This window comes from Ochotona curzoniae, unplaced genomic scaffold (assembly GCF_017591425.1).
Source record: "Ochotona curzoniae isolate NIBS_2020 unplaced genomic scaffold, NIBS_Ocur_1.0 patch48, whole genome shotgun sequence".
Lineage (NCBI taxonomy): Eukaryota > Metazoa > Chordata > Mammalia > Lagomorpha > Ochotonidae > Ochotona > Ochotona curzoniae.
Genome location: NW_024467026.1, coordinates 195526 through 455027, shown reverse-complemented (window position 1 = coordinate 455027; position 259502 = coordinate 195526). Strand labels below are relative to the sequence as shown.

Below are 259502 nucleotides of genomic sequence, written 5' to 3'. Positions count from 1 at the left end.
TTTTTTCATTGGAAAGGCAGATTTTGCAGAAAGGAAAGACAGAAAGATCTTCCATCCACTGGTTCACTCCCCAAATGGCCACAATGGCCAGACCTGAGCTGAGCCTATCTGCAGCCAGGAGCCAGGAGCTTCTTTTGGGTCTCCCACATGGCTGCAGGACCCACAGGCTGTAGGCCACCCTCCATTGCTTTCCCAGACCATGCGCTTGGAGTTGGAAGTGGTTCAGAAGTTATGTGCCTGCACCTGTATGGGATCCTGACACTTGCTAAGGACGAGCCCCCAAGAGTAGGAATATTTTTAATACATTTTTTGGAAGAAATTTTTCCAAGAGTAAGTGAAGACAGTTGAAAACAGAGGTGAAAGGAGGTCGAGGTGAAAATGTTGCTTTTTAAAGTAGTGTTTCTACCACATGCTGTTAATAAGAATTTGCATATATGATTCACAATATAATTAGAGAGCCAATCATAGAAACTTACATTTGATGTGACTTTTGAGGTGCTCTCTAAACTCTGGCTCCTGAAGGGCTTTTTTTCACCGGTGCCTTTTCAAGGGCAAATCAGAAGAAACTTTTGATAAATGTTTGCAGAAAAATGATTGAATTGTGTGATGCTGAGCTCTTTCAAAGGTAAAAGTCACTGTGAAGCTTAGTATATTGCAGTGGCTCCAGGCAGAGGAGAGGAGGCCGAAGTGCCTACTGTTAGGAATCACAGTGTAATTAATTGATTATACTGACTTATTGTGAGCAGACCTCGGCGTAAATCAAAGGACATTTCCAGAGAGAATCAGGATGGAGTAATGGCTTGCTCCATGAAGCGTGACTCTACTTTCTATTCTTTAGCCCAGGCTGTGATTTTATTTGAATGCTAGTTTTCTGTTATTTTTTAATTTTTAATAGACTCAAGAGCAGTCATGTCTGATCACCCTGGAGGATTTCCTTTGTGGTCTTCAAAGTAAATTTCATGTTTTTATAGCTACTTCTGTGAGAGAGGTTTGAACTAGTTTTACTTTGAGCTTCTGCACTGAAACATGCTACTGATTTCTTAAAAGGGCTAATAAGGAGTTGTCTTTTAATGCCCTTAAATAAATCTGGCTGATGTTTTCTGAGTTTTGGACAGGGAAACCTCTTTATGCTCTGAAGTTGTTCTGTAGAGAAACCACTCTCATGTTAAACCAGATAAACCAACAACCCAACACAAAATTGAGCTCACTGACATACGGTCATGGCATGTGATTAAACACCCTACTGTATTATATATCATCTTTACAGGTGGTATGATTTTTTTTTCCATGAAAGATAAGATTTTGGGTGGTATTTTTAAAATGAGACTTGTAAAAATCAGACACTAGAGAATCAGTAGTTTATGTATATTTTTTCTGATCATAAGAGTAATATATATGTTCATTGTAAATAATTTAAAATACAGGCTGTATGTAAAGAAAAAAATTTAAATTACTTGTAATCCAAAAACCCAGAAGTATCCACTATTAAAATTTTTTGTGTATTTTATTTTACATTGTTGCTATTGGATTCTGCTATCTATAATTATGTGACTTCTAAATTATTTATATGGTTTGCCTCATCATTGTCTTCAAAGCATGACTTTTAGTTGTAGAGAATTCTTCTACAGGAAATGTGTCCCTATTTAAGTACTCTACTTGCTTGGCAACTTTCTTATTAGTTATTGTGAATTGAGTATTGTTCAAAATAATCCTCTTGTTGCACTTACTTTTCCTTCTTAAGTATAGACAGAAGTAATTCCCCTTGGTAAAATATGCTAATAAATTTACCTGCTACTTTGTCTTTTTTTATAATTAGATGATACATTGTTAGCTAATTTAAAAAAAATTGTCTTAAGTGTGAATTGATTAAGACATGTAATATGTGGCTGGAGCAGTGAAGAAATAGGTAGGACTGTGAAAGTGTGGCCTGCCAGATTACAGAATGGAGGCAGGAAAAATGCCCTGGATTAGTCCTTGAGGTTGAGCTGGAGAGCAAAACAGGAAGAGCTGAAAGGGACAAAACAGAGAAGCAAAAGTGCAGAAGAGAACTGACATCTCCCATCCAGGTACTAACCAGGCCCGACCCTGCTTAGCTTCCGAGATCAGACAAGATCAGGCACGTTCAGGGTGGTATGGCCATAGACAAGAACTGACATCTCAACACTACTCAGCTAACGATAACAAAGAGTGTCACGTAGACTGTGCCTGCCTGTGGACACTTGGAGGAGGTTATCTTGAAGGAGAGGAGAGAGGTGCCTCTTTGATCAGGCCTTGGAAAAGTCAGGAGGCAGTGGGAAAGGGCTAAGATGACAGTCTTTCTGGTCCAAGAGGGTTCTGAATCTGTTTTCTGTTGCTCTGACTGGATATCATGGACTGAGTAATTTGTAAAGAATGGAAACTTATTGGGTTCCTAATTTTGGATGCTGAAATACCCAGTATCAAGGTGGTGGCACCCTTTGAGGGCCTTCCTATGCTTTGTAGCATGAAGGAAGGCATCACGTGGCAAGACAGCAAGTTTGTTAGCTTGTTTTCTCTTTCTTTTAAAGCCGTTGGAATCGCCATGGGACCTCTCATTTAACCCAGTTACCTTGCCAAGGCCCTCCTCCATCAACACTTTACTGGGGATTGGCTTTTCCAGCAAGCAGATTGGAGAGTACATACATAGCAAGGGCTGATACACATCCCTGTCATATCAGCACCACATTCCTTCTACTCCAGCGCTTTTCTTTAATTCCTTCCTCTCTGAATTTGGAGGGTTTCTTCTATGGCTGTACATAGGTAGACCTGGAATGCCTATACCGTGTGTAACACAAGAAGACCAACTCTGCGAGTGGTAAGCCAACAGTTCCCAGAGGCCTCTCGGTGATTTCCTCCCATGCTTTCATCTGTCCTGCTCAGCTTGTTAACTTGGTCCCAAGTGGACCCTTTGCCCTTTGCCCCAGTTCACTGTGCCCTGATTTACAAGGGTCATTTTGATTCACTAGGGATATTTACTGTTTTACTTTTGTCTTCCACACTTAACAACTGGAATCTACTAGAGCCTTGGAAACGATCCTATACATTATTTATAACAGTGCGGCCCAACAGAAATACAACGCAGGACACACATTTCATATTAAAGGATATTATTTATTTATTTGTTTGACAAAGAAGAGAAAGACACAGAACTCTTCTATGTGCCGGTTTGCTTTTCACATAATTACTAAAGTAATTACTAAAGCACATAATTACTCTGCCAGGCTAAATCTGGGGCAGGAACTCCATCCAGCGGCCCGCAAAGGGCCTTAACAGGAAGTTGGATCAAAAGCTTAGAATAGCTGTGATTCAAGCATAGTCTCACATGGAATACAGCAGTCCCAAACGGTGGCTTAACGTGCTGTACCACAGTGCCCACATATCACGGTCAGTTTGGATTTGTTGCATCGAGTGAAGTTAATTTATTTTGTTAAGATTTCTTTAATTTCACCCAATATCTTGAAAATATTCTCATTTCAACATGGAACAGGTGGAAGAATTACTGGCACGGTGTATGTGCTGTTTTATGCTAAAGGCCTGGAAACCTGTTGCGTGTTCTACACGTAGCACATTGCTTGCTCAGTGTGGAGTGGCTACGTTATCAGGAGTCAGTTGTCACATGCTGCCAACAGCTGTGGGACTGGACAGCCCGTCTGCTAAGTAAGTTAACAGTGAGCTTCCAAAGTAAACTTCCAAAACATTTAACAAAGTAGAACAATCATCTTTTCCTTTTCAAGAATCTCCTAACATCTACAATCTATGCAAATAATTCATATGTAAGTTTATAGTTAAGGCAAACTATTAAAAGGTTTTTAAATATCCATGTGAGGTAGAACGTTTTGGCAACCTACTTTTTCCATATCAAAGACAAAATAAAATGCTTCAATTTTTTTTTTTTTACATGTGAGGGTTGTGGGGATATTGAATAAGAATTTTTTGGCGCAAAAATTTTTTTGAAAAATTAAAATTTTTCACACAATATACATTTTCCAGTGAACCTTAGGAATTTGCCTTATGTGCATTGGCTTAATTTTTTTTTTGTTACCAAAATAAGCCTATCTTTTAATTCAGTTTTTCATGAATGTTTTGAAATACTCTTTCCCCCTCAAATTCAGACCTTAGTTCAAATTACCCTGTTACAGAGAGTGAGAGAGATCACGCCCAACACAAGGGTAGGATGTAAGGAGGAATGTTTTAGCCAAGCTTGGCAACAGCAGCTTGGCTAATTCCTGTTACACTCCAACAAGCATCACACCGCACAGCTGAGCGTGTTTTTTTAAGATGTATTTATTTTTATTAGGAAGTCATATATATATATATAGTAGAGAGACAGAAGATCTTTCATCTGCTGATTTGCTCCCCAAGTGGCTGCTATGGCCAGAGCCAAGCTGTCCGAAGCCAGGAGCCAGGAGCCTCGAGCCTCTTCCACATCTCCCATTCAGGTGCAGGGTCTCAAGGCTTTGGGCCGTCCTCGACTACTTTCCCAGGCTACAAGCAGGGAGATGGATAGGAAGTAAGGCTGCCAGGACACGAAACGGTGGCCAAAGGGGATCCCGGTGCACACAAGGCAAGGGCTTTAGCCACTAGGCCACTGTACCAGGCCTGGAGCATGGGTTTTTAAGCTCACGTTGGTACAGAACAGGCAGGAATTTTTTCTCAAGCCATCCAATCAGTGGACCACATTCTACTTGGTGAGTAATAAAACCATCCAATCGGCTTAAGTTCAGACCACACCTTGAGCCAACCAGCTGGCAAGCATGCTAGCTGGGGTTAGCTATGATCAAAGCTTAATCAAGGAACCAAGATGGAGTCACATCTGCCCACTGTTAAGGGGAGTTTATCAATTGGCTGCACCTTATCACAACCCTCTTGTTCATTAGTAGAATAATTATATTTTCGATGGTACCTTCATTTAACATTGCCTACTGAACAATGATTCTGGAAATTTCTGTCCAAAGAAGAGGGTCATCTGGATGATTTTGTCTTTCCTGGCCAGCAGGGTTACAGATCTAAAGAGGAAATCTGAGGTCAGGTTTATTTATTTCATTGTTTAGCACAGTGTTTTATGTATAATATTTTTCAATAAGTATTGCTGGTTAACTTCATACATGCAAGAATTAACAAAGAAATAAATGAATATACAGAATTGACTCATTGCTGTTACCCCTGTTGGGAGACAGAATTCACAGGGACAATTCTCCATCATAAATAGGCAAGTGTGGGATTGCTGCTGTGGCTTTGCTGGTTAGGCTGCTGCCTGCAGTGTGGGCATCTCATTGGCACCAGTTTGAGTCCTGGCTGTTCCACTTCCCATCCAGCTCCATGCTAATGCACTTAGAAAAGCAGCAGAAGAGGGCTCAGGACTTGACCCTCTGCTCCCATGTGGGAGACCCAGAAGATGCTCCCAGCTCCTGGCTGTGGTCTGGCCCAGACCAAAATGGGCAGTAAACTGGAACATGGAAGCTCTCCTTGTTCCTCTTTCTATTTTTCTAGAAATCTGTCTTTCAAATAAATTGGTAATTAAAAAAAATAAATCACATGTGTTAGATGCCAGATGGCTCAATTCTAGGTGAGAGCAAGGGATGATAAGCTTACATAGGGTAACTTTTTATTATCTCCATTTCTAGAATAAGGAGCAAAAAAAGTTTATGGTTACTAGCTCTGGAATGATCCCTAAGGGAGGCAATTTGCAAGTTTTCTATATTCATGTTGGCTCTTAATCAGTCAGTGTTCTTTCCAACTCTGGTAAATTCCTTATAAATAAAAAGAGAGAGCTAATTTCTAGAGGAACCTCCCACATCACCTCCAAACATTTGTAATTTTCTGGAACATACAGTCTTTTCCTCCAGATCCATTATGTTTTTTCTATTTTAAAAAGATTTATTTAGTCAGTTTCAAAGAGCTCCAGAGAGAAGGAGAAACTAAGAGAGAAAGGGGTATTTTTCTATTTGTTGGTTCATGAGATGACCACAATTGTCAGGGCTGGACCAGTCTAAAGTCAGTGGTCAGGAGCTCTATCTGGAGTTCCTATGGGGGTGACAGGGGCCCAAGCACTTGGCCTTCTCCTGCTGCTTCCCCAGGCACATTAGCAGGGAGCTGAATCTGAAGTGGAGCAGCTGGGATTTGAATTAGTTGCCCATATGGAATGCGGGCATTGCAAGTGGTGGCTTTAACCACTACCTCACAACACAGGCTTCATCCAAAATTGTTTTTTTTTAAAGATTTGTTCATTTACTTAAATAGTTGTAGCAAAAGAGGGAGCGTCAGAGAGATGTTCTATCTAGTGGTGCATTACACACATGGCCACAATGTCCAGAACTGAACCGGAATGCAGCCAGGAGCCAGGAGCTTTGTGCTAGTCTTCCATGTGGGCAGCAAGGGCACAGGTACTTGGGCCATCTTCTGCTGCTTTTCCTAAGCTATCAGCAGGGAACTAGATCAGAAACAAAGCAGCCGGGACACGCGTTGGCATCCATATGGAATGTCAGCATCTCAGGCAGTGACTTTGCTGCTATGCCACATCACTGGTCCCACATCTTTCCATTTTTGTAGCCAGTAAATATTGTTAGTTTTGATAGTTGCAGAACATTACCTGGGTATTAGTTTTTCATACATTTGTAGTAAATGCTATTGTTCACATCGCAGAGAATGAGGTCAAGAAAACAACTAAGGATTTTGAATGAAGGATAAAATGCCTGTACTGAGTTCCAGCAAACCTGAATTATCCTGAAATCCTGTTTCATGATATGACCTATGACCATTGGAAAGGACATAGAGGCCAATACTGCACCCCTCTTTCTGACCCAGTGTTAGTCAGCCTGACCCATGTTCCCAGTACTCTCACATTTGTGTGCTCTTTGAGTAACTCAATCCTGGCTGAATCTACCTCCACCTGCTCATCTTGGAAATGGGAGTGATACTGTTGATCTTAGCACTGAACATAATAAGGTAACAACCTTAGACATATTTTTTTCTAGACTTACTTCACATACTCTTAATGTGTGTGAGATTTCTCGTAAGTCAAATATCTAGAGCTCACTAACATAAAACATGGGACGATGACAATCAAATGATTCATCCTAAAACCCATTACTTTGTGTGTTTGAATGCAGAATTTTCATAGAATACCCAATTCAACTAAAAGTATAATTAATCCTCACATTTACTTAATAATACTTGATTGTTTTCTTGGATTCAGATTTTGTAAATGTTGAATTGAGAAAAACCCAAAGATAATTTGGCAGAAGATATTTCTTTATCATTATGTTGTACCATCTGCTCATTAGAAACAATCTAATGACATGGATAAAAAATTAAAATTTGTGTATGTATTATTTAGTTCATAAATAATGGAAGGTTCATTAACTAAATTTATTATTCAAAAACCTTTGATAGAATTTCTAATCTAAGTCTTTCAATATGCTTATGTTATGGTGAAACTAGTTAATGATAAATGATTCTATTTTATATAAACTATAAAACAGTAAATGCTAGACTAGCATGATCTTCTGTTCCTTTCATCTTCTCAATTAGTTTGTAAGATTTTATTTCCCTTTGATACTATAGCAATTGTTACCTAATTATAACTTTACTCATTGTGTTGTCTAAGGTATTTCTTAGCTTGTTTTTTTTTTTTTTAGCTTGCTTTGGCTAATTTATACCTTAGTTATTGCATAGCAAATTCTTCCAATGCCATGGCGTTGCATGTAAGAAATGTGGTTTTAAAAATCACCTTTTCCCCTTTAAAGGATGGTGTCATGGGTCCTTTGATAAGTAGACCCAAAGCTTCAAAGCATTTCAGTTGACAGGGGGCAGCAGTGGCAAGGCAGAGAGGAGCAAACGGAACCATAAATTAGGGGAAGATTGACAGGTCAGTTGAAAATATCCTATTAGTAAAGGTCAATGAGATTAAAAATGAGCAAGTCTTTATTCCAGATTGGTAGCAGTCTATAATGTCCTTATTTTATCTAAACCCGTCATGGTGTGTAATGATCCAAGTAACAGGCAGAATGAAGTCATGTAGACCATCAGACGAAGAGCTTCAAGAGTCCAGCAGGGCTGGACAGAAAGGAAACCAGAAAGGAGCTGGGGTGCTTGCAGGCTTGGGGTGAGCTGTGGGATGGAGCAGCAGCCAGACAGATGTCCTGGGACCTGCTGTCAAAGTGCAGAGAGCCAGCCTTTTCTCACAGCTCCTACTTTCTAAAGCATTTTTGGGGCAATGGCAGCTGCACCTGTTCATGGATTGCTGCAGGGTGGTACTGAAGAGTCTCAAGAGCGGATTCAGAGGACACAGTAAGATGAGGACGGTCAATAAGCTGAGTCAGAAACTGGAATGTCAAAATGCAAGAGCGTGGAGGTAAAGCTTTTTCAGTTTGCATCAGGAAGACTGTGTCAGAAGTGGTGATGCTGTGGAGAGTTACCTCAGGCTACTAAGGATGGATTATGGGCTTAAGAGAGCAGGCCCAGTGGATGAAGAGAGGAAAGAAAAGTGGAGGGAGGCTTCAGGAGGATTCAAGTGTGTCCAAGAGTCAGAGCAGGTCTATGACGGGAGAGGAACAGGAGACTAGAAACAACTTGAAAGAGCAAGGGTCATGTTGGCTCCTGAGCAGAGGATCAGAGAACCTGGATTTTGGAAGAAGAAGCCTCCTCTGTAGAGAAGACAGCCCTCAAATCCAGACAACAGCGTTGGTGTTCCCATATCTAATTGACTTGCAAATGTGCTATATATGTTGAAACATGCAACCCGCTGCGTCTTTTTGTCCTTGTCCAAACAGAGAGGATGCTAATTCATCAAGAGTAGTGGATTTTGAGTTTGGTTGCATGTGAGAAAAACCTGGGAACTTTAAAATTTTCCCAGACCAATTAACCTAGCCTCTCTGGTGTGGGGTTCAGTTTGTAAGGTGTTTACAATTGGAAGTCCAACTGGAGAACTAATGATCTCAAACAGCGTTTCTCTAACTATAATGTCTGTATGAATTCCCCAGGGACTCAGGTAAAATGCCATTTCTGGACTCATACATCTGGGATGAACTTGAGTTCTTGGGTTTCTAAGAACCTCCTGTGGGTGCCCACTATGCTGTTGTCCTGCAGACCACCTTGAATAGCAAGGTGAGGAGGGTCCTCTGCAGTTTGACTGAGGGATGGACATAGTTTTTTCTCATGGGAATAACAAGAGCGAGAAAAGAATCACATAGTCTGTTCAAATGATAGGAAAGGGCAGCATGCCATAGAAAGCTAACAGATTTCATTAGTTCAAGGCTGCCAGAACCAAAACTTAAAATATATATAGAAGAGTAATTGACCCAAGAGCTTTTTTTAGAAAAATATTTTTATTATATTCCATGACACTGTTTTGTAGGTACAGGGATTCTCCCTGCCTTCCTTCCTCCGTCTTTCTTTCTTTCTTTTTCTTTTCCTTCCTTCCTTCCTTCCTTCCTTCCTTCCTTCTTTTCTTCCTTCCTTCTTTCCTTCCTTCCTTCCTTCCTTCCTTCTTTCCTTCCTTCCTTCCTTCCTTCCTTCCTTCCTTCCTTCCTTCCTTCCTTCCTTTCTTTCTCTCTCTCTCTCTCTCTCTCTCTCTTTCTTTCTTTCTTCCTTTCTTTCTTTCACATTGATTACTTTTTAGTGAAAAGGCACAGACAAGGAGAGACAGAAAGATTCTCCATCCCCACTGGTTCACTACCCAAACTACTGCGATGGCTGGAGCTGAGCTGATCTGAGGCTTTGAACGAAGAGCCTCCTCCAGTTCCCTCTCTGTTTATCCCTCCTACCGTTTCTCCCATATTATTACAGTAATACAGCCCAACAGCTACAAGTTTAATATTCTGCTATTTGAGTGCATCATGGCTTTGTAAGTACAAAGAAAAGTCTAGCATCCTATTGTCAAGGTGTAACTGACAGTTTAATTGGCATCCTTCTTTTGTTTGGGACCAGAGATGCACACTGCACCGTATCTTCACTTCCCAGTATACTAGCATTTTATCATATACACTCAGACATCTTCTGGTAAAGTAGGTGGGACTTCAAAGTGGAAAACAAAATCAAAGAGAAGTTGATTTTGGTGTAAAGATGTTTTAATCTGCTATAATTTTGTTGCATGTATTTTCCACAAAATTCTTGAAGCCTCTCCTCGTCTCCATAGATTTCAAACAATTGTAACTCTACAGAAACTTTTAAAATTGCCTCATACATTCAGTATGAGTTCATAAAATAGATTGAAAAGTGGCAAATCTATAGCCTAATCATCTAAAATTATGTTCACATTTACTGATAATATAGACAATATGAACACATGCAAAGAGTTTTACATTTAATGGGACATTCATTCATTCATAAGAATGCAGCTAAAATACACAAAGAATGAAGACAAAACGAAGATAGTCTTGAAGGGGAATTGCTTGAAGTCTGCAAAAAAAATTCAATTCTGGGAAAAGCTTTCCTTAGCCTACTTAGAACTACTCTTGCTTTTAAAGAGTTCATGGCAAATACTTAATGTGAAAAAATCATGCTGAAACTTCCAAGAACAATTTTTGTATCAAAATCAACTTATCTTCTGTTTACATTTTTCCTCTAATGTTTTAAAGTGTCTGACATTTGAGACGTAATGCTGATTTGCGCTGCTGTTTTGGGAAACCTTTAAGAATATTATGTAAAAGCAAATAATCTATACCTTTATTCGAAATATCTTGGAATATAAGTTCTGTGTTTCTTTTTGGATGCATGCTACGCAATGATCGTATCATAATAAAATGACTGTGAATGGTTGGAGTTGTTGATTAAATTCCTAGTGGGTGTCTCATGGCAGAAATCTACCCAGCCTGTGGCCAGATATGCTTGAAGGAGAATACTTCTGATTTTTCTTCTTTGTGATTCCTTTCCCACTATTCTCTCGCTAATTTGTCCGATTCTTTCCATTCCAATATATATAACATCCACCCTTTGTTTGGATACTTATTGCAACTATTCTATTGGGAATTTTTGCTGAAAAATTTCCCATAAAACCTGGCTGTTTTTTTGATTTGTGTCCATTTGGTTCACATTAAACCCCACTGGAATAGGTCACTTCCTTCTTCAAATATATTTCTTTCTTTCTTTTCTTTTCTTTTTTTAAATTATGTATTTGAAAACCATAGTTGCAGAGAGAGGAGAGAGAGAGAGAGAGCAAGTGGTACCTTTTTATTTCATTTTCAATCTTTGCTTTTAGAAAATATATACTCAAAGCAATTTTTAAAGATTTATTTATTTTTATTGAAAAGGCAGATTTACAGAGAGGAGAGACAGAGAGAAAGATCTTCCATCTTCTGGTTCACTCCCCAAGTGGCCACAGCAGCTGGAGCTGAGCTGATCTATCCAAAACCAGAAGCCAGGAGGTTCTTCTGGGTCTCCTACATGAGTGCATGGTCCCAGGGCTTCAGGCCAGCCTCACTGCTTTTCCAGGCCACAGGCAGGGAGCTGCATTGGGAAGCAGAGCAGCCAGCTCATTAACTGGGATCTGCAGGGGATCCCGGTTCATACAAGGTGAGGACCCCAGACACTTAGGCTACCCTACCAGGTTCTGAAGTTTAAGATTTATTTAAAATGTGGAAGAGAAGGAGGGAAGGGAGGGAGGGAGGGAAGGAGAGAGAGAGAGAGAGAGAGAGTGAAAGAAACAGACTTTGCATCTGCTGGTTCACTTTTCCAATGCTTACAGAAAGTAGTACTCAGCCAGGAGCTGAAAATTTGATCCAGTATCCCATGTGAATGTCAGGAGCCCAAATTACTTCACTGCTGCCTCACAGGGTCTTTTTTTTTTTAAAGATTTATTTTTATTATTTTTTCATTGGAAAGGCGGATATACAGAGAGGAGAGACAGAGAGGAAGATCTTCCGTCGGATGATTCACTCCCCAAGTGAGCACAACGCGCCGATACTATGCCTGCCGAAGCCAGGAGCCTCTTCCGGGTCTCGCAGGTTCCAAAGCTTTGGGCTGTCCTCGACTGTCCCAGGCCACAGGCAAGCTGGAAGGGAAGCGGGGCTGCCGGGATTAGAACCGGCGCCCATATGGGATCCCGGGCGTGCAAGGCGAGGACCTTTAACCACTTGCGCCACCGTGCCGGGCCCCTCACAGGGTCTTCATTAGCCAGAAGCTGGTATTAGAATCAGAGCATGGGATACACCCCAGGTACACACATAGGTGACTTAATTGGTGTTTTAACCCTTCTAGAAAAAGTATCTTTCCTTTTCAATTACTTTAAGAGGTGTCCTACCATCAGCTGGCATTTACTCTCAAATTTCCCTTCTTTATGTCCTCTGACCTGGTCATCCTTACACCTTGCTGAATATTGGAATCAGCACCTGTTGCCTGGGTTCTTGTGTGATGGTTTGCTCTCTCCATTAGTATCTATAATGCTCTAAGACGAAAGCCTCCTCTTATTTGTCTTGCAGTTTTTCAGGATGCATGTGAATGGCTTCATAAACATTTCTTGTATGAATAAATGATTTGGAGAAATGACACAGGAAATAATTATAGATGGTTTCTTAAAAGGAGTACATGGCTTCTGCAGTAACCTGAGGCGCAGTTGAACTCTATTATCTGAACTTTTGCTCCTATGATTTCTGCTTACTAATATTCATGGTGATGATTTGTGGTTGTGGTGATTACCTGGGGGGCTGTTCACAATCTGGAGTTGCCTTTTCAGTTATTCAAGAAAGATCATGGTAAGATATTTGTTTCTAGTTAACAGATTTATCATATGTATCATCACAGATGATCAATTTTAAAGAATTAAGAAACAGTAAAAGGACAATAATATCATACTGAATGTTAATCTTCCTTTGATGATTAGGTCATTCAACAAGTAATTAACATGCATTTCATTTGTGCAAGTTAATAGAGATATTAAGCAGGATATCCTACCACAATCAATGAATGCATAATTGAAATGCCTTATTTGTCAATTATGTTAAGTAGTGGTTCACTGTAATTGCTATATACTGTGATGCTTAGTCACTTCTTTGTGGCTATATTAAACAAAATATGATTTTCTATAAAAATAGTATGTCGTGGTTGTGGCATCGTGGGTTAAACAGCTTCCTACAATGTAAGCATCCCATAAGAGCACAAGCTTGAATCCTAGCCACTCCACTTCTAATTCAGCTGACTGCTTGTGTACCTAGGAGAGTAGCAGAAGAAGGCCCCGGTTCATGTCACTGCAACTCACATGGAAGACCAGGATGCAATGTTAGGTCCTTGGCTTTGGCCTGCTGCAGTTATGACCATTGCAGCTATTTGTGGAATGAACTTGCAGATGGAAGATAAACTTTCTCTTGCCTTTCTCTCATCTTTCCTTTTCTCTCTGTGTGACTCTGCCTTTCAAATAAACAAATAACTCTTAAAAAAAATAGTATCTGTTATAGGATAATTAGTAAAATGTTCTGTACAAAGAAAAAGTTCTATAAATCAAATCAGATCTTGGATTTTCCTTTTGATATACCTAATAGAGTTTTGACTGCTTAGTCTACTGCTCCCTTTGGTGTTGGTTTCTAGAACTTGGAGGATGACATCTCAACAGCTCTTCTTTTCACAGCTGTCCCAGGAATGCACATTTTGACTCTGAAGACAAGTTAGTGGCTACCCCTTGACATCTCTGAGAGTATCTTCAAAACCACCAATGCTTAGTACTATTGCCAGGGATTCCAGTTTAATTGGTCTGGATGTTGCTGTGCATTTCATTCATGGTCTTGGTGTCCTGGCCCAGGACTGTCAGCCTCTGTCAGGTAAACATTACTGCAGGGGCTCAGTAACACCTGCTCCTCTACCCTGCTCTCCAGGAGAGGTCACTGCTTCTTACTGTTGCTGTTCTCAAGTTTTCTCCTCATCCCCCGCTGGGCTTCTCAACGTTCCCATGATCCCTTTCAGTCAATCCCTGGTGTAACACATCTCTTCTGCTGTAAAAATGTCTCCTACTTGTCTTAGATCCAACCCTAATACAGTTGACTGCGAGTCAGCAGTGCTGATCCTGGCGGAACAGGCAAAACAGGCTCCAGGAAGTTTAGAAGGCTGCAGGTGTGGCAACCATTTCCAGAGGCCCCTCAGGTAGCAACTGAAGCAACCCCTTCAGAAGTCCTGTAACCATCTAGGTAGTGAAATGTTATAGTTCCATCTTTTTTGATGATTTAATTTCACATTTATAATTTATAAAGTACCTTGCACTTACATTTCATGAAGTATGTCAAGGAAAAAATTAATTTTTAACATGCTTATCTCTTGGCATACAGAATTGATTAACCAGCTCTAATTAACCTTTTCATTCGTACTGGCAAAGTGGATAAAACTTAAATGTGAGTTTCTTTTTAGATTCTGAATGTCTTGCCATAGGCTCCTGCTGTTAGATTATGTGTAAGGTCATTTTGAAAAACTTCATCCAGTTGAAAAAAAAATTATTCTTTATCTTGCATGAGGAAGGAAGGCAATGTATTCCATGTTACTTTGCTGTGTTGCCTTCTTGGGGCGCTGCTGATAGTTGTCAAGTACAAAAGAGGAAGCCATCACAGCAGTGAAATGCATATTATTGTGCACATGGAAGCTTAGGACCTGCTCTCAAGGAAGCACAGGGAGTCGATCGTTATGCTGTAGGTTCCATTTTACAGAAGGGAAAACTGAGTTTTACAGAGGTCTGTAACCTGCCAAAGGTTCACAACAGGAAAGCAAAGGTAAAATTGGGACTTCAATAGAGGTGTTTCAGATCCTACACTCTGAATTATGATGCAGCCTGCCTTAATGGTCATGATGTCCTCAATGGTTGGATGAGTCCATTGTTTCTCGATGCCTAAGCTAACAAAACCTGCAGAAAACTAACAGCCCAGAAGGTTCCAGGGCTAATTTAAGAACTTGGTGATTATTCAAACTGAATTATGACTACAAATGCATCCATTCACATAGATTTGCTGGAAAAGGTAGCCCCCTAATTTATAAGGAAAAGAGGCAAAACTTCTGATTTAGAGAGGTATATCAAAGAGGAAAAATTGTAATGATAAATCTGATAGACATTTCTTGCTAGGTTGTCAATAAAAACTGCATTAACTATTCCAATCCAAACCACCCCTGGGAAACCAGAAGTTGCTAGTGCTATGTGTGGGACTCACAAGCAAGGCTGGCTTTTTGACAGTGTCAGCCCTGTGACTGCATGCATAGGAGGTTGTGCTTGTTTTACTGTGGTTCTATGACTATCCTAAAATTTGTTACTTATTTTTTCCTTTTAATTATGTTTTGCAATGACGCCTGATGGATCAATGCAGCATGCATCTTGTGCCAGGCAGCAGTATGCACATGGATGGCTGTGGTCCCTCAGCAGCTCAGGGCATGGTGGTAAATGAACACACACATTCATTGGCCCAGATCTCAAGTGCATGCCAAGGCAGACAGGGTCCTACAGATTCTGAGGGAATGGCCAGACCAGGACCTGGGTCCAGACTGTTAATGAAGATTAGTAAAAGTGAGAGGAACCAAAGCACACAAATTGCAGGAAATCCTAGAGGCAGCAATGAAATAACATTATATAGGAAAAATACCTTTATATAAAATAGTGCATAATCAAAGTTAATTTCAGACTTACATGAAACTGATTTTTATAGGGCTACATCTTTTAGAAAAAATTTTGTGAGAGTTACTATTTCTACATTGGTGAAATTTATGTTGGGGATTTGACACAGGGGTTAAGAAACCACCTGGGAACACATGAACCTCATTTCGGAGTGCCTGGCTTCAAGTCTTGGCTCTATTGTGGGCTCCACCTTGCTGCTAATGAATACGCTGGGAAGCATCAGCTGACGGCTCTGCTGGTTGGGTCTGCTGCCACCACATGGGAGATCCAACCTGGATTCTGGATAACTGACGTCGGTCTGCCCAGCCCCAACTGTTGCCAGCATTTGGACAATAAATCAGCAGATGAAACATCTCACTATTTGTCTTTATTAAAGAATCATCAAGACCCTTAAAGCGTTTAATTTTTACATAACTTATCAGAAATTTACTCCAATATCTATCCCCAAATAATACCATCTATGTTCTCATAGCCTATAAAATACTCTCAATGACTCCATATGCAATAATCTGCATATGCAAAAAGATTCTTCTCAGAGTTAAAAATCATCAAAGATTAATTTCAATCTTCCTTTTAGAAAAGCAACGGGCACTGCTTTCAATTGTATATGTTAAAAATAAAGCTACTGGGGCCTGACACAGTGGCGTAGTGGCTAAAGTCCTTATCTTGAATGCTCCAGGATCCCATGTGGGCACTGGTTTATACCCCGGCTGCTTTACTTCCTTTCCAGCTCCCTACTTGTGGCCTGGGAAAGCAGTCAAGGACAGTCCAAAGCCTTAGGACCCTGCACCCATTTTGGAGACCCAGAAGAAGTTCCTGGCTTGAGATAGATTGACTCAGTTCCAGCCATTGTGCCCACTTGGGGAGTTAACCAGCAGATAAAAGATCTTTCTCTCTTTCAATCCTCTCCATAAATCTGACTTTCCAATAAAAATGAGTAAACTTGTGATAAAAAAAGCTGCTAAATTTATAGGTATTGATGATATAATAAATTTCTAGAACTGGGAAAATATTGTAATTTATCGAGCTAATAGAAAATTATAATACCAAGCATTATTTTGGAAATCTGTACATTTACCTTATTATTATGTACTTTTATGGTAAGCAGCAAAGAATTTTTAACAAAATAACATTTGAATACTTGTTATAGCATTTTTTCCCTGCTTTTTAAGTCAGATGCCGCATTTTCATTTTACATAATGCCCTTTATATTATGTGCTCATCTCTGTTCCTAGGAGAAGAAAATTCTAGAAGGAAAAGGAGGAAATGGTTCTCTTTTGGTGCCCAGACTGCCTTTTCCCTGGATGAAATACACAGACATACAGCTAAAGAAACCATGAGCTCAGGGCTTAGCATAGAGCACGTTGTGGACTGGAGGGATCAAGTGCAGCTTCCTGGTGTCTCACCAGGTCAAGCCTCGGCTTAGAAGCAGCCTGTGCTTTTTTCCCAGGTTCAAAGCAACTCATTAGGAGTTAGACAACATCAAAGATGAAGAAAACCTGAAGAAAGAAGTTTTTTTTTTTTTTTTTTTTTTGTCAGTTACTGCTCTTGTCAAAACCACTGGCTTTTCCAGTGTTTTTTTTTTTTTTTTTCTCATCCTCATTTCTAGCTCCAGAATTACAGCTGGTTTCTTAGGGAGAGGGAGATTATAGAACAGCTCCGTGTCTGCTGTGATGAGGTAAGCCCAGTTTTGCCTTTTATTGCAGTGACCTTTCCAAACCACTCAATCCTTTAATTTTGGTGACATTGCTTTGGTTCCCACTAAGGGACAAGCAACCTTATATACCACGGTTTTTGTGTCATTAGGGCAAATGTCAACACGCTAAAAATTGCAAATGACATATTGGTGTTATGATGAAAATTAGCCATGACCTTGTAGACCCTCAGAAGGAGTTTCAGGCACTGACTGCTCTCGTGGCCCACATTGGAGAGGCACTTCTCGGGGATATTGTTTAAAGAACTTCAGCAGCTGGGCCTGCAGAAGAAAACTGCAGAACATGCAGGGGTGTCAATCACATTTTTAAAAGAGTCTTTGCATGATGTTTGAAGTGAAAATCCTAGTCAATGAATTGAGGGCAGTTAATGTTGTCAGTCCCATCAATGACTCAGAAATTCAATTGAAAATTATATAAAGATACTTCAAAAAGCTCAGAATTAAAGTGATGTTCTTTTTAGTGTGAAAACTTTGAAAAACATGCATAGCTTTTTCATAATATCTGTTATTCAAGAAAGAATTTTCGCACTTTTTTTTTTTGCACCAAGATAAGCTCAGAGTTTTAATTTCATTTCCCCAAACTTTTTGAAGTTCATTTGTATAGTTGTATCTCAAAATGGATAGCAAAAAATGCAGGAAGACTATCGTGAGAAAAATAGTAGGTTTTGAAGAATGTATCTTGGAAAAATGAATATGTATAGAAAAGATGATCCAAAAGAAATATGGAAAACAAAATTATCAAGCTAATGGAAAAAAAATTAGAAGAGCAAACTGCATGGTCAAATTATTCATCAAGTTCTAAGCAGAGGGGATGAGAAAAATATACAATCATAGAAGCCTGGGAATTATTAAATTCTGGGAATGATGAGAAAATCACTAGAACTTCACAGAAGTAACTTGTCACTTAAGAAATCAGAGTGATTCAGCGTTTCCTGTGCAAAACTTCAACAGAAGACTGTGGGATGGCCTATGAGTAATGAAAGAAAAGAGCTGTGACTTGAGATGCTCTGACCCAGTCAGGGTGTCACTGGGCTGTGATGCAGAGTCCAGTGTGATCCAGAGGAAACCACCGGGCTTGCCTCTGAGGAAACAGCATCATACCCACACGTCACCAGTTGGGGTCAATGCCAAAGGGAAGAGTGTGTGAAGAAGAAAGCAGGCAGAGGTCGCCAGTGCACATATGATAAGTGTTCATGGGAGATGTATCTTGCGACAATATCATACATGGATTTCAAAATGGTTTTTTTTTTGTTCCATGATACACTTATCTTTTAGTTCTACTTTTCCACGATCAGTCTTAAGTATTTGCATGTAGTCAGATCCAATGGATGGTACTAGAACAGGAATGGATGTGTAGTAGGCACTCCTCATGAGAATTCTGAAAATACAGGGGCAACACTAAAGATAATCAGGAACTAAAACTACTAAGCTACCCCAAGAAAATCTAAAAGTTGCGGGTAAAAAAGAATAGCAAAAGAAACAGAGCATTTCAAATGTTTTTATCTTGTTCTGAATAACGGCACAGTTGAGAACAGAGAAGTAGAAATATTCCAAAGGACTTCTTGTTGGGCTAAGCTATCCTGGTGAAGGAAATAAATTACGTCACATTTATTCTTTAAACATCGTAGAATTATGTTTTGTTATGAGGCCATAGAGAGGGGAAGGCAGTAGTTATGAAACAGAAAATTACAGTAGAAAAATAATATTAGTAAAAGTAAAAAGCTAATGAAAATAAGATATGAACATCATCAGGACTAGCAGAGGAGAAAAGAGAAGACAGCAGAATCAACCAAAGTGAGCATAAAATAAACATGAAATTAGCAGCAGTAACACATGATATGAAACAAATAGAACAAGAAAGATGTCAAAAACAAAGGGCTGTCTGGGAATAGCGGAGCTAGGAGAAGCTCGCGGGCAACCTGGATGGGCTCGGGACAGAAAATCAGGAAAACTAAGGAAAGCTGCTTTTGTCTTTAACTTCAACAGAAAGCAGAATTAAAAGGCTATGGCAAGTTGCACAAAATCCAAGGAATGGGATGCAACTGAAACTTGGATTCAAACTTGAAATTTTTCCTGAGCCAGGAAAAATGTGTTTTCCTTCATCTCTCAATTCTAACTTTTTTCCCTTGGATGTCTGCTTCAGTTTCAACAATCTTTGATGTGGTATTCTGGCTTCCCTACCTCGTGGTGGAAAATTTCCAGTTACAGTTATTGAATGTGTATCTTCTCTGATTAACATCCCATATGGTCATTCACTCATTTATAACATATTTATTGCCTGTCTGTTCTCCACAAACTTTTTGGGGAATGGAATGAAGTGGAAAGTTTATTTTGGTACAAATTTGTTTGAGTCTACTCATATGAGAGCTTTTTAGAAAGTTTACAAAAATGTGTGCTATGAGAAAACTATGCATGGATTTCAACTTTTTTGCACAGAAATTTTATTTTTAAATTCTGTCTTTCCATGAACTTGGTGAAGTGCCCTTGCAGGTGCTCATGACTCTACCACGTCTGTTTTGCCGATAAGACAAAGCAGACGTTATCCCACTTTCAAAGAGCTCACTAGGTAGCGAGAGAAAATGCATGATTAGTGTAAATAACGCTCAGTGTAAATAACTATATCGTTATAAATGAGACAAGTGACGCAAAAAAATAGCTCTATGTTGTCAGATGTTCCCCTAAGCTAGTCTAAGGTATCAAGGATGACTTCTCGGGCACAGATTGCAATCTGAGGCCTAAGCATAAAAGTTGTTACAAGTCATTGAAAACAGATGTGGTGAACACCATTTTAGAAAACTTTGGTGTGGGGCAAGAGAAACAGGTGGAAAGCAGCCCTATATACTCTGAGTCTGTCACAAATGTCAATGATGAGGTTTAGTCAACAGATTTTCTTATTTAATGCAAACTTATTTTATAGCTTTCAAGAATCATGTAGTTTTTAAACTGGTATTTCCAAAATTAGTTGATTATGTTTTTGACCACAGATTTCAATCTCAAAAAGTAGCTTCAAAACTTAGAAAACATTACTGATTTCCTCCGAAAATACAAATTGTTAGAATTGAATGAAGAACAATTAGGAAGCTTCAATAGGCCAAGTACCCTAGGTGAGATTAGAAAACTGATTAAAAATGCATTATTGAAAAACTTAGCAGGATTTTATAACTTCATAGTTGAACATTATTGAGCCTTAAAGAATGAGCAATTCTGATGTGATCTAAACTACTTAAGACTACAAAAGGAAATGAACAAGTTCTTATTGTATTTGTGAAATCAATCTTATTACTAAGACCTGATAAACGTACCACAAAAGATCAATATTACTTATTAGATGTAAAATGCTCCAAATTTAATATTTGTTGGAACAATCTTACATTATATTAGCAGTCTAAAAATTAGACTAAGGCTGAGTATAGTTTATCTTAAGAACACATGCATACCAGGTAGCTTTAAAAAGTTTGTGGATGAGACAGCCTTTCATAGTGGATTAAGTTACCACTTGAGATGTCAACATCCCGCATGAGCACTGGCTCAAGTTCCTGCCACTGCCACTCCCACGTCCCTCATAAGGCTCCTGGAAAAGCAACAATATGCTGCCCAAGTACTTGGGCCTCTGCTCCCCACATGGGAGACCCAGCTGCAGCCTCAGGCTCCGGACTTCAGCCTGGCCCATCCCAGGCACTGAAGCCATGTTAGGAGTGAACCAGTGGATAGATGATCCCTCTCTTTCTGTCTGTCCCTCTTTCTCTGTGATTCTGCCTCTTAAGTTGCAAAAAATTAAACTTTCAATAAAAGAGTTCATGGAAAGCACAGATGATAAAATAATTTTGTATGAATTTTAAAAATTGTAAAATAAAGTAAGCTTATTTTTCTTAAAGATTTTATGTTTTCTTTTATTGGATAATCAGATATACAAAGAGGAGGAGAGACAGAGAGGAAGATCTTCCATCTGATGGTTCACTCCCCAAGTGGCTGCAACAGCTGGAGCTGCACCGATCTGAAGCCAGGAGCCAGGAGCTCTTCCAGGTCTCCCATGCAGGTGCAGGGTCCCAAGGCTTTGGGCTGTCCTCAACTACTTTCCCAGACCACAAGCAGGGAGCTGGATGGGAAGTTGGGGTGAGGAGGGCTGGGATTAGAACTGGCGCCCATATGAGATCCTGGCGCATTCAAGATAAGGGCTTTAGCGGCTAGGCTATTGCACTGGGTCCATAAACTTATCTTTTAATTCAATTTTCTATCAACTGTTTTCAAGTATTTTTGAAGGTTAATTTATTTTTATTTAAAAGGCAGATTTAGGGCCCGGCGCGGTGGCGCAAGTGGTTAAGGTCCTCGCCTAGCACCCCTGGGATCCCATATGGGCGCCGGTTCTAATCCCGGCAGCCCCGCTTCCCTTCCAGCTCCCTGCCTGTGGCCCGGGAAAGCAGTCGAGGACGGCCCAAAGCTTTGGGACCCTGCACCCGCGTGGGAGACCCGGAAGAGGCCCCTGGCTTCGGATCGGCATAGCATCGGCCGTTGCGCTCACTTGGGGAGTGAATCATCGGACGGAAGATCTTCCTCTCTGTCTCTCCTCTCTGTATATCCGCCTTTCCAATAAAAAATGATAAAAATAAATCTTTAAAAAAAATAATAAAAGGCAGATTTACAGAGAGCAGAAGAGACGTATAGAGAGAGTTATTGCATCTATTGGTTCACACCTGAATGGCAGCATTGGCTGGAGCTGAGTCTCCAAAGACAGGAGCCATGAGTTTCCTCAGGGTCTCCCACATGGGTGTCAGGACCCAAGCACTTGAGTCATCTATTGCTGCTTTCTCAGGCCATTAGCAAGAAGCTGGATCAAAAGTGGAGCATTTGGGAGTTGAACTGGTACACATATGGGATACAGGCACTTGCAGTTGGAGAATTAAGCTGTTGAGCCACTGTGCCAATCCCTTGAAATATTCTTATGTTTGTGAACATGAGCATTTGTTTATAATACTAGATTGTTAACACAGGAAACTTAGTGTGACTTAGGAAGAAAAGAAAGAAGGAAGGAAAGAAGGATGGAGGGAGAGGAGGAAGGAAGCCCAGAGAGAAAGAAGGGAAGGAGGGAGGAGAAGAGAGAGAGAGAGAGAGAGAGAGAGAGAAAGAGAAAGAGAGAAAGGAAAGCAGGGGGAGAGAGGAACCAGAATTATTTAAAAATCCAGTCTGCCCATGATCTACATGGTCTCCATTTACGTTCTCTTTGTGAGCTAGAAAAAAAGAAAAGAATTTAGGGCTGCTAGCAGGCAAGCTTTTAGTTCAGTTTTCCATAAGCACTGACTGTCCTTCTGACGCGTGGTGATTGTTCTCCCGTCAGCCACTGTGTTGCAGTGGGGGCACTGGGGAGAGTTCTTTTTCACATTTCAGCCTTAAACAAACCACGGGGCTCCAGGCTTCCTGACTGCTCCATTTGTCAGGTTCTGTTTGTAGCACAGAAATAAAGGGAACACCAGGCAAGCACTTGACCAAGGCTGGCAGCTTAATGCACCTGCAGTGACTGCGCCTGCTCCATAGTTTCATTAAACAAAAATACTGAGATCTATACAAGTGAAATTCCAAACAGCTCCATTGCTTTTAGCTCCTGCAGTTTGCCACATTAAGAGATGAAGCAGGAATCTGTGCCTGCAGGTTTGGCAGGAAAACTGGTCACTGGGAATATCAAGAAAACTACAGACCAAATCTGAAGGCTTTAGGCAGGCCAGTGTCCCACCGGGAAGTAGAAAGAAGCTGCAGGCTGTGGCTGGAGGTATTGACTTCTGCAGACACCGCAAACGCAGCCTTCTGTGGGGTGATGTTTGGTGCAGCCGGTTGGTTAAGACATCATTTGGTATTTTCCCTGTGTCTGGCTTATTTCATTTAGTGTGATGATCTGTAATTTTATGCATTTTGTTGCAAATGTTAGGATTCCATTCTTTTTGTATCATTGAATGATAATCCATTGTGCATATATACCACATTTCCTTTGTCCAACCATCCCTTAATGGACATCTGAGCTGATTTCATTGCTATTATAAATAATGTTGAAATAAATATGGGAGTGCAGGAATCTGTAATATGCTGGCTTTATTTCCTTTGGTGGTAGTTCCAGAAGTTTTAGTTTTTTGATGGATTTTCATACTGTTTCTTATCATAGCTGCTTTGTTTGTGTGAGAATTCTCACACAAACAGAAATACATACATACACATGTATATACATATAATATGTATATATGTGTGTGTGCTATATTCTTTGGTAATAGAATGTATAAATGTTGTCTTCACTGAATTATATTTTTATTCTTCACTTGGTTGTTCTTATCAGGCATCTCACATCATGTGACATCTCTGTTTTCAAAATAACCAAGAAATAAAAATACAATTTTCTAAGGAGGAAAAACAAAGACATTACATTGGAGCGCCTGTGTGCAGGTTCCAGCTCTGCTGTGGGTTCTAGCTTCCTGTTGCTACACTTCCGGTGAAGCAAAGGGGAGGACTCAAGGACTTAGCTCCCTTCCCTAGGTAAGAGACCAGGACTGGGCTGCCAGCTCCTGGCTTTGGCCTGGCCCACACCTAGCTGTGTGAAACTTCAGGAAAGCAAACCAGTGGATGGAAGCTCGCTCTTGGTCTGCTTCTAGTTTTCAAGTAGACAAAAAAGCAAATGAAAATTTTAAAAATATTTATTAAAGCAAATGCAACCTTAGAACCTTGCTCTTCCAAATTTTCCCCTTCTTTGAGTTATTCCTTATCCCCCTGCCCCAGCAGTGCTTTGATCTCCCTTGACAGATGTTGTGGGTCTATGAAACCACCCCTCCGACCTTGTAAGTCACATGGGTTATTTAAATTTGTTGTCCCATTTACTCACCTTGACCCTTCATTATACTTTAGACTGAAAATATCTTCATGCTTGATAGAAAGGAGAGATCTTGGGCTTCATTCCTGTTATTTTGCCTGGCCACCCCACATCTAAGTCCCATCACACTCTTCCGGTTTTGTCTCAGTGTGGCACCTGAGTGCCCTGAGATGAGCTTTGTAGAGTGATTAGAAACAGACATGACTTACAGAATTCCAGATGGTTTCTCATGTAAGAGGTTCTACAACTTACCATTTATAGATGTTACATAGTTGCAAAGAGCTGGAAATCACACTCGCAATTTTGATATTTAATTTTTTTTTGTCCTGGTTTTGCCTTGCGTGGCCTGTCTTATTTTGGATTCTGCCACAGCTCCCAGGAAGACCTGAAGTCACAAGGAGACACTGCCAGCATGCTCCAGGGTGACAGGAGGTTCAGCATGTTATATGTATTAAATACATTTCAACTTAGGGCATATCTATGGTCTCATCATTTACAATGAGTTTGTAATGGTATTTTGGGGTTTGCAGTTGGTTTGTAAAGATAGGCATACCTTATAATCATATGTTTAAGGTTAAGTGAGGTAGTATTTGTATTTTGAAATTTCATGAATGTGGGAGGGTTGACACCAATGTTTTATATCTTGCCTTTTAAAGAAGCAGGCTTTGTGAAGTTTCGGGCTTCTGGGAAATCATATCTTGCATACTGCTGAGAGCTACAGTGCTCCTACTGGGATAAGTGAGGATGAGAAAGCCATTTCTGGGAGAATGGGCACATACATAACGGTAACAAAACCACATAGGTTTTGTCATTTTACATGACCGCACCCCTCCCTTTCTTCATCTAAATTTTAGAGATTTTACTGTATCAGTAAGAAGAATGGGTGTGAGGATTTTCATTCTCATAAAGGTGCTCTGAGCTTAAGGCCTCAGTGAATAGCTGCGCCTTGAGGTTGTGGAGTCAGAGGGGGCTCATGGATTCGGAGTGCCTCTGCTATAGCTGGATGCTAAGTCCTTCAGCAGGAAAGTGTCTCAGCTCCCGTATTTGAGATTGCCCAACCATGCATATGTTCCCTATGGTTGGAAATAGTCATGCTTTAACATGACTTGTGACCTGGTGATGAAGTGGAAGGTGTTTGCTCAGTGCCTCAAGGAATGCTGGGAAGGGAACACAGAGTCCCACTGACCTGGAAATCCCTTCTAGAAGGCTCCTTTCCCCTTATTCCATCTTTTCCTAATGTCCTCCCTCCAGCTCTGTATCTGGTGTTCTTTTTGATATCTTGAAACAGTTTCTAATGCTGTGCTCTCTCTGAGTCTCCCTGCTTGGCTGTGAGATGATACATGTAAGGTTTTGCTCAATGGGAACAGAGCAAAATTAAGTGGGCTTGGGGATCTTGATGGCAGAGGAGGGCGGGGAGGGCTGTGGCTTCTGTTTCCTTAAAGCATAGTCCGGACAGAGGAAGTAGACCTTGGAAGCTCTCGGCCTGGTTTCATTTTCCCGTCATGTCTCCGGTGGGAATTTCCAGCATTTGCCTTGGGAATGTCCTTTCCTGTAGTTCCAAGGCTGCCCAGCTGACGGGACATTTCTTAGGGCTTTAGGGCCACAGCTTCTGGTCATTCCATGCTGAGAGCCCTCCTGTTGTCTTAAGGTGACCACACTCTTCCAGCTCTCTATGTGCCTCTGGGAGGTTTGCCATCCTGGACTGCCCAGCTTGAGGGATCCCCGTAATGTCCCCAGCACCACCACTGTGCTCACAATTGTCTCTGACTGGGAAGAAGTGCATTTGAATTTTTTCTCTCCTATTCATGTTATGTACGTGGAGGATTGCGTCACATTGTGGGAGTGCTCATTTAGTACATGATGGAAGAGTTCTAAATAAGAAAGATGGAGTACAAGTAAGCTCAGGTGGATTTCAGGTGACAGTGGAGGAAACAGGAATGAAAAGTGCTGCCTCACCAAGCCATCCTTTTGTCAAAAACCACCAATCAAATGGCTAGAATGCAAAGTTAGTAACTTAATTACTTAGACTCCACCTTCTGGGTTAAAAAAAAATCCCAATCAGTCAATAAGAAGACACATACCTTGAATTTGTCCACCCCCTTTCTCCTCAGCAAAAGCTGATATGAAGGGGAGATGGGAGCCACTGACATGAGCATAAGCAAGAAGAGCTCATTAGTGTATAACCTTAGTAAACTTAGAAATGTAAGAACAGGGGTAGCATTTGGTCTAGTAGCTAGAGACCAGTTGGGATGCCAGCATCTACCCTCAGAGTGCCTGCGTTCTGGTCCTGATGCTGTCTGAGTGTCAGCTTCATGATAATGTACACCCTTGGACGTAGCAGGTGATGGCTCAGGGGTTCCTGTCACCCATACGGGAGATGCAGCTGAAGCTTTCCATCTTCAGCTTTGGCCCCCAAATGTATCTCTTTATTTACCCTTAATTGTTACTCTTGTGCTTGCTCTGCTGTTGAAATAAATAAATAATTAAAAAATAAGAACAAGTATAAAATCTATGCTGCTTTGCTTTTGTTAAGGTTATTCTAAAGCCTAAAAAAATTCTGAAAAAGAAATTACTACATAATTCCTCCCTAAAAAGATAATGGCTGTTCAAATTTCTAACCAAGTGTGACAGTTACTTCTCAGTTCATATTATATTATTTAGTCTTTCACAGCATTTGAACCTACTACGACGTTAATCCAGAGATCTCCTTGTTATAGTCAGTTCCTGACATCCACATACTTAGAGCTACCTGGGTTTATGTCAAGACAAAGTTAGGTTTGCTCTGGGCCAAATTCAATCCCAGTCTTCAATCTGTGTGTGTGTGTGTGTGTGTGTGTGTGTGTGTGTGTGTGTGTTTAAGCTACAAATTTGAAGTAAACAATTACTGCATCGAGAAGCAATGAGAAATTGAATTAATTGAACTCTACCCATACATGCAGTCACTTGGAGCTTGCATTTGTCATGGGATGGCTGGATTTGGATTCCTTGTCTCTGATCCAAGAGGGAATCGGCAGATGAGACACAAGTGGAAGCCAGTAAGAAGAAGCAAGACTGATTTGTGGACAAAACAAAAGTACTCATTCAAGAAGTACTGGTGGACATACCTAGTTACCCTCAACAGGTTTCTGGGCCATCTTTTACATCATCTGGAGGTACAAAGGGCAAGTGGAATGGGGCTGGGTGTGTTTTGGTTGAATATTCATAGGAGTCAGGTTGGGATGGGATATGAGTGCTATCCATTTCCTCATCTCTTTTTGGAAATCTCAAAAATGCCATGGCATCAGGTACACGATGGGAGAGGCAGCATCAGCGATGGTAATTTTATCACAATATTACTATAATGTCCTAAAAGCCATCACAGACAGGCAGGCAGCCAACAGCTATGGTGGTGATTTTTGCCCAGTGCTATTTTGGGGTGTCAGTTTCCCCGAGTCTGCAATCTTACACTGGATGAATGGCAGGGCAGTAGCTTGGGCAGAGCAGGTGAGGCTGCAGCCACGAGGACTACAGAGAGGAGCTGGTGACTTCAGTTCCTCCATGGGAGCTACCTCTTTGCCTACATCACTGTGGCTGAACTTTGAGAAGTATGAACAACACTGAGGTGCTTTTGCACACTCACAAGGCTAGTTGTAATTCATAAAATGAATAAAACCACATGCCGATGAAGATGTGCTGATGAGAGGGTAAAATAGTGCAGAATAAATAGTTTGAAAGTTAGAATCTTAGAAAGTTAAACCAAACTTTACAACATAGTTCAACAACTCCACTCTTTGGGCATTTATGCATAAGAAAACCAGTTCTCATCATGCTTCTCAGCTATTTTCACCCATGACACAAAACCATCCGTGTCAAAAGATGCCTTCCCTTTGCTTCTCTTTATTCTTGCCCTAAGTGTGCCTCTTTGAAGTCCTATTTTATCATATATATATATATATATATTTTTTTTTTTTGCTGCAGTCTGTACATTCTGAACAATACGTCTGTGCTTCAGGCATCTTCACATTGGTCTTAAAGGTTATTTTCCATTTTTTGGAATTTGTTCTCTGCATTTTGCCCTGTTTCCAAGAAGCAAGCATAATTCTAATGCCATTAGATAGTGCTAGGAACTCAGATATACTGAAGTTTTTAACTTACCTCTTATTGATCCAACCAGGCTCCGGAGAGTATTATGTACAGGCACAATAGCAGAAGGGAGTCAAAAGACATCTTTATTAATAGCTGTACAAAGGCCTGAGAATCGCAGTAAGAATAAGGACTTTATGCTAAGTGTAAGTCTTGTAACTGACGTGCCTGGACCAGCCATGGGCCAGAAGGGATGGGAGGAGGGGGGCTGTGTGTATTTACTTTGCTTACCAGCCAGCTGTATGCTCATGGAAGTGAATGTGCAGCATTCAGGCCACCTAGCAGAGCTCTGATCAGTTCCAAGCAATGCCAGGGTCACCTGGCATCACATCAACCATCTTTGCTCCCCAGGTAGAGCACCAGAAAGGGTTGAATAGAAGCTGCCTGGGCAGAGAAGAGGAAGTTGTCTCTCCCTGAAGAGTCCAGCACCCTTGGAAAATCTGGGCTCATAGAGAGCTGGCTGTGCAGCTTCCCTAATTTAGTGGTTTCTGCATTGTGGAGATTGTTTGCAATTAAATGCAACATTTCACTCTTCAGGAAAAGTCATTCTGCAAAATTTCACCCTTGGTTTCTCACAGCAAGCCAAGCTTCCTGCCTCCTATTCTTGATGATTTATTTCAGCACCCTATCAGAGGTGAGCCTGCTCATTAGTCTGATTAAGGGCAAAGGTAGGACAAAGATTGCAGTGCTTGGGCTTCAGGACTGTGGACTGATTTCGGGGAAGCCATTTGCCCTTCTGGTGCCGCTCAAAACATACAGATAGGATTGGGCATTTGGGAGGATTGTTGCAAAAATTATACATACTTAAGAAACGACATGCATATATAATTGAATTCATATCCACATATGTACTAATATGTAATCTGTGCATATACCAGGATACTTCAAAGAGTTCGCAGGAAGATGGGATTATAAGATAAGTATGCATGACATATGCATGAAATCCATGTATAATTCTTCATACACGCTTCACAAAGTTTTTGAAGATTTTCCATATGCATAAATTTAAATTTTTTTGCATTAAAATAAGTTTATTTTTTAATTCCATTTTCCACAAACCCTTTAGAGACTTGCTATGCTTATGGTCATTTGTATGTGTATGTGTGTGTGTATGTTTATATGTGTGTGTGTATCCATGTGTGTATATTAATCCCTTGGTCTAAACAATGCAATTCCTGCTGTTTCTCATCTTTGGCTCAATTTAGAAAGTTGTCCATATACGGATGGTAATAATCAGAGGCAGATACACAAAGCACACACAGCACGCAGGGCATTAGAAGCATTCTCTTGATTTTACTGCTTAAGCTCTTAGATCTGAAGTTCAGGTTCACTTGTGGTTCCCACTCATTAAGGTCCAAATTGCCTCTTGGCGAATGCTCTGGAAAATTTCCACGCCTGTTTTCTGCTTGGTGAGATTTTCTGACTGTCCTGTAGTACACCAGTATTTATCAGGCCTGGATCCATCTTCTGTCCTTGATTTCCTTGTCACGGTGCCATGGCCTTAACCCTGTCCTGGGAACTGGAGCTCTGGAAATTCTATCTTCCTGATTTGCATGGCTCATGATGTCACCTAGAGCAATCTACTTCCAATCTCTGCACAACATCTTGAGCCTGGAATGTGGGAACATGAGGAGCTGTTTGTTTTATCCTCCTGAATCTTTGAGCAGCAATTACAAAGTGTTCTCTCTTCTCAGACAAAGACAGCCCCCTCCCATTTCTCTTCAGTTCCACTAGCAGCAGCTGTTGCTGTGGGAACCATTGTTTAAAATCTCATCACTTCACACTGAGTTTTCCCACTTGATGCCTAGTTTGTTATATCCTGAGCCCTGGGCTCAAGTCATCAGGACTCTCCGGGGCTTGCATTATTATAAATGTGGACTCTGAGATCTGTGGGGAGGATGATGACAGCCCCATCTCCGCCTGAGAAGGCAGCCATGCTGTGCCAGGACCACTGCATTTTGGTACCAAGTGCTGTGTAGCTGCTTGCTGACTGAGCTGCCGGAGTGTTTATTGCCTGTATCCACCAGTGAGTTCCTAAAAGGACCCCTGAAAACTGACAGAAAACTAAGAATGAATTCCTTTGCTATATCCGAGTTTTTGTTTTTGAACTGAGACACATGGCTCTGAAGAGTGTGTTCTGATTGTGGGCTGTCCCAGGCTTGACCTCCTGGATGGCAGTGCCAGCAAAACCTCACAGTGGTGGTGTCTTCGTACCAGCCACTGCTCTGTGGACGGCACACTCCATTTCAGGAGACCCATTAGCTTATTTGCCCAAAAACTCTTCGGAGTTGCCCTTCGTCATGGGGAGTTAGTCCAGTAGATCTCTCTGATTGTGTGGAATACATTTTAAGATCACCTGTGGATGATGAAAATGGAGGGCAAAACCGAGCCTCACACATACTATGCTTTTTTTTACATCAACATCTTTGAAGTTTAACTTGTAACTTTAAGCACAGCCAGACGTTAACAATACAGTGACAGTTGATCTGATGTCTAAAATGCTTAATTAGGTAACTAATGGGTGCATAATACATACAGCATGGATTCTTTGGACAAAGGGATATTTCACACTCCTGGCAGGAGGCAGCAGGAGGGTGCAAGATTTCATCATGCTACTCAGAATCTCAAAATTTATGAATTATCTGTTTCTGGAATTTTCCATTTAGTATTGTCAGACCAAGGTTTGCCATGTGTAGCTGAGACTACAGAAGGCAGGCCAGTGGACAAGGGAGGATTGCTATACTCTCTACTGTGGCACAAGTAGGATTGGCAGCTGTGCTTGGCTCCTTTTAATGTCCCTTGTTGGCAAAGGACAACAGAGAAAATGAACGACTACAAGGGAAACTAATGACAAATATATCTTATATTTTTGTCGTCTGTTTCCCCAGCTTGGTGCTTCCTCACATATATCTTACATTGTTGTCCGTTAGAAGAATGGGCATATTCTGTCTCTTGCTCCTTCCCCCACCCCCCAAGACCCCTGAGCCACAGCCAGTGGGGCGCAAAGTGAATGCTCGCTTAGTCTTCCTCTGGCAGAAAGCACCTGCTAAAGCCATGTTTCACAGGATGGAGGTGAAATGGATGCCACATACCTAATTGCTTGATATACTGGGAAGATCTGCCGGAAGATGAAACGTGGCTAGCGTCAGTATCGAAAAGAGAGGGAGAGGTCTGGTCGCAGGAGGCTGCCAGGAATAGCCTCCACCTTTGTCTAAGGCAAAGCTCTCTGGCCTTGAGATGATCCCGCAGGGAAGCAGAGCCCATGTTGGGGCAGAAGCAATCTTCCCATTCCTATCATTTGATAAGGCTGTTGTCTTTCAGGATTAGACTTTATTTTTTATTTTTAAATTTTTTTTGTAGTATAATTGCAGACTCATCCTTGTTCCAAAAATAGCTCCCATTTACCTGCTGATGCCTGAAATCCATGTAACAGGAGAAAAAAAGCCTCTGATTCCCAATAAAGAGATAAAAGGCTTAATTATGCAAATCTGCAGTGGGGTAACACTGTCTAAAACTCATTCATAATAAAATGTTATCACTCAGCTTTTCTACAGGTGGGATGACTTGTACACTAGTAGATGGGAAATATGTACTGGAATAGGAAAGGACCTGGAGAGTCACCCTCTTGAACCTCACTGCAAGCACAAGGACTCAGATAGAGAAGGCTGCGAGACACTTCCCAAGGCTGGCAGGAGGGAGGCTGGCTCTGCAGTTTTGCCTGTAGGAAACAATGGGGTGGTGTTTCCATTGAGATAACACAGATGTAAGGAAATGAATTAATGCAAGTCCATTGTGTGCTGTCTTCTGGGTTCAAAGGTTTGGTAAAGACACACCCTCTAGATAGGTAGGTGAAATAGGTCTTCTCCCATGTGGATTGATATTCCTTTTGCCATTCTGTCATACATCCATCACGAGAGCGAGATGGGCTTGGGGGTCCCTCAAGTCCTTGCCTGCAGCTGAGAAGGGCAGTGGAGGATGAGATGGCGGGGTAAGCTGGACAGATAAGCATCTCAAAGGTCAGGTTTGGATCCATGTGCTCAAAGAGAAGCCACTTAAATGAATAGCTTTATGTTATGTTCTTCTTGTATTTTTCTTCTCCCCAGATCAGGGTGTTGCATGAGCTTTTATTTTTGGTGACAATCTACTGTCAGGTGGACTGTGAGGATTTCAGGAGGATCCTGTATCAGTTCCATCAGAAGGTGTTAAGGGGAGACCTGATCCATGTCAGTGTGATGAGAGCAGGTGGAAGAGGTATGGAGCCAGGCAGGGAGCTGACAGCATCATCCACTGGCAGTAGAGCGTCCTGCAGTGGTGCCGAGGACATCAATTTTGAGTGCTCTGGGCCTGCTCTTATGCACAGGGTGGAACTTTTCTTGAGAAATCCTAAATATCTCTGGAGACTAGTGAGGCACATTAGCTTCTCGAAATCAGAGCACCTGGGACATTGCTCTGTTATCATTTAGGTACTCCAGTGTCGTATGTGTGAGCATTTTGTTTGATGGCTTAGGTAGCAGTTAGGATGTTATATCCCACATGAGAGAACTCTGGCTCCTTAGTAGAGCTACCTGCCAATGCAGATTCTGGGAAGCAATGATGAGGATGCAAGTAGCTGGGTCCTTACCACCCACCTGCCCTTCTCTGTAGCCTGGACAGCACTCTTGGCTTCTAATTCTGGCTCCAGGCTAGACTCAACCATTGGAGGCATTTTGGTAGTCAATCCATGGATGGGAGCTTTCTGTCTCTTTGACAACTGCTTCTCTGCTTCTGGAATTGAATGTTGTAGTTTGAGATACATGGGCTTCCAACACCTGCACAGGGAAGAAGTAGCCATCTTGCAGAAACTAGTGCAGTTCTCAGAGGCACAATTTGTCTGGGTTGCTGCACTTCTCTTTTTTCACAATGAATAGGTGTTCAGTAAATTGGTTATCTACAACACCCCCAACCATGTACTAAGCAATTTTAGTGGGACTATGGACAAAGACAGCTACTTAGTACGTCCTTTGGAAGAGTTCTCTATCCCAGGCCCACAGAAGAATCTTTTCTGACCATGTTACCTAAGCCTACCACATTTCCCAATGCACCATCCTTCTTCTGCATTTATTATCTCTGGAGGGCTTACCTGGAGGTTTGCTCACTAAATGGTAAACTGTGAGGACAGGATACAGAGAGGATATACAGAGGATATATAGAGGATTGGAGCAAGAGAGAGAGAGAGAGAGAGAGAGAGAGAGACAGGGAGAGAGAGAGAGAGAGATTTTGCTGCTTCCCTCTTCAAATAGCTGCTATTACTACAGACAGGGCCAAGAGCTTTGTTCAGATCAAACATGTAAGTGCAAGTCCAAGGACATGGGCCCAAGGGCCCAAGAGAAAAAAAGGAAAGGAAAGGAAAAGCTCATGAATGCTCAAAGAAGGCAAAAAAAAAAAAAAAAAAAAAAAGATTGGTCTGAAGGTTAAACTTTACCACAAGCAGTGCCATGCTGGGAAAATACAGAGGAAAAAGACAATCAACATGCAGGAAAAGAGAAACAGCAAACAAAAGAAAAATGAAAAGACTCCCAGGGAGCAGTACCAACCTGTCAGCTGGACAGAGAGGGACAGTCCCAAGCTAAAGTACTTTTCAATATGATTAAACAAGAAAGAAAAGAGAAAGATGGAACATGGGAAGTCCTTCTGCCTAAAGGGAAAAACAGAAGTGTGACAAGTTGTTTGAACAGGAAAAAGAAAAAAGAAGGCATGGAAGAGGATGGTCACCAAAGTCTGCTTTGTTGGAGATGGCTTTACAAGAAAACCACCCAAATAGGAAAGATGCATTAGACCAAGGCGATTACGTTTCAAAAACGCCCATGGAACACATCCAGAACTGGAAGACACCTTCTGCCTGCCTAATTTAGGTGTAAAACAGAGTCCATCGTCCCCATTATATATAACTCTGGGTGTAACTACCAAAGGTACTGCTATTAGAGTGAATGTGAGTGAGCTGGGCTTTGTAATACAAGGAAGCAAGTTATATGGGAGAAATATGTCCAAGTTACCAACAATCCTGTTTGACAGCAGTTTCATATACATAACATGTAATCATTATAGAAGACTACACATTAATTGAGAAAATTGTCATTACTGTGACATTTCTGGAAACTAACAATAGCCTTACATATCTGTAGTTGGCAAGAAAACTGTTTATTAACTAAGCTTTAAAAAGCATTAAAATGATCCATTTCTAACAAAAAAAAGTTTCATGGAAAGCCTGTATTATGAAAAACTACAGCAAGCATTTGGCCTGGCAGTTCAGATACTTATGCTCTCTGTTGGAGTACCTGGGTTTAAGTCCTCATTCTGTCTGCTGATACCAGTTTCCTGCCATTGCAGAGCCTAAGCAGCACCAAATTATGGCTCAAGCAATTGGGCTCCTGCCACCCAAATAAGAGATCTCAACTGAACTTCCAGCTCCTTGTCTTAGTGCAGGCAACCCTAAAAATCCACAGAATTATATCTATAGCCCATCCTCCATACTTGTGGATTCTGTATTTTTTGTATTTACAAATTCACCTGCTTGCTAACACTGATGTGTAGCCACCAAATCATTCAATATTGGAAGTGCCTCTATGATCGCGTGCAGATGGAACAGTTGGTGTCACTGATGTGCACATCCCCCGCTGGAGCAGATGTTTTCTTAGTATAGGCATGTGTCCCTTTATGGTCTGTTGAGTGCCATGTTTCCCCCATGTTTGTGCTTTGTTGGTGGTGATTTTACTGCTAAAAATGTCCCTCAGGTGTAGTGCCGATGTGCTGTCTAGTGTTGTTGGACACAAGGATGCTAGGATACGGTACAGGAAGAAAGAGAATGTGTTGCATGAGCTTTGCACACGCCTCAGTTACAGTGCTGTTGGCAGAATGGTGAGGGAGCTTGCTGATGTGGCTGTGAGGCTGTTCCAGAAAAGTACTAATGGGCCATCTGTAGTGTGTGGTGCAGCTGTGGAAAAGTTGGACTGAAAAGCAACTGAATTTGTGGACGTGGAAGATGATAGAGTGATTTAAGAAAAACTTACGGATATGGCTAATGTTGGGAGGTCTAAGCCCCAAGAAAATTGTAGTCATGTCCCCAGGGCTAGGACAACATTAAATCCTTCTCCATTAGGGTTATATTGCCAAACAATATTACAGAAATTAATTTGTAGGAGATGTATGTCAAGTATAGAAAGAATATCCCAGTGTTAGATGTTGATGGGTTCACAAACATGACCAGAGGCTGAATTTCCCTTGGAGCAATAGGTCAACACTGGTGGATTTAGGTTTGCTGAGACATTGCAGAATAGAACTACAAAGGATGCTAATGGACTGCTAGTTGCCATTTCTGTGCAAGGCATCTTCTTCCTATTAGCATCTCTGCCTGCCAGTGTCATATTCCTAGCAGATGTGTGCTGAATGCATAAATGTTTAACAAAGGGGATCTGACCTCAAAGACATAGAATTGCTAGCAACTGGGGGCTCCAGTCGTACACAAGGAGTCATGCAGGTTGCCTGATGCATCTTGTTACAGTGGAAGTGAAGATTTTCTTTAAGAACATCTACACAGGATGGAGTTGCCTGAGGAATGCCACACAGAGCACACTGTCAGGCACTGGGTCTTCACAGCTGTGCAACACTGTGAATGCTGAGGCACAGGAGCTGTCTTCACTTCCAGACAGTCAGCACACACTGACTTCACTTTTATGTCAGAGTGCTATCCACTATTTGGCTGGGGTATATTTTATTCCTGTCCTTTGTATATTATCTTATGAGAGGTCACATGACTGGGTGTTTTTTTTTTTTGTATCAAATATCAGAAAGCGGCAATATGATGCTTTCAAATCTAAGAATTTCAAGTTGAGTTCATATGATCCACACTTCCAGAGCAACATTTGAACTATAACCTATAGCTGCAAAAAAAATCACCTCTTTACATAAAAGAGGAAAACCTAGCATGGAGATTCCTGCTTTGCCTACAGAAGTAAAACTTTCACATCACGGAGGAAGTCGTGTGTGAGGTGAGCAGAGGGGAGCTGGCACATCTTTGATGTGGCATATGGTGGTTTGGCTGCTGTGGCTTTGGAAGCCTAGAGCTGAGTGTGGGAGCTCCTGCCTACTTGGCTAAGGGCTAGCTTCATTATTTCATAGAAGTAAAGCCTTGGAAGACAAGGCACACGAATGACTACAAGGGCCAAGGATCGGTCATTCGTGGCTCCTCTTTACAATCGAGTAGTGTTATAACTCATTCTGTCAAGTCCTGATTCCTTGTCCATGTACCAACAACATAATTCAGCAAAGGGTTCACTGCATCTTAGATAAAGAAAAAAAAATCATGAATGCATTTTCAAAAAATCCAGATTGATAATTAATGAATTTGAACAGACACACAAAATCCTTCCCCATCAGTTTAATGCCCGAGGCCCAGGTGAAGGAACTTAAGATTATTAGTGTTTGCTAATACCAGCATCGTTGCACATGGGAGAAAATATTGATTATCGACAGCACTAAGAAGTCAAGCTCACAGCAAACAACCATAGAAAGAACTCTCCTTCATGGAGCAAGTTTTCCACTTTATATGATGAGGCATGAAAATCAACATGTGTTTATAGAAAATAGGAAATATTTAATATATATAAATTTATTTGCCTTAGCAATTTACAATTAATGATTGATACCAGCAATTGAGGTAAAAATATACATGAGGTATAAATATAATATTTAAATGTAATATTATATTTTATTTCCAATGGCAAGATAACCACAAATAAAACACTGTGGTGTTCGACAAATACGTGAGATGCATCCTCTCCACTCCCCACTTTCCCCTTTCCTTTTCTAGAAGGATGCACTGATTTCGTACGCTGTAGTGATGTGATGAGTATGTGCACAACAAAAAACAAGCCAGGTTATTTGAAGAGAGGAGAGTCGGAAATACAAACACACTTGGTTTTACTGTGTTTAAGTGTCCTCTAGATGCTGGCTTCTCAGAGCGAGGTCTTTGGGCCAGAGCGTGGGTGTCCCTGAGGCCCATGAGCGATGCAGCATTTCACGCCCACTCCAGACCGCCTGCAGAGGAGTCTGCATGTCACAAGCACCCAGGGGGAAGTGTGTGCGCATTAGGAGTAGAGGATACTTGTGTTTGGGAAAAATGCTTATTCTGTGTTTCCCAAACACGCAGGGTCCTGTTCTCGGGACAGTGCCAGTGTTTAGCTAACCTACATTAATGATGTTGTTGATGTATAAACAGTAACCCAGCATATAGAGTTACGTTCAAGAGGTTTTGGATGGATTTGTTTTGTTCACAAAGCAATGTCCAAAAGGTAAATTACGGGGTTGTTGCCACCTTTTTTAGATACACACATGGGGATGGAAAATTCCTAGGTCATAATTCAAACAGTATGATTTACCTTGCACCATACCAAACTCATATGTAGCATTTTTATTCCTTTCAATAAAATAATTGCACATTATTTCAATAAAATAATTGCTGATAAGAGAAAACATTACATAAATGAAATAATACAGAAAAAACTGGAGCCATTCATTTAAACTGTTTCTTTTTGTTTTCTAACATCAGAGATATTCATTTCTGTCACAGACAACCAAAGAATATCTCTCTCCCTGAAACCAAACACAATAAGTTATCTTTCTTTTACAGTTGTTGAACTACAATAAAAACAAATCCATTCACAACTGGTTCAGGAGAGTCAATTTGCCCATCCTTTATATTAATAAATAAGATTGGGTCAGATGCATAGGTAGTTTGAGCAGGCTAATAAAGAAATATGAAACTAATAAACATGTTTATATTTTCTAAAACTAAAGAACATAGCTTTGGTCTTATACTAATTAAATATCTTATCTTTTGGATTGCAGAACAGTACTGAGTTATATTTTAAGAGCATCATACAGAAAAAATACGAGTTCCCTGAAGCTATGATGATCTAGGACTCTTGAACAATCATCACCTCCCTTTGGTGTCCAGAGTTAAATTCAGTGCAATACAAAACTGGTAAGAAAATGCCAATGAACTGTGCCCATGAAGGCCACTGGTCAAAGAGAATAACATTTAACATCATTATGAAATATAGGAGGCTACTTCAAAACCCTTGCGGAAATGTGCATCATCTTTCAACTCTCGTTTCTCTTGAACTTTTTGAAGTACCCTTGTCTCTATGGAAACCTGAGACCATGCAGAGATCATCATTGCCATGAAGATGTGAAGGGTGGTCTGCTCACTTCTAGTTGGGGCACGGTAGTGTCTCAGTCACTGGCATGACACAGTGGTCCCTCAGTGTCTGACATCTCACTGAAATCACATCTGGGGGGCCCAGTGCCAGTTGGCCAACGCCACTTCAATTTGGTAATGACTTTTCACCATTGCTTTGTATTAAAGAAGTAAGTTCTTCCCCTCACTCCATCCCAGCACTCCACCCTCAGTACTTGGTTGGCAGGAGCAAATCGACAAGGCGTCAGAACCTTTTAAATGGTATTTTCCTTTGGTTAGCTGATCTTTGGTTAGACATCATGGCAGCCTGTTGGACGACACATTCTCACACTTTGGTGTTAGCAGCAGGTTCTGCTCAGCTTCTAGGACAACAGGGAGATGGGACCCAGAGGAACTTGGGAAGAGCTATGTGAGGAAAGGACTCACCGAGTCAGACATTCTGTTTCAAAACAGACATATATAAAATGAGTATCTTACATATTTACAGCAAAGATGGAGATATACACATGTATATATACAAATGTTACACATACATTTATTTACAATGCAGTATATGCTTCTTAGAAGCCTTTAAATACAAAATTAGGCAATGCACAAGGAATAGTCCACTGAATTTTAAGTAATATAGATAAATGCTCTAATATTTAAAAATATTCTATTAGTATGGATGTAGCCATCTCCAGGAAGGCCAGAAAAGTTCCTTTTGAAATTCTTGTGTCCTCATCATGCCGACTGCTTTTCACTGCATCCATTCTTAAGCAATACTATGTCGGTCAGCCACTTGCTCTCTCTGGCTTTCTCATGCGCACACTCTCTGTCATTACCATTTGCTTTCTCTTCCTCTTCCCTGAGTTTGATGTCACGCTGGGAAAACTCAGATTTTCGTTTCTGGACCCTCAGCAATGAGGGGCTGAAAAGAGTTCCTGATTCTGGCTACTTCCGCTGCACACAAGTGTCCGAAGCCTTTGCTGTACCATTCCGGGGAGTGACCTCTGTGGGAAAGAAATCAGAAAGCAAGTGGGAAGGTCTGTTTGTCTCACTCAGCATTTTTCCATGGAAGACAGAGCCATCCTGAAGCCCTGGCCAACAGTGCACCCGCTACAACCTGGGACGGCCACCTTGTGGATCTGAGAACCTCATTCTGTCATTGGGTGCTTGGAAAATGTCTGGACCACCAATAGTCACTCTGTCTCTTCAGTATTCATCAGGTGCCTTAACATAACACCAACTCTTACAAGTAAAATGGCAAGAATTAGACTAAAGCTAGACTTCACTGAGAAAACTCACTTTCTGTCTACCAAAGTGAAGAACTTAGCTCGGTATCATGAAAACCTTGAAGGGAGTTGGATGTAAGTCACTTTCTTCTCAAAGGAAGGTAACTGCGGTGAAGAAGGGACAGCAAGAGGAGTCAGGTTACAAAGACACAAGAGAACAGAACACGGATTTGTGAAGATCTACTATATATGTGCCTGTGTGTGCTCCAGGTGAGAAGCACAGAAATAGAAGGGACAATAAACTACTCTATAATTCCACTCCTGGCATATAGCCAATAAAATCAGTGCATGGGAAAGACATCTGCACTCCTGTGCTCCTTGTGCACTATTCAGAATAGCCAGGATGTGGAAGCAACCTATGTGTGCATCAGAAGATGAACGGATAAAGACAATATGCTGTTTATCTACAATGGAATATTATTCTGACCTTATGCAAGGAATTCTCTCATTTATGACAACATGAGTGAGCCTAGGATGTTATACTACGTGAAATAAGTCAGGCACTAAAGGACAGATGCCACAGGATATCACACACAGGCAGAATCTGCAATTGTGCAATTATTGGAAGCGGAGAGGAGAATGAATACTAGGGGATGATGATACTAGAGGCTGGGGACATAATGGTCAAGGATCATAAAATTTCCAATAGAGAGAATAATTAAATAGACAGACCTACTGCAAACTACAGTGATTAGAGTTAACAAAAATGCATTATGTTCAGCCCCCACATGGTAGCCTAGTGGCTAAAGTCCTTGCCTTACATGCAGCAGGATCCCATATGGGTGGTGGTTTGTCTCCTGGCAGCCCCACTTCCCACCCAGCCCTCTGCTTTGGAAATCAGTCAAGAATGGCCTAAAGCCATGGGACCCTGCACCCTTGTGGAAGACCCGGAAGAAGCTCCTGACTCCTGGCTTTGGATTGGCTCAGCTCCGGCCATTGCAGCCACTTGTGTAGTGAGTCAGCAGATGGAAGATCATCTTTCCTCCTCTCTGTATATCTGACTTGCTAATTAAAAAAATGCATTGTATTCTTGAATGCTAACAGAATGTAGATTTTAAATGTACCCACCACAAAATATGTGAGGTCATGGATATGCCCATTAGCTTGCTTTGGCCAGTCTACAATGCTTATGTTTTAAAACATCATACTAGCAGTCCAGTATACTTACGCCCAAAGTTTAGTTGTCAATGAAATATACACAAGGAAAATGGAGAGTAAAGGCAAGAAGAGGGCTGCAAGAGAAGGAATAGAATGTAAGGAAAGAAGAAGAGAGGCACATAGAATCATCCTTGAAAGTGTGTTTATGGCAGCGAGGATCAAAGTATAGTGAAACAGGATGTCAGGTGACAAACGGGGCGCTGGAAGTGCTGAATGAGAGCCAAGACCTTCCAGCCCCAAACTGGCATCCTTGAGAGCTCACACTTACTTCAGGTCTATCCTGCAGATGTGGGTCAGCCGCGACTTGCCAGAGCCACAGGGTTCTATCAAGTACTGAGACTCCATCACCACAGCCCGCACTCCGCCCATGAGCTGGGCTTCTTCATGCTCCACAGACAGGGACACCAGGGTGCACATCCCTTTGGGCAAATCAGTCTTCCAGGTCCTGAAGCAAAACAACCCATACATTAAACATACAGCTAAGGGATAAAGTGGCACCTGACACCAGAACTAAGGTTTACATGTCAACTTTCCTGCCAAAACCCAGGCTGCAACTTCAATGCCAGTTACTTGGATGAAGCCAATGGTTTCCATAAGTTAGTGTCAAGTTTCCACAGTGCAGCTCAGAGCAGGCATCTCCACTCTCACCCTCAGAGGCCAGCCATGATCTTGCAGCTTTCAGTTTTATGTATGGAACCCCAAATGAAGGCCCAAGCTTGCTCTTCGGTGAATGCTCCCACCCATTACGGAGAAGATTTTTCTAATTTAGGAACTAAAAGTCTCATATTCAATTCAATTCATTCAGCTGCTGCTGAATACATCACTGTGACAGGCCCTGTGAAGGCACCCTGGGGCACAAAGAAATCCACAGCCCGGGAGAAACCGGCAACCCTCAAGAGACCTCAGAATGCCACAGTATTGCAGTCACGTAGCCATGCATGGAGGAGTCTAGAACCACATTGAGAGATATGGGCAGTCTGCTTGGAGGAGGTGATGCTCAGTTCAAGTCTTACTGTTGATGTCTCGTTTGGAGAGAATGAAACACATGTGAATCTGCTGATTCTTCAAATGCATGAGTGGCTCTTAAGATATGGCTTGTTTGACTCCAAAATTCAGAGGAGGGAAGGCAAACTTCAATTCAGTGGCAAAAAGAGCTGTGTAACAGTGCAAGTGATCCACAGACAAAATGCACACTCTTGAGAAAGAGTGAGTTCCTTGACACGGTAGCTGCTGAAGCACAGAGGAGTTGACCAACTGGGAAAAGCTTGCAGATGGACTTCAGAGTCAGGAGAGCTTTTGCAGAACCACCCCTAATGTCCCTTGCCAGCACAGGCATGCATCATAATCAACTGTGTCATTATAATCCTCCCTTGTTCACCTTCTAGATTCTATTTCTTGATTTATTCACTTCATTTAGAACTTTATACTGTCATAACCATACCAGGATGAGAAACTGTTAAATATGCTCTTAGCTTATGGTTTAACTGTGTAGAAGAAGGTGAGACTTGATGGTGTGTGGGCTCTCCGTAGAAGGGCTTTACTGTAACAGTGAGATCTCTCTGGAAGGTTTGCTGTCTTGCCATGTGATTCCCTCTGTGGTGTCATGACCCAGCCAGAAGTCACTCACCAGAAGTTGAGCAGATGCTGGTACCATTGTTTTTGAACTTCCTAATTTCTGGTTCCAAGAGGTCAAGCGCCCTCTAATCTTCCTAAATCACCTGGTTACAGGTGTTTTATTATAACAGAGAAAATGGCTACAACACTCGACAAGAACCTGAGATAATGAAGGCTGACCTAGATGCTCTGCACTTCCCCACAGCTGTGACTACTCTGCGTTTTGCATGATTATGTGACTAAATAATTAAGACTGATGATTGCAAAGATCAACAGAAATTAAAAACAAAAAAAAAAAATGGGGAAAGCTGTATCTCTCACTGGAAACTCATGAGGGGCTAGAGTTGGGTGTCAAATGAGAGGGGAACAGGGTACTTCCAAAGGGATCAGCCAAGGCTGTGTGTGTTCGAATGAAGAGATGCCCTGGGGTCAGGACACATTTCACTCTGCGACTGCCTCACCATACTGCCACTTTCCTCCTTCCTGTGTTACCGACATACAGGATTCTTGTGGGCAGAAACGATGCTGTTGAGTTGTTGTAAATGCTGGATTCTCCTGAACCTCACAGCTCACTCACCTTTCCCCTCAGGTGTTAGATTAAGTATCAGAATAGTGAGACTTTGCTCAGACCTTTATATTTAAAATTCCATCCTTAATATCTCCTTAATTTATTTCCCCAAGGACAAGTGAGCCTATCTTTATTTCTTAGTATTTATTGATTCTTTCTCTCTCCCCAGGAAAACATAAACCTGTAAGAGAGCAGGGTATTGGTTTTCAATGTTCACTGGGGCTACTGCAGAGCCTGCAATGATGCCTGGCCCAGGAATGATGGACTAGTATCCATCTGGTCCTCTGTACCTGCAGGTTCCACATCTGAAGATGCAACCAACTGTGTATTGACAATATTCATAAAACAAAACAAAACAAAACCCTGCAGTGGCACTGAATATCTGTACATATTTTTTTCGTTCACTGTTTCCTAAACAAGACAGCATAGCAACAATTTCTATACCATTATGTATTAGAAGTGATGTAGAGTCTACAGGAGGATGTGCATAGATTCTATACAAATACTGCTCCATTTGTTGCAAGGGACTTGAGCTGCAAAGATTTGGTATCCAGCAGCAAGTTCTGAAACCAAGCCCTGTGGATTCAGAAAGATGACTGCACTAATGAGCATGCTGTGGGGCTGCTGTGTGGGCAGAAGGAAGGAAAGAGGAAGCACAAATGACCTAGCTGCCAAGGCTGGAACAGCTACTCAGTTTCCTGCCTGTGAGGGTGAGGGAGTGAAGTTTAACCCCCATCAGATGACTGATGTCCCAATAACCATAGTAAGGAGCCACTCTTATAACTGCCCATATTCTCTCAAGGTTTCTGAGATAAACATATATATTTTGGGAAAATGGACCATTCAAAGTCAAGGTCCCAAGGAATAATATCAAAGGCATAAAGTCCATGTGAAAAGTAACCTTTAGTTTGCCATCAAAACAGGTTTCATAAAGACACTCTTCTAAAATACACATTTGGGAATTGAACTAGTGATTTCTTTCATACAGCTGATCTGTGAAAACAGATAAGGTTTGCCTAGCTTTTCAATAAAAAAGGATATATTGATCTAATTACAGTTTATTTAGTTTCTTTAATATCCTCACTCTTTTTTTATTCTGATATAATGTTGCCTTTCTTTTGTGCAAATTTCCTGTTGCTGGTTGAGTGTTCCATTCTAAACCCAGAGAGCAAAGATCTGGAACTCAACCCATACATCAAGCAGAAGCAATATTTCAAAGGCAGACCCAACTCTGAGCAGCAGGTCACATCAAGTCCTCAAATGTGACTGTGCAACCAGCCTCTTGGTAGCACTGTGGAAAGGGCTGTGTCAAGACTCTTTGTATGACAATGACTTACAGACATGCAGAATTATACAGATAGGTCTGAAGTTATTTATGCTCAGTCTTAAGAGTTCCATGCACTGAAGACTTGCCTTCCAGGGGAAGAAAGGAAAAAAAAAATCAGGAGAAAAACTAATCAGCTCTAATTTGCATATTTTGGCAGAAAGTGCAATAGGATCAACAGCAGCTAGTGTCGGGTCTGTGTTCTGAAGGAAATGAATGATATTTATGGCCTAATAAACTGTGTGCTCCACAAGGAGAGGGGCCATAAGAGAAGCCAGGCAGGGCTGTAAATTGGGTGGAACAAGCAGAAAGTCAGACACAGATATAGTAAAGTCAGGATGTGAGCAGTGTTGGGAGAGCTAGCTTAGTGTTCCCTGTGGCAGCTGGATGTAGGTAGTGGAGAACTTCAGATAGGGCTTAAATCTGTAGCATTCATCCTGCCTTTGGGACAGAATGTCGCAGACCCTGGAGACAGCCTTACCTGAGAACCACGAAGTCTCTGGAAGGGTGGGGAGGCATGCTGTTCACCACATACTGATAGATCTCTGTTTGCCTATCCAGGGTCTCCACCACCTTCCACTGCACAAAGTCCTCATCCCACAGATGTCGTTCTCTTAGCACACGATGCAACACCACCGAGGGTGGCGCCTCCACCTCCACTGCGGCCTTCCATAACCTCAGCGGGTTGCCATCCCCGACCTGGGGAAAGACACACCACATGCTCACACGGGAGGTCACCTGAACCCACCTAAATTCCATCCTACTCCCAAGGTGTTCAGACACAACACCGATTATGCAAATTCAAAGAGTGATGCTGCATACTTCAATTTAAGCTTTTTTTAAAGATTTATTTTTATTTGAGAGACAAATTTATATATAGAGAGACATACAGAGAAATCTTCCATCTCCTGCTTCATTTCCTAGAGCTGAGCCAATCCAAAACCAGGAGCCAGGAGCTTCTTCCAGGTCTCCCATGAAGGTGCAGCATCTCAAGGCTTTGGGCCATCCTCCACCACTTTCCCATGCCACAAGCAGGGAGCTGGATAAGTGGTGCCGATGGGACAAGAACTGGCATCCACATGGGATGCCAGCACTTGCAAGGGGAGGATTGGCCAATTGAGATGTCACATCAGCCCATTAAATCCTTAAGCTTAGATAACAATAAAAGTAAAAAAAATAACATACCAACACAGACATAATACATCATGTGCCAGAGACTGTCCTAATCCATTTGATTTTTAGGTAGTTCCCCGTGAAAGAGATGCTCCTAGAGTGTCCATTTTGCAAATGACAAAATGGCACAAGGAGAGGGGCGAGGCTTACGGAACACAGCGAACGGAAGAAACAGGAAGAGGATCAGAAGTTGGGCTACATGATCTGTTTCTGATTTTATGTAAAAGACCTGTGGATGAGTCTTTGGCTGGGGCCTTTGAATGGTACATTTGCATGGAGCAGTTATTTGGGAAGCAAAAACAAATCTCTGTCAGATATGGCCTTTGGAGAATCGCCTTTTTTGTTAAAAAAAAAAAATGTTGATTTCTGTTTAATTGACAGGAAGAGAAAGCTCCCATTCATTGGTTTGCTTCTCAAACAACCAAACATTGGTTGGCTGGTATTGGGATTGGGTGAGAAGGTGAGAATTCAGTTGGGTCTTCCAGGAGAGTGGCAGGAACCTAATTAGTTGAGCCATCATCTACTGCAGCCTAAGTTGTATATTAACAGAAAGCCAGAATCTGTGGCCAGAGCATGGAGTTGAACCTAAGCACTGTAATATGGGATGTGAAAATCTTAACTACTAAGACAAATGTTCAACCCTCTGTTATAAAAATATTTTGTTTATGGGACTCATGCAATGTCTCAGTTGGTTAATCCCCCCTTGCAAATTCCAGGATACCATATGGGCACTGGTTTGTGTCCCAGCTGTTCTGCTTCCCATATAATTCTTTGCCAGTGGCGTGTGAAAGAGGCGGAGGATGGCCCAAAGCCTTGGGACCCTACATCCATATGGGAGATCTGGAAGAAGCTCCTGGATCCTGGTTTTGGATTGGCTCAGTTCCAGCTATTGTGGCCATTTTGAGAATGAACCAGCAGATGGAAGATCTTTGTCTCTCCTTCTCTCTGTAAACCTGCCTTTCCAATAAAAATAAATAAACATAAAAAATTATTTAATGGGCCAGTTCAATGGCATAGCAAGCTACTCCTCCACCCAGGGCACTGACATCCTATATAAGCAGCAGTTTGTGTCCTGGCTAATGGCTTCTCTGCTAATGGCCTGAGAAAGCATCAGAGGATGGGAGAACCTGGAGATCTAACATTATAATAACTTCCCTGGTTTCCAGCTTTGGACTGGTCCAACGTTGGTTACAGCAGTCATCTGGGGAGTGAACCTGCAGAGGGGGGTCGCTCTGTCTCTCCCAGCAATTCTCCCTTTCAAGTAAAATAAATAAATCTTTAACAAAAGAAGCAGACAGGGTGATCACCTTCTTGAAGGCAAGATCTGTGTTATCAGTGCTGGAGCACGCGACCCAGCCTTTGAACTTCTCCTTGGCTTCTTTCTGGAGGCCATGGACGAGGTGTTCCAGGTAAGTGTGGAACGTTGCTCCACTTTCCTCCAGTTGCGTGCCCAAGTCTTCCAGGGTTGGTGCATTGATCTCTGCCTCCATATAGGATTTACGAGACTGGGCCACCATCTCATGTGGCACCTGAACCAACAAATGCAAAAAAGAATAACATAGAACTAAAGAAATGCTAAGAGCAACAGTTTGAGAAAGCAAGAGCATTGCACCGACAACCAAAGTCTGAGCAGTGTGCCAAGGGCTATAGGGCTGGAGCTGGTTTTGCAAGGTAATGCCAAGGTCAAGAGAGGCCTTCCTAATGTCAGGCAATACAAACATATTTTTAAGTCTATTTTCACTATTCAAAAACATTATAATAACTTCCCATTCATTCTTTCCATTTTCCCCTTGTTTTCTTTTTAATGTATTTCTGTTCAGTTTGGCAAAGTGTGGGTTCAAGCAATTTTATCCCCCATAGACTTGTAGCAGCTAGACTTGCTAAGGGAAACATAAAAAATGATTTAAAAAAAAAAACACATTTTTTTATCACACTTTTCCAATTGGCAAATGTCAATTTTACTACAAAAAATGTATGCCAGCAGTTACATCCTCTTACTCTTTAACATGTCTGTGGCTCTATTCACAAACTGTCATTGATTCTTAGTAAAATAGAGTTTTCTCAGTCTCTCTCTCTCTCACACACACACACACACACACACGCACATGCACGCACACACCACACACAAAGAGGAATTGAAACTAATCAAAGGTTACTGCTTGCATGAAAACTAGCATCATGGTAACCCTAAGTTTCCTTAGCTATTAAAACTTTGATTGTCCATAGCCAGAGCTTCTCATATTTCTTGGAGGCAAAGACCAGAATTTACATGACATTGCCATTTTAAAATCAAGAACCAAAAGATCTAACCATAAATGGAGCCGACATTCTATGTGTCTTATTTAGTTCCAAGAGCTACAAGGAAGGCGCTTTAGAACCTTTTTGCTCACCTCAAAAAGTCTGTCACATTCCATGATCATGTGGGCCAGGCCCTGTGCGGCAGCCAGGTTCTCATTGAGGTCCTTTTGATCTGGCTTCCCGGTGGCATATTTCTTCTGGATGACTCTGTAATTGAACGTGAGTGTGCTGAGCAGATCCCAAGGCAGAGAGCCTCGCACAGCCCAGTCCACCCCCTTGTGTTTTCTTTCAGACCAGATGTGATGCAGAACCCACTTCCAAACAAAAACCACGAAGCCTCTTAGATACTCTGAGGCCAGCTCGCACTGGGAACAGGAAGCAGTGTGGGAGGAGAAATGAATCTATTTTTTCCAAAATTTGAAACGATTTGATTGCAAACCCCTGAGTTTGGGTCTTAAATAGAGCATTCTTTCAAAGACTGGAAAACACTAGTTTGTGTGCTCTCCTCCTTCCCACTCACAAACAAAACAAAATAAAGCAAAACTTCTCAGGCTTTCTGGGTCACCACTGACCCTTTCCAACACCACTTCATGAATCCAAGCCCCATGAACAATGTGATCTGGGAAGGGGTTCTGATTACAAAGAACCAACAAGCCCTCCCTTACAGTCCAGTGCCAGAAACCTTTTGTTTTGTTTTGTTTTGTTTTGTTTTAGCAAGCTTTGGGGAGGCCCTGGTTTGGGATGATGGCTGAGGCTGAGGAACCCACCTGGGAGAGCTTTCTTTCTTCAGTAGGTTAAGATGAAAGAGCGAGGGGGCTAGGCACACAGCCAGGTTCATGGGCGTCATCTGGTTCTCTTCCACCAAGTTGACAACATCATTCAGGAAACACAGGAGTGTCTGCAGCACTTCCCTGTTCTCGTCGGCCAGGAGCAGGATGGCGGCTTGCACCGCCTGCAGCCGCTGCTCTTTGGGGACATCTGAGAGAAAGTGGGTACCAGGTCATGAGAGAAATATAGGCAGAAAGCCTTCTGGGGCACAGGGCAAGAGTGTGTGAGCTCCACCTGCCTGGTACAAAGGCACACTTACACATGTGGGTGCTGCCACCATCATAATCAGTAACCACAGAAGCTCACGGCCTGTGCAAGTCAGTCCTCGGTCTGGTGAGAGCTTGGTTCTAGGACTCTTAGTTCTGAGACTCAGTGCACAGGTCCCAGAGGTAAAATGGTATAGTCTTTGTAGAGAACCTATGTATATCCACGCATACATTTTAAATCATGACTGGATGACTTATAATGCCCAATACAACATAAACACAATGCAATGGCCATTAAACAGAATTGTTTAAGAAACAATGACACAAAAATAAAATTCCTATAATGCTAGTGCCCATGTAAAAAATTTTTAAATAGTTTCGATCTGTGGTTAGTGCAATATGCAGATGTGAGATCCATAGACACAGAACTTAGGAATATGTTTAGGCCTCACAGCAGGAGGCAGGCCTGACTTAAGCCCAGAATCCACTGTCTTAATGTCCTGGTGATGCTAAGAAAGTGATGTCACCATCTGCTTTTTCATACTCTGAGTAATCAATCCAATCATCTGTTTTCAGATTTTTTTTTTTCTGTTCTATTGAAACTGGTGAGAGGCTGAGGCTAGGTGAACTGGGTTTTCCTCCTACACACTCTTCCTACAAAAAACTTGGTTGGGAAACACCTCTCATGATGCTAGGAAATTTGTGCGGCATGATTTGAAAGCCCCTGAGTAGTCGGACAACAGTGTGGCCTTTACCCACTCCCACTGGAACAGCAGGCCACCTTGGCACAATTAACCATCACTGGTGGAGTCAAATTAGCTGGCCTCTGGACTTCTAGAGCACATTGCCTCGAAAATAAGCCTAGTAATTCTTTCCTACAAAGTTTCTGGGGGCTTAGATAAGAGGATGCACTCAAGGGCATTGTGTGAGGAAACAACGTCAGTCCTTTTGCAACTGTGGGGTTTATGGAAACAGGTTGTGGTTGGCAAAGAGGACTCACGCTCCCTAATACTGCAAGTTGCATTCACTTACTCTTTAACATATTTGTGGCCACAATCATAACTGGATTCTTAGTAAAAAGGGATTGCTCATACTACCACTTTGCCCTTTGCAGTCTATTCCTTTTGATGGTTGTCCTTGAGGTGGCAATGAGGGGCTCTGCTTATGCAGGCTTAAAAGGGAACTGGTCCTAACAATTCAAGCGAAAACCTCAGACAATGGGTGTTTAGGTGCTGCATTTTGCTGCCCCCTGGCTGTGTTTCTTTAGTGCTTTCAGATCTGATTCAGTGCCCTTATCCTCATAAGACACAATCAAGAGCATCCTTCTGTTAACACACTCTAAAGCAGGGTCTCTGCTGAGGTTGTCTGCACTGCCAAGGGATGGGGGAGTATGCTCATGACAATCCCTTAAGGTCTGGGAAGAAGACAGGATCTCTAATTGTGCACATTTTTGTCTCATCATTAAATATACTGGTTGGGCATGCGTTATAATACGTATGGTATATCACAGTGCATCACAGTATATTTACATTATTCACACATAAATGCACACATTTACATCATTACTACTCATAGGGATATATGATAAAAGATGTGGGGTATGGGCCTGGTGTTATAGGACATCAGGTTAAGCTGCTGCTTCAGATACCGGCATCCCAGGGCTGCTCTACTTTTGACCCAGCTTCCTGCTAATGTGCCTGGGAAGGAAGTTGAAAGTGGCTAAAGAACTTGGGACACTGTCACCCACATGAGGGACTTGGATGGCATTCTGGGCTCCTGACTTTAGCCTGGCCCTGCCCTGGCTGCTGTGGCCATTTTGGAGAGAATCAGCAGATGGAAAACGTTTCCCTATTTCCCACACCCCACAACTCCCTGACACTCTATTTTTCAAATAGATAGGTAGGTAGGTAGGTAAATAGATAGGTAAATGTTTTGAAAAATATGGAAGAGCTGGCATTGTGGCATAGAGGGTGAAGTCATCATTTTTCATCCAATATGGACACTGTTTCAAGTCCTGGCTGCTGTACTTCTGACCTGGTTGTCTTCTAATGTATCTGGGAATGCAGCTGAAGATGACCCAGGGTACTTGGGTCTATGATATCAAAGTGGAAGATCTGAATGGAGCTCTAGGCTCCTGACTTTAGCCTGGCTGAACCCTACATTTGTGTTTTGGGGAATAAATCAGCAGATGGAAGATCTTGCTCTCACACAGCTTCAGATTCATAAGCAAATCTTTAAAAAAATATATGGATCTTGCTACCTTGAGTCTTTAGTATGATCTCTTGCCCAGGTTCTGAAGAGGCAAAGGTTTTGGGTTTCAATGCTGGGCTCCTCTGTTGCTTCTAAGCACCCTGCAGGAGTGGCCTGGGCTGGCCACACTCCTGGCCAGCCAGAACATCTGAATTTCTGAAAATGTTTCTGTCTATTCCCTCTGCGACCTGAAACCCATCTCATCTCTGCGTGTCCATTGCACACCAGCACAAGATATACCTGGGGTTAATGGAAAAGAGTCATTTTGTTGCAGTTATAGAAAACCATTTTTTTTTTTTTTTGCTAGCTTGTGCTGAACTATTAACAGCTACTACTGATGAGTTCAAGCTTGTAAGCCATGTTGCAACTTCAGCTTGAGATATTTAACTGCTTCTAGATATTCTGTTATAGCCAAGATGCCCAGAGTGAATACAAAGGTGCATGAAAATGTTTACGCGAAATGCATGATATGAAACAATTAGGCCTAGATTTCCACACTTTTTACACCAAAACAAATTTACCTTTTAATTGAATCTTCCGTGTGTGTTTTGAAGTACTCTGTTACACTGTTCCATTTTAGATTGCTAAACTTCTCTTCCATGCCAACACTTCTCCTTTGAAGGGTCATCTATCATCTATATTCATTGTAACCATTTCTTTCCTACTCGTGTTCCCATATTCCTCAGAAAGTACTTTTGCCCATTATTTTCTTATAGTGCTATTTGAGGTCAAGCATTCAACATTCAGTTTCAATCCAATTTTCTTCAACCTTACAGCTGACACTCCTGAGTTCCTCCTCTTTATGAGGTTCCCACGAACAGCATCTAGGTCTGCATTTCCAAGTGCTGACAATCAGGACCATGTGGATACCTCACATTTGTCATTCTGCCGATTCTGAATCCTTCTTCCTGCCTCCTGGCCTCCTAACCACTTTTTCCTGTTCTCTTTCTATGTTCTTTCAGTCCCTAAGCCTTCAGGGTTGGCTTTCTCCTTCATGTAGATCAGCAGGATTCCCAAATAATTTAATAACTCCTTCAACATTCCATGCTCATTAGTCATTTGATAGAAGTTCAAGACACGGCAGCTGAAATCAGAGTTGCTCTTGGCCCTGAGAAGGAAATGCTCCCCTCTCTCCAGTGATTTGGGAACTTTGGTGCTATATTTACCCATGGAATGTCTTACTCTTCACTCTAACTGCTGGAAGTCACTGTAGGCAACCCAGATCTCCATTACTATGCTGGTTCCCTAACTTGCCATGGTCTTCAAGTTCCTTACTCTCGTATACCATTTACAGATTACAGTCCAATGGGCTTGCATCATTGTGGCAGGCCTAAGTTTGTTCTCATACTCACTTCCCATTCTCTCTTCCTTCCTTACTAAGAAAACACAGCATCTTGTTAAGGTGTGCACTGCAACATACTCCGGGAATGAGAACCTCCTGTCAACTTGATGGTGAGCCCTATGGCCTAAACCAAAAATAGCAATCCTATTCCTCTTGGCAAATGTCCTTTTGGGGAAAGGATACAAATCATCTGGCAGATAAGACTAAGATAATTGTTAGGGGAAGCTTCTGCAAGTTTTATCTTGCTGATAAAAACATACATGTGCCCAAGGAGAAGCCCTTTCTCTTCCTTCCTGCCTTTGAAGGTACTTTTGTGCTAATTATAAGTGGTGGTACTAATACTGTGACCTCCAGGAGAAAGCCAGGGGAGAAAGCTGGCTTTAGCTCTGGCATCACTCAACTGTAGAATTATTCAATTCTGAAATTATTTAACTTCATATTTCTTGCCTTCTGGGATAATAAAATGTCTTCATTCTATAAATGGTTAATTGATGGATTTGGGGTTCTATCTTTATATCTGAGAGCATCCTGACTGGCCAGTCCCTCCATATCTACAGGTTCTCCAACTCCTTAATGAATCAGGGATAAATTCCTTTACATAACGTTCAACTTATAAGGCTTTAGACAAAGTTTTCCATGTCAACTGGTATCACACTGGAAGCCATTTACCGCACACGGAAGCCAGAAAAAAATTACCATACTCTGCTGTCACATGCTCTGATCACATGTTTCACCCACAATGTGGCCCTCACACATCTCAATTCTCAGGGGTCGCTCATGTTTTCCTCCATGCTGTCTTTCCTCATCTTAAACTCTTGTATTTTGTAATTTTGCAATGGAACTGTTCCAATCTGTATGCATTTACCACCATGCACTGCATGACAAGGTTTCAGTCAATGTGGATCACAGATATAACAGTGATCTCACAATACCGTGATGGAATTGAGAACTTCCTATCCCCCACTGATGCTATAGCTGTCTTGACACTACAGTGCAATACACAACTCACATGTTTGTGGCAATACTGGTTTTCAGACACACCTACTGTGCTGCCAGTGTACAAATGTACACTGGAAGGGCTGTGGCACGGTGTGACACCACTGGTGGCCTGATCAGATTCCATATTAAAGTGCAGTCCTGGTTGCTCTGCTTCTGACTCAGCGCTTGTTAATGTACTTGGGAAGGCAATAGAAGATGGCCTGAGCGTTCGGACTCCTGTGACCCATGCGAGATACTCAGATGGAGTTCCTAGCTCCTGGCTTCAGTTTGCTTCAGCCCTGTGGCCACTTTGGGAATGAACTAGCAAATAGAAGGTCACACACACACTCTTTCTCTCTGCCTTCCCCTCTCTCTGTGTGTTAATCTGCATTTCAAATATATAAAATAAAAATCTCAGGAAAGAAATCTACAAAGACAAAAGTGTAGCAACATAATTATGAATAGTACATTATATGGAATTACTATAAATGGCTATGTTATTGGTTTATAGAGTAGTTTAGAGGGTGCTATTACTTATTGACTGTAAAACAGAGTGCCCCAATGCACCACAGAAGTCTCACATATCTCATGTTTATTACATGAAGAGTCCATGAGTGACTGACTTCCACCATCTAGGTTAGTGTAAATCCATTCCTACTTGGTCCCTTAGCACTGAAACCGCCAAACAAAGCATTTCTCACAATGTGTCCCTTTTGTTCAGGATGCATCACTGTGCCCACGTCTCATCTCCCTCCACCTCGGCCATCCACGCTCTGCAGCTCAGCATGTTGCCCAGCACATAAGTCACATTTCATAAATGTTTATTCAACTAAAACGAAGCCGTACTTTCATCTGGCTTTTTGCTTGTGAGACTCAGAAACGGCAACAGCATTTATCTCTTGGGAGTAATCTGGTTTTAGCCTTAGACTAGTGTCAACCTTTATTCAAGAATAGATTAGATGTAAAGACTAGAATTTGATCATTCCAAACCACAGGGAGGCTTAATTGAAAAACAGAGTTCCCTCTCACACCAACCACGTCACGAGCTGCTTGTGTTTCGGTTCCAGCAATGAGTACCATTAATTTAACTTAACCTGATTGCTTCGACAAAATAATATTTATTTAGAGGGTCACCACTTTATTCTGTTTTTACAAGTGGTATTGATTATAAACCTTTTCGACCTTGCCACATTATACAGTCCTCAAACACATTTAGTGCAGAATGCTGCATGGCAGGGATCTCCGGGTTGGATTTATTTCATGTCAGGGCCCATTTGTTTTACCACAGATTCAAAGTCCATGTGCAAACTGCATTGCTCTGAAAACTTGAGATTCGGTCATCAAAAATAATTAATCATCTTAATCATACCTAAGGAAGAGTTGCTTGCTCACTTCCAATATTTCCAATTGGAACTGCCTTTATCAAGATTGGACTTTAAATCAAAGACTGTTATTTTCAAGGGCTATTTTAGTTATGTGGGTTTGTTGAGAACTATTGATGTAACATCACTTAAAATTTGTACGTGAAATATAAATCAGTTGAATTAACCTTAATTGTTAATTTGGCTTGCTTAATTTTCACCAAATTAAAAAAGAAGGGATCCAGTTGGCACATTGCTTATGAACCTGCTTGGGATATCCACAGAGATTATCTCTGAGTCCCTGGGTTTCAGTCCTGGTTCTGCTTCTGATCCAACTTCCTGCTTCTGCACATCCTGAGAGACAGTAAACGATGACATACTATTTGGGGCCCTGCCCCTATGTGTGAGATCTGGATTATGTGCTCCTGGATTTCGCCGGCCCTACTCATGCTATTGTGGGCACACAGGGAGTGAACCAGCATGTGGAAAATATCTCTCTCTGTGACTACACTTTTTAAAAATATACAGATCTGTTTATTTCTGTTGGAAAGGCAGATTTACATAGAGAAGGAGAGACAACGAGAAAAAGATTCTGTCCACTAGCTAACTCCCTAAGTGGCCACAACAGCTGTAACTGAGCTGACCCGAAGCTAGGAACCAGGAGCTTCTTCCGGGTCTCTCATGCAGGTGCAGGGTCCCAAGGCCATGGGCTGTCCTCCACTGTTTTCCCAGGTCACAAGTAGGGAGCTGGAAGGAAACTGGAGCAGCCAAGACATGAACAAGAGCCACTGGGCTACCGCTCTTGGCCCTGTGCTTTTCAAATAAAACAAAATTAAAGGAATATGTGAATCTGCAACAAGTTCATGCAAAATGTAGATTATTACAAAAATTTTGTGGCTCAAATTTCTTCGTACCAAAATAAACTTATCTTTTCATTTCATTTTTTTCCAAAACATTTTGTCAGACTCCCATATATTTGCTCTTTATCTCTAATCTTTTTTAATGCTTGGTTTTGATTTTCCTATACCTTAAAGAAATGCATACTTTTTAAAAAAAATCACAGGAATTTTTAACAAATACTTGTGTGTAAAAGTAAATTTTATTATATGTCCTTTACATTTTAAATTTATTGAAAGCATATTGCAAGTTAGGTTGAAATCTTACACAAAATCCTACTGCAATATGTGGATGCTAAAAGATCATTTTCAAAGGCAAATCTATTGGCCCGAAGATTCTCATACTAAACTGTGACAAGAGATTACATCTGGAGAATAAGATTGTAAGTTAAGTAGACTTTGTAATGAATTCAGGAATTACTTAGCAAGGCACTTGTTTAACCCGTGAACTCTCCTGGGAATGCTGATCCGTGTTACTTCCACTTACATTGGTAAATGTGGAGGAAGGTCTCACTGAGCTTGTTGGTGAAAAGGGGCTCTGGGAGGTCCCGGAAGAACTGTTTCACCATATCCGCCACATCATACGCAGACTGGTCTTCATAGTTGACGTGTCCAGGGAAATTCTCGTTCATTTGTCGCAGGGCATGGATTCGAGACTTTACTCCGGATTTGCGAAAAAGACCCACCTAAAACAAGCCACAGGGGCATGTTAGTCAGGATACCCTTCCCCAACGACACTTTATTCCTCAGGGCAACACCCGGATGGGTGTGAGAAGACCTGAGGTCAGCACTAACGGGGCCAGAATTGCATAACAACTAGTACATTCTGAATTACTGGTGTCGTTATTTTAAATCATAACAGAACACCCACTTCCTCTTCTATAAATTAAAGATAAGAATAATGTTCCACTTCACAGGGCTGCTATGGGGACTAAATGAGAAAAGAAATATGTGAGGATGTGCTTTGTAGCTTGTAGAGTCTACACTATTACAGATCTTATGATGCAATGCCTTTAAGAAATAGTGATAAAATATTCACTACGGATCAAGAACACTGAGTTCCTGGGAGTGCCAGTGAACAGTCAGACAAAATTTTGTACCCTGTAGTGTTCACTATTTCTTGGAGCTAATGGAAGGTTGGGTCAAAATATTGTGATGGGAGATGGGAAGATCCTAGGAAAGCAACTATTTCCAATGTCTCCTTGGGGAAGATTCTATGGAGAACATGCTCATGAAACAAAATCATAACAGACATGTATTTTGATTTTAAAGGTCTTATTTGCTTTTCCTTCTTCAGAATCTTTAGTACCTCTTCTGCACACTAATGCTGATACAGTTCTGTAGGTCCGGGTATTCCCCCCTTTTTCCACTCCCTCCCTCCCTTGCCCTCCTACCATTTCTTCTCCCCTCCTTCCCTCCATATTATTAAAGCAGTATAATCCTCCAGCAATAATTACAAGTCCAATGTTCTGCTACTTGTGTGCACCGTGGCATTGCAGATAATAGACAATGGCAGAAAATAAGTTAAAGAGGCATCAAGAATATGATGCTAGATTTTCTGCCTCTGTCTATTCCTACCTTTCTCATTACACCTGACACTACTCTGGATAGTTATTATGTGTCTTTTGCTCTAGTGAAAATGATTCTTGGATGACTTTTTCTTTTCCAGGCTTCAAGACAATGTTGTAGCATGAGTTTTTCATCTCAGGGACTTAAACTCCTTTTCTGACAGATACATAGAGCAAGAAGATGCTAAGGAGATTACGGCTCTACAAGGCATGAGTGATGTTAGCAGAGGTCTCATGGTGAGAACTAGGAAACTGTAATGGTTAGGGTAGGCTAAGGTGTGAGCTCTGACTCCATTAGGAAAAAAAACAACTCAGCTTTCCTGGGAATTCTGGTTTAGGGTGAAATAAATAACATGCTTGCTCTTTTAAAATGCCTGAGGGGTACTGTGTTGCTTAGCAGTGGATCCACCTCACGCCACAGTGGCTCATAGGTTAGGACACTTGGGTGGAGACAGCAAGGTGAGAACATTCCTGAGTGGTTGGACAGGTAGGCAATGACACTCAGTGTTTGCAGATGGGCACCAGTGTAGGTCATTTCCCTACCTGCTCAGTGTGCCAGACAGACCTTGACCCAAGTTCAGGTGTCTGACAAAGGCTCTCTTGATTTCTGTTGCTGTAGAATGGAAAGCAGTCCTAGCCCTTTTAAACTGCAAGAACAGCAAGGGAAGAATTCCAAGCCATCAGAGAAGACTCAGTTTTTGTGTATGTCTGCTGAATGCATCAGAGGGGAAATTAGGTGCTGTTATTTTTGTTTTGTGGCCATAAAACGAGAAACCTTAGTACTACGTGTTCGTATTCTAGGGCTTATCACCCTATCCCTGCAGATCAGGGTATGAAGGCACATATCCCCTCGAACACCAATTGCTTCCTTTGGCGTTCTTAAAGTTATGAGCACTTCCTATACTTAGATGACTACACATGAAGAATCTAACATTTATCTTCTTTCATTTTGCAAGTCCTCCAAATTTCTTTACAGTGAGTGAGAAGAAAGCATGCATTGCCAAAGAAATATTCAAGCTGTCAATGGGCGATTACTGAAGAGAATGCATCTTCAATTTGCTTGTATCCCCTTTTCAATTTTGGAAGGAGGCCCAGGTTTGCACACATCATAGGCCAGAATCTAATTGCCCCGAAGGTGAATTCTTCAACATGACTCACAAACACTTATCCTCATGTGAGTCGGTATTATTCCACTTGAGAAGAACTCCTATTGTTTTTTAACTGCAGAGAAATATTGATTGGAATCTATTAAAAGAAGAAAGCAGATGAGTGTTTGTGTTTAAATTGTGGCATACATCCTTCTTTTGTCATCTGCACTCCCAGGGTCTGTCTCTGTGTCAGACACATTCAGGTCATGTTTTCTGGATATTTTCAGTTTTCAAGTTTCTCTTTCCTTTCAGTGAATATTGTTATTTAAATTATTTTACACATGTCTGGAGTGCTCCAGATGCGCCTCTGGGCAACTTTTTCTGACTTTGTGCTCCCAGGATGTCCACAGGGTCTCCAGGGATTGATTTGCTCCTCCTCCATGTCTGACAATAACCTTCCTGCCCTGCCCTGGTCTTCCAGAAGAGTTGGGAAAGGAAACATCGCTGGGTTCTGTGGATTTTTGTTGGAAGCACTGAAGAACATTTCTTTTCAAAAGCAAATAAAAGAAAGATTGTCTTGTGCAGATGGAGCAGCTGCCGAGACAAGGAAGCAACCATGCAGGAAGCCTTTCTTCTTGGATGAGTTGTTAAATGAACTACTCCAGAACCAACCTCTTTCCTGACGATTTTGTTTGTGTTGCATCAGATCATGAACTTCCCATTTATGAGCCACTGCAGACAGAGGGTCTGTTACATGTGGTGGGCAGCACCCGGACTCAGTAAACAGAACCTTTCTATGGTGCAAAGTACTGTGACCAGAGGAGAATGTGTAGGTAGGTAATGGCCCAAGTGACTTGCAAAGATTATTTCTTCTTCAAAACAACTTTCAAAGAAAGGGTAAAATTTGCATTTCCAATGAAAGTTCTTTCCAAGTCAAACATGGCTTCCGAGGACATCCTGCTCACAGCTGTTGATAGAGAGTGAATCTAGCTTTGTTGTGAGGAAGACTAACGGAAGGCGAATGTTATTTATTTTCCTCTGTGTTTGTCACTAGTTGTGGGCAACCTGGGCAGTCACATAGTCAGTGACCTACACTTGTTCACTATTTTGGCCAATTCCAATAATTCATGAACAAGCAACCCCACTCTGTATTAATGCATTTTCTTTGGGTGACCTACACACTGTGTAACTAGTCTCTTTCAGCTTCCTTGAAACCGGAGCTCAAATGCCCTCTCTAAAAGGGGACGCTGGGACATGCTCTGCAGCATTTGTTTTGCAAGCATTTCTCTTGTGTGTGATCTCTCTTTCTCCTTATAAAGACAAAACTAAGACAGGAGAAGACTCTTCTGACCTACTTTTCCTTTCCTGTCTCTTTTGCATTTTCCCTGAAAATCCAGCTAGGGGAAAGTGAAGACTCCAGATAGAATTTGAAACATCGGGGCCAAGGCGCCTCTCATTTAATCTGGGGTAGGTTCTGGACACAGTGGTTAGCAGGGAATAGGGTACAGGATCTTGGGTACTGAGTATGAAGTATCTTCCCAGCCTAATCAGGCTTTTAAAACTTACTGCTCCATTAGAAGGAGCGTTTGGGCATGAGTGCTGCATTAGAATTCAAATTTCATCTAAATAATATTAAATCTCCTCAGTGGCATCCTGTTTATGCTAATCCTTTCAGGGCTTAATGATGTTTATCAGGATTTCCATTTCCTCTTCTTTAGAGATGTGCACAGCTAATGAAGAAAGGTTGGTTGTACTGAGAAAGATTCATAAGCAGAGTGTGCAGTGGATTCTGCTTTGGAGTGCTGCAGGTTTCGCCTCTCTCTGCAGTGACTCTCATAGTCATCAGGAGCCTGGCTTAACCCATCCTTCTTCGCACAGTTGATTCAGGGCAAAAATAAAAAGCTTAGATGACAAAGTGGGGCTCTTCTCACACACTACTAAGTCTGAATACAAATGGTTCACAATTGAAGGCTAAACGTCCTCATTTCATCAACAGCCAGCTGCAAGGGTGGAAATGAATGTAATGTGTCTCACTGTATGGAAGCTGCTCAGCAGCAGGGAGCCCAGCAGGTGAGATGCAGACTATGGCTCCAGACCTGGTGTAGCTGGGCTCAACTGTGCATGGTGATGGCTTTGAGATGAGCACTCAGCAGCAGAAGGGATACAGCCCATTGTAGATGTCCTCTTTCCAGAGATCAAGGCCGACGTCTTGATGGTGGTTCCCAGTCAAGAATGGCTTACAGGAAAGCTAGCCGCAGAGAATGAGGTTCTCTAGGACTTAGGGCTGAGATCGTAAGGCCCTGTGTAGACATGAATCTTTGTCATCCCCATGGAGCTGCAGTCAGTGAAGAAAAGGCATCTATCCTGTGTTTTTTCTCAATCCTTTCAGTCATGCATTCACTTCTTTCCTGACTCATTTGTTTTGAGTCCTACAAACCTCTCAGAGAGTCTTGGTGAGCCACACGCTCTGAGATTCTTCTTTCTGTGCGCCTAGCTTTCCCCTGTGAACCCCACGTCCTCATACATCTCTCACACAAGTGTTCCTCATTCACTTTGGTGGCATTTAGAATCAGTATTGATATCCTTGAAATAAATCTTTTATTCTACAAAGCTGGGGCAACACATTGCCTTTTCATGATGATAGTCTACTAGATTGCAGGAAATAGAAACCGGGGGAGGAGAAGTGGATACTGGGAATATTTCTGTGAGCAAGAATTGAGAAGGTTAAGATGCTAACTCTATTCTAATTACATCTAAGACTTTTGCTTCTAGATCCAAGGATTGCAGTAAAAGCATCTCATTCAGAATCTACAGAAGGCAGGTGTGCTTTCCTTTCCACTCTAGAGACTTGGGAGTGAGTGAGCTAGAGGAATGGCAATTTGTTTTTAATACCCAATTTTATTCAAGAAAGGATCTAAAGTATCTTAACAATGAACTGCAAAATACAATTAAGTCAGGAATGATTCCTATGAAAATTACAGCAAAAAGAAGACAATATAAAAGGTGAGCTGAAACTAGGGCTGAGGTTTATGTGGAAGACACACACTGAAAAATTACATGAGAAAATACTTCAAAAAGTTCATGGAAATGAAATAAAAAGTTTATTTTGGCACAGAAAAATTTAAAATCCATACATAACTTTTTAAAAACACATATTTCTCATGAACTTTTTGGTGATGCCTTGAATGCATGGATCTCATTTTTTTTTCTTTTTGCATCAAAGTAAGCATTTCTTAATTCCATGAACTTTTTAATAAGTTAACTACGATACAATATACCGAAAACTCCAAGCTCCAAGCTTTATAGTGGCCAATACAAGAGTAAAACACACTCAGCTGATTGGGTCTGCTCTCTATAATATAAAGCAAAAACAAATCCAAAACACAGTGATGTCCAGAAGAAACAATGTTTTCAGGTACTAGAGCTAGTTAGAGTAAAAAGTGAGTCTTTTCCTTTCTCATGGAAAACATACTATGTGACATATTGAACAACACCATCGACAAGATCCCGACAGTGGACATTAGTGGTTTGTGTAGAGGCACTTCTTAACGTGTCTCTGTGGTAGAGAGGGCCTGACTTCAAAGTTTACTGGGGACAAGCAGTTCTACCAAGTGATACTGGAATGCACGGTTACAAATATGGGCCAAGAAATTATACAGATACATAAGCAAGCATTAGCTCCAGGATTGAGACCTGGGGATGACATCGCCCAGGGTGGATTTGGGATTAAATGAGGCAATGAACGTAAAACGCTTAGTACAACTGCCTAAAAAATACTGAGCACTCAAGGAACATTATTGTTACTAAATTAATGGCACAGTTGACTGCATTTCCCTTAAGCATTCCTGAACAAACACTGTTTTCTCTTAATGGAGCTTTTGCTGATAAGCATTAGTTGGCCGTGCTTTTGGAATAAAATATTTCCTGTGCTTGGTTGGCTAGAGCCAAAGACTCTGATACATACATACTCCTACGAAAATGAAGATGCCTGGGAAAAAATGTGTTTGAATCAAGGCTGCTTTCCACAAAACACACTGTTCATTCTGTACTAACAAACCAGCAATAGCATAGTTGTGGCCATGAAGTCTTATGTCAGGGGACCTGATTGCTATACTTGTAGCACTGGAAAAGAGATTACAGTAGGTATTTCCACATATTCACGTAGTCTATCTGATTTTTTCCTCAACTAAACACTCATAGAACATTAAGTTTGATTAATTTGAGTTCTTGGAAAATCCTCCAAAAAGTAAAGAAAGAGAGAGAAAGAATGGAAAATGTGTGGTTAAGTAACCAGATTCACTGATTTGTTCCAATGGGGTGTCATTCCCAAGTCCATCAACATGGGGTATCAGAAAAAGATGAGCAGCTAGTTTTAAAGCAGTATGGGTTTCCCTTGTTTTTGAGAAATAGGAAATGAGCTATAAGAATCATTTCTCAGCTGAAACAGTCACCCTTACAACAATAATAATGGTAGCCACTTCACTATGACACTTGCATATGGAAACATCCTATCTTACATTAACTAACTTGGATATCACTGAATGTTGATATCTGCATTATCAAGAGATTGCCTTGATTTTTAGGGAAGCCTCAATGTTGGCATCTCCATAGGCAACAGTGGCCAAGATTTTCTAATTCATGTGGTTTAGCTCAATTCTATTTGCTGAGTTAAGACCAATGGTAGAAAGTAAAAATAATCTTTGATTGATATAGATTTTCCATATGACATCGAGGAGGGTGATTGAAAAAACACAGTGTAAAACCTCTCTACTCCACTTCACAGGTGCAATTTATCAAACAACAACACTGCTTTTCTTTGGTATAGAATATCTGAGAGACAATGGCTTTGCTTGGTAAATTTTAGGATGGGTCGTACTCCAGACTCATCATAGCCTATGAGTATATTGAACCCCACACAGTCCTGGAGGCAGAAAATAATCTCTGAATGTTTTGTTTAATAAGCTTTTTAGTCAGCTCTAATGACCAGGGGATACTTTCTTTAGATGATACAGTTTTGCTATTGTATTTACACATTTTAAAAAGAAATTTTGCCTTAAGTTTTCATGGTCATTAGACTACTTTAAAACATTAATTCATACAGGGAGACATAAAATTCAAATCTTTTTTTTTTCACAAAAGTAATATAACAAGCATAAAAGATTGTTTTGAAATCAATGGCTGCATTTGAGACAATAATAAACAGGAAATGTGATCCATAACTTCACTTCCGGGTTTTAGGGTATGCAAATTAGACATCACAGGGACAAATCATGAACATTAACTTTCTGTTGGTCACTCCAGGTGGGCAATCAGGTTGCCAGAGAGGAAAAGAGCTTAAATCATTCCAGGAGGTTGCAGCCTGGTCAAATTAAATTGGACATCAGAAGATCACAGTGCTTTTCACCTTTGGTGAGGCATGCATCGCCCAGTCCAATCTAATGCCATTAGTTCTAACCCCTGTCTGGGGGTTAAAGCCTACCTGGTCCAGGCAGTTGCTGCGCAGGTATCTTAGTGCTTGCTGGATACTCTGGGGCAGGGGCTGTCCTGTCCTCTGGACGTGGACTATGAGAGGAACGCCAAAAACAGCCCTGTCTTTGTAATCAGGAACTTTCATCCTCTTCATGAACTTTGGAACTGACCTAGAATTCACAGAAAGCAGGTCATGCAAGCCCCCTGGGGTGCACTGTGGGAAGAGGTTGTGGAAGTAAGTGAGAAGGAAGCCAAGCAATTGTTGGAATGTCCAACAGGCACAGGAGGAATTCAGCATTCTCTGTAAGCTCATCACCAGACACGGCAGTACTACATGGGACCTTTGAGTACAAGTTATTTCTACTAACCAGTACAGTCATGTTAGCAGGTTGCATTTGTAGCTTTGTAGCTCTGCTTTCAAGACCTGTGGACAACGTTTCAATTTAACTGTGACTGACCTCTCAAGAGTTGAATACTTCAAAATCCCAACAAAACAACCAAAACACAACTTAAAATTGAAAGAGAAGCAAGGAATCTCATTGGAGTTAGGAGATTAAAAGGAGAAATGGAAGAGGAACCACATTCCTTGTCTATGTTTTTGGTTTCTTAGTCTCATATTTTTAAAAGGGAATTTTAATACACAGCATATATTGATTTGATCATGCAACGTTGAAACTTATGAAATACTCTTATGTAACTATATCAGTTGTTCTATACACATGATATATAACACCAAAACTTATTGAAACATTTTATATTTTCAAATCCACCAAATCATTTGTAATAGAGCTACATTCCAGTTCCAACATGTCTTTGCTGATTGTTAGTAATAAAACATTCTTCTTTTCTTTTTCTGCTAATGAAATATAGGCAGAAATGCATGCGAGGAATTAATTACCCTTTGAAGGAATCAGTGCTTTAAGGGGTGAACTCCACATCAAGCCAGAAAACATAAGTGACACGTGCTAACGTGTTTCTTTGCAAACAGCCAGAATTATTTTACGGCAAGTTTGCTTTTAATTCCTCTCTTCACAATTTATCATCCTTTACTTGTCTTTTTGTCTTTTCCCAGAAACTGACTGCCTTCCCTGGAAACCAACTGAGAGCTACAAATAACGCAAGGCTTCCTGTGGGCTGTATCACATCCAGGCTGCAGCTGCCCAGAAAGGCAGAGCTTGGCGCCTTATTCCCAGGAGTTAGTCAGTGCAGGCAGTGCATGGATTCTTCAGAAAGCAGAAAGGAAATACTGAAGCTTTTGCCATCACATACTTAGCTCTAGGATAAACGATCCCCTCTCTGGAACGTGCTACGCACCATGTCCAGCCGTGCTTGTTGGACATGGAGTGCTTCTCCATGATGGCCGTGAGGCGAAGCAGGGAGAAGCGCTGGAGCAGGTTCAGCTGGCCAGCCGTCTGGTTGCTTATGTGGGGCGATGCCGGTGAGGGCTGGGGCTGGTGTGAGAGCTGGAAGCTGTTCCATCGGAGTCGCCTTGACCAGAGAGACCATCAGATAAGCTGGTCACCATGTGGACTTGTTATTTGAAAAGCACAAGATCTCACCCGTATATAAGTAGTTAATCAAGATCATTTCTGAGCCAAGAAAATCATAAAGCAAAAGGAACTGCAGACACAAAAGTGCAGAATAAACAGAGGAAGGGATTTTTTTTCCAAGCTGAAGAAATATAGAAAAGGTCGTATTTTCTGCTTGTTTCATTAAGAGGTTTAAATAAGGGAGATAATAAATTCTTCTTATTTGTTTATTTCCAAATTAATTTCCAAACTGTCGAGAGTTACGTGTGTGAGGGAATAAGTGGGTGGTAATAGTGGCGGCAAAACACAAAGTGAAAGAGGGACAGAGGGGGCAAGACAGAGAGAAAGTGTGTGTGTGTGAGAGAGAGAGAAAGAGAGAGAGAAAGAGAGAGAGAGAGAGAGAGAGATGGAGAGCTCTTGCATGTTTGGGGACCCAGATGTTTTTCACATTGACTTCCATGCCTCCCAGCTCCAAGCCTTGTTATTACGGAGATGGGTTATGATGATGATGACAGGTGCAATGTAGGCAGCCAGAAGGCACTGACCCATCAGTGAGCCCCAGCAAACATCACTGCCTCACCCAGACCCCAGCAGCCCACAAGAGTGGTGCTGCCTCTACCAGTGAGGCCTTCTCACAGATAATTTATGTCTTTTTCTACTGACATTCTAAAGCAAAACCAAACCTACAAAGTACACACTTTAGATCTCAGGACTTTTTCATGGGATGAGAAAAAGCTTAACAGTGGGGATAAGACAATGAAATTCATACTGTTGCAAGGATGTACAGAGAGCCATGAGTGCACGAACTGGGCTTCCACTATGCAAGGTTCTCCAGAGATACTGTGTCTCATGTTGTGCTTTATATGTTAAGAGGCTCAAACTTTTTTTTAAATTAAACTAAGGTTGCCCAGCATGGTGGCTGACCAGGCTAACTGTCCTCTTGCAGTGCTAGCATTTCATCTGGGTTCTGGTTTGAGTCCTGACTGCCCCACTTCTGATACAACTCCCTCCTTGTGGCTTAGAAAAGCAGAGGAGGATGGCTCAAGTTCTTGAGCCCCTGCACCCATGTGGGAGACCTGGAAGCTCCTGGTTCCCAACTCTGGTTTTTGTGATCTTTTGAGGAGTGAACCAGTAGATGGAAGATTCTCTGTCTCTTCCTCTCTTTTGTTCTGCGACTCTTTCAAGCACAAATAAATACATCTTTTTTAAAAAGGTAACATAAAAATAAACATTAAGGAGATGAATGTAAATTCACAAGGGTTCAATTAACATGATACCAGTACAAAATGCATATTTCTGTTAAATAATTCTTAAACACACAAACCACTTAGAGCAGCATTAAACCTATAGCCCAGACTTTATCAATGCCTAGTAGAGGAATAAAACAAAACATGATTGCTATGAAACGGCTGACCATGCACTTCATAAAAGCATGCTAACCCACCTGTTTGGTCTGGTCAGAGAGGCTCCCACACCAGAGTCCCTCCTTTCTCTGACCCCAGGGACCTCAGTGTCATTCAGAGATGCACCATCTCTCTCTACATCACTGGGTGTTGTCCGGCCCTCTGAGACTGAGTTGCCTTCAAAGTCCAAAGTGATCTGATTAGGAGAGGGGAAGGGCAATAGGCCAGACTCCCCAGCCAGTGCATCCTGAGTTTGCAGTTCAGGCAAGACATTCTTGGACCAATCATCTACCACCTCCTGGAGCCCACTGACATGCTGCAGGATGTCATCTAAGTGAGGGAAGAGTTCATCTTTCTCTAAGTCCAGCAGGTCCCCTGTGCTTGCATACAAATGGGAGCCAGGGACATTGTCATAAATACTGACTCGGCTTGCTCTGTGGCAGGGTGCCATGAGCCTCTGCTCTCTGGCCCCTGAGTCCTGCTGCCTGCCCAGGGAGATGCTTCCAGTCCTCCAGTTAACCCCATTGCTATTGTCTGTGGGTGAGAGGCTCTCTATGGACAGTGCCTTGGGGAACGTTCCTGGTTTGTGATCCTTGGGGATATGCACCAGCAAATTCTCTTGGGAGTGAAAGCCATGGCTGTGGTTTTGGTCCTCTGCCTCCTGCAGTGCTGTTCCCGCCAGCACATCCAAGTCCTCCAGGTACATGCCCCCACGCTTGGTGGCCTCATGGTGGCATTTCCGCTCCTTCAGGCAGGGAGTGCTCACCCCACTGCTGCTGTTTTCTGAGGGGCTGCTGTCGCCGCTTGATTTAGCAGAGCATGGAAGTCCTCTTTGGCAGGCAGTGGAGGGGGAAGTTTGGAGATGTCCATTTGGGATCTGGATGCACTGCATGGCTTTAAAGGACTCTGGTTCCTGTTGTAGTACAGGCCCGCTGATGACCAGGCCACCTGTCCGTCCTGGCCCCTTAAGCCTTGCGTGCGATCCCTTCGAGCGCAGTGTTTCCATGCGTTTCAAGAATGACTTGGCTCTGGCCCTGCTAGGTTTCTCATTCCTGACATGGAAAGGGTGGCTGAGGACCTCTTGGGGCAACTGTTGGAGGTTGCTGCTGACCAGTGTGGCTTCCAGCATGACCGGGCTGTCAGCCCCACACTGGCCTGACTGGCTGCGGCCCTCGCTGCCTCCGCTGCTCTCGCTGTGGATGGAGCAAACTTCAGGCTCACTCAGGTCGGTGAGGACACTCTCACTGCTGGTGGTGTTTCTCATCCTCTGGCCTCCCAGTGACCCATTTCTGTCCCCTCCGGGGAACAGGGTGTGGAGGTCGTCCACGCGAGACCACCTGCGGCTGGTTCTTTGGAAAGTCCATTTGTTGCTGATGCAGAGATCTTCCTCATCTGAGTCTTCACCCTGTAAAACATCAAGGTGGATGCTCGTGACAGGTGGTGTGGGGGCCATGGGACTTTAGAAGAGCTGAGGACAGGCGAGCTCTTCCTGTCTGTCTGTTCCCCACTTCCTAGAGGACCCCTGGGTTTCTTCGCACCTGAGACTACCACTCTCTCTCCTGCATATTTGTGTCCTCCTTGGATGCTGGGAGGCTCTCTTGTCAACTCGCCCAGTGTCCTTCCTTTCCATTTTTGTAAGATCTGTGAGTCCACTTTTTTTTTCCTCCCCAAGAAGATTTCCCTAACCAATTACAAGCAGTGAGAAATTTCAATTTGGTCAGATAGTCTCCAAATAAAACACCTGCAGCCCTCCTTAATACAAAGAAATGCAACTCAGCAATAAAGAGCACTTGATTCTTTTCCAGCAAAATTCTTTGCAGTGCCCTGGGACCATTATATACAACTCTCCTCTTCCGAATCTCAACATCAAGAGCTCTCACAGCTGAACCCCCTCATCCTCATCTCGCATTGTATTAATTAGCAGCAAATTGTAGAATGCCTTGAAGTAGAGACTTAAAAGCCAATCTACAGATCTAATTTGAAGGCCATGCCAACCAGCTACTCTGCTGGACCAGCCTGTTGTGTCAAATGGACTCCTCCAAGCTCACTGGGGTCACTCACCATGGCTTTAAGATTATGTACTCTGTACCTCCTCCATGGACTTCACTTGTGTTGGTGTTTGCAATCCCTGACAGAGATGGCCTCAATTATCTCCCCACATTCTTGGACCCAGTCCAGACTCCAACCTAGGATCAATGATTTCCCTTTGGATTGAACTGCTGGATTCTTCCACATTCATACCATCCATGTCACCAAGACGCAACTGTAAAATGCTTTTCAAATCTGTTTCCTTTACTGTAGTGTTGTTAGCCTAAGCCCTGGCCACCTCTTTCTGGATCCTTTACAGCAAAATCTGGCTATAATTCTTTACTCTAGCATATCCCCAGTCTAGACAGCTTTTCGCAGAACATTCCAAATGTTGGATATGAACTGTGGGTATGTCAGTAGTCCCATATTGGAAACCTTTGCTAGAGAGGCTCAATTCTAAAATTTGTTTATTCACTTATTTATTTGAAAGAGCAACAGAAATATTGGGAGACAGAGGAAGGAATGGGACGGGGTGGAGTGAAGTAAGAAGAGATTTTTTCCTCCACTGGTTCATTTTCCAAATGGCTACAACAGCCAAGTATGGGCCACTAAGAAACTGGGAGCCAAGAACTGCTTACTAATCTCCCCCTTATGTGGTAGTGGACCAATATTTGGGTCTGTTCCGTTGCCTTCACAGGGATATTTGCAGGAAGCTGTACTGGAAATGGAGAAGCTAGGGACAACCTATATTTCCTGAACTGCTGTTCTGAAATGGAATAATGGTGTTGCAAGCAGTAGCTTAACTTGCTGAACCACAATGCAGGTTGCATAGAACTTCCAAGCTATTACAAGGAAACTCATCTCAAGCAGAGCTCTTATCTCTGTTGATATTATTTATATCTCCTTAGTGCCAAGTCTGTTCTATTTGCTTAATATTTTTTTGTTAAGTGAATTTATTTTATTTTACTTTAGCAACTGGTTCTAAGACCTGGTCTGAGTGCTAGCGGTACAAATTAAGAGTTATGTGATTAGACAAAAGTTATGAGTTTCTCTAACTTATAAACTGAGATTAAAGGGACACACCACGGCATAGTAGATTAATCCTCTGCCTACGGTATTGGCATCCCATATGCACCCTGGTTCATATCCTGCATGTTCCATTTCTGAGCCAGGTCCCTGCCTATTCCTTGGGAAGTCAGTTCATGTCATTAGGCCCCAACACCCATGTGGGAAACCTGGAAGAAGCTCCTGATTCCCAGCTTTAGACTGGTTCAGCTCTGGCTGTTGGAGTCATTTAGAGAGTGAATTGGCTCTGACTTTTTTCTCTCTGTAACTCTGCCTTTAAAATAAAAATATAAAATAAATCTTTAAAAAATGAGATTAAAAATTGGCCCTACCTAGGGCAGGAGTTTGATGCAGCCATTAAGATACAGTGTGGCATGCCTGCATCCATATCCAAGTGCTTGGCCTGAGTCCGGCCTCCACTTTTGATCAAACTTGCAGCTAACATACACCCTGGGAGAATGCAAGTGATGGCTCAAACGCTCAAGTCCCTGGCACTTAGGAAGAAGAGCTGGGTTGAGCTCTGGGCTTCAGGATTTGGTCTGGAGCAGTCCTGTTTGTGTGGCTGTTTAGCGAGTAAACCAGCAGATGGAAGATTTCTCTACCAGTCTGTCTCTCTGTCTACCTTTTAACTCAATCAACCAAGCAACCAATCAATAACAAAGGCCCTGCCTCACAGGTTAACTGAGGTGATTAAATTCTGAAATGCACTTAATGGTCCTTCATTGTTTGTTATTTGTCAAAGTTTGTTCAGTTGCTCATCAATCCTAACACTCCTAAATCTTGTAATATATTCTTTTTCCATAAAAAAGCAAACAGGTAGACAAACCATTAGCATATTCCCATTTTGCATATTCCTTCAAAAATCTAGATTTTTTTTTTTACAGATTGTAATAAGTGACAAACTTGAAGAATGTAAAAATCCAAGGTACTAATAAGAATTTCATAGCTTTGACATCACATTTGGAAATTTAGCTTTGATCTTTAAAAATACTGTACAAAGCTTTGATGAGAGACTTGGAAAAACTATAATTATACTTGGAAAAATAGGCAAGATTCCACACTGATCACTCCAAGGAGACTTCCTTTGTGGTACTTTCTACTTGCTCACGCCCTGTGATGGATACTGAAATAATCTACAATCGACAGCTATTTATATATGTGGCATTATGACAGATGAAGGTTGAGCTTAGTGGTTTTTCATATCACATTTCAGGAAGTCAGTGAAAAGAAGCTGATATTGAGAAGGCACTGCGAAAAAGCCATTTCAGCAAGCAGTTTTTGAGAAGGCATTTGTTATTGTAAAAGGATAGACTTTTAAAGAAAAGAGAGATATTTAAAAATGGAAACTACAATATTTAGTTGTGGCTCCAATGACTCTCTTAAACCTGGTTACTTATGTTAGCAAACCACATACTAGTTGGATAAGGACTCCTTTATTTAGGTTAAGAAAAGCTGACAAGCTGGGCACCATGGATTGGGGAATGGAATGCTTCCCTAGTCTGCTAGGCTCTAAGAATGTATTATGCTAGCTTTGGCCAACAGAAAGATATTTACAACCCAACCAAGGCATGTGAAAAAGTTCAGAAGTCTCGGGAAAAAAATGACTTTGTGGAAATTTTGCAGCATCGTGGTTATTTGAGCCAGAGCAAGCAAACAAAAACAAAAGCAAAACAAAAATGACAAAACAGTATTTCTCTAGTAGCATCTTCTGTGCACACTTATCATGGTATGTCCCAACAGGATGAGCACACTTTTATGTCTGTTTCTTGCCTGATTGGAGGATCTTTCAAATTAATGACAGTGAGACACAACAAAGGCTGTATTTTCCGTTATGTCTCAATGGATGTGTACACATTATACTAAGGCAGAAAAAAATCTGACTATAATAATTATTCTTGCTTGTACTGGAATAGTCTGTAATTTAGTCTGTGTCATTTTCCTGTTATACTATTTGTGACTCATTCATCTGACAACTCACCAAAATGCATTGTCTGGATATATTGTGCTAGATTTTCGGTTGTTTTTTACTACACTCAGGGCCCCTGAGGACTATGGTGCATCCCTCAATAGTATTTATGGAAGTATAATTATTAAGAGGTTATCAGTTTCATCTCTTTAGTCATTTTGAGGGTAGTGGAAGGTTAAAAAATAATTTGTGGTTATTTATAAATACATCATGAGAGACCATTTGAATAGGATTCTGATGTATTTATAAAGAAAATGATGGCCCAGCTAAATTGATTCTCCTATCTCAATGGCTTAGGTAGACCATAGTATGTCAAAGTTTCAGCCAGGCACCTGATAAAAGGCTCTCCACAATTTGGTGGCCAAGGCAGCTACCTACTGTGGATGCTGCATAAAGTTTTGTTAATATCTAGTTGAATAACTGCACTTGAGAGAGATCAAAAGATCGAAGTCAACTGAGGGAAGTAACCGTAGAGGCTTGCTTCAAGGTTATCAGAGCAACTCGAACGAGCCAGAAGAACTTGTCTTGTTGAAGTGTAAGAATTTTTCCAGGTTATTTACTAAGGGATCTTGAGCAAGGCCTTCTATTTGTGACTCAACAAACTCAACTGAAAATGAAAATGACAACACTCTACACCTTGCATGGTTTGTCACTGGAAACAAATAACACTATTAGTACAAATATCTTATGAAGCTTAAAGTGATTGCCAAAACTGCCAGAGCACAACAATATAAGATCTTAACAAAGTTGATGGATGACTTATCAATAAGATGAAATCTGAGGAAGCAAAATATAGTGACTTTAACTTTGCATTTCAAGTATTATAAGATCTGCAGGATGGGATAGAACTTGTTCAACAGCCTTGAGAGTGCTGCAGATTTAAGTTTAGTGTAAATGAACCATGTATGGCTACTGAAAAGGGATGCCAATCTCAGGCTGCATGACCAGAGCTTGGATCACAAGACTGGGAAGTCAATGACCTGATGATTACAAACCTCTTTGTAAGTACCATGTTTTAAGTGATGCATTTCTAAAGAATAATCAGGATGGCTGAGGAGTTAGAAGCCAGAATCTCCTCAGAATGCTGATTGAAAGACCTAAGTCTGGGTTAGAGATGAGGAACTGTAGATCATGTGAGCCAGTGACATGCACCAGGGCTAGAGGTCTCTAAACCATCAGTATTTATGGGATAGGTGCAGAAATTAAGAGAGTGTTAGAATGATTTGGCATCACTGACAAGGCTTATGTTACTTAGGTTAGAGATCGATGGACTCATCTTATTGAACTGGGGGATTAACTTATCTACCCAAACCCAAAGTATATAATGCAAAGAGTGTTTTGCTTCACACAAGGAACTTTAAACTTGTAAATTTATAACTGTATTACATAACTGATTATGAGGAGCAGAAGATGAATTTTGAAAATGTGATATCATGCACTTCATTTCAGGTAAAAAGTTAGTGGGAATATTCTAAGCTTTTAAACTACTTCAAAATCACTTGTTTCATAGCTCCGGTCAACATACTGTGTAAGACTGATCTATGGTGACCGATATTAATGAAACACTTTAGGTGTACATTGTTCCCTGTAAATAGCAGTAATATAAATTTAGCCTAAATTAGACAACAAAGAAATTCATTAGCACATTAAAATATTATATGCCGTCGATCACAATGTTAAAGTATGCATATAAGTGTTTAAAATGTGCCATTTCTATTTGAGTAAACTTAGTTATGCAGCTGAACATACTATGTGCACAATCCAATCACAATTCTTCAAGTTATGTACACTTTCAATAAAAATGTGAATAGTTTTGTTTTAATCTATCACTCTTCCATTTTGTTTTGACTATTTATTAGAAAGCAATTTTCTCTGTTGGGTCTAATGACAAAAACTGTAGTCTCAAATTTTACATTATTTAGAGAACATTCATGTTTCTAATACTTCATTTGTATTAAATTTCACAAAAGTGTCTGTGGCACACAGGAAATGAAGATAAAAACAACTGACATTCGCTATACATAGTCTAGGAAACTATTCTACACTGATAGGGATCAAAACACTTTGTCTTGAAATGATCAGATCATAAATAGTTCATGTTTATGGGCCATGAGGTCATTCTCTCCTATGCGTACTCAACTCCACTGTTACCATGAAAAGGATGGATGTGTCTGTGTTCCCACAAAACTTTAATAAAAATAGGAGCAGTATCTGGCCAGTTCCTGCTGGAGTCAGAGGGTGGCTGTGTGAAAGAGAAAATCCACATTCTGAGCTTTTGCAGAGGAAAGCACTAGACTTGTTTGAGCTTATTCTTTGGAAGATTTTTCTAGTAGTTATAGCATATTGCCTTGATGTATAAAGAGCTCATCACATGGTAAAGCTTACAGGAAGAAGCGAAGGGAATTGTGAAGGATGTTCTGAGAAGTAAGTCTTGCAGTGAGGTAATGGGAGACTGGAAAGCCGGCTGGTGGAGTCCTCACAACTCAAAACTTCTACTAAAATTCAAGGATAATTAGTTGCAATCCAAGACTGTTAATACTCCCAGCCAAGTGAGAGTACTATAATGGCTACACATCTGGGCTTTCTCTCACTGTACTTTGCTGTTTGCAGCTGCCAAGACATCTAATAAGAGGTGTCTTAGTGAGAGAGGTGGTAGGGATCTTGGGGAGACCTTGTCAACAGCTGCAGCTCCTCTGACATGCCAAAGGGGAGGTGCTGGCTGCAAGGTGAGGGTAGCCATTGATTCTTTGTTGCTCTTCACCTTCTAAAAACCATAACTTTTTTTTTTTTTTTAACCAAAACCTTCTCTTAATGCTGTAGAAAGAGGATAGATAGGAAAGGGCCCCATATGTGTCTTTCTGTTTCCTCATATCACAGAAAACTTGACTGAGTCCACAGGCTTGACTTCTTCTTTACATAACAACCACATCACCTAAACTCTAATCTTCCCCATCACGCGGGGGACCCTCCGACGGGGGAGCCTCAGCGGCATCACAGGGCATCATCAGGGCAGGATTTTATAGGTAATAATGAAGAGGAAACTTTTTTTTCTTAGGATTAACAGCTTGCTTGTGCCTCACAGTTTTTTAATTCGGATGAACCTCTGATGTTGGGCTTTTTCTAAATGTGAGAACATTCTTTCATTCTTCATTGAAACTATATAGTCCTCAGAAACAGATGCCAACCAGAGCCTCAGGAGAGGGTTTTTTTTTTTTTCCTTTCGCTTTAAAAAACAAAAAAAGAATTTGACCAAATCTTTACATGGACAATAGGAGCCCACATGAATCCACAGCTGCGAGTCAGCTAATCCGCAGTTGTACAAAAATTTGGAAGCATATCTTCCCATCAAGTAAAGTGGAGCAGAGTGGCTGAGTCAGCCGGGGGGGCTGAGGCAGGAATGTGCCACTTGGCAAGCTGTGGGGACTGAACAGCCTGCAGCCACAGGCCGCCCAGCTGCGGGTGCCCTCAGGCTCTGCTGAAATGCCTGGGGGCTGACTTTCACTAAGTCCTTCAGTGTGATGGAAAACACGGTTCCCCTAACAAACAAGATGGTCTGAGAACCTTAAATGATCACTTTCTTGGGGTTTTTAGTTTGGTTTAGGGTAAGACTCCAATTGGGATGTGTCTCACGAATGCAGGCTCTGCTCCTTCTTCTGGTTGCGGCATCCTAACGCACGCCCTGGGAGATGGTGAGGACGGGTGAAGTGATGGGGTTCCTGGCATACATCTGGGGGACTTGGATTGAGTCCCTTCATCTCACTATTGGACCTCCAGCGGTTTGGGACATTTTGGGAGGCATCAGTGGCTGGAAGTTCTCTGTCTCTCAAATAAACAAATAATAAAGATAAGTTTATTTGTTTTCAGAGGATTTCTTCAAGACAGTGAGATATTACTTTGAGTGGGGGCAGGTGTCAATGCAACATTTCCTTGGGTGCTTTACACGCCTAACCCAGGAGTGAGAAGGCTTCACTTACTGACTCACATGTTGGGGAAATTTTCCTTTTTATCATTCGGTCAGCCCACCCAAATGTTCAGAATTCAGTAAAAATTGCCATTAAGATAACAAACATACCGTGGATTTTCGTATACACAGAACTTTCAAAAAGCTTATGAGAAATGCAGAATATGAACAAAATCTATTCGTGACTCCCAGAAAGTTTTTGCACCAAAATAGACATTCTTTAATTTCATTTTCATGAGCTTTTTGCAGTATTCTTGTAGGTGGCAAGAAGCACTCCTCTCTAAAACCAGCAAAAAAGCTAACAGCATGCCTTGCTAAAGAGATATGAGAGTTTTCCAGGTCTTACACCAACGGCCAAAATTATACTTGAACTTCAACAAACTTCAGAATATTTTTGGAAGGTGAAGTGGAGTTACATGGGGCCACGGTATCATCCTGCCTCTGTTCTTTCTGTGTGGCATGGGCCCTTTGATGTCTGTATCTGTGATGTGGCATCAAAGATGAGAAGACAGGAGCCTTCTCCTATCTGCAAGACAGGAGCCCCCGCCAGCCTTTGCCAACCACACACACACACACTGCTAAGCAAGCCCATGTCACAAGCATAAGTCACAAAGGCAGAGGAAACATCATGGCCCCCAGGCAGCCAAGGCATTTGGAGTCTACTTGCAGCATTAAACACATTTGGGGCTCTACAGACTGGAGATCGGGAATCTATTTCTGTTTCTCAAATCACTTAAAATGGGGACAAACTGAGAGGAAATGCTGCTTATTTTCACTCTAAATAAATGAATTCCATAGTTGGCTGAAGCTTCTCAGGATGCTCAGTTCTCACGTCTCACTTTCTATTTTTGATCATTTGACCTCATCCTCACTTCTACTCAGCTTTTCTTCCCCTTTTCCTTGCAGGAAAAATAAAACTAAAGCACCAGCCTAGGCTCATGCAAGACTGGAACACAAGAATGGGTCTCATTGCTTAGCGAAGCTTCCCACATCCAGGCTGGTCCCAGCCTGTCATGATGGAGCTGCACAAATGGGACACGCTGGAACCATTTATTTAAAAAGCTGGGCCATGACTCTCCAACGTACAAATGTGAAATCAATATTTCACTCAAGGGCATGCATTTGTGAGGTCTATAGCTAAGGAGCAGCTATGAAGGTTTGTGCTATCATATCCAATCTGAGGAATACATTAGGAATGCCAGAATTCCCTCATGACCAGTTTCCATGGGATCTTTGAAAAGACAACACATGAAGAACCTAACAACTATTATTCATGGATATCTGGCTTGGGGTTTTGAAACGCAGCTGCCAGAGAAAAAAATAGGCAGTCACTGTACTCCATGGAGGAAAAAGCATTAGGTAGATTTTTTTTTTTAACTTGTGTTTATTTTAAAGGCAGGGACACACACAACACGTGCAGACCGACAGAGAGAGAGAGAGAGAGAGAGAGAGAGAGAAACTTCTATTTGTTGATTTATTTCCCAAAATGCCCACAATAGCCAGCAGCTGAGCCAGACCAAAGCTAGGAGTCCTGAACTGAATCTGCACCTGCTATGTGGGTAGTAGTCCTGTTGCCATCAGCTGCTGCTGCCAGGGTTCACATCAGCAGGAAGCTGGAAGCAGAAGTGGAGCACAGCCTTCAGTCCAGGCACTGTGATGGGTGACATGGGCGTCCAAGCAGAGACTTCCCAGCTGTGCCATTTTCTCCTGTGGTACACTACAGCTACATATCTAGGCAGGCAGCTGTATGCATCAGCCATCTGAGGACTTCACTTGGGTCACACAAGCATGACTGCATTGAGCTTAATAAGAACCATGTGTTACAATCAAAACAACATCTGACCTTCATGCTTCAAATAGTAATGTATGCTTCTCAAGAGGGCTATTCAGCTAGACAGCTGTTGGGATGTTGATTCCCCCATTTTCAATTTGTCTTTGGCCTGGACAAATTTCTCATGTTTTAATACTTCTCTGGATATTGTTTTTCACCTTTTACCTCCTTAACTTAAATCTTTGGTTCACAGTTCACACACTAAATTGTTTTTAAGGTGAGGTCAAACAAAATCCATTCAATTTTTTTTTTTTTTGAGGAGAAGAGAGCTGCTATTTCAGAACAGAAATTCAGGTTACAGTTATTTTTAAAGATTAGGTTACTCAGGAATGACTCAAAATCCATTGGATTTAATGATTTCTCTGTGTGAATCAGAATAAAGAACACTTTCTTTGACTCAGACATGCTTTCTCTTGCCTCTTCAAAAATATTGAGACTTGTCACATAGTGGAGAAGTTAAATGAAAAAGAGAGAGAGAGCGAGAAGTTCATGATCTTAATTCAAAGTTTTCTACAAAACGATCTGTTCAGTGAGAAAGGGCGTCAGCACAGCACAGTGGTCAGGCACCTTGGTTTTGGAATTAGATCTACCTGAAGTTAAAAGCCTGCTCCACTGTCAGCTAAAAGAGTATAGGCAAGAGACTTAGCCTGTTCAAGGTTTCCTTTGCTCACGTAAGAAACAGGTACGCAAAGTACAGGCTGAGTCATCCTTATTCAAAAATCCCTGGGGCCAGATGTGTTTGAGACTTTTGGAGTTTTTCAGGTCTTGGAATATTTGCATAGACTAAAATGGGTGAGCAACTCAAATGTGAAACTGAGAATCACAGAGATCTGAAATTCTACCCTTTCTGAGTGCTGAAGACTCTCAAAAAGTTTTGGATTTGGAGCATTTCACATTTCACTTTGGCAGTGATCAACCTGCAAAGCTTATTTGAAAACTGAGTTTTCCAGTCTTTTTCATACAGAGGGGACAGCAGCTGCAAAATCCAAAAGGGAAAAGACGCGAAGGCCTTTAAAGATGCACCAAATTCCTCGTGAGGGAAGATAATGGGGAAGGATGAGGCTGGCTCAGTGTTTTGCGATTATACTGTCCCTCAAATACCATATTAAAGTAATCTGTCTGAGAAGGAATGCACGTTTGATCTGTGCTTGAAATAAAATGCTGCTGGAAAGAATGAACCAGAAGACACTTGGCATGGGCCCTTAGATCTTTTTCTGAACTGTCTTAATCCACTAATCCCTGTGGAGGATTTGAGTTTCAGATGGGGTTGATATTTATGACTAAACCCACTTCTCAAGGGCTGTCACAAACAGTTGACATATTTTATATCTCAATGCAAACCCTCTGATTAAAAAAATTTTAAAGCAAATGAACAAGTAAAATAAACAGCTTGAATTTACTGTGGGCTTACTTATAACAGCCATAGTAATGTTAATGTTGAAGAATGTAATGGAGTGATGATAATGTTGAACAACAAACAGGGACGGAGGGTACATTTCCTAATTTTGGCTTGGGTTACTGTCACTTTAACCTGTGTGTGCCAAGCCACTTCTGCGAGTATTGTCCTAATCTCCATGACATGTGAGCACTTACCTTCTTCCTTTGGATGTTCACATCAAGTTTCATGGAGGCACACTTGTTCAACGTGTTCAGTCGTCTAAAAGCAAAAAAAAAAGAATGATGGTTATCACTGTTGAACCTAAATCCTTCGTGTGATTTCATAATCATTCATTTACAATATTAGAATTGCAATTCTAGAAGCACACAGCTATGTCCCCAGGTGTCAGGACGATGCCTCCAGATGGCATATTAGAAAACAGCTGCCATCTGTGCTCTGGCCTCTGACCTCAAGGAGAATTTGCAACTAAGTCTTCTACTCTCCACCCTATCTTCCCTTTATCCCATTCTTGAAACACAATATCAGCCATTCTAATCATATTTTCAGTAGCTTTTCAATGTATTATCACCTTAACACACCATTTAAGTCTGTCCTGCTAATCTCCCTCCCCACTCCCCACCAAAGAATCAATTAAACAATCTCTCCTGCTTTCTGGTATGGAAAGAGAACTCACACTACAGTATTGAACTGTACATACTGTAGACTAAACTGTGTCCCTGAAAAACTTAATATTGATGTCCTAATGCCCAATGTGACTGTATGTGGAGTAAGAGGGCAATGAAAGACAAATAGGGTCATAAAGGAAGAGTCCTTATCAGACAGGATTAGTGTCCTTATCAGAAGAGACAGAAGAGTTAGCTTTATTGCTCTTGTGTCTCTTTCCCCCTCTCCCCGTGTGAGTATGTAGGCAGAAGGTGGCCGTCTGTGGTGGAGGAGAACTTTAGTAGGAACAAAACCCTGCCAGCATCTTGATGGGAGATTCTAGGCTCCAGAACTATAGGAAGGCTAATTTCTGTTGTTTAGGCCTCCCCTTGGCAGGGCTGTCATGACGGTCCATACTGACTCATACATATATTTTGAGTTTTCAGTAGGTAATCCCAAACTCAGGCCATCAAAAATGTCAGCCTTGCACCTCATTTGTAGGTACCAGTGCCAGTGAGAAAATATAAATGATTAGTCATGAATCCTGCTATGAATCCTTTCTTTCATCATGAGCATCTATATGCTAATTCTGCCATGCTTCACTTCCACATTATAAGAAAAAAACCAGCCCTGTTCTTTTTTTAAAGCTGACCCTTTAATCCTGCTTTTGATTTCAATGTCTACTACGTCATCTGAGCTTTGGGTACCTCATTTATTCCCTCTCCCCTCAGCAGGCTCTCCTTACTGCTTCCCTCCCTTTGAGATAACTCCTTTCCTAGATAAATATAATTACCATTACTCAGCTACCTAAGGAATCATAATCAAGCCAACTCTCAATCTTCTTTCAAACTTATCTTTTCATCAAGCGTCTATAACTACTCCATCACTTGCCTTCTCTTCACTACTCAACTTGCTGAGAATATCAAATTTTATTGAATTTTCATTCTTTCACAATCTAATTTCCAGGAAACTCTTTTCTTCTGTTGTAAACACGCTTGTTATTTTACTTGATTTCTTTGTGAAGATCACAATTAGGAACGTTTTATGGTGCAAAGAGCCAAACAGGACTCTGCCTATCCTTTTCTGTTCACTGCACTTTGGAGGCAACACTCTTAGCCCTCTCTTTCAGTGGTTATTTCTAGTACCATGCTTATGCTATTTCTTCTTGATCTTTCAGTCATGTAATTATTGACTTTGTTCTATGAAAGATGAAACTTTGATTATTACCCATTCCCAGTCTCTCATCATTGCACGTACGCATGTGCACACACACACACTCATACTCACCCTTGGACAATTAAAAAGCTATGCTATAATTGATAATTTTTGGTAAGTGAATATTCAGTATTTATTATGAGCATGGAAATGCTATTCACATAAATATCATACTTTGATTACTTTTCATTCTCATCTTTCTGTTGCCTGTGGGATTAAGAAACATCTTGTTAATTTACTTCCTTAGTTTTTAAAAATAATATCATCTTTAAATTCAAACCTAAATGTAGGTGCTACTAGCTCTTCAGACTTAAATATAAAAACTGAACTCATGGCATTCTTTTCCAAAGTTGTTTTTCCTAGTTATTGTCTTTGCTTGACTAATAAACAGCATCATCAATCAGCCAATCAACCTAGAAAAATCAGTTGTCTTGAGATTCCCTTTCTTCAAGACCAAGATTCTTCTGAGCACTAAGTCCCATAAACTACTCTCTTTTAGGTCTTTGGAGTCTTTCCTTTTCTTCTGTCCTAATTCAATCTTTTCTCATCTTTCAGTAAGAGTCAGATAACAGACCCATAATTGACTACCACATCTACTGGTTCACACTGAAACCTATTCTATTTCCCAACTTTTTTTTTATATCATGTTAGTCACTGACTTAGAAATATTTGGTGTACACATTCATGACAAAATCAAAAATAATGAGCGATTTTGGATTGGAAGCTGGTCCTCCACTTGAAGTTGTTTTTGGTGGGTTCTTGGCCTTTGCTACCACAACTGACAGTCTGCTTCTTGGCCAGTTTCACATGTGTCAACATCTTTACCACAGAGTGGCATGTGAAGTTCAAAACAAAACAAATCTGGATGCTGCTCATTTGGCAAATCTGTAACAGGCTTGTTTAGGGAAAGATTGTCTGATATTTATAAAATTTACTTATCTAACAAATTGATGCCTTCATTATGGTTTGGAAACAGAAACAAATAATTCTATGAAAAATTTCTGATCTACCGTATACACAAGACATGAAAGGGTTCACTCAACCTTTATATACCACATATTTGAGTATACTTTAAACTTTCTGATATATGCAAGTCGTTTACTCCCATTAGTATCATCATTGCCACTATCATTATTATTTTAAGAGGCAGAGAAAGTAAGAGAAAGAAACAGAACTCCCATTCACTGTTTTTTCCCCCTCAAATGCCCACAATGTCTGGGGTTGGGGCTGGGAAAAAGCCAGGAACTGGGACCTCCATCCAGACCCACATGTTGGTGGCAGGAGAGTTTATTTACTTGAGTTATCACTGCTGCCCACTAAGGTCGGCTCTGCCAGGAAGCTGAAATTGGAAACTGGAGCAGGGACTCAGACTCAGGCATGCTGATACGGGATACAGGCATCATAACAAGCATCTTAACCATTAGATCACATACTTGCTCCTTGTTCTCCAAAGCTAGAGACTGACTAGATTTGGCTTTGCAATGTTGGGACCTCCACTTACCCATATTCTCAGGTATTTGTACCAATTGTTTTTCTACTTTGGGAAAATAGTTGCAAAGCACACACAGTATCTATGACATGCAGGAATATATAAAGATCATTTTTCAATAATAAGTAAAAAATCCCTGACATTTAAAATGAATAAAACATTTGAACAGACACTTTCAAGAGAAGATATATATAAATAAAAATAAGCAAGGGAAAATATATCCAATATCATTAATCATGGGAAAATGCAAATTGGAATAACAACATACCAGTATAAACATAGCAGAATGCCTAAAGCAAAACAACAAAGTGTTGGCAAAAATGCAGAACAATCTACACGTTCAAATAAGTGCAGTCTTTTTGGCAATCAGCTTGGCACTTTTTTTCTTCTATAAAATGTGACTTATTTTTAACATCTGATCCACCAATTCCACTCCTAGTTATGTAGTCAAGATACAGAAAAATCATATAGTCATAAAAAGGTTTGTACTTGATTGTGCATGGTATACATATTAATAAAACAGTAAAAATTATAATGAACCTAAATGTCTATTGACTGGTAGATGGAAATAAAACCAAGTATTTATACAAAGGAACACTCTGCAATTCAAGGCACTGACTACTAACACAATCAGCAAAATGGATGAATCTCTAAGCAATTATCCCAAATGAAGCAAATCACATATAAAGAGAATATACTATATACTATATAATGTACTATAATATGCTCTTTAGAACAAAATGTTTAATATTATGATTGTAATAGTTACATATATAAAAAATTCATGAGACCACATATTTCAAATTGGTGATTTAAAATGCAAATTATATATTAAGAAAATTGAGCTTAGAAAATGAAAAATGACCTTCATAAAAATAACAGGAATTATTGTGCTGGCAAATATTCTCAAAATCAACTTTTTAAAAGCTGAAAATTGATATAGGGTGACAACAAACTAAGATTTATTAAAGATAAATGCTTGAATGTGGCATATGAATGTGCCCTATTTCATTGCTTCTTTACCCAGCTCATCAGGAAGCTTTAAATCCAGTATCGCTGCAATCAGAGTAGCTGTAGGAACCAGCAGCCTGTCTGCCACTGGAGACATGGAATGAATTTAGGTTTACCCAGAATTTCTCCATTCCCAAGGATTTTCATTTTCTGAGTGGCCTGGGAGTTCCTTGAAAGACCCCATCCACAGGAATCATTTAATTTGATCTGACTCTAAGTGTTTTTGTTCAAGGTGCATGTCAAAAAAAAATTAGTGGCATTCATTTAACACCACAGCCACTTGAATTAGTGATGAGGGTCTAACCAAACAAGACACAGACCAAGAAGCTTAAAGGAAATAGCTGGAGAAGTGAGATTTCCTTGAACACTTAGAAAAGTTCCAACATATTTGCAGGAATTGAGAGGGCCAAGCACATACGTGCACTCTGTGCATCCCGAGGAAATCCCAGAGAAAGCCTTAATTGCCAAGCCTTGACTGATTTTGATCATCTACAAAGGCTAAGGCAAAGTTGTCAATTTCCCACTGAAGTGTTGAAACCCTTATGTGACTTGCACAAAGAGCTCCTCAGCCAAGGCTAGGTGACATACTGGTTCAACATGTCTAAAAAACGATCTGCCCAATCATTTTATGAGCACTAAATTAATTGAATAGAGACTTCAGTGATAATATATGACTTTGGGGAAAGGGTTGAGGAAAATCATGAAATAACAACAAAGATTTGATTTTGAGAGTAGACACACTGTAACATTAAAAATGTCCACTTCAACAAAAAAATTAAAAGTCAGTGGGTATTGACAAAATGATGCTAAAGTTTATATGAAGAGGGCAAAGATTTAGAGTGCTCAGCACAATTTTGGAAGAAAAAAAATAGGAAGACCGACAAGACCATCTATAAAGCCGGTGATCAAGTCAGTACACTACTGGCAGAAAACAGACAAACTCATCAGTGGAACACAATTGAGAGCCCAAAATAGACTCATACAAATATAGTTAACTGACCTTCACCAAGGAACAAAGGCAATACTGTGTTGAAAAGATAGTCTTTCAACATATGGTATTGGAACTGAGCATCCCCATGAAAAAACGAAGTTTTTTGAGAGAGCCTGGGACTAACTGCAGGCCACCGTAATGCCATCCTACAGTTTCTTGCCAGCACGTACACTACCACACCTTCTCCACATGTAAATACTGAACAAGACAGAAGCTCGCTGTAACAAATACTAGGCTTCCACGACAGGATCTATGTTTCCCAGACAAGATCTGGGTTTTGACAAAAACAAACTAAAAAGGGCTCCTGTGAGGTGCTGCTCGTCTTCCCAGTAACTGAGCTGTAAGCACTACCTTTGTTCTTTGGAGATAACGTGGTAAAGACGTAGATGCCTCCAGACTGCAAGGCCTCAGTGGTTTGGTCTTTCTTTCCATAAGTCCCTCTGATCACACTGTTCGGAATTTCTCTCTTTTTTAATTTGAACAAAACTTGCTTCTACTTTCATTGTGTGTCTGGCCCCATAATATGACATGAACCTGGACTCATTTCACCAGCTTTCCCCACTGCAACCACCTCCCCCCCAAAAACAAAAAAAAAATCAACACCCCCCCCCAAACTGTATGACTCCTAAAATACAATACAGGAGATAATCTAAATGACCTTGGTTGTGGTGATGACTTTTTAGAGTCAAAACAAAAGGCATATTTTGTATAAGAAAAACATTAACAAATTGTACTTCATAAAAATTCAAAGCTTCTGCTGAGAGTCACACTATTAAGGGAAGCAACAGGGTGTTGAAACATATTTGCACAGACATATCTGATGACTGTTGTCTAAAATACACGTGAAAACCCCTAGAAATCAATAGTAAAGAGACAAACAGTCCAATTTAAAAATAGGCAAAAGATCAGAACACATACTTCACCAAAAAGAAAGACAGAAGAAAGATAGGCAGGGAGAATGAAGACCTTAAAGAGCATTCAACATCATAGACATTAGGGAAGTATACTTTGAAGCAACTGCAATTTGCCACTACGTAGCTCTGGCAAAGATCTAAAACCCCAACCACACTAAATGCTGATGACAATGTGGCAACAGAAACTCTCACGTATTGCAGGTAGGAATGCAGTTGGATGGTTTCTTACTGCCAAACATACCATTACTATATGATTAAACATTCACGCTCCTTAGTATTTACACAAATGAGTCAAATACTATGTCCACACACAGAAAAATCCTGAACATGTGTGTTTATAGTAGCTTTATTCATAACTGACAAAACTTAAAAGCAGCTAAGATATCAGTTGGATGGATAAACAAACTGTGCTGCAGGCAGACAATGGGATATTATTTCAACAATAATTCTGGGAGAAAAAAGGAAGGAAATTTAGATTTATACTACTCAGTAGCAGAAGTAAGTAAAGATTACATGCAATATGATTCCAACTACGCAACTCTATGGAAGAGGCAAAATTATGGAGACATTAAAAAGGTCACTGGTTGCTAGAAGTTGGAAAGGGGGTAGTAAAGGATTTAGAGGCAGGCCACAGGGACATTTTGGGAAGTTAAACTATTCCGTAAGATGATGTGGTCACGATACCTTCATTGGTTTTTCAAAATCCACAGAATAAACAATATCCATCATGAGTCTTAGGCAAGCTGGGCTTTAGGTGCTAATGATATGAATCTTGTCGTATGCCACAGGAAAAAAAGATTATTGAATGTGGCCTCAGATTAAGTAAGATTCCTAGATTATAGTGTAACTGGCCTAAGATTTATCTCACACAAGTGAAATAAACAATGGCTAGAATCTGTAAGAAAACAATCTGGATAAAACATATGCTCCAGACAGTTTTAAATGCCTCTTCAAGATCTGGCTGCCTCAGGTAATAGAATCTGTCACACAGCACAAGTATTCATTGCATTTTATGAGAGCCACTGTGAAATTTTGATGTAAGTGAAGTCAACCTGCATTTAGGATGAATTCTTAACACCGGCATTTGTTTCTTTCTAATTTAATAGCAAATTACATAAGATCCTACAGATAATCTAAGTTGGTTTAGCTCTGATTTGAAAGCTTTGAAAATTGCATCTGCATAAAAAGTAATTTTGATTATAAATCTTTGTCCTACATGAGTAACATGTCCTCCATTGGAGTAGAGTCTTAGAAAAAAAAAAAAACAGAACATAATGTTCTTAATTTCCAATCCAGACAGAGTCTGGAAGGAAGTTCTATACATAGTGAGTCCTAAGGGTTTCTGTTTTTTAATTGAACATACTTTGCTTATTTAATTGTGATTGACTTTGCGTAACTGCAGTAGACCTTGTGGAATCAGAATAACAAAATTATTCTCTGACACAGAACATGATAGACTTTGAGCTGCATCTTAATTGCACCTATTGGGCCCAGCACAGGTGCCAGTTCAGTAACTTCCACTCAGTAAATGTTTGCCAAAGAAATATCAAAGCTTGGCCAACTCCAGGGTCACTTGGACTGGCCTATTTATCTTTGGCTGACTGAGGTTCCAAGAAGAGCTCTTTCTCAAGAGAACCTCTTGTTAATTAGCAGCTGAGCTTGGGTATCCTCTTGTCCAGTGATTTGTCTTTCTCTCACTATGCAAGAATTTTAGAAGAGCCTGGGAAATGGGAGCGTATGTCATGTACCTAGCACAGGATACCCAATCAACAGTGTTTCCTTCTTCTTTTTGATTATTCCATGGAAACAGAAATGCATGATCCACTATGAAGCCTATCTTCTTTGTGCTTTGAAGAAAATTAAATGTGTGTGTTAACAAAAGCAAAGCCGTCTGGCCTTTTCAGAAGAAATACCAACAATGATACTATTGTCAGAACCTGTCAATTTAAGATCTTTCAGAAGGGCTATTACATTAGTTATGGGGAAATAGTAGTCTCATTTTAACTGTGGACCTTGAGGTGCTAATGGGAAAGTCAATAAGAAGCAGCCAGGATTTATTCACCCATGGTGTTTGTTCTCTTCTGGGAACAGGCCAGGTGCTGGGAAAGCAGAGGTGAGCAAGGCTTGGTCTCAGCCCCTTAGGATCTCAAAGTCCCAATGGATGGAAATATGATCATAAAGAGAAGAAACAACTCACCTCCAGAAAGCATAAAAAGAAACCACTTTACTTCCCAGAGGAATTAACATTTGAGAAACTTCTGGCTCCATTTGAACAATGTTTGGTAAAAGAAACAGATATTTACTCCATGCTGTACTCCAGGAAATTACAGATGTGTGCCTGGGGAGCAGGTCTGCAGAGGTGGGCAGATGCCAAAGGGCCAAAATGCAGATGCCTGGTGCTATCTGTGGGCAGTGGGAAGCCACTGACGGATGTGAGACAGGAGAGCCAAATAATCGGATTGGTTTATCAGAAATGTAACTGAGGGCAGGAAAAATAATGAAAGGAAGAGGAACAGAAGATGCAGATAATTCCAAGTGTCTGGGAAAGAGTTGGCCAGGGTGGTCTTGTGGGGAATAAGGGTGGCAGCATCTAGGTGAGGGTGCAGAATTGACCATTAGTTGATGTGAAAGCTGCAGAGAGGAAGAAATAAAGGATGGCTCCCAAATTTCAGGCTTTTTGTGATTGTGTGTTAAATAGAGAATACAGTAACATAGGGAAGTTGACAAGGGTGAGATGGTGAGGTTATGTTTGGATATGTTAAATTTTAGGAGTCCTTGTAACACCTTGCCCCTCTTGGGAATGATCAGCATCAATGATACACATGGAAGACACACCAAAGACTTGTGCCTTGGTATCTGAGAGGCACTGATTTCAGGGCCCCCAGATTTGAGGATGCTCAAGAGCCTTTGCATTCAACATATGCATACCCTTTCATCCACTTTAAGTCATCTCTAGGTTGCTGACAGTGTATAACACAATGTGAACGTCATGTAAATAGCAGTTATAGGGCATTGTTTGGGGAATAATGATAGCAAAAACATGTTCAGTGCAAATGCAACTTTTTTTTTTTTCCATGATATTTTTGATTCATGGTTGGTTGAGTTCACAACGGGAACCTATGGAACGCAAGGGCACATTTTAATAAAAAACCAATCACTCAGAGGAACTATGGAAGCCTGGAGAACCCTGATGTTTAAGGCAGGGGCTAAAGAAGGGAGCTAGGCTTGGGGAAGATAAGGTGAGGGACCAAGGTTGACAACTATTAGCTGAACGTGGTGTCTTTGAAGGCCACGAAACAGTACTCAAAACATGAAGGAGTTGTAGGTCAGTTGTATCATATACAAGAGTGAATGATGCCTTTGACTCAGTAGACTCAGAGAAGTCACAATCAAGGAGATGAAGACTGAGAAGTGAGTGGGATCTGAGTGGGCCCAGTATGTTTTCCCACAGAAGTCAGCAGCAGAAGCTGATGTAAGGTATTAAAAGGAGAGAAAATGAGTAGTCTATCTCATCATAATATCTTCTAATATGAAGAAGCAATAGCACAATTGGTAAATGGACAGTTGATTTTCTTCCAGATTCCAATTTAATTTCACAAACATCATAAAACACTAAGCACCTATGATAAACACTTGAGTAACATACAGAGTTAGCCACAGAGCCCTTAGAAACTGGTAGAAAACGTCAAGAAGGAAGGTGGCTATGAAAGGGGCCGGGAATTGTGAGCCACACAAGGCAAGAAGTTGGAGGCCACAAAAAATACTTTGGATGCGGACTGGTGGGGCCCAGGTTCACACCCTATGGGTCTGGGGAGACGTGCAGCAGCCCTCCTGGCAGATGGGTAGGAAAACAACAGGACTCTTACCTTCCTATTTTAGAATCATGTGTTACATCAACAGCCTTGGTTAGACTGGTTATGAAGTCTCCTATGCTAAATTCATGGCCAGTTTCCTGTGTGATTCCTAATATTCCTGCCAAAAGTATTAGAGAAACCAGGAGTAGGAGTTCATCCCCCTACTGATTCAAGCCTGAACTTCTCACCCCGCCTGGGGTCTGCAGCAGGTGTCTGCTGAGGAGTGTTTGGGTGGGGCCCTAGGGTCACCAAGTCCAGGGGATCAAAGGCCAGCTCCTCCTTTCCAGCCAGCAGGGAGCATGGCCACAGGGCCTGGGAAAGGTCACTAGGAGGGCTTTGTTTAGGAAAACACAGATTGCAAAGAGCAGGGTGGATAAACTATGCTAAACACATAGCTTTGGCATGTAACTCCCCAGGGCGGGCCTTTCAAAAAAATCACAGACCTTAGGCAAGAGAGCTGTAGGACAACTCCAGGTTAAAAAGAAAAGAAAAGAAAAAAAAAAAAAGCAAACACCAAATAAACAAACAAAACAAAAACAGCTCAGCCAGGAGTCAGCAAGAGGCTATCAGGAGGTACTACAGAGCCAGTGGAGGCCACGCCTCTACTTTAATGAGCCTGTCCCTCTGGCTGGCCCAGCAAGTGGCCAGGTGGCAGCAGGAATACTGACCCCCAGCTCCAGCCCGTAAGCAACCCCCACCACACCTTTGGTTGGGGAGTGGGAGAAAGGTGGAGAAGTAGCCCATGACACAGCAGTACAAGGAGGGTTCAGTTTATGCATGTATATTGTCCAGGACCAGATGCCTGTGGGAAACAGGGCAATGTTACCTACCATTGAAAAGCAAATCATTTAATTCATTCATTCATTAATTTTATTTGAAAGGCAGAGAGACAGAGACCAGAGAGGAAGAGGAAGGACCTGTGATAAACATATTCTAATAGGGGAGCAATTAAAATATTGTATCAATATTTATTGGTAATTGATATTTATTATAATTTATGCTATTTGAACTCATGAAATATAGCCCTTTATGTGGAGAGATACATTGTAAACATCATTAGTAGTTCTCTCCACTCCATATGAAAATCACTGTCATTTATTGCTCTTTTAAATACAAAGGTCAGTGAAATATTATAAGGAGAAGCCTTCAAAAAGTTCATGGTAAATAAATATTATGAAAAACCTGTGCATAGGTTTCAAAACTGTTTTGTACCAAAATAAATTTAAGTAACTCTCATACAACTACAACCAGTTCCACAGCTCCACCAAATAATACCGAGCACGGTGAATGTCCTTACTTACATGTGCTGTAATTAGCTAGTATTTATTAACAACACAAGCTATGTGACTGCTATACCAGCTTGATATGAAATTAAAAAGCCAGAGATTTTCTTGCGTATCACAGCCTAGACACCAGCAACCTAAATGAATACTGCAAATCCAAGTGCTAATAAGACACACTGCTTTTCCTTTAAAGGAGTCTCAGCTTTGGTTTGCTGCAGTTTGCTTTAAAGGTGACGAACTTCTGACAGGCTACCATTTCAATGAGTTCACTGAGGTACTCATATTTGCAAAGGAGCTTTTCATGCCTTAGGGGAGAAAATATTTCTCAATTAAGAACGCAGTCACGATCATTGTAACTATGGTGCTAAGTGATTGAAACAGTTCTTTCTGTTTATTACACTGCCGACTGCACCAGGCAGGGCAACATTGCTGGCATTACAGTGAATTTTTTTTGTCCTTTTGGAGGTTTATACCTTCAGCTAACAGGTAAATTTGTCTCATTTCTGGGGCCCAAAAATGAGAATTACAAAAATTAAAACAAAAAAAAAAAAGAGCTACACATTTACATATGTGGGTCAGATCTGGGTCCTTCCTGCCAGCTACCTCCTTAGTGCAACACAGATTTCCAAGCCAATTGCACCAGGTACCACCGCTCAGTCTTCAAGAATGAGTAGTTATCTAGGACACTAACTAGAGAGAGACACTTGTAGAAAACCCAAAGTGGGTGAAATTCAGTACTCCCGTCTTCCTTCACTTGCCTGGCAGGAGATATCTACCCTTGGACTAAGACTGCATTTAGGATTCTGCTTCAGTTCAGCTGGTCCAACACATATGAGAAGTGTGTAAGGCCACAAAACTTTACAAATAAAACAGAAGACCACCTCCACCTCTGTGTGCACAGGGCTTAGGCAAGGAAAAGAACACAATTACAATCCCTAACTTCTCTCTTGGAATGAATCGTGGCTTATCATCTGAGTGTGGTGGAGTCCCCCAAAGCATGCATCAATCTTAGAGTTTTTAAAGCTCCTTCATTCCCCTTCAGGCTGGAGATTTCTCTTCTACCTACCTTTCACGATTTGCAGAGCAGAAAATCTGTGTGCTGGTGGGAATCACAATGACAGGAGGAAAACTCTGCTGCTTCTTTTCAGGCGAGCTACCTCTCCATCTGCCCACCTCCTCTGTCGGGAGCTTTCCTTCACCCTGGGTGTGCAACACCTCTGGCTCCTGTTCTACCCGTGGCTCCTCCACCCTGAGAAACTGAAGTTCACACACCTCCAGCCAGATGTTTTTCTTGCTTCATAATATTTTTAGAGACATAGCTTCTCTGAGAATTATTCCAATTATAACAACCTCCTGCCACTCTAACCATTTTTACAGAATCTGGACCCTTGTCAAGAGTACTGTAGTGTCCAGCTTGGCTGCCCTTCCCCATGCGGGGTGTGGGAATGCCTATATGGATGGGGAAGTGTGCATGGAGCCATTAGCACGAATGAGTGATTTAATGAAAATTGCAAGATATAAAGAAAAATAGACAAAAATTATATACTATTAATGAACAACTGGAAAATGTTAAAATGTTTTTATAAGCTTTAAAAATAAATCACAGTAACATTCATAATAGTGCCACAAATATGGATTCTAAAGCACTACCAAATATATACCATCCTTGAAGTGAAAACCACAAGTCACTGTTGAAAAAAGTCAAAGGTGGGTCTGACATGGAAGCTTAGTGGCTTCATCCTTGTCTTGCATGCCTCAATTTGGAATCCGCCACGATGGCTCAGTTACTAAATCTTTGCTTTGTATGCGCCAGGATCCTGTATGGACACCAGTTCATTCCCAAGCTGCTTTACTTCCCATCCAGCTCCCTGTCTGTGGCCTGGGGAAGCAGTCAAGGATGGCCCAAAGCCTTGGGATCCTGCACCCATCTGGAAGACCTGGAGGAAGCCCTTGACTTCTGGCTTCAGATCAGCTCAGCTGTGGCCATTGTGGCCACTTGAGGAGTGAACTAGTATACAGAAGATCTTTGTCTCTATCTCTCCTTCGCTCTGTAAATCTATCTTTCCATTTGAAATTAAGAAATCTTTTAAAAAATCAAAGAAAGCCTAAATAAATGAGGTTAAAAATGGAATTAAAGAATTGTGTTTCGTTATCCCCAAAGTTTGAAATCTGTGCATGAGATGCAACTTCTAAAAGACCATGGGAATCTATCACTCCCCATAGTTTTAAACTTTAAAACTGTGCATGGATTTCAAAAATCATTTGTACCAACAAAAATTTATTTTTAATTCCATTTCCACAAGCTTTTCAGGATGCTTTTGTATACTGAGTTTGTGAATCAGAAGAGGAAACTCGTTGAGACATTGGTTGTCCCCAGTTGGCTACATAGTTTCAACACACTGCAAGTCAAAATGGGAGCAGAATTTAAAAATTAAATATGAATAAACTGTTTTTAAAATGTGTATGGAAAGCACAAGAACTAAAACAACTGAAACACTTCTGGTGAGAAACAAAGTTGGAGAACTCTTACTATTGCATTTCTAGACAAACCTAGCTTTAAGTGTTAACATTTTTGTTCTGTAAAAGGTACTGTTCAAAATCTGAAAAGACAAATCGTAGGCTGGCAGATAATATTTGTAAAGCAGATGTGTGGCGGAGGACCTATATTTGGTCATATAAAAACTCTCAAACAAGTACCTTACAAATGAGGATAGATGGATTGCAGGATAAGTACACCAAGTGATGTTCATTAAAATACAAATAAGAACTGTGATTAAGCAACACGAGACAGGTATCAGTGCATGTAAAAACAAAACATGAACTGAAAATATCAAATAGTAATAAAGACATGGGGAAATCAGAACACCTATATATGGCTGGAGGGGAGTACAGGATGAAGCCACATGAGCTATCACCTGCTACCTCCAGGAAGTTGGAATCAGGGGCTGGAGCAAGGTATTGGACCCAAGTATTCTAATGTGAGACAGACGTCTTAATGGATGTCTTGATAACTCTATATCTTGATATCACTGTTTTTCACAGTTGAAATAGTTCTACACTGAAAATACACAATACAGTGGATTTTATTATATATATTATATATAAATATAACATATATATTAAGCTTGGCCTATTTATTCCTATAATATACAGGAAATTCATATATATATTCCTATATATAAGAAATTAAATGGATACATAATATGCTGTATTAAGTAATTAAAATTATTTCTTTCAAAAGTGCTAACTAAGAAAAATATACTTAGTTGAAGTTAGGATGGAAAATTCAGTATGACTTTTGGTTGAATGATTCTGACTGGACTCAGCACTACAGGGAATTCCAAATAAGCCATTCCTATAACTGAGGAATTTACGAATTCTTTGCTCTTCTACCCACTGACAAAAACTCACACTATCATTTTTTTTGAACATTCAGGAATTATATCTCAGGACCAGCCTATTTTGTTTTGATGCAGGAATAGTACAGCAAGTGATTTGTGAACATAAAAATATACATGCTTGAAGATTCAGCAAGCTGAGGGCAGGATTATTTAGACATGATTCAAACATGCATCGCTCTCCCCTATGTTTATGCATGTGCTGTCCTTATCTCTTTTCCTTAAAACTACCATCTTTTGACTTCTCCCATGTTAAATGCATAGAGTGGTAGGAGATCATTGGACTGAAAGTTATAAGTACTGGTGTTTTAAATAAATTGTGTGTGTGTGAGAGAGATAGAGAAATCTTCCATCTGCTGGCATGCTCCCCAGATGGCTGCATCAGACCAGGTTGGAATGGGCTGAATCTAGGTGCTAGGAGCCATGACCTGCCTGCATCCTGGTATCATATGAGGGTGTCAGTAGCCCAAGCACTTGAGCCATTATCCATAGCTTCCCATGCGCATGAGCAGGGAGCAGGATCCCAAGTGGAGAAGCCAGCACTCTATTGAGCACTTTGAGAGGGAACATGGGGACCCCAGGTACTGCACCACAAAGGCTGCTCCTGAGTGCTGGATTTTCAGGGCATTTTAGCCCATAATTAGTTGCATGGTTTTGGTAAGATAACTCATATTTCAAAATCAATTTTTATATCTAGCCCTGGCATCACTCATTTAGTAGGAAACTTTGAATTCCTATAGACATATATCTCATCCCATGGAGAACTGAATTAATTATTTCGGGATAGATTCCACTGAATATTTTATCATTAATGAAATAACAATTGCTACCTCTCTGGTCATGCATTCATGTCTCATTTCTTCAATGAGGCTCCCCAGTCCAGGTTATACATATTTTAAGGGAAGAGCACTATTCATAAATTTATATTTTCCCCTTGTAACACCATCACATAGCAGTTGCTGACATAATTACTTGACTTTATATATTCCAGTTTGTGGACATAATCATATGGCTTTGCAAAAACTACAACCAAATGTGATATGTGTTTTTCAGAGTTCTTTTTGACTGCTGCTATAGTGGTTGCCTGATTATTCAATAAATAGTCTTTTCCTGTTTTATTTTTATGTATCATTTCATATTTACTGAAACAACTTGCTCTCCCTTTTTCTTTCTCTCACTCGTACTCTATCTCTTCCTTCCATCTTCTCCTAATCTGTTTTCTGCAGCTCCCTACTACAGGGTAAGCCCCAGGAAAACATGGATTAATTATGCCCACTGTTGCATGCATAGAATATGACTTAGTTTGGTACACAGTAGATATTCAATAATACACATTGAATTGTTGAATTCATTGATACCTACTGGGGATTTAGCAAGGGAAGAAATAACAACATACCACATGATTTACCTGCAAAGGGTTTCTACAAGGTCCTTTTCAAGAAAATCATGATCATTCTTGACAGCCACAATGTTGATGGGAAACTGTGAGTCTGAAAGAGAGAGAAAGATAAAGGCTCATGTTGGTAGCAACTTGACATATGCAGAAGTATCTGATCTTAACAGCAGTTGCCACGGTTGGTAAAGTTTGAGACAGCAGTTTTATTTTTATCACACAATAACTACTTTTGAGAGTACAATCTCAAATGTGAGACTAGCCACGAGGCTGATCTTAGGTTGGGTAGAACTTAAGTTTCTGTGTCTTTGTAGCTTATCCTTTTCATCCATGTCCCAGGCATAGGCTGATGCAGACCTCGGTAAGAGATTTCACATCTTTACGTTTTATCTAAAGTGGTTACTTTGTTTGGCAGGGTAATGTTTTTGTTTTTGTCTTCTTGAAAAAGATGTTTCCAAAAATGCCAAAAGTTCAAATATCTTCTTGTGTAGCAATAATGTGAGTCACTTTGGAGTGTCAGCAGAGTACTCAACTGATTCTATTCCCAAAAGAAACATGCAACATCATGACTGACTGTGAACAAACCCTCCTTGCCAGCTATGTGTGTCACTGGTAATACTAAGGACTTGATGTTAATTTTAAATCTTTCATTCATGTGGGTAAAAATCTGGAGACTGCTGTAATAGACGAATGGTCAGAGGTAAAATGTTGAATCTTTATCATTATCATTCTCCTGCCATTCTTTCTTTGGATCATGACGCATTTCATTCTGCCTACACCTTGCCATTTGCAGGTATTAAAATATTAGTGTGAGTTGGATACATAACTTTTCCACTTCTGTTGGAAGAGTGATGTGAGTATTCCTGATGGTGCCAGAAAAAAGACTTTCATTCTGCTAGTGAGGTGGTGGGAGCCATAGCAATAAACAGACACCAAAGCCCAGCTACCCTGACCTTCGGCTCTTACTGCTTAGCTATAGAACTGGGAGAGCTTGCTTGGTTAACTTGCTTGATTCATTCTATATTATGGTGGAAATAAGAACCACTACCTGGGTTTGATGTCTTTATTACCCTTGCAGCTACACTTTGCTTTGTAATCTGTGAGGATGAATGGCATGCTAAGGACCCACAGCCTCTGACCTCCTTGTTATGCTTGGCTGGTGTGGCGGCCCTGGCTGGAGATGCAGCAGAGAATTGAGGGTCAAAGAGTTTTTGCCTGGGTTCTCTGCATGAGAGAACCTGTCCAGCTGTGTGCTTCCTCCGGGGACCTGCTTTAAGGCTCTTCTTTCCTCCAGGTCATGGCAGCCTCTGCCCCAACTTGTCCCTTGGAGCTCAGGATGGTGACAGCTCTGCTGTTTCTCAAGCTCTGATTTCCTTCCCTGTGCACGGTCGCTCATGGGTTCCTGTGTTCTGCACACAACTTTGTAATGAATACTGTTAGAAATACACACCCTACAGGGGCTCTCCAAGTGCCCTTTCCTGACTTTTGGGATCCTAATTCATTCTTCATAAAAGACCATCCAAAAGGCAGTTCAAAACTTTCATTATAACTTTAGATACCATACAATTTATGTCTGAAGCTTAACTGTCAAAGAATCAACGCAAATGGATGTTCAATGCTGGCAATGAAAGCACTTTACTCAAAAGAACAACATTTGAGCTACAGTGTGCTTTATCATTCATATAAAGTAAATGAAACCAAAGATAAATCTCAAAAACAATTAGTCTTATAACTTCTAGAAACAGCACTAATTTACTGTAATTTCAAGAAGAACAGCGAGAAATGAGAAGTTAGTGGTGGGAAGCAGAAAGTGAAATGGGCTTGGGAGGTAACGCTCGTTTCTAAATCCATGTCAGGGTAAATGCTGCAAAGGCCGAGAGAGAAAGCAAGCCACTCAAAGGGCAGAGCAAAGACTGGAAATCAAAGCACACCGCAGGATGCATGCGGCTCATCTGTACTTGTTCTCTTTGCAAAGAGCAAATGGAAGCGTGCACATACATACCCTCATAGAGCTGAGCATACTGTGGGAAACCAGCCGCCCGGAGCCAGTCACATGCCTCCTTTGCCTCAATTTCTGGAAGACACAAGACAGGGAAAATCGTGAGTCTCACAGCTACACACTTGCACTCAGCCTTTTTCAACAAGGAGACATGGGTGAGCTTTGTGTGAGTTATAGGGCAAAATTGCTCCCAGGTAAGTCTGGATAAGTAGGCCTACCCAGAAATGAGCGTGAAGGGAGTAGGCAATACAAAGGCCCTTGTTCAGAGTCGGTTGAGATAATCTCCAGGGTGGATTCACAATGACACGGATAATCACAAAACCACAGATGCCAGAACACAAAGGCTGAATTTCAGGAAGGAAAAAAAAGTCTCATTTTCACTATTTATATACCAGGGAATAAGGGGACCAGGGAGAAGGAGGAAATATTTCTTGATAATCCTTAAAAATCTTTTTTAGCTCTAAAGATAAGGCTTAGAATATTTATTTAACATTCCCTTTTCCTTTCACTCTTGGAGTAATGAACAAAGGACTACAATGGGGGAGTCTGTAAAAGTGAAGAAAGGTATTTAAAAAATTCAGGGTGTCGTTATTTCTTTGATTTCATGAATGACCTTCATTTCCAATGCATTATTATAAGATGTTCATTAATCAAGCACATATGGAATGGGTTTTTTTTTTTTTTCTGGAATGGTTTTTAAGCTACGAAGTGCAATGTAAAACACCAAATCTTATTATCTGGAATTAAGGTCTAGGTTTGGTGGAACTGCCATGACCCCAAGAGTTGAGCCTAAGAGGTTAATATGACTTTTGAGTGACCAATTTGAGGTGGGGATACCAGCATCTCACCCAACCACTCACAAAGAGAAGCCACAGAGTGAGATGGGAGAAGTCTACATTTTGTGAACCAGGTCACTGTATGACCTTGTGAATCCTGGATCACTTCCCAACCACAACTCTGTTAGATAAATATGAATCCAAGGGAAAAGAAGTTCATCTGTCAAAAGTCCAGTTTCTCCAAACAAAGTTAAACAGTCTATTCCCTGAGCTGTTCGGAAGGGTCCTTCTCAGGTCACTGCATTTACTCTGGAGTTCATTTTCCTCCTCTTTCAAATCCAGAGAGTAACAGGTATGTATAGGACCACTGAACAAAAAAACATCTATCTGGGGCCATTGTTATCAGGTTGGTGTTCTACAATGGGTGTTTCTGTCCTGGCTATTCTACTCTACTTCTGCTTCAAACCAAGCTCCCTGCTGATGTACATGGGAAGGCAGCAGAAGATGGTTCACGTACTTTAGCCCTTGCACCCACGTGGGAGATCCATTTGGAGTTCTAGGATTTCTTCTGGCTCAGAAAAGAATTTGGGGGCTTTTTGGTGAATCATCTAACAGATGGAAAATCTCTCTTGCTCTTTCCCTCATTATCTTTCCATCTTTATAACCTCTGCCTTTCAAATAAATGTAAAATAAATAAGTATATGAATCAATTTTTTAATGGTCAACACTAATATTAGCCATAGATTTGAGAATGTGCCTTCACAGCGAGAGCTCATAGTCAATGCAGAAATTTTCCTAGTGTATGCTAGCAAAAGAGACAAAGGTTAGATCTTACTCAAGCCCGATAGGAATAACAAAAATGACAACCCTGTCCCAGTGAGATGGTTGGTTGTAGACTGAAATGTGTCACTAACTTCAAGGAAGCAACTTCTGGGAGGTGGCTCCTCTTCCAGAGCCCCTTCTCTTTTTGAATCTTCTCACTTGCTTAGACTCCAGAAAGCAACAATTTCGAGTTCTTTACTTTTGTGTCTGACGTGAAGGTTTTCCAGTTAATTTCAACCAGCAAGGAACTAATGTGTGCCCATGCTTGCTATGGACATGTGACTCAACAATCCCTGGGGTACACAGTTGGAAATAAATCTTTGGAAGGCATTTCCAACAGGAGGAGAGTCTCTGAGATCCACAGGTGCCATTCAAAATGGAACATCAGATGAATTATGTTGCACTGGCTAATTTGGGCTTCCCTTCAGAAGGACAAAGAGCCATAACTGCATTGCTGCGAGTTCTATTAGTCAGCATGAGAGAGTCCTTCTGTGACGGCTTCTGCTTTAATAGCCAAGCACGTACTGCGTCGGAAGTAAGAATGGCATCTTCAATCTATTTGTAGCACACAGAAAATGTGGTGAGCTGCCAGAGGCCTAGATAGTGTCACCTTGTACATTTTCAAAATTCTGATTGCCTTTCTACTTCAGTGTAACATAGATAGTGGTGATGGTAGGCATGAGCCCACAGGCCTGAAGGAGCAGCACAGAGTTCTGTATTTTTTATTCAAATGACATCGTTGCCATGTCTTGTCTATTTATTTTTATTTGATCAAAATGTAATGGTAAGCAAGAGTCCTAGAAGGCCAGCAGATCTGCAAGATAGGCAGTTGTGCTCCATGGAAAGCACAAACAAGGACAATGACCAAAAACAGGAGAATTCGAAACGGATGATTTCTGCCAGTGCCATCATTACACAAAGATCTACCTGATGAGAATTCAATATCATTTGATGAGAAAAGTGTGAAAAGCTCTTTTTCATTGTGCTCTTGCCATCCAGTATCCTACTCTGAAAAGCATTAAGAGCCGTGGAAAACACATTTTGACAGTGGCATTTGTTCTCCATTTTCAACAATTCCTTGCCCCTGTATCAGCTCCAGAGCTACAAGTAAGAGCATCAGCTCACAGCAACTTTCTTGTTGAAAACCTGAGTGTGGGTGCAGCCACAGAATGCCCACAGACAGAAGGGCGCAAGATCCCCACACTGTGCTACAGTAGTCTTTCCCATGCCTGCATCAGCAGCAGATATGCTCCAAAACCTTATGGATGGTATCAAACTTAGAGCATGCTTTGGAGGTGTGATGACAATGATAGCTAAGCGCTCACAAGCAGGTAGCATATGCAGCAAGGATACACTGGACAACTGCGTTCACATCGAAAGAAAGATGGATGGTGTATGATTAATTCCTTTATTCTACTTAGCATGCTGCACAATTTAAACTTTGTGAACTAGTTGCTTCTAGAATTTTCTATTGATAATAGCATTTGCATTTTCATAATTAGTCTGTGGAGCAGTTATTTTGTTTTACTGCATAGCAGATATATACTTTTGCCCACCCAATATTCTTTTATAAAGCTTTATTTTATTTTTATTGGGGAAAAAAGGTAGATTTATGGAGAGAAGGAGAGACAGAGAGAAAGATCTTCCATCTGCTGGTTCACTCTCCAAGTGGTTCCAATGGCCAGAGCTGAGCTGACCCGAATCCAGGATCCAGGAGTTTCCTCCGGGTTTCCCATGTGCATGCACGATCCCAAGGCTTTGGACTAACCTTGACTGCTTTCCCGGGCCACAAGCAGGGAGCTGGATGGGAAGTAGAGCAGCCAGGACACAAATCAATGCCTACACGGGATTCCGGCACATGCAAGGTGAGGATTAGCCACTGAGCAATAGCACTGGGCCCACTGCCCAGCATTCTTGCTTGCTTCTTTTGCTAACAGGACCTTTCTACTTGAGGAACATTTTCTGCATGATGGGGCAAGGCTTGTCTCCAACCATATTTGCTGGCTAGATCACCAAAGCTCATATCACCTCCTCCTTCTTAGTTTGAGGGTACTAAGAAGTTTAGACTTAAACTCAAAACTGTCACTTGGGAATGGAAACTAACCGGTTAAAAAAAGAGATATCTTGTTTTCCATGGGTGTTACACTTTGTATAAAATTCAAGCAAACATTTCTGTTTGTTTACAAAATGTTCAGTAGGTAGCTTGATTCTAGGCATGTTCTTCGGCCACACAGCTGAAATTCCTCTTGATGGAAAGTCACTAAATTAATCTCAACCATTTTTACTATAGGCTTAGTATGTGTAATTTCTATTCACAAACAGATCTGGTAGAGGGAGACAGCCTCGCTGGTGCCAGGGATCGTGCACATTACCATGAGTGTGAGAATAAAAGTCCTGCATGAACAAAGCTTGGGACATGAAGTGTTTTCTATAAAATATTATCATGTTTCTGAATTACACATGCCTAGTAGTGGGAAGCTGAAGAAAAGTCAGAAAGTTTTAATGAAAGAAAAAAGTCAACTACTATTCCATTACTGAGACAAAATTTGATGTTTGTTATTTGTAAAAAGGGTAATATGATGATGCCTTGGGTTGGTAGATAGGGCTTTTCATGTAGTAATACATTGCGGATATTTTCCCATGCAGTCATATTACTGAGAAAAATGAGCTATCTTTAGGGGCAGGCGTTTGGCATAGGGGTTCCATACTGCACTGTCTGGTTTGATTCTCTGATCTAAATGCTAGCCTCAGCATCCTGATAAGGCAGACCCTGGGACACGGCAGGTGATAGCTCCACCAGTTAGGTCTCAACCACCTATGAGGGAGGTATGGATTGAGTTTCTTGCCTTGCCCATCTCCAGCAATTAAGTGCAAGCATTTGAGGAGGAATCCAGTGCATAGAAGCACACTCGCTCCGTTTCTTGCTCAACTAAAAATGTATCACTTAAGAAAAAAAAAAGCTATCAGCTTTACTTTTTGTCTTCACATTATTCAGCAATGATGGTTATTTTCTAGATACTTTACAATTTGAAGAATTGCAAACTATATTTTACTGTTGGGAGGATATAATAACATCAAGGTGACCAAGAGAAAAGAGTTCAGAAGAAATTGCCCAAATGCAGGCAGCTTGCGGCAGGAGACGGGAAGTCTTCGTGAATGAGCAGTGATTTATACATGAATTCTTCAAAGAAATCATGTTCGGTGCAACAAATAGGTAAACATGGCTGGGGAGGTAATCAGGCAGGAACTGACACTAGGCACAAGAATTTCTGAGCCCGGATGCAGACCTAGTGTCAAGCCACAAAACTACACCAGAGCGTTCAGTATGCTTGAACAGGGAGTGTTCGCCCAGCTCATCATTTTAAGTACCTTTTGGTGTAGATTATTTTCTGAAGAACACAGCCTTTTCTCATAGCTAACCCAAAAGTATCAGGTATCTTTTAAATGATCAAAAATTCAAATGAGAGCAAATCTCCTAAAATTTCCATGGACAACCTGACTCCAATTTAAATAGGTCTTATATATATAAAATAAGACCTATTTCAATATATAAGACCTATTTAAATATATATATCTATTATATATATATAAGACCTATTTAAATATATATATACATATATTCATTAGGAGGACTCAGGGGAAATGCAGGAAAATCAAGGGAAAAAGACAACACACCCTTCTTGTGATGAAGAAAAGTGTGCCTGAGGACAGGGATTTAATTTAGTCTTATTTTGTTCATTTAAACTGGCACGTTGATGAGCATCATGTTTCTCAAAGATTACCAATTCCAGCACAGAGGCTGACTCAATACCACAAAGTGTCTGCAGAGTGTGCAATTACAACTATTAAAGTATAACAAAGGTATTAAAATTGGAACAGGCTCATGAATGCTAGCTTAGGATAATCTACACAACTGAGCTGGCTTCCCTATTATCTCACTACTTAAGACAAATGACACGTTTTGCCTTTGGGAAAGAATTTCCCCAGTCAGGTCTCTGATTATTGAAGGTGACTTCTTTTTGCAGTAGATGAAGTCAGTTTTGTTAAAATCAATGCCAGCACAGTCATCTTATCTGGATATGGATATGAGTGATACAATCATAAATAGTATGTAGAACTACACACTACTACTACAATCTTTCCAGAAAGGCTTTATGACCTTAATCACACAGGTGTATGATAGAAACTTGGATTTGTTGTAGTAGTTTGATTTAGCTCCCATGGTGTCATTTCTTTTTGTATTTTCTGAAGTTCATTTTGAAGTGTAAAAGACATTAAATGTGCACTCTCTCTCTCTCTCTCTATATATATATATACACCTTATTAACGTGTAAATATTCTAAGTTACTAAGGGGATTTAAAAACAGATTACTTAGGATAACTTTGAGATTACTGATCTGCAAATATTCAAAATATATAAGCACCCATTTTGCCTCCTTATGATTTGAAATCTCTTTTTCCTTCATGTGGAACAAAATATTTTGTTTTCAGCAAGTGGATAACCTGCAGAGAAAGAATCTGGAACACGCACTCCCTGTTGTGATACCCAAGTGTAATCAGTTGGGATAAAGATGACAGACCATGTTTATAATTCTTCCACAAGGGCAAGAGTCATAGATTCACTGGGACATAATACTCCATTGCTACTTCTTAATGTTAGCCTCATTCTCCAGTTCTTAAGATAACTTCTGTCAGGTGGATCCATAGCAAATCCAGTTACTAAAGATAGTTCCATTCGAGTAAAAGAACAAGCAATCTGAATCACCAGTAGGTTTGTCCCAGTCACTCAAGAGTTGTTTAGTTACTTTTTTTGTTTGTTTCTTTCGCTGTTATTAAAGAGGGAAGGAGGAGCAAGAGAAAATTCCGAAATGTTGATTCACTCCCTAAATACTTGTAAGGGCCTTGACAGCTGATAGCTAGGACCTCAGTGTGGTCACCCACATAGGTGTGAGGGACCCAGCTACCTGTTATCGCCCAAGCTCTACATTTGCAAGAAATTGAAATCAGGGCCTCAAATTGGGACTCAAACTGAGGCATCCCCAAATGGGAAATGGGTACCTTGACTGGAGTCTTAACCACTAGACCAAATGTCTGCCTCTCAACAGTTGCTTTTAACAGCCTGGTTGAGGAAATCAGACATGTGTATGTACATAATAAATATCATGTAACATATATGTCACATATTTAAAGCAAATAAATTACACATTATTATCTACATAAGCTATTATATTTGTAGTTAAAATATACATATACACAATCTACACACAAAATTTTTCCTGCCCTTATATATTCCCTATGGTTCCCCACCCTTTGCTTTTGCCACGTGATTTTTAGTTTTCCTCCAGATGGGACGTATAGGCTTCCCACCCCACAGATGTCAGCTTAGCCACATGAAACGGAAACAGAAGTAACACATGCCAGTTTCAAGCAAAACATGTCAAGGGTCAGCACCTTACTCTGGCAGCTTTCCTGTCCTTTTCTCCTTTACCGTGAGATTGCATTGAGAGAGACTATTCTGTCAGACAAGGTTCTGGAATTATGACACCAGAGCTAATATGCAATGTGAAAAAGAAATAAACCTGGGAACAACATGTTACGGTGGGAATAATCCAACACCAGCTAACTTCACACAGAGGCCAGCTATTCATTCCATATGGTGTGAAATATATGAAACTTTCTGGATGTCTACTGGTGTGGCTCCAGTCATCATAGGTGCTAGAAATTATGCTTCCAAGCCTACAATGAAGGACTTATATGAATTAAAAAAAACAATGTAAGCAGTCCTTTCACACTCATCTTGTACATATATCCACATGTGTGTACACCTGTATCACAAAAAAAAAATGGAAAGTTTGGTTGTTACTGCATGAAGAAGCTCTCCTCCATGCCATTTCACTAATTGTATTTAAAAGGGATAAACAAAACAAAACAAAAAACCTTTAGAATACCTCCACTCCAATCAATCTCAGAAAGAAAATATATGCTCTCCCAGCCAAACAGTTCCGGACCAGATTGTTTTGACTCAAGTTTTCCATGATGCAGAGCAGTTCTTTATTCTCCTCTCTCATTTGGTACAGATTGTTCCCATCAGGCGCTTGTGGTATTTGTCAGGGAGGTTGCATGCAGGCGCACAAATATCCCCAGCTTTTTGAAGTTGTGGAGCCACTGCCTGCCACTAAATCCCAAGAAATTCTTCAAGATGGAGTCAGTTAAGCAAATGAACTGAAGGTGGGCAGAGTTGATTCAGACAATTAGAAGCAGCGTCAGAATCTTCAGGCATTGGCCTCCGCGTTGACCTAAGACAACAGTCTTTGAAAAACAGAAATTATGGAGAGTTACTGTGGCCTAGTGAGTGAAGCTGCTGCTTGGGATGCCCATGTCCCAAATCAGAGTGTCAGTTTGAGTCCTGGCTCCTCTATTTTTGATCCAGCTTCCTGATCAGGCACCTGGGAGGGCAGTGGATGATGGTCCAAGTAGCTGGGTTCTTTCCAGCCAGGTGGGAAACCAAAATGAAGTTCCTGGCTACTGTGGACATTTGGGAAGGGAACCAGTAGATGGAAGAGATCTTTCTCTATTGCTAAATTAGTCTGCCTTTTGAAGAAAGATGAGCATATCTTTAAAAAATTTTTTTTAATATTTTCATTTTATTTGAAGGCGCGAGAGAGAGAGATCCCATAACTGGTTCCCCTCCATGTACCCACAGTAGTTGACTGTTCCAGCAAAGTCCTGTGACTCAATCCAGGTCTCCTACACGAGTGGTAGGGTCCCACGTATTTAGTAGGGTGCACATTAGTGGGAAGTTGGAGTCTGAAGCAGAGTTAGAACTTGATCCCAGGCACTTGGATGTGTGGATGCAGGCATTACAAACAGCATGTTAACGGCTGTGCTGACAGCCTGCCCTGACAACAACATGCATCTGGCGAGTGGTCTCAGAATAAGAGCATGAGGTTCTGGAGACAGTCTCGTCTGACTCCGCTGTCCTGGGAAATGTGATAAATGAGAATCCACATCAGCCGACTTGTTACAGCCTCTCTGGAGCAGATGCTTTGACTTCTGTAGGTTCCAAACTGCTATTATCAGAATGGCCCTTGAGCATTCTCTATCATGCTCAAGATTTCCTGCCAGGCAAAGGGCAGGGCTTTGGGCAAGGTACACCTTCACTACAGTCAAGAGTTCTTGCCTCATGAGAAGTACTCTGCTTTACTTCCTAAACGTTAAAACAATTACCACGTGTCCTGACACATTTTTACCTCTCCTGGATTATACCAGGCAGAGCTGAATGTTTAATGATCCACAGGGCAAAAGGTTACTGCTGTTTGCCTTAACTAGTGTTTTCTTTTCCTGATTTTGTATGAGTCTCTTATTTATTTGAAAGACTAGTGGTGAGGATGATCTTCCATCCACTGGTTCACTACTCAATCGGCTGCAATGGCCAGAGTTGCTCCAGGCTGAAGTCAGGAGCCAGGAACCCTGGGTGGGGTTCTTGTATATGAGTCACAGGGATCCAAGCGCTTAAGCCATCTTCTGTTGCCTTTGCAGGTGCATGAACAGAAAGCTGAACACAACACCAGCCCCAAGCTAAATTACTCTATTGCTCTGGGCTCTTGAGCTACAATAGAAACTTTTATGGCATTGGAGAAAACTTTGCTGCATAGGCAAAAGAGAGAGCACAGACGCTGTTACGATAAAGTACTGCCAAGAATCCCTTGTGCCCCTCTCAATTCTTTCACTTCTGGAGGGTTAGCCATGGCAAGCTACAACTCAGCAGAGCACTGGTCTCTTTTCAAGACTTTTTGCACTTAGCTTGTCAAATGCCTGGATCAACCAAGATTCAGTTTTGCCTGATTTAATCCCAAGGAAACATTTGCACAACTCAAATGTATTTTCATTACATGACTACACATAAAATCTTAATATGGCATGCATTCTTTTTTAATTCCTTGGCACTGGATCAGATTGTAAATAAAATATTTACTGGAGATTTTTCAACATCTCTTTGTCAGTTTTCTGGAAGGCTTTATAGTTGTCTGCTGAATGCAAGTGATGGCATTGGCTCCACTTATCTAAGCAAGTAAGAGTCAAATTCAAGAAATGGAGTTACTATTCAGTTTTCAGTTGCAGATTCATTTTCCCCCATTTCCTTCAAGACCAAAGGGCCCACTGAGCTCAGAGGTTTGCAGTGTAAGTGCTGGGGCTTTTATTTTGCAATTCATTACTACGTACTGACATTATATACTTCTTGTAAAAGAAAATGTAAAATGAGTTCAGCTTTACTTGATTGGGAGTAGAAGGGATGAAATTCCCAAATGAAGAGTGGGAAGAGTGTCTGGATACTGGAACCCTTTTGTCCATCAGACCCATCCATGTCACCAGGGCATACTAATTTTAAAGCCAACTGAACCTCCTCATCAACATGCCACAAATGAAACAAGCTTAAGAGGTAAAGAGAGCTACAGGACTTATAAAATATATTTTTAAAACTTAAGACAGATTAACAATTTGAAAACCCTTAGTTCACACAGAATGGCAGATAACTTTGAATTCTAATAGAAATTCTTTAGGCCTTAATAATCATTGGCACGAAATCTTCACTTGTTCTTCCAAAAGCAATGTCACAAAATCTTAACCAAGGGTTCAACGCAATGGCTCAGTGGCTAAGCCATCTCATCTTGCATTCACTGGGATCTGATATGGGTACTGGTTAGTGTTTCAGCTGTTCCACTTACCATCCAGCTCTCTGCCTGTGGCCTGGGGAAACAGTGGAGGATGGCCCAAGGCCTTAGGATCCTGCACCTGTGTGGGAGCCCCAGAGGAAGTTCCTGGCTCCAAATTTAAGACTGCCTCAGCTCTGGCTGTTGCAGCCACTTGAACAGTGAACCAGTAGATGGAACATCTTTCTTTCTGTTAATATGCTTTTCCAATAAAAATAAATTAAACCTTAACTGAACCTCTTCAAGTTTTAAATTAAAGGACACAGTAGGGAATGTTAGAAGTACATGCTGTGTAAAGAAACAATCACTTCTCAATGGAAGTACCTTGTATAGTATGAATAAATTTAATTTCCTGACTAGCTTTGGGGGACAATGATCTTTATTAATGTAGCCAATATGATGATCTAAGCTAATAATGTTGCCCAAATATTCACTGAATTAGATATAAAAGGATCACTTTCTCCATCAGCAGGTTTGAATAGATGATGTGACTTAAAATTCCTCCTTATGTGTCAATATTTGGTGTAGATGGTAAGATGCCCACTTGGGACACGGGCATCCTACCTCAGAGGATCAAGATCCTAGTCCTGGGTTCCCTCTTGATTACAGCTCCTCACGTACGTCTACCCTGGGAAATGGCAGGTGACACCTCAAGTACTTGAGCTCTTGTGACCCATGTGGGAGACCAGGATGAAATTTCTGGCTCCTGACTTTGACCTGGCCCAGTCCTGTATGTTATAGGCACTGGGCAGTGTGAACCAGAAGATGGGAACTCTGTCTGCTAGTTTGGTTCCATGCCCCATCTCTGCTTTTCGAAAAAGTATTTTAAAAACATTCTCCTTAAACAAATTCTAATGGAAGAATCATATATTCAAAACCTTCTCACATATACATTCAAATCAAAGCTAAATTATGCTCAAAATCAGAAAGAAAACAAACCAGGTGAGTAACTTAAAAGTGCTATAAAAGGAGGAAACGGTGTGGCACAGCAAATTGAGCCACAGTTTGGGATGCTTTCATTACTGTATGAGAGTTCCTAGTTCAAGTCTTGGCTACTCTGCTTCTGGTTTGGCTTCTGCTAAATGAGCCTGGAAGGCACTGGATGATGATCCTTGCCCTTAGACTCCTACCACCTATATGGGAGACCCAAATAGAAGTCTGGGCTGCCTGCTTTGGCCTCTCCTTAGCTGCAGCTCTTGCGCGCATTTCGGGAGAACTAGTGGATGGGAAATCAACCTCTTTCTCACTCTCTGCCACAGCACCTTTCAAACAAATGAGTACATCTTTTAAAAAGGACTGCCAAGGATGCTGTTGCTACTAAAGGCCAGCAAGGTGGTACTGCCCCAAGATTTTAGGGACACGAATCCTTCAACATGGAATTCTAGATTTTGCACAGGCTGGCAAATCTGTCAGAACCAATCCAAGGACCTAATAAGCAAGGGCAAAATCCAAAGCTTTAGTTGTCTTCCGGTAACGCAGCATGACAAATATATTTGCTTTCAAATATCAAATAAAAACACCAGTGACCTCCATATCTGAGGAATCTGCCTCTCAGGGGTCAGCCAAGTATGGACTGAACGTACAAAAAAGAACAATGACATCTGGATAGAACATGGACAGGATTTTTCTTTTCCCCTTTTCCTTATTTCCATTCTAACACAGGACTCATATAATCACTGTGTACTCAGTATTTACATCATTCTAGGTAGAACAAGTAATCTTGAGATGATTTAAAGCATGCAGGAAAAGGTGTGCATGGTCTAGGCAAATACTACAGCATTTCATACAAGGGACTTGGACATCTGCAGATTTGGGTATTCTTAGGGTTCCTGGAATAAATCTTGTCCAGATGCAATATCATAAATGCTGTGGTTTTGATTTTCTGTTAGCAAGTAACCAGAAAAAATGGAGGGAGTAAAAATGGAAGAAGGGAAGAGAGGAAAATTGCTATAATTAGTCTGCTATGCAGTCTCTCATTCTTCTATGATGAAGATGTGTATGTGTTTCTAGGCTAAGTATACTATCCATTTCACCCAAACTTTACATAAAAATTTCCACTTGACAATGCCACCACATGTCATTTCAACCATTTTAGATGGCTGAATAATATCCCTACCGCCATTACATGAAAAACCATTTTCTTTTGTCAGCTCCGGCTTCCATGATCATGGGTTAAAAATAATAGACCCAGTTCTCTGGAGAGTCTCATCTAAATAAAGAATTTTGTCAGAATATGCTTCCTGGTGAATGCATTTCAGAGATTACTGTTGAGCTGACATTTCTCATGCTATTTTACATTCTGGATGAAGACATATCTCATATGGTTTTGATTTATATTCTCAACAGACTTCACAAAGGAAATTCCAAGTGGAAGTTTATTCATACACCAGAAGTATGTTTAAATGATGCTACGGGGATGTCTTAAACTAATACGAGTCAGGAAGTTCAAGGTGAAGGTTAGATCCTGGACCCTGTTCCCACCTTTCCTTCTTGGAAGCATTAGGTATTTGGGAAATGGAGGTTTTTATGTAACAGCTGTTGTACTTGCTTCAGATAACTTCATAGGTGCATTTCACTTTATGTTACAAATTGGTATTTCCTGGTTGCCAAAGTTACAAGGCTGCACTTAAAACACACACACACACACACACACACACAGAGGGAAATAAACAAACCAGACCAAATTAAAAAAAAAAAAAACTCTACATCTTGTTGTAGTGACTGCATGAATATTTGGAGTCTACATGACTCCTCAAATCATTAAATAATCAAAAGTAAAAAGTGACCCCAAGTTTATGAAACTAGCAAATTCACCAAAAGCATAACTCTTTATGACAAGGACGATTTCACTTTTGTGCATGATGCATGTTACTGTTTTAAAGGGAGTTCAACATGAATATCCATTCTGCTTTCAGGTTGTTCTCAACCAATGATATCTTTATCACTTAACTAAAATCCAAGTTTCTTCTCTCATTGCACAGATATAGTTTCACAGATGAACAAAAACAGCTTGCTGCCTTGTCTAGAAAATATTCCCTCATTTGAGGGACATATAGGGGTCTCTGAACACTTCTGATATTATGGGTAGGTTAACTTTAGCATGCTTCAGTCGCTTCATCTGTGCAATGGGAGCCACATCTTAGAGGACTGTCATAAAGATTAAATGAGTAAATCGCTGTGCTGTGAATAGATACATCCTTGGAGCACAGTATCTGCTAGAATGACTAAGGCAAAGGTGATTTCCCCCCCAAAAATAGAGAATAGTAGTTCTTATGTTCTCTGATTCTGCCCATTCAGCTCCTCTTCATTTGGCTTTCAGGAGTGGACAACATCTGTCATATTTATTTATTCAGAGACATCTGTTGGATTCCCCTGAGAGGAAAGGTTGCTGCTGGGTCCTCTGGGAGAGTGCACAGCTGTAGGCAGGATGGTTCTGTCCTGCAGATTTCCAATCCAAGCCGAGAAAAAACAAGACCCCTTTGAGATATTCCTACCAACCAAGAATGCAGGAGCTCTCTAGAGTGGAACAAAGTTGTCCAAGGCTCAGAGTGGCAAGACAAAGCCTGGAAGATGTGGTAAGATATGAGCCAAAGGTCAGCTGAGTGGTTCTGCCATCCACGTATTCTCTTCTATCCATTGGTTGATATTGGAGTTGGGATTCTTATGAATTAACTCAGGGCCTCCGCAGTGGCTCCATCTGTGCTTTCAGGAAGACCCTCAGTCCCATGCTATCCACAAACCTGCATTCAAATTCTTCTTATGACAAGAATGAAATAGACAATCCATTTCTATATTCCACAGAATATCTCATCAAATGCTTTTTGTTAAATGAGGCTGTGTTGCAAAAACCATGCAGTGCTGCTTAACAACATGTAGTGAGAGTCATAAACGAAATGTGACACTTTGAAAATGGTAGGCAAGGCCTTACACTAGGAGGCTGCTAATTTTGGGATACGAATACTGAGCTGGGGACCACAATCCTGCAATTAGAGTTCACAATGCACTTAGCAGTTAATAAGTAAGATATTAGCTGTCACATGCCTGATACATGGCATCTCAAGGGCAAAGCTGTGTTAAAATATAAACAAACACAGCAGAATCTTGGGAAAGAAATCTGTGTCACACATGTAGGCTTCAAAGAGGTGCTTTCATAGGATTATTTTTCTATGTGATAAGAAAGAATTGAACAAGCAAGTCAAGTGTAGGGAAGGGATATGGGTTGTCTGAGTATTAATGAATGAGAAAAGTTGAGGATTCATGTGGCACTCAGGGTTGATGCCAACAGAGCCTGATTCTCCTAAGTAGGCTTCTTGCCAAACCTACCCTGTCAGCATTGTTAGCACTGAAAGCACCCTAAGAGTCCATCCAGGGAAATGCTGTGTGGGGGACCAACCAGGGAAGGCATTCACAGACTCTTCATCTCGTCAAGCCATTTCCATTAAGAAGCAAAGCAATGTTTTGCTCCTATGTCCAAAATGATTATGTCATGTTCCTCCTGACCAAGTTCTACCAAAAGCTGGACAGAAAATTTAGAAAGCAGTCCTCCTTGAACATTTTGCCCAAATATAATTGAAATCCAGCAAATAATCATTAGCATGCAAATTTTAAAGAGTTCGAAGCAGCCATGCTTAGGGGAAGGCAAGATCTGGCAGTTTTATCTGGGGTTTCTGGTGGAACGCAGAGGTCTGAGAAGCCCTTTGTATGCCAGTGTTATTGTGCTGGTACTTGGCTTTTTGGTTAGGCTGCATAGATTTCATCAGGCGTGTATGCTATCCTACCCCTAAGTCACTCAAATTTAGCCCAAGAGAAAGAAAACTTCATGTACCCTGAAGATGCAAAATATTGTTTTCTGTTTCCTGTTGGCAACCAATTTTAAAATCTGGAACTCAGAGAGATAAACTCTCTTCTCTCTCTCTCTCTCCAACACACACACACACACACACACAAACACACATGTGCATTCATGTACATGCATTTTGTAAATATGTGGGTTTTGTACACTCTTAAATAATGACATTGCAGGTATACAATGACAGATTATTAAACAGATTGCATCTTTCTCACCACAGATCTTAGCTTAGATGCTTGCAATTGCTTTTTTCTTAGTGATTGTTGACTGGATCTGTGGATGACTACACTAAGAAGAAAATATTTATAGAGCTGGAGGCCAAAAATCTAAAACACCTTTCAGATATTTTGGTCCCTCCACACTTACGGGGTTCTTAAAAATGTAGGAAAATTATAGGCTGCAAATCAAAAACTCCTAAAGGAAACGAAGGTAACATTGTTCTAGTTGTGATTCCACTTCCGGGAGAACTGCCTATGACATTTTGGTAGTAGTGTTTTTGCATATGTTCACACTCCATTTCCTGCAGAGTAGGACACTGGGCATTGTCCCAGCTCTGACAGGGCAGAGTCCTCTCTGCTAGCCCTCTAGCCCTCGTCCTCATTCCCTCTTATCAAATCCTTAGAAGCTGCAAGTATGCAGAGTACTGCAAGATTTTGCCTTGAGCAAATGCTAACCAGCAAAGTTTCCAGTTGCCCACAAAAGAAGATGTCTCCTTTTGTAAGCTTGACAAACCTTGACTGGGGCATATTCATAGTTGATAATAATCAATCACAATTATGGAAAAAGGATATCATGGGACTTTTGAATGGTTTACCCACAATCACCAATGGAAATTATGAGGGTACTGCTCCAAGTTCATAGTAGGCAGAATTAAAAGATACATTTATATTGGAGCAAAAAAGTCTTTGAAATCCAAATATTTGATGGGTTTTAACAAAATTCATGAAAAATAAATATGAAAAAAACTATAGGTAGGTTGTGTTGCTTCTTTCTTGAACTTCAGGAAAGTACCCTGTATCATTCATGCAGTTGTGAATGTGTGCACATACATGTACATAAACTAAAACAAAGTTCATACAAAAATTACACCTTATGTATTTTTGGTTCTATCCCTTGCAAAATTTCATTTATATATACTAACTGACTCCATGAGAGCCCAGTTTAAAGAACTTAGTTGGGGTGGTATCATGGGCACAAAAAGCTAAGCCACTGCCTGTGATGCTGGCATTTCATATAGATGCCCATCTATTGCTTGGCTGTTTCACTTCTGAGTCGACTCCCTGCTAACACACCTGGGAAAGCAGAGGAATATGGCACAGGGCTTGGGCCCCTGTGTTCATGTGCGACACCGGCTCCTGGTTTTGACCTGGCCCAGCTCTTGTTACTGCAGGCATTTGAGGAGTGAACTACAGGGGCTGGAAGACATTGCTGTCTGTGTCTCCCTATCCCTCCCTGCTGCCACTCTGCCTTCCAAATAGATAAATAAGTCTTCTTTTTGTTTCTTTTTTAAAGAACTTCCCAGGTTTTTTTTCCCTAAGTCAAAGATTTAGATAACACACACACTACAGTTATGTGACAAACCAAATAAATTCATGAATAAATTAAGCACAGTTCCATGAGCTTGACATCTAAATGTTTTTCTTTGTTTTTCTCATTTCTGTTTAATTAAAAAAAAAACTTTTTTTTGAGAGAGAGCTAAAGAAGGACAGAATTCTCACCTATTGGTTCACTCTCCAAATGTCCTTGTTAGTCAGGGCTGGGCCAGGAGCTGCAAACTCAATCTGAGTTTTTGACATGAGTGGAAAGGGACTCAATTACTTGAGTTAACACCATTGTCTCTCTGGGTCTGCATTAGCAGGAAGTCAAAGTCAGGAATTGGAGCTGAGAATGGAACTCACGTACTCAGTCAGATGTGGGACACAGACATCTAAACTACTAAGCTGAACATTTGTCCCCTCCATCCCTCCCTCCATGCTCTATAGTCTCAGCACACAACTCCAGGAGCTGTTACACTTGTCTCATAAACATATTTGTTAATTTCACATTCTCTTTTCCAGCTCTATTCGTGCTACCTCAGTTCTCATCGTAAGACCAGGGCTTCCTGCAACACAATTCCAACAGATCTCCCTGCTTCCTCTCTCTCTTTCCTCACATCTCTCAAATGCAGCCATGAGCATTCTCTTCACAGTTTCTCCATGCCAGCCTGCCACCTGCAGGACAATGTACCTGCTTGTGCATGCCCATCTTCATGGTGCCAAACCACCTGGCCCACAATTTGCTTTAGGTGTTCATGTTCAGCTAGACATTGCTTGGAAAACCCCAACCTAGGACATTGTCTCAGGTCCCACATTTGTGCTCTGGCTACTGCCTCATCATTTGTCACAATCCTCCTACTGTTTCCATACCTCCCCCACCCCCAGCATACTCTCATTTGTCTTCAATATTCAGCAAAGGCATCAGCTCCTGCATCTCAGGTTGGATGTTTTGTACATCTCTTTGAATCTTTGTTGAGCAGCTCTCTCCTCTACAAGATCACAAGCCCTTGAAGGACAGAAGCTGTCTTACTCAGATTGGTACCACTAGAGCCTGGCAGGGTACCTGGCATCCAGGGAGTTATCCATGAAGGCCAAATGAGAAGGAGCTGAGAAATGTTTCTCTTGATTTGCACTAATCTCAAGTCAGAACAGGCAGCAGCCCTTGAGGTATTCCCAACAATGGACCCCTGGGATGGCTTTGGTTAAAGGTCTTTGGTAAAGCGACTTTCCACCTTATGCAAAAGGTCTGCTTTCTCTCTCCTGGTTTGACTTACGGAGCCTTATGGACATGGCTGGGTTTTCAAAGAGTTCTGTTCCACCCTGTTTGAGAAGGCTGCTGCTACTGTTGTTGAGGCTAAGCCTGGGCTAAGTGCCAGACCCCTGGCTTAATCAATAACAAATCAATGACAGGAAATCTCATGCAGCTTGGAGGCATTCCAGATGTGGTTTTGGAATGGTGCTGGGAAGTCAGATTTGGTCCAGAGTGATGAACAAAGGATTAGGTCTCCCCATGGGAAGATCTAAGGCCTAGGCCAGATGGGACCACCCAAATCTCACAGTATTTGCCCTAGGGGAAACCCAACTCCACTAGGCTGCCCCCTTCATACCTGCAATGGAGTCATGCAGCCTCAGGTCCATGGTGGCAACCCTGGGGAGGCGGAGATATAGGGATGCTTTTAATTAGAGCAGAAAATGCCTCCCTTCCTTAGCAATGCAACTACATCCAGCCATGACTGTTTCGTATCTTGAGAACAGAGTGAAACATGTGATGCAATGGGGTAGGAGTTCTCTGGGCAATGAACTAGTTAGAACTGCCTAGAATATTCTCTGCTTAGATGAAGTTTCTCCCTTGCAATTTTAGCTCACTTAACATCCCCTCCAAAAAGCCTTCCCTAAGCTCTGTGTTACTTAGGGCCATCCTCATTTTCTGACCCTCAAAAAATATTATTTGGTCTATTTGATGTGACCCTGACTTCCATCTCTTTGTAGAAGAAAAGTCTGATCATAGCAAATTGGCAAAATGTACGGACATTATGTAGACTTGTGCTGATTGTGTCTATCTCCATTAAATGGGATAATAATCAGCCTGTATGTGGGCATGACTGATAGTGACTGGTGATGATGATGATGACTGAATAACCCTTGTTGGTTTTTAGAGAGAATAGCGGGACAGACATGGGGGAGGAAATGAATTAATGCATAGAGGAAAGCCAGAACCTGATAAAAGGAAGGGAGCTAGTGAGTTGAAATAAAAAACAGTGGCAACAACAACATAAAAACAATCAGAGAGAAAGACAGTAGTAAGGATCAGCAGGACAACTTGAACCGTAGGCTTGCCATGGGGTCTCTGAGCAAATCGAGTTACATCTCAAAGCCTCAGTTTCATCATTTGCAAAATGCACACGATGTTACCTACGCTTTTGGGCTGTAACGATATGAGAAACTCCAGAACAAGGAAGGGCATGTAGTTTACTGCTGCAGTCCTGGGCTCAAGCACAGAGTTTTGGACCTGACAAGGTGTTTACACTTTCTGAACAGAGTGAATTATGTTTCCTGCCATGGAGGAGGCACTTAAAAATGGAATGACTCTTTATAACTAGAACTGACTACCAATGGCATACCTTAACAGCAGAAGACAGTAAGGACGTTTCCAATGAAACACAGCCTCCCATGTAAAATTGGGAGATAATGTGTCCATGCTTGTTTTAAAGCAAGAAACTTTCCTTCCAGTATGAGGAAACACAAAGATTCAGGAAGATGAACTATCCTGTAGCTTGTAAACATTTGTGTGCATTTTGCTTCATTGAAGATGCAAAAGTCAAAGAAACACCCTTCTTTTAGAGACATGAGCTCCACAAGAGCATTTCCAAAAGTCTACGGAAGCATGGATGAAAGGTAATTTAAATAATTTTCAGAACATCTTGGACACAGAGTTCTTAAAAAATTTACACTTTATTAATCTTCTATTTAAAATCTACTTCTCTATGAACTTTTGGAAATACCCTAATATTTACTTATTTTAAACAATAGCCTCTCTGAGTACTAGAAACAGTGAGGTCCAGGTAAATCCTGACTCCATTCTAGACAAGTGACATGATGGTGTGCCCAGAGTCTGACTTACAGGACCTAGACATACACGCTACCAAAATCTAATGTTGGTTAAGCTAAAGATCGGGGAATGAAGGCACAATCTTTGTTCAGCCATATACCAAACTGGCTTGAAAACAGAATGTCCTTGAAGATATTTCCATAAAGTGACAGGAGGTCTTATGTTCTGAAAGCAATTTGTGCATTTTATTTTGCATTTTATTCAGAAATGTAACCAACATTGTGCTAAAGTAACCTCAAAGACAGAATTTTATTTCTGATCTTCCACTCCCCTGCTTAGGGTCCTTGAAGACTCCCAAGTCTCTCCAAAGCAAAATCCACACTTCTGAGTTCATCCTGTACTCTTGAGCTTAGCATGGGCTCCTGGCATGTCTTACTTATCACAAGTTTCTGGTGTGTCCCTCTGTACCGCAACTGCCCACATGACCTGGACCCTGTGCTATTACCCATTTTAGGGTTCTCTAAAACTGCCACCACCCTCCTACTTCCACAATCATGGTCTGCTTCCGGCAGGCATTTTTCTAGAATGATCTGCTCCTGCTTCTCAGCTCTGCCAATTTCTATTCTGTAGTCCTCCCTCATCACCCCCCGCCTACCTCCTTCATTCACAGCTCTGTCTTTTCCATGAAGTCCTCCCCAGTCACAGGCGCAACATCACCATTCTGGCCACGGCAGCTAAAACTGTTCCCCTTCTCTGCTTTGCACCATCTGTGTCCTGAGCCAGCACTTACCCTGGCACTGGGATTTTCAGTGCACTCTGCTCTTCTGCTTCCCTCCTCAGACACCGTCTTTGCATCCCCTGCTCCAGCATGATGCCCAGCACCCCAAAGGGAGTTGATTAATGTTGGTTAGGAGAACCCAGAGGATGATTCCAGCACAGAGGCTCAAAGAAATGTAGAGCAGATGAGCCACCCCTCTCCTGCTTCCGGCTGCTAACAGTGAAGAGGAACCTCATTGCTCCCCAGTGACCTGCGAGCCTTAGCTCAGATTCCAAGCCTCCACACTTCCTTTCTTCATTGTTTTCACTGGCATTGCAAAGGCACACCAAGGATTTGCATCACAGCCTCAAAGTCAAGCACCAGAGAGAAAGGATTCCATTTGGAACAGAATACTTTCCAATGAACTTAAGTCTTCAACTGGACCAAGTGATTAAGGTGGAGTATGTTTAATTCACTCACATTATCAACAAGAGTCTTTAATAGAAAAGAAGCTCAACTCAAAAACACATAGCTCCTCCTTCCTCCTCCACCCACCAGAACAGAAACAGGACAAAGAAATCGAGCATTTGGAAACAATGATCACATCCATTTTCCCTAATCCTTGATCCATCCCGTCCTGATCAACCATGTTAACATCATCTAAAAAAAACCAGACAGCTCAAGAGTTATGTTATTGTTTCAATGTTTAATCTCTTTTTTTTTTTAAGATTTATTTATTTTTATTGGAAAGGCGGATAACAGAGGAGGAGAGACAGAGAGGAAGATCTTCCATTCTCTGGTACACTCCCTAAGTGGCCACAATGGATAGAGCTCAGCCAATCTGAAGCCAGGAGCCAGGAGCTCCTCCAGGTCTCTCATGCAGGTGCAGGGTCCCAAGGCATTGGGCTGTCCTTGACTGCTTTCCGAAACAGGGCCGCCGGTATTAGAACTGGCACCCATATGGGATCCCTTTACTTTCAAGGTGAGGACTTTAACCACTACGCTATCACGCCGGGCCCAATGGTTAATCTTGTATTTGAAATTTCTAAGTTTTTTTCTCTTACATGCCCTTTATAACCACAAATACAGTATAAGAACATTTCACAGTGAACTGAAAAAAAAAAAAAATTCCTTTAGGACCAGTGTTTTGGCTAAGGAGTTGAACTTTCACCTGTGAGATTGGCACCCCAAAAAGGAATCATCAGAGAACAGCCCAGGAGCTGGGGTTCCCGTCACCCATCTGAAAGAGCCAGATAGAGTTGCAGTTCCTGGCTCTTGGCTTTGGTGTGTTCAGCTCAGGTCACTACAGTTCACTACAGGTCACAGTTACAGTGAACCAGAGGATGGAGAATCTCTCTCGGTTTCTCTCCATTTTTAACTCTGTCTTTACAACAAATACATCCTTTAATTTTTTTTTTAATTCCCTTTGATGTAATGGCTTCTATTATTAAACCACAGGTATCACCAAACCACTAGCAAACTTCACCAGAGGCCTACTACAAATTTCTACATCGATTATTTACAACTCCTTTCTGTAGACTTCCTGTTGATATTTCTTTGTGTCTGGCCATGCTGTAAAAACAGATGAGAAGTGACTAACAACGGTGCTTTGAGATGCTTGCCTGGGAAAGTAGAAGAGCATCTATCACTTATGCTGATGTCATTGTCATTTCTAAAATTCCAGCCCTGGTCACTCTTCCATCTGGGTGTTTTTCTAATCTGCAATTCTTTCTTCCCACTGTCTCTCACTACCCACACACCTGACCCCTGGAGGAACCACTGAGTCACTTCCTGTCCTTTAAACTTCCCCTTCTATGAGAGCCTTGACCTGGGGGGATGTGATGGGAATGACCATGACCAGAAGGAGAGAGTAGCCTGGAAGTCAGGCAGAGAGAGTAAAGAGAGAAGCGCCCCACTTCCTTCTCGCTATAGGCTGATGAGAGAGAGGAGTTGCTGGGGATGTTGATTTTTAAGGAGATAACTATAGAAATCACAATAAAGACATGGAGCTGTGCATTATTCAATGCTTGGTTTACTGCCAAGATCCTGGCTCCACTCTTTACCCTCCCACTGCTTAATTGCAAGTAGGGAGAAATGTAGGAGAGATGAAAATAAAAGTAAATCCATCAATTTCACTTTGGAGAAGTCAGATTGGGACAAATCTGAGACCTGACCAAGGGAACGTGGTTGGATGGCTATAGTTTTACTAAGGTCCCTAACCGTAATGTCACCGAGACCTTGTTTCAGCTTCCAGGACAATTTTGAAGAACGGGATATTTTATTATGGTACAGTTTCTTTTTACAATACGAATCATAGAGTAATACAGTAGCAGAGATTTAACAATCACGTGGGTAGACTGTGATTCCCAACTGCCCTTGTAGTTAGGTTACAGCCAGAGACACACAGTCAATCTGTCCACCCCACTTCTCTCTCTAACAGCAGATGTGCCCAGAGCCCAGGGACGCAGCACCCGGCCTATCTGAGAAGCTTCAAGTGGAAGTGGTGGAGCCCCATCAGACTGCATGTGTTTCTCAGTGTGAGTGGAAAATCAGCTTTTGGTTGGTTAAACTTATGAACATCTTAAGGCCAGAGGCCCCTACCTCTTTCGAATATTAAATCGAAACAGTATGATATAGTTGGAAAAGAATATGTATATGATTAACAGGTATAGAAATAATGAATAATGAGTGTCAAATGGGTCATTGGAATATTGGGACAGTAGGAGTAATCAGTATCCCTTCCACAGGCTTGCCATAAATGCCTTGGTAACACCAGACTTTTAAGTTATTTTGTCCTCCAAAATGATGACCACTGGTTTTGGGAGGTTTCCTTGCTTCCTGTTATCTCCATAAAACTCTCGAGCCTGTCAGACTCACACATGAAAGTGATGGGCAGACACTTTACCCAAACAACAATCCCAAATTCCTGGTTTTCTTTTTTTCTTTTTTTTTTTTAAAGATTTATTTTTATTATTTTTTTTTTTTTGGAAAGGCAGATATACAGAGAGGAGAGAAAGAGAGGAAGATCTTCCGTCCGATGATACACTCCCCAAGTGAGCGCAACGGCCGACACTATGCCCGTCCGAAGCCAGGAGCCTCTTCCGGGTCTCCCACATGGGTGCAGGGTCCCAAAGCTTTGGGCCGTCCTCGACTGCTTTCCCGGGCCACAGGCAGGGAGCTGGAAGGGAAGTGGGGCCACCAGGATAGAACCGGTGTCCATATGGGATCCCGGGCGTGCAAGGCGAGGACCTTAACCACTGCGCCACCGTGCCAGGCCCCTGGTTTTCTATTTGTTTGTTTGATTGTTTGTTTTGAGGCTAAACTTTTAGGCCTCAGCACAGAACTACAACATAATATTAGGTACTCCCTTTTCTAATTCACTGATTATTGGGACAGGCAATGTACCCATCTATAAGATAAAAGTCACTGAGTCCCATATTCTGCGTTTAGGTTTCGCTTTTGTCATTTAAAAATGTTGCCTTTCCTTGACTTTTACTAAAAGTACATCACACATAACCTGATGTCGCATAAAGTAATAGACTAGAGTTCAAAATTAGGACTTTATCCAATTCCCTTAGTATATTTTTAAGAGTGAATTCATAATTTGGTTAGAATCTCCAGGATGGCTGTATCTTTTGGAAGTTAGTATTTAACAACTAGATATATAAGAAGGAAAGAAAGGTGGAAATGAGGAAGAAAAGAAGGAAGGAAGGAAGGAATAGGAAACAAGAAAGTAAAAAGAGATTGCACAGTGTGTCATCCTATCGAATTACCTAAACAACTCTCATCTTCCCACTAGCACTACGCTAACAGAGCGTAAGTACTCTGGGATGCCTATTGGGTCATCTTGCGGCTGTATACAAACCCCCCTCCAACAAGAACAAACTTGTTTGCCTTTATTGCTCTGTCCTGGATCCCTTATTTATGGACAATATCTAGTTGGCAGTTATTTTTCAAAAGAGAATCTTCAACACCTTTCTAAGTACAATTCTTTGTTTAGCTCAGCCAGTCCTCTAATCACAAGACGGTTCTTGTCACCGGGACTCCCTGCTTGTGTCCTAGTTTCTGTGTTCGGGGTTTCTACCAGGAGTTGCATAAACATCCTTCATTGAAATTTACCACCTTAAAGCTCACCTTCCCTGCAGCTCAACCTGTGCTAGACACTCGTGAATGCTGCTGTAAAACATGACAGTTTCAACCCTAAGTATACCTAGTGGGTGAAGTGCTGAAGTTTCATCATGGGCACTGAATACTGCTACTCTGAGCCCAAGCACATGCTGACTAAAGATATACTAAGATGAGCATGAAAAATAAAACTCCAAATGTACTCAAACATATGGCCCTTAGTGCCAACGCTGCAGCAGACCAGAAATAAAGTATGCACTGTGGGAGCACCACACTCATTTCTCACTGTGCCCAATAAATGACATAATCTTAAAATCATGCAGGCATCCAAACACACACACACACAAACAACAGGTCTACAGCTATTCCAATGCGTGATTATCATATTGAAGTTTCCAAAAAGACTTTCCAATTTTCTAAAAAGTTTACAAGGTAAGACTATTTTAGTAAGTTATGACCTAAACAGCTACTAAAGTTGTCATGTCAAAAGCTACATACAAACATGATTTTTCACGTGTGTTTTTCTTTGAGAAGCTTTGGCCAAGTAGCTCACTACAGATTATTAGGTAGAAAGCACAGGTAATTTCCAGATGCTTTTAACTTTTATAAACCACTTGGTCCATTTATTGTTGTTATCAAAAGATTGACAAAAATTCCCTTTGGACTTTTAAAAGTGTGTATCTTCATGAAATGAGAGGGAAAAGTACTTGCAGAAGCTAAGTACCTTTACGGAACAAGGCACTGGAGCAAGCACTTGATCAGGCAGTTCAGATACCACTTGAGACACTCCCATGTTCAAGTTGTTGCTGGATTGTCCTTCCAGCTTCCTGCTAATGTGTGCACTGGCAGGCAGTGGTGAATGTGAAAGTAATTGTGTCTCTGCCATTCACAATAGAAACCTAAATTGAATTTACGTTTTCTTGCTTTGGCCAGACCCGCCCTCGGTTGTTCAGTTGTTGGGGTACCTGGAAAGTGAATCTGCAGATGACAACTCTCTTTCTCTCTCTGTCTTTCTCTCTGTCTCTTTCTCTTTCTAGTGTTTCAAAAATAAACAACAATAACAAAACCCCTGAAAAACAAAGAGAGCAAATTGCTGCTTCAGATAGTTAGGAGATGCCATGAAATGTCCTGACAAGGTGCTTGTGTAACCCTGACCACAAAATTTTACCAATCCTCATCTTGATCCTCATACCAGAAAGAAAAAGAAAAAAGAAAAGAAAAGGAAAGGAAAGGAAAAAAAAAAAAGATCTCCTTAGCATTCTTGAGGGCTACAAAATCCTATGACTTTTAAGATGAAATGCAAACCGCACTGAGATCTGTGAAGCAAGGTTAAGCTAGAACAACAGTATCAGAGGACTCTGGAGCAGATAAAACATGCGTGAAAGTTCTGGCTATGTGGTCGTAGGTCATGGCCACACCCATGCTAGCTGAATCCAAGGAGACCATATGACTACTGCAGGAATGTTCAGTTCTAACACACTTGGCTGCTGGGAAAGCACAGTTGGCAAGCCCCGATCCAAAAGGTTGACGTGACTTCATTCTGTGGTCTCTGACCTAGCCAGCTAAACAGTCACAGAAGCCACAGCCTCTGCTGCTGTGCCTTTGTCTCCAACATCTATCCCTGGTTCTTCTTTCACAAATTTATTCTTAAAGACAGCATTGCTGATTGCTCCTTTTTTTACAAACAGTTTCTAATGAAACTGAGAAGACAAGAGAGGATTCTGACCATAAGGAGATGAATAAAGCTGCCTTAAAAGCAATCAGCTATTCTAAGACAATTATTCAAATGTCTGGATAAATGACCTCAGACTGCATTCAGCCTGCAAATCAGGCGGTCTGGCCCACAGTGTGTATGGCCCTAGACTGCTTTCTCTAAAATCAAGTTAAGGAGTCTGTGAACTTGAGTGTTTTGCAGCACTTGACACCTAGCACTTGACACAGTGTGGGGCACCTAGCAGCATGGTGAATCTCGTTGGCAATTCACTAGCTACTATTGAGAAGGCAAAAAACAAACAAACAAAAGAAACAAAACATGTGAGAGCTTTAGGTATCTCACCCTTTGGAGATAAATATTTCCTATAACTGCAGTATTTCCTAAACAGGGAATATACTATTTATACCAACAGCATGTTGGTAACTTGGTTTCCATTACTTCTCAATATCTTATTCCTCACCCATATTTGTTAACTGTATTTGTTGAAAACTTAGAATTTACTAGAATGTTGCACATATTCTCCCTGATATAAACTGTACAAGGAAGAATTATAAGTCCTCAAAAATAATCAATTTGTTTTCTAAATTTCTTCATACACCATTCAAATATTTAGCTAAGAGATATTGCTATTGTTATTGTTCATACTGAGTGCCAGACATGATGTTAGTTGCCTCACGTACAATGGCTCACTTCATTCTTACAAGAACTTTTAGAAAGGTCTTATGGTGGAAGAGTTCAGATCGGAAGGAAGTTAAACAAAGCACGTATGGTTATACATGGGGATACCACAATTTGAACCGACAGCTTTGGTTGTGACTCTGTTCCTAAGTGGGAACAAGAAGACAGGAAAACATCAAAAGCTTTCCAAATCCTTTCAAGAGAAAGCATAGATTATAAATAAGAGTGCAATTAAAAATAAAAAAAGGAAAAGAAACTTTCCCACATAATGTCCCATGTATCTATTCATATACCTCAATCGGTCACTAAAAGTGTATAAGAAAATGTGCATTACAGAAAATATGCACTGTAGAAAAGTACACATGGATTTCAATGTTCCTAACACTGACATAGCTTTTTTCACTCCATTTTCCACACTTTCTGAAGTCCCCTTGTAAGTCCTGCATTGTATGAGGTGGAAGGGAATGAAAAAGAGAGGTGGTGGCTAAATTCTGATGACAGATAGAGGACAAGTGGAATCTTTCCAAAAGTCTTGACTCCTTGCAGAAGGGCAATGGTGAAAAAGTTGGAACAGTCTAGGAGTTTTTAAAGAGGGGAACTGTAACAGGTTGTCACCCTCTCAGAAGAGGCACAGCCCGTGGCTTCTTGTGTGACCTGTCGTCCTCCAGCCACTTCGTGACAAACTTGACTCTCATCAATTTGGAGGTGAGCAATCGGGAACTGACAGCAGAAGGAAGGCAAAGCACACCATCCGGACAGTGTCAGGCCGCAAACCCAGATCTGCCTGAGCTCGTGCCTCCCGATTCCCCACTAAGCCACGCTGCTCCGTGTTGCCTCGCTGCAGTGTTTGTGTTGGCTACCACACAGCCCTGGTGGCAGGAAAATAGACAATGGGGAGAGAGGGAATGAAAGAGCTGAACTTTAGGGATGTGGAGAGAAAGTACACAGATCAGTTAAATAAATTAGGAGGCTTATCCCGTCATCTGCACTATTAATTAAGTTTAGCTATCTACCAGCTAAGTGCTGTGCGGCTCCATGGTGATTATCAAGGCAGTCAGCATTTCATATGACACTGATACGTGAGAGTCACAGGATGATGCATTTTTTCCTTCAGAGCCGAAGCAACAGAGTGTTCTGAAACTGAAGTGTTCACATTGTGCTTCCTGTACAAGCACCTCATCCAGAAGGATTCCAGAGACCCCCAGGATGGGGCAAGCTGCTTTTCACTTAAACAGGGAAACAGCAAAAATTCTTGTCAGGTAGAAGCAGATACACAGAGGCCTCTTCTCTTCTCCTGCCTCAACCTGGATTGGACTCAGTGCACTCAGCTCAGCAGGGAAGCCACAGGAATGGGGCAGGCAACACGGCCTAGGGCTAATAAACACATTTTTATTTGATGGTGTTTGAGCGATAAGTATACTTCCCTTTTAGAAATGGGCATTTCCTTAAAATTCTGTCAAATGAATTTCTTCAAATGAACCTTCATAAGTGGATGGTTAATATTTCATTTTGGAAATATTCTTCTGCAACATTCAGTTTATCAAGAAGATTATTGCTTTTTGGTTGAAAAAAAGTACTTTCACTAATATTAAAAAACATACCTTTGGCATATTTTGTAAAAGCAGATTCTTGTACAATCACATTGCATGAAGTAAATTAAGCAGTATTGATTTTAGCTTTGAAAGTGGATTTATACTTGAACATCACATTTTAAGGTTTCTAGCTCAGAATACAATTGCTTCAACACAGAATAGATATAATTTCATTGTACACAACTTTTCAATGTGGTATTTTTTGTTTATACTGGGCAGAATACAGGACAAATTCAAAACAGTGAAAAATTAAGATGAAAACAGAGAGCGCACAGCTCCCAGATACAGGCTGCTTTTGAAAACTAGAAACGGATTTCTAAGAAGTCAGAAGTGAATGATAAATTGATTGTTACACAGAAAATTATATACAATGTTAGTCATTTCAAAGACTGCCCATAGCTACCAGAGGCTTTGATTTACATTTTTTCTGGTGTACAGCCTCGTCTTGTGTAAACACACACACATACCACTATGTTATGTGAACTGCAATCTTGCAGGGACTTCAAGGAAATGCTTGTTTTTATAAGGGAACTCATCTTTTCCCATGCTTCTTCATTTCTTGTGCAAGAACTTTTATGAGATTCTAGTAAACCTTGCTTTATTTACTTTCTTTTGTTCTTCCCTTCTTACTGGAAGAGAACATTATCTGGCTGCAATCATATTCAGTGAGAAGAAATCCAGGCTAAGGAGACGATTTAAATCAATTGCCAACCGTTAAAATGCCCAATCTTGCCATCACTTTGGAGATAGTCTTTTCACTTCACTGGGTCCATGCACTCATTATTGTAATATAATATACACCCCCAAATGAAGGAACATTGCCTTCAGTTTCATCTTTGTAGACATCTCTATTACTGTAATGCAGCTAGCTAAAATGCAATGCAAATTTCTTTAGATCTACCTTGTTATTTTCTCCCAGATCTTTCCCTAGCACCCACTAAATCACTGCTGATAGTCCCCGAACGAATAGTAAGGCAGTCTGATGTTCCAACCACCTGGAACTGCCCGATGTTTTCCCATGTGAAAGATTCCATAGCAACCAGATTTGTGGAAAGGATACAAACCAGTCATGACGGTGCTACAGTCTGAGCCAGGAAGTTGACACATACCACCCACAACATTATTATCCTCAGAGGATTCTGAAAACTCAAAACTCATCATTTTTCACATCTTACTTCTTCAAATAAAGAATGCAAATTACCACAGACCCCTGAAGAGAAAGGTAATAGTTAAGATTGGAAGGTCTTTGGTTTCCAATCTCTTGTTGGAAGAGTTAACAAACCTCTCTGAGACTCAGTTTTCTCATCTGCAAACCAGGGACAATAATCTTCCTTCAAAGGATGGCTGATTGGCCAATAAATACAGAAGAACCAAAAGTTTATTTATTTATTTATTTATTTATTTTTATTGGAAAGTCAGATTTAGAGAGAGAAGGAGAAAGAGACAGAAAGCTCTTTTGTCCGCTGGTTCACTCCCCAAACAGCTGCATTGGCCAGAGCTGAGTGGATCCAAAACCAGAAGCCAAGAGCCAGGAGCTTCTTCTGGGTCTCTTAAGTGGGTGCAGGATCCCAAGGCTTTGGGCCATCCTGAACTGCTTTCCCAGGCCACAAGCAAGGAGCTGGATGCTAAGTGGAGCAGCCAGGACATGAACTTACATGCACCCATATGGGATCCTGGTGAATGTAAGGCGAGGACTTCAGCCACTAGACTACAGTGCTGGGCCCCCCAAAGTTTTATTTATGTATTTGTTTTATCACTAAGGAGAGACACACAGGACAGATATATAGTTATCCTCAACACAAGGTACAAATGAGTAAACCAGAAATGTAATTTATGTGAATAATATTGTGTCATAGCAAGTAAAGCCACTGATTGCTTGTGATACCAGCACTGCATGTAGGTGCTGGTTCGTGTCTTGGCTCCTGACTCAAGCTCCCTGCTAACGGTCTGTAAAAAGCAGCAGAAGATGGCCCAAGTCTTTGGGCCCCCATCATCCACTTGAGTTACCTGGATGCTGATGCTCCCGGTTTCCAGTATCAGCCTGGCCCAGCCCTGACCACTGCAGCCTTTTGGGAAGTGAAACAGCAAACAGACCTTTGCCTCTTCCTCTCTGTCTCTTCCCCCTTTCTGTAACTCTGACTTTGAAATAAATATATTTTTAAAAAATGTCATTTATATTTATTTGAAATATTTTACTCAAAGAAATCAAACATCATACCAATGCTGACTGTCAGGATTTGACCCAAGGCATCCTCCTTGTGGTCTCTGAGCGAGTCGGTATGGTAACACCAGAAGGCTGGCACCAGCAGCCTCCTGGACAGGCTTGCTTCCAGTTCTGCCTATCCACATGCTGCCTGACTGTCCCCATCCAGCTACCTGAGGGGAGACACGGCTTATACTGCTTACTTTTAACCCAGTGAACCCTTACATGATGGAGACATGCCTTCAGAAGTTTTGGCAGAGAACCCACAAAGAGAAAGCATGAATCACTGGCAATGAGTAGTCAACAGAGTTGAATTTTCCTACTCCTCTCTCCCCTGTGAATAGCCACATCTGGAAGGCAAGCAGGATGATCAATTTAGACCAGACTGGAAGCCAGCCGAGCTTATTTAGAACTGTCTCAAAGACTGTGTGAAATAGAGACTTACAGAATTGTGGATGAACTTCAGCATTTATGACTTGAGATGTTAGTTAACAATAGTGGAACACATATACAACTTATATATAGAAGATGGGACATTGCAAACCCTGTGGAAAATTTTTTTATTGATAGAGTGTATATTTGGCTTCTCATATCTACAGCTTCTATATCTGAGGATTCAAACAATCTTGGATAGAAAGTGTTTTTCATGGAGATTGCATCTGTATAAACACATGTAGACATTTTTTCTTATCTTTATCCCCTAAACAATTCAGGCCAACCATTTACATCACACTTACGTTACATTAGGTATAATAAATCATCAAGAGATGATTTAAAGTGTACGGAGGATTGTGTGGGATTATACGTAATTGCAGCATCATTTTTGATGGGAGTTGAGCATTCCTGGGATTTGGCATCCATGGGGACTATGGATTCAATTCTCATGGATACTGAGGGAGTCATTTTGTGCAAAAAAAGATGGGGCACTGTGGTAAGGAGCATGAGTATGGAGTAGGCTCATTATAGGCCATCTCTGAGAGCATGCTGCCTGTCCAAGGTTATCAGACAAAGACTTGGGCTACCCCAGAGTCAGCCTGAGGCTGATGGAACTGTACTTTTCACACATGTGTCAAAGCATATCCATACCCTACCTGAGACATGCTCAGACTACATGCATAGGAAAATTCAGTCCTACTGACAGATATGGGCAGGGCTGAATATTAAAGAATATAGCTGTTTTGTTAATTGACTTAGCTATACACAAGGAGAGAGGACAAATGTAGAAAGTTAGCCTTTTAGAAATCAACCCAATAAAACCTGTTCCTATCTCAAATAGGCTTATTGTCACAGTTAATCACGTCATCCCATTCTCTGAAAATCAGAGTGAAAATTTGATACATTTGTGAGTATTCTCCTTCCCCTCGGTCAGCAATCATTGTTCACCTGTGTATGTTGCTTCCTGCACAGTATCACCCACACATGGGTGCTTACGCATTCTTGATGCCAGCTACCACGGAGCTAAACGCACTCTGCTTCAGTCTTTATGATCAACCATGACTGTCTACTGTCCCTCCCAGCATCTTCTCTCAAACTTTGCCTCTGATTCCCAGCCTTAATCACTTGCTCACTGGGTGATTTTCACTACTCCATTGATTGAGTTCATCACGGTCATTCTCAAAGAATGTTTCCACACCAAAAAACGTCACCTTAAACTGTCTGAGTTAAGACCCCACGTCATCTTTGACTTATTCCTTATGATCTGAACACATCAGTCACTTGTTTTAGCCGTTCCTCTCTCTCCGTTTTCTCTTTCTGCACAGCATGTCTCATCTGGCCAGTCCCCTTTGAGCAGAGCAGCCCAGGCTCTCCAATACACATGGCCTTGGCCCATTCTGTGACCGCGGCTTAGCATACTTTTTCCCTGGAAACTTACAGATACCCTGATAACCTCTCCTCCCCCCAAAATCTTAGCTCAATTCTCTTCTCCAGGAAGCCTTCCCTGACTAGGTTGCATTTGTTCAGGCTGTGTGGCTGGCCCTTTATTTGAGGGTTACATCTGAAACCCCCCAGAGTATACCTGGAACCAAAGAGAGAACTGAATCCTATATAAATGACGCTTTTTCCTACACATAAATGCCTACGACACAGTTTAATTTATGAATTAAGTGATTAACAGCAGTGCCTAATAATCAAATACAATTAAAACAATAGACTAATAAATGGTCAGGATCATTACTCTTAGACATTGGACCAGTATGAAGTACAATTCAGGATTACTAGAATGCAAGCAATCTATCTTTTTTATGCAATTATTTTATTTGAATGGAAGAGAGACAGAGGGAGATCTTCCATCAACTGGTTTGCTCTCTAAATGCCTGGATCAGCCAGTACTGGGCCAGGCTGAAGTCTGAAGCATAGATCGCTCTCCATGTTTCCCAAAAGGGTAGAAGAGATACAAGCACTTGAGTTGCCATCTTTTATTTCCAAGGATGCCAAATAGCAGGAAGCTGAAGAAGAAGTAGAGTAGCCAGGACTCGTATCAAGTACTCAGGGGCTTCAGATACTGTGTTGGACACAGTATTAATAATCCACCTGTTAACTCAGGCAGCTAATGAGCGATTAACAGGATGGTAGCACATACAGCATGGATATGCTGAACAAAAAAATGATTCATTTCCCAGGTGGAACAGAGCAGATCAGCACACAATTCTGTCATGTTACACAGAATAATATGTAATTTAAAATTTATGAGTTGCTTCTTTTTGTAATTCTTCATTTAATTTCTTCAGTGTAAGGCCAACTGTAGGTAACTGAGACAGTGAAAAATGAAGCTGCAGCTCAGGGGAGACTTTTGTAAAAAGCTAACCCTTTTTCTTTACATATATATCACCATTCCTCAATTTATTCCTTGTCTATCAATTGCCGCTAAGATGAACAAAATTTATTGGTTGATACTGCATCAGAATGTGAATTTTATGATCACTAAAAACTTCATTTTCCTATTTTGCTTATTTCTTTATGATTATTGCCAAAAATTGAGCTAGGCACAAAGTAGATATCCAATTAATATCTGTGAAATGCTAAATGAACTATTGCAATGCACCCACAAATAATATCATGGATTCCTCTCTAATCCAGCCTTCATTTAAAAAAATATTTATTTTTACTGGAAAGACAGATTTCACATAGAGAGAATGAGAGACAAAGAGGTCTTCCATCCACTGGTTCAGTTCCTAAATGTCTGTCATAGTCAGAGTTGGGCCCATTCAAAGCCAGGAGTCAGGAGCTTCTTCCAGACTTCCACATGGGTGCAAGAACCCAAGGATTTGAGCAATCCTCTGCTGCTTTCCCAGGCAGAAGTGGAGCAGCCAGGACACAAGCCAGCACCCAAATGTGATACTAGTTCTTGCAGATGTAGGATTAGCCTGCTGTACCACTGTGCCAGGGCCCCCTAATCCAATCTTCTAGTGGAATATTAGTTAAAAAGAAGTACCCCTGACCTAAGTTCTTAATAGTTACATATGATTTATGAAATAAAAGCTAAACGTTTTTAAAAAATCTTCTTCCAATCTCTTTCCACTTCTGCTTCCCAATAAAGCTAGCTTTCTAGACATCTTAGAGTGGAGTCACAACAGGGCTCACTCAGCTATTCTTTAGTACGCAGCAGTTATAAACTCCTTTGGGGTTTAGACATATGACTTTCTCTACTTTTCCTTCTTCCAGCACCAGTTGATGTTTTCAGGTCAAGCTTCATCATCCATGAAGCTTTTCCATTCTTCCCAGCAAATTCAAACATGTGCTCCATTGTCAGAAGCCTCAACTTAGCATAAAAGTCATTCTTTAAATCATGTCCATATTGGTCCCCAAGATGGGACTATAACATCCCTGGGAATATTAGAGGCCTGAGGTTTTTGTTGTTGTTGCTGTTGTTTTGCAGTTTCTTATACATAGTGGATACTCAAATGCCTATTGACATGAAATACACTGTGTCACTAGCTGTGGACTTTGAGACAAAGCAATTGTCACAAGATACACATTTGCAAAATACCATCAACACCAAATCAGTAAATGTCAGAATAACTGAAAAAAAGTAAAAGTATAGTTTAAATCACCATGAAGCCAGAGATTTAATAGTAAACCCTAAAGATTTGTGTAGTTCATTTCTCTTTGCTGTAATGCCTAGCATAGAGAGGTCACTTAATTTGGAGCTAGATCTGTAGCTAAAAATAAATGGCTTTTATTTAAACCGAGCTCCACTGTTGCTGTTTAACTATTTTGTGGTTTTCTTCAAGTACTTGCAAGACCCAAGGAACTCCAGTCCCAAAGTTACGTAAGGGTTCTTTTCATGGAGTAATTTATGGTTAATTTAGGAAATTGTACCTCATCTGCTTGCAGGGTTTCTCCTCCCTGCGCTTGTCCCCTCTATAATGTATACAGCCAGTCACTGGCTGGGCCCCGCACAAAGTGTTCAGATTGCAGGATAATAAGCACATATAGAAAGAACAACAGTTCTCAGGAGATTGTTCTAAATCATTGTTTTCTTGGGAAGAGCAGAGAACCAATAATTGAAGGAGTTTTTATAGCACAATCTTTACTGAGGCAGTACAGTGAGTTTGAATTCTAGACTCACAAGCAACAGATTCAGACAGGGTCCTCTTCAGTGCTGAATGCAGAATAAAGAGGGTTCCTTGGAGGCTGCTCTGCAGGGGGTTAAAGTTTATTGTGAACTCAACTTCACACTACTTTCCCTTGGTTTGTGTTAGTACTTGGAACTCTCCTTCCCTGGCTGCAGGATGCCTGGTCCTTCCTCAGCAGGTAGCTTGCTCTCTCACTCCTTCATTCTGACACCTAAGACTACCTCAGTCCAGGCCAAGCTCAGAGAAGTGACTCTCTTCCCCTGGAGCTTCACATTGTGTGTATCTGTGGAAGCCTATTATTATGCTATCTCATGGAAGCATTTTTTTGCAACCTTCCAGAACTTCATGGTGAAGGAGACCAGTGGAAGGAGCCTTCTTCGTGATTTAGACTAAGGTTTACTGATGGTTAAAACTTTTAGGACTCTGTTTTCCCTGCTCTTTTCACTCCCAATCTACGGCATTAGCTGTAAGCCCATTTGGAAACTTAATCTGCACACTTTGTTGCTGTGCTTGTGTTCAGTTCTGAACCTGACAGTTTTTTCACCATTTAAGCAGCGAAGATCTGCATCACACACTCATAGTTTGCAACACACTTGACACACATCTGAAATGAACCACCTAGCCATGTTTACAGGCAACGAGGTGAGCCACTGCTTGCAATGCTTGCCTCCCGTATAAGAACGCAGGCTGTTTTGCTTTCATCCCATCTTACTGCTTGCGTATGTAGGAAGACAGTGAGTACTTGGACCACTGCCACCCACATGGGAAGCCGGTTGGAGCTCCAGGATCCTGGTCGTGGCCACTGCAGCTTTTTCGGGAGTAAACCAGTGGATGGAAGATTCTGTTTCTCTTTCTGGCACCACTTTCTTTCTACAGCTATCACCCTCTCTGTCACTCTACCTTTCAAATAAATAAATAAATAAAGCCATTAAAACACACACACACAGAAAGCATATGCTTCTTTGCACTTTTAGAACCAGGGGATCAGATGGGCAGCTGGATTAAAGGGATGTGCCTGCCTTCACCAATCCTTTGCTCTAGCCTCTCTCCTGGGAACTTCGGGGAGTGATGCTATCAGTGTGGAGTATATTCTGAGTATTAGTCTGGGTTGTGGAAACAGCAAATGTGCTCTGTTGAATGCAAAAGTAAAGACAGCATGAAGAAAGTTCATGGAAAAAGGGATTAATAATAAATTTAGGGGGAGCTGCTTGGCACAGCGTTTTAATATAGTGCTTGGGATGCCCCCATCACATACAAGAGTGCCTGAGTAAAGTCCCAGCTTAACTTCCAATGCTGCTTCCTGCTAATATGTGGTCTATCCTGATAAAACATGCAGAAACGATTATGATAAAATGTCCTTACTTCCTGCCTCTGATCTGGTTCCATCCCAGCTGTTGTGGGCTTTTTGAGAGTGAACTAGGAAGATGTGTCACTGTCTCTGTTTCTGTGCCTTTCAGACAAAATTAAGTTTATTTTGATACAAAAGTCTTGAAATACACGCATGGGTTTTTTTTTGCTTGTTTGTTTTGCTTTGCTTTTTTTTTTTTTTTAATGAACTTCTCAAGGCTTCTGGTATACATGGATGGACTTCTCTTTAGATGCCACTTTTTTTCCCCTGAGTATTTTGGGATGTCCTCATCTGTCCCTGTGGCACTGCCCCATAAGAGAACAGCGTGAAGTTGCGCTGACTGCCTGATTTGGTAGGAGATTATTTCCAGTGTTCTTGTGGTCTATCCTGATAAAACATGCAGAAACAATTATGATAAAATGTCCTTACCTCTGCCAGTTATTCCATGTAAAAAGAGATTAAATGAGAGATTTTAAAAGCTTCCACAATTTACATAGTTTTCTTCATACTCATTTAACAAGTAGACTCAAGTTTTCCCTTTTTAACTGTTTTTAGTCTTGGTTCAAGAAGGAAAGTTCCCTCTCCCAGTGACAGTCTTATTTTTGAATGAGAATGGCTAAGACAGGCCTGGTAGGTTCCTTCTGATGCTAAGATTATTTTCCTGTCAAAGAGTTTTCAAATTTCTACCTCAAAGTGTACTTTATATTTAACAGTTTCTAAATTTAAAAAAGGGAAAGTAGAAAAAAATAAAAGCCTTATAGGAAATTAATTAAAAAAATGGTTTTGAGTATAGCCTTGGTTCTAGGTATAAGCTCTGTGAAAGGTAACCCTTGAGTCAATACAACTAAAATATGATTGACCAAGTAATCCTTGGATTATTAAGAACTTTGACTATAAGAATAATGCTGGTCACTTAGCATATCTGCCATCTTTCTTACTATTCATGAGTAACATGATAAACATCTTTGTTCAGAACATTCTGTGCATTTGTTAGCCATTTTCCTTGTGATAATTTTCTAGAGAGGAAATTACTGATTCAGAGGATTTTAACAAAAACTGTCAGAAATATTTTTCAAAAAGATGGTTAGACTTCCTCTGGAAACATATCTAGACACAGACTTATCAAGGCTCTCCAGAACAGAGACAGGTATATGGTTATTTTTTATATGGGTGTGGTTAGGACTTAGAGAGTTAACAGTTTATCTACTGTGATTGCATACGCTCTTTCTGTTGATGGAAACTTGGGTTCTCAGCTTAAAATGGCCTTTACATTAACCTGTTATGGTTACCTGGTGAAGTCATTCCACACACACACACATGTGTACCTGGATTCTGTTGCAAAAAGGGATATTAAGGTATACATAGTGAAGAAGTCATAAGGAAAGACTGAGTTTTTCATTCATTTAGTGTTCATTCCCTAACACTAAGCGGGTCTGAGAAACTAGTGTAGGCAACAAGGATCAAAGACACAATTTCTTCCATTTTAGGAGCTTAGGAAGGAAGAAAGATGTGAAAATAAGGAAAACAGAGTAAGATAAGGACTTGATCAGAAGTTTACACTAAGTGAACCATCATTGGTGAAGGCCTTCATTCTGCAGAGAAAGAGTTGAGAGATACTTCAAAGAATGCTGCCGTATAGGGCAGCTTTGGAAGATGAGGACAATGCTAAAAAGGCATTGGAGAAGTCCTGAGCAGACCTCCTGGACCACAGGGAGCAGAACACAGAGGTGTGGCACAAGGGGCATGATGATGAGGGTCAACTGTGAGAAACAGCAAAGCTGCCCAGTGTCCTGCAATATGGAAACGCACCTTTCTGGAGACCGGGAAAGAGTTCAGAGATGCATTTGCATGATGGATGGGATTTAAAGATCAGGGAAGAACTGAATATAACAGGAAGTAAGATTCAATTCAGTTAGTGAACTGAAGATGTTTTACAAACATCTTCATGTAGATCATGTCATCTGACCCTCATACTAACCACATGGGGCGAGAAATGTACTTTTTAAAAATTCAGATTGCTACAGAAAAACTGATCAGTGGTATTACGGGACCTGCCCAAGGTATCGAAGTTTAAAGGGATGGCTCCCAAGGTTGCCATGCTTCCTAGCAGCCGGAGCCACCGTGCTCCCTGTGTCTGTCTCGTTCTGTGTACAGCCCAGTGTCTGGTAGTAGTCATTGCTAGGTTTGCTTTCTTTTTTGTTTTTTGTAAAGATTTATTTTTTTTATTATTATTTTTTTTATTGGAAAGGCGGATATACAGAGAGGAGAGACAGAGAGGAAGATCTTCCATCCAATGATTCACTCCCCAAGTGAGCACAACGGCCGACACTATGCCCATCCGAAGCCAGGAGCCTCTTCCGGGTCTCCCACGTGGGTGCAGGGTCCCAAAGCTTTGGGCAGTCCTCGACTGCTTTCCCGGGCCACAGGCAGGGAGCTGGAAGGGAAGCGGGGCTGCCGGGATAGAACCAGCGCCCATATGGGATCCCGGGCGTGCAAGGCGAGGACCTTAACCACTTGCGCCACCATGCCGGGCCCAGGTTTGCTTTCTATAGTCCTTCTTGGTGTGTGGTAAGCTGTCATCATACATTTTAAACTAAATTGGTTTAAAATGAAAACACTTCATGACTCTAAACTTTCATATTTTATATGCTGCCTTTTTCATTGGAATATGTCTGAAATATATACAAATGAACATAAGCATATATTTATTATCACATAATAATATGCATAAAATGGAAGAAAAAATATTAGATACTTTCATTCACATTATTGATTTTCTTCACATTACAAAATTTAAAAATTATATATATTCCACCAGAATAAACTAAAGCAGTATTGCACCAATTCTAATCTGATTATTACAACGTCAGTTTGTTTGAGGAGGTAACTACATATCTCACAATGCTGAGAATTGTGAGGCAAAAATCAGAGAATACTTCCATGTGAAGGGATTGGTGCAATTATCCTGAGGATTAGTTTGCAATAAAGTTCGCTAGTATTATCTAAGATTACAGAATTTTATTTGTAGTGGCTCAGAGCTTTTCAGCTTTTCCAGTGTCCTGTAGAAGTTCTAAGACAATCTCCTAACTTGTTTAGGTACTAAAAGCGTAAAATAGCTTATACATAGCTTACTGACATCTGGACTGCCCCTGGTAGACAGAGATGACTAGATTAATTCTCCTCATTTTTTTTTTTTTTTTTAGCAGCAGGCACATGGATTTACTAAAGCGTGAGTTATCTTTCTCAAGGTCACAAAACGAGGCAGAATAAGGGCGTGGCTGAAATCCAAGGATTGTGAGACTGTGAACTCGGTCCTTGCAATAAATCTAAAATGTCTCCATAAGGTCTGACGCAAGTCCTGTCAGAAGTCGGCAAATCTTCCTTGACACATTAGAAAACAGGCCTGGATGCTACTCTGTCACATGTCAGCATATGTCAGCACATGTGATTTCAGCTCATGTAGCATATACTGGCTGGCAGTTCTGACTTCCTGGCACAGTCTAGACATCAACAACAATATAATACTATGAAGTCTCTCTCTCTCTCTTTCTCACACAAACACATACACGTGTGTCTCTAACTTCCAATACTGTATGGATTCTACATGTATCTCTACTGATCATTTTTCTCCATTCATCTCTGAAACCCAGGCTGTAAAAACAGATTGAGCTATTGAAAAAGACTAAGATCAGACTTTCAACTTTCAGTTTCTGATTTCCCCAATAAGAACTGACATAAGTGTGGTATTTATTACGAAATGCAAGGAAAAAAAAAACCCCGTCAGGAATGGCACAATCTCTTTTAAAGGTGCTAAGAACGCTAATGAGTCCAGGATGTCAGGAAAACCAAAACTACATCAGTAACCACCACCCCAACCCCCCCCCCCCGCACACACACACTTGCAACTGTCCCACCATCAGTCTTTACACCCACTCTATGTAAATGAAATCAGTCAGTGAGGATTTCTGTAATATATATAACACAGTTGTCTTGTAGCCTCTAACAGAAGATAAATGATTCCAGACGTTGGACTGTGGCCATTTTCCCACACATGCTACAGAGCTCTGACATCCATATTGGGCCATAACACTGAGTGGTTTCTGCTTTTGTGAGTTTATAGCCAGAGCTTCCACTTCTGAATTGGACTAAACAGGCTGCTAAGACTGATCCAAAATATGCCCCATTTTGTCTACGTAAACCATAAAATATTCGCCTTTTTCCAACACAGGGGTTCCTGTGAGTCCCTCGAAACTTTTTTCTGTTGCTTATAAAATATTATCATCTCAATCATTCCTCTAGCATTAGAGAAATCCTAGCCTAGTAAAACATATGATATTTGACACTGAAGGCAGACCACATAGATATAACATATGGCTACAGGCAGTACAAGTCCAGCTTTGCTGGGAAATGAATAGGTTGGCAAGAGTACTAAACATAAATAGGAAGATAGTTTTCATAGGGTAGCCTGTGTTCCAGAAAAGGGCAATGAGCTTTTTGAGAAAGATAAACTAAAGAAGAAACAGCTTCCTTTAAAACCCATGTCCATGCCAAAGCTAGTATCCAAAAAGTCCATAGGCAGTACGGGACATATTCCTGATTATCTAAGTCATCTTTTCCAGTGGAATTAAGCACCCTCATGGATAGTATTTGCTGTCATCCTCTTAAGTCTGAAAGGTGGGTCCCTTTCTCACGACACTGCATTGGAGTTCAAAACAACATAAAAAGGAAGACAAAGAAAGGCAATCAAAGGAAAGGGATGAAGGAAGTCCTTATGTGTATCTATAGTCTGACATTAAATAATCCTCTCTGAGATGAAACAAAATTAAATAAATCTTACAAGTGCTTCTAAAGTGAATAATCAAAACGAAAAGCATTACTTTTTAGTTTTAAGTCAAGTTCTTGTAAAAGGAATGTTCTGCCGAACATAAAATCCACCATAAAGAAAACTTTATCAATTACAAAACTCACAATCCAATTAGGAAGTAACTGCTGTCTTGCCCACCACCACCGTCTCTTTTTTCCTATGAACACAAACTTACTTTGTTGAAAAATGTCCTTAGGCTGTGCTGTACCTTTGAAACAAAACCACTCTCTTCTTCATTTCATTTTCTGCTTTCGTCAACACTGCTCCTCAGAAACTGACAGATGGTGCCTCTGTCCCTGAGTGTTTCCTCTTGGTTATCTCTGCCAGCTAATATTTCCTCTGTGCGTGGCTGTAGTCCCTCAGAGTGGCTCACATCATTCTAGCCTCATCAATGGTGTGCCTGGTTTGAGGTTGGTTTTGGCCCCGCCTCCAGCTCTAAGAGAAAAAATGAAAACTCACAGCTGGATTTCCTATAAATCCTCTCTTTTAAAACTGGCTCTGCTGTTCTGGCACATACCAGAGGAAAACACTGCCAGTCTGTGACACACCAAGAAGGCGCTCCTTCTCACAGGTCCCCGCACCACTGGTGGCAAGCACGTACGTTATATAATAAATCCCACAGGAAGTGAGGCTGAAACTTCGCAAGAAGGCTGGCTAGGTTGCTTCATGCCTAAAAAGACTCAAGAGATGTGCACGCCTGAAACATGCACACAGATCCAGGCTGGATTGACTACTTTGCAACACCTTACGATTGTGCAAACCAATCCCAAGGAGAAAATGCTCAGACAGGACATTGCAAAACTGGCGTGTATATAATTTTCTGTCCTAAAACTGAGGTCATCCTTCATCTTCAGATGGTGACGTGCCCTATGTAACAGGGTTTCTTAGTCTTTATATTACCAGTGAATTCATGGCATCAAGAGAATATGTAGAATGTATTTAAAGGTCTGGATGAGAGATGATTGCAGAGTGGGGTGAACTGCTAACAAATGGAGTTGAAGAGGAGACAACATAACCACCTTCCTCTACAAATCAGAGGCCAGACAATGTGCTTTAAACTAGCATATTTTGCACAGTCAACAGTAATTTAAGCTTATCAGCGAGTGGGGGGCCACACATTGAGTGCAAATAGCATACAGGAGTGTTATTAAACTACAGCTAATGATTTGAATACTGAATCAGAAGATTTGGATTTGAGTCTGTTTAATTTCTCAGGGGTGTCCTTGAACATGAAAGGCAAAGAGTAAGCTCTGGAGACCTCAGAGGTGACTGCAAGCTTAAATGAAGATGATAAAGTACTTTGTTGTCATTATTCAACATTTGTATTGTTCAACAACAGAGAATATTAAATCAGTATAAATATTTAATCTGGCAAAGGATGGTACCAAACTAAATATTGCAGCCCACGATAAGGGGCTCTAAAGAGAAAAGGATTCCGAGAACAACACATGGAGTAGAAAGTGCATGCTGAGTTTACTGTAATTCAGATTTCGAATAACTGGAATATATGGTGAGCATGAGTTGGAGGGGGGTTGGGTAGTAAATGGCTGATACCTTCACATTTTCACATTTTTGCTCACAGGAATGGCACATGAACTAGAGTTGTGTCACTTGAGAGGAGTAGAAGAGATTATTATGGGAAGCTGAGCCTGAAAACTGGAAACTCAGGCACACCAAGGTTGACAGTCTCTGTGTTGTCTAGCAACCTCCTTGAGGGTTGGGATTTTAAGGGAGGTAGACCATTTGGGTCACCAAGAAGTAAGGGGAGAGATTTTTCCCAAGGATCCCTGACCTCATCCAGCTTTCTATACTGCCCCTCAATGCCTTTTCCAGTTTCTCCCAGGGGAAAGTCTTCCTGTGAACTTGAGTAGGAAACCAGGACCTCTGCAACCACCTCTTTAATGAGATAACATGACATTGCAAGTCTTTGCTTTCTGTGGGTAGCAGGAAGTCAGTTTTGCAAATTCAGTAAGACTCTTTGCCACAGGAGCTGTGTTAAGAGTTAGCGCCAGACCTCCGGACTAAGCAAGTGCGGAGAAGATGGGCTACGCACCTGCTCATGTCCTGTGCTGCACCTCACTGACAAACGAGCTGTGTTCTTTATTCAATAGATGACACGGTTAATCTACTTTCACGATGACTTCAGCTGTGTGACTTCTTCCCTTACAAAGGTTTATACCAATTTTGAGTTGAAAAACAGCCAACTATGAATATCTGATCTAAACAACACTTATCACTCCAATAATATGCAAGGTACTTTGTATCAGATGCCTCAGAGGATGAATGTTCCTGGCTGTCACTTCATAAGTTTATAAGGACACCCATAACTTCAGATTGAATATCTCTTCATTGAAACGCGTGGGACCTGACATATTTTGTTTGGGTTACAGATGTGTTAAATTAGCAAATATGCACAAAAACAAAATTGGAACCTTGAATATGGGACAAGGGCTTAAACATAAAATTCATTATGTCTTCTACAAACCTTATACACAGAACATGAGGGCTCTATTTTACCGTGCCTTTAATATTTTTGTGCATCAGAGAGTTTCACGATGTGCAGGTTTCCAAGTGTGATGTCGGTGCTCAAAACGGTTTGGAATTTGGAGCATTACAGATTTTAGATTTTCAGTTTAGGGATATTCAATCAGTATAATCCAAACAGGATAAGAGAATGGTGACAGGAAGTGTGTAGGGCCTGTTCTTGGGGGAGGATACCTGTAGTTCAGGGGGGCACCCCTGAACTGTCACTATTGCTACCCAGGGTCTGCATTATAGGAAAGCTGGAGACAGGAAATGAAACTGGAACCCAGGCACTCTGAACCACTTATATATTTTACTTAAGATATTTGAGCAACTATGATACAATGTTGTGGTGCCTTACGTAGGGTAAACTCTAACACAGGTGTTGATAAGCATTTAATCAAGCATTTGAGGTCTGCGAGACAGTCATTCTTCAGAACTGGCTGCCGCCATCTCTTCATCAAGCATCTCCAGCTGGCACCTGAGGGCCGAGTATGGGTTTTGATGGATTGATTACTGTGTTTGGTAGAATTAAGGTATCCCCAAAATACAGGCTGCCTAAGTGTATTTCAGTGTCAAAATCCTATAACTTTTCTACCTCTTTGGTGACAATACTGTAAACACCTCCATGACCCAGTATCCAGCAATGAGCTTTGCAGGGCTCTGCTTGCCTGATACCAGCTACAAAGGTAACAGAATCTGCCTTTGGGCTCTTGCCTTAAGCCCTATGCGAACCTTTTAAGTAAGGCTGTGATTGAAGCATATAAAAGGAAGTGTGAAGAGCCATGCCTTTTTCAAGCCTGCACACAGTTTATATGAACAAGCGTGTGTGTGTGTGTGTGTGTGTGTGTTGCAGGGGTGAGGTAGGGAATGTCTGGCTTATGGGCTATTTAAGGCCTGTGAAATCATTTAGCACAGCCCTGCCAAAGCAATAAATCTAATAGAAGGCTAATTTTAATGTGATTATTTTGTGTGCCACATAAATAATACAAATATCCAAATAGCCTTTGGCAGAAAAAACACTCCCCACCTCTCCCCACCCCTTTCCACCCCTCCCCACCGCACCCCATGGAAGGTGTGTTTGCTTTTATGCAAATGTCTGTATAGCAAAATAATAGAGAGAATTTGGTCCTATGTTTGGTTACCAGTATGACCTGCTTTTGCAGTTTGGGAGAAGAATAGCTGATGCTCTTTTACCTTAAAAGTTACTCTTTAGCTACCATTAACTCAGATATGTGCCTGCAAACCTGACCATTTTAGGTAGCTACTGTATGAAGTACAGAGCCCAAAAGACCTTTAAGAAAACCAGCAGAAATTCCAAAGCTTGCTTGACTAAGAACCCAGTAAATTAAGACTGTATCTGATATAAATTGGTTGTATCTGGTATAGATCTTAGATACTAAGAAATCCACCAGAGTTTTGGTAAAATGAAGTGAAACAAAAATCCCACCAGACATGTATGACACAATATTAGCATTAACTCTATGAATATAGTTATAAATATGAAGTTACTTTTTAGCCTGTAGTATAGATCTACCCACTTTTGACAGACTATTTTGTTAACCTTCAGAAGACAAAGTCAAAGAATATCTAACACATTTTAAGTTATAAAAATGAGCTTTGAAATATTTTTCTTCAAATATTCTAAAATAATATTACAGATGCATTAAATGTATTAAAAATGGTCTTTAGCATTCTCAGAAGAAACTATTTTAATGGCACAAAGTAATGCTCATTGTAAAAAATTCACAATGCAGTAGTACATACAAAAGCTTCCATTTTTATTCCCAACTCCTCATTCCACTTTGGTCCTTAGGTAGTCGCTGAGGTATTATTCCTTAGGTAGTAGTAACTATTATTGCAATGTGTTTTGTATATTGTCATGTATATTGTAATATTTATAACCGTAATGTTTTCTGGTAGTAACTATTTTGTGATGTTTGCTCATTTTCCCAAATAAAAAATACTCTTTTTTTTTTTTTCTGAAAAGTGAAACAACAGATAGAGATCTTGGAGCTGCTGGTTTTTAAACGCTTGTAACAGACAGGGCTGGTCTACCCTGTAGTCGGGAATCTGGAACTCAATCTGGGTCTCCCAGCTACCAGACGGCAGCCCAAGCACCTGAGCCATACGGGCTGTCCACCAGCACGAACGTTAGCAACGAGCAGGAGGAGAAGCAGAGTAAGGGGACCTCAAATGGAGCACCTCAATACAAAATGAGAATATCTGAAGTGGCAATGTGCTATGTCAAACCTGCCCCACGTGTACTTCTTAACGTGTTCTGTATGCATGTATTACTTCTACACATTTTATATGTATGTGAAATATGCATAAATATCCCTATATACACGTGCAATGGTAATTCAAAGACTTTCTGCAGCCACAGGCATTTGGCCTAGCATTTCACACTGTGATCAGGACAGCCACATCACGTATTAGAGATTCCAAGTTCCACTTTTTCTACTTTTCTGCTAACAAAGACCCTGGGAGGCAGTGGCAATGGCTCAAATTAACTGTGTTCCTGTCATCCAGGTGGGAGACATGGTTTGTATTCCTGGCTGCAGGCTTTGGCTCTAGCCCAGCCCTGGCTGTTGAAGGTGTTTTGGGAGTAAACCAGCAGAACAGAACTGTCTGCCTTTGTATCTTCTCTCTTTGGCTTTTAAATAAATAAATTAAAAAAAAAAGGCGCTCTCGAAGACCCAGGCATGGTAGCCTAGCGGCTAAAGCCTTGCACACATCAGGATTCCATATGGACACTGGTTCATGTCCTGGTGGCCCCGCTGCCCATGCAGCTTCCTGCTTGTGGCCTGGGAAAGTGGTAGAGGATGATCCAAAGCTTTGGGACCCTGCACCCCTGTGGGAGACCCAGGAAAAGGCTCCTGGCTCTTGGCTTTGAATCTGCTCGGCACCAGTCATTGTGGTCACTTGGGGAGTGAATCATCAGGAGGAAGATCCTCCTCTCTGTCTCTCTTCCTTTCTGTATCTGTCTTTCCAATAAAACCAAATAAATCTTTTATTTAAAAAGCTCAAGAAAACTGATTTAAAAGTTTATTTTGCTGCAAAATATTTTTAGGATCATATATAGAAGTCTGTCAAAAAGCTCTTGGAAAATGTATATTGTAAAAAAAAAAAAACCAGCATGGATTTAAGAATTTGCATCAAAATCAACTTTACCTTCAAATCTGCAAGCTTTCTGAAATGCCTGTGTGCATACACACTTACGCTGCACATCCATAATTTTTCACCAAAACAGAATCATATTATATGCAATGTATCATTCTTACTTTATCAAGTGATAATACATATTAGAGATTTTCAAACTAACAAAGTGACTAGCTTATCTCAGGGGGGTTCCTGCATGGGGTGGGGTGCAGGACCCAAGAAAGGATCATTGCTCATAAATACTGGCAGAAGCATTGCTATGCCTTTCTGCAGAGGTCTTGTGGTCACCTGTAGCTGACAGATCTGCCCCTTTTGTTCCTCTCCAGTAGATTTTCTTTCTGGGCAGTAAGGTAGAAAAGGAGACTAGATGAATGAACATACAAACTCATAAATAAAGAAAAATGGAGTAGATTATAATTCCTACCTCCTAATGGGATGGACTAGCCCTCTGGAATGCGCACAGGAACATGGAATATGCTTATCTTTTTACCACCCCATTTTAAGCAGACAATGTAAATGCCACCCTTCATTGCTGTATTGTTATTCTTTCCTCAGAAGGAATATCCAACTTTCAGATATGAATCCTGGGCCGCTTGGACACACGTGCACTTGGGATAGAACAAGTGTTTGCATGCATCGTTCTGCAGGAGTCCTGCTGGCAGGACAGGCAGATGCAGACTGCATGAAAAGGACTCGGGACTTCCCAGTCTCCATGGCCATGGAAAGCACTTTCAAGCTGCAGCTTGTTGAAACCCAGGATACCATGTATACCTCCAACCTGCTTCTGGTAGCAAGCATTCCAGGCAGTGTTAAGAACCAAACAGAACCTTGTTTATGGTATTCTCTAAAAACAAACACTCCATGCTCCCTTTTAGAACATTTTGCATTCCTAAACAGGTATGATGACTTATTATTTATTACTAAATCCTCTGTGTTTTTCTAATAGGGGAGGCGAACAGTTACTTTTCCTTGCAAAATGCAAATTTTCACATCGACATAAGTGTTGAGTAAAATGAAGTTTTGTGGCATACTCTTTTTTAGAGATTTGTTTTCATTTCTTCAAAAGATAAAGTTAGAAGAGAGAGGGAGAGACAACAGAGAGAGAGAGAGAGAGAGATCTTCCATTCACTTGTTAACTCCCGACACAGCCACAAAGGCCAGAGCTTGGCCAGACTGAAACCAGGAGCCTGGAGCTTCTCCCTAGTCTCTCAACTGCGTATATGATCCCAGGCATTTGGGCCATCTTTTGTTACCTTCCCAGGTAGATGAGCAGGAAGCTGGATCAGAAGTGGGGTAGCTGGAACATGAAATAGCACACATACGGGATGCTCTTTCTACTAAGCCACAACACCAAACCAGAGAACATTATATTTCTACATCAAGGCCATCTGTTCCTTACCTCTCTTGCTTTGAAGCAAATCAAGGCAACATTCTTGGTTATTTGGATTACTGATCCTGAGTTTTGGAACTTCCATTAAGTGAAAAGATTCCAGGAACAGGTGTTTGGCTTAGTGGGGTAAGATGTTCTCATTTGCTCTCATTCCACATCAGAGTGCTTGGGCTGGAGTCTTGGTCCCTCTTCATGACTCCAGTTTCCTGCTAATACTCTCATGGGAAGTAGCAGACGATGAATCAAGTAGCTCCGTACTACTCATGTGGCAGAGCTGGTTAGAATTTCCTGTTCATGGCTGTTGGCTTTAGCCTTGCCCAGCCTTTGCTGTTGCAGGCATTTGGAGAGTGAACCTGTATTGGGATATTTCTTTCTGTTGGTTGGTCTCTTTCAAAGAAATCAACACAAATTAAATAGAAATACCAAAAGGTTCCCTTAAAAGAGTCAGCACAGGGTCAGGTGCGGTGGCCTAGTGGCTAAAGTCCTCACCTTGAATGCACCAGGATCCCATATGGGCACCAGTCCTAATCCTGGCAGCCCCACTTCCCATCCAGCTCCCTGCTTGTGGCCTGGGAAAGCAGTCGAGGATGGGCCAAAGCCTTGGGACCCTGAACCGGCATGGGAGACCACAAAGAATTCCTCTCTCCTGGTTCCGGATCCGGACAGCTCTGGATGTTACAGTCACTGGGGAGTGAATCAGAGAACAGACGATCTTCCTCTCTCTCTCTTCCTTTATATATATATATATGTATATATATATATGTCTGACTTTGCAATAAAAATAAATAAATCTAAAAAAAATGTCGGCACATCTGGAGCATCAGGGCTCTGCAGATGAATTATGAGACCAATGACAGTGCTACATGGGATTCAAACAATAAGAACTTCATCCCACAGCAGGTGTAGTTTGAAAAGGCTGTCTAGCTTTCTCCTGGGATGCTCCACTGTTCACTTGGGCTTTGTATTTCAATATTGGTAAGATTTCAAAAATTATATATTTCTGGATTTACATTACTTAAAAGAAAAGGAGAGAAATGAGTGGGGGAGTATTGTCAACAAAAAGTCAACCATGCTTTGGGGAGTTATACTGAAAGAGAAAACAAAAACCATGCACTACAAGATACAAGAATAACCCGTGTTTACAATAGAAGCTCAGTAGGATAGAAGCAATGAAAAAGAAAAAAAAAAGCCAATCCTCTGGTCATATCAGCATCTCTCGTACAAATCCAGGGCACTGTGGGGCTGGATCTTGGTTCCTATTACAAGAAATTGAGCCCATTTTGGCTCTCTCAGGGCAAGAAAATTATGTGAGGTTCTGGTGTGCACCATTTGCAAACCAGAGAAAGTCAACAGTGAGGTAGCAAGCATGAATTACCAGCTGGAATGAACCAGTTTCACACGCTGTATTCAGGGCAATACTGTGAGGGCACATTGGTCTCATGGAAACTTATTTTTGTCCTTTGGAGTCTACCCTAATGCTATATTTGGCCTGTCTTTTCATCCCTATTTCCTTCTAACCTTTGACCTGCAAGTAGCACATCATATACTTCATTAAATTTTCAGTGATGGGATTCTTTACCCAGGCAGAAGAATACACACTTCTTCAGCACAATGCTTGGCTCAGGAGCCTGCTTCAATGAGGCTGCTAAGGGACATCAGCAATGAAGCTGCAGTTTGCAAAGAAAATAAGGTCCTTTTCACATGGCAAGGTGAGCTGACTGCTTTCGGAGCTTCATTTCTTCTACTGTTTGAAATGTTACTTCACTTACTGTTGCCCTGCCCAATCCCACGGTAGCCTAGTGTGCTGACTTCTGCTCAGAGCTAGCATCAAAAACCCAACTATGCAATGGAATTTGTAAAAGCCCCAGAAAGTTTCTCAAAGTTCAGTTTGAAATTTCAGAATAAAAACAGACTTAAGATCCTGAAACTACAACAAATGCTAGCTTTTTACAACTTTCCAAGCAAAAAAAACACATTCCTCATTTATTTTAATGTTTTTTTTTTTAAATCTTTGCTCTAACAATGGTTCTCCATGAGTTGATGGAAACTAACTTAAAAAACAAACTTGGAGGCATGCTTATCTAAAGGGTCTAGGAATCCTGGGCTCCTGTGTCTTGTTGTGTTTTTCATTTTGCTGTGGAGCGTGGGTGGCCATGAACATTCCTGGCAGCTAGAAGGCATTTGCTAATGTATTTGACTTTTAAAGTTGTTAATCACACTTATCAACACAGGCAAGCAGCACTGGCCACAAAAGATTAGCTATTCTACTATTAATGTTCCCCTTAATCCAAAAGCAGGAACATCAGCCCTGAGTGATAACTGCTCAGCTAGCTCCAGCAACCTTTCAGGGACTGCAGAACTCATTAAAACTGTAGCTTTATAATAAATCCCAGATTTTCTCTTCCATCTCCTTGCACATACACACATTCCCTTCTGTAATGGTAACCAAGACCAAGCACTCAGAGTGCTGCACAGTATGCGAGTGCTTTAACCAACATGGATGCTCTTCTGAGCATCACCTTGTTTTGAATGTCCAGGTGGTCTTCACCGCTGTGATGGTCAGGTGTCAGTGATCTCTTCAGAGAAATGTGTGCATCTAGTAAGAAAGAACCTGGTTTCCAGGGAAGTAAGACCTTGTCTAATTCCTTTGGAAACATTTTCACCCTGAGACACATACTGTTGCTATATATTTTGAGAATAAGAAAATGCTTCACTCAATTCAGGGGAGGATGTGCCAGAGAATTCAGGAATACTATGCGGGTCTGGGGTAAGAAAAGGAGCATTAACAGTTGAACTTGCCAGTCTTTGTTGGTGGAATCTTGTCTTTTTCTTCCATAAAGAAGGATCACTTTTTTTTTTTTTTTAATCAGTAGACACATTTCTGGTTTACTGGAGCCATGCTCAAGTTTTCCTGCTTGGAGCATGGGGCCTGTTGTTCCCAGGTCATTAGGCTAATATTTGCTTTCTGTCTACCAGAAATAAATGAAACTGAAAATCCACCTTCTACTTTAATTTCCAGCCAAGTCCCTAAACAGTGACCTCTGGAAATCAAGAAGCATTCTTTGCATTGTAATACATCATGGCTTTTTAATTTTAAAAACTCCAGACCTGACAGCACTTTTGAAAATGGCACAGCCTGGGTTTGGAGCCATGAAACTTACACATCACTCATACTGCAGGCCAGTTTCATTATCCACAGAGTTGGCTGCTCCATGGCGTAGGCGGGATTTAAAAGCTCCAGAATGTAAAACTTCGGATGTAGAGAAATCTCGTTTTCCATGTGTCTTGAAAGGAATGTTGAATATCATTTCCCTAATGTATGTGACAGTAGACCAGTAAACCAAAGATGGCAAGATGTTTTTTGGTTTCTTTATGTTTTGTTGTTGTTGTTGTTTGTTTATATTTTTTTTAGCATCAAGAATATGGTGAGTTGGTTCAGGTAAAGAACATCTTAATTACTCTGATTTGTTCCTCACACACTATAAATGTACACCAAAACAGCACACTGAAATCCTCAAAATGTATAGTTACCAAGGATTAATGAAAAACAATTAAAAAAAAGAATGTTGTGGGTGATATTTATACTATCCACGATGGGCCAGAGGACTTGAAATTTGGAAAGGCATCTCTCATCTTCATTGCTCACTGCTTTGGAGGACATGTGCAACTTCTGTACCAACTGGGAAAAGGGAGGGGAAAGCAAACAGATGAATTGCTCCCACTCTCATGGCTTCAGGATGTGAGCAGGAATCTCCCACCTCCCACCTCCATTGCTTGGCCTCATCAGAACCTCTGTCCAGCCTGATTCTGTCGAATGTGCCACTTATCACGCGAAGCAATGGGAAGATCATTTATCTTCTGGGATAGGAGCCAGATGGCTGCTGTGATATCCCTGATTAGACACATGGTCCAAGCACAGTGACAATCTCCAGGGACTACAGGTCACAGGGCTTTGCATGTAAGGAGAGCACTGACATCAGGGCTTCTCCCATCACTGTTGTGCTGGGTCATTGGCTTGGCATCACCTGGCTATTCCCAAACAGAAAGATGCAAGGAGAAATCTAGGACAGTGTTGTCCCTTTTGGAATGAATGCTACTGAACTGGAGATAACAAACATGCTTGTTAAAGATATTTTTAAAAGTAAGCATTATATTTTAAATTAAGCTTTACTACTAAATGATGAGCCCAGAAACTGCTGACAATCCAAGTGCAGCTCTTTCTGTTGGGAAGCTCCCAGCCTCGCAGGAAAGGTAAATCTGGGAAATAATCACCTCCAGAGGGATACAAACAGCTTCCGAGTGGCTAAAGGTAAAACCTAAAGCAGACTGCACATCCCCACACTCACACCCATATCCTCACCCCCCACGCACACTATTCTACAGAGGAGAGGATGCAAGCAGAGAGATTTGAATGGTGTCAAAGGCTGCACAAAAGTAGGATACACTGTATTCAAATCCAGATCTCCTTCCATGCCAAAGCCCATGCTGTTCCTACACCATAATGCCTGCTCACATCATTCATGTCACTTAGAGCAACGTGTTTAACCTCTGCTAAACCACACATTATGAGAAATGCTGCCAATGCCTTCCTGCAGCAGGGGCTGGATCAACTCGAAGCAGCTTTATCATCACTTATCTTCTTATCTTTCATTTCACTGTCTGTGGAGAGTAGATAGCAGCTTATGTATTCTTGAAACTCAGCTTGGAGATTTCGATATTAAATGGACCGAGAAGAACATTTTGTGATAAATATGCATTAGGTCACATCATTCCATGCTTGGTTGTGCTGTGTAACATGGCTCAAAACACACTGATAGAACTTGTAAGATCAAAAAAGAGAACCTGATGGTAAACCTAAGAACTGGGATGAATCTAAAAACAGACATTTAGGGGGAACTCTACAGAGCATGTTCCCTCCATCATTTTTATTTTAAGAAGATATTTATTTTTTTTTACTTATTTTAAAAGATTTCTATACTTATTTAAAAGGCAGAATGGTCGAAAGAGGGAGGGAGAGCTTCCATCTGTTGGTTCACTTTTCAAATACTAGCTCAGCATCAGCTGGGACTGAGTCAAGCTGAAGCTATCAGCTACAAACTCCTTCCAGGTCTCTCATGTCAGTGGGAGGTGCCCAGGTACCCAGGTTATCATTCTCTGTCTTCCCAGAAACATTAGCAGGAAGCTGGATCAGAGTATTGGTAGATGGACACAGACAAGTCACTTTGCTATAGGAAAGGGGTGCCCCAACTTGTGGCTTCACCTAATGCATCTTAGTATTCACCCCTCTCTCCATAATTAAAAAAAAAACAAACGAATATTTTGTGCAACAGCCTCCAGAACTTCCCATCTTCCAAAATGGAAACTGTACTCACTGAACAGCAGCCCCAGGTTGCCCTCTGGTAACTACCATTCAACTTGCTCTTTGAATCTGACCACTTGAGGTACTTTATACAAGTCACATCATATAGTTTGACATCTTCAGCACTTCCTTATGTTGTACCATGTGTCAAAATCTCCCCGCTTTTTGAGGATGAATACATCATCAACTTTTGCAAGTAATCAGACCTTGAAACTGAATGTTACGAGCAAAGGCAATGATCCCTTGAGGTGTGTCTCCCTTTGTCCCCTGGAGGGGGTTCATGTTGACCCTCTGAGTAGTGTCCTCTTTTTCTTTTTTGCTTGGTCAATCCAACCCTTCCTTGGAGTTCCAGCTCATGGTTATCCAACCTCCACCACTGGATTACTACAAAACTAGTGGATTCCAACACAATTGCAAATACAAGGCCCAAAGGTTATGAAGAATTTTAATCTCATAGATATTAGCACACCAATGGTCATAGCAGTCTTTTTCATAGCAGACTAAAGATCAAAGCAAACCAGCATCCATCCATGGCTGAACAGATAAACAAAATGTAGTCTACCCACTCACCACAATATTATGCAGCCTTAGAAAGCTGCAATATTCTAACCCATACTATCACATGGACAAACCCTAAAGACCTGATGCTAAGTGAAATCAGCCAGTCACCAAAAGATAAGCACAATGTGATTCCACTTAGATGAGGTTCTTACGGGGTCAAACACACAGAGATATAATGTAAAATGGTGGCTGACAGGAACTGAAGGGAGTGGCAGTCATCATTTAATGGATACAGAATTTAAGTTTTCCAAGTTGAAAAGCATTTTGGGGATCAGTTGCTGAAGAATGGGTATAAAGCTAATACTATGGAATTGTACATTAAAAACAGTTAAGATGTTGTATGAACTTTGCCACAACTTAAAAATGATTAAGAATTCCAAGGAGACAATAGCAGAATATGAAGGCAAGTACAATCCCCATCTAAACCCCAGGCCCCCTGTAGTTCCATGGTTGCATATCTAAACATGTGGCCAAAACTGAATATTAACAGATGCAGAGCAATTCCAGAAGAACCCACTCTTGCTTTTCCTATAACATATTTCATGTCTATTTCTGCCAGGTCTTTATTTTCTTCTTTTCACAGTTCTCTATTGTAATGATATGGAAAGCATAAAACAGTTAGATGCACTATTTACACAATGCATAAATAGTAAGACCCTGAAATTGCCCATCCATCAGAAAGCTTCAGTAAAGTGCTTGAAATTCTTTTGGAATGAATAATGTCACAGAGTTTGTTTCCTGCTTGTGGAAACACAGCTCTGAGTTCTTTTTGCTGTAATTCTTACTTCTTCCCAGGTTGCCTCTTCTCAAGACTGCATTCATTTTGTGCTGACTACTGGCTTGTGAAGCACTAATAAATCAAGTGAGTGGCAAACACAATACCTTCCAAAGGGATCAAAGGCTTTGGGATTAGTACAGAATTTCATTTCTGAAAACGGACCACAGATTAATTTAGTGAAGATCTGATAGTTAACTGAAACACACACAAACATAAATACAAAAACTTTGGTGGAAGGCATCCAGTTTGTGCTAGATTACCCAGTGCTGAGTGTCTGCAGAAAGACGCTGAAGAGCTGTTTGAGGACAGCACTGAAGACAAGGCCCTGGCACACAGAGTCCCAGCTCTGCTTCCCCAAGACTGATGGATCCCACTCTGTCATGAAACAACACGCAAAACCACCTACGCGTGTCTCAGAAGTTCATATGCAACATGTTTCTGGTTGTGTTTGTCAAGTGCACTTTAAAAAGTTAATAATGCATTATGAAGTTATAAGTATGTGTGCTCAAGAGACAACTGCCTGCCTTCAAATCCTGCCTCTACCACTTTTGCCAGTGTGCTCTGAACAAATCTGCTCAGCTTCTTTGTGCCTCAGTTTATACAGTTGTAACACAGGGACAATAGTAACAACACCATGTCATGGTGGGGATAGTAATGACTTCACACACATAAGTAGCTAATGCAATACCAAATACCTATGAAGCAGTCACTAAGTGTTAGCCATTATGTTTCCTGACTACAGGAAACCTCTAGACTTCAGATGGCTGAATGGATGGCTACATTTAATTATAGTAAGGGAGGACACGTGATCCATGAGGCCCTGAGATAGGCTTGGCTGAGCCTATCAGATGCCTGCTCAGGGGTTATGGAATGTGGTGACCCAACACACAGTCTAGGGAAGGGAGAAAAGATTGTAGTCTCACTTGATCATGCATAGGAAAGAAACCAGAATGGAATGTTTGACTAAGTTGACTCACAGTAGCCTACCACTTGCATAGAGGGACACAGACACTTGAAATACCATGTAGTCCTAGGATAGAGAAAATAATCTTTCCAGAAAATGATCTTTAATGGTCTTAATCTCAGTTCCCACAAAATCAGGCTAAATCTTCTTTCTGGTCTTCTATTTGGAGAAGTTCCTTTTATAATAAATGGTACTAGTTGGGACCGACAAAACCATGCCTCAGTAATGAATAGCCTCTGAATCACAGCAGGGCAACAGAAAAAGAATCGATTCCCCATCCTTTTTGCGAAGCTTGGGTGACGTTATTTCCTCAGAGACACGGGCTGTAGGTCACCTTGTCTCAACAGACACATCACCAGGAAGGGATCATGGCAGTCACAGAGGTGGCTCTTAAAGAGTTTGCCTGAAAGTGACCGATGTTACTGTAGGCCACGTATCTTCACCCAAGATAGTGCACATGGCCAAGATACATGGCACCCAGCAGGAGAGTCAATACCCTAACATGCCGGGCCCGGCGCGGTGGCGCAAGTGGTTAAGGTCCTCGCCTTGCATGCCCAGGGTTCCCATATGGGCGCTGGTTCTAATCCTGGTAGCCCCACTTCCCTTCCAGCTCCCTGCCTGTGGCCTGGGAAAGCAGTCAAGGACGGCCCAAAGCTTTGGGACCCTGCGCCCTCGTGGGAGACCCGGAAGAGGCTCCTGGCTTCGGATCGGCATAGTATCCAGCCGTTGCGCTCACTTGGGGAGTGAATCATCGGACGGAAGATCTTCTTCTCTGTCTCTCCTCTCTGTATATCCGCCTTTCCAATAAAAAAATAATAAAAATAAATCTTAAAAAAAAATACCCTAACATGCCAAGGAGCACATTTTGTAAGTGTCCCCTATTGACCACTCTGTGGTTGGGTCTCTGCTCTCTCAGAAACCAGCAATGGCAATGCTGACAGAAATACACAAGTGACAGGAAGTATCACCATCTCTATAGATTTCTCACAACACTGGTTTTCTGAGTGTAGCCAACCTTCCCTGTGCCTTGTAGAAATGAGGTGTTACTTGACCTTTGACTCTCTTAGCCAGTTACCTAAGCCACAGGTTATTGTTTCAACGTATGCTTCAACTGTCATGTGTTGGAAACATGGTTCCCAGTTCAGGAGTGTTGGCAGTAGGGACTTTGGCAGGTGATTGCACCAAGAGGGGCCTGTCCTCACAAATGGAGTAATCCACGGATGGACTGTCATGGGAGTAGCTCTGTTGGAAAACTGAGTTCCTTTGGTATGCTTGCTTTGTCTCACTGGGTGCTGCCTCTGGCCATGCTGTGATGTAGCTAGAGGCCTTCAGCCAGAGCTGAGCAGGTGCCAAAATCATGCTCTCAGACTCCCCAGTCTCCAGAGCCAGGAACCCAATAAACTCTATTGCTTTCAAATTATCTAGTCTCAGGTATTTTGTTGTAGCAACAGAAAACAGAATAAGACATCATGCCATTCTTCAAACAAATATGAGAGAAAAGACTATTTCAGAACAATTGCTTGTTTAATATGGGAACTTTAGGATTTAATGTTAGAACATCTGAACTTAAAAAAAGTAACACTTTTGGATGGTGATATTTAAACATGGATGTAGTCTGTTCTTTGTAAACAGCACACACATGTAATCTGGTATCTTCTTAATCACTAAATATCAACATTATTAAGAGCAGATGCTATACTGCAGTGCTATAATGCCAAACTAAATATTCATTTACTGATCAGACACATATCAAATGCTATGCCAAATACTGGGAATACAAGGGGAATGAGACCATCCCTGAGCTCTCACTACTGTGTAGGGCCTTTGAGTCTGATTGGCTTTTTGGATATTTTCTTTCTCGCCGTTGCTGTCAACAAGTCAGCTCACATTTCTGTTGTCCACCTACATCTGCAGCCCCTTCTTCTTTCTAAGTTTTAGCATGCAACCCCCAAAGAGCCTGTTAGAATGGTCTGCAAAGTTAAGCATAAAGAAGCCAAATTGCCAGGATGTCAGGGCTGATCAATGGTTTAGTGTCTTTAAAGACACCAGAGAACTTGCCGTCCCTCCATCATGTGAGGACATAGTGAGACAGCAGCTATTTGCCAGCCAGAAAGAGAGCTCTCACCAGAACCCAACCATGCCCATAACCTGAGATTTGATTTCTAGACTCCAGAACTATAAAAATAAATTTCTGCTCTTCAAGTCATTTCACAGCTATAATTGTAAAGATTTATTTTACTTACTCAAAAGCAGAATGACAGAGAGGGAAAGACTCAGAGAGACAAAGAGATGTTGCAACCATAAGTTCATCTCAAATGACTACAATGGTTTGGGCTGGAGCAGGCTGAAGCCAGAAGTCTGGAAACCCCTTTTGGTCATCTGCTGCTTTCCTAGGCAATTAAAAGGAAATGGATTTGAAATGAAGCACCAAGAAGTTGAACTAGTAGTATGATATGGGATGTTGGTGTACCAAGCAGAGGTTTAGCTGGCTGTTCTACAATGCCAGTCCCTAATCCATCGTGTTTTGTTATGACAGCCCAAAAAGACAGATACAAAGCCCCAAAAACAGATTATAGCTTTTTTCCTTGGGATTTACTTATTTGCTTGAAAGGCAGAGTTATAGAGAGATGGACAGAGAGAGAGAGAGAGATCTATTCACTGGCAAACTCCTCAACATGGTTGCAATGGCCAGGACTGGCCAAACAAGACATGAGACAGGGGCTTGATCTGGGTCTCCCACATGGGTGGCAGTGATCCATGCTTTAGGGTCATCTTCCACTGTTCTTCCCACGCCATCAGCAGGGAGCTGGATAGAAGTGGAGTAGCCGGGACTAGACACAGTGCTCAGATGGAGGCTAGTGTTGCAGGTGGTGGCTTAGCCCACTGCCTCACAACATGGGCTCCCTAAACAATTTATTCTTATAGGAAAAATTTTATGTATTTTTTTTTAATAAATCTGATGCATGATTCTAGTTCCTTCATTGTGGCCTCACAAAAACAAAGGAAGTTTTATTGTTAGGCTCTTGATATAAATGTTAGCATATATGAACAATAGTTTTTAAACTTAAAATAATTCATTTAAGATGTTGAGTAAACAAAAATTGGGTAACATTAAAATGTACTAGTTAGCCTAATTCAAGTAATATTTAGGGAAACATTTATTAATTGGGCCCATACAACAAAATAAAATTATCTCTTAAAGTAGCAATTATTAACCATTCTAGGTTTATTTTTAAGAGTTTTGCCAACCGACCCAGCAATTGCAACCACCAGCTGATTGGGGCGATGGACTGTACTGGGCCCTGTACTTGCAAGTACACACAAGAACCTGGTCTGGGTTCACCTCAGACAAAGTTTCTTTAGGGATCCCCCCAATCGAACTGCCGGACTCAGAACCCTAACCATGAAAAGACAGAGGACAGAACAAATCAATCAACTACTCTAGCCATATGTTGGCAGTGAAAAACAGGGCAAACAGAGACTCAAAGATGGACTATGTTAATCAGTGGATTCTTCAGTGACCTCATTGTGCTTGGAATGATGAGACTGGCAGCAATTCACAACTGCTGAATTATCAAAACTATTTGAGAAAGACCCTTGGAGCATGCCTCACATCAGGGACCTGGGATGGGTGGGAGACTGGGTGGGGCTTCTCCCTTTACCGCCCCCTTTACCCCAGATATAAGAAAAATGGTGGAAATAGTAGTCTTACCCACTTTCCTGTAGCCCTTGATCCTTTATGCCCTGATTAACTATGTAAAGATTGCCAATGCTTTCCCCATTAGACATGTGTACGCATACATAATGCACACATTAATTTTCACTGGAGCAGATATTCTTAATCAAATGATACTCTCTGTAAAACTTCAGAAATTAAGAGAAAAGTAAGTACTGTACATAAATGAAAAATACATATTTACTTTTTCTTTTAATCTCTGAAATTTGAGAGAAGGGATCACTAGATCAAAAACGTCTGTTCCAGTGAAAATCAAACATAAACCAAGTTAGTGTCTTCCAGTATTCTACTTTAATAACTGCTAAAGGGTCACTGTAAAATGCTTTGTCACCTGTCACTTGGAAACAGTCTCAACCACAACCTCAAACTTTGCTACGTCCTTTGATGTGAAGGAACATCAGATAGCTAATCTAAAATCCTCCTCTCCAAAATTTATCTTGAGTCCTTTCTATGCTAGTTCAAGGTCTGTCTTGCTGTAATAGATTCTAGGAAAATATGACTGAGCTCAAACCCAGGCCAAATGAGAATCCCAGATGCTTCAGCTCTGAATGGATCTGAACAGGAGCTACTTTGTTTCATAGCTACTTTCCATAGCAATATCTTGAAAACTCTCTTCAAGATTAATCCAAAAAGTACAGGAAGTTCTTCTACACATGAGTGAGGCTGCAAGACGGTCATGACGACACTTAGATCCAGGCGTTCCATCTTCCCAAACAATTCTCACTAGGAGAATTCCTTGAAATGTTTATTCTTATTGAACACTAGGACAAACCAATTTCATTTCACATTCAAGATAAAGGTTACATTTCAAATGCTCGGAGCTTTAAGTTACCAAGCTTGAAAGGACCATCGAGAGAGAACAGACAGGAGCAGCACGGTGCGGGGAACAAACTGAGACCCCCAACACAGAAAGCAGCGTTCCTCCCTCAGACCCAATGTTACAAGCTACTTACAAACAAGCAAGCAAGCACAAAGCCCGCTTTACTGTGGCAGGCATCTGGTGAAGTGGCTAAGACACCACTGGGCATGCCACACCCATGTCAGAGTGTCCTGCGTTTGAATTCTAGAACCCTTTCTGGTTCCAGTTTACTGCTGATAAACACCATAGGGAGTAACTGGTGATCGTGTGAATATTTCGGTCTTTGTCACCTGTGTGTGGGAACTAGTTCCTAGTTTTGGCCTAGCTCAGTCTCAGCTGTTAGAAGCATTTAGAGAATGAACCAATAGGCGGAAGTTCTCTCTCTGTGTTTTCTCTGCTTCTTTGCCTCTCAACTAAAAAACAAAACAAAACAACAACAACAACAACAACAACAAAAAACCAAATAGGGTCTGGTGTGATGGCTCAACTGGCTAATCCTCCACCTTGCAAACACTGGGATTCCCATTTGGGTGTTGTTGGTTCATGTCCTGGCTGCTCCACTTCCCTCCAGCTCCCAGCTCCTTGAGAAGGTGGTGGAGGACGATGACCCAAAGTCTTAGAACCTTGCCCCCATGTGAGAGACCTGGAAGAAGCTCCCGACTTCGGGTCCTGGCTCAGCTCCGGCTGTTGCAGTCATTTGGGGAATGAACCAGTAGATGAAAGACCTTTCTCTCAATCGATGTAAATGTGCCTTCCCAATAAAAATACTTATTTTTTTTTTAAAAAGCAAAACTTTTCCTAAATGTAGTAGGTACCAAGAAAAAAAAAAAAAGAACGACAAGACTAACTGCAACATGCAACCCACACACTGATGTGAAACACACAAGGCCTATCACACAGAAACAAGCACAGTGAATTTATAATAATCCAACGAACATGTGACAGAAAAACTGAACAGTGCAAAACAGCTTTTAAATGACAGGTGGTAGAGTTACAAATAGAAAACGGGCATTTGTTCAGATCTGTTGGGACATGAAGAATCACACCAGGTGAGGAAGTGGTGGAAGGGAGGCATTCTTTTCAGGCAGAGGGAACATAAAAGCCAGGCATGGAAGCATGGGGCGTTCATGTAGTGCTCGTGGAAAAGCACTGCAGCCTGGGAGAGAACTCTGGTGTGGCTCCAACCACAGTCACATGGGGCTGCCTCTGGACGTGCCTTCCCCGTGCAGTTCTTCTCAGAGAAATGTTGCTTTCAACTCATTTGAGATGAAACAGGCAAATCGATGATTTCTTTTTGCAATGATGAATCTATTAGAATAGAAGCTAATCGGAGTTCTTAATAAATACTGTTGATTAAAAATGAGTGAAGAGAGCCCGGTGCGATAGCGTAATGGTCAAGGTCCTCGCCTTGAACGCATGAGGATCCCATGTAGGTGCCCGTTCTATTCCCAGCAGCTCCACTTCCCTTCCAGCTCCCTGCTTGTGGCCTGGGAAACAGTCGAGGACGGGCCAAAGCCTTGGGACCCTGAACCGGCATGGGAGACCCGCAAAGAATTTCCTGGCTCCTGGCTTGGGATTGAGGCTCACCAGCCTTTGCGGTCATTTGAGGAGTGAATCATCGGATGGAAGATCTTCCTCTCTGTCTCTCCTCCTCTCTGTGCATCTGCCTTTCCAATAAAATATATAAACCTTTTTCTAAAAAGAAAAATGAGTGAAGAGTTAAGGACTCTAAACAATTCTGCTCAATTGCCAGGAATTATTAGTTGATAACCTGATAATGATCTTTATAAGATCAAATAAGAGTTTGATTCCACCACTGCTCTTATTTTCCTTGCCTCCAAGACACTATTTACATTCAAATTAAATACCCAATGTAAAACATACTTTCGTGATTGCCTCATTTCTATACTGGCGACAACTACCATTTTGTACACTTGAATAGAAAACTTCTGCAGTTCCGCTTCATGTCCACTAGAGGCCTGTGAAGAGCTTTTTTTCCCCCATCGGAGTCAACTAGAAAGGCCGAAACTAAAACAAACAAATATTGAAACATCAGTAGGGGAGAGATCAAATCAATAGGTGACTTCACAATAAGTGTTACTAATGTGGATAAAATAAACAAAATTCAATATTCCTTCAAAAGTGCAAGACACCATATCATAAAACTTTTACTCCGCCATAACTGCAAAGCAAAGCCAAAGGAAGTTTGGAAGGCCTCAGAAAAGGTTCAAAAGGCCACGGGGCTCTGGGGGTTTGGGTGCAAGAATGCGCCCAGCGGTGAAGCTGCAGGAATAAAAACTGCCAGCAGCCTGCGTGCGCTTCTGATCTTCCAGTGCGTAGTGAACAGAAAGGCATGCAAACAACTTTCCTGGGTGGGAAAGTAAACAGCAGACATATGGGCTGAGAAAGGACTTCCTAAACAGCTGTAAACAAGGGCAGCCAGATGAGATATGGCCTGAATCCTAAGAGGAGGCAGCCAAAAACAGACTGGGGGGGGGGGGTGAAGATTGGAGCAATTCTCACAGGACTTCAAGAAAACATGTGGCATGTTTGATATGTAAAGACAGCTGTAAGACTGTGTGTGTGTGTGTGTGTGTGTGCGCGCGCGCGCACGTGTGCACATTCACAGGGAAAGTGGTAAGAGTCAAGTTCTGTGACAGTCCCCTTACAATCATCAACCAATAAAAACATTAAAACCATTAAAACTCGCATCAGTAGCACCCTGGGTGCACACGTGCGTGTGTACACACACACACACACACACATACACACACACACATACACACACACACACTTTCAGGGTATTCACAGAAATGGCCTGTTTTCCACTGGGTTTGGTTAATTAGCAATCAGAAAAGAGTTGGAAGGGCTGGAAGAAAGAGCCCTTTGTTTGGCAAACCTGTGAAAATGTTCCCCTCTGAAGCTTGTAACTTTCCCTCCAGCTCACCCTGGCCCTGAGGACAAGCCGGGTGCCAGAAGCCTCTGCGAGCCACACAGAGCTCACATTCAAAGGCAGTTCTCTTTGTTGTCCCCCAGGAGTTAAGCCTTAATGGGTTTACAATTTGCAGGCTTTCTGGAGAGTGGTTGGGCGGTTGGTGCCTGCTGCCAGAAACGGAGCAGAGACAAACCCCAGTGAGTCCCCCCGCTGTTGTGGCTGCCCTGGCTGCGCCACTAGAGAGGAGAGCAGTGGCCTGAGGCATTTCAAAGATGTGCAAGAATACAGGGGGACTTTATGAGCCCTGGAAGTGCATTTGCAATTATTGTGAGCAGATGGTCAGTCCACGTGGGGTTGAAGGAGGCCACTGGAGCTGTCATTCTTCAATGAAGAACAGGCAAATGGTAATTCACTGAGTCTGTGTGTGTGTCCTCAGATAAATCCTGGAGGGGAGAACTCGGCAGCCACAGCGTAACAACATTGTCCCCTCTGCCACTAGTTAGCTCCCCTGCCCTACTCCTAACTTCCGAACAATCATAGCTTGGACAGGAAAAAGCCAGAATGTGCATGTCTTACTTTGGTTAGAAAGCAACGTGGGTGTGGTCCCTCTGCTGGCAGTATCGGGGGCACTCATCCCGGCCAGCTGTGCTTCCTGGAGGCAGCTGGCCTGAACACTGCCTCCAACACTACTTTGTTCAAGGCCCTCATTTCAGAAAAGCTTCATCTTAAAGTAAGAGACATGGATGCTGGGATGATGTTTAACAATTTTCAGGGTAGAGCTTTCAAAATCTCCTTTTGCAATCTATGCCCACATTTGGGGATGTCATCACCCTTCTGGTCAAAGGCTGCTTCTTGATGCAGCGAATTCTCTTCTGCTGAAATCTCAGTTGATTTCCTGATTTTTATTATTATCATTATTATTATTAAGTCAGATATACAGAGAGAAGGAGAGACAGAAAGGAAAATACTCCGCCTGATTAGTCACTCCGCAAGTGGCCACAATGGCCAGAGCTGTGTTGATCCAAAGCCAGGAGCCAAGAGCCTCTTCTGGGTCTCCCATGCGGGTGCAAGGTTCCAAGGCCTTTGGGCTGTCCTTGACTGCTTTCCCAGGTCGTAAGAAGGGACCTGGATGAGAAGCCGGGCCACCAGGACTAGAACAAGCACCCATATGGGACCCTCATGTGTGCGAGGTAAGGACTTTAGCTGCTAGGCTACTGTGCCAGGCCCTGATTTTCTGTTATCTTTTCATTGATTCATATGAGAATCATATTATCCCTTAGAACACTGTTTAATTAGTTGGTTATGATGCCTAACGTCAGTGTTTCTCATTTTGTATCTGGGTGATTAATTTTTCTAGTCCATACATTGTACTGTGAAGTGCCCCTGATGTGCAAAGCATGTAGAAAGATGCAGTGGAGGGCACATCTCACAGCACAGTCTAACACACTGCTAAGGGAGTCTGCTACAGGAAGCTGGAGCATTGGCCCAGGAATCCCAATGCAAGGACTAAGACAGCGGCATGACAAGCATGCTGTAGGCATATGATTAAAAGAGAAAATAAAGCTTAGTTTCCACTGAGGAGATCTGGGGCAATAATTTTGAAAGATATTGAGCTTAAACTGGAACAAATTGTAGGGTGACCTAGTATCCCATTATTCTAAAATTGTATTTGTTTGGGAGGCGGCTAAGGCACACACACAGGGACACATGCATACGGATAGAGAGGAAGAGAAAGCTCCCGTTCACTGGCTCATGCTGCAAATGCCTGCAATAGCTGGCAGCCGTGCTGGGGCCAACGCCGAGTGAGAGCATACTCAAAGCCTCCCACGTGAGTGGCAGGAAGTCAATTACTTTGGCATCACCCGCTATCTCCTTTCATTAGCACAAAGCTAGAGTCAGGTGCCAGAGCTAGGAATCAAGCCCAAGTTCTCTGCTGTAAAACGCAAGCACCTTAACTGCTTGTGGCCTTGCCCCAGTTTTAAAGTCAAAAGCTCTTCATCCTGGAAAGCCCCACGCTGGGTCACTCTGACAGTAGAGAGCAGAGTGATGCCAGAAGGCATCAATAGTCAATCTGCGTGCATTTAGCTGCATTTCTCATTTTTTCAACATTCTAAGGGTCTTAAGTATTATTCTGGAAAAACTCAGAACATTTCTTCCTTAGACTTTAGGAGCCATTTGTCCCAGACTACTTTGAAAGTCTGTGCACCAATGCAATTCAAAGATAAATTATATTAGTGAAAACTTGATTTTGAATGCATTAATTCTTTTTTTTCTTAATATATATTTTCCACGAACTTTTTGGGGATTTTTGTACAATGGTTCCCAAAATGGAATCCTCACACCAGCAGCACGAGCAACACTTGATCGCTCAGTTCCCAAGAGGTACACCAGGGGCACTTCAGTGAATTTACAAGAGTGCCAGGAAATATTCAAAAACTTGGAGAGACTCATAGAGACACGGGACACTTGTCAGACACCAGACGAACTGCAAATTCAAGGTCCTCTATACTTCTGACATGAGCTCCTCTCAGCACTACTCTCTCCCATGAGGCTTTGTCTTGCAATGCGGAGCTTTTGGTAGCTGCCATAGCAAAAAAGGAGTTTCTGTGTGAGAATCAATGGGGAATTGAAAATACAGAAAACAGAGATGCGTATAGTCAATTTGCTTCCAAGGTTTAAGAAACTATTCAGTGGTGAAATAGTGCACCCTGCTCAGTAAGTAAATGTGGCTATTAGCAATGAAATAAAATGCTCTTTTCTCATTTTTTTTCTATTTCAGAATATTTAAGAATTTAGACTAAGGAACTATAAACAACTACTTAGTAAATACAATGGTATTTCTTTTGGCTTTGGAGCAGGTACTATCCATACCAAATAACGCTACCCAAGACATCTAGGGCACTGACAATCAAACACGGGAACTCCCTGCAAAGGTGAAATACGGTGTCACTCTCCAGACTTTCAGAATCAGTAATGAGAACTGCAAACTTTTGTCACTTTTAAATCATAATCTTTAGAACAGTTTTCGTTACAAATTGTGAATGTTTTATGCTCTATCTTTCGCATTTTTGGAGGGCCTGCCATGTCTTTTGACGTCCAAAAACTGAATGGTTATATTACTAAATCAGATTGTGAGGATGAGTTGTATCTATTTTTTCCCCCCACAGAACAAAATTTATGGCTGGCTTAATGATGCAAATTTAAAAACCTGTGGAGTGTCTATCCCAAGAATTTCTCATTAAATATGTGTTAGCTCTACCTTCAGACCAGAGAAGGTCTCCCCAAGAGGCCACTGAACTTATCTGGACAATAAGATGCTGGACTTTATGCTAGGTATATGCTTGCAATGAAGGAATTTCAACTGAACTTGAACTGAGGTTATGCAGCAAGGTGGAGGAATCCACTATGGGGGGAGGGGTGTGGGAGGGGTGGGAGGAATCCCCAGTGCCTATAAAACTGTATCACATAATACAATGTTAATAACAATAAAAAAATATATATGTGGGTCTCAGGATCTTGGAAAGTCATCACACTTTTGTAGTCTCATCAACCTTGATGACAAGGAGGACACACCTTGCCCATAATTTTAGCATTTTTTTAAATGTGTGTGTGTGGATAGGAGTATGGAAGACAAGGCGCAAAGAGGCCATTGTGTCTAGTAGAAACATGTGGCTGGGAGTGTTAAGTTTTGAGGGGACTTTGTGTTGAGAAGGCTCAGCACTTCATCCCTCCTTATCCTCTTTAGCCTTGGTACATGGGCAGAGGTTTCCAAACTTTTGCGTACTAAATCAGAAGCTTTCACCAGCAATCTTCTTTGGGAGTCCTACCTGCTTCCCTAGCAACTCCTTGACTGAGCATGGATCATAAGAAAACTGGCAGGAAAAAAAAAAAAAGATGGACAAATTTCAGTGATTTAGATAAGAGAAATATTTCTTAATTTGAATTCTCTGATACTGGAAAAACTTTAGTACTAAATTTTGAGAGGATAATAAACCAACAACCATGGATGATGAATTGGTCCTCAAAGCCTGGGGCACCATGACAGTGGCTCATATCAGCTACCCAATAGCTGTTTTTCTCAAGACTTCCTTGTTACAGAATGCATTGATCTCAAAACAAATTGAGGTTATTTTCTGAGGCCAGTGCAAGTATATCCTATTCAAAACATCTGTATCTTTTTCAAAGCTTCAGTCTTGACTGGTGATTCATACTTACATTCCTTTCTCTCTTGGAAATATTCTTATTAATTTACTTTTGATTGTCTCTGTTCATTTTTCCCTCTGTTATAATTTACATGCTTTCCCATATTAACCTGTTCTTTCTTCTTACACCAACCCTCTACAATTTCACCCATGCCAAGATACCCAGCTTTCTTCACCTACTGGTAATCTCCTAATCCATTCCCTCATTCTATACTGCTCCCCAAACTCTCTCCTATCCTCATTCCAGTCTTAGTGTCATATTTCAAACTCTTATCAGGCTATCAAATCCACTCTGACTGAACCTGAACTCTGTTTTTCTCAGGAGTCAGATTTGTTCTCTTTGGCTCCTCAATGTTCTTAGTATAACCACCCCCTTGGCTAAGTAGGCAAAAAAATCAAAATATAGTTTCTCCTTTATGTGTGTGTGTGTGTGTTTTAATAAAAAATTTTTATTTATTTTTATTGGAAAGGTAGATATACAGAGAGGAGGAGAGAAAGAGAGGAAGATTTTCTGTCTGATGGTTCACTCCCTAAGCGGCCACAACGGTTGGAGCTGAGCCAATCTGAAGCCAGGAGCCTCCTCTGGATTTCCCACATAGGTGCAGGGTCCCAAAGCTTTGGGCCATCCTCGACTGCATTCCCAGGCCACAGGCAGGGAGCTGGATGGGAAGCGGGGCTGCTGGGATTAGAATCGGTACCCATGTGGCCTGACACATTCAAAGCGAGGACTTTAGTAGCTATGCTATCGCCCTATGTGTGGGTTTATATATTGCAATTTCAGTCAATGGAGACCTGCAATATTTAATGAGAAATCCCAGGAATAAACATTACACAGGTCTTAAAATTTGCATCATCCTAAATAGCATGGTGAAATCTTATCTCTTGCTCCAGTTGGCCAGAGATAGAAATCATCCCTTTATTCAGTGTACCCATATTGTATGTACTACCTATCCAATGATAACGACTTATCGCAGTTATCTGATTGATTGTCAGTACTATAAAGTACTCTCACTTTAATTATGGCTCCAAAGCAGAATTATAATAAATGTATATTGTTCAAAACCATCCTAGATTTCTGACATTTACTTTGGACCTTTGAATATATCCACAATGAATAAAAGGAGATTATTTTAAATGTGAAGTTATTTCATAGTCCTTGTTGATAGGCTCATGAAACATTGAGGACCTGCCAGGGAAAGGCGCTAAGCTTGTGTTGGAGATCTAAAACTTCTGTCTAAATAATCCTTGCTCTGTAGTATTCCTCCTTTCTGCCTTCACCACTGATCCCTTAGGGAGCAGCCTCAATGCTTATAGTTCCTACTCAATGGACTCTTTCTGATCTTTCTGCCTTCAGCATCTTGCTTCTTTAGGTAATCCTGTACTTCTGTACTGAAAAAATACTTTTGCATCACACCACCCATTAATATGATCTCTTGATCAAAAACTCCCAATCTCCCTTCACCTGCATTTGATCACACTTCTCAAAAATTTCCAAGAAAAATCCCATTACAAGCTGTACTGATGCAAATGGCAGATAACTACAAATAACTTCAGACTAATTCCAGTTTGGATAGTCTAAGATTATTCTGTTTTAGATAGCAGATACCTTCCGTTTACTCATTCATTTATACACAAATCCAACACCACATAAAGTCTTGAGAATTTAACAATAAACAGTGCAGACATAATTCTTTCTCCCTTGGATTCTTTCCTTTGTTGGTCCAACTCCTTGGCTACTTTCAATGGCAATGCCAGATGATAGGAGTAAAGATTTAAAGAATAAAAAACCCACTTGAGCTGAATTTCTTTTTTTTTTCTTTGCTTTAAGATTATGTATTTTTATTGGCAAGTCAGATTTATAGAGAGAAGGAGAGACAGAGAAAGGTCTTCTGTCCACTGGTTCACTCCTAAGTGGCTACAACAGCTGGAACCGAGACAATATGAAGGCAGGAGCCAGGAACTTCTTCTGGGTCTCCCACACAGGTGTATCATCCCAAAGCTTTTGGTCATTTTCCATTGCTTGCTCAGGCCATAAGCCAGGAAGCTGGAAGATAAGTGGTGCAGCCAGGATGAGAACTGGTACCCAGATGGGGTCCCAGTGTGTACAAGGTGAAGATTCAGCCACAGAGCCATTGTGCTGGGCCCAACTTGAATTTCTATAGTGGTCCAAGGCTACCAAGAGACTAGAATAGGGATGGAGTCAATATGATGAAAGGCTTGGAGAAATCAAACCTAAAAAGTGAATATTAAGTGAATGCTAATATTAAGTTAATGCTAAAAAACAACACAAACCTTTTTACATTGGAAAAACAGGATGCCTGTAAGAATTGATCATTTTTTGTTGGTTTATTATCTTATTCAGTGAGGAACAGACTAGCAATATTGAAATTTGATTTATGATCACAGGACCCCATTTTTCTGATTAGGTGGAACAATTCAATTTTGGGAAGTAAAGTATAGTAAAAAGTCCTTATAATGAATTCCTTTGACATAGATAGCTATAATGACTCTCATTGTTCTTTGTCCTTGTGCAATTTTACTTTGCTATTCCTCTCACCAAGAACCCTTGAATCTGGAGTTGGTCATATGACTTGTTTTGACAACAAATGAAGTAGAAGAGACATTGTGCAACTTAAGAGCCTAGAGCTGAAGAGGTCCTTCAGCTTCCCAGGTCACCCTCCTGGAACTCCGAGGCAAGAATGAGGACTGGCTGACAGAGAGGATTTATCAAGAGATAGGTTTCGCTGGCAGCCAAAACCAGAGAACAGGTATTTTAGGTAGGCAAGACTGAACCCTGAACCCCGCCACGCCATCAGCAGATCATCACTGTAAGAGATAGAACCTCCCAGCTGAGCCCTGCTCAATGTGTCCGTGTAGATACTAACACATGTGATGGCTGTTTTCAGTTGAGTTAGAGGTGGTTTGTAACACAGCCATCCTTACACTCCAATACACCACCATAATCTGTCTTCGAAGAAAGTCTCCTTACCACAGACTGCAAGGAGGTACCTGCCACAGATATCTCAAGTAATTGGAAACATTAACTCTTCTTCCCTAGATGTTAAAAAAAAAAAACAGTATATACTGCAGGGTTGATTTTCCCTGAAATTTAAGTATTATTGGTCAGTGCAAGATTTAGAGTCATGTACTGCTTTTTTTTTTTTTCTGTGAGCAAATGTTTCTCAATTGAGTCATCTTATTTGTAAATTCACTTGTGGGTAAACTGAGGATTCTTTGACATAAGACACAACATGACACATCATGAAAGGAGATCAGACAGAAAAGAGACAATGGGAGTGCATGGAATACAATGCTCATCTACACTTATATCTTTGCAGGAATGCTTATGAAAGAAAAAAAAAAATGATCCCACAGGTTCCAAAGACCATAGGTTGATTTCTAGAGTCTTCTACACTGAGAAGAAAACAACTTTTAGCTATAACTGAATCATCTGGAGGACCCTGGGGTGATTATGCATAGAGTAGAGGCTTTTTGAATGTCATTTAGCAAAAGAAAACATGTCTGGGTACCAGTAATAAACTAATGCCCTTGGGCAACTCATTCTTTTATGGCAACCTAATTGAAATGTACAAATTGTAGAATGCTCCCTGCTTGTGAGAAGGGTCAGGACACAAACAGAGATGATTGATTCTGAAATGTAGCCACTAAGATAAGGTTTCTTCTTCAAAAGAAAATATGTCACTGATCTAATTTCCAAGTCACCAAGATAAGTGGAACTGTCATTCTGTCCTCGTGTTGGAGATTCCTTGTCTTCCAAGGAAATCAACCCAGACTCATTTTTGTTACTAAAATAGAATTTATTTTCATTCATTCTTTCATTTTTTTTTAGAAGAAAGCAATTTAAGGCTGCTGATTAAATTAACCACTAAACCGGAGAGGCCAGATTCTATTTTTAAATGCATACTATGTACAGCAGAAGAACCATACAAAAGACAAAAAAAAATTTCATTTTACTCTCTGTGTAAGTGGGGATGTTTACAGTGTGTATGAAGGGGAGGGGTGAGACACTCATCTAGAGGAACATTCTAAAGGACAAGCTCATGCTCTGCTATTTCTTAAAAACTGTAATTGCTTTCTTAATGTGGAGGAGGGGTAAATGTGCTGTATTTACTATTCGTCTGTCTTCTGAGGCAAAAGAAAATAAATCCCAGGATTATAATGTAAGGCATGGGTGTCAAAGGGAAGTAAGGGGAAGTGATTTAGGATGAACAAGTGTCTGTTTCACAGAACAGGGAAATGTTAGTGCCATGAAGTCTGTGTGCAGCAAACAAGATCCAGTCATTCACTTAGCATATTCCGAGTGCACCCTGAGACAGGTGCCCAAGTCTACAGAGAATGCTGGTTGGAAAGCACTGGGGGACAGAAGCTTCTCACGGTGGCACCATTACCCAAGCCTGCATATCTAGGAACAGAAAAGCATCTGCTTAAATTGTTGATATATTTTAGCAAGCACACCTGTGTAGACTTCAGTTTCATATCTCAATTAGTTTTTCACCTCGGTAAAAACACAATTTTCATTTTTCAAAAATTAATTTCATTTTGATAAATGTTTGTGGAGTACTTTCTGTGTAGCATGTTGTCCCAGGTTAGATTTATAGGATGATCCAAAGATAGGGAAAATATTCTCAAACTTCATTCACCTTTGACCATAAAATGAATTTAGAAGAGAAGACATAGGCAGACAACAAAGTCACACACAGTGGAAGTTCCAAGACAAGAATGAGCGTCTGTAGGTAATAAAAACAGGAGTACTTCATGGCAGAGGACCTTGAAGGTCTGATAAAATTCCAATAGACAATGACAGAGATGTGGTTATAGAAAGTTATAGATTGGTCCAATTTAGAGGAACGGCTGGAAAAAACCCCAGAATAGAAAGTGCACCGGTGGTTGAATTTGGTTTGAGACAGACTACCAAGAGGTAGAGAATTAGAATGAAGGGCACTTTGAGCGAGGAGCTAGGGCATAATTTAGTAGAGAGTGGGGGAATTGATGAGCCCTCTGCCTGGATATTAGAGACCCAGAGAAATTCACTCATCATGAAGCCTTGTCCAATACCATTGCCATGACAACTGCTCCACAGACAACATCCCCTTTCTTTTTTTTGGAGCTAGTCTTTTAGAGTCTTTTTTCAAAGGGAGTCCAAACATTTTAATATAAATCTATACTAAATATAATATGTCATATCTAATTTATAGTCTCATAATTTACTAAGTATAGTAGAGATGTACTATACGTGTTATGTATCTACAATGTAGTTTTGAAATTGGCTAAATGTAGTATGTTTGTGTATGTGTGTGTGTGTGTGCATAAAAAAATCATATCCATCACAGAAACATACAAGTGTATTTCTTATTTTTAGATCCTAGAATTATGATTAACACATTGCTGCTATTGCCCAAAAAGCACAATTTCAACACTGCCAGTATGTCAGCCCATACCTCCTGAACGGCTTGTAAAACAGTAGATACTACTGCTACAGCACAGACCACCGTAATCAGTGGGCCAAGGTATTTAGGTTTTAATGGCTGACGTGGTAACAAGGCTTGAGATGGCAAAAACAAAATATTTTTCATTAGGGAATTTCCCTGATCTTCTGAGGAGTTCTTATAGCACTAAATTTCTAGACCCAACCTAGGCTTAAAACATTCCTGGTGGACATATAGTATTTTAAACCTTGTTTCCTGTTGTGATCTTGAGTTTCAAATCAGGGTCAGGACAATCCTAGGAAGAAGTCAGAGATCAACAAAGGAAGGAGAGGGGAATGTAGCTGAGCATATTGTGAATGGAAGGGGAAATGTAGGCAGTGCATGCAAGAATCTGGCATGTGAGAATGTGTTAGAGATGCGTACATGTGAACTTCTAGATTTGGTTATCTGTCGGGTCAAGATTTGGAAGGAGAGCGTGGAAGATAAGGTTTAGCTACTACAGCAGGGTCACTGGTAGTAAGGTAGGTCTCTCCATCCATTTCTCTATTCCTTTATCCTATTTTTTCCATGTCTGTCTTTTCTTGTGTTTCTTCTTTTTTAAAAAAATCCTTCTATTTGTTTAATTGCTATAATTATCTTTCATGATACAGTTTTGTAGGCATAGGGATTCCCCCCATCCACCTGTCCTTCCTCCTTCCCCAAGCTCCTCACCCTCACCAACTCTCCCCATATTACTATAATGGGATAGTCTTTAGGCAACAGTCACAAGCCCAACATTCTGCTGACTTGGTTTCTTGTGTTTTCTTCTCTCTTTTTCCGTCTGTCTCCCAGCATTCTTCCCATTTCTTCATGTCTTTCCTCTCTTTTGCACCACAGCTTCTATTTTTCTTCTTCTACCGCTCCAATCACTTCATTTCTTTGTCACCAATGCTCTTCGCATATTACACAATACTTAAAATTATTAGTTGCTTTTCTTGCATGAGTTTAATTGCCCACAGTCTGAAATTTGTAGGGTAGTAAATGCACATGTTACACAGTTCTCTTTGTAATAAAAAAAAAAACTTAAAATAGGCTGTTTTTCACTGATAAGTTGGGAAGTAGTTTCTAATAAAGAAAGGAAGGCATGGCTTTTGTTCCTTTGCCATATATTTCTTATCAAGGAAAAGCAAGGAGCACTGTATTTTAAAAACAGCCATCAAAAATATACTCCATGGGAATTCTCATAAAAATATTTGACAGTCTATATGTCAGCTAGTTTTATAAATTAAAATGAGAAAAATAAGTTGATAACATGTAACCATTCCCCAAATTGTGACAAAATTAATAAACTAGGAAATCAACATATACCCTGAGATTATCATCATCCACGAGGAAGCCAATGAATTTTAATTCCAAGGGAATATGCTGTTAAATGATGCTTTGCATGCCCCAAGAGAAAACATAACAGCATCCATAGAAAGTTTGCCCCTTACATCATCATTTATTTCTACCTATAATGGATCTCTTAATACTCAGAATATCCATTCCTTGATTTCATAAGGTTGGGCATTAAAAGTCATTTCTTACAAGAATTCTTCTCTTGATTTTCCTCCTTTCTTTTCCAAAATTTCTTTTCTCATAGTTTCCTTAGCCACCCACTTACACTGTGATGGGCACTTGGGCTGGCAGTTTACTGATATTACTTCTAATCTCTGCAACAATCTTGTGATTCAGAGATTCACATCATCATTTAGCAAGTGAGGAACTGGAGGCTCTGGGAATGCTAAGTACTTTCTCTGTATCACAAATACTAAAGGCAAAATTCATATTCAAAGGCACATGTTTCACGCCAATGTCAGTGTTCTTGCGACTTCTGCATACTGTTGCTTTCATAGAAGCTTTACACATGCTTATTTTGTTTCAAGACTAAAATTGCAAAAAAAGAAACAATTCTGGAATATTATACTCTAAACATTTGCAGTAATGGACATCGCTAGGTATTGACCAGAAAAATCAGATATTTTAGGATGCCAGTGATCTTTCATGAGTTCATATTTTCCCTACAAGAAAGCTCATTATGGGAGAGGAATAAATAAGAATGAAATGCGTGTTTCTCATCTTCTGCTGTGGAAATAAAATGGTGGAAAATTTTATTTTTTCAAAACATATGTGCTATTTTGTAACCAACGTCTTCCCTAAAACAAAAGAAGCCCTGTATAGAGTTTTGGATGTGACATGGGATTATGCCAGTCTTCCTTTTTGGATTCATGCTGGTATCAATATAATCTAAGACTGAATCTTTTTTGAAGGCATTACTTCCTCTTTGTGGGACTTGATGGGACGGAGGTGCTAGGCCTGGCGGTGAGCTGACTAGGATATCCACATTCCATATCATGTAGTACCTGGGCTCCGTCCCCAGCTCTAGCTGCTGACACCACATTCTACCAATCCTTCATGGGTCAGAGTATTGGTGACCCAAGTGACAGAGTCACTTGTCACTCATTTTGTGATAGAGAATCCTGCACTGTATTCTCAGATTGGGCCAGACCAGCCATTATAAACCTTGCCTGAAATCCTATGAAGTTATGTTTTCCCTTTTGTATTTATATCAGTATGAGCCCAAATGAAAGACCCTATATTTATTTCCTGTTTCATTTCAACTAGTGGTTTGGGTACATTTTCCCATCCAACTGAAAGAATTTAAAAGTCTTCGTCATTCAATTAATGCATTCACTATCTGCGCTAGGCCCCTCCCCTTCTACAAATGCTGCCTACTCCCCATACTTGTTAGTCTCTACTGAACACACTTCTGTTCCCATCGACCAGCCTGGAAGTGACATGCAGACAGGGCCTTTGTCTGTGTTGCTTCTTGGATCCTCGCATTTAACACAGTGTCTGAAGGGTGGAGAAGTTCACATGCTATGAATAAATGAAAGATGAAAGAACAAAAAGATAAAAGAAAAATGAGATAGAACAGGGGAAGAAAACGATTTGAAGTGAGAGAAGAAAACCATTATGAGGAGAGGAAATAAAAGAGACTAGGGTAGGATAATGGAACAGTGAAGTACATGATCTGAAACCTCAAGTGATTGAATTACCAATGAATTCACTTCTCTGAGCTTCAAATGCTTGTTTGTGAATCATAACATCGAGGGTTGTTGTGATAATTACAAGAGGAGATATATGCCTAAATATCTAGGACACAGAAAGTGGTCCTATTGATGGCAGACGAGGTTGCCTGTGTTTCCTTCACCCCACTTTCATTGCTTCCAAAATGACCACATGTCAAGATCATGTGGCTCTGAGCCACTGCAGCCTGCTGGAATATGTAGGACTTAATGCTCAACTGCATTGCCTTTCCTGCCACTTGAATCACTTCGCTAAAACGGGAGATTTACTAAAACAGCTTGCCAGGTTAGGATAAATCATCCAGCCCAGCTGTGGTTGTCATCACAAAACCGAGTGCCTTCAGTACAGTTGTAAAGGCTGAATAGCCACTAATTCGCAGGGTTTTTGGTCTCAGTGCCAATAATTTTTGCCTTTTAAAAGAGGAAATACACAAGACATTATTATGTCAGCCCCAAATAAGAAGCTGCACTTACTAAGTAGATATACATGTCTATGCTCCAAAAATTTTGTCTTAAAGGAAGGCATACACACATAATTGGCTACTGGCTGTTGGCTGGGTTATCCCCTCCCTTGATGGTAAACTATATTGAGACACTTTTTCTTTTTCAATCCTAGATAGGGATTTTAGCAGCCAGCTCTCTGCAATCCTGATTGAGCATGCTACTTAGCTTGTCAAGTAATGCTGCTGCTTACATTAAACAAGTACCATCTCATCCTGAAGATAATTTCAAACGTCCCTTTTCAAAACAGAGAAACTAGCTAAACTTTAACTTCAGCAGACTCTTGATAAAACAAACAAACAAAAAAATCAAAACAATAAACTTCACCCAAACTGAAAGGTTACAGAGGTAAACATTTTCGCATCATAAATTAGGTATTCATAACACTACTGCATTTAATACTTCCCACAACATTGATGGCCTTTGGGTACTAAAAAGGAAAAGATCATTTTCTAATTCAATTTGTTCTGGTTCGATATATAATTTATCCAAGGGGTTTTGAGTAGCTTTGATGTCTCAGACACTGCCTTTTATTTGGAATTCCCTGCCTTTACTCACTCCCCAGCTGCCACACCCCTAGCTACTGCCTATTTTTGACAAGGGGGCCAGGAGAACAGGGTGAGGCTTACTGGGATGGCCGGAGGGCCTCAAGAGACAGCTTTGGAAGCAGCGATAACAGAGTGTGAGACATTCCACTAGGAGCCCTGAAATAGCTGCACGACAGCCCTGTCATTTGTTTTCAAGAGTGACTGAGAATGTCTTTACAGACTGCATTCTGATCCCTCCTTTCTACATCTTTTTCAACGCACTAAGCAATTGGTTTCAGCTATGAACAGCTCTTGTTTCATAAAGTCTAGCCTTCCAGAGCTATATACACAAAGCTACCAACTCAATGATAGAGCTGCTAGGGGAATAACAACCCAGCAGGTGTGAGCTTCACTTGAATTATGGGCAAATTGCTAGAAATCACACAATTGAAGATTGCATCCAGAGCATGTGTTCAAACAATTTTTCTAACTCCCACACGAGATCATTTAGCAAAGCTTTCATCAGAAAGTATTTTTTTTTTCAGTAACAGTGGATTCTGTGCTAGTCGCAGATTTATAGCCATGCCAGTATGCAATATGATGAGGATGACATGAGGTAAAAATGTGTATTCTCTGCCTGGGAGAGATTCTTCTGGGTTACAAAAGACTGGTGAATCCCCTGTCCCATTCCATCTGTAGAACAGATGATCTGGGCAGTCCTTTTGCATTTTGAATTACTTAAGGGACACACAAATGCCACAACCAACCAATTTTTCCATTGATATCTATAGCACAGTAGCCTATGATATTTCCTGGAACACTAAAAGAGCCTCGTGTTTATAGCTGCAGAATAGTCTGTGTCTCGGCCCACCACCATCACAGAAGTGGCAAAAGTCTGACTTTGTGAGCTTACAATGATGGCTTTGGACCACTCGGCTTGCTGAAAGACATCTTACATTTTGATAGAAACAGAGGTGCTTTATACTTCTTTCAACTTGTTTTATGGTTTTGTACTCTTCTTGAGTTCAACTTTCAGCAATTAAGAACAGGTCTTAACACTCACATTATTTAAAATATCTATTATGCCAATGGGCAGAATAGACATCTCTGGGAGAAACATATATAATAGATATTTCAGCCAGAAAAATGTGATTATTCCAAAGAACACACAGCACTTAGGTTGAAAACTAAATGAGACTTGCACACACAAGGATATAACACAGTATTCATTGAAGAAAGAATTAGGAAACGACATCCAGGAGAGGAACAGAATTCTCAACAGGGTTGACCAAAAGCGAACTTCACCACGACACATCATAATTAAGTTCTCTTCAATCAAACATAAGGAAAACATCCTTAAATGTACACTTGAAAAAAAAAATCAATTGACATATAAAGGAATGCCAATTAAACTCACATGAGACCTCTCACAGGAAACTCTATAGGCCAGAAGAAAATAAAGCGACATATTCCAGATTCTAAAAGCAAAAAATTCTCAGCCCAGGATAACTTACCCAGCAAAGTTTTCCTTTATCTTTGAAAATTAAATAAATCTCTTCCACAGTATAGAAAAATTAAAAGAATATGCCTCTTCCAGACATGCCCTACAAATGATACTTAAACATGTTCTCTTGACAAAGAGGAATAGCTCCCACCAAAAAAAAAAAAAAAAAAAAAAAGCAAATACCAATAAAATAACAACCGAAGACTAAATCATTGAAAATCCATTGCTAAAATGACAGGACCGAATTACCACCCAGTCATATTAACCCTGAATGTAGATGGTTTAAACTTATCAACCAAGCATCATAGATTAGTAGACTGGATTAAAATAACAAACCCATCTATTTGTTGCTTACAGGAGACACATCTCACCAACAACAATCAGCAGAAACTATATCTCACAGATTTTGATTTTTTTTTTGTTTCATCTCTTCAAAATATTTTCTTCTGATTAAATTCTTCATTGACTCATAGATCATACAGAAGCATCATTTTCTTCAAGAAGGTTTTTGATTTTCTTTTTCATTTCTTCAGTGACACATTAGTCATTCAGTAGCATGTTATTTAACTTCATGGTGTTGTTAATTTCTTTTTTCTTCCTGTTACTGATTTTGTTTTGTTGGATTTTCATTTAAGGGACTATACAGTAATTATAATGGAGACTATCATATTCAGATGTGAAGCAACAATACACTATGCATCTCTACTTCCAGACCAAAGATGGACTCCCAGTGAAACTTTACTATATCTTGACAATAAGATACTGGACTCTCTGCCATTGTCCATTGTCCATGCCCACAGTGATGGACATATGACTGTATATGAAGAACTACACTATAGTAATAATATGGGGGAATTCAGTGAGGGGAAACGGGATAGGGAAGAAGGTAAGGCAAATCCCAGGGCCTATGGAACAGTATCATAAAATGATGATGATGATGACGATGACGATAATAATAATAATAATAATGAAGTAAAATTTAAAATAAAAAGAAAACTCAGGAAACTAACCATCAAGTCTTTTATTGAATCCCATAGTCCCCTAATTTTTCTGCTTTCTCTCTACCTTTCACAGTTTTATGTTATATATGAGACTATTTCAAAAGAGTTAGTGGCTAATGAAATTAAAATATAAAATTTATTTTGGTGCACACACACACACACACACACACAAGAGAAAACCAATCACAACTGAAATCAAGTTCTGTCCGCCATGTGACTGAGACATAGGGGCCCATTTGCCCACAACCACACCTCTTACTCACGCTCAATTCTACAGAAGGAGAAGAATGGGGAAGGAAATCTTTTATAATGGGGTGTGTCCTGCTGACAGTTTATTTTTTAGACACAGATCGCCACCTCCAGTTACAAAATCCACATCTACTGAGACTGGCAGAGACAGAAAAAATCAGTGAGCCCAAGACTGCCTGCTTATCACACACAAGCAAAGCTTCAGACACAAACAGTTCTCCACTCTCATGCTTCCTCTTTATCACACTCCCTCCAGTGCACAGAGTGGCTGGCTCATAGCAGTTACACAAATGCTTACTTGCAGCTTTGTCAGCGAGAGTCCCCAGAGGTGAAAAAAACCACTAACTACTGGTCCTCCTGCACATGTTCCCCAAAGCCAACATTCACTGTCATGATCTACTGGTACAGGAAGATATTTCACTGTCAACAAAGAAAGGATATATATATATACACACACATATATATACACACATATATACACATATATATTCAGCTCTAGATTTATAATAAATCTAAATTAAAAATACACAGACAAGCTTGATGATCTTCACCTGCTCCCTTCCCAACCATATTTTCTAACTAAGCCTGCTGACACACTGAAGAAACTGAGCAAATACTCAACAGCCACACAGAAAGATTCATTTTCAGAATGAGTGTTCAGACTTGCTTTGTGGAGCCCCGACTTCTGAATGTGCTTTGGGCCTGTCGTCAGGCACGAGCTGTCACCACGGTGATATGCAGATTTGCACGTGTGGGATTCACCAGACTGTCTAGGTCTACAGTGTGCATTTCACCAAATGCACCTCCACTGGTTCAGCCTTTTGGGGAAATTGCCACCCTAGGGATTCCAAGATTGCCACTTTGTTCATGTTACTTCCTCCCTGCCTGCAGATTATTCCCAGCTCTGTACTCTTTCCCTGTAATATAATGTACTCACATTTCTTCAGCACCTGGTAGCACTTTGACAGTTTAGCAACTAACAAATGATTCATCCCAAGCTCACCTGTGATATCTTTGCATCCCTTTTAATTTTTAAACAATGCATACTTACATTTCTACACAAAACCTTGAACTCCTTTTGGTTTTAGAGTTGTTACAGATTTCACATTGAGGAGATTGGAAGCTGTCCAGAACGACTGCAAAAACCCTTTCAGGACCTGGCACGGTGGCCTAGTGGTTGAAGTCCTTGTCTGGCACGCGCTGGGATCCCTCATGGACACTAATTTGTATCCCAGCAGCTCCACTTCCCATCCAGCTCCCTGCTTGCAGCCTGGGAAAGCAGTCGAGGATGGCCCAAAGCCTTGGAACCCTGCATCCACATAGGAGACCCAGAAGCAGCTTTGGGTTCCAGGCTTTAAATTGGCTCAGCTCCAGCTGTTACAGGCACTTGGGAACTGAAATCAATGGATGGAAGATCTTTCCTCTCTATCTCTCCTTTCTGTATATCTGACTTTCCAATAAAAATAAATCAATCCTTAAAAAAAAAGGAAAACCCATTCTGGTCAAGCTTGAATGAGACAATTCTTAAACCTGAAACCCTTTGGCAGAAGAAAGATGCTGGCACATTGCTGCCAATCACATCAAGAAGTGGTAAGTAGGCTTGAAGAATATTGCAGTAAAATGTAATCAAATATTCAATTTAAACATTTAAATGCGTATTTAAACATAAAATTAAAAAATTTTACAGTACACAGAAATTTCAACTGTAATGCTTGTGGTAGAAGGAAATAGACTAATTCAATTTTTATGTGTATAGCAGTGATCCTGAAAAGAAAAATAGCAGTCATCCGTAGAAGCTGACTACATGTATAAAATCTAGAAGTGTAAAAAAGTCATCCTAGGTTTTTATCAAGGGAATGGTAAAAAGAAATGAAGATAACTCCAAATGGGAAAAGGCTGCAGGCAGAGAATTAATATACAATAACAATAAGTTGCTAAATTTACTGATTACAAGAGATAATAACCCCACAATCAGAGATGTTCAGCTAAGGTAACTGAAAACTGGAGATGGAAGAGAGGTGTGAGGTCTGACCTACAGATGTAGACTTAGGAGATAGTCTCTTGAAACTGGAGATAAAAATCCATAAACAGTAATTAAGTCTTAGAAAAAAAAAACACCCAGCTGGCAGGAAATATAAGAATTCCTAGCAGAGACATCACTAACAAGTCAAGAGAAGCAGCAAAGTGGGATCGCAGTGATTCAAGGCAAGAAGACAGGCAGGCACAGGTCAGTCACTTCAGAAGTCTATGTCTTATTCCATATACCAGATGCCAACTGCTGAGCGTTGTATACACAAGTGTAGTTGTCTTCTCCATACATATCTGTATGTAAATGTGCATATAAAGCATAAAGGGACATGGAAGGAATGTAACACATCACAGCAGCTGCCTTGGAGCCTTAAAATACTTGAAATGGATAAATCCAAGGAGAGAAGAAAAAGGTGACAGATTGATTTGAGGGAAAAAAATACAGGTTACCATTAAAAATGATGTTTAGGTAGCTTATAGAAATACAATCTGTGAACCCCCCCAAAAGATTTTATCCTCATTGATGAACAGGAGTATTAAACTTATCATAAGAGTCATACATTATGAACAAGATATTGAAAGCCTTTTTCAATTACACACAGAGGACAACAGAAACAAAGCAGTGAGGCCAAATTTCAGTTTAAGTATCTCTGGGAATTTGCATTTAACATGTAAAGTTCATCTCTGTAAATGCAGTTCCCAATTTGTATCAAGAGAGACTCATAACTGGAGTTGTAAGCTTATAACAACTGACAGGTTAACAGCATGTGCTGGAAAGAACCCTTTGGCTATTAAGAGATAATTAAAATTCATGAGAATCTTTCAGCTGTTTCATTTAGCCATTTTTTATAAGAATATGATAAGGCTCTGATTAGTTTTAAATGGGCAGATTCCTTTTATCAGCTTATTGGGTTAAGTCAATGAGCAAGAGTTCCTCATTTGTAAGTCATCCTCCAGCTACCAAACTTGTTCCAAGTGTCTTTTTCTGACTCTAGTGTCAATGGTTATGACTCCTCTGTAGAACTGGCTTCATCTTTTATCTGGCAGATTTAAAGAAATAAACCACTCTCTCTGCAACAGTGGAGTGAATGCTTCTTCAGTAGTTTCCCTACTAATAACTAACTAACTAACTAACTAACTAACTAACTAACTAACTAACTAACTAAGAGATGTACTAGGAAGTAGTTATTCTGTTTCCCATGCAAGAAAAACAAAGTTTCCATTGCCTGTTTTCATTATGCTCAGAGATTATTTAATGGCTATGATGACCAGTGGCACAGGTGTACAATATTCCTAGAGACCAAATAATCATCCATTCTAGAGATTAAGAAGGAAAAAAAAGAGGAAAATGAACATGAAGGAAATTAGTGAATGATGGCTTTTTCCTTTTGTATTTTTTCAGGGATAGGGAATTTCAAACCCTAGAAATCATCTACTAAGGCAACTACAGGTGGGGCTCGATCAAGTGAAATTCAGAAGCCAGGAGTTTCCTTCAGGTTTCCCATGTGAGTACCAGGGGCCCAAGGACTTGGCCATATTCAGCTGCCTTCTCAGGCACATTAGCAGGAAGCTGGATCAGAAGTGGAGCAGTTTGGACAGGAACCACTGACCATTTGGGATGCTGGTATTGCAGGTGGTTTAGCCTGATGTTGCCACTTCATCGGGCTAATTTTTAAGGTGATAATTTTGCATGATTTGTCAATGGTGTTGTACACATCCAGATCACCCTTGGTAGAAAAAAAGATTGCAAACCCTAGAAGTTACTTCATGGATGACAAAACACCACAACCAGTTTCTAAATGAAGAATGGCATAATATCCTGAATATGATTTTTACAAATTTCAATTAAAGACATTCAATTAAATCATTGTTCATAGTTTTTTATATAGAACCAAATTGAGCCACATATACTTGTATGGTCAGCATGATGTAGACAGGGCTGAAGTGGTATGACTGAAGGGATTACATACACATGGTTATCACAGAGATGCAGTGACCTAACTAGGTCTCCCCTTCCATAAAGAAAAGTTCTTAATTTTTGCTTTCTAGAACAAACTGCTTTCTCATGCCACTTGACTACAGTACAAGAGCAATTTCTCTTATAAGTATCTTTCTGTTCTTTGAATGTCATGCTATTCTACTGAAAAACAAACAAACAAGCAAAAAGACAAAACTTCCGTCCCATCTTTACTTGGTATAAGTCACGTAGAATATTCCCTTAACTTGGCAATCTTCCCAAGCCATTTGGTGTGGGCTTTGGGTACCTACTGCATTATGCATTTATACCTACAACTGTACTCATCTTTCATTGCCTTTACTTCTTACACCTGCCCCCTCCTCCCTGTCTCCACTGAAATTGAAGCTCATAAAAGACCCATCTTGGGCTGCTCATCTCCAAACAGCCTGATGAGGGTAAACATTGAATGAATAAATGGGAGTGTGAATAGGGCGTAACAAATTATAGGAGCCTCGTGTTCACAGAGGCTGTCCTCTTTCAGGAATTAAAAAAAATATTCATAAGGATGATATCCAGAAAGAATACTCACAAAAAATGGTGTATTGAAAAAATCAGACTCTCATCAACATCTTAACTATAAATTTCATACTTGGTTTGGTTCCATTTCCCATGATCTGACACAATCTCCACCTTAGAGAATAATGTGTCACCTGACATCCCCATAGCAGTCATTGCAACAGTCACCCAAAGAGAGCACCGAAATGGTTGCATTCTTATAAATGTCAAGGGCAAAGGATCATTCTATTTCTTGTGAAGTGAGGCTCAATTATTTACCCCAAATTAGCACTTTTGCTGAAGTCAAACTTACTCTTCATATTTCAGATGACATCTGAACTGAAAAAAAAGTGAGAGATCTGATTTATGCCTATGTGAACAGCCCTTTTTCTCTGCTTTGACAAACTTAGACCTCCTCTTCTGCAATCCCTTCTCTTCTCACAGGTCATCTTAAATGTGACAGCTCTTAAGTGAATGTCAGCTCACCCTTCTCAATCTTGGCTTACTCTGCTGAAGAAAGGTTACCAGTTCCTTAACATTAGAAGCAAATACAACAGATTTTGATCTTCAATTTTAGAAGCACCATTGCTCTGCAGATCTACAATGCTCCCTGATTTTGTTTCCTTCTATATCGAAAACAACAGTTTTCAGCCACAGGATCAGGAGAACACCCATGTCAGGTATGTGGCAAAATAATATTTTACTGACAATATTGCTGCTATCCCAAGTGCCTAACACTTAGACCAGGAAATTTGTTAACATTTCATATAATCTTCATAATAACTTTTTGAGGTAGCCTACTACCACTCCAGTTTCTATAGAAAACCTGGACTTAGATAACTTGTCCATGGTCAGACAGCCAGACCTGGTAAGACCCAGATTTTTAATCCCTGGTATCTCTAGCTATCCAGGTTCTTCATGATAAAATCACATTGTCCTTCACATTATTAAAACATACAAATCATATAAGTATAAATTTGCATAGATTAAAAGCCCTCATGTATAACAGCATCTTCTTTCACACTTACATGCAATGGAAGAGAAGAGTTTCACTGCAAGAATAGGCTGAAAACTATGATTTTTGCTGCAGCTTGTGGTGGGTCACCATCATCAATGCTGCTTCAACAGTTGAGGCAGGTTTACTGTAATTTCCTTTTATCGACCTCCACTTTTTATGGGGATGTTATCAAACCTGAGGCCCAGGGGAGTGTAAACATCCACTTTTGTCTGTTGCGGTGGAACAAAGGTTACACGCCTTGACTTCAAAGCATGGCAGCTATCTTCCTGAGACCTAAGTTGGACAGCATCCAAGGCTCAGCACTGACGGTGCCTTTTGAAGCATCAGGCCCAATCAGTTTATATGGATGTCTTCGTGTATTCGTGCCTTGATTGGGATCCACATTGAAGAATCAGATTTTACCACATCAAAACACTAGAAGTGTTTACAAGTTCATTTGTGAAATTCTAATGTGCTATTCTGGTAAACTCAATATTTTTTTTGCCTGAAAACAAAAGTATTTTTGAGTAAATAGAGAATCAGGATTTCCAGGATATCTGCTAATTGAGGCAAATTGGAGACTTCTTTCGCTTAACTTCTATGCCAAATCTTTCCCATCTTTATTGGAAGGTATCGCTAGAATCATTACTAATATTCATGTCTGCCTTCCCTGAAAGTCACTGTAGGGCAATAATGATGAACTATTCATCTCTCAACTTAAAATTTCCAAGCAAGATTCTGGCACACAATAGGCATCCAAAAATGTATGTTAAAGAATTGAACAAAGGGGGCCCAGTGTGATAGCATAGTGGTTAAAGTCCTTGACTTGCATGCCATATGGATGCCGGTTCTAATCCTGGAAGCCCTGCTTCCCATCCAGCTCCCTGCTTGTGGCCTCAGAAAGCAGTCGAGGACGGCCCAAAACCCTAGGACCCTGCACCCGCGTGGGAGACCCCGAAGAGCTCCTGGCTCCTGGCTTCGGATTGGCCCAGCTCCACCACTGCAGCTGCTTGGGGAGTGAACCATCTGATGGAAAATCTTCCTCTCTGTCTCTCCTCCCCTCTATATATCCACCTTTCCAATAAAAATAAATAAATCTTTAAAAAACAAAAAAGAATTGAACAAAGGAATGAATTCATTTTTATCAAGCTGATTTTTGTTTGTTTGCTTTTTTCTAGACCAGCAGTTTTCAACTGGGCATGATCTGGTTCTCATGAGAAAAAAAAAGCCATTTTTTTTCTTGCTGCTTGGAAATATTTATCTAAATACCTATAGATATATAGATAGCTTTGGCCCCCAAACATTAAAAATGACAAGGTTGAGATACCTTTATTTACATATTCAGTATCTACAAAAATTCCATAAGCAGAAAAGAGGTTCCAGAATTAAGACAGCATTCATTTAGAAAAATAAATTCTAGGCACTCATTCACAGAAACATAAATTAGAGATCCCAGGCGGTCATTTTTAATGCATAGCTCATTTTTGTTCTCGCAGCATAAGTCTCAACTAGATAACATCTTTGGACTTTCAGAGGTCAGCATTTATAGCCTGACCCATGGGCCAGAATAACCCAAAGAACGAGACTTTCATTCAGTCACAGCGTCATAGTTATTTATTGTGGGTCGTGGCTCATAATATGCAATTCAGCTAAAAGGGAAAGATACAAAACATTTGAGATGACTGGCAGGAGAAAACTCTAAAAATGTTCCAGTACAAAAGGGGATTAAAATGTCACAGGAAATTTTTTTCTTGAAAAATGGAATGGCTCATGAATGCTTCATTCTTTCCAGAACAGTTAAAACACTGTATGTGCGGGCTGCCCCAGTGCAGAGGGCGGGGCAGGCTTCCCTTTTGTTCTGTTGCCCAAGCCTAGGAGGCTTTCCCTGGTGAACGGAGGGCCATGAGCGGTGAGAAGACAGGAGCGGAAGACGTCTTATCAAAAGAGAACAGTCTGGAGAGCAGAGGACCTCCCTTTCACAAGTGAAATGAGACTTAAAACTGGGAGGAAAGATGAGCAGGGACAGCCAAGTCTTCACTGGGGATGACATTTGCTTGACATTTTAACTGTCTTCTATTACCTGAAAACTCATTTGTACAAAGATGAAGGAAAACAGCTCTTGTACTGACCTGGGATGCAAAAATGATGAATGGGCCCATCAAAAAGGATGAAATGCAGGGAGACACTTTCCAATGGGTGGGCATTAATCAGGGCTGACCGGGGACTGGACCTCACCTGCCTGGAGCTTGGCATTGGCAATCGTGAAACAGCCTTTGCTCTTTAGTGATCAAAGTGTATGGGGTAGGAAGCTCTACCACAGCAGGGGCAGGACTCAAGCCTGTGCCCCATGCTATAGTTTTCACCTTGCCTATTAGAGGTGATAGAGATTCTAAGAGAAGAATGAAAGTTTTTCTGACAACTTGCACATGAGACAAACTGTGGAGTTTAGATTAATTCCCTGTTCCGCATGTTTGCCGAATGAGAAGACAATTATCTCCAAAATTACAAGTAATTAGCTGTTGGCTTGTTATTGCAGGATAAGATCATACTGCCCTCCCACATCACGCAGACCACACACACACACACACACACACACACACACACATCTTCTGCTGCAGTTTTTCATTGTTTATTTATAAATAATACTCAATCTGGGAGGTTGGAGTCCAATTCCCACCCTTGACTTACATATATAGTATCCACAAAAATTCCCTAAGAGGTTCCAGAATAAAGGCAGCATCCATTTAGAAAAATAAATTATATGGCACTCATATTGTAAGCACTAATGTAAGCTGTCACTATGCCCACATGGGCAATGCACCTGCCTACTACAGAGTAAAGAAAATGTCTGTTCTAGAGATTAGATGGACCTTACCCATCTACTAGGACCCAACACAAAACAAAGGGAGAAAAACCTCAGCTTCTTGTCTGAGTCTATCCATCATGGGTAGCTGGGAAGGCTAGCAACAATATCCCAATGACATAAAGATGTGAGATTATGGATCTTCAGATGAGGTAGAAATTTGAGATCCATCACTTGGTGGCTGTTGAATCCTGAACAAGCCATAGCCTCTTTAAGCACCATTTCCTTACTTTTGTAAGCATTACAAGCTCCCTGTAAAGCATAGTAGCTCAACAGGGGCACGACTGAGACTTCATTCTGGATAGTTTTCAGTGGACCGGTCTGGTCTGTACAGAGTAGGAAGTTGAGCAGGATCCCAGGGCTCTATCTCCAGAAGTCAGTACTATCTCCTCTCCCAGTTGTGATCATCAAAAATACCTCTGGGGCTGGGAATTCAGACTAGCTATGAAGACATAGACAACGTTGTCCACATAGTATTTTAGAGTACAGGATTCAAGTCTCAGCCTTCCTCCTGAAGATCCTGGGAAGCAGAGGATAGTAGATTAACAATTGGGTTCTGCCACCTGCAGAAGAGCTCTGGATTGAATTTCTGGCTCCTACCTCTGGCCCTGGGCCAAGTCCTGGCCCCTATGGGTATTTAGGGAATGAACCAATGAATTGAAACTCTTGGTCTCTCTTTATCTCTTGGTCTTTTGCTGTCTCTCTCTCTCTCCTTTTCATTAAATCACCAGAAATCTTAAATCTCCTAAGAATTCAGAGGAGCATGAGGAAATAATAGCTTTTAGTGAGCTGGGACAACTCAGGATGGAAGCACGGTTTATGATAAAATTGAGAACTACTTAGCCTCCTCTGCAGGAAGCTCTCCAATTCTAAACCTGGAGACCCTTTGTTTTATCTTGGTCATTTACAGGAGTAAGCTTTCCTTTTCTATGTCCTAGGGCTGGGAGGGCTTCAAAAAAAGAATGCAAATGAGAATGCAAAGAGAGGAGTCTGTAGCCATCCATGCAACCACAACCAAAGAATGAGTGCAATGTAGCCAAGGCACATGGAATTTCTGCGTTAGGTTAATCATGGCATGATGGTGCTAGTGGTAGCAATCAGTCAACTGAATCAGCCATACCAGCTATATGTCAGTATATGTGACAAAACCTCAGAATTATTTTATGTGCCACATGCACATTATATCTGTTACCAACTTCCATGGTGCCCTTTTATTTCCTGAGGATATATTTCAATAGCCCCAGTGAGTACTTAAAAGTATCGTGTCGGTAGTATCAGACTCTACATGTATCATTTTTCCCCCTATATATGCATCCTTATATATCAGGCATAATGGTAGAGTAACAGTAATTACACCATAAAAAGATACTATAATAAAAACTATGTGAATATGATGTAGCTTTCACTCTTGAAATATCTTTGCATGTAAAGATTCTTTTGGTCATATCTGAAAGGCCAATATCGTGTTATGGGTCCGTTATTAAGAAAAGTAAAGGCTCCTTGAACACAGGCACTGGAATACCATAATACTACAGTCAATATGCTGTACTTACTAAGTGACAAATGGGTGGGTAGCATATAAAGTGTTGATATGTCAGAGAAATTAACGAGTTATATTCTGGACAAGATGGAGCAGAAAAGTGTGAGATTTTTGTCACAGTACCCAGATCAGTATGCAGTTGAAAACTTATTGACTGTTTTTTCCCTGGAATTTTCCATTTAATAATTTCAGATTGCAGTTGACCACAGGTAATGAAAACTGCAAAGTGAAAGTAAGGCAACAAAGAGAATACTGCATATATTCAAATTTTGGGGCAACTCTTTCTATTGGGCGGTGGGTTAATATCCCTTCCCCTGAACTGTGCAAAACTTTGTGACTCTGGCGACTAGTAGAACACAGGAAAAGTAAAACTGTGCAATGTGGAAAGGTAGGTCAAAGAAGACAGAGCAAGCATGTAAGCCACTACAAAGAAAGGGCATACGTGTGCATATGTCAGGTGGCAGCCTTGGATGAGTGCCTGCCTGACAGGAAGAACAACTGTCCATCCTGTGAATGAATGGGGCTGACCATCAGGCCCCCATGACCACTGGGGGGCTGATAGTGTTTAGCAGCAGCAAGAACCACTGGAGACAGTCTGATCGAGCATATCCATTTACTGTAATGCAAGCACAAACTTGTATGGACTAAGAAAGGGGGAGGCAGGGAGCATCTCCGGACAGTCCTCGCAGACAACAATGCACTGCAGTTGGCTAGAAGGCATGTCTATCTCTCTAGACCCTCCAATCATATCATGGGTCACGTACAACACTCATGGCTGGCAGGTAGGCTGTGGGTCATGTATACCAGGTAGGCTGGCAGGTAGTGTAGACCACACCTGATTTCTAACTATCAGCATAGCTCATCCAAGGACAGAGAAGAAATATTAGGGTATAACCCACCATCCTCGCCTGTATGGCCAGTGTCAGACCAGGATGAGGTCTTGGTTAGCTGAATCCATTGTCAGAGGTCTCCCCATGACACACTGTGTACCGCATCCCTATGACTTCCTACGTAAACCAAGCAGGCAGAGATCCAGGGATAATCTCCCACATGTGTCTTTTCAGGTTACGTCATAGAGACAAAACATTTGCCCTGTGTTTACCCTAAATTTCTCGCTCGCAGAATTACACAGCATTATAACATGAATGTTCAATGTCACTGAAATTAAGGCTGCTTGCTCAACAGCACCAGAATGGGACACACCTCCATGAAGTCCCAACACTGCTGTCCAAACAGTTTGTTCCATGGAGTATGTGGGTCCTGTTGGATACGTTTGGCTGGAGGTTATATCAGAAGCAGTCCCGGAGTGATGGGTCTGTCACTGCATGTGGTCACGCATTTCACTCGGGGGTCTGGAGGTGATTTTTGATGCATATGAATTACAGTGCTTGTGATTTCTCTCATGCTACTACAAAACAGGGTGACCAGCAACGAGGGAACTTCATTTGCATACAGATATTGCAAGAGCTGGGGAAGCTGTTATTTTCCAGCAGATGGTTATTGGATCAGTGGCAGCCTGTTCTGAGAACAACTTGGCATTGATCCAGAAGCTGGGCAGTGACTTCTAGCTCTCTCATTTTGGAAGGGTCACGGGAAGGATGGTGACTGTGATCTACAAGGAGAAAGTCCATGTCTGATTCACTAGAAGGTTTGCGTGTCTTGAACCGCAAACTGAACTGTCCTGATAAGGAAATATGAAAGCAGAAGTGGGTACTTATCTTAGCAGTCAGAACTACATCCCACATGGGAGTGCTGTGCTCAACTCTGGCTCCTGACTCCAGTTTCCTGTCAATACAGATCCTGCGACACAGTGGAGATGACACAAGTAATTGGGTTTCTGACCCCAACATGAGAAACCCTGGCTGAGTTCTTGGTCTGTGGCTCTGGCCAGGCCCAACCTTGGCAGACACTGAGTCAGTGAACCAGCGGATAGGAGCTCTTTTTTTTTTTTTTTTTTCACGTGCATGCACATGTGCATTGCAGATTAAAAAAAAAAATTCAAAAGAAGAGGGAATGAACTAGAGCTCTGGCATAGCCAGTTAAGCTGCTGACTATAGTGCTGGCATCCATATGAGTGCTGGTTTGAATTCCAGCTGCTCCATTTCTGCCACAGCTTCCTGCTAATGCTCCTGGGTAAAATACGGTCTGAGAGCTTGGGTCTCTGCACCCAAGTGGAAGGTCTGTAAGAAGCACCCAGCTCCTGACACTGGCCTGGCTTAGCTCTGGCCACTGCAGCTACTTGGTGAATGAACCAGTTGATGGAAGACCTCTCTCTTTCGGAAGGCTCCCTCTGTGTATGTGTGTGTGCGCACACGCGCACATGTGTGCTTTTCCAATTTAAAAATGCATCTTACAAAAAAAAAAAGAAGAGAGTAATGCTGAAAAGTTGCTTTCAAACAAAAGTGAAGAAACGGAGTGTTCGAAGCAAATAGAAGAATGTCCGCGGGGGTGGAGGCAGCGGCTGATGAGCACAGTGGATAATTCAGTGTCATTTATGCATGTTTAAGTCACACAGTTTCCAACATGGTTTCTTCTTCCTGGAAGCACACAAGCAGTAGTCCTCAAAGGTACTTTAGTCATCTCATTTAATTTTGGATTTAGCCTGCGGCTAGATTCAGATATGAGCTCTAAGTCAGTTAGAGAAGCAAAACCTTATATTAATAGTTCTTATGAAATCCGATTTCAACATTTTTTATTCCAAATCACTGAGGTGTCTGCCTGAGGTAACTCTGTGTGGTTTCATACTTCATTAAATATTTAAACATATTTAAATTACTTCTGTAAGAGTTCTCATTTCAAATTCCCTTCTTTGATAACATGCTGACTGGTTGCTTAAGAATTTGATATAAACAATGTGAACAGGCAGCCTATAGAGACATTTGTTTATAGAGGTTTTTTTTGTTAATAAAATTATCTTGTGGTTTTTCAGCTGTGTTAGCAAAGTTGACTCAATTTAACTCATATCTGGTTTATCCAAATTTTTGAGACCAGGCATTAAATCATATTTGTTTCCATTTTATTCTTAGAGAAACCTTTTTTTAAAATTTTGAAGCATGATGGCTTCAGCTCATTTGTAATGTTAGAGGATTTAAAATCTCAGTCTCCTTACCAGCTACATAAGGGTTCTTTAAAACATTCATGAAAAATGTGTTTTGTGGAAAAAAACGCATGGATTTAAATTTTTTTTTGCACCAAAATATACACATCATTTAATTCCCATTTATCATGAACTTTTTGAAATGTCTATGCATTCAATTTATTATATTTTAGTTTGATTTCATTTCATGCCTCAATCATTTATATATTTATCGGTAAGGAATAAATTCAATTTAATTTAATTATAATCAGTAAGACTCCTTGGCTTTTTAAAAATTTATATATTCTGTTTGAGATTCAGAGAGATAGAAGAGTTTCTCATTCACCGAGTCACTCCCCAAACGTGCATAAGAGCTGGGTGAGGGCCAGGCTGACGCTAGGAGACTGGAATTTAAATCCAGGGCTCCTATGTGGATGGTAGGCAGTCATCTTGAATACCTGAGTCATCACCTACAGTCTCTAGGAACTATACTAGCACGAAACGCAAATCTTGGCATGCTGATGTGGAATGTGCATGTCCCTGGCTACAGCTTAGAGGCTATGCCAACATCCATCCTTCCCAACACACATACTCCAATGAAGCTTTCGGCGTGTGGCTGTTGAGACCACACTGAGGAAGAATTACTGACAGCACAAATTACTGAACAGGTGTTTCCACAGAGATTTAAAGCTTCAATGGAAAGGCACAGTAATAAATTCACATTGAAGGATTCCTATCATAATGACTGGGGACAAAGCATGAGGAGATAAGTCAGGGATTGGAGAAACTAAAATTTTATATGGTAGTAAATATTTTACCCTTCTGAAAAATTAAGTTCCTGTATCCTATCTTTATTTTTTTTTCTTTTATCATCACAGCTGAAATGTTCTTCCCTGATGATATTTTGGGGACAGTCACAGTTAACAATCATGGCAACAAACAATGGCAACTCTAACAAGACCTGAATCATGGGAGAACACAGACTTAGCATCAGATATCCTTGGGTTTAACCCCTGATTGTGCTAGTAATTTCTGTTTAACTTCAACAAATTACTCTCTAGATTTTAGTTTCTTAATCTTTCAAATGGGGATAAATAACTGGCACCTGTTACATTTTAGATTAAATAAGGTAATTATGTTTTATATTTAAACATACTCCATAACTACTACTATCTCTTTATATTTAGTCTGAGCAATTCAAACTGACATGCATGTATTTGTCTTTCTTTACTGTCTCATCCCATTCTTTTTTCTACTCAAAAGCTCTGAGTAGTTCTCTACTACTTTTCATCAAATAGATTTCAAATTCACTGCAATCTGGCTTCAATTTTTTTTTTCCAACTTTACTATCTAAACTCCAGTATTTCAAAGTTTCTGAAAAAAATAGAACTAAAAATAAGTTTGGGGCTGGCATATGGCATAGTAGTTGGGCTCTGTGCATTTCATATCACAATGACTGGGTTCAAGTTCTTGATTAGTCTACATTCATGTCAAAATGTCTCACATACATGCCACCTATGTGGAAGACCCAGATTGAGTTCGAGGTTCTTGACTTTGGATTGAACCAATCCTGGATATTGAGGACACTGAGAAGTTACTCAGCAGATTATAGCTCACTCTGTCTGGCTATCTGTCTGGCTATCAGATAGGTAAAAATAAAGAAATAACTATTGAAAAGTTAAATTTACTGTTGTGCAAACAATTTTGAGTCCCAAGAGTAGCCTTCTGGCAATATACGTTTACCATTAACCTTTTAAATTACCCTAAGGTTTCCTATAACCCTGACATTGTACTGGATTCGAACTACATTTTTACTTTCTCAAATCATACTTTTCAGTTTATTCTGTTGTTCTGTTTAAGGCAGCTCCCTGTGTGTTTTGTCCACTGGAAATGTAAGTTTCTCATAGCCCAAGTTCACTGATCTCCATTGTTCAAGTTTCTGTCTTGCTGACAATGCACCCTTTAGTGCCTGTTTGGACAGCTTGTTAGTCACCAAACCAAGTACTTCCTTGAACTGTGGCTATTTATGTCTCATCTCACTTAACGATAGTCTGAGTGCGGTGATCACACGCCATGTGATTTTTGCATCATACACATATTGGAAAAGATCTTGCACACAATCAGTTTTGAACAAATATTTGTTAAAATCCTGATTAGTATAGGTATAACGTTAGTAACGCTGATACAGAAAAAGCGATCTCTGTCCCTAAAATGCAGCCCTTCCTGACAGTTTTTCCAGAGATAACTGTGTTATCAAAGTTGGTTTTATGAGATATTCTCAACTACACTATCCTCATCCTTCTCAGGGAAAAGTAAATGCTAAAAGAATAGTCTGAGCACAGAGCTGTTGTGTCTACAAACCACTGGCCTATGCTTTTTATGGAAAGGAGAGGGCTCCATGTTTGTAGATTATTAGCCTAATTTTTTCAAATGGTTTGTAGGGCTATCCCATCCCAATCCCTGGTAAGAACAGGGTCAGATATTTTCTGAACAAGAGATGAAAGCTGAAGCAACGGAACAGTGAAACACAATAACAACAAGCCAACAACTGTGATTAGAAATTGTGCCCTTCTAACATGTCTGCATTCTTTCCTTGGTGTCCAACTTGCACCTGTGACACCCTGTGGCACCTGTTTAAAGTATATCCGTTCATTTGTGGTATGAATGGTGTTTTAATGTGTTTATGTCCCAAGGATCTCCCAATACTTGGCACAGAATAACTATTTTTTTTAATGAGTGAATGACTTGTCCGACAGATAAAAATGGAAAGATAATAAGTGCACTTATTTTTTCAGTGAGACAGTGGAGTTGCTTACAACAAATTCCAGATTCAATGTTTTGGATTTAGCAACACTTAATAAAACCATAAGATTTAAAGGGCCTTCTTTGAAAACAAGCCAAGGGGATTCTAGGCTTTTAAGATAAGTTGTCCCTGTTCCTTAGACATTTTGGAACAGGCTACCAGCTTAAGGATAGGTTGAGGGGAGTTAAAACAGGCCTCCTCTCAACTTGTTCTGTCTCCTCTTATGCAGAGTTAGGAGTAGGTATAATCACTTCCTAATTAACTACACTGCTAAAGTAAATGCTTTAGAGATTTGGCATCTATTGTTAGCCCTAAAATTGAAAGCATTTCAAAAGGTTCATGGAAAATTGAATTGAGAATGAATTTATTCTGATGCAAAAACTTTTCTGAAACCCATGCATAGTTTTTCATGACATGCATTTGCCATGGAGTTTGCAGACTCTTTGTTAAAAGTGGACATTCTCAAAGGTTAGTCATGTTCCTACCAACCTCAAGCCAAAGCTGAAGTTCATATGCTGAAGTTCCAGGAGCTTGAGGACTAAAACTATTATCTATTATATACAGAGATTGTCAGCCATCAGATAAATATACTTGATTAGGACAAGACTTGTTTAAACTATATAGTTTCTAAGTTGCCCTCGTTACACTTTTTCTCCTCTGCAGAGAGCTTAAACACTTTAATTTCAGGTCCATGATTTTGGCCTTTACTTAACTTTATGCAATTATCCAGGCTTGAGTTGTGATCATCTTGCCTAAATGTAGTTTGCCCCTGGCAGAATGGGTAGGATTGTTGATTTTGCTGGCCTTTCTTGCATTTAGAATGGAACGCACTGGACCTGACATAGGAGTCAGGCTCTGTGGTAAACATTTAGCATTCACAAACTCTGATAACAGATAGTATCATCATCATTACTATTGTCATTGGAATTATTATTACTATTACTATTCATTCTTTAGCTGAGGAGTGGGCTTACAGGAGTTTTGGGGTTGGCTCAGGATCAGTGCTAGACCTAGGGTTCGAACTGAGGTCCATATACTTAACATCAAAGTCCATTCTTTCAAGCATTTGCATGCTGCCTATACAAACAAGTTTCAGAAAATATACAATCTCCTGGAAACAAAGAAAAAATGCCTGGAAGATTCTCTCTCTGATAAATTTAGGATCTGCAGGCTTCGGAACTCCCATGTCAAAGAATTATCAGCAATCACCTATCATGGTAATTAATTTAACTGCCTACTCACTGAGCAAGGCCAATTATAAACAAAAATAATGTTTTACTCAAAGTCTGCAGGGAAGCTCGAGGCACCATATCTGTGTGGGGGTGGAGAGGAGTCAGACTCTCCCTCACATGGAAGTCCTAGGGTTCAGTGTCTGCCAGAGGAGAAGGTTTTGGCAAGCCATTCCATGTGCATAGCTACTCCTCCGCCCAACTAGCTCCTTCCCTCTTCATTCATGTCCAACTTAATTCAAGTTACTCTGCCTTTCTAAATAACAGCCATGTGTATAGGGCATGGAACAATTTTTTGAAGATATTCCATACAAGTTACAGCTTAGGAACCATCCCATACCCTGAAATCTAGCATCATTGGCACACTCAAAATTCAAAATAAACTAAATAAAACTGATACTAAGTCCATCGAACAAAAGCCAAGCACTTTAAGGAGCATGTTTCTAAAGTATGCATGTTCCTCATAACTTTATCCTTAGTTTCCCAAGATATTCTGGCATACATTGGGCTGGTTAAGACATAAACCTGATTCTCTCATCAGACCTTCCAGGCATGTTGAGTTTAGATTCCTTCCATCTTCAGGAGCCAGACAACCCACTGAGAGCACAAGAAGTTCTTGGAGGCCTGTAGCCAGCCAGCCATACCAGCTTTTCCTGCCTAAAGGAGTCGCTGTTCCTACAAAATATCAGCCTTAGGCACTCAGCCCACAGCTGTCAGGTCTATGACTTATGACATTTGGGTGCGTCACAACCCCCTGAAGCTATGACATGGTATCTTTCACTTTAAAAGGTTTTATTTTGTCCTTAATTACAGGAAATATTTCATTCAAACTGAAACAACATTATGTTGTTTTATGAAACAACACAAAACAAATTCTTGAAACCTCTTAGAATGGAAAAAAGTAGAAAGAAAACTATGATTGGAATGACCATTATTAATTATATAGATTTACTCATAGGACATCAAATATATAAAAAGGAGATTTAAAATGAACCTAAAATAAGTAGACTTTGTTCAGTTGGGAACTGATTGAAGCGAAACTCAAACCAGAGTGGCACATGATGTCCATGCCTTTGAGGAATGATATGAATTACCACCTAAGGAATGGAAGCAAGTGTGGGGATGCAGAAGAGCGGAGGTATGCAGGTGAGACCCAAGAGCCCTTATAGGTGCTGAAATCCCTAAGCGCCTCTAGAATTGAGCCCATTCCTTCTATCTGAACTGATATCACATAGGCTAATTTTCAATAATATTGTTGGGGACTAGTGGTTGGATTGCCAGTTAAGATGCCTACATCCCACTGCAGAGGACCTGGGTTTGACAACTGACGCAGGCTCCTCACTCCACTGCTAATCCATATCCAGTGTTTTGGCAATGCAAGAGGCAGCGGTGATGTTTCAGGAAAGGCAGTTCCTGCCATCCAACTGGGAGATCTCAGCGGGGCTCCTGGCTCCCAGCTTTGGCCACCATGGATCTTTGGTGTGCAGTGGATGGGCGTTCTTCCTTTCAATAGCTTAGCCTCTCTCAGTTTTGAGGCTTCTCAAAATTTTTTGAGAAGTACTACTTAATAGCATGGGATAATGCTATCCCCATTTTATAGGTGAAAATCCTGAGGTGTCATGAGATTAAAAATATTCATGTTCACTAGGTCAGGACTAAGGTGCCTTTAACGTTTCCTGAACCTGCTGTACAGGTTAGGTCTCTCCTTCCAGTGGAAACATAGATATTGCACTTAAAGCTCATATTACTCCTTTGTTTTCAAGATTCAGTTCCCTCCTGCGGAAGTTTTAAGGCCCCATGTAATTCACATGTCAAGTTGTCTTGTCTACAATTCAGGTTGCTTATACTGGAGAAGCAGCAATAGCTACAGCATCGGTTCTTTCTTTGAAAGCTAAGTTATTTGAGAAAACTTAAAAGCACATGTAAGTAAGCACCCCCAAATTAACCTTTCCTCCTGAAAAATTCCCTTCCCTGCACAGCCACCAGCCAAGTCAGTTCATCAGTCTTTTTATGTAAATAGCAGTCATGCAGCAAGGGAGGAGGTCTGTTTATTATTTTTTATCCTGTTTTGCTTCTGGCAAAATTTCACAAACAGCAGAAGTTGGCAGAACATTGATAGTTTCTTCTGACTGGCTACTGTTCTCTAGCTACAAATGAGGAGTACAACTGTGACGACTCTGTAGGCCTCAGCTAAGACTGAGGTCAGAATTGCAAAATCAAGGCTGTGGGGAGTGGAGGAGAGGGAGAAATCTCCATGCAGGCCTTCTCTCCGGAAATGAGGACCTTTGTTTAAGAAGTGCTTTCTGTGAACTATAAAGCTGGTGAGTTCAAGATCCACAGTGCACAGAACAATGACTCAATTCCCACCTCATGTCTCATCCTCACGGCTCTCTGAAAAGGCCTACTGTGGAAGCAGTGGAGGCCCTGAGCACTGTGGATTCCTGGAGCTCTGGAAGAACTTGGCAGAGGATGGGCAGGGCTTGCCTGTACTTTTTAAGAAGAAAAGCAGCATCAGCCCGGTGTGATAGCATAGTGGTTAAGGTCCTCACCTTGAATGCTCCGGGATCCCATAGGGTTACTGGTTCTAATCCTGGAGGCCCTACTTCCCATCCAGCTCCCTGCTTGTGGCTTGGGAATGCAGTCAAGGACGGCCCAAAGCTTTGGGACCCTGCACCCATGTGGGAGACCTGGAGGAAGCTCCTGGCTCCTGGCTTCAGGTTGGCTCAACTCCAGCCATTGTGGCTGCTTGGGGAATGAAACATCAGACAGAAGATCTTCCTCTCTGTCTCTCCTCTTTGTATATCCACCTTTCCAATAAAAATAAATAAGTCGTTAAAGGAGAAGAAGAGGAGGAGGAGGAGGAAGAAGGAGAAGAGCAGCATTCTAAAGGGTCAGGAGAGTACGGAGGCTGGGGGCACAAGGATCTTTTCTGTCTCTGTTATGCCTGGTACTGCCTAGTCAGGCTGGATTCTTGCCCTTGGCAGGGAATTCTGCTGCCCTGACATAGACTTTGGACATAGTGTTCTTGATAAAGAGCAGGTGGCGTTCACAAGGGCAGTGGGAGGTTAGTCAGTACAGGTTGGTGAGTGGTGCTGCTGCTGTTGGTTTTGGTGGCATAATGAGGTCCTCAAACAACTGGAGATTCTGGTGGTGGAAGGAGTCTGTCAGGAGGAAAAACAAAATCAAAACCTTCTTTGGGCCCAAGTGACTAGGTTCATAATTGGGTCCAAGTTAGCAGCCTCATAATTAGAGGTTGGTGAGATTTCACAGTAACGTGGGCTCCTAGATCTGCCCATCACAAATTCAAGGCTCACTTCCACCCCTAACTTGCTGTGTGACTTCAGGGAAGTTTATTTAAATCTCGGAGACCTTGTTTACTCATTTGGAAAATGAACATAGTAAGTAAGATCTGTGCCTTGGGCTTGCCTACCTTTGTTTTTCAGATGAAAAAAAATATGCAACTCACAGTGCTTCATGAAAATTAAAAGAAAGAGAAATCTATGTAGTTCTGAAAACACTTCCAGGCACATCACAGGGAGACTTCAGTAAGACTAACTATCCACCTGCTGTTACTATCTCATGTCTGCCAAAGTTCCAAAATTAAAATTTCTGTCAAATACGAAGTTAAATGGCCTAACCCAGGCCTAAACATCCAATCTTAGTGCATCTAAATGCTCATCAACTCAACTCACAATCTGTCTTTTCAAGAGAAACTTTAAAACTTTTCTCTTGCTTGTCCCATGGTCCAGTACACAGAGCTTGTCCCAACCGCAGGGAGGCTACACAGACCCAAACAGCCCTAAGGAAGCATGACTGACAGTTAATGAGCTGAAAAGCATTTGACTCAATGACACATCATTGCTGACATGATGGAACAAAGCAATGAGCTTCATGAAACAGAATTTGCAGTGTTGAGAACTACTTTGCCAAGGTGTCCAGAGATGAAGAAGACCAAAAATGGCAGGAGAAAGCTCCTATGAAATAACCAAAAATAGAGGAACTTTATTAGAAGTGTCATTGGTGAGCTGGGGGTGAGGAAGTCAGATTACTCCAAATGGGGGCGGGGGAGGAAATATTGAACTCTGAAACAATGTCTCTTCCACCTGTAGTTAATGTTTTACAATCACAGCTGCTTGCTGCCAAGTTTCCTTATTATGGCACACAGAGTTTGCTCCTACCCTTGGAGCCCACTGAGAGAATCACGTCCTACCACAGGACAAAATTCTGCTAGCATAGAATTGAGTGTGGAACACAAAATCCTGATCACAAACATTTCAAAACATCTGTCAGGTATCAGACAAAACAGAGTTTTAGGGAATGGAGCTGCCTGGTCCGAGATTTCAACACCATCTCACAAACATACACAAAGAGACAATACATGTGGACTTTCCCCACAACCCATCATCTGCAGCACTAGTGAAAGAATTAATGTTCCAGTAGCTTTTCAGGATTTTAAATATACTATTTGCAGACATCAGATATGTCAGCCTATTGAACCATTCACAAGGCTCAAGATTAACATTCTAGTTTCGACATATATGACTATCTATGTCATATATGTTGTTTCTATGTGGTGGAGTGCCTAAATGATGAGGAATGTTAGTGTGCACATATTCTATAACATAAATGAGCTAAAACATGGAGGCAACCAACACAGTACATGGCAAGCATAAACACATCATGTAAATGATTTTCCTTTCATCTTTTTTGATGTAACAAATTATGTATTTGCTGTATGTAATAGGTTGGACTGTGTCTCCTTAGAGCATACATATTGAAGTCTTAATGTCCAAATATCTTAGAGTGTTGACTTTATTTGGAGCTAGGGACTCTAAAGAGGATATTAAGATAAAATGCTATATGGGTGGGTCCTTCTCCCACACGACTGATGAAGGAGGCAAGATCAGGACAAGACACAAAAGGGAGACCATGTGAGTACAGAGGAGGAAGATGTTGACCTGCAAGGCAAAGAGAGAGGTCTCTGAAGGGACCACATCCGTCAGATTGGCATCTGCCAGACCCGTGAACTAACACATTTCAATTGCTGAAGACAGCCAGTCTTGTACTTTGTTAGGCAGCCCTAACAAACCATTGCAGACCACTCAACATTAGCATGTTCTGTAATTTTGAAGTTATTTTCTATGACTAGTGTAGCACCAATCTTGTGGAACTGGCTTTCCAGAATTTCAGTATTAGATTGATCTGTTTACAACTCATATTATGAAAAGGAAGTTTAGGTCCAAAAGGCACAGGTGATTTCTTCAAGGTCACTCCAAATCTGAGTCTGACGATCTTCCTACTGCATATGCTACTATCATTGGAAGGGGTAGATGGTTATTGGACTGCGTCTAAGAGATCCCTGCAGTTATTCAACTTCTATGGAATACTATAATTTGAAGGTGAGTGTCCCATCAGTCAAATTCCACCTATTACTGGTTGAATATGCATGTCTCAGCCTTGGTTCTAACCTGGCATCTTCCCTCTTATCCCATTCCCAACACCTGTTCTGCAGCCTATTGGTATTTCCTTGTCTGTTGCTCTGGCAGCAAGAGCACAACTGATGCTTCTAGCACCCTACTGTTTTAGCCTCCACCACCTCATGTTTCCAAGAACCCAGATCATTTCCTGCTAAGGATTGTCTCTGTTAGCAGGAAAGGGAGGGTCAATCATCCCTTTGAAATGTGTACCAAGTCCACCATTTAAAGGCTATTTCAGGGCAACTGAGAGAGTTACTATCATTAGGAAACCACAAGAGGCAATGGTTATTAAAGATTCATTAGGAAACCACAATTGGGAAGGAAGGCAGGATGGATTTCATTAGAAGGAAGGAAGGATTAGGAAAAGGAAGAAAAGGAAAGGAGGGAAGGAAGGAAGGAATTGAAGGAAGAAAGGAGGGAGGGAAGGAAGGAAGGAAGGATTGGAGGAAGGAAGGAAGGAAGGAGGGAGGGAAGGAAGGAAGGAAGGAAAGAAGAAAGGAGGGAAGGAGGGAAGGAAGGAAGGAAGGAAGGAAGGAAGGAAGGAAGGGAAAGAAAGAAAGGAACAGTTGAATCTTTTTTGGATTCTCGTGATAGGTACTTTTTGAAGATAAACCAAAAACGTACAATTAGGTATGTATGCATTAAAAAGATGAAATAAAGGCTGGCACCATGGCACAACAAGCTAATCCTTTACCCTGTGGTGCCAGCATTCCATATGGGTACCCATTTGTGTCCTGGCAGCTCTACTTTTGATTCAGCTCTCTGTTCATTGTTTGGGAAAGCAGTGGAGGATGGCCTAAACCCCTGGGATCCTGAATCTACGTGGGAGACCTTGGAGAAACTCCTGACTCCCAGTTTTGGATAAGCTTAGCTCTGCCATTGAAGCCATTTGGGGAAGGAACCAGTGCATGGAAGACCTTCTCTTTATATCTGTACTTCTCTCTGTAAGTCTTCCATTCAAATAACAATAATTATGAAACAAAGCATATAAATGACTTCTTTTGACGATGCATTACTTTGAAGGGTTACACGCACTTGCTGCTTAATATATTTGAAGAACCTTTAAAAACTTCATGGAAAATGTATGCTATGAAAATTTATGTATGGATCTCAATACTTTTTTGGCACCTAAGTAAACTTATTTTTAATTTTATTTTCCATAAAGTTTATGAAAATGTTTATATTATTTTTATATTGAATACTCAGCATACGCAAGTATTTAATCCTTGTAAGAACTTCGAAATGGTTGCTATTATTGGCTCTGTGTTGCTCATGGGGAAACAAAAAATTTGGTAATGTTAAGTAACTTGGACAAGGTTACCCTGCTAAAAAGTAGAGTTAGAGTTCAAATTCAAGATGCATGACTCAAAAGGGTCAAAATTCCTAAATTTCTCTGTTAAAAACTCTGGTCTTTGGGTAGGGATGACTCATTTCTTGTATAACTTTTACATATTACAGATAGCCTCAGTAAAAAGTATTGTAAGACTGTATATACTTTTTTTCCCCAAGTGTGCCATTTTGTGAATATCAATATATGTGAAATGCTATCATTCACTTACAATGACTATATTCTGATTGAGGGCTTTCATCATGCTTATGATTTTCAAAATTATGCCAGGAAGAGAGTTGGAAAGCTGGAAAAGAAGGCTTGTTTCAGCTCAAAATACTGATGTGTAATTGGGTTCCTCTTGCTATTTTTCTGCAGTGTTTTACCACTGTCTACTATCAGATTGTTAGAGAGGCAGAAACATAACTCAACTATAATTTAGTCACCTCTGCTTCTGCTGGCACTTTAAAACTGTCAGGATTCTTCTGATATAAGAGGGAAATCACCCAGCAATATGACAAGACACTTTGAATTTATTTTCTATTCATTTCCTTGTTCTAGCAGCGTTAGTATGCTCTACTTTCAAAGGTATTATCCAAGTTTGTCATTTAAATTCCCTGACATATAAAACTTCAAGAGAGAGACAGAGAGAATGGGAATTCACATTTTTCCAAACTTTGATACATGTCTTGATGATTATCTGACTTGCTATTGACTGGCCCAATCTCTTGTGATGCTGTGGTCTTGTGTGACTTTACAACGCAGAGGTCTGAATGACACAGAATGGCTAACCCCTCATTCTTTCTTCTTGCTAGTCTATGAGTTCTCTCAAACAGCACTATTTACAATGCATAGTGAATGTAGTATCTCTTTTCCAAGAGGAAGAAAATATCCTAATATTATATCTGTAGGCCTTCTGAGGATGTGATAAGCTGTTTATGTGAAACCCAAATGGGTTTTACTAATTTAAAGGATTTTATTCCACCAGATCACTTGATGCTGTCATACTGAGATAGTACAACCAGTGATATTTTTAGACCATGGGGTCAGAAATGGCTTCTGAGACTCCTGACAAGTTTCTTGCTGTTTTCCTATGGGGAGGTGACTGTGTACTTCCTAGCATTAATGTTAGACCCCTAAGAAATCACCATGCACTTAACTATTGTGGGTTGGATAAATCCAGATCTAAAAACTTTTCATTTCTTCCTTTGGGTCCAATAGTTATTCACCTTGTAGGATTATTTGAGGGCTGGCTGTATTGTTGATGTTATAATTATTAACTCAATACATATGTTGATTTCTTCAGTTTTCTGCCTCCAAATATGCATGGGACACCAAATCAGGCTGGAATCATCGTCCAGTTAGTTTTTATTGAAAATGTTCATTTTTGTTAACTTTTAAACTCTATGGGAATGATCTTTGAAAATATAGTATTTGCAATGTTACTTTCCAACAAACGACTTCCCACTTTGTACTGCTCAGTAAAAGAAACAAATACATTTAAACAGAATTATCTAAAAAGCCACAGACTATATTTCTAAAATGTATTCTCAAGGAAACATGGCTTTACAAAATGTCATTTCTGGGGTTTTGATGAAAAGTGATTCTGTAGTGAAAGACTTCAGTTTAAATAGCATTAGAGTCTTTGTTGAGGACTTCTTGCAGACTTTCTTAAATGTGAAACTCCAACAAAGCAAAGAGAATACACAGTTCTCAAAATTATTTAAGCTTAGAAGTATTTTCTCCTTCAGTGTCTATGTAATGGGGCTAATGTTCTGTGAAATAGAGTGAAAATTTGCTTGTTGGCTGTCTCATGCTTTTATCAGATAAAGGTAGCGAATCAGGGGATTGCAGAACCGAATGTTCCTATTTTTAGCCATCCCACTCCAAGATATTTTCACTGATTTTAATTTGCTGTTATGCCCTCACTTCCACTGCAGAATGTTAGAAGAAATACTCAAGTGAGACTTGCTATAAATCTGTTGTAGCGATGGATGGACACACCATCCATTGTAGTTTATAATGTCACTTTTACAAGATTTGTTTGAGAAATTGCTCTCATATATGAAATTCTTGTGAGAAAACACTGCCAAATATTCACTCTTGGGAAAGCTTTGCTGGTGTGTTACCTTCCCTTGATTGTGTGTTCGTCTTTGCTTAGCTTATAGAAGCTCCAATCAAATTTGTAGCCCATTTAAAATAATTATTTGGAGCCTTATATTTGTATGTAATAGCTTTTCCTAATTTTATCTTAATTGGGCAGCATTTTTCTTCTAATCAGATTAATCATTTTTGTTTTATTAAATCGCATATTCTATAAACTATCTCAGGTTATTTAGGTAATGAGGTAGAATATAAATTAAAGTATAATGTCTTTGCCTCATTGCCCCTGAGGAGACAGCAAGTGATCGTTATATGCTTCTTATTTCATTCAAATGTCTAGTGTGCAATTCAAGGTCAGGTTCTACTGGCTTCTCTGATAGTGACTTTGATAAATATTTTTTCCTAACTTGTGTTTCTATCTCTGTCCATACTTAAGCTGCTAAGGAAACGTGGAATCTCGCATTGTAAGAGTTGATCGTTTTCCAGGAGTAGAATAGACAGGGAAAAATGAATCTCCATCCACTTAAAGTCACAAAATTCAAACTTGCAAATGCCCACATCCAAAATAAAGTGTCTATAAAGTCAGAGTTAATAAAGGGAAGGATGGGTAGCCATCTTATCAACAATTTGGTTAGAATGAAATCAAATTTCACTTTTACGAAGAAATTTCCCTTTTGCTATATTCCTTCTAGAATACATTCCTTGAGAGATCACAGTTTTAACTATGCAATACTTTCAAAAATGTTATTCAAAGTTAGTTGACTGAATTCACTTCACTAATTTTCCTGTAGCTTTGTTTCAACAGTATTCCTTCTGTACTGGACCTTTCAGTTAACATTTCTGAGCAGAAAGAAATTGTGATTCATAAAATGTGAATTCATGACATGTCTTCCTTTTTATAAAAAAAATAGAAAAGAATGTGAGTAACATATGACGAATACATTCACAGCCTCTTTTCTGTGTTCCATTTGTTTTCCTGCCAGTTTTGAAAGCAATTGGTTAAAAATTTCTAAACATAGAGAAAGGGCAGTTTCAAAAGAACAAATGACTGGCTAATTTAGGCTGATGTTACCCAGTTGGTGAGGGTATCATTCAACCCTGGTAGGCACTGTTCACCACTTAGGCTGGGCAAATTCCCAAGATATTACATGAGGAAGTCGTGAAGGAAAAACCCATCACTCATGCCCACTTCCATTTGCTGGGACATTAAAAACAAAAGCCAGCGGATTCCACACAAGTGAGGTTCAGCTCAGGTGCTCTATCTAATTAAAGATAATCTCATACAGGCATTGACAGTGAAAGTCCAACTTTGTGTTGCCTTTACAGTGGTGAAATTTTCAACATTTTATATTTTCTATCAAGCAAATAAGTCTTGCTGTGAGGATGGGGCATATGCACATTTCTGTGACCCTTGTGATGGTTCAGACATCCTAACAACTCCACTTGAAGGAGTCCCAAGAGCCCTGGAGGCCCAAGAAAGTTTCTTTATAATTATAGTCTTGCTGATATTTAAATAGTCCACCAGGCTGGACACCCTAACATTCCCAGTAAATTGATAATGAGAGTGTCCCATAGGTGTCAGATGCCTGGATAAACACTGAATAGCATAGTAAGGGCAATATAGACAAGGACTGTCTCTCAATGCAATAGCTGTCATTAGAAAACTCTAGGAATTTTAGAGATGATGAAAATTTTAAAGATTATTTAAACTAGATTCTTTAGCACAAGCAAGACATAAAGAAGGTCCATAGAAGTTGTGACTTCAGATCAGATCATATAATGAATTAATAGCACAGACAGAACAAAAACCAGATTTCTACTTTACCATTTTTTTCCATGATAAACTTCAGAAAAAAATTATAAGCCATTTACTTAATCCACATAACAAAACTGCTGTTTCCCTTTCAGATTCTATTAAGTTGAGTTTTCATTTCCCTGCTTTTGACACTTTTGTTCAAGAGTAACTGAGTGACTTATGTACAGAGGGGATTCTAGAATGGAAAACAATAATAAATCTAAACAATCATTGTCTACCCATAGCATTCATCTATCAGGCAAAGGAGGCCATGTGAAGTTCTGTAACAAAGGGGGTATCTAAGCAAAGCCTGGATCTCTGTCTCCATTTACTTGATTTCACTGCAATCTTAGCTATATGATATTGTTTTCTTAGCATTTAAAATAAAATTAAATAATATTTTACAAAACAAGTAACTACGTTCTCCTGGATTTGGATTTTCCAAATAGCCTTGACTTTAAATATGGTGCACCTGTACCAAAGTAATCACAGCCATCAAATAATGACAAAGAAGTTCAATTCTCCACATCTCATAGCCATTAGGATGACTGTTTTCCAAAACGCAGACACTATCAGTATAGACATTATAAACACACAATGGAATATTATTCAGCCCAGGAAAAGAACATTTTGACATTTTTTACCACATGGTCTAATCTTGAGAACATTATGCCAGTCATACACACACACACACACACACACACACACACACACACACACACACACACAGATTCTACCTACATATGGTACATAGAGGAGTCAAAATCACAGAAACAGACAGTAGAAGGGTGAATTCCAATGGCTGGGATGTGGACAGAATGCAGAGGTACTGATTACAGAATTTCAATTGTGCAAGAAAGAATTCTGGGAATGGATGATGATTGCACAATATTATAGATCACAAGTGTATTTAATAGCACTGAACTGGTCACGGAAAAATGGGTAAGATGGCAAATTTGTTTTTTATTAACGTAAAGAGAACCGGTTTCATGTATTCTAGTGCAATAAGAAATGGGGAAAGATAGCTCATCATCCTTTCCCCATCCTACCATGCTCTTCATCCTCTAGGCCTTCTCCTTTTCACTCTCAAGTACTTACCAGCGAGGGCAAAAAGGACCATTATTATTTCCATTCTTCTCCTCCTCTACAACAATTTCCCTATTGATTCAAGCAAGAATGTGGAGTAGGGATTATGGGCAGTATGACTTCTGATCAACTTTCACTCTGCAAAATAACCCTCTGTTTGAAACATCTCTTTTTAATTGGACTTACAACTGCAGAACTGAAAAAAAAAGGGCTGGAGAAATGATGTATGTATATTTTGGAGTGCACTCTAAGATGAGCAAGTTTAGATTCATCCTGGGTTTGAGTAACTAATTCTGATCCTATGCATCATCAAAGATTCCTTTATTTCTCCTCCTTGTTTTTCTCCTCACAAGTGTATCTGCTGTTGAATCATGTTCATGCCATTCAATGATTATCTCACTATAATGAGGTCAGTGGGGAGCAACTCACTCATTTGCATTGTTCCCAACAGCCATGAGAAATTATGATTATAAATAATGATGCCCCAAATTATATTAATACCATGCTAAATCTTCCTGGAAAGATCTAAAGCAGAGTAATACAAGCAATTTTACTGATGCTGCTGTCATTTCAAGATACTAATGAATGAACTACAAAAATAACAGCCATTAATTTAATTTGCACTTGATAAACTTAAATTTAATACTTAAAGGCTGTGAATAAGGTATCCTTTCATCTTGCACTATTGGGCCCTAACTATTCAAAAGGAGCAAAATATATAGTCCTTTGCTTCCTCTAGAGAAATACAACCTGATGGGAAATTTCATATTGAGTGACCAGTTTTGATGAAGCCACACAAGCCAAACCCTCCTCCAGAGGGTACAGCATGCTTAAAACTTTTCGCCATGCTGTATAAATTAACTGGAGTTATAGCTCCAGTCCTTAGTACTCATAAAAACTAAAATGCAGTCTAGTGTATTATAGAGCACCAGTTCTAGAGTTGTATTCAAATGCCAGATCTTACCACTTGACTCTGGGTAAACTACTTGAACTCTATATACCTCCATGCCTTCATCTTTAAAGTTGGTATAATAATATAGCTTAGCACTAAGAATTTGGGCGGGGGGGTAAATATAAGTTTTAGAGTACTCTCAGAGACATGCCTAAGGTACTATCATAAATGCTACTGACACAGTGAACCAGTACACTGACAATAAACCCAGTAACATTGCTTCGTATATGCTTTTCTAATGTCTTACTATATCACTGGATGATAGTCACAAATAATGATCTGAATCGTTGGACTGCTGGCATTCATTCATGCTTCTTAAGACCTCAACTGTCACTTCTAATCGTTAGGCATTCGTTGGCCTCAAACATTTCACTGTACACAATGACGAGTCCTCGAACTGTCTGATTAGCTAAAGCGATACACAGATTTACAATACTCTCGCACCTGACAGAGGCTTCTGATGTTAGCACATGCGTTTACTACTTCAGATCATCTGCAGAAAATAACCTCCCTTACCAAACAAAAAGTTTTAAATGAAACAAATGCTTGGAAATACATCTGAGGAGATGTGTAACGTGATTCCGACTGGATCTGCACAGTGTTTCCCACATAGCATGTACCTGACGCACATGCTGCGGAGCATCCACAGGCTGTAGGCGATTACCCAACATCTTCAAGTCCCTGTGTCCACAGAGACGATGGCAACTGCTAAAGCACCATTGTCAGAAATTTCTAAAAACAAAATGGAGCTTTTTTTTTTTTGTCTTTGCCTAATGTATTTTTAAATCAACTCACAGGGAAATAATTACTTTTGTTTCTATTCAATCAAGACCTGCGCACAGAGTTTATGGAATGACCTAACATCCTTCCTGAAATCAGGCCGGTATGTAGGACCAGTATCCTTCACACATGCCCAGTTCCTGAACCTTCACAAACAAATCCTAATTTCCAAGGAAACAATCTCATCAAACGCTGCTCACTAGAATACGTATTGTTCCTTTTTAAAACATTACAAGATTTTCGCGATTACCAACTTCAACTTCCCCTCTGCAATTCACTATAACCTCCAATTCCTTGATTTAAGTGGCAATTGCGCTTTTATAATGGCTCTAGAAATTCCTAGTCAACTTGTGCACTGCCAAGATAATAATTTAGTTCTTTTTTTAGTACAGGAGGGGTATGAAGCTGTGTCTGTGTGTGTGTGTGTGTGTGTGTGTGTGTTAGTTAACTGGGCATCAGTCACAGGCTTCTTAGGAATGTTCATCTTTCTATCTATGGACCTACACTATAAGAAGCGTGTTTTTAAACATTTATAGCATAGTTTTAGGAATATCTCCAGGATTCTAGGCTGGATTTCTTCCTCCCTGTCTTTTTTTTAAATGATATGGTTTAAGACCAAAGAGAACATCCAGTCTCCATCAATATTCTCTTGCCCAAAGAAACCAGAATTTCTGTGCACACAAATGGTGTTTATGTTGATGAGCTCAGACATATTTATCCTGTGCCAGAAAAACAGCATCAACAAATCAGTGGCAACTAGTGACACACACGTACAAACAGGAAGAGAATGTGCTTCTAGGTTGTCAGCCCAGTGGCCTTCAGACTGGAATTCTGCCTCTCCCCTCCTCAGTCAGGACATTGTAAATACTCAGGGTGGGGTGGACATCTGTCCCCCACCCTCTATCACATTAAACAAACAAATGCTCTCCTTCCATATGGGACAGAGGGTGAGGAAACTACTTGTTAAAATATACACTGCGTAAACTTTTCTCCTTCTGGAGGCACACGTAAGTTTAGGAATTTATGACCCTGCCTCCCGGGAAGTTCTCTGTGTACTTCATGCTGAGCTGTGTGGCAGCTGAGCATTGTCACTGCCTCAATCGGCAGTCTAATGTCATTTAAAAAAAAAAGTTACGTGCAGTAAGGCACCGAAATCCAGAAACTGTAAAATGAAAACAATCATTGACAAAAACCAGGTTAGCATGAAATCCAGCCAAGAGAAATCCGAATTCGCCAACACCCTTCCACTGCCGGCAACTCACCTTGTTGGATTTTAGTCACTAGCTGCTGACGTGCTAGAATCCGGCTCATCCTGTAAGGAGAGCGTCTTGCAGTCTGATCAAATCGCAAGTACATCTCCTGGCCCTCAGGTGTCATGGAATTTAGATAGTAGCAGCTTGAAGCTGGGGTCCGGGGCACCTGAGTGAACATCCCGGCAGATTGTCTACTGCCACCTCAGCCTGCCCGGGGGCAGTTGCCGTCAGTCTCCAGTCTCAGTCCAGAGGCAACCAAGCCCAGGAGAACTCAACAGACCAAGCGATTTTTAAAAAGAAAAAGGAGTGCCAAAAGCCACAACTCAGGATTCCAATTCCACGTGACCCCGGGGAGCCAATCCGCGGACGGGAGAAAAAATGGTAACGTTCCCAGTCAGAGTCCCACAGAGGCCGTTCCCGTAGCGCGGATCCCCCACACGGCGCGGAGAGCAAGTGCGAGTGCTCCAAGTGCCTGGAGCTGAGGGAGGGAGCGCGAGCACCCGGCGCTGGCTGCACCCGTGAGAAGAGACCAAACCAGCCCTGGGCACAGGAAATCTGTCAGGCTATAGAAGTTAGGGGAGGCTTGTTTTTTCCTGAGACAGCTGCCGCCAGCTACAAATATGAGCTAAGAGTCTTTAAATAAAAGGTTGGGGAGGAGGGGGAGGGGAGGGAGAATACCTATTCAAATAAGCCAGCATATGTATCTGAGAAACGAACCGAAGTTCTTCCAGTGAGAAACGGACGTTTGGCCAGGAATACATACAGTACAGATTCCTGACCCTCACAGAGTGAGAAATGAAGGGCTCTTACAGATAAGACTTGGGAGGCAAAGTGCACCAGTATTATTTACTAAGCATCCACTCCCTTGAAATTCTTCAGCTTCCCCAATTTTCAGTCACTGAGAAGTAAAACACATACCAAGTGCCTGTTGCATGGAGGACACTACCAGGAATCCTTGCAGAAGAGGTGAAGAGAATGTCATACCAACCAAGGTTCAATTAGGAAGCTAAGTGAAGGCGAATACGTCACACAAGGGGACATGTGTGAAAGGTGCCTCGAAAACAAAACAAAACACAAAGGCAATGCTGGACGAGCACTGTTACTTTAGATTGGGCTGGTGCTAGCTAGCAAGCTAGATCGAAGAGACAGTGGGATAATTCTTTTTGGAAAAAAAAAAAAGGAAGGGTTCTAACAGGTCGCACCTCGGGGAAGCTTTGCAGGCCAACTGGGAGCCAAGCTGAGCATAAGAAACTGTAAAAATTCAATTTGGCCATTGCAATGTATACATATGGGAGTCACTGGGATTTTTGCCTCTTTAATATTGTTCACGTGAAGAGAATGCATTATCAAATTCTGGGCTTGGGGCTGTTGCAAGTGTTTGAGGAACGTAGCAGTAGGCAAAAGATCTCACTACATCTCTGATCCACTCTTTCTCCTTTCCTGCCATTTATCTGCAGGCAGCAAGGTGGAGGAATCCACTATGGGGGGTGGGAGGGGTGGGGGGAATCCCCAGTGCCTATATAACTGTATCACATAACACAATGTTAATAACAATATAAAAAAACCAAATAAACTTAAAATTTTATAAAATGTTCAATGGGACTTCAGTTAGGGCCTCAGTTCTTGCTACTTTGGTTTCTATTGGTGGTCAGCTTTTACACCTTTCCCTAGGGAAATGTTCTGTGGTCTGGCTTTGAGAAATGGCTCCTGTGTGTAGTCGTCCCATACATTATACAAAGGAACATGTTAGTGAAGCACCAGAATACAATCCCTCACAGCAACTGTGAGTCCTTTCTAATGATGACACCAGACTGGACAGTGCTCATTTGCAGATTGGCATCATAGGAGAAAAGGAGAGAAATATTTCACTAAGCAATGTTGCATACTTCCTATTTTATTTAGGATTTAATTAGAAGGGTTTCTGTTTCCCGGCACCCTTTATAGAAGGTAAGAGAGCTCAAAGATCTAGTGCCTGGTATGCCAGAAGTATACACATGGATAACAGAGCATTCAGCACTAGTGAATGCCATTAAGCAAGCTCATACTGTCAGGAGAAGTTGCCATCTGATTGGAACGCTGTTATCAGTCCCTGTGCACATCATTTTGGAAGAGATTCCGATCATAAACATTTTGTTTAAGTCAGACAGTTGGCAGTTATGACTCTTCCAGGAAGATAGCACCACAGAGTACAAAGAAAGAATGAAGAGCATGGAATCTGGGAACATTGGATGTATTCTGGAAAACCAAATTGAGGCAAGGAAAAAGCAGAAAATAATGTGCAGTCATTTAACTGTGAATAACACTTAAGGAAGGACTGGCCATTCCCAATGCCAATTTTGTTATTCATTGATTTCTTGACTGCATTTAAAAACCAAATGCAATGATTCCCCCCCCCTCAGGAAATATCACAGTCTATTATGCCTAGGTTACAAAAAAAGATTACACTGCCTCCCTGTTTTCATAATAATGAATTTGTTGAGAATCCTAATGTACATTGTTGAAAACACTAAATCATAGGCCTGTGTTCTTAAACAAGTAAATGGTCACAACAACATGAAACATTTCATGGCCAACCGACAATGCAGACCAAGAATTGATTTTAAAGTAAGAAAATAAAAAAGCATTTTTATTTCCTGACCAAAAAAAAAATTAAAAAACCAACCAACTAGAATAAAGCTTAAACTTTTGAAACACTAATTCAGTGTTTTAATAAGGGGATTCAGAAAAGGTAATGTATCAGGAATTCAGCCTATCAGGTCCTTGGGCCAGCCCATGAGGTAGGTGCTGGGGTTGTGAGCTGCAAGGGCTTGGAGTCTAGTAGGGCTCAGGTTGCCTGGTCCAGATCTCTGTGCCCACCTGTGAGGTGGGTGCTGGGTTCATGAGCCCTGGGGACGGGGGACCCAGTGGGGCTCAGGTTGCCTGGCTTGGGTCTCTTGGCCTATCTGCATGGTGGGTGCTGGGTTTGTGAGCACCTGGGATGGGGGATTTGGTGGGACTCGAGTTGCCTGACCCAGGTCTTTGGGCCTGCTTGCAAGAATATGTCCTTCTTGGTGAAAAAGAAGGAACAATGGTCTATGGCCATACCATCCTGAACGTGCCCGATCTCTTCTGATCTTGGAAGAAGGAACAACGGACACAGACCCTGATGCAAATGGAGAATATGGCAGCCCATTTGGTACTGTAGCAGAAGAAGCAGAACAGTCAAATAATGACAGCAAAAATTTGGGTGAATGGAGACTGAAGGTCGACTATGTCAGCCAATGGATATTGGAAGGGCTGCCTCATCCTTGGATCAGTGAAATGAACAGCATTTCAGAACCCTTGGATCAGACCCCTTGCTTGTTCAGACCCCTTGGATCATGCACCACATCGGGCATCTGGTGATGGTTCCCCATCCCTGGGTACTGGGACATTCGGGAGGCCAGGTTAGTTTTCCCCCTTTTTCTCTCCCCTTCTCTCAGAAACAAGAAGAAATAGCAAATTTGGAAACAATGATTACACCCACTTTTCCCTAACCCTCGATCCTTCCCACCCTGATTAACCATGTAATCATCTTGAAAAATAGAAAAGTAAAAAATTTAAAACTAAAAAGAATTCAGCCTTTCCTATGTCAAACATAGGATCCCTAAAGTTACATTTTATGGTCCAATTATCATCCATAAAGCCATGTTCCTGAACACCATATTTTTACCAGTTTGATTTTCTTTTTTCTTTTCTTTTTTTTTAAGATTTTATTTATTTTTATTGGAAAGACAGATGAGATTTACGGAGAGAGGAGACACAGAAAGATCTTGCATCCACTGGCCCACCCCCCAAATGGCTTCAATGGCCTGAGCTGAGCCAATATGAAGCCTGGAGCTAGGATTTTCCTCCGAGTCTTCCATGTGGATGCAGGATCCCAAGGTTTTTGGCCATCCTCAACTGTTTACCCAGGCCACAAGCAGGGAGCTAGATGGGAAGTGGAGCAGTAGGCATCTGAACCCTAAACCAGTGGCTATATGGGATCCCTGTGCCTGTAAGGTGAGGATTTAACCATTGAGCCATAACACTGGGCCCTATTTTGTATTTTCAAAGCACTACATTTAAAGCAGATAGATAACACTATTTTATCATTAGTATGTCATTAATATCTTGTTCTATGAAAATAGATTGTTATTGTCATAAGACCTGAGTATTTTAGTGCATTACTTTATCATGTAATGCCATTGGTAGGAGGATTGCCTTTGCAATGGGCACTCCTGCTCTACTGGAAGCCAAAAATCATTAAGTATCTTCCTGGGCTTGTGTCTGTGCATGCCACTGAGAGAACAGTAGTTTTCCTTGGGCGAGAAAGTAAGGCCTAGAGAATTAAATGTAGGGCCCCGGTGCCAGTGACACAGTGCATCTCCCAAGAGCGGCTGTCCTCTTTCCTTTCTGATTCCTTTTCTAATGAGAGAAATGGATGGCACTGCTTCTTCATTGGCATTCACTTTTCCTCTCTCCTAATTTGCTCATCAAGAGCAACATTCAGACTATTTCAGGGACAAGAGAAACAGAAATATTGGGAACCAAAGTGAACAAAAATGAAAGGAAGAAGCAAGAAGAGAAATGAGTTAGCAATGCTGAGCACCTACTGTGTGCCAAAGCAGATGCTACTGTTATTTCATGCTTTTTGTGAACTTTTACCGCACCTCCTTTAGGTTTACTACTTCACAAAAAGAGAGGCAGCTCAGAGGTGAGACAATGGCCCTGTGCATGTGGCCAGCTTAGAGTCACTGTGATCCCAAAGCTGCTGATAGTTTCTATTTCCAAAGACAGGCAGATCACATGAGAGACAGGAAAGAGGAAGGTGTCACTGAACAAGTGCTGGAGAAACTGGATAAGGAGAGAGGATTTTGAAGGAATGGCCTGAAAATTATCTAAATCTCATTTGATTACATGTGATATCAGAAATCTCTTAATGGAAACAGAGGTATAGGATTACTAGAATCCCAAAGCGATTGAGATCTGGGTGTCTTAAAATAAAAAGCACAGAATCAGAGTTCATCATGAATCAGAAAGAGCCACTGGCCCTTTCAGGAGGACCAGAGATTGACCCAAGATCCCAGTTCTGAAGGAAAGAAGCAAATCTGCCTAAGCACAGCTTCATTCCTCTTTTGAAAGATCCCTTTGCAGCACAGATGGCTTGTGCTTTTCTGCTTTATGCTTATCCTCCAGGTTAGCCGCATACACCTTGCCTTTCCCATGCCATTCATTCCCCACGTAGCCATCCCTGATAAAATCAAAACCCTGAAGTGCAACCTCTCCACAAAACTTTTGAGCATTTAAAATGTTCAGATCTTTTGACAGATGATCTCAGATTAGTGTTCAATGGAATCCTGTATACACATGGCAGAAAGCTGGAGTTGTTGTTACAGAAGCCAGGATTGCCTCACCGTGCTTTCATCTGTGTACAGCTCCTTCTACTCCTTCACACACATTCCAGCCTCCTCAACAGTTTCTTTGGAGGGAGCCAAGGTAGTTCTGCCAAGTAGGAAAATGTTTCAGATACAAGTGGCGGGCAGAAGAATGCAGCACTGATTTGGAGGGCTGCTTTTGAAATTATGTGAACCCAAAGGTTGTGGGTTGATGTCAAAGCCTTCCTGTGGTCTCTGGAGCTCGGTTTTGGAGGATTTCCACCAATTCATTTTCCCTGTGTGCTCAGTTCTGGCCAATAGCCTTTCCCCAAAGATATGTACTACAGGCTCGATGCCCAGGGCAGGCCAGCCAGTGACATTAACACTTGAAGGCATGACTAAAACCCTCTATCAGAGAGTTCAGATCAGATTTTCTTCTGATCAGCTTCCCAATTCCAGGCTATGGTCCCAACCTGGAGTCTAGACTACAGCAAGGACCTGTGGTAGTAAAAGATTCCCTTTATTTTTCCCCTTTGCCAATCCTTTCATTTTAGGTTCATTTCCCTTTGGGGAATGTCTTGGATATTGCACACTGCACTCATCCCAACTCCAGGGACACAAGAGTGAGTTCCAGCTCTTATTACCGATATTCTTTCCTGGGTTGTACTGGAACCATTGCATATATCCAACTGTGCCAACCAGACCAAAATGCTACCATTTTTGCCCGGGTGTTCCACAGATCTGCCACTGCTATCCTCTACTTTTTCACCCATGAACCTCAATTAAAACTTACTGCCTTCTGAAGCATTTCATGACTCATACAAAACCCTTTCATATCACTAGTCATGTTATTACCTGTGAATAGTCATTATGTGGCACATTAATTAGATTAAGCTCTTACATGTTCATATGGAATTCGATTATTACAAAAACTATGGGTATAAAGTTTTTACATGTTGAATTTGAAAAGGATAGTAAGCATCTTGTAATCCAGCTAATCAACTACTACTGTATTTCTGCGAGATCATTCACTGCTTCACTTGTGTAGACAGAGTGTATAATCTTAGAGAGGACCCCAAAGTGTTTGAGGATGTTCTTTGTTACAAGTTCCGTTCACTGGCTCTAATTATATCAATTTGGAGTTAGAATAAATCTAGTCCTCTGGAAAAGCCAAAACTGTACTTCTGATGTTGGTAGAAAGCCAACATATGCCTTAAAAGAATCTTCTTTTGTGGGTTAAACATTTCCTTCATTAAATCACACAACTTCATTTAAACTGATGGTTCTTCTTTGGATCTTGTCCATCTCTCAGTAACCTCCTCTCTAAGAATATGGCAACTCACCTACACAGCGTTCCAGACACAGCCACCTGTAAAGGGAGAGGGTACACTGTACACACTCCTTAAGGTCTGTGTGCTCCTGTTTATCCAGTCTGACAATATGTAAAGTTCCATTTTTAATCTGCATTTGCTTATTTATGAATTCAGCATTGCCTGAATGCCTGAAAAGCTGTACAGTAAGTAAGAAAGATATAATACCATGTGCTCCCTGTCCTCCAGGCATTATCTGCAAAGAAAGGCAGAAAAGAAACTCACCCTAACACCACATAGGAAGTTATCTTTTCTGTCCTACTTTCCATGGTCAAATTAAATGTTTAAGCTATATGATCTCTGTGTGTAGTCATAATATCTGCTCTTAGATAAGTGATCTCTATTCTGCACACTACAAATGTGACTTTTTGAACTTAAAAATAGGTCCCTAAACTTACTGAAATCATCGAAATATTTTCAATTCATAACTTTGTCCTCCAATTATTTCTTTTTGCCCTATTATTTCTGATGACTAACAAAAATACTTGTATTATGAAAGTGAAAAACAACACTACGAAAGATGGGGGAAAGATAAAGTAACACTAGGAAAGTAACAAAGCTAGAGGCGAAAGCAATTTAAATTTGTAGAAGCTTGTACCTTTACTGGAGTTGGATAAAAATGTGACTTAAAAGTGTTCTTGGGCCCGGCGCAGTGGCGCAAGTGGTTAAGGTCCTCGCCTAGCATGCCCGGGATCCCATATGGGTGCCGGTTCTAATCCCAGCAGCCCCACTTCCCTTCCAGCTCCCTGCTTGTGGCCTGGGAAAGCAGTCGAGGACGGCCCAAAGCTTTGGGACCCTGCACCCGCGTGGGAGACCCGGAAGAGTCTCCTGGCTTCGGATTGGCATAGCATCGACCGTTGCGCTCACTTGGGGAGTGAAACATCGGATGGAAGATCTTCCTCTCTGTCTCTCCTCTCTGTATATCTGCCTTTCCAATGAAAAAAATAATAATAATAAAAATAAATCTTTAAAAAAAAAAAGTGTTCTTATAGGAGCCCAGCGCAGTAGCATACAGCTAAAGTCCTCGCCTTGAAAGTGCCAGGATCCCATACAGGCTCCAGTTCTAATCCTGGCGGCCCCCCTTCCCATCCAGGTCCCTGATTGTGGCCTGGAAAAGCAGTCAAGGATGGCTGAAAGCCTTGGAAACCTGCACCCACGTGGGAGACCCGGAAGAAGCTCCTGGCTTCAGATTAGCTCAGCTCCAGTCATTGCAGCTTGGGGAGTGAACCATCGGACAGAAGTTCTTCCTCTCTGTCTCTCCTTCTCTCTGTATATCCGCCTTTCCAATAAAAAAAAAAATAAGATCTTTTTTAAAAAAAAGTGTTCTTATAAAAGTAAAAGGAAGCATGATTGGCCCCAGCATGATAGCTGAGTGCTAAAGTCCTTGCCTTGCACACATCAGGATCCCATATGGGCACCAGTTCTAATCCTGGCAGCCCCACTTCCCATCCTGCTCCCTTCTTCTGGCCTGGGAAAGCAGTCGATGATGGCCCAAAGCCTAGAGACCCTGTACCTACATGAAAGACCCAGAAGAGTCTCTGGGCTCCTAGCTTTGGATCAGTGCAGCTCCAGCTCCAGCTGTTGTGGCCGCTTAGGCAGTGAATCAACGTATGGAAGATTCCTCTCTGTATATCTGACTTTGCAATAACAATAAATAAATCTTCTTTTAAAAAAGATGATTGATTACAAAAACCAGCATATCATCAAGATGAAAAGCAAAACAGTGACTCAATGCACAAATATTGCTGCACACTATTATGTCAAGTTCATATAATATCACCATCCTCAAAGATGTTGCATTTGCTGGTAAACCTAGTTCATGGCTTCTTAACTACATCCTTCAGTATCAACAAAAGCATACATAACAAAGTAGTATTTAGGAAAAGTAGTCCTATGAGGGCCTCTGAAAATATGGCTTAAAGGTGTTATTCTCTAGAATGTTCTGGAACATGTTAAACTTTTCCTGAATATATCATTTGAAGAGTTTTCTGTACTTAGAACAAAATCCTAACTCCTTATCTAGTCCACCAGGTGCTACACACTGAACTTGCTTACTACTCCTCTATCATGCCCTAGTCTTCTGCTCTCCTCTGCTTTGCTGCCTCCGTCTTATTTCTGCACCTGCTATTCCTTGGGTCTGGAATGCTTTTTTTGTGCAGCCCTTTCCATCCCTGGTTTCTCTTATACAGCCCCAGGCAGGCACATCAATAATTTCCTATGACATTTTTTTCAGCTAATAAGGGAGATTTGTATTTTAAAACTTCATGATACAAGGGATTTAACATACCCTTCTTAAGCCATAGTCTACTCTCTGATTCTATGAATATTTCTTACATAAGTGAGATCATGTAGTACCTTTTTTCCTTTATCTGGTTTACATTGTGTAGCATTTGTCCTTCAGCTTCATCTACCTTTGTGCCTGTTTTGTGTTGTCTTTCGGGGGTGGGGACTCCTTTCTCAGAGAATATATGTGTGTGTATAAATACACGTAGAGACTCTCCTGGGCTTTCTTACCCTTTATCAACAGAGCTTGATGCTTATCAAAGCATGCAGTGGCCTTCATCCAGCCTCCCAGAGCACCACCATAATCACACATATCTGTAGCCCAGACCTGTTTCAACAGACAAGCACAATGCAGATAGCCAGGCGTGGTTACTTCTCCTGACGCTGCCCCACCAAGATGACTCAACACCAATCAATCACAGGAGAATTCTTCCTGGGCACCAAAAAATGCACTTGCTACACAGAAAGACAGATCATATCAGAAGCTACTCTCAATCTTCATCGAACAAGCAAAACCCCTTCTCATTCTTTTCAGATTCGAGGATGGGCATCGGGGGAGGGAGCTTCAAAGGTTGTTCTTGGCCTAGGATTGTTTTCAAGATGATTTTCTTCTAAAATCAATTCTTGACATTCCATTCATCAATCAACATAGTGTTGTAAGGGAGTAAGCAAGTAACACAAAATGAAATAGTATATATTTGGGTTGAATTTTTTAAAGAATCCAAAAGTTGCAAGAAAAAAAAAAAGAAATACATGCAAAAGATAATCACGACCATTAACAGGATGGTGGAATTATGGGTGACATTCCTTAAATTCCTATTTTCTGAAGATTCTGTGGCATGACTAATTATTACTCCTTATCTGATGAGAAGGTTGAGCCTAAGCAATAGTTTTTATCAGGGGAAGTGGAGAAGCAGCATTGTCCCAGCTCATTTCCAGATGCCCCTGTGAATGGCATATGCAAGAGATAGAGAAAGTCTGCCCAAAGATGACCGCTATTGTCTTACACTATTGTAATAAAATTACACCCTGGTATTAAAAAGAGTAAAAACTAGGAAAGATAAAATGAAAAACAAAGACCTATCAATTTGTCTTTCAAAATGCTTCCATACTCATTCCTTCTTGAATTGCTGCTTCTAGCACACAAGGTCTGGCCTCCTGCCTGAAGAACTCAGGACTGTCCTGTCCATGTCTCTTGTCTTATTTGCTCCTGTCTTCTCATGTGCCCAGACACGATGCTCCTCCGTTTACCAACACCAGCGAATCTGCCGTTACCACTTACCAGATGTGCAAATTGCTTAGCTTCTTTAGGGGCTCCTCTTTCATCTCTACCCATGGTTTGTATGTATGAAGGTACATTTTGAAAATTGAAATGTAAGTTTCTTTTGGCATACACACACAATCCCTTCTCACATCCATGTATAGCTTTTCATAAACATGTTTTCAAAATCTCTTTTTTGATAGTAATCCTTTCAAAGGTTTCATTACATCATTTTAAGAAGAATTAATTAATTAATTAATTAATTAATTAATTTGACAGGGAGATTTACAGAGAAGGAAAGACAGAGAGAAGAAAGTCTTCCATCTGCTGGTTCACTCCTCAAGTAGCAACAATAGCAAGAGCTCAGCTGATGTGAAGCCAGAAGCCAGGAGCCTCTTTTGAGTCTCCCACAAGGGTGCAGAGTCCAGGGACTTGGATATCCTCTGTCACTTCTCCTGGCCACAGGCAGAGAGCTGGCTCGAAAGTGGAGCATCCAGGACAGCAGATTTGGAGTGGCTGCAGCCCCTTTTATTTGTATTTTTGTGAACTTTTTGAATATCACTTGTATAGGTAGGCTTTAGAAATATATTTTTTTAATTTTTAAGGATTTATTTTATTTTATTTTTTATTGGAAAGGCAGATATACAGAGAGATGGAGAGACAGAGAGAAATATCTTTCATCTGCTGGTTCACTGCCCAAGAGGCAGCAATGATCATTGCTGAACCAATCCAAACTCAGGAGCCAGGAGCTTCTTTTGGGTCTCCAACTTGGATGCAGGGTCACAAGGGCCATCTTCTACTGCCTTCTCAGGACACAAGCAGTGAGCTGGATGGGAATGGAGTAGCTGAGATAAGAACCAGCACCTATATGTTATCCTGGCAGATGCAAGGTGAGGATTTATCCATTAGGCTACCGTGGTAGGTCCTATTATTTTTCTTTTTTAACCCAAAACACTCAGCTTTTTATTCCATTTTACATGAACTTTGGAGGTTTCCTCATGTGTATATGTGCACACACAAATACCTCCCTTGTATATGTAAATGTACAAGCAGATTTAGTACAAATGATTATCAGGTTCTGCTTCTATTCTTTCAGGGCTGATCAGAATCTAAGCCAACAAGAAGCAAGTTAGTAGCTGATGGTTTTATATCACTTCCTAAACGTTTGCAGCTGGAGAAATATTGAATGCATATGACAAAAGCTGTCATAGGAAATCTCTAGACAGGAAACCATCCTTTTAGCTATTCTAGGATTTAAGACCTAGGATTGATAATATATAATGTCCTCATAATCATTTCCTAGGAGCTGATATTTACACCAGAATCTCTCTCTCTCTCTCTCTCTCTCTCTCTCTCTCTCTCTCTCTCTCTCTCCTCACACACACACACACACACACACACTCGTGCATATTCTAGTTTTACAATGATAAAAAAAATCAGTTTAAACCAATAAAACACTGGTGACATTAGGAACCATCTAGACAAAGTGTTTTCAACACTGTTTATATAACCACTTCCTAAAATCTACTCTTAAGCACTATTTCTAGTGTACTTCAAATTCTAATTTGAAAAGGAAATGTCAAAAATCATTAGCCTTCCAAGGATAGAAGAAACTGATTTTAAAGTAATGTATTCAAAACAACGAAAAATAAAAGCATGGGACTTAATTTCTGAAACCTGGGCTTCAGCAATCTCTTGAAGTTCTCTGTAGTCGGGGTTAAACAGTCATTCTGTGGTCCTGCTAAATACTACAGAGGTAACCCCTCCATACCATTCTTCCAACATCCTATTCTAAGAATCTAGGGATTACTCTCACTTAGCAATCATATTCTTTATTAGCAGAGATAGTTTCCCATTCTTATAGAGACAGACAGACGACAGAAATCCCACGTGCTGGTTTGCTCATTAAAAGTATGCAATGCCTGGGGCTGGGGCTGGGGCTGGGCCATTGGAAGTTGGCAAGTTAGATTTCCCATGCAATGGCAGAGACCCAACAACTTGAGCCATCACCAGCTATCTCATGGGATGTGCATTCATGGGAAACTGAAATCAGAAGTGGAGTGTGGATTTAAACTCAGGCATTCTCATATGGGATGCAAGCATACTGACATCCAGGGCACCCTGTTTCATGCCGTTTAACAAGCAATCATTGAATAGGGGAAGTTGGGTGACTGAACTGCATCAGTAAATAAAACAGAAGACACACTCTGTGTTCATGAAGCTTATGTTCCAACTGATGAACATTCACTCATCTAAGTTCTCAACTTGTGATCGCTTGCTTGCCTTTCGCAACCCCTGAACTGCCTGCAAAAGGCTATGAATGCATTCACTCTCTGGTGCCTGGCTCTTTGGACTACTTCAGATCTTGAAATGATGTTATACTGCTTGCAATAATTTCTAAATCTCTAAATTATAATTCTAGAATGATGTCTTTGGACTCAAATTGATGTATTCAGAGCCAAAGTGTGCTACTTTTTAACATTAGATGCTTAGATAAGTAAAATTAGTTCATTTTTCTCCACTGCAGTTTTCTTCACCATAAAAGTTAAAATAGTGTAGGCATTTGGCACCATGGTCAAAATGTCGTTTGGGACATCTGCACGCCATAACAGAATGCCCTAGGTGTGAACCTCAGCTCTGTTCCTGATACCAGCATGCTATTATGTACTCAGAGAAGTAGCAAGTTAACAGCCGGGTAAGCTGGTCCGCTGCTAGCCACATGGGAGACATGGATTGATTTCTAAGCTCCTGGTTATTTGGCCAGTGACCCAGTAATTGGGAGTTCTCTGATTTTCTATTTGCCTTTAAAATCAATAAGTCAATTAAAAAAAAACCTAAAAAGTTAGTGCAGACCTCCTAAATCTCTTGTGACGCTTCAAGCAGATTCTGTTGGTGGATCACTTACAACACTCGAAGACTAGTGCTCTATTCTGCTCCTGTCCTGCAGGTCCTGACTGAGAAAGGAGCAAGCACACTGCAGCAGCTCCAAAGTACAGAGATCTAACAGATGCCCTTGGTCAGGAGAGGAGGCGCCTCCCCCCAGAGCCTTTCAGCCATATCAGTAATGCCACAGACTACTGGGGAAGGCCCTTCCAAACTACACATTTACAGTTCTGCCACATAACCAATTTTTATAGGATATCCCACAGGTGAGTGCTGACATTTTTTCCTCTGGAGAGGGTTTTATGACTCCAGAACACAGTCAAACTTTGTTCTTTGATTCCTTGGGTGGAATAAATGTTTATTTTCTTTAAAGTGCTTACTTTAAAGCTATATGATCATATCAGAATTTTTTAGTATAACTCAGAAAGCCAACTCTCAAGATGGTAACTGTCACCTTCTACTTGGTCAGCATTTTATAGTTTTCAAAGATTCAAACATTATAAGTATAAACCTCTCGCTTCATTGACTGTAGGATCCTTCACAACATTCCATTAAAAGAGCTAACATGTCCCTGGTTGGTTTTGTGCCTACTTTTTCTGGCACCTCAAAATCTCATGCCCTTTATTGGTACCTGGGTTGCATGAACATTGGCCTTTCCTTCCAAGGCCTTTGAACTTGGAGTTCTCTCTGGCTGGACTGTAGCATTGAGCAACCCCACAGTGGCATAACCAGCTCCCCTTCAACCCTCATGGACCATCCTCAAGGGAGTTATCCCTGTCTCCTTAAGCAGCAAGGTATATGTGTCAGTCTTCGACCTGCATTGTGTTACTAGGTGGGAGCTAAACTGATTAATATCTGCCAATTCAGATGACTCATTCAGCGATTCTCACAGGACATCTCAGTGAGGAGAAATTGTAAACTGAATCTGCTGGTGGTACTTAATACCTTCTCTTCTAGGCTGTATCATCTCTATTTATTCTCCTCTTCTGGATTTGACTTAAAAAATTCGTTATTTTTTCATTGGAAAGGTAGGTTTACAGAGAGGAGGATAGACAAAGAAAAAGATCTTTCATCCTCTTGTTTATGCCCCCAAGTGATTGCAACAGCCAGAGCTGAGTTGATCCAAAGCCAGGAGCCAGGAGCTTCTTCCAGGCTTCCCACATAGGTGTAGGGTCCCAAGAGTTTGGGCCATGCTTTACTGCTTTCCCAAGCCACAAGCAGGGAGCTGAATGGGAAGCAGAATGCCTGTGGCATGAACCAATGCTCAGATGGTATCCTGGTGCTTGCAAGGCAGGGATTTAGCTACTGAGCTAAATTGAGTCAGCCATCAGCATTACAGCATCACCCAGGAGCTTGCTATGAAATACAGAATCTCAGACCCTGCCCTCAACCTAGCCAATCAGAACCTGCTCTTTACTAGGCTTTGCAGGTGATTGGTGAGCAGAAAGAGGTTTAAGAGGTTTAATATTCGGGCTTGGCGCTGTAGCCCAGTGGCTAAAGTGCTCGTCTTGCACACATCGGGATCCCATATGGGCACCAGTTCTAATTCTGGCAGCCCCGCTTCCCATCCAGCTCCCTGCCTGTGGCCTGGGAAAGCAGTCAAGGACGGCCCAAACCCTTGGGACCCTGCACCAAAGTGGGAGACCCAGAAGAGTCTCCTGGCTTTGGATTGGCACAGCTCCAGGCAGTGTAGACACTTGGGAGGGAATCTTCAGATAGAAGATCTTCCTCTCTGTCTCTGTTTCTCTCTGTATATCTGACTTTGCAATAACAATAAATAAATCTTTTAAAAAATAGTTAATATTCTAAAGTAAGCCTCCTTTTTATTGTTAACAAAGAAAATAACTGTACAGGCTTTACCCAGATTATAAAGTTGGCTAACTCCACAGTATAGGCTGAGGACCCTTAATTTTGAGAATTTTGTCCTTGATCCAGAGTCACAGATCTTGTGTGTGATTAAGTGAATGTTTTAGGCATTGTTTTGGCTGTTTTTACTTATATCATTGAAAACATAATTAACATAAATATGTTTCCTGAACATGTTATTGATTCAGACAGCCTTTGGATCAGAAAAGAAGCAAGGTTTATTATCATGGACCAAATACTTCAGATGTTTGAACATTTGTGTTTTGGTGCTTCACGTTAATGTCCTGTTATCAAATTCTGATGCCCCTCCATTTTCATCCTAAAGGGAAGCATGTATCAACATTTCATGTACTAAATCAAAATTCATCTTGTGTTTGATTTTTACTGCAGACATACAGAACAAATTCCATGTAATTATTAAACCCCAAATCTCTGAGTGAAGGAATTCTGTAACTCTGAAATACGAGTTTAGGAAAAAATTAAGAGCCAATGCCCTCCCTAAGACACACACCTGTTGAAACTGTATCTGCTTAAGATCCACCAAAGACATTATTCACATTGTTAAGTTTTATTTTTAGGAATAACACACACTCACAAAAGAACACTATCTTGACCACAAGTGAGTCCCATAAAATGCTTTGCTTTTCTTCTCCCTGACTCTACATTTTTCCATCGCAACTGTTGTTTTGCTTTTAGAATCCATAGACTAAAAGGGAAACCTCAAAAACTTCATTCATCCCGCAAGCATTTGCTTTCCAACTACTATGCGTTGGAGAGTCAGAATACAATGGTGAGCAAAATGGACAAGTTTAGTATCTGTCCTCATGGGTCCTACACTGAAGCTGAGTACTAACAATTCTGACCACAAATCGCTGAGGGTAATAGCCTCTGGGATCTTGAAGGGTTTCCTTCATAACAGCAGCTATTATTCTAGTACTTTGATGTCAAACTGACCAGAAGTGCCAGAGAAATTTCTTTGTCTAGCCTTTACTAATAATTTAGCAAATTTCTAGCTATTCTCAGCCACTGAACCCTCAAATAGTTGACAAGAGAGAAGTTCTCTGTATAAACATGGGACTACGGTTGGGTGCAGTGTCATATCTTTTACCTCTCCGTATGTCCCACGGTGAGCAGCAGAACATTTCAAAGAGAATAAACATTGAACTTAATGAAAAATGATAAAATTTACCTTGTGGATTAAATACAAATCATGCAATCAATGCTCCCATCGGTAAGATTGATCATGTAGATTATATACTCTTAAGCAACTAATTTCACAGCTATTCATTTCTTTCTTTATTTATTTATTAGTGAGTACCGAATCAGTGCCATGAACTATGCTAAATGCTGAGTGCAAAGAGATGAAGGGCACAGACCCTTGCCATAATGTTATAACTCTTGTGTAGGAGTCATGATTTCTTAAAGTCCAGGGGTCTGTGGAAAAACCAGGGCAAATTTTGTCTACTCACGTGAGAATGTTTCTATACAGTTTAAAGGCTGACGCGTCTTCCCCATCTGCATCCCGGAGACAGACACTGTACCTCCTGCAGTTAGGGACATGCAATAGAGGCTCAGGTTTTATGCTAACCTTTCTGCAATTATATTACACCATGTAGTTTTTTGGAAAGTATATCTCAAAATGTGAAGCTTGTTGGCCACACATCTGCCACATATTATTTTGTTTCTAATCACATATTTTCAACATTTACTTGTAACAAAATTGATTGTAGTATTTTCTTCCCAGTTTTTATCAAAAGGATAGTTATTTACAAAAGTTTCTGGTTAGAATTTCATTGTTTCATTCTTTGGTCAGATTTCTTGGACCCCAACACAAACAGGCTGCATTTGGAAGGACAATAATCTTGTTCAACACAGAGCTTTAAAGTAGCATTTGCTTCAAGAGACCTGGCAAAACCACACTACTGACAGTCTCCAGAGGCAGAACAATTAAATCAAAGCCATCTTCTCTGACAATGATCTTCATTATGGCTCTAGAATGAGTCTATTTCCCAATTAGCTGTTATTTATTGCTTCCTTTGACTATTTCTTCTAACTAATATTTAAATGATACAGACAATGTGTGGAAAAACTAGAGCAGGAGGCCGTACTAAAACAAACATGACTGAAATACACACTAGCGTTCACTGTCTGTATTTCTAAAGTGTTGGAAAAGCATTTGTTAATACATGTCTGCATATCTTGGTAGTGCTGGAAATGAACCTTCTATTGACTTGCTTATTTTTGGTTTCCAATTTTCAGTCAAATTTCCTGGCATGTTGATGTCTTGTTTCACAGGAAGACCCAGTTCCTTCCATATGATACCTGGTCACTATCTACAACAAGTCAGCAAGAGTCTGACAGACATGTTGGTCACTTTGCCTCTTACTGGGCTCTTTAATGAAGTATTAACTCTGTGATTCTACAATAAGCACAGCTTTCTGAATATGTAACACTGATCTTAGATGAGCAATTCTGATATAATGAAGGTGTATTAGGCATGATACTGAATTCCAAGAATTCAATAAATTTGCTAAATATAAAAGCTCTAGCTAGGCACGTCTGATACAGGAAAACCTAGCACTGCCTGACTTCAGGCCTTGCCTTTTGTATAAGACCTCAGATGACATACTCTCTCCCCTCTTCTTTTCCTAGGTCCTTCATGAATCTGAAGTGCAGCTAGAGATTTGGGGCTTCAAGAGATGTATTCGGGGCCCGAAGCAAGCTGCTGAATTGGAAACCAGTATGGCTGCAACATCACAACACGGGTGACAGTGTGGTCTGGAGTTGTGCACCGGCTCTCAGCTCCCTATCAAGACACCTGATCACTGTGTCAGGAGACAGATCAAGGCCAAGAGAAGGCTGAGGAGATGAGCTGCTGCAACATTCCCATTTATGAAGCACAAAGTGAGCCTTGGAAACAGAATGAGGAAAAGAAGAGAAAGAATAGACAAGAATGGTCAATTCCACACTGAAGAGAGATGCTAAAACACTAACACGTAACCTGTGCTACTCTGTAACAACCACCCTGTGCTTTAGGATCTCATATTTCAGCTCAGGACATTTGTCACAGTTTCCTTATGATTTTCAATTTTCTATGTTAGACTACAAATGAGACACTGATTTTCCAAACTGGAAATGGAGGAGTCTCTTTTACCTCCTGAAGGAAGGTTGGGGATGTGAACAATAAGTGCTCCTAAGCCCTGAGAAATCTGCTCTTGTTTCTCCAGCATAGAGAATCACAATTTTAGAGATTGGCAAGTGTTCTACATGACTGCTTCTGACTCATTTTTTATAACCTTTGTGTAGGGTCTACTGACTTTATGCTCCCTCGAGGGCAGGAAAGGCCTCTGGATTTCAGTTTTTGGACAGTTAGACATTCAGGACCAGAGTGAGCATAGCTCTTGGTGGTTGCTCTTTTCAACTGCAAGTCTAAGTGGCAGCAGGCAGCCATGCCTCCCTCAGTTCTTAGAAGACGGGATCCACACTTTGCCAGAGCTACTGCTGGCTACAATTGTCTCTTTGCTAACAAAGATGCAGTGATTTGTCCAGGGATAAATCAGTTAAAGGTAAGATTGCAACAAAGGAAATTATTATGATATTTCAAGGAACATACATTAAATAATAGTTTCCTAGGTTTGTGATAGAATATTTGCTACCTGCAGCCTCCTTCTTCAAGGTGAAAGCTGTACATCTAGAGGTTGTAATTCAGTATATCTGCTTAGACTGATGAACAGCAGTTATTACATCACTGAAGGCAGCATAGCAGAGCAGGTTAGTAAAATACTGCCAAGCCCCTTGTGATATTAAACTTGCATTGCTGGTTCTTCTTCTTTCAGGTTTATAAAAAATAACGAAGCCAATGAATGTGACCATTCATGAAATGTCATTAATATTCTGAACTTTTGGGAACAGAATGCTTTATATCACCCTGAATAAAAGTCAGCATATGAGATAAAGTCTTTTCAATCTCATAACAACTTTTCAGAGGTAGGAGAGTATAAGGGATTTGGAAAAGAAATGGGTTCAAATCCCATCCCAACTCAGGGACTTCATTTCATGAGTTGTGCTTTTGGATAGCCAACTTCTTAAAGATTTATTATTTTGTTATTTGAAAAGTAGAGTTACAGAGAGAGCGAGAAGGAGGGACACACACACAGAAGTCTTACATCTGCTGGCTCATGTCCCAAGTGAAAGCAACAACCAGGACCAAGTTAATACAAAGCCAGAATCCAGGAGTTTCCTAGGGTTCTCTGTGGATTTTAGAGCACAAGGACCTGAGCCAACTTCCACTGCTTTCCCAGGTCATTTGCAGGGAGCTGTAGTGGAAGTGGAGTAGCCAGGACTCCAACTGAAACCCGTATGAGATGGCGGTGCCAGAAGAGGAGACCTCAATGCCAGCCTCCTGGCCCATGGACAGCCAATTTAACTGCCCTGGGTTCCTGTGTTCTTTTTTTATAAAATGGAGATAGGAAACACGTAACTCATACTATGGTTTTAAGTATTAAATCAGATAAAAGAGTTGCTCTTTCAACTATAAATTGGAATTATATTCTCACATGCTCTATCATTTTTAGTCTGAAGTTATTCATTTGTTTGCTCATTTCAGTGAAAAAAAAAATTGATTCCCTGTAGGCTGTGAGACACACAAATGAAATGAAAAGATTCCAGAGGCCATGGAAGGCTTATAGAAAGCAGACAGCCCCACAACAGGAGATGAGGCCAAGAGTATGGCCATGTTATGTTCTCAATAGAACTGGAAGCAATTTGGTAGGTGAGAGATGCTGTTTCTATTCTATCTTATGTAAATCATCTTGTGAAGTTTTATACTAAGGGAAAAGGATATGATTCATTCAAATACTGAGAAACATTTAATGCTATTACTATGAAAAACAAAGTCACAGGGTTTGTCCACTACTTATTACGCAGTTCCATCAAAGTAAATGGCTTTTTTTTTTCTTGAAACTTACGCTCAAACGCATTGTATAAAATACCCGTGTGTTTTTTTTCTGCACAAATCCACATATACAAGCTGCAATAACATTTAGTCAACACTGCACTTCACTATTTGTCTTACAATTTCAAATCCAAGGCTCCATATTTATGCCTACAGTTCTAAAACATAAACAACCCATTTTTAGGGATAAGATGCTATTTTCCTTTTTTTCCTTTTCACTGATTAGCAATCCTAGTTTCTCAATGGTGCCTAGCTGGGGAAGGAATTCTTTCAAGTTGAAGTTCTCTCTCACCAGGGTTACTTTGTGTCTGAATATCTATCTTGAGACACTAAAGCATGTCTTTCCTGCTCCTTTCCCCCTTTTTGCCTCTTCCACCAGCCTACCTCTCTGTCTCATTTTCCGTGGTTCTTTCAGCTTTTGATTTTGATTCAGGATGCAGGTAAAGTCAAGAGATGACTTCACCAAAACAAGGAGCAAATGAGAAATCTGTCACTTTGCAATGTTTTTTTGCAAGAATACTTTCTGTATATGTTATTCTTTTGGCTCTGTGGACTTCCAAATGAATCACTTTGGATGGTGGTGGTAATTTGTTGGAGCAGACATGTGGCAACATGGCTTTCCTCTGCCAATCAAAACAAACACAAACTCCTCTGGAATCGTATTTGAATATCTGTTGTTGGACCTGGATACAAATTTTTATTTTGGAACATTTCATTCAGATCAAAGCAACAACAAATTTTGTAATAATAACTAGAAAAATAAAACCCCAGGAAGAAAGAAAGATCCAGTTGTGGAGCTAGTTTCATCAGGAGGTTTTTTTTTTTTTTTTTGGTTGTTGTTGTTCTTTTCAAATCATCATCCTAAGGAATAACATTCTTCCTAGGTTGCAGCCATTTTAAGCCAAGCATCATAAGTTCCAAAATGTTTAGATCCTAGTTAGCGGAACTGCAGTTCTGAACCCATGCTCATAATTTGCTTTTAATCTCTTCATAACAGGTCCAACTCTGTTGGTATACATTTTCAAGACAGTGTAGATTATCTGGGAACATTCATAAAGAGGAACTGTGTACGTGTACCATAAAAAGAGGTTAAATTTATAACGTTATTGTTGGGGATTAAAAACAATTTATCATATGTACATTCCCATGGATATGTGTTTGGAAATAAAAAAGGACATCTGGACTGAAGAATGTGTTACCATCTGGGGTAAATTTCACTATAACATAGCACGTATAAATGCTTGATTCCTTAATTAAAAATGCATGTGAATTCCATAGGAATTCACCAGCCCCATTGACTTTTTCTAGTATGTACATCCTTCAGGCACTCTAAGTTGGAGTAAGCTGTCCTTTCTAAAAATCCAATGGTCATTTATTATTTTCTATTTATTTCCAAGGCAGAGATGGAGAAAAAGTGAGACCTCCCATTCATTGGTTTATTTCTCAAATGTCACTAAAGGCGGTGGGGGTGGTGGGTAGGGCTGCCCAGAAACTGATTCCCACATTGGGAGCAGAAACCTGATGACTTGAGCCGTCATTGCTACTTTCCAAGGTCTGCATTAGCATGAAGCTGGAGACAGGAGCCAGATCCAAGGATCATTCAGGCACTTGGATGCTTGGTAGCGTCTTAATTCCTAGGCTGAACAGCATCCCTAAACCCTTCACTTACAGCTTGCTGTCCTTTCACGTCCATGTGTCTTCGCACATGCTTCTGATGCTTGCCGCACCATTCTCTGTGAATTTCTATTTCTATTTCAAAAGTGATCTGGAAACCATCTGTTCCAGAGAGCATACCACAATTTACCTGTCCAAATGCCATCTTTCTCAAACTTACTGGCTTCTCCAAGAATCCCAAAGAACCTTAAGCTGATTTTTTTTCTCAGCTATAATGGAGTCCAATTCTATAATGTCGTGCTGTGTTATTAATGAAACTGACATTAAGGGATTATAAATGACTGAGCCTATCCTTCCAATTAAAGGCATAGCCAGGACTCTAACCCTAGTCTTCTTACTCTAGAGAAATCATTACACTTTCCTTAATTGACTGGCTTCATAACCTACTTGAACTCTATTGAATCTTTTCACTTCTGTCTAGCAAAACAATCCATTATGCCCTTTTCCCAAGTATTTACAAAAACCACTTTGTTTATACTAGAATACTTTTTAACTTTCTTTGGAGAAAGCTTTGTCTTTTCTAAAATTATATTTTTGATATGACAGCTATGTGCTTTTTACTTATTATTTTCCACAACATAGTATTTTGGTCACAGTGGTTCATCCATCCCACCCCCTACTTTGTCCTACATCTCCCCCATCTTACCATTTGTTCCCATATTATGATAGCATAGTCTTTCAGTGCTAGTTACAAGCTTCGCTTTGTGACATTTAAATGTACCACAACATGGTAAACATAGGAAAAGGCAGGAAACCTAGTAGTGTAATGTAAATATAAATATAAAGTTTCATTGGAAGTCCTGTTTTTATTCTGGAGTAAAGACACATCCTATGTACATCACTTACTTTCCAGTATGCTAATCTCCCTTGTACGCTTCATCTTTTCTTCCTGACTGTGGCTATATGCTAGCCATAACTGCCTTGTGTAAGTTGGCACTGCCATCAGTTTATCAGTCCAGAGGGTTAGTGATGACAAAGTCAACTCTGATAGTAGAAGGAATGCCAACAGGAGCTGGCAGATACCCATTTTCAGGGAATCAAATGATTGAAAATCTAATTGTGAGAGATGTTAGGCCAAGTCTAAGCTGAAAAATAAAAACTGGAAAAGTATCCATGTGAGTCCAGCATAGCCAGGGAAACTCCACAACTGGCAGAATCCCATGAGGGCAGACACCAAGGCAACCAACAGAGCACAGTCAGCAGTGATTTGATTGGTGGGGGTACCACGGGTCAGGGTGAAATGACGAGACAGATTACCAAGGCAGGAACTGTTATATGAGATTATGGCATCAGGCCAGTTACTTAAGCAAGGCATAGAATGAGCACTGAAATAACCATGGTTAAGTACTGAGTATATTCTAAGCTCTTTGCTAAATGCTTCTGCTTATGAAAATAGCGGACATTTAATAAAGATTTGCCAAGAAAAGAAAGACAACGTGTCATTTAATTCTTATAATAACTAATAATACAGCCAAGGATCTTCCAAGATTGGTATTATCTCTCTGCTTGTATATAAACAGAGGATCATAAAATTATGTGGTAGAGTCAGAATTCAAACCTAGATCCGTCAGGACACCCAAACCATTGCGCTTCTCTGGGAAAACCTTGTATTAGTCATTTATTACTACATTATATATGATTACTATAGAATCATCAAGTTCTTGTTTTTCAAAGTTTTTTCAAATCATAGTACCTGTTTATATGCTCTGTGTAGAATGTACATAATTGGTTAAGAATTGTTTAAATCACAGAACTAGACAGAAGTCAAAGAAAAGACGTATACATTTTTAATTTTAGGAGGATCAACCTTTCTTCTCTGACAGTTACCTAGGATTATGTAGTTCAGAATGACATATGTGCTCTCCAACACTCTTGGAAAGATATAATATGCAATGCATTAAAAATATTATTATCAATGAACAGATATGTAATCATCTTCATTGCTGTAAATTAAAGTGAGCTTATTCTAGTTAAAACACATTTCCCTTTGGATGCCTTTTTGATAGCACAAATATAAAGGAAAAACTTCAGGGGCTTAATTGACCTTATGGCGTGAGCATCTGGTCAGCCTCTTTCAATAGCACTTAGAAATAAAAATTAAACAACACAGCTGTAAATTTATTTGTATAATCACACTTCACATTTTGTGTGTATGCAGAAACTTACTTTGTCTGCCTAAGGCATAAGTAGAATCATCATCTAATAAAGCATCAGTCATTGGAAACTTTTTGTGGTACCTTCGAAATTGAGTCAACATTTACAGATGTCAGGGATAGTCTAAGATAGAGGATCAAAGACTTTGAGATTTTTGTAGACTGGTAACAATTTTGAAAGAAAGTTGTGGAGCAAAATGTTTTGAACATGTCACAATAAAGAAAAAGATACCAATTGTGAAACCCTATGCAACATCTACCCTGTGGAATCATGTTTCATCAGACTGCTATTCAGCAGCCACAATTTTGGGGGCCATGGTTGATGTTTCCAAATGTTTGTAAATTGGTTATATTGTCCAGAATTCTCTTTGCCACTTGGATCTTTGAGCTAGTACATGTGGCTGCTTTAAATCCAGATCTATGAGGAGAGATTTTGGGAGACCTGCATCCCTTGGTTCAAGTCTTGGCTCTACTTCTTCTACTTATTTTTTCTTTAAAATATATTTTGATTGGAAAGGCAGATCAGATTTGCACAGAGGAGAGACAGAGAAACATCTTCCAACCACTGGTTCACTGCCTATGTGGATGCAACGGCTGGAGCTGAGCCGATTCAAAGCCAGTAGCCAGGAGCTTCTCTAGGTCTTCCAAGGGGTTCAGGGTTCCAAGGCTTAGGACCATTTGCTATTGTTTTCCAAGGCGCATTAGCAGGGAGCTGGATGGGAAGTGGAGCAGCCAAGACACGAACTAGTGTCCATATGGGATCCAATGTTTGGAAAGTGATGTTTTAGCCATTGAGCCATCCTGCCAGGCCAATTGGTTGTGCTTCTGATCCAGGTTCCTGCTAATGTGCACCCTGGTAGGTGGTAGATGATGGATTAAGTACTTGGGTTCTTTCTACCCACATGGGAGATCCAGGTTGGGTTCTAGGCTTCTGTCTTTGACCTGTTCACATCCTGACTCTTGTGTATATTTGGGCTTTGAATCACAAGATAGAATTCTGTTGATCTATTCCTTTCTCAGTGGCTGTCAAAGGGAAGTAAACAAAAAGTTGAAATTCATATCTATAGGAGCACTGATAGCTAATAATAAAATGGAAATAATTAGTATGGCATTCAACTTCTTTTTCAAATGTTATGTAAAGACTCTATTTGCTTTTGCATGGTTTATAACAATCTTCACGTTCTACCATTTGCCTTCCTCTCCAGCCTCATCTTCCTTCATTCCCCCAGACAAGCATCCAGAATTGCCTGCCACCTTTCACATACAAATTTCCATCAGAAATATTTCCCTGTATCTTCTTATCCAACAGTATTTCCAGTAATCTATCAAAACACAAAAGTGATTCTTCCTTTCTTTGGTAAGATCTTCCCAGTCATTTGGCTGCACTGCCTATGGATTTCTCTACAATAAACAACATAGAATTCCAGTAATCCAGCAAAAAACAAAAATTAATAAAATGAGTAACACAAGATTTACACTTTCAACTGTGACTGTTATGTGAAAGCTGTCCCAGTACGAGTTGTTCATTATCTACCATCTTCACAGCAAAGTTGTATGATTAGTATTATAAAATCTATTTTATACATGAGGGAAAATAAAGCCCAAAATCTTATTTGCCTAATTTCATACAGCAAATGGATGGTATTCCTAAGTCTGAATTCAAATGTTCTCATTGCAAAGCTTGTACTCTTTCTATTCTACTGTGCTGCCTCTGAACTGGCTCTCAAATGAGAAGTTTTAATGATATTTATGGAGCAACGCTACAGAACTTGCATAAAACTGACATCTACTGTGTTTATTTCTTCACCCCTCTCTTTAGCCCAAATTGACTCTGTCAGGCATTTGTTCCCATGACACTAGCACAGTTGCATTTGTCCAAATCCCCAGTGATCTCCAACACGCCAATCCAACAGCAGCTTCTTGGGTCTTATCTTTCTTCACCAGTCAGAGGTTTCTGCAACTTGTGATCAGACTCTCCATCTTAAATTCTTTCTTGACCTGTCTACTGGTATATCCTCATGTTCTGATTTTCCTGTTCTTCCAGTTTGCACTGTGAGAGCTCTCCCTTGTTGACCTTTGAGGTTGCAATGCCCCTGGGATAATTGCCTGCCCTCTTCTCTTCTCCATGGGCACTCATTTACCAGGTAATCCCATTCAGATATGGCTTTAAACACTAAACACAATCTTCCAAGAACTCTCCAATCATACTTCCTCTCCTTACTCCTGGTCCAAGCCATGAACACATTTACCTGTTGACTATCTAATGATCCTGAATCTATTTTCATTTCTTACTCTCCTTGTCTAGAACATTCATCCTTCTAATCTAAAAGTTCATTCCTCTACCTTACCTGAATCTGTTCTCAAATATCACCTTTCCTGAGAAATTTTACTACTGTACTGAAAAAACACTGACACTCACACATACTCATTCCTTGTACTGTAAAGCTTTTTCTGATGTATTTCTCCCTACTTGACATGGTTACATTTGTTGATATGTCTATTGTCCTTGTCCTTCAGTGCAAACTTCAATAAAAGCAAAGAATTTGTCTATTTAATACATTTATTTTATAATATCATAGCATTGATAATTTTTTTTTGCTGAGTGGATGAATGAATGAATAAATGAGTGAATATGTATGATATTTCATTAAACATTTTAATATGTGATTTTATTCAATTCGGAAGAACTGTCTTGTCCAAGGTCACACAATTAGTAAGTAATTGAGGAATTCTTTGAACCTACATGAATCAGAATGAAAGGATTTTCAACAGCATCAATGTCAATGAAAGGTTCAAAACTAGTGATTTATTGGGTAATTGTATGATTTAGGCCTAGGTCTTTAGCAAGATACCACACTCTTAACATGACACTGAAGTATTAGTACTCTCATTTTATAGATGAAACAACACAGATATTGTTATGGCTCAATCAATTTGGAAGCAACTCAGCCAAATAACAATGGATACATTCTGACATATATAAAACAGGTATTTATTTTAAAATAAGAATTGATGTATCAACAGGATGCTGAGATAACTGAATAGAGAAATAACAGTCTTTTTGAAGACTCCTGCTGTGAGAACTGTATATATAAGTGCAAAAGACTGAAGCTGGAGTTCACAGCATATTTACAAATTAATACAAAATGGATGATATATAAGAATCAAAACCAAAAAAAAAATTTAGAAGAAAATCTATGCATCGATCTCATGACCTTGAATAGATAGCTACAGCATAAGCAATAGAAGAAAATTGGATGAATCTGACTTCATTACAATTTTAAAAAGTTGTATTTTCAGAATATAACCAAGAAAATGAAAATATAACCCTTGGGATGGAAGGAAATATTTGCATAAATCTTTTCATAAATCTGAAAAGAGACTAAGTATCCAGAAATCTGAAGACTTCTCACAATGAAGTGGCAAAATAGTCCAATTTTAAAACTGCCAAAGAATATTAACCTACTTTTCTAAAGAAGACAGGAAATTGAAGATTTAATGAATGCTCAACATCATAAGTCATTAAAAATATGCAAATAAAAATCATTATGTCATACCATTTCACAATCATTTGGAATGGTACAAAAAGCAGGATTCTGGCTTACTTTGTAATTCTTCGTCTGCACATATTCCACCATCCACTCTTTTACCAGACACCAGACTAGTAGAATCTTTCAATCTTGAACTTCAAACCTCCAAACACATGAACTGAAATATATCTTCTTCCTTTGTTAGTAGCTTCTCCCAAAGTTTTTAAAGCTTTATTTATTGGGCCCAGCCCCATAGCCTAGCAGCTAAAGTCCTCGCTTGCACACACCAGGATCCCATATGGGTGCCAGTTCTAATCCCAGTCCCCTACCCCCGCTTCCCATCCAGCTCCTTGTTGTGGCCTGAGAAAACAGTCGAGGACGGCCCAAAGCCTTGGCACCCTACACCTGCGTGGGAGACCCAAAAGAGGCTCCAGGTTTCTGGCTTCAGATTGGCTCAGCTCCAGCTGTTGCAGCCACTTGGGGAGTGAATCATTGGATGGAAGTCTTCTCTGTTTCTCCTCATCTCTGTATGTATAACATTCTAATGAAAAAATAAATCTTTACAGCTTTTTACTGTTTTTACTTGAAACTTCCAGATGGAGGAGGGGCAGAGAAAGAGAGAGAGACAGAGAGAGATTGATTCTGTGCATTGGTTCACTCCTCCAAATGTCCACAATGGCCAGAGCTGGGCTAATCCAAAATTGGAAGCCAGCAGGTTCTTCTGTTTCTCCCACGTGGGTTCAAGGAGATCCAACTGGTAACTGGATTGAATGTGAAGCAGCTAGGTGCCCATACATGATACGGGCACCACCCACAGACACTGAACCCTCCTTCCCCCCACATTTTTATCTGTCAGAATGAAATGTGACTAATGTATTACGGCAGTATGTAAAATGGGTGTAACCCCTCTCGGTTCCCCAAGATATTCCACACAGAATCATAACCTAACAAACTTCATTTATAGATCTATGCTCAAGAAAAGTAAAGTCATGTGAGAGTTTTTCAAAGGTGCAATGAAAAACTGAATTAAGAATAAGCATATTTTGGTGTAAAAAATGTATTATTGGTGTAAATATCTATGTTTTTCTATGGTATTTGTTTCCCTTGAATTTCTGCAAGAATCCTTTGTATGTTTACAAAAACATTCTTCATAGGAAGATTCAGAGCAGCCTTATTTGTTACAGCTCAAGCGTGGAGGCAACCTCAACGTCCACCAACTGATGAATGGATAAGGAAGGATGTAGCATAGCCACACAGTGAAATATTACTCAATCATAAAAAGAAACAAAGGACTGGATATATGGGAAAACATAAATCAACTTTGAAATCATGATGCTAAGTGAAAGAAGTCGGTGACAAAAGACCACCTACTGTATGATTCCAATTATATGAAGTGGTGAGAGTAGACATATTCACAAAGACGTGAATGAGCTATGCGTTTGCCAAGAGCTGGGGGAGCAGACAGCACAATGAGAATGTTAAAAGGCATGGGTATTCTTTTTGAGGTGATGAGCTATTCTGGAATAACATTTTGCCATAGTTTCACAACTTTGTGAACATACTACACACCCTGTGAACATACATAACCTTCATATAAGTATATAATTTATAATGGTGCTTTTTATGTGAATTTTATGTCAACAACGTTTTTGAAAATTGAACGTAGGAGTAAGCATTTTGCCTTGCAGATAAGACCCAGTGACCATGCTCTAGCCTCACCTCTCAGTGTCAGTGTTTGATTTCTAGCTCCAGCTTCCAGCCAAAGCATCCCAACCATGTAATCCCTGAGTGGCAGCAAGTGATGACTCAAAAATTGGATCCCTGCCACTCACATCACAAACAAGCATCGAGTTCGTAGCCCTTGCCTCTGACCAGCCATGGCCACTGCAGACATGTGGGGAATGAACCAGCATATAGGAGCTCCTCTGTGTGTCTTTGACTCCAATTTTTTAAAATGACATCAATGTGGTTTCAGCAACAGGGCAAATGATCTCTTAGACAGCTGCAGAAACAGCACAGTAGGATGGGAAGAGTACTGACTCAGAAGACCTACGTAACTGCCACAACCTTGTACCCAAATTACTGCTATTGGGGAAGGGGGTCAGTTATTTATCCTCTCTGGTCAGTAAGGAGTACTTGCAAAACAAGGGGTTATGCTCGAAGGTTATCAGTTTGCTTTTAAGCTCACATGATGTAGGAGTCTTTTTTTTTTTAATTCAAAAGTCAGATATACAGAGAGGATGAGAGACAGAGAGGAAGAGCTTCTGTCCATTGACTCACTCCCCAAGCAGCCACCACGGCTGGAGCTGCGCTGATCTGAAGCCAGAAACCAGTAGCTTACTCCGGGTTTCCCATGTAGGTGCAGGGTCCCATGGCTTTGGTCTGTCCTCAACTGTTTTCCCAGGCCACAAACAGGGAGCTGGATGGAAAGCTGTGACACAAACCGGTGCCCACATAGGATCCTGGAGCGTACAAGGTTAGGACTTCAGCTGCTGGGCTACCATACCGTGCCCAATCAATTTCATAACTCATGATGTATATATGTGTGTGTACAAACCTTGTATTTTTCCATAACCACACAGGATCAAGTACATGCTTGTGAACACCTTTTTCTATGTCTAACCTAGTTGAGGCTCCGTATATGCAGAAAGACAGTACAATTTGGGAAGAATCAGAACCTCCAAGCTCTCTCAAAGGCTTGTTCAGCTGCTCGCTAAATGCCTGACCAGAGACAAATCACCTCACCTCAGTTGGCCTTTGTTTCTGTTAAGATAAAACTGTGCCTGCTAATATAAATATTAGATAACTTTTATATGGAAAACACCAGTCATAAAACATATGAATAAAGGCTTCCAACAAAATAAGGCAATTATAGATTTTTTGTTGCAGCCAGAATGAAAGAGTAACTGTTAAAGGTTAGATTGCAGCCAAAGGTGTGTGCAGTGAATTTTGCAAGTGTGATTTCTTTGTGGCCAATGTGCATCCATTTTTAGTGAGCCAAACTTGGATCTAACAAAGGACTTGTACCAGGAGCTGAGGGCGCCCAGCTGCAAGCCTGGTGCTCTTTGCTGTTCCTCCAGGACCCCGTACCAGGATTCCAGGGTATTCCAAGATTTCCTGGAGTAGTGTATGTAGGAATTAGCGAACTAGTCTTAGAAAATGACACAGAACACAACTGTTTGACATTGAGCCAAGCATGACCAGCCACATTGGCATGTTCCAGAAGAACACACATGAATGGATTAATGCTTATCTGCAGGATGGGGTAGCTCTCTCAGCCATCACTCTATCCTGGGTGTTCCTTAACATTACCAAAAAACAGAACAAGATGTGATGCTGGTGTCCTCTGTAACTTCAATTCACATGACTGCCTCAGACCTAAAATTTCCCCCAGTAGATTTATAGTAACTGCTTTATATATGAGAGTACTTCAGAATGTTCATGGGAAAACGGAAATAAAATATAAATGTATTTGTTGAAAAAACCTTTGGAATCCATGTATAGGTTTTTTTTTATACACACATGGCTCATCAATGGTTGAACATATGTTATTTTTCTCTACATTACATTTTTACTGACAGGCATTTTTAAACCTTCAATCACTTGCCCACAGATGCTACTCCAAGTGGAAAACTAAATTAGCAAACTTTCAAAAGGAATTGCCATACTTTCATCATTTATGCAAGTGTACACACACCAATTCTTTTATTACAAAAATTTGGTAAAAGTTGACTATGGACTAGTTAGAATTATGCACATAGAATAATTTTTACATTTTGGGGACATGAAAAAATTACACAATAAACTTAATGACTGCAATGTCCAGAGCTGAATGGATAGGAAACCAGGAGCCAGGAGCTTCTTCTAGGTCTCCCACGCAAGTGTAGGAGCCCCTGGTTTTGGGCGTGTCCTCCACTGCTGCTTTCCCAGATCACAAACAGGGATCTGGATAGGAAATAGAGCAACTGAGACATGTTCCAGCACCCAAATGGGATCCTGGTGCTTATAGGCTGAAGATTAGCCAATTGAGCCACTGCAATGCCACCTACATGGAGTATTTTTGAGACTAAATGTCTCTGAAGTTGCTGCTTTCTTTTTTCTGTGTGTTGCATTCTCTATTCCTGAAACCCTTACTTTTTAATCGATGAATAATGATAAATAATAAAAGCTGACACATCAAGACTTATTTTGAGTCAATCCTAGTCTCATTTATATACATATTATCTTACCCATCAAAACCAACGACCTTGTAGTCCCAATTTACAGGTGATAAGGCTGATTCCAACAGAGATGGTAGCATCATAGGGCTGCGCTTTCCTGCTCTAAACCTTATGACTAGGCATCAGCCTAGGGAATTGTTTTTCCTCTCTAACCATGCTAACAATTCAGCCTTTCTGAGAGTCATGCTATAGGAAATCATCCCGATAAGAGATTTTATGGCTTATTCTGTAGAGCACTTCTTTGGAATTTTTGGTAAATTTTGTTAATGCTTAAGTGTCATCAAGGATGCCTATGTTGTGCTTTTAACTGAATCACGAGTGAAAGACTGTCTATTTTTAAAATTCTTCTGCTACAACTTGTGTGCAAAAAAAAAAATGTTCTAAAAAGTAGGTTCAGCAAACATTATCAATTCACTACTTATTAATCATGATGTTGAGATTAGCATACAAGTAACCACCTAGGAAATATTGCATCTCATTTCATAATCCACTTCATTTACCAATGTTGCAGAACTTCTCCCCACTGCAGTTAATGTCTTCACTGATATAACTTGTCAGATTCAATGACAACAAGGAACAAGAGAAGTTTACATTTCTTCATAATACACACATAGTACAAATAAACAGCCCAATGTGTTAGTATCGCTAGCCTAAAAACAGGGCAATCCCTAAAATCTTGTCCCACAGGCTGAGAGAGCCCTGTGTTCTTGTCCATGTTTAAGCTATTCTTCATACATAGTTCAGCTGTGACATTAAACAACCGTAACTACCTTTCAGAAAATCTAATATCTCATTTCCCAAGAAATGAAGTAGAAATCACATTTTGCCACTTGGGAAGGCATGCAGCCTTCAGCTAAAATTGAAAAATGTACATCTGCTCATAAAAAAATGCTAAACATCTGAAAGTAGGAACAAGTGGTACAGATAGAGGAATGACCTAACAGCTGCTGCACACACAGATGTGACGTAAATGCCAGAGCAACACTGATGAGCTACTCAGGAAGGGGAGCTGGAAAGCCCTGTGTTTCAACAGACAAGAATTGGTATATTGTCTTCTTTGTAAGTCAGACTTCTCAGAATTAAAAAGAACTGTCTTTTTTCAAAATCTAAATCAATGTGTGCTAGTCACAAAAGATAGTATATGCTTCTATTAATTTGAAATGAGTTACCCAGTTTTGAAAGACATGTCACCCTAAACTAGGTCCCTGAAGATACTGAACCAGTTAAAATTGCCTTACTGGAGTGAACAAGCAGTAGTTTGGTTCTTCTAAGGGACAGAAAACATCAAACACTGGGAATGGGGGTGGAGAAAAATTAAAAGCTTCACATTACATAGATAAGGATGCTAACAGAGTAGACGAAATTTGAAATCGTGGTATTTTTTCTTCTTGCCCTAACATGTGTGACTCATCTACAGCCATATTTAGGGCACCACAGAAAAGACCAGGAAGGGGCCCCCACGAAAGACGAGCAACACCATGTTTCCAGTGCCCACTGACCTTGTCTCCGATGATTCTCTGTGCTCCGGCCCCAATGTCGTCTTCCCGTCACTGCTCTGGACCAAGTGCTTTCCTGACTCTGAGACTTTGCACACGTGGTTCCCATTTCCTTGTAAGTGCTAAGCTTTGCTCCTAAAGAATGTACGCTGGCCTCCTGAACCTAGCTCAAGCGTGTTCCTCGGGTTGTGTTCTCCAAGTCCAGAGACACTATCTTTATTGAACTTACATTGCATACTTCTCCTCAACATCACTGCTACAATTGTTATTAAAACAAACAAACAAACAAACTATAGGGACTGACATGGCAGCACAACAAGCTAATCCTGTGACTTTGGCATCCCATATGGGTTCTGGTTTGAATCCCAGCTGCTCTACTTCTGATCTAGCTCCCTGCCTATGGCTTGGGAAACAATGGAGGATGGCCCAGATTCTTGGTCCCCTGAAACCAAATGACAGACCTGAAAGAAGCTCCTGGCTCCTGGTTTCAAACTGGCCCAGCTCCATCCATTGTGGCCAATTGGGGGAGTGAATTAGGGGATGGAAGATCTCTGTCTCTTTTTCTCTCTGTATAATCTGCCTTTCAAGTGAAAATAAATAAACCTTAAAACAAAAGTTTAAATAAATAAATGTACAATCTGTTGCATAAGAGCAATCTAACCCCAAGACCAGGGGCTGGATGAAGAGTCCTGATTTTCAGCTGTATTTCCGGCCCCAAAATGGAAGTGCCTTAGCCGAAAGCAAATTTCAACACATTGATACATAAGCTTAGGTTCTAACTATACCACCTCAAAACACTAACTCCAATCTCTTGCCTTCCAGTTTCCACTGTTTTCAACTTGATTATTTGGTCTTCAATTATCTTAGTATTATAAATACATGGACTTTAGTTTCTCTCTCCCTCTCTCTCTCCTTCTCTCTCTCGTTGCATCCATCAGTCCAGGGACATGTGACAACTTCACGAAGTGCCCAGTCCTCCCCAGACTCCATCAAACAGCCATCTCCTCTGCTAGGCTTATTTCCAACTTACTCTTTGTCCCCTTTAGTCTGGTTGCATTGACTCCACTAAGAAATGGATAAATACAAAAACCACAGACCCTGCATTTCTCTTGGGGATTTCAAAAGACTATTTCCACAGCTGATGATCATTCTGGGCAGAGCAATGAATGAAAAAAAAAAGTGCCATATTTCACAACAGCTGAAATAATTTTCTGCCAAAGCCTGGTTTCAAATTCAAAGTGCATTTTTTTCTTTAGGTACAAGGTCTAGAGATATAATGTGACATAAGAATGTAGCACTGTAAAGACACAACTCCAGAATAGTTATTTTTACATATTCTTAATGCTAATAATTAGTATTGACTGTAAAGTAAGCACAACCATATTTGTTTTCAAGTTAAGTGTGTGATTTGAGAATATTCGAAAACATTTGCTAAAGGGGTGTGAACTGTGCAGATGCTCATCAAAATCCATCTGTCTGAATCTGTTAACTGGCATTTCCCCAGCTAAGACATTCCTCATGTTGACATCACAAAAACACTTTATGCCTAGGGTGAGGTTTGATACTTAACTAAGAAAATGGGTCATTTTCTCCAGGATTAAAGGTTCTGCACAGATTTTATAAATGTATATTTTTATCACTCAACTGTACTGAACTCTAAATGGACACATGATTTCAAAAAGTAAATTAGACTTTGAGTTTCAAACTCATGAGTCCTTTTCTACTTTAAAAAAAATCCACAAATTATGCATAAAAACAACCTGAAAATCCTTGTGTAAATTCTTCAGTGAAAGGGATGTTTAGAGTTTCTTCTCCTTCATATTCCCAGCATGTGCCTCACAGCTTTCTATTTTTTACTCAGTGTTAATAAAGAGACATTATATGCAATTTCTGTAATTTCTATTTTCTTGAGGGCTTAAAATATTTGGGTGACCTGTACCCAAAAATAAAAGCTCTACTTCCATCATCTATAAAAAGATGTTATGCATCCTTTGAGTATAATGAAAGTTTCAACACATACCTGCATTGGTTGTTAATATATTGATCTTCTACATTCACTTCACATTTTTCCCTTGAATGTTCCCTTTTAAAAATATGTTCCAGTTCTCCAAGTTACAGAATAAATATCATTCTTACATGCCCTATGTTTGCGGAGCCCCAAATCTGTTTCTTGCTATTTATTTCTTTCTGGTGCATCAAAAACGAATGTTTTATGTTATATATATGCGTACAAATATATATGTACACACACATATGGAAGTATATATATTTATATAAGTTTATATCTATCTAATATGTATACCGAAGAAGGAAAGTGAAAGGATTCTGTAATTATACATTAAACAACTCACCACCGTTTGCCCAAGTATCATAAGGCTTGTTTTTCTTAATTCACATCTCATGAGCACAATCGTGTTACTTCCTACTGATGCAGAGAAAGTTAGGGTTCAAGGTAGCTCTTATCTCTATCCTTCACCAAAACCTAAATTGCTGATAAATTGGGCCTTCGTAGCTTCATATGAAAATAGCAAGAGGGCCTTTCCCACACACTGGACTTTCTGTCGTCACCAGACAATAGTTCTGCTCAGAGTGCCCACTAATCTTTAAATAGAGAGAAAAAGAATATAAACTGCAAATTAATTGTTAAAATATGAACCTGGTACATCCAAGGATTCTGAATCCCTTTCTTTACAAACCTTTTTATCTGAACTATTTAAAAAAAAATCTCTTTGGGGGTTAGTGTTGTGGTGCATTTTTTAAGCTCCTACCTGAGCTGCTAGTTTCTCTTATGAGTGCAGATTCAAGTCTTGCTTCTTTCACTTCTGATCCAAATCCCAGCTAATCTACCTAGGAAAGAAGTGGAAGATGGTGCAGGAATTCGGACCATCTTTAGCAAGTGGGGGACCTGGATGGAATTTTAGACCTCTGAGTTTGGCCTGACTTATACTCAACTGTTGTGGCCATATAGGACGTCAACCAGTAGGCAGAAGAATCTTGTTCTCTCTCAATCTCTGTCTTTCAAATAATCCTTAAAACATGGAAAATTTTAATCCCTTCCCTAGATTTTTTTATGTAGTAAATTAAGCTATCCAAATTTTACTTAAAAAAGAAAAGAAAAAAAATAAAAGCAAACACATACACTGCGTCCTGGGAAAACTGTCAGCCAGATAACTTTAAAACTGGAAACTCACTATTATATTAGCTGATTTTTAAAACGTGCAGGAGAGTCTCATGTCCATCTTCCCTTCCTCCCAAAACACAAGCACTACATTTCTGTGGAGTTAAATATCAGCTTCCTTTCAGAACAATTGTAAGACTCACAGGATGTAGAACATCATTTAAATGGGTAACACAAGTAAACAGGAAATCCCCTTCATCACAACCTGGCATTACTTTACTTGTACTCAGCCCTAAAGAAACTGATTTACTGGAGCCTTTCGTGGAAGCTTCATTCCCTTAGTTAAAACACATTATTGCATTAAGGCCACCATGCTTAGAAGCTCTATTTGAAATGAAATTTCATTTTGAGGTACTTTGGTAAAAGAATGTCAACCAGACACAATCCACTGAGTTTGCTTGTTTAAACTCTGGTTTTCCTTCTGTACTCAGTCATTCAGGGACAGGAAAGAAAACCACACTGCAGGAGTCTGTGGCATGGCACAGTGGTGTTTCCAACACAGCGCTCATAGCTCTGAGGTATGGGTCCTAAAATCCCAGCTTGTGGGGCCCGGGCCATGGTGTATTAAGTTAAACCTCCATCTGTAGTGTCTGCATCTCATATGGGGGTTAGTTTGAGTTCCAGCTGCTCCACTTCCAATCCAGCTCCCCCTGCTTATGACTTGGGAAAACAGCTGAGGATGGCTCAGTCCTTGGGTGCTTGAACTCACATGGGAGCAGAAGCTCCTGGTTCCCAGCTTCAGAACACCATTTGAGGAATGAGCCAGTGCATGGAAAGTTTTTCTCTCTGCCTCTCTCTGTGTCATTCTCCCTTTCTCTAGCTCTTTCAAGTAAAATAATTTTTTAAATTCACCTTGCCTTTTATCTATTCAATCAGACTTTTTAATGGGTAGAACCCAGATTACTGACATTTAAAACACCAGGGGCTGGTGTTGCAGTGCAGCACGTTAAGCCATGATTTGCTATGCCTGCATCCCATACTAGAAGGCCCATTCGAGTTCCTTCTGCTCTGCTTCCAACCCTACTCCCTACCGATGTGTGTGGGAAGGCAGCAAATGATGGCCGCAGTAGTTAGCCGCTGCCTCCCATGAAGGAGATCCAATTGGAGTCCCTGTCTCCTGGCTTTAGCCTGGGCTAGCCCCAACCTCTGTGGCTATTTTTGAAATGAACTAGGGGATAGAAGATCTCTATCTTTTTGTTTCTTGTTTTATAAACAAAAGTACCAAAAAATGACTCTGAGATGTGGGAATTTTTAAAATGATTGCAAAAGTTTTCTTGGAAGTTATCTTATTTATTATCTTAAAAACACATTCATCCGTCAGTATCTGTGGGAGACCATTTTCAGGATGCCCTGAAATGCCAAACCAAGTGGATGTCAAGCTCCCTGTATAAAATGGCATAGTGTTTGCATAGAATGTATATATATCCTGTTGTACATTTACATTTAAGCTCATCTCTAGATTACTGATTCTTTTAATACAATGTAATACTGTAATTATTAGGCACTATTGTTTAGGAAACGATGACCCCAAAAAGTATGTTGCAAGTTGACCCTGGGCACAGCGACGGGGAAGTAAGCAATGTTCATGCAGTGATGCAGAAAGAAAGGATGTGTGAGTGGCCAGAGGTTCCAACAGGTGTGCCACACAGCACAGTGCTCTGCATGTGGCAATTTCAAGATTTAGTTTTTAAGATTTCCTGCAATTTTTTTTTCTCAAACAGTTTCGATCTTGGGTGAGTTAAGTCTGCCCAGCTGAGGACAGGAGAGCTGACTGCATGTCTCACCTCAGTTGTAATACTTTTTTTTTTTTTAAAGATTTATTTTTATTATTTTTTTATTGGAAAGGCGGATATACAGAGAGGAGAGACAGAGAGGAAGATCTTCCATCCGATGATTCACTCCCCAAGTGAGCCCAACGGCCGATACTATGCCGATCCGAAGCCAGGAGCCTTTTCCGGGTCTCCCACGCGGGTGCAGGGTCCCAAAGCTTTGGGCCGTCCTCGACTGCTTTCCTGGGCCACAGGCAGGGAGCTGGAAGGGAAGCAGGGCTGCCGGGATAGAACCGGCGCCCATATGGGATCCCGGGCGTGCAAGGAGAGGACCTTAACCACTTGCGCCACCGCGCCGGGCCCTGAAATACTTTCTTAACAGGCAAGTGGTGCTATTATAATTTGTATCACAATGTATATGTTTATTCTCATTTCAGGTAGAAGTAACTGTGCTATTCTGTCTTGACTATTTCTTGGCTAAATACATGAGTATTCATAAATGTTCATGTACTTATTTTTTCTTATTTGAAGGGCAGTGAGAATGAAAGAGAGATGGGAAGAACTGAAAGATCTACAGGTTCAATGATCAAAAGCCTTGCAACAGCCAGGGGTGCGTCAGGCTGAAGCCAGGAGCTGGAAGTTGCAACCTGGCATCCCATGCAAACAGCAGGTATTCTACAACTTCAGCAAACCTCTGCTGCCTCTTAGGGTGTGCATTAGCAAGAAGCTAGAACGGGAAGAGGAGCCAAGACTTGACTTCAGGCACTGTGGTAGGGGATTCAGGCAATCCAAGTGGCATATTTACTGTTGCATCAAACACTTGTCTTTTTTCCTAAACAATGATTATTTTTTTTAAAAAAAAAAAAGGGGGGGGAGGGATTCACACACCCTTTTAGAGATAAGTGCTCTAGTCACATGTCTTCACCCAAATTCCTAAGTCTTTGTAAATTTTGTGACATATGAAGAATGAGTATAATGCTGATCAAGGAGTGCTGTTTTAAGTACGGAATTCAGTAAGGTGTATGCCTGTACATGCTTAATATGCAGAAAGGTGTAACTATGATGGTTTTCCTTACTTTTTTTTTTAAAGGGCCATCTAAGAAATAGTTGTGTAATTGTTTGCAACAATGGAACACCATGCTGTGCTGTGTAAATGATACTTCAAAGCTCATATTCTAAAAATATATTTAATGGCTACATATCTGCTGACTTCTTTGAATGAATTCTCTGGGGAAATTACATTTATTTTTTACAAAATGCTGCTCTGATTGAAATTTTCTTTTCAGAATGCTCTTTGATTATGCTTTAGAAGTACATAGTAAACATGTTGGGGCAATTTTTATAATCAATAAGGGTTTTTATTTATGCTACTATTTCTTATTATAAATTAATGAATAATTAGAATTTGAAAGAACAGTCTGCCCTTAATATATATATTTGGCATGCTGCCAAATATCTACATTTTAAGAATGGATTTGCTTTTGGGAGAGGGTACTGGGCACAGGGGTTAAGATGCTGCCTGGGAAGCCCGGATCTCGTTTGGAGCACCATGAATGTGAATTCATTAGCCATGAACCTAAGACTTAGGGGACCAACACTTTAATACATGGGTCTTTGGGAATCACCTAAGCTAATAACCAAAACCAATAATATATTATTGTTTGATGAGATTATTGAAATCATAAACTTAAGAAACTCTGTAGAAGTTCTTTTCCTACAGCAAAGATTTTTATCTATGGTTCATAAATGAAGCAAGACCTAGGGATAATGGTGATAGAGGATGTGAAATGAAGTAGTTTGCCTGAAAACATTGGGCTGGTGTTTGAGGGCTTCCCAGACACATCACTTGGTTCTATCCTTTGTCTCAGAGTATTTTTTCCCCTCTGAGAACCTACGCCAGCAGTCACTTCATATTTTAGAGTCTATGGGGCTTCATAAAATGGCAATATCGACAGCATTGACCCTTTATGTCACTAGGAGAATATGAAAATATGTATTAAAAGTGCTTGCCATCATCTTTGGCACAAAGCAAGGACTCAGTCAATGCCAACTACTATCAGTTTTGCTGGAGAGTCCATGGCGGAGAGCAATGATTTCAACTAGAGTCGGGAAATTCATTCATCTTTTTGAACGGTTGATGAAGAAAAGATCAGAGGCATGGGTGTTAACGGACAGATGGGTTTTTTTTTCTTACCCTCTCAACAGTCTCCTTAATTTAGCTCATAATTCCCTTAAGGTCATGAGTACAGTTAATATTCCCCACATTCCAATAAGGGACTTGGGTCACAGCAAGATTTCCAAGTGTGTCAGTGGAGGGAGGAATCAAGCTTAGCATTGTTTGCAGCTGGGTTCTCTAGCAGTTCATGGCCTTTCATATGTAGATGAATTGTGATGCAATAATTTAATTCAATGCTTTTCATAAAGAATGCCATAGAGGGCCCGCTTCATGTGTGTGGCTTTGTTGTTGCACTGGTGACATTTGAAGAGCCCTCAGGGTGACTATGGGTATCTGAGGATTCCAGAGAGCAACTTCACTTGAACAAAAAAGGCCAAGTGTTACAATGCAGCTGTTGAGTGCATTTTCTCAAATTGGGCAGCATGAATTAGTGCTTTCATCTGGATGCTCTTTCTGGTCCCAGTCAACAGATCAGGTAATACCTTCAGCTTTCTAGGACAGGCTAAATTTATGCACATCCCAAGACATTTTGAAAATTAATACATTTTCATAAACTTTTTTTTAAAAAAAAGTTGGCTTAAAAATCACTCTGCAAATATCCTAATCATAAAATTACATTTCCTCATAAGAATTGTAAGAAGTCATTGCTATAAAATCCTTTGAAGAAAACATTTTATCTGATACACTGTTGTGTCTGTAATACTTACTACACAATCTTACATAAAGATCAGTAAGTGCTTCTGAATGAATAAATACAAAATTTGATTGCAATTTCCTTTCTCCTTTCAAAAGGGTCCTTTTAAAATAGCTGTCACCCAAAAGCTCCCTGAAACACCAACTCATTTGTGGAAACGTTAGACTACCAAGCTTCTGAAATACAGCATATGCAAGTCTGATATTCACTTCAAATCTGCAAACCCAGGCAACTGCAAACCCAGGCTGGGAAGAATGAAGAAGTCCCCAAGAGGTTGGAAACAAGGAATTTCTACCATGTCCCATAGATTCTGCCAATTCAGCAAAAGCATCATTAAGAACCGAGGAATGTTTCAAGTTCTTTACCAAAAAAAAGAGGATATTCTACTAAATTGTAGAGCCAAGTAATTTTAAAAACAGGGGCATGAAAATTAACAGGGGCTTATGAAGCTTATAATAGAGAAAAGAAATAGGAATTCACATATTTACATGCAGATGTTCCTTGCTTATGATGAGGCCATGTCTAGAAAAGCCCATAGTAACTTAGAAATCCACTGCTAACATGTGCCTTGTCAGACACCATAGCTGCCCTAAGTCTGCTCAGAATGCTTACACTTGACTGCACTTGGGCACAATCCTCCAACACGAAGCCTGTGTTCCACTAAAATGTTGAATGCTTCATGTACACACAAGAGATAGTGTCGTGCAGGCATGATGTGATGTGCACACACAAAACACAATCTCCAAAACCTGTTGGTAGCACAATGCACCAAGGGTTTCAGTGACGGCCCCTCATGGCCACAAAGCTGACTGGGAGCTGTGGCTGTTGATGCTGCGCAGCAGGAGAGAGGAAGGGCTGAATGTTGAGAGCCTGGGGAAAGATTCAAATTCAAAAGTCCAAGTGCAGCTTCTACTGAAGGTGAATGGGTTTTTGCACAGTTGTAAAGCTGAACAGTCATTAAATTGGGAACCATTTGTAATCCTTGCCTAAATAGAAGATGGGTAGACTCTCCTGCAGGCTACGAAGAGAAGAAGACTTCTGCAAGCTCATCTTTTCACTCTGCCTTCTGCTCCACTCTTGGTCTGCTCCCCTTACACCCCAAGACCTCATGATATCAAATAAGTTTCTACTTGGCCTCAAGCTTCTGCATCATCGCATGTGCCCTGCTCTGCTCTCTCCTGAGTGTAACCTCTCCCTTTTAACGCCCAACTCCTATGCAAAACTTCCTCAACATTGCTCTTCCTTCTACTATTCTACAAGTCACTTGAGGATTCTATTTCCTCTTATTCATCTTTCTTTCCCTCAGTGCAGAGCACAGCAGAGGAACTGGCATATGGTATTTTCACTCCATAAATGCTGGTGGGTGCATGATTGAGCCAAACCAATTTCTCCTATTTGTGTAAAGACATGAGTATTAAAGGTTATCTCCTCCCTCTTCCTAACTAAATGATGGGTCCTTAGGTGACTAGCAACTAAATCTTGTTTTGTATGACTGAGTAAAAAATGAATTGAATTTGACATCTCAGGTAGGCATCTGAAAGGTCTCCTTGCCTGAACTCATGGCCTCGATTATCTTTTGTTCCTACTCTTAACCTCATAAACTAGCTCCCGGCTCACAGGAAATCACACCCAAGATCATTTCCAGACTCTTGCCCACACATTAAGTTATCAAGGACCTGAATCCCATCCCCTACTGCTCTCACCTATTTGCTCCAGTTTACATTTCAACTATGCCTTGCCCATTTTCCCAACATTAACATGGAATAACAGTAGTGGTATCCATTTCTCCTGACTTTCATCCTCCTTTCCTCAAACACATCCACATGTGCCTGTGTCAACACTGATGTCCTTCCTGGTCCTTCTGTGCACAACACACTTATCTCCAGACCTCTCATGATGTCGATTCCACTTCCCCAAAGAAAGACCTTCTGCTGTAGAATGTGGATGACTCCCAAAATTCAGTCATTGAAACCTTAACCCCTGATACAGGATTGGAGAATTTTAAGATGTGATTCAGGCATGATGTTGGGGGAACTCCAGGAGCTGGGACAATGTTCATAACAGATGCTTAATAAGTAATTTTTGAACAAATTGAGTGAGGACCTTGGAGTCTCTATAAAAGCAGTCATAAGATTTGGGGAATTATTTTTCCTCTAGCTTTCTAATATTTCTTAAGAATGGTTAGAAGGGAACTTTCATCTTACACAGATGGCAAGTAAATGTTTAAATTTCAACTAAGGCTTATCCATTTTCCCCACCCTAACATGTATTGCAACAGTAGTCTTCACTTCCTTTAGCTGTAAAATGAAAAATTCCCATTGTGCCCTAGAAGGAGGCTGGTTAGTGGAAACGGATTATTGTGTTTAATCCCACAGAGCTTACAGGTGTACCAGACATGTGGGGTGGGGTCATGGTAGTACAGGCAGAACTAGGGGTTGCTGCAGGTGAACATAACACCTAGGACGAAGCACGCACAGATGTCTTCAACATCCTTTGGTCAGAAAGTCACTCCTTTCATCAGTCACTGAGTCAGAGCATCTGGCTGCCAAGAAACCTGCATAAAACCCATCTTGTGGCAAAGGCTTTGCTCTGGATGGCAATGAAGGTACCAGCAGGCATTTCAGAAAGTCTGCCACGTGGCGGGCAAATTTTAGAAATGGAAATGTCAGTTACAAATGGATAGCCAAGTACCTGCTTACCGGTAATCAACTAATAACCTTCTGTGACTTGGAGTTAGGTTCTAATTTCAAATTTATCCCTAAGGAGATAAATGGCCTGGAACAAGTTAATTCCATCTCTCTCAGGTTATATCACTGTCTGTAAAACAAATGGTTGTGATAAGATAATTCACAACTCTTCTGTTTGCTCCCACATCTGGTAGTTCTTAGTGAAAACAAAGAAGATGGAATGGTGACTGAAATTCCCTTAAATATGAAAGAACCTAGGTAATATAATACCTTTACCAATATCAGTGCACCCTCTGAAAGTTTCCTAGGCAAGATTCACAAAAAAAGTAAATATTCATTACTCTATTTCTTAAAAAAAAAAAACTAGTTGTTTTATAGTATGCATTATATAGTGGGAGGTGAAGATCTTTTTTAAAAATTGTGATGTAGTGGATTAAGCCATCTTTTGTGATGCCATTTGTTTATCTGATATAGGACTGTGGGTTTGAGTCTCAAGTGCTCTGCTTGTGATCTAATTCCCTTCTAACACAGCTGGCAAACCAGTGGAAGACAGCTCGAGTAAAGCATGCTCCTGTCAGTCACATGGGAGACTCAGATCGAGCTTTGTGCTCCTGGTTTCAGCCTGGACCACCCTTGCTAATGCTCTATGTAGTTATCTCTCTATTTCCTTCCTTTCTTCTCTCCCTCCCTGGGCATGTGTGTTTGACTTTTTTTTTTTTTCAGTCTTTGTCTTTGGTCTGTCATTCTGACTTTTACATCAATCAATAAATCTTTTAAAAACAGTTCAGATAGAATTTCTCTGATCTGGTTAAAAAGGAATTTTTCTGGCCAGGCATGGAGCAGCCTGTATCCTGACAAGTGAAGAAAGCTTCATGCCAGAAAAGATACAACCTACTTCAGCATCTATGGTTACCTCAGCCAAGAATCTTCACTTGCCTCTTGTTTATTAAAACGGGAGTGGGACCATGACTTCAGAATGCCATTTGGAAAAGCACTGAGTGTGGGATCTGTCACAAAGCAGGCTCTCCCTGGAGCTGGGTCTCGTGTCCTCTCTGCTGCCCCTATGAAATCCTCAGGCGTGACATGAGAGTTCCCTCTGAGGTGGGCGTATCATTGCCAGGATGGCACTTATGTGGGACATGAGCAGTAGAATGTGATTAGGATGCATTTCTGAAGTCACAAAGCACACAGCTACAAGGTATGCACCTTGAACATGCCCCTTATCCTCTCTAAGCTTTGACTGCCCCAGCCATCAAATGCACAGCACATTCTGGGCTGGATCACTGTGTACAACTGAGTAGCAAGTAGCTAAGAGGGACTAAGAAAATTGAAATTAAGTCCAGAACCACAGGCCCATGAAGCTGGATTTTCCCAGCATAAGCCCCCTCCTCTACTTCCTCAGCCCACACAGGAAACAATTTTTCCAAATTACAACAAGTTGCTGTTGGGTGCAGATAGTGATTCTAGTAGTACATGCTGAGAAACCTAGACATTCGATAAGAAAATCTGTGAAGCCATAAACACAATGTGTGGCATACAGCAGGTTCAGATGTAACTGTCATACTACTAATTATTTCACTCAACAAGCATTCACTATGCATGCCCTGGTAGTACGCTAGGGCAGGTGGCATGTTCACAATGAGTAAGACACTTATTGCCTGGAGCAGCATGTGGCCAAGGGGAAAATATGGACACTTGAGTAAAGCATCAGATTTAAATATCAATACAGGAGCCTTTTTCCACAGTGATATTAGTTTGAATTAATGAACATTCAAGATTGTGATATGAAACTTTAATGTACTCCTACAAATTCAGCATTTCTTATCTGCAAAGTAATACTTGCCACAGCTTCCCAGTTACTCTTCTTGCACATCTCATACCTCTCTTAAATACATAAAATATCTATCTAGCCACTGTCATTTGATTCTCTTTGAAGATCCTGGGGCCTGATTCCGGACATGGTCCAGAATCAGCTAAAAAGAAACTAGCTATTTATTTATTTATTTATTTATTTATTTATTTATTTATGTTACCACTTAGAGCCACTCACCTAGAAGAAGTCTTCAAAAGCTTCACAGGAAAATTATGTATATTAAAAATGCATGGATTTCACTTTTGCACCAAAATAAACTTATCTATTCTAAAATTACTTGAGTTACTTGGAGGGGGGTTAGGAGATACAGCAAACAGCTCATTCTTAAAACATATGCAGCAAGGAGGACTGAGTCAGGACTGAAGTAAGAGCTAGGAATTCAATACAGTTTTCACACGTAGGTGGCAGGAAGGTGAGGCAGGAAGGGCTACTATCTGTTATATCCAAGGATCTGCATAAGCAGGAATGAGACAGGGCCCCAAGCTGGTGGTTCAATTCAATTACTAAGCTGGACAAAATGCCTATCATGTAGCATATCTTAGTTCATTTTTGAGCCAACTTGTAAAGCCATGCTCCATATTCTTGGGTGAAGAACTCTAAGAGCAGATGAAAACACATACACTCCATCCATCATCCATTGCTCAGAAATTGTTGGCTTTAAACAACGAACTTTCAAATGAAGGAAATATCATAAAATTGAGAGGTGTGTCCATAATTTCTGTTAGTAAAGGAAGGCTTAACCCCTGTGACTTTATGAGACTAGACCACTCAGTTTTACTATTCTCCTCAAGGACAAATGGATATAAAGACAACACAAAATGCTGGCAGACACATACTGTAAGTCCCTGGTGACAAATGATGGGTTTTATTCCTCCCTCTCAAAATTTCCTTTTCTGAACAAGTACACTAAGTGAAACCTGCTCAGGAAATAGCTTTACCAATTTTAATAAAAGCTCCTTGATGAATTAATCCATTATAGGCATTATGAATAAATATTTAACTGTAGGACAGCTTAATTAAGAAATTTGCAAGGCAAGGACCTGAAAGCCATATCAAGAATTGTATCCTGTTCCAATTTCCTATTACACCTCAGTATATCACAATACTTCAAAAAAAATTAAAACATTTGCCTTAATAAATTTAATAACTAAAACACAATCATTAGAACTCAGCAAACATAAGCAGGTAATGTTGGTGTTTTACTTCATAGTGATGTTGTCATAATCAATCAACAGTAAAACAAAGCACCCTTTCTTCCTGGCAGCTTAGCTTCCTGGAGAAGGGACACACAGGACGTAAATTATAGATTGAAAATGCTCAAGGATTGGCTCTCAAAGGATCTTCCAGATTTAGCAATCTGTGATCTTCTTCCCCCTGGGGACTTTTATCTCATTGTGATAACACCCAATCAGCAGTGAAGGTGAACTCTCAGACAAGGCATGAGTGTCGAGACACCATTTCATAAGGTGCTAGCTCCCTCAGGGCGCATGGCCAGCTGCATCATTCATCAGGCCTATTGCAAAGTGAAAATGTGGATCCTTTGCTTTACAAAGAATAAGGATTTCAAAAAGGTCACTGCAGAGCATGAAGCATGGGGCCTTGGTGACTGCCTGGGTCACGTGTCCCTGTGGGGAGTCCTTTATAACCGGTGTGCAGGAACTGTTGGTATTTTAGAGGTGTTTGAAGACCCTGGACTTCCAACTTGGCCTCTCCTTGTCCCTTCTCCATTTATGGCAAATGAAGGACCAACAGCAGAAGGTACAGAAATAATCTGCTGCTTTTGACCTAGTCCAGGCAACCGACACCCTCTTGGTAGGTGTTCCAGGTCACATTTCCATATCCCTGCCCTCTCCTTCATCCAAAGTCCCACAAAACCCACACAGAGAGAAGCCTTAAAGTTTCAGGACATTTAGGGATTTTTCAGACACAAAGTCTTGTTTTACAGCTTCGTCTATTTACAATTAGATGGGATCTTAGTGATTACCTGCTCTAACTTGTCTCATTTTAATTAAAACTATTACGTTTCCTTAGGTCAAGAACATCTGAATGAATTCTTGGTTGAATAAATCTAAAGCTGATAGTGATTCTGAACATCCTTTAACTGATTTTAAGAAAAAATGCTAGCATAATGATGCTATAACACTAACAGATCCATACTAGATGCTGCCAACCATGCTAACAATACAGAAAGTATTTTTCAAAATTCCCAGCAGGGGAAAAAGAGTGAAGTGAATGTCTTAGCTTGGAAAATCCTCAAAATGGAATCTAGAACAGATACGTAAGTTAGGCAAATGAGCCCAGAAGTAAAGAGACTGGGATCCCTAAAATCATAAGGATCTTCTAAACATGTCACTACTTCTCTCTTCCCCGTTTATATATACAACTGTCCTTCGATACAACTGGAGCATTGGTCCCAGGACTCTCATAAATAACAAAATGTACAGATATTTTATATATAAGATGTTCCCTTTATAAAATGATGTAGTATTGGCATATAATCTATGTATATTTTGTTTTATATTATCATTTCTGGATAACCTAGAGTATCTAATACGATGCAAATGCTATGTAAATGTTACTATTCATTGGTTGGAAATAGTGACAAAAGGAATACCTTACACATGCTCAGCACAACCAATACTTTTTAAAGAATATTTTCAACCTTTGGCTGGTAGAATCCATGAATGCAGACCTCAAGCATGCAGGATTGATTGGTATAGAAAGCGAGCTGTATGTTTTTCCTAAATCAACTCAGAGTTTTATAAGTAGGGCATGCCAAGTGCTTTGCGGATGTGAATTCATTTATTTCACATAATGACCCTACGATTAAGTACCATGCTAACCTCCTTTTAAAAGACTACGAAACTAAAAATATAGAAATCCAGTTTCTTGCCCTAGGCCACACTTTACTGGAGGCCAGATTCAAACCCATGTAGTTTTGGTTTCAGCGGCTGCTTTGAACTACTACAGCGTGACAGGATCCTGTGCCAGTAATCTCTCATTACATCACAACATCTCTAACTCCACCCTCTGCCACACAGTTGCATGCATTGAAAGACAAACCTCATGCAGTTACGACCCCAGGCAATTGGTGCTCTCAGCACTGCAGCCAGAGCCATGATCACATTATGTCTGAGTTTACACTAATTCTCAGATGCCAATCACTATTTATACAGTAAAAATGTTATATGTATGATATGTCAAAAAACTTCAATCCTTTTCTTAGTTTAATGATGTCATTATAAAGGGGTAAGAGAATACTTTTCATGTGGTTTTATTTCTTTAATCTGTATTTAAGAGCTAGAAACCAACACGGAGCAGAGTTTTTCTCTGTTTCTGGAAAGAATAAAAATAGACTATAGGATCACAGTTTGGACAAACTTTAAAACTCTCTTTCATTTTGACAATTGTTCTTCCTGTGGGTCTACTGCTTAGGAAGTATCTCTTAGCACTGAAAGGAAGGTGGAGTTCATTTCCAAGACTATGGGGACAGATTGTTGTGGCTAACAAAGGTAAAACCTATCATTGTTTTTAGATGAATGTAACTCAACGTTAGGCAAGCGAGGGAAGCACCAGCCCATCATCATGGTGATATTATAGTGCCAACCACACATTATCATGAAGAGGCAGATCAGTGTAGCTTATTCTTGGTATATCTTCCAGATATTCAAACATTTGCACTTTTCATGTTGTTGTAATCATGAATATAGGTGTCTTTCAAAAATGTATGGAAAAATGAAGTGAAAAGGTAAATTTATTTTCATGCAAAAACATATTAGAATCAATGTATGATTATTTCATAATATGTATTTCCCATGAGCTTTCTGAAGCTTCTTCATATGCATGGATTTCAATATTTTTGCACCAAAACAAGCTAATTTTTAGTCCACTTCCTGCAAACTTTGTGAAGTACCTTCTTATTAAATTTCAGTAGAAAAACTCCCAAAAGTTATTGATAGAATTATAAAATGCATCCACTTTATCCAGATGGACAGAGGAAAAGAAGGGCATTATAGGACCCTCCCACACACACATCAAACACACACACACAACTCAAGATCATCGCTAGTACATGTATAAATCTTTATGGAACTGTGTAGTTATCTCTATTTATTTAATTTCCTGTATGAAAAAGTGAAAGGATATTCAACAAACACAATATGCCATGATGAAATATAAATAACGCATGCTCTACTATTCAAATATAACAGGTCCATAACATCCTGAAATTTCCAATTGAGTAAAAAAGGTACAAAGGAAGTAGTGTGCCTGTGAATTTAAGATGCTTTGACACAGCAGGTTTGCCAATACAATATTGTGTAGTCATGGCACATTCCACACTGTCCTTTCGCAATCTAGAAGCTTGCTCTATTTCTGGTCAAAGAGATGAGTTAAGTGATTTTAGCAGTGTAATAAAATCTATGTACTTTGCCAGGACATAGCCACAGTACAAAATTAATATCCTGCACTACTGTTTTAACATGCTTTGACAAGGATGCTATTTCATGGTTCAATAAATACTTATTGACTAACTACAAACATGACAAAAATGTTTGTCCTTC

The 259502-nt window shown here is 40.7% G+C and overlaps 1 protein-coding gene and 1 pseudogene across 2 annotated transcripts; one reads left to right on the top strand and one right to left on the bottom strand.

Moving 5' to 3' along the window:
* Nucleotides 1-27441: 27441 nt before the first annotated feature.
* Nucleotides 27442-34320, top strand: LOC121168056 (annotated as a pseudogene).
* A 4092-nt stretch (nucleotides 34321-38412) lies between these two features.
* Nucleotides 38413-210054, bottom strand: LOC121168055 (stAR-related lipid transfer protein 13). 2 transcript variants are annotated; one of them, XM_040997824.1, is made up of 14 exons: nucleotides 209508-210054; nucleotides 97276-97347; nucleotides 95289-95370; nucleotides 79278-79341; nucleotides 66875-68238; nucleotides 65216-65389; nucleotides 63912-64128; nucleotides 56264-56462; nucleotides 48683-48893; nucleotides 48008-48122; nucleotides 46925-47146; nucleotides 44926-45143; nucleotides 41207-41383; nucleotides 38413-39498 (listed from the first exon to the last, which is right to left on the bottom strand). In XM_040997824.1, the coding sequence occupies exons 1-14, from the start codon at nucleotides 209674-209676 to the stop codon at nucleotides 39381-39383; spliced, it is 3402 nt and encodes a 1133-aa protein (XP_040853758.1). In that variant the 5' UTR covers nucleotides 209677-210054; the 3' UTR covers nucleotides 38413-39380. The 2 variants fall into 2 exon arrangements, with proteins under 2 accessions (XP_040853758.1, XP_040853759.1); XM_040997825.1 differs by having other exon boundaries at nucleotides 63912-64071.
* Nucleotides 210055-259502: the final 49448 nt, after the last annotated feature.

Excerpts from the sequence above, each read along its gene's own strand:
- LOC121168055 (XM_040997824.1), bottom strand. The coding sequence starts at position 209,676 with ATGTTCACTCAGGTGCCCCGGACCCCAGCTTCAAGCTGCTACTATCTA. Across the intron at positions 95,371-97,275 it reads GTATGCTCAGCTCTATGAGG|ACTCACAGTTTCCCATCAAC; the intron begins GTATGTATGTGC and ends TCTCTCTTTCAG. Across the intron at positions 48,123-48,682 it reads AAGAAAGAAAGCTCTCCCAG|AGTCATCCAGAAGAAATATG; the intron begins GTGGGTTCCTCA and ends GTTCAATTACAG.